General features: G+C 47.8%; 10 protein-coding genes and 2 long non-coding RNA genes across 49 annotated transcripts in view; 7 read left to right on the forward strand and 5 right to left on the reverse strand.

Annotated features, from left to right (window-relative positions):
* The window catches only part of SEMA4G (semaphorin 4G), a 17,822-nt gene extending 6,520 nt beyond the window's left edge, over window positions 1-11,302 (reverse strand). For 3 of the 5 annotated variants that reach the window (XM_090145414.1, XM_090145412.1, XM_090145413.1), the window contains exons 1-2: window positions 10,493-11,302; window positions 9,678-9,847 (exon numbers count right to left, since the gene is read on the reverse strand). In XM_090145414.1, the coding sequence (XP_090001540.1) occupies window positions 9,678-9,723 (46 nt within the window). In that variant the 5' untranslated portion in view covers window positions 9,724-9,847; window positions 10,493-11,302. Of the gene's footprint in view, window positions 1-3,265; window positions 3,467-3,488; window positions 3,596-9,677; window positions 9,848-10,492 lie in introns of those variants that run through there. The other 2 variants (XM_090145415.1, XM_090145416.1) reach the window with 2 other exon arrangements.
* A 2,835-nt stretch (window positions 11,303-14,137) lies between these two features.
* Window positions 14,138-40,149, reverse strand: SLF2 (SMC5/6 complex localization factor 2). Of its 3 annotated transcripts, XM_031597591.2 has the most exons (20): window positions 39,882-40,149; window positions 36,911-36,954; window positions 35,732-36,438; window positions 34,712-34,766; window positions 32,185-33,287; window positions 29,580-29,662; window positions 28,891-29,004; window positions 28,456-28,623; window positions 26,151-26,250; window positions 24,797-24,872; window positions 23,355-23,496; window positions 22,953-23,061; window positions 22,440-22,616; window positions 21,797-21,894; window positions 21,046-21,133; window positions 20,436-20,567; window positions 19,895-19,972; window positions 17,312-17,398; window positions 15,910-15,978; window positions 14,138-15,101 (listed from the first exon to the last, which is right to left on the reverse strand). In XM_031597591.2, exons 1-20 carry the CDS (start codon window positions 39,986-39,988, stop codon window positions 15,066-15,068), a joined length of 3,573 nt encoding a protein of 1,190 aa, XP_031453451.2. In that variant the 5' UTR covers window positions 39,989-40,149; the 3' UTR covers window positions 14,138-15,065. The 3 variants fall into 3 exon arrangements, 2 of the variants coding, with proteins under 2 accessions (XP_031453451.2, XP_090001537.1); XM_090145411.1 differs by lacking the exon at window positions 36,911-36,954 and having other exon boundaries at window positions 39,882-40,148; XR_004167514.2 differs by lacking the exons at window positions 14,138-15,101; window positions 15,910-15,978 and adding an exon at window positions 18,006-18,096.
* Window positions 40,150-45,240: 5,091 nt separating this feature from the next.
* LOC149917075 (uncharacterized) lies at window positions 45,241-48,874 on the forward strand. Its single transcript, XR_016468827.1, has 3 exons — window positions 45,241-45,380; window positions 47,397-47,609; window positions 48,170-48,874. It is a non-coding gene; the product is annotated as an uncharacterized LOC149917075 (long non-coding RNA).
* An 86-nt stretch (window positions 48,875-48,960) lies between these two features.
* Window positions 48,961-58,880, reverse strand: C8H10orf95 (chromosome 8 C10orf95 homolog). 7 transcript variants are annotated; one of them, XM_031597586.2, is made up of 3 exons: window positions 58,335-58,537; window positions 51,354-51,475; window positions 48,961-50,497 (listed from the first exon to the last, which is right to left on the reverse strand). In XM_031597586.2, the coding sequence occupies exon 3, from the start codon at window positions 50,432-50,434 to the stop codon at window positions 49,760-49,762; it is 675 nt and encodes a 224-aa protein (XP_031453446.1). In that variant the 5' UTR covers window positions 50,435-50,497; window positions 51,354-51,475; window positions 58,335-58,537; the 3' UTR covers window positions 48,961-49,759. The 7 variants fall into 7 exon arrangements, with proteins under 7 accessions (XP_031453446.1, XP_031453450.1, XP_031453449.1 ...); XM_031597590.2 differs by lacking the exons at window positions 51,354-51,475; window positions 58,335-58,537 and adding an exon at window positions 58,728-58,880; XM_031597589.2 differs by lacking the exons at window positions 51,354-51,475; window positions 58,335-58,537 and adding an exon at window positions 58,564-58,643.
* On the forward strand, window positions 58,694-72,109 carry SLC68A1 (solute carrier family 68 member 1). Of its 6 annotated transcripts, none has more exons than XM_031597578.2 (10): window positions 59,189-59,341; window positions 64,234-64,502; window positions 64,945-65,024; window positions 65,511-65,960; window positions 66,845-66,962; window positions 67,927-68,023; window positions 68,787-68,958; window positions 69,509-69,702; window positions 69,895-69,932; window positions 70,041-72,109. In XM_031597578.2, exons 2-10 carry the CDS (start codon window positions 64,311-64,313, stop codon window positions 70,134-70,136), a joined length of 1,437 nt encoding a protein of 478 aa, XP_031453438.1. In that variant the 5' UTR covers window positions 59,189-59,341; window positions 64,234-64,310; the 3' UTR covers window positions 70,137-72,109. The 6 variants fall into 6 exon arrangements, with proteins under 6 accessions (XP_031453436.1, XP_031453438.1, XP_031453435.1 ...); XM_090145421.1 differs by adding an exon at window positions 59,708-59,883 and having other exon boundaries at window positions 59,195-59,341; window positions 64,234-64,303; window positions 69,895-72,109; XM_090145420.1 differs by adding an exon at window positions 59,708-59,883 and having other exon boundaries at window positions 59,196-59,341; window positions 69,895-72,109.
* Window positions 71,867-85,994, reverse strand: ACTR1A (actin related protein 1A). Its single transcript, XM_031597583.2, has 11 exons — window positions 85,835-85,994; window positions 81,437-81,501; window positions 80,550-80,625; window positions 79,640-79,765; window positions 78,710-78,834; window positions 78,361-78,577; window positions 76,460-76,552; window positions 75,599-75,773; window positions 75,174-75,235; window positions 74,784-74,824; window positions 71,867-74,147 (listed from the first exon to the last, which is right to left on the reverse strand). The coding sequence occupies exons 1-11, from the start codon at window positions 85,880-85,882 to the stop codon at window positions 74,045-74,047; spliced, it is 1,131 nt and encodes a 376-aa protein (XP_031453443.1). The 5' UTR covers window positions 85,883-85,994; the 3' UTR covers window positions 71,867-74,044.
* Window positions 85,995-86,485: 491 nt separating this feature from the next.
* SUFU (SUFU negative regulator of hedgehog signaling) lies at window positions 86,486-173,935 on the forward strand. 6 transcript variants are annotated; one of them, XM_031597581.2, is made up of 12 exons: window positions 86,494-86,748; window positions 91,130-91,264; window positions 109,661-109,797; window positions 128,902-129,044; window positions 131,482-131,567; window positions 133,430-133,502; window positions 137,766-137,922; window positions 139,356-139,467; window positions 149,919-150,053; window positions 151,499-151,637; window positions 164,005-164,073; window positions 167,467-173,935. In XM_031597581.2, exons 1-12 carry the CDS (start codon window positions 86,573-86,575, stop codon window positions 167,554-167,556), a joined length of 1,452 nt encoding a protein of 483 aa, XP_031453441.1. In that variant the 5' UTR covers window positions 86,494-86,572; the 3' UTR covers window positions 167,557-173,935. The 6 variants fall into 6 exon arrangements, with proteins under 6 accessions (XP_090001548.1, XP_090001550.1, XP_090001549.1 ...); XM_031597582.2 differs by having other exon boundaries at window positions 86,495-86,748; window positions 137,769-137,922; XM_090145422.1 differs by lacking the exons at window positions 149,919-150,053; window positions 151,499-151,637; window positions 164,005-164,073; window positions 167,467-173,935 and adding exons at window positions 140,804-140,881; window positions 143,569-143,607; window positions 145,082-147,639 and having other exon boundaries at window positions 86,486-86,748.
* A 5,737-nt stretch (window positions 173,936-179,672) lies between these two features.
* Window positions 179,673-200,138, forward strand: TRIM8 (tripartite motif containing 8). The gene is made up of 7 exons (XM_031597573.2): window positions 179,673-180,551; window positions 180,970-181,618; window positions 196,869-196,964; window positions 197,102-197,335; window positions 197,829-197,860; window positions 198,173-198,288; window positions 198,559-200,138. The coding sequence occupies exons 2-7, from the start codon at window positions 181,049-181,051 to the stop codon at window positions 199,164-199,166; spliced, it is 1,656 nt and encodes a 551-aa protein (XP_031453433.1). The 5' UTR covers window positions 179,673-180,551; window positions 180,970-181,048; the 3' UTR covers window positions 199,167-200,138.
* Window positions 200,139-205,631: 5,493 nt separating this feature from the next.
* ARL3 (ARF like GTPase 3) lies at window positions 205,632-232,624 on the reverse strand. Of its 2 annotated transcripts, XM_090145435.1 has the most exons (7): window positions 228,660-228,787; window positions 227,064-227,188; window positions 223,777-223,920; window positions 222,851-222,967; window positions 218,391-218,441; window positions 216,212-216,397; window positions 205,632-208,224 (listed from the first exon to the last, which is right to left on the reverse strand). In XM_090145435.1, exons 1-7 carry the CDS (start codon window positions 228,673-228,675, stop codon window positions 208,177-208,179), a joined length of 687 nt encoding a protein of 228 aa, XP_090001561.1. In that variant the 5' UTR covers window positions 228,676-228,787; the 3' UTR covers window positions 205,632-208,176. The 2 variants fall into 2 exon arrangements, with proteins under 2 accessions (XP_090001561.1, XP_031453432.1); XM_031597572.2 differs by lacking the exons at window positions 227,064-227,188; window positions 228,660-228,787 and adding an exon at window positions 232,493-232,624.
* On the forward strand, window positions 209,701-222,844 carry LOC116231665 (uncharacterized). Of its 2 annotated transcripts, XR_016468828.1 has the most exons (4): window positions 209,701-210,061; window positions 210,175-210,330; window positions 221,883-222,000; window positions 222,599-222,844. It is a non-coding gene; the product is annotated as an uncharacterized LOC116231665 (long non-coding RNA). The 2 variants fall into 2 exon arrangements; XR_004167513.2 differs by having other exon boundaries at window positions 221,883-222,844.
* SFXN2 (sideroflexin 2) lies at window positions 232,614-236,826 on the forward strand. 7 transcript variants are annotated; one of them, XM_031597571.2, is made up of 11 exons: window positions 232,763-233,651; window positions 233,911-234,081; window positions 234,485-234,583; window positions 234,722-234,797; window positions 234,872-234,957; window positions 235,278-235,338; window positions 235,422-235,488; window positions 235,609-235,658; window positions 235,736-235,785; window positions 235,977-236,024; window positions 236,144-236,826. In XM_031597571.2, the coding sequence occupies exons 1-11, from the start codon at window positions 233,491-233,493 to the stop codon at window positions 236,241-236,243; spliced, it is 969 nt and encodes a 322-aa protein (XP_031453431.2). In that variant the 5' UTR covers window positions 232,763-233,490; the 3' UTR covers window positions 236,244-236,826. The 7 variants fall into 7 exon arrangements, with proteins under 7 accessions (XP_090001558.1, XP_090001556.1, XP_090001555.1 ...); XM_090145432.1 differs by lacking the exon at window positions 235,736-235,785 and adding an exon at window positions 232,614-232,752 and having other exon boundaries at window positions 233,447-233,651; window positions 235,977-236,826; XM_090145430.1 differs by lacking the exon at window positions 235,736-235,785 and adding an exon at window positions 232,624-232,752 and having other exon boundaries at window positions 233,359-233,651; window positions 235,977-236,826.
* A 2,217-nt stretch (window positions 236,827-239,043) lies between these two features.
* The window catches only part of WBP1L (WW domain binding protein 1 like), a 49,708-nt gene continuing 8,864 nt past the window's right edge, over window positions 239,044-279,887 (forward strand). Inside the window, exons 1-3 of one of the 8 annotated variants that reach the window (XM_090145444.1) lie at window positions 239,044-239,152; window positions 267,104-267,389; window positions 275,003-275,105. In XM_090145444.1, coding sequence (XP_090001570.1) covers window positions 267,363-267,389; window positions 275,003-275,105 — 130 coding nt within the window. In that variant the 5' untranslated portion in view covers window positions 239,044-239,152; window positions 267,104-267,362. Of the gene's footprint in view, window positions 239,153-248,708; window positions 248,795-259,325; window positions 259,442-266,701; window positions 266,953-267,103; window positions 267,390-275,002; window positions 275,106-279,887 lie in introns of those variants that run through there. The other 7 variants (XM_090145443.1, XM_090145445.1, XM_090145446.1 and 4 more) reach the window with 7 other exon arrangements.

A 279,887-nucleotide genomic window follows, 5' to 3' on the forward strand; every position in this document is an offset into this window, starting at 1 on the left:
GCGCACGGCCGGACCGCACCTCCTGCGTGCACACCCTGCCCCCGTCACACCGCACCGCCGGACTTTACCCGGGAGAACCCAGGCAGTGCCGGGGCTGGGCACGTTGTGCTGTTCCAGCCCAGCGGCTGCGCCCGTGGAGCAGAGGCTCCTTCACCCCCACGTCAAATCAACTTTGTCCTGAAGGAAATGAAGCAGCTTGCTCCAAGAGCTTGTTAATGTTTTACCCAAAGGAAAGAGCTGCTCTGAGCTTCTCTTTTCTATTTATTTGCTTTTGCGTGGATTTGTTGTTGTTGTTGTTGTTGTTTGGGTTTTTTTTTAATACCTACAGAGTGGGGGAAGAGCAGGAGAGAAATGAAAGCATCCCTAGTCCAACTCAGATCAGAGTAGTGCTGTGCTCTCCACGCCGCAGTGACCTGGGCACTCTGTGCCCGCTCCCCACACGGGGGCCCTGATCCCAGTCTGAGCCCAGAGCGTGGGATGAGGTGAGGGGGCACCCGCAGCTCCCCCGGCCACCAGCATCCCTAAGCCACGCTCTGCAAAGTGGTGCATGCACCTGAGCCACACAGCTATGGGCTTAGGGAGGCAGGAGACGAGGGAAAGCTGAGCAAAATGACAATCCCCATTTAGGGTCATGCAGCCCCGGCAGCCCTCAGTTTTGGAAAGGAAATGAAATCCTGCGAGATCCCGCGGTACCCAGCGAGCAGAGCTGGGATGAGGGTTGCCAGGCAACTTTCTGCAGCTTTTTCCCCAACTTGCAGCCCTCCCATGCCTCTGCTGCAGCAGATCATAAAACATCCCTGGGTGCAGCACCAGCGAATGGCCCCAAACAGGGTACAGCAGGGACACCCATCCCCATCCCCACACGCCTGCGGCTGCGACCCAGGGCAGGAGGCAATCCACTCCTCAGCCAGACAGGACTTTGCCGACAGCAGCAAGAAAAACGCCAACTTGGCAAAAGTCCTCCGGGAAAAGGGGATCTGTGATGTGCTGGGTGCTGGGCCGGGGAGGGAAGGAGCGCCGTGACCTCCACCAGCACTGCTCTGCGTTTATTTTGGTTCTTTAAACAAAACCCTGCTCGACCCCGAGGCGCTTCCCAGGAGATGCACGAGATAGCACGGCTCACGCGATGCTTCTCCTTTCCCCAAATTTGGGATGTGGGCGCAGCAGAGGGAGAGCGCCATGGAGCCAAACAGGAACTGAGAAGTGTGCTGAGACACCACAGCCAGGAACCGAGCTCTCCCCACCAGGACATGGGGGGACGGGGATGAGAGGTGCAGTGCCTCCACCTTCCAGGGGCATCAGGGATGAACCATCCCACATCCCACCTCCTCCATCCTCAGCATCGCCGCCCCAGCCCCACATTTCCATGGGAGGGAGAGGCAGGCAGTGCTGGGAAAATCTCCACCGGAAAAAAAACCAAACGGTTTCTCTGTGTTGTTTTTTTTTTTTTCCCTGCTGTGGCAAAACAAGACTGCATGGCCAGATGGACAGACAGACAGACATACAGCCCTCTGTGCCCAGCAGAGCTCCCAGCAGAGGTTCCCGTGCCGGTTCTTTTGCACGCCGTGGCTCATCGTGCAGCTCAGCCTTAAAAGGATTTGTGGTCAGAGCACATTGCTTCCACAGCAGAAGCAGGAGAATAATTTTAGAATTAAACCCCCAGGAACAATTAAAAATGAAAAAAAAAAAAACAACCCAACTCAAAGCCTCAACCCTCAATTTAAAGGGACGCTGCAGAGCCAGCAGCTGCCAGTGCAGCTTTGCTCAGATTTGGGGTTTGGGACCAACTCGGGACCATTTGCTCATCCCCATGGATGCACTGCGCTCCATCTCGCTGGGCCATGGGTCACCACGGGATTTGCTTGGGGTTTTGCCACAGGGATTCTCCCTGGTGCTCGGGTTTCAGGCACTGCTCCCATGGCTATGGGATGCAGGAAGGGGGGCCCCGGCCCATGGGGCTGCGGGCGCTCCCTGCATGCCTGTTCCTTTATGCTTTATTTATTCCAAAGATAAACTGTTTCCTTATTTCTTTTTCCCCGAAGTCCAGCAAAACTAGATGATGGCAGCGCTCTTATTGGTTCCAGCTTAACGACCTCGTCTTGTTTGTTCCAGTTTCCCTCCAAAACAACTGCAGCTTTGGGGTCAAACTGCAGCTGATGCTCTTTAACTCTGCATCCCACTCCCATACACCCCACGAGTGTGGGACTCGGCCTTTCCAGTGGTTTGCATGCAGCCACGCTCACATCAGAGCTGGGTGGATTTGCATGGGTTTGGCAGCAGGGAGATAGAATGATCCTCAGCCCCCAGGGGAGCAGCAATGGGGCTGAGCCCAGCCAGAGCACAGCCCGGTACCAAAGGTGCCCCAAAACCTCACCTTCCTCCCGCTGCAGCCACCTGGCTGCCCTCACCCCAAATTCACTGCCGGTATTCCTGATGGGGTAAGCAGGGAAAGGTTCCAACAGATGGACACTGGAGGTGGGGGGAGGAAAAGCCGCGCAACCCTCGCTCGTGGGAGCTGAAAGGGTTGGCACTGGTTTTGTGTTTTTCTTTCCCCTCCGGTTGCAACACAAAAACAAAGCGCTGATAGGGATCGCAGCACGGCGGGGGCAGCTCTGCCCCGTACCCGTCGGGCACATCCCATGGGGGGCGGCGACAGCGTCACCACGGCCGTCGGGTGGGGGCCGCAGCCACACAGGGGGCCGGCAGCGGGCATCACTCACAGCAACAGATCCCTGCCTCTGCGGGAGCCCGTGCTCCTCGTCCATTTTGGGCAGCCTCTTTGTCTTCACAGACGGTGCCCTGGCACCACCGGATCCCTCCCGCGTCCCCCACCCCCGCCTCAGGCTCCGGGATGGAGGAGCCGCGGGCCCACCTGGGCTGCGGGCGGGGCGAGCACAGCCCCAGTAGGAGCGGGAGCAGGGCGCAACACACTGCCCCGGCACAAGCACGGTCCCCGGTACGATGCAACCCCCCTGCTCGGGGCATCCCCAAGCCCCAGCGGCGCAGCCCCAAACCCTGAGCGGAACGGGCCGGGAGGATGGGCTGCACCGCCACCAAACCCGCACGTCCCTTCCTCCCCCGCAGCTGTGGTCACCCAAAAATCCCCACCAGGTTGTCCACCGCCTCCATCCTGCCCCGGGCCCTGCTGCCGCCGGCACCGCTCCCAGCACCCCCCAACACCCGTTCACCTCTGTCCCGAACCCTTTCGAGGTGCCTCTCCGCAGCCCGGCCCGGCACACAGAACCGCACCGGCACCGGACCGTACCTGTGCACGCAGCGCCAGACCCGGCACTCGCAGCCAGCGGACCCAGCGCCCGCACCCAGCACCCCAAATCCTGCCCGGTGATGAGCCAGCACCCCGTGCTCAGCACTCGCACCCTACGCTGGGGCACGTAGCACCTCATCTACGGACCCAAAGCCCCAAATCCAGCACCCGAACCCCGCACCCCACCGGTATCTGGCCCCGATCCCATCTCCCCGGCGCTTGCCTGCGGCTCGGCTCGGTCCGGTTCCGCCCGGCGCGGCGCTGGCTGAGCTGCCCTCCGCAGGTCGCTGTGCGCGGCCCCGCCGTGGGCCGCGCCGCGCCGCCCGCACTATGGCGCCCCCTGCCGGCCGCCCTGCGCGCCGCGCTCCGCCCCGGGTGCGTGAGGGCCGCGGACCTGCGGTGCTGCGGGGGCCGGAGCGTGGAGGGGCGGGAGCGCCCGCCAAGTCCCGCAGCACCCCGGCTCGAGGCCACCCCGATCCCCGAACCCGGTGGGTGGGTGCGTGGAGCACGGCCAGCAGCCAGGTGCGGGAGCCTGCACGCCCAACTGGGCACCGCGCCCGGCCTCGAGCCGTCTGAGGGCAAAGTCCTCGATGGTGGAAACAACCGCACGGCCTCGTCACACCACAGCCGGCTCGCAGCCAAAGATCCCCTGGTGTGCCGCCCTGGGGGTGCCGGCACCCTGTGCGTGGGGTGTGCTGGGAGCGCTGAGTCCCTTGGAGCCTCCTCTGCCCCACGTGGCTGAGCCCTCCTTCCTCATCCGTCAGGAAGACGCAAAGCTCGAGCGCGGCGTGCAATCTGCAGGTCGCATCGAGGGCACCGGGAAGCCGGCGGGAGCGGGAGGTGGCTGCTGTGCCTCCCTGCCGTGTTGGCAGAGCCGTGCAGCACCGCTCCCAGCACGCTGCCCTCTCCCCAGCCTGCCGGCCGCTCTCCCGCCACGCCTGCACGCTCCGGCGGCTGATGGCCATTTCCTCCTGTCCTCACTTCTCCTCCACACCTCGCCTTGCCTCCTGCCCACCCCACTGAAGACAGACACCTGCGCACCGGGTTGACTGCAGCCCTGCACAGCCAACCAGACCCGGAGCACAGCTGCTGCCCACACAGCTTTTTTGGGATGGAGAATTTAGAGCGGTCCCCTGGGTCGCATCCCGACTCCACTTTGGCATGGCGTGGAGGGAGCCACCAGCATGCCAGCTGTCCCTATGGGGAGTTCAAGGAGGCTCTGCTGCCTGCAATTGCCTTCCTGGTGCAGGGATGGGCTGTTTGCAAGCACCAGCCATGGTTCAACCCCTTTCTCGCCAGGTCCCATCCTATCCCGTCCTGTCCTGTCCCACAGCAGCGCTCCTGTCCGCCCACGTGGCCCCAAGCCCAAATTCAGGCTGTGCTAGCTCCTGGCCTTGGAGTGGGGTAATTAGTGCATGAGCAAAGAGCAAGCTGAGCCCGGTGTTCTCCACGCTGCCTATTTACAGGCCTGAGCTTGCGAGGCTTTAATTAATTAACGCGAGTCATCGGCAGCTGGAAACAGATCTATTTTCAGAGCTTCCGCTTGCTCTGCTGCCCCCATGAGATTCTCTGGAGCAATGGAGGGCCCCGCTGGTGCAGAGGCCAGGCCTTGCCTGCCATGTGAAGCCTTCCTGGGGCTGCAGCTGGGGGCCCAACACAGTGCAGTCCTGCTCCAGCCCTGCGGCGCAGTGCAGCCAAGTGGGGGGGAAGAAGAGGAGCCACTGCAGTGCCCAGCCGGCCAGCCCAGCCTGGCTGCTCTGTAATTGCCCTTTGTGTCACTCAGAACACTCGGCTGGTACCCAGTGAGCCTGCCTGCAGCCCACTTTGCCCCTCTGACACCCAGCCAGCACAGTGATGGCTTCTACATCACACCACACCCCCATCCCAAGCGACACTGCTAACGACAACACAGCCACAGTGCTCCATTTACTGTTGGGATCATCTCACAGTGCAGAGTGCAGCTGCCCTTGGCACACAGGGGGCTCCAGGCTGCCCCCAGTTTGCTGCCTTTGGTCAGAAAGCACTTGGTGGGGAGGCCGGGCTGCTCCCGGTGCTGCCCCTCCTTCGCTCCAAGCGAGAGCAACAAGATGCAGCCCCATTGCAGGGATTTGGCTCGGTGCCGCCAGTTACAAAACCTCCTCGTGCTGGGAGCTGGGGATTTATGAAACCCTGTGAAATCCATGCTAATCTAGCATGGTACCCACCAGCTTGCAGCCCCAAGGCTGTATAGAAAGGGGTGCAGAAAAAGCCCCTTGGTTCTGGATGAACCCAGCACAGGAATGGCAGCAGCACTCCTCCCAGCTCTCCTGCATCCCTCCAGGCACAGCACAGAGCTGGACACAAGGAGCCATTGGTGCTCAGGTCATTCTGACCCGGCGCAGTTCTTGTGAGCCCCACCAAGCACATCGGCCCTGGGATGAATGCTCCAGTAGGCACAGAGCATAAAAGGCACGGGATCCTCTTCCATTGAAATGTTGAGCAAACTTTCTGAACCACTGTTCCTTGGGGCTGGGAGCCAGCAAGGAAAATTACAATTGCAGGATTTGTCTGAGAAAGTTGTAATGTGCCAGAAGCCAGGAGCATGGCCAGCCCTTGCTACCGGGGCTCCAGCAGGCACTTAGGGCTCAGTTTCTTTTATGGATGAGCTCCCCTGGCTCCCTACAGCAGCAGGGGTCACTGCCCCCAACCTCTGCACAACTGGATGCCACACTCCCCCCACCCAATGCCAACGTTTATAAGTGGAAATGGGGATGCTTTGCCCAGGTGCAGGTTGGCTGCAGGAAGCAGCAGCTGAGTCACGGCAGCCTCCGCCTGCCCTCCCCTGCCCTGCTGCCCCAGGGAAAGGCAGGGGAAGCCTTCCCAGCCGGTCCGGACGGACAGACAGCACACGGCAAGGGCAGGTCAGCAGCAGGTGGGACAGGAGGGAGCAGAAACACTCCAGGGATGAGCAGTGATGGCAGGGACGCAGCCACACACTGCCAACCGAAGGGCTGCAACCTCTCCCTGCTGCACACCGAGCCCAGGCTGCTGCCATCCACACGATTTAAGCAGCAGCCTCGGCAGCACCGTAAATAACCTGCTGGCGCTGGCAGCCGAAGCTGAGCGCGTACATCACTCTCACAGTTTTTCTTCGCCTCTGACACTTTGATAGGGGCGAGGGGGTGGGGGAAGGAGAGGAGCTTCCAAAATTTATGAGCTGGGATTTAAAAATACATCTGCTAGAGAAGCGCTGCAGAGATGGGGAGGAGGGTGGCTGCAAGGCTGCCTTCAGGAAGGCGCAGCAGGGAGCCGGCAGAGCTGGGAGAGCTGCGTGGCTGTGTGGAAAGCAGAGTGCCCTGGGGGGACTGCACTGCAAGTGGTGCCTGTCCGTGCCATGCATGACAAGGCTCCTGTGAAACGAGAGGTAGGGGCAACAAATCAGGTGCTAAAATCCCTCCAGCCCTATGGTAACGTCAGCTGTCATGCAGAGCCGGTCGGGCTCTCAGCTCCCCTTGCCTGCAGCTTCTCCTCTCCATCCCCAAGAGGACCATCCATCCACCCTACCATGGCTCCCGGCCTGCTCTGGGCACAGAGCCCTTTGTTCAGAGGAGAGGCGTGCAGCTGGGATGTAGCCGAGACATCTCCTCGGTAGGGAATCGTGGGTCAGATAATGAAGCCAAGTGGACGTCAGGAAGAATCACTGTGATATCCGAGTGCTCGGCCTTACAGGCACTGCCCCAGTGGGGTGCTGCACAATGAGAGGCTGAGAAAGGCTGCCCAATCCCGAGCAACATTTAAAAGTAATTTAGCCTGAGCGACAATGATGCTCAAAGCAAGTATTTGTCTGCTGAGACAAAATGAGCTATTTCAGTCTCGCCTCTGGTTTTAGTTTTCTTTCCAAGTCAGAGGACTGGCAAAGGCTGAGCTCAGGCCTTCCCGCACAGCCTGCAGCTCCCTCCCTCCTCTGGAGCGATGCTGTGAGCACACAGGATGGTCCCAAGGGTCACAGCCCCGCTGAGGGTGATGCTTTGCCATGGAAACATCTCCCTCCTAACAACACATCTATCAGCACGCATCCCAAAAGCAGCCCGGCCTCTGTGACGTGGTGAATTTTGCTTCCATCTGAGGAAGATGGCAGCCGTACCCTCTGGGTGCTGTTTGTTACAGTTCTGAGGTAACCCATGGAAAGGATGTCAGAGGACCTTGGGCACGTGCCGTGTGGACACGCAACTTCTCAAACATAGGCTTTGCAACTCAGTGCAGTTTCTCTGCAGCCTTTGGTCTGCACCTCTGCTGCTTAGCCAAGTTAATGCATTCCAAAGCCCGGTGGTTTTCCCCCTACACAGTCAGATTTTGGGAAGTTACACCGAAATGCCTCACTCACAAACAGCCTTTGTCCTAAGGTGTTTATGGACCGGGCAGCATTCATCACATCCTGGTGTTCTAGCACATCTCCTATTACATGACGGTGTAAATGGGGCTTCTTAAGAGTCAGCTGAATTCCTTTGATTCATGTCCATGCATATCCATACAGCTAATTTACCTTTATAAACAACAAGGGAAAAAAAAAAAAAAAAAAAGGAGAGAGAAGAGAAGAGGAGGGAGCTATTAAAGCCAGTGTCAAAGCCAGCAAAGCACACACCGCAGGGCTGGGTTAATGAGCAGCCGGCTGGCCGGAGCCGGGCCGCTGTCCCAGCAGGACTGACTCAGCCCAGCACCCTGTGCAGGCAGCTCCTGGGCGCCCGCAGCTCCTGGGCTGCACCGCGGTGCTGGGGGCTGTGGGGCTGCATGCAGTCTGTGACACCGGGGCTTCTCACAGCCATCGCACGTGGGTGGCCCCGGCCAGCCCACCTGCCGCACTTCAGGGGAAAAAAAGCCAAGCACGGATGCGCTGCTATGCATATAGGAGGCATCGATTTTGTACGGCACGCCAAGGCCGCTCCGTGCGCATCGCGTGACCGGCCGAGCACGCAGCGTCCCCCTGCCTGCCAGGCAATGTCACCAGCAGCTCCCTGCAAGGACACTTCCAAGGCGAGGGAGCGGGGATCTGCCAGACACCCGTCACCATCGTTTATTCTCGTCATTTCTGACCCTCGGGGTAGGAAGAACATCAGAGCACTGCGGGCACGAAACAACAAGCTTTGTAGGTCATATCAGCGTGCTAAGCCCCATTAGGAACCGCAGCACGAAGCATGAATAATACTCCTTTTATTCCACCATATACCTCAACGCCCTTTAAATAAATGTAAATGGTTATTTACGGACAGGGTTTGTGTGGCACGTCTGCTCACGAACATGGGACTCCAGCGGAGCTGGAGCAATAAGTTTGCTATCTCCCCTACATACAAGTCAGGGTAACCACAGCGCTGATAGGATTAGCGATTGCCCAAGGGATCCCTGGCAAAAGAGCAGCGGGAGAGCGCTGTAAATCTTACACGAGCGGATTTATGTGCTGCCCATTAGCCCGGAGCTGCAGAGCAGCAGTCCTCCCATGCCACGCTCTGCGAAGGACAGCGAGGCAGCAAAAACTTTGAAAGATTGCAAGGTTGGGACCTTCAAGAGGCAACTGGGTCATTTCTGAAAAGCAGCGAGCAGGCCAACCTAGACTGCTTCCCTTAAACCCTTTCAGCAAATAACTGCATCGATTGCCAAAAATTATGCGATAAAGCGAAGCCAGGGAGAGACGCAGTGAGTCATCCCCTCCCCAGCGCGTTAACTCCCTTTTGTCTTTGCCACGGCTGGAGCAGGCCGAGGTTGCCCCCAAGAGGCAAACCCGACACAGCAGCTACAGAGGAAAATACCGAATTCTGTCCCGAAGGTATCACATGGGGAAGATTTAAAATCCAGCCTCACATTCTCTTGGTTTTGCTTCTCTGCTAGCCGACAACACCTATTGGATGGGGCGGGAGGGGGAATTGGGTCCCCGCCCCACACCCTGCAGGATACAGCCTGGAAGCTCTCAGCCAGCTTTCACTTCACAGACCCTGATGGATTTTTCTGCCACTAAAACGTTTTTTGAACACCTCTGCTTTCAGCCTCCACAACATCCTGAGGCAAGAAGATCCCCAGCTCCACCATCTCCTTTCTTTCGCTTTGAGCCTTCATGCTAATAAAAGAACTACAGAGTCTGAAGCTAAATTACAGAGCAGCACTGAGTAACTTCACTCTATTCCCCCATTTTCAGGCCATTTGACTGGCACCATCCATCTCACTTTCCAACATTACAAGTATTATCTATTTCCCAGCCGATGAGATGCAGCCTGCAGACGACGGCAGCTTGCTTTGTTCCTCCCCTATACACGCACACAGGCTCCATCCCAGAGGGCTGAACCCAGACAAGGCTGTAACCTTGGCTCTGACACAGCTGGAGCTGCTCGACGAGAGGACATGGGCAGCTGGAGAGTCCCAGCTGTGAGGGATGGGGGTTACTTACTGCTCTGTGCTGGGCTCCTGGCGGGTCCCCCCGCACCACTCCGCATCCCCAGCTTACGGTCAGCTCCCTGCCAGAGGTGACATCTCCGGAACGGCCGCCGCGCTCGCTCCTGCCAGGCTCTTAATTACGAGGAAGGCTGACACAGTTTCTCAGCAAACAGCAGCCGCGTACTGCGGGGAAAAACAGAATGAGGGCAAAGGAAAAAAAAAAAGGGCTAATAGGAAGAGAAAATCAACCGGAATGAAAAACACGTTGTGCTGTGCAAACTTTACCATAACAATGCTGGAGCCCAAATGCTGACAAAATGGGTTAGTACCCAGGGGAGGCAGGCAGTGCTCCACGGCTGCATAAAAGAAGCGATATGCGACACAGCACCTGGGTGAGCATCACCTGCCAGGCCTCCCTCCGGCTGGGTGTAGGGCAAAGCAAGTGGATTCAGTTTCTAGCATGCAGATCAGTTCTGTGAGCCTGAGGAGCTCACAGCTGCCCTGCATGATTTATGCTGCCTTTTTAAAGCCTGCGGCGTGAAGGGAGCACCAAACTTAACGCCTAGCCTTCCTCTGCCCAGCACCGAGCCTGCCAGCCTTAAGCTGTTATTTTTATTCCAGCAGGAGCTCAGCGGTCAGTTTGGAGGAGATGGACCTCCTGCTACCGCCTGAGCTGCAGCAGTCAGACCTCCATCTCAAAGCAGGCTTTGAGAAAAGAGCTGGAATTAAGTGGCAAAGCCCTGGAGCCTTTAAGCCGTCCCCCAGCAGTCGCAACCCTGGTGAAAGACCCTCGCCCAGCAGTCCCAAAGCAGCAGAGATGTTATTTACCCTGCAGGACGGAAGGAGCGCGGCTCACCCGGCTTCTAGCAGCTACGGCAGCGAGCGTCAGCGCAAAGGAAAGCACGGGGAAAAGGGTGTGTGCCAGTGGCCCCATTTCCTACGGCCGGGAGCCCTCCTCCACACATCACATGGGGTAAGCCACCTCGGGCAGCCCCGGACCTCCCCCCAGGGCAGAGCCTGGGCCGCCCCGATGACGGACACAGGAAGGATTCCAGCTGAGCTGCCACCTCCTCCCCTGTTACCTCCCTGCAGGGAGCCGGGAGGGGGCGGGGAGGCTGGAGGAGACGAGGTGCTGCTCACCAGGCTGAGGGAGACATCCGAAGAGCTGCAACGCGCCCGAATGCCGCTTAAAGGCCACCTGAAAACACATCTCGACAGGCAGCACTCACGGCAGGCATGGGGGCTCGCTTTCAGCACCCACAGCAAAGGATCAAGGCAGGAAGACGGGAATGTTTTCCCTCTCTCACCACCCAGCGCCGCTTCCGATAGCAGGGGAAGCGTTCCCTTTCAAATTCCTGACTACAAAGACGAAGAAATGCCGGCTGAAAGCAGTCAGACAAAACTAAAGGCGCCTCGCTAAGGATCAGCCCTTCGAGGAATGTACTTTCCCTAGGAGCCTTCCCAGCAGCAGCCCAGGCCGTTCCCCAGCACGGAAAGTCCTTTTCAACACCAGATAAGGAGGGGCCCCATCAGGTAAGCTGGCAAAACATCCACAGGGCAGAACATCAAGGCGTTTGGCAGCCCAGGGGAAGACGGGAAGAATCGCAATCCGGACGTCACCGAGAGCGTTCAGATAATACAAACCACAAGGCACGAGCTAAAGCCGTCCGCGGCCGCCTGACCTCTGGGCAGCCCCTTAACCACGCCGTGTTCCATCAGCGTGGCCCTGCCCTGCCCCCAGCAGCCCCGGCTCGCACGGTGCGGGCTCCTGCACGCCCTGCACACCGCCGTGCTGTGCTGCGGGCTGGCTGCTGCGCCGAGTCGATCCCAGGAGCCTTTTCCCTCGAGCAGGCCAAGCACGAACCCAGCGGGCTCCTCTGGCACGGCAGGGTGGTTCCCACCAGGGAGCTTTGGGCTGGAAGGGTTTGCAAGCCCATGGAATGAGTTTGCAGAAGGAACGGGAGGGCTGCCTCCAGCAACAGCCTCAGTTGCCCTTTCCGGTAGAAAAAATAAAAAACCACCAAACTTGCACAACTACTGAAAAAAAAAAAAAACCAAACAGCCCAAGAAATACGTAGAACAAGCATACGTGAGCACTGCAGTGTCATGCCCTGAAGCACTGCGTCCTGCAGGAGAATCTCCTCTCAGCCCATCACCTGGAAGCATCAGCACAAACCTCCCTCTGAAGACACAGCTGGGTGAGGGCAGGGCTGCAGGACGAGGCCAGGCACAGCCCCTCGGCTGAAGGCAGAGCTCACTTGTCCGTGCTCAGAAAGCTAACACCGCAGTATCCATCCCTCATTAGGAAAAGGTCTTCTTTCACATTAAAATATCACCTCTCCCATCCTATCGGGCAGCCATCTCCCCAGCTGCTCTGCCATTTAGAGCAGCAGAAGTGTTCATCACCTTTTCCCAGAGGTAGTCTCAGCTCAACTCTGCACTTTGGGGACTTCAGAGAGCTCCTGCAGCCACTGCATCAACGATGCATCCACATCCTGCTGCCCTCCAGCCAGCCCTGCCTGCAAGCCACTCAGCACTTCTGAAATCCCCTTCCATTACCAAGTTTCACAACAGGACTGGGAGGACACGAGATGTGCAGATAACTTTGCAGGCAGGTTTCTTTAACTTAGGAACAAACTTTTTTTTTTTTTTTAAAGCCATAGAGATGCTTGTCAGGAGAAAAAAAATTAAAGCCACAAATGTATATTTTATAGTCCACTTTTAATTTGTTTTGTCTGTGATTTCTGCAATAAAATACACCTAATTGCCCATGAAACAAGATAACATGGTTCTTAATACAACCAACATAATATCAAAAGATAAACCTCAGTGCAAAAACGCTTATCTGAAGACAACCGAAGCAGTCAAGACATGTAGTGTGCAAACAGCCTTTTTCAATGCATGTAACTTCTGGCTGGGGGCCAGCGAGGGGGTGGGTGAAACAAGATGGCAGCAGGTTTGCCAGGCCGCTCCTCGCAGTCCCGGAGCAGCACTCAGCTCAGCAGCCCCATTTAAGACGCTGCAGCAACGCTTTGGTTTCACCTCTGCCGGGGTACTGAGGAGCTCCAATTCAACCGAAGTCCAGAGGGAGCAACTGGGGGATTGGTACTCAGCTACAGACGGATGGAAGGAAGTCCAGACAAAGAAGGAGGGGGGAAAAGCCAGAATGTATACACAGGCATCAAGCATGAAAACACAGAGCTGGCAGAGCTAAGAATTACTCCAAGACTTTCTCCATTTATAGTAAGCTAATCGGCTGTGAACCTAAGCACTGCAGGAAGACCCAAATAGGACCTGCGGCCATATTTGTGTGCAGTGGATGATGTGGTGACTTTGTGCACAGACATCGGATTAGAAAAATCTGGTTTTATTTTCTCATCAGTCTACTGAATAAAAGTAAATATCGAAGTGTTTTTCTGTACAAAATAACCATCCCCAGCACTTTCAAGGTGCTCCAGACTGCAATACAAGGAACAAAGAAAGACGCTGATCTAAATCTCACCCTTTCCTTCTCCAAAATATACAGGACAAATTCAATTTGACATGGTAAGAAAATATATACACATTAAAGTAAGCTTACTTTTAAAAACTGTATACAACATTAGTGAGAAAAAGATAGAAACATTAATAAAATCACATACAATATATTCAACATAAGAAGCAACTGCTACCAGATGGAATGTTGTCACACAGGGAACGATGGGCAGAGCAGAGGATAGCACTGGCATACCTGTATACCAACACATCATTCCTATTTTCAGCCTAAGAGAGTCCTGTTGTCAAACAGATTCCCTTTGAGGTAGATGCAACCAATTCTGAAACCACACGCTGGGATTAAAAAAGGGATTTCTTGCTGCCCTCAGAAATGATGAAGGTAACACTCGTTAGGACAAAGAAGTTAAGAATCCTGTGAAGGGTACAGAGACACTGCAAACTTTGCCTAAGCAACCCACATTTGAAAGGAAAGACAAAACACTGAATGGGATTCCCCAACAAAATACCCTCCCTGGAGGCTGTGTCCCAGCTCCTTTACACACAACATGCAGACTTAAGGTTAAAATTAAAGTTAAATCTTATTTTACATTCCTGTCAAGTTGTAGGAAGTTTACTGTACAAGAGAAGATAGGTCAATCTACAAAAATTAAAAGGAAACAATACTATAAAATACAAATGTAGTAGTATTTAAAAAAATCTGGATTTTCCATTTGGCATTCTATCCAACACTTAACTTTCTGTTCACACATACACACACACCACAGACAGAACACAGCGTACATTTAAATTATGGCATTCACACAAATGCACACACAGAGGGATCACATATTTCTCTGATTACTGCAAACACAGCTCATGGAGCTTTGAGCTCACACTGTGTGTGCAGCAAGACTTTGCACAGAGGAGCTCAGTACTCATACAGCTTTCAGTTACTTTCATGCACCGGCCACCTCTCCTCAAATCTTCACTGACTTGATATTTTAGGAACAGCATTCTCTCCATTTAGAGAAAGTGCTTAAAGGTATTTTTCTTTAAAGGGTAGTACAAGATCACTCGTGTAATGAGAGCTCATTTACAATAGGATCTTATAAAATCACTTCCTGTGCAGTCACATTCACTGCATAAATAACATCTGAAGATGGGGAAGTTAAAATGAATGCACCACAGTAACAGCAAATGCTATTTTGTTATTTGTAATAAGTTCTGCTTTGTTGTTTGTTAGAAGACAACAACAGAGCAAAGCAGCATCCACTTACACTGGATGGGCACAGCCTCTCTTCAGCTGCCTCCACCCTCAAGTGAACAAAGCACCCCATCACTTGTGCACACATCACTGTCATATTTTATTATTTAGAGACACTGGATGGTCATACCAATTAATCTTGCTTTGCAGATCAAGATGTGTAGGCAGCTCTGCTATTCAGATCAGTAGTGAAGCACTTCCTCACCTGCTTACAACAGAGAAGGTCTAATACTGTTTCTAGACTCATATTTCACATCACAGGGCAGTTCTTTCCCAGCTATCCCAAAGCAATACTTATAGGTGTGTGCTGGCAAGAAAACCAACACACAGTTTCCAAAGACATGTCACGATTAACAATGGAAATAAGAAAACTTCCTTCAACTTTCAACATGATAAAATTCAATCCAGACAGAGCTATAGAAATAGCTGCTGCTTCAGTTCACCCACTTTCAGAAGTACCACATTCATAGTAAAAGCAATGGCAATCAAATTGGATTGCTGTGTTTTTCATATTTGCTTGAACCAAGCTCAGGTTCTAATTCAGGTGACCAGTAATTCTTGCATTCTGATCCAGTTGAAGCTCCATTCCTCCATTCCTTCTACACATTCCTTAGTTTCAGGTTGGGTTTTTTTTGTTGTTATTTCCCTGATCTAGGCAAGATCTCATGAATCTGGCTCCCAGAAGTCATGTAGCTTTCCCTGAAGAATAGAAACAAAATAGAAAACTCAAACCAACAAACATTGAAGTGAGGAGGAGAGCAGGCAACTGCTTAGCATAAGATCACCACATCAGCTTGGATGTCCCTACAGTGTTATTTGGAAACACCATCCCCATATGTGAATCAAACCCAAATGTCACATGGAAGCTGATGTCTTTACCAGCTTCCATCATCTGCTAAGTAACTTCTACAACCACAGCTGCCACCTAATTCACTTCCCTTCCTGGAGCAGGAAACCTTAGCTACTACAAGTGATGTCTTTTTCTGAATACTGCTTTGACTGATCAAATATGCTTTAGAGACAAACATTTAATTACAAAGTTTTTAATTGAAATCAGTACTAAGCATACACATGTTTTTTAAACTTCCTGTTAGAAATTCACTAGATTACAAAGTATTAAAGAGTTTTCCTAATCATTGCACAGAATTAGACAGATTGGAGGGGCTGTGTTCATCAAGAGCTGTTGAACAGATGTGCTTAGAGCACTGGACTGGAGTAGCCTCCAAGTCAAACTGCCAGACAACAGCAGGAAGTGCCTCACTGCATTCCTGCCCCACTCAAAAGTCCCTTCTGAAGCATCTGCTAATGACTGTAATCAGAGACAGGCCCTGCAACTTGACTCAGTGTTAGCCCTTCAGGGTGTTACATAAGCCATTTATGAGAACAGCACTTTGGAGGATAAAGGTGGTATCTCTGTTATACCGAAGCGAACACAGACAGAATTTTAACTAAAGAATATGAACGAGTCTGCAATATGAAAATAAACAGGAATGTTTCATTACATTACCTGAGTAAGCCGACTGTTTTGTATCAGATCTTGCCATCTGCCATATATCCTAGCAACTAAGTCTTTTACCTGCAAATTCAGAGTGATTAGTTTAGCCATTTCTGTTAAAAAAAGTCAAAAATTACAATCACCACCACCCAAATAAAAAACCAAACACTCGAGGCTTTCTGGGAGGAAACAGTTTGACAACAGGCAGAGAGAATCAGTACCTCAACTCCAACGAGATCCCAACTCAGGTATCTACACAAACATGTGATTTCCCATGTTAAGTGCCTGGAATTCACCACACAAGCCTCTGGCCTCCAAAAACTCTCACAGCTACTGTTCAGTTCAGTTAGGATTGTGACATGGGTCTTGTTGTTTCTAACTAGAAAAGGTGCCTGACAATGCAATCACAGAAGCCAAGGATGCAGCACCATGATTCCAAAATGAATTCCTTATACAAGAACCTGGTGTGTTGTTGTTTGTTTTTTTTTCCTCCTCAGAGCCAACCACAAGCAGGTGTGAAATACAAGAGCTGAGATTTGCTCTGTGTTCAATGTAAAACCCAGCACAGTTGTGTCCTCTGGTAGCTGCTGCAGTACTACAGTGAAAAAATAGAAGTAACAATAGGGAAAAACAGAGCAAGGTTGTCCTCTCCCAGTGCAAGGAAAACAGAAACAGAATAGACAGGGAACTGAGATTCAAAAATTCAAGGCAAGATTCATTAACTCACTGAAAGGATCCATGCCCTAACCCATTTGGCTAAATTAAAAAACCCACAGCCTTTTTGAGAGTTATGAACACAATTGCAAACATCTGACATAAAGCTGAAGAAGGCAATGCTTTTCAAAGCTGAGATTCAGCTTGCTATGAGAGCATGCAGAGCATGAAAGTCAGAGTTAGGACTACCATTAGCAAGCTACATGCCACAAAGCAAATGAAAGACAATTAACCAAGCTTGATGCTACACCACATACAGATTTGGCATAAATACACAACATTTTAACAACTAGCTTAACTATGTCATTACTTTGAAAATAAAGGACACACAAAACAGTCTGACTAGTTTCTTCTGCCCTCTGCATCCAGCTTTACACATTGCCTCCATTCCTGAAAGTACAAGACTGATTCCTGTCGGTTATCAGAGATTGCCATGGGAGAGAAAAGGAGCAACTCTGTTGGTCTGAAAGTTGAGATGCCTTCCTAAGAGAAAGACAAGCTCACATCTTCGTGTTGTTAGCATCCTGTTGTTAGCAAAGAGTATTTTCAGTGCATTAAAACAGATCTGCATTTATGTGTACAGACAGACAGCAAAACCAGGAAAAATAAATCCATGAGGAAGTCTTAAAACTTCCAGTGTTGAGATGAGGGAACAACACTAGAAAAGACCAAATGAAAGTAACAAGAAAAGGTGTCTTACCTTTGTTCGATAGAACAGCCTTGCATCTTCTCTAATATCACATTTTATGTGCTTATCCAACGTACTACAAAACTTCAGTAAGTGTTGCTAAACAAAGATAAAAAAAAGTATGGCTATTTAAATGACTGTGTTGAAACTAAAATATTTACTTCAAGTATTTATTTCAGTGTAAAAAAATACATACTTTAATCTGAAGTTTTCTCTAAACTAGGAAGTAAGGAAGGGGGAAGAATAAAAAACCAAGACTACAAGATCCTGTATCAGCTGTTGATATGCACCTAACTTAAAAGTTCTATGACCTTAAATAGGCAATTCTAAAGTCTCATTAGAATACAGCTACACATCACAAACGTTGGAGTTCCTACTAGCTAATTTGTAAGTCCCCTCTGTTCCCAAAGTAGCAAGAAAAATACAATTCAGGTCTTCCACTGATGGAAAAAGGTTCTGAAGTTACAAAAGCTAAAAATAACCTCTTCAGTAACCGTGATTCAGGTAATTTCCTTTTGCAGTCCATAGGAATTAGCTGAGTAGGTAAAACATGCACAGGGTTTATGCACTGATCTTGTTACTTCTCTCTTCACTTCTGATGGCTTTAATAACAGCTTTGCAACTCCACAATCCCCTAATAACAGCTCCAAGATCTGACGTTCTGTGAATTTCATGATAAAATTCCTGTTCTCAATCTCTCACTAACCTGCTGTAAAGAGGCTGCACTCTCTAAAAACACAATGAAATTCCACTTATAAACGTTTTCAGGTGCCTCAATGACAGTTCACCCCATCCAACTGAAAGATAAGTAGAACTGAAATAAGAAAACCAATTTCATACAATGTCCAGCCTGCATAATATCCAGCTTCTGTCCAATTCCACCCCACATCTCACATTCAAGAACATACTATTCTTTCATCAAGAAATTCAGAAATACAGGTGGTTTGTTTATATGGCTGCAGGGTTTTTGTTTTTTTTTTGTTGTTTCTTAATTGAATTTAAAATCCCCATCATAAATTTTCAGGAAGGCAGTTATGAAGAACAAATTTCAGAAGGTCATTGCAATATAAGTATTTTCTATAGCAAAGATGGTTTGACTTCATATTACAGCATACAATCATCTTTTCGCAATCAAGTAGGAAACTGAAGCCCTAAGCCCTTCAGGGGGAGACAGGATGGGAAAATGACAAGGGTGTGATGCTTTCTGAGTAAAAGCAGCTGCCTGAGGATGGATAAAGACTCCACTGAGAACTTACGAGTTGGAATTAAAGAGAGGACAGGTAAAGGTGACATTACAGCAGTACCTGCTGCAGGCCACCTGACTGGGAAGAACAAGCAGATGAGGCCCTCTACAGACAGAAGAGCAGCTTCACATTCACAGGCTTTGATCTTAAAAGGGGACTCTAACCAGCTAGCTTGTTATCAGAAAGACAGAGCAGCAAGACATCAGCCAGCAGGATGAGAGAGGTGATCCTTTCCTCCCTGCTTCTGCAGTGTGGTGCCCAGTCAGAGACTGACACTGCAGAGAGTACAACAAAAGGCCACCAAAGCGATTTAAGGGTCTACAACACCTCTCCTTTGAGAAAAGGCTGAAGGAGTTGGGACTGTTCAGCCTAATGAGAAGGTTCAGGGAGATCTTATCAATATCTAAAAATATCTGATGGGAGGCTGCAAAGAGGATTGAGCCAGTGGGGTTGTTTTAAAATAGAGTTCCCATGACAGGAGGCAATGAGGCACAAACTGAAACACAGGAGGTTTCATTTGAATAAGAGAAAACACTTCACTGTGAAGGTGGCTGAGTACTCAAACTGGTTGCAGGAAAGGTTAGGCAGCTTCACCCTTTGGAGATATTCAAAAGTTGTCTGGCCATGGTTTCAGGCAACCTGTTCCAGGCAGCACTGCTTGAACAGAGTGGTTGGATCAGATGACTTCCAGAGGTCACTAAACTATTCTACAACTCTGTAAAATGTAAGCAAGCATAATGCTTTACCAGCATCTTCAAGAGATCATATGACATTTCTCAAGAGCCAGGAGTGGTTCAATGGGACAGAAGACTTACACAAACACCGTGAAGCAAGCAACTCACAGCAAATGCTTGCAGAAATCTGAATTGAGACTACCAGAAGGCCAAACAGAAGGTCTTGGTTAACAGATATTCACACTTTGCAACACAAGAGAAACATTGCTACAGAGAGCAGAAGAGATACAATCCTAGCCTTCACTTGCCACATGACTGCACCCTAACACAGCTGTTATATATTTCAGCATATTTTACTGGGTATTTTCAAAGCGTTTTTCTTCTAGATTGAAAAATTTCAGCTTCACAATAAAGTTTGCACAGGTTCACTGAAGTTCTGAGAATCTGTATTAATCTCCATTTACTCTGTGAAAGATAACACATCTGCTGATCTACAGTCTTATATTTTTACATAATTCCACTTGGACAAATGCAGAAGTTTTTCTTTGCATTTACTGCAGAGAAAAGCCCTTCTGCATTTGCTTTGCCTCTGAGCAAAAGTTTCTCTCACAACAGACCAAAAGTGCACAATAATTAATATTTCAAAATCTAAAGACCTGGTCACTGAAGTTACTTACCCTTTGATCAGAGTTTACAGTGTCAAAGAAACTAGCTTCACTGACTAGATGGAGGAGGATGTAGATTAGGTAATACACCTGTAGAGAAATGAAGAGAGCTGTAGTAGCCAAAACTGTCTTAACATATAGCATACTTGCTGCTTTAATAATTTATGTGTTATGACTTCAGTGGCACCCTCCAACAGACAAATAAGAGGACAGACTTTTTTTTTTCCTAAATAATTGGAAATAATACATTCATATATCATAACATTTAAAAACAGTATTATGCTGTTTTAAGTTACCTAGCTAGCCCACAAAGCGTTCTGGGCTTTCAGTTGCAGAAAATTAAATTCATATTTGGCATTATTTTCCCCACCACCTACATCCAGATCAAAATACTTGCTAATATGTTTCATAGTAGACTCAAATAACCAAACCAATTCTGAATTTTCAGCTGAATAGAAGTTTTTCTAAATTGGTTTACAATAAAAGATTTGTTTTCAAAATTGCAGAAAGTGTAAAAAACACAAATGCAAAAAAAGTCTTGTTGGCTACATACCTCCTGTTCCAGCTCTGTATTGATGTGTTCTTTAACGTGTTCTTCACTGACATTCTGCTGCTCATCTTTTCTCATCTTCTCTAACAGATTAGAAGGCTTCATGTACACCAGATACTGATGCAGAAGAGACATCTATAGATACAAGTGCATTTACAATGTTTTATTGGCAATGGAGAATGTGAAACAGAGCACCACTATCATATTATCTAAGACAAGAAGATCTATAGCAGGGACTTTAATAAACATTTAAGCTTTTAAGCTTTGGCAATACTTGATTATTCATAAACTGAAGTGTTTATACGTTGCCTCACCAGCAGATCAATCCTATGAAAACAAAGCGACTCCACACACATATGTAAGAGGAGAACTGAAGTCTGCTCTTCTTTCAGCGTTCAAAATGAACGTTTAGGCACATAAGTAATATTGCACTTGAAATGCAGAATATACTGGTTATACATGTGCAAACACTTCCATTGGTAAACTAAACAAAAATCAGTGATTGGCCATTCTTAAACAGGAAAATAGGCTTATGGTACTAAAACTACATTCAAGCAAAAACAACAATATAGATGTTTTCTACACTTGGAAATTACACACAGATGTGCAGTACCTGCTTGTCACAGTCACCAGGTATTCTCATGTGCTTTTTGTTAAGAAGCTTTGCAATTATCACAAGGCTAAGGCGGCGTCTTACTTCCCTGAAAAACAAGTACAGGATTTTTAAAAATTCCTTTCCCAGGTAACATCTCACATTCACACTGTTGCTAAAAAGTGTAGCAAAGCTACATTATAGAATGTTACTAACCTAAAAAGGAGGCCATTATGACATAAATACTCTTGCCTTAATGCAGCTTTTCATGTGCATAATACTGCTACATACTTGCCTCCAAGTCTGAAAGCAAGGGGCAAAGTTACTGTCATCTCTCAGATACACTGTAATATTTATTTCAAGCATACAGAACTCATAACAAATTGACACAAAAATCAGATAAATCATCCGAAGAACATTTAACTTTTGGTCATTCAGACAAAAACGGTGATAGATGTTTGAATCTGAAGCTGTCAATTGTTTTTCTACTATAAACCACCAGTCTGCAGTCCATGAAATGGAAAACCACCCTTTTTCACAGAAGAGGAGATGAAGAAACAGTATTCAAACAAAAACTGCACATACAACAACTGAAACATACAAGAAAACCCAAATACTTGGTTCAGTGTTCTTTTTGCTTGTTTGGTGTTTTGGCTTTTTGCTTGTTTTGAAGTATGAAGAAAAACAACCCCAAACCACCACCTCTGTAACAGCTACTGCATTTGTCAGGCTTTGGGTTTACACAATAAATCAGCTGTTGTAGTGCCATTACCGTCCACGTGTTATCCAGCTGGGCACCAGCTGAACCAGCCACAGCAGATTATGGTGCTGACTGGAGAGTTCGCTCACCCCCAGGCAGAGCTCAGGCATCTTTAAAAGAACAAAACAACAAAAAAATCCCCAGATTACTGAGTGCTGGATACAGCAGGTGTTTGTTTTACTTGCAAAGAAATACACATCTGCTCCCAAGCAAAATACACAGCATAGATGTTAACAAGAATTGGGCTAGCAAGAGATGATGCACATGAAGATACTTCCACTCCCTGCTAAATAGCATTTTGCAGTAGGCTAGCTGTGATCAGGTTGCTTTTGTTCCCTGCAATCACTGGCTTCATTCTTTCAAACAGCTACCTTTAATCAGTATTCACCCAAGTCACTGCAAGCTCAGTACAACAGCCCCCGTGCAGAAGAGGACAGGCAGACCATGTTATTGGGCAAACACCCTCCCAATATTATGCCCAATCACCTCCCAAATCCCACAGAGCTAAAAAGCCCTCAATTTGTTCACGTTGCATTTTCAAGCAGTACTTTTCTACTGTGCCAAGGAACAAAAAAAAAAAAAATTGAAACAAGCTTCTTAAAAATTCAATTGCACTCCCATAAACTTAATACTAGAAAATGAATTCCAAAGTTACCTTTGTATCCCAGTCTTTAATACTTATCAGAAGCTTTGTGAGAAGGCACTGGAAATCTATTAAAGAAACTTGCTTTAGCTGTTTCTCCAAGCTTATTTTAAAAAGCAACAGAAGCAGCAGCAATATTTCTTGATCCGTATATCCATCCTGAATTACTGTTGTGCAGAAGTCTAAAAACTTAAAAGACAAAAACAACATTAAAATCTGAAATTAGATTCTATTAAAGTGTAATGAGAACTTAAGTTGTGCACCCTCACCTTACAATTTGCTTCAAGCAACAACTTGTCACTGTAACACTTATGTATCCATATCTTCTTACCTCCTAGTAATTTGTCCGCATTCTATTTTCCCCCCCACAAGCAGCTCCTGAAGGATCATCTGCTGAACATGAAGCTAGATGCTATGCTAGGGAACTACCTACTCAAAGGACCATGCCCAAAGCTAAATTAAGGTATCAGGGTTTTTGCTTGCAAGAATAAAAAACCCTGTGTGTACTAAGCAGGGTTTTCTCACCTTGATCACATTCATTAGATTGCTTTCAGGTAGACTGGAGAAGGCTGGACTGGCAGAGTTGGCAAATCCTCCCGGCTGCTCTTTGCTCACTGTTCCTTGCATCTGACTTCTAATAAGAGAGACAATAATTGAAGCAATCAGCATTTTAAATGATCACAAAGCCTTATCTGCATTAAATTGAAGGAAAAAACCCTCCATGTTTTAAACACCTTGAAATGACAACCATCCTCAGCTACAGTGCACACACACCTTAAACTTGTAACTCATTATTTACAGTTAGGCTACAACTCTTGCAAACCCCCCTTAGGAAATTGTAGGCAACAAATAACACTGATTCTAAGCAGAAGACATCTAAGGGTCATCAGGGACCTAAGCAACAGATATCAAAGTGAAAACACTTACAAAATATCACGCTCATTAAAGTTGGGCTGAAGATGTTGCAATGGAAAGAGAGACGTAAACATAATACCCATATTGACAAAAACAGTTGTCACATCAGCTAGTGAAGGGATCCACAGTTTACACTGTTCATCACTGATGGAGGCTACAAGTAAGAGATATGGGACATATTAGTTTTAATTATTTGCATTAATTCCTTTCCCAAAGTTTAATCTATTCTACTAGCTCTGATCTCAGAGAACTGCTGCTACTTGCAGAACCACAGCAGGGCTACAGTAGTCCAATGCAGTATTTTACACTAAATAAATTCTACACCTTTGTAGAATCATTAAGTCTGAAAAGACCAATAAGATCATGAAGTTCAAGCATCAAACACCTGTGATGGCTCTGACCACGTCACTCAGTGTGACATCCAGCTATTACTTCAAGAAAAATATCCATAAATACAAACAAATAACACTTGAGACATTGTAGTTTTAGATCTTAATGTTCTACTCAGTTAAAAAAAATGCATCTTTAATTAAGCAACAGAACAGAATGTCTCAGAACACTCTGGACACTCTACAGTAGGCAACGTTGTAGTTTAACAAACTTCTCAGGAGCAATTGTTGGTGACTTGATCCTGCTTCAAGGGAGATAGAGAGATCTGCTGAGACCTCTCTGAGTTCTTTGGACATTCACTGATCTGCTTCAGTGACTCCTTCCAAAACAACCTGAGCACCAACAAAGCAACAAACGAAGGAGGCTACAATCCCTCTCATACCAAACAAGTCCTGTTTCCAATGACATTTAGAATACATAGAACAATTTCAATAGATCTGACCAAGTGCTTCAAGAGTGAACTTGATTACTATAATGATGTTAACTGGCAAACCTAACCAAAGCAGTGACTGTGATGGATCTAAATGAAGACATGGGGAGCATACAAAGCATCTGATACTCAAGAAGTTTTTAGAGTACAGATGAAGGAAGGCAGAACACACAAACAAGCAACCCTTCAAGGTGTTTCTCTGCATGTATACAGTTGTACATGTACACAGTTTTTTCTTTCATCATTAATTTGGAAAGTGAACTATGCAATGTTGGGTACTACTAGGCGAGAACCATCTTGTAATCCCCTAAACTACAAAAGCTTTTAATGTAGAAGACAGAAAGGACTTTTGATCAAACTGGGCTCCTCCTCAGGTCAATTCCATTTGTGAAAGAACAGAAGCAAGTGTAAAAGGTTCTGTATCACATGCACAGCTAGGCAAATATACACCAGGATGACATCTTGGGGTAAAGCTTGCACACCCTTACTGAGGACCAATTCAAGACATAAGCAACAGAAGTTTCTGACTCACGTCAGAAACACAGCACAGAACCAGTGCTTTTTCTCCCCTCTATTTAGCAGAAGGGAGATGATTTTGTTCAGTTGGTAAGTTCTCCATCTCTCAAATACTCACCATTGTTTAGTGTTATTTCTATCAACCTGTCTAAAATCTGGGTGGAAACACAATAGCTAGGATGAACAGACATCATCTGTGGAGGAAAGAAAGAGAGCTATGTGTCAAATACTGAGCTGCACGACATCAGTTTTCTTTAGTAAAAGAAAAACAACAGAACAGCAAATAAATAACAAGCCCTCTTCAGCAACACAAACAGAGAATGGAATATTTTGGATTATGGATCATTTCAAGCAGTGCACATGTTCTGTGAATACGTTAAAAGCAGTTATTTGCAGTATCAGAATGCTACAACCCCAAGCTGAAGCCATCTATTCATAAGAAGGTATTGAGGAGTAAGAGAATGGAGGTATCATATCTCCTTTTGGAACTTATTTCTATCAGTGATCAAATTGAACTCTTTAAACAGAAGTGAGGGCAACTGAGAACTGACTACAGCCTTTACCAATCACAGGTAAATTGAGCATCTTTAATACTAAGCCAAAACAATGAATGCCTAACTACAAAAATACAACTGAGAAATACACATCAGGCTTCCTGGTGTGTTTCACCTCGTTTTGCCCTTCATGTGCTAGACAGTTTTGTGCTTGGTGAGCAAACAGAGCTGCCTCACACTCCTGCCTTACTTAAGAATGCCAGAGCTCATGTAAGCAGTGCAAGGCAATGTTCCCCCCACTGGGGAGAACAAGGTAAGAAGACAAAAATGTTCTCCTTTTGCTAGAAGCAGAAAGTTAGTCAACTGACCGGCTGCAATCCTAAGGCAGTCCAGTTTTATTTTTTCATTTTAGGAATAGTTAGTGGTAAGTAGTAATGGAATGAAGATAGGAAGGGGCATTTTTGAGAGTAACAGAATGATGTAAATTCCCAACACAGACATCTAGAAAGAAAACTGCCATGTTTCCTTTGATTTTTCTTTCTAGACTTTTTGAGCCATAATGCATGCCAACATTTTACAAATACAGAATGCAGTACTTAGATTTACAAGGTGATGTATGTACAAATTGCAGAGTGCACTTTTTTTTTTAAGGGCAGAAGGAAACAAATTAATGTTTGCTTCTGATTTGCCCCACACTTAACATCCTGAAATACCTCCTCATCCAGCACGGGTTGTGCCATTTTCAGATGAAATACCATGTACAAAGACAGGCAAGTTTAGGAGGTTTTGCAGTCACTCAGGAAATGAAGAAAAAAAGCTATTCCCATGTTTTCATTTCTAATGACAAAATATTTCAGACCACAGGAAAAAAAAAAAATCAGAACAACAGATTCACTGGTACCAATTATGTGTACTACCACCAGCCTTCGGGAAGAACAGTCTACCCAGACACAGTGTAACTGCAGGAACAGTCCTTACCTGAAAAAGCCACTTTAGGATTGGAATGGGACACACACTACAACTGTAACAACTCAGAAAACCATGAACAGCCAAAAAAAGCTGCTGTGTTACATCAGAACTGTAAGGCAAAGTGGGGAAGAGAACAATCCGTTAGTGACTGAAGCAGCAATCTCACAAAACTACTGAGAACTTCCCCACCCCTCAGATCACCAACAGTAGATGAAGATACAAAGGGTCAAAATGTATTATTCTATGCTTTTACCCACTATGAGATGCTATAGCAATTGAACTTTATTTTTGTCAAAATTTTGAAGCACTAAGTAGAGAACAGCCATCTTTATCTCCAAAATGCCATATCACACAATTCGGAAATTTTTTATTATTAGAGAATAATAGCAAACAAACACTGATTTATACCATTGCACTGTGAATCATGATCTACACAGACAGGCTGCTGGATTCAGTCAGGGCAGCAAGCTTATCCTTTTTTTCCTTCACTGTTCAATGATATTTACAAATTCTTTTACAGGTAAAGAAAAAAAATGTTTGAAGTTGGAATAACCTCAACTTTTTTTTTTTTTTTTTTAAAGAATCTTCATTTTCAATAATCTGGACGTAAAAATTAAGTATTAAAATCAAATGGTATCGTCTTGCCATGTAAGTTTTGCTGAAGTACACAAATAACTGTTGGGAGAACAGAAAATCTGTAAGATTTAGTAGTAAACTATTTTAATCTTCCTTAGAAAGTAATGTATGCCCTAAGCAGCTGAACTAATGGTACACAATTAACAATAGCCAATTTCCCACATACACCTCTTTAGTCTCCCATATTCTCAGTAACTACTGGGACAGGTAGGTCTCCTGAGAAACCCAAGTCCTGACTTCTCCATAAACCATCTACCTGACTGATGAGGTGGCTAGGAAGACATCCTTTTGTCAATTGAAGAGCCAATATGTGCCAGCTGGGTGACTTCAAAATACCTAAGCAATTCAATCATCATTGCAAAGGATGATTCATTTAATTCTCATTCCTCTAGTTACTGATTTACAAGATAGATCTTGAAGCTTGTAACCCTGTGATCTTAAATCATTAACAGATAGGCCTCAATCCAGAAGAAGGTAACACAAACACAACCTCCTCAAGAGGCAAACAGACTCTCCCCTCCTCACACCCACAACAGCACACAGACACACATATATATGTATGCATAGACCAAATCCTCTAGCACATTATCAATGCTCTCAGTTTGACAGAGGTAGTTGGGAGTAAATCACCAACTGAAATCAATTTTTCAGGATTTGCACTTGAGGTATTACAGAAGAATTTGTCCACCTACCTGCAGCCTGACAGCCTCAAGAACACCCCTCTTAGCAGTGTGGTAACTGCTGTACATGTATATTATTTACACTTTGAGCTCAGTGACTGAATTTAACTGATGCCATAAACTGACTTCCTGTGGTCTTAATTACGAGGAATCTTAGGTCCCAGGCCCATTCAGCACATGACATTCTTAAGCAGACATAATGCAACATTGCTTGGTCACAGATCACTTCATCACTGAGGTTCTCTTTCTGCCTTGGGACAGTTAAGCTTTTGTAGCCCAGCACAGTAGAATCACAGAATCACTCAGGTTGGAAAATACCTTAAAGATCATTGAGTCCAACCGTGACCTCTAACCATATTACCCTAACTAACAATCCTCCACTAAATCATGTCCCTGAGCACCACATCCAAACGATTTTTAAACACATCCAAGGATGATGGGTGACTCAACCACCTCCCTGGGCAGCCTATTCCAGTGCTTAACAGCCCTTTCTGCAAAGAAGCATTTCCTGATATCCAAACTTAAACTTACCCTGGTGCAGCTTAAGGCCATTTCCCCTCGCCCTGGCACCAATGAGAAGAGACCAACCCCACTCCCTCTGTAAGCACCTTTCAGATACTGGAAGAAAGCAATAAGGTCTCCCCTCAACCTCCTCTTCCCCAGACTGAACATCCCCAGTTCCTTCAGTCTCTCCTCATAGAGCACATTTTCCAAGCCCTTCACCAGCCTTGATGCCCTTCAGTATAAGTACTGAAGAGGCCATAACGTTCCCTCACACCTCATTTAAGATGTTTTCACAAGAATCACTGAAGAGGAAAGAAGGAAGGGTCAAGCAGCTGTTCACTGTTCTAGATAGTTAAGCTAGAAAGGACAATTTCAGAAAAAGAGTCAGTCTTGCCTACAGTTCATTTGTATGCCAAGATACTATTTTAACTTAAGAACTGCTAACACTTGTGAAAATCCTACAAGTAAACACAACAGAGCAAAGAGGTTCTTACCTAAGAAGTAGTTTTTCTATAGGATTTTGAGGGATGAAATGGAAATTCCTCAAGTCAAGGTCATGTTGATTGAAGATTTTCCCAGAGATTGATAAATCAAATACATCTTCTCCAGGATGGTAGTCAGGTATAGCATGAGCTACTACTGAAAATCTCTTTATAAATGCCCTGTAAAATCCAAAATTGCTTTTATGAATTTGAACAAGAGGCTATTTGCTGTCTGAGATGGTCATTTTCAGATGATGAACACATCAGCCCTATGTGAAAGTTGAGTTAGGTTAATACACAGTGACATCTAAGAAAATCCACCCAGCCTTGAAAGATGATAAAAATGGCTCATGATAGACATTAACAACAGCTGATAGAACGAGAGATTTGAGAAAAAGACTAAGAAAAAAAAGAACTAGATTTAATTGGATTTGGAATAGGAAGAACCTGTGCTCTTCTGAGAGGTCTCCATTCTCCACAGCATTTTCATTTTCTCCATCTGAAGAATCAATTTCCTTTCTTTGCATGTCTTCTCGTAACCGCTTTTCTAGTTCACCCAACCTGAAATAACAGTAACAGCAAAACATATCACCACTTAGCATCACTTACTAGACTCACATTTTTTAAGAAAAAGCATTTATTAGTACATACACCTGCTCACCACCAGTGACTGCCATCAGTACATACACCACATTACACGTTTCCCCTGAAAGAGCACTCATTAGTTCTATCCACTGAACTGTGTACCTGCTTGCAAATTGACAGTCTACACAACTTTGGAAAACAAAACTGAGCTGCAAATGGCTTTCAAGAAACTTGTGTAGTTAGCCCACATAAACAGTTTTTATTTCATGCCCGACCAGCAGCCACTAGTGGCTAGGTCACCTACAGCAAAGGCAGCTCTCGTGAGAGACAGACACATCACATATCACTCATTACTGCTTGCAGAGAGCCTGTCATTTAGCTTCTCAAGTAAAGCCATGCTGGTAGGTCCTATCAGACCTATGGCAGTAGTGTCAGGAGGCAAAGCTTAACTTGCTGTCATTCAAATCCCATCATGTTCGGGTAGACAAGGTAAGTCTAAGCATCTACAACTCCATACTAAACTTTTCAAAGCAGCTTTAAAAACAGCAAACCTTTTAGATTGTTCCTTCTCCTTCAAGAGATGTTCTAAGCTGTTCACATATGACACCTGGGTACCAACAGGAGGCTTAGAAAGCTGCAAAGGAAATAGTAAGACATTTTAAAAATACTGCAAACTACTCACTGTTTCACTATTAGTCGCTGTAATGCTATAATGGGATGATAACAGCAGGGTGGCAAAGTCTTCAGCTGCAGCAAATGAGAACGAGCCCAAATGCAGCAGCCACAGATACAGAAATGAAGGAAAAGAACTGCTTATCCTCAGAAGGCCTCAGGTAGGCAGGGATCTCCAGCAAGAGATGCCCTCAGTTCCACTGCCAACCCTTAAATGAGGGCTGGGAAGGGATGGATCCTGGCTCCACACATTCCAGTCACTCAGCTCCACTGCCTGCACCTGAGCTCCCCTGGGCTGGCCCTGCCTTCCCACCAGGTGCTCAATCACTGCTTCAGGCTGTGATTCAGCATTTCTGCTATAGTTACTATTATCCTCTTCCAGTTTTAAATATACTTGACCTGAAGGTAAAATTTCAAAGGAAACCCTGAAAAGCCAAACAATTACTAGTTGGGCTTTTCAGTTTCTTGACAACTTTCCGTAGTGGTCAAATCTCTCAGTGATTAATTCAGAAATGACTGTGCTTCACAATGAATCTGAAAATCAAAGCAAGCCTCTGTTTCTCTCCCTTAAGCCAACCTGCAGCTAAGTCTTCATGAACAGCATTCACATCAGAAGCCTTTTACTGCACAGCTTCATTGCAATCCATAGAGACTCCAGGAATCCCCCACTCCTGTGCACAACTCCTGAAAATGATTCAGTGCATCTGTGTTACTTTCATCGTTTTCTGAAGTGCAAAACATCACTCTCTGTTAAATCATCTCCTAAGTCATTAGACAAGAGAAAGCTTCAGGTGAGAATCCTAACACAGAAACTAATTAGGAAACTAATGAACAACCCACAAAAAAACCCACAAAACACCACCACCTCTACAAGGAACATCTTGATTGCTAGCAAGATTTGTTTTTCCTGTAGTCAGCATTCTGTTCAGCTAGCTGCAGACAAAACACATCTCAAATCTATTATGGTCACAACTCAGTGCTTTGGATAGGTAGTGCCCTTCCTAAGTAGGAAAGCCCTTACTAGTGATAAAAGCTTCTTCCTCCAAACTCACTCGCTGAAGGGAAATTCTGGGACAGTTCTTAATTGTTTTGTGTGTGCAGGTCATTAATGACACAGAAGGAGGTTACACCAAACGATGCAGTCACACACGTGTTCCACAAACACTTGATCTGGGCTGTATCTGTTTATCATTCCTGACCATTAATTACACAGCCATGTCGATTAAGATTGTGGAATATGTATGTAACCATCAAAGTCCATTCTACAATTTGCTTGCTCCATTAATCGTAAGGACAGATAAAACAATTATGGCTGCCTAACACTTGCTTATGGAAAAACATTTTAAAAGAAACTCAGCAAAATAAACCATTTCAGAGATTTATAGATGGGAGATAAGTAGGACAAGAGTACAAGTTTTTTTCCTGTGGTATAAAACCATGGTGGGTTCCCCCAGTCAGCAGCTAGACAACAGAACCTGCTCACTCCTCCCTCACCATGCAGCAGGGCAGGGTGAGCAAAAGCAAGCACGTTCTTGGAGTTAGATAACAGTTAAATAAGCAAAGGGAAAACAAACCAACAAGTGATGCACCTGGCATTCACTCACCACCAGCTCCCAGAAGCAAACCACCACCTACCTTGTCTCCAAGCAGAGCCTTAAGGGCTGCCTGCCAGAAGCTCTGCAGCACCTTTCATTTCATTGCAGTGCACGACAACATGCCAGGATATCCATGGCCAGCTGCAGCCAGCTGCCCTGCCTGTCCCTCACTATGGCTTCTCTCCCCCTTCTGGCCTACTCACTTCAGGGCCACAGCATGGAGAACAGAAAGAAGCCTTCACACTGTGCCAGTACTGCTCAGCAACAGCTGAAAAACTGATGGCTTACCAACAGTGTTCTAGTCACAAACATGAAGCACATAACACTGAAACACAGGCTGCTGTGCAGAAAGTTAACTCCAGCCTTGCCAGACACACTTGAATACAGCCATTCAAACCTGCATTGGCTGCGTCAGGAATGCTACACCCAGTACTGGTGCAAGACTTTGCTAATTAAACCATTACTTTACAGTAGAGTTGCAAAGCCACAATTTATTTGACACACTGCCATTGAATAGAATAACTTTTAAAAGACAAACCAATTCATTGCCATAATACCCCGTAAATCATCTGTTAGATACTTCTTCATTCATTCCTTGTGAGCAGAATTCATTCCACTTTTTGAAATCCTAACATACTTCAATTCCCATGAAATTCAACCTCAAGGAAAATACCAGGCAGACCAAGTACTGGACACCGATTTTTGAACCATCTTAAGGGTGAGAAGCACCCCTACACTGAGTGCACAGCACAGGACCCTCAAATAAGCCAAGTCACCAGCTTTGCAGGAAAATAACTGAATTTACACACATTAAGAATAAAGGAAGACAGTCACTGAAAAAGACACTGTAAAAAAGCTGACAATGCTTTTTTTTTTTTAATCCACTTACATGATGTGTCAGAGCCGTGGTGCCCTTGAAGAGATCATCAAAACTGTCTCCTTCTAGAGCTTCTGTCTGAGGCCTGCTACTTGAAGACAGGATTTCTTGCAATGGTATGAATGTTTCATCGTCATCATCATCATCATCATCATCTAGAATGCACTTTAAAATCTCATCTTCACTATCAAAACTGCTTTTTGATTTGCCATTCATACTGCACATCTCTGTACGGATGCTTCCAACTTTTAACTCTTCTGAGAGTTCTGAAGATACGTGGCTGTTGTCCTCACACCCTTGTTTAAAAGGCAATGAACACTGAACCCTTTTATCACTCTCTTCCAAGACTGTAAGCTTTTCAGAACCTTCCACTGGACAAAAATCTGAAACATCTTCTAAAGCCTTTTCTTCTGTTCTTGAAAAAGTGTTGCTGGGTGAAATGCTATCAGCTCTATTGAGCATACATCTTTTTGGTATTACCTGAGAGAAGACAGCATTCCGGAGGTTAGATTTCACATCTTTTGTGAGTACAGTATTTGCTTGTTCTACATGGTGTGGAGAAGGCAATTCGGCACTTTCCTCCTGAGAAGGCAGGGACATGTCCAAGTAAAAGTGTGAGTTGGCCACCTGCAATTGATTCTCTTTGGTGTCTACAACAGAAACCTGGCTATTTTCATTCTGATGCTGTGCAGAACATGACGACAAACCCCCAGAAGAACAATTGTTTTTCTCATTTTCATGGCTTGAGTCAAGGTATTCCTCTGAGTGAGGAGAACCATGCCTAGGTAGAGCAGAAGCCTCCATGAGCTGCAGTGCATCCATGCACGGAGACTTCAGCACATTTTTAACCAAAGCAGACTTCCTATTTTTCCCAGTCGCAGAGGACCTTCTCAAAGCAGGGTCATTGGAACTTGCTTCTTCACACTGATTCGAGCTGTCTGCAGACACACTCATTACAGTGCGTTTTCTCTTCCCAGAAGACATCTGAGATCTACAGTCGACTAATGGAACAGACTGGCTTTTCCACACACTGGCAGCTTTCTCAGGGGACATTCTCAATGAATTTGGAGATGATACGTCATGTTTAGAGTCCTGCTTTGGTTGGGATGGATCATCTGTGAAAAACATTTGAAAAGAAGAAATAAACCACTATTGCTGTTTAAGAAGTCAAAACTGTAACAGTCTACTCTTAAAAACAGAACAAAAAAAAACCACAAACCAAACAACGACTTACAACATGCATTTTTACATCAACTACAACTGAAGTTTTTTGACCAGGAACAACAGCACACTAATTCCCCTTGAACACAAAAGACCACACTTCAGATTTACCTGGCCACTCATCTTAACTAACCTGGAAGTGAAATACTTTGATTTTAGAAGCAGCTCAGCACCTACAGCAGAACACCACTTCTACACATCGCCATCAGTTCTCAGCCAGACCAGCTCCTTGCAGTGCTGGCCAGCTCCCAGTGCTAGCATAGGTGGAAGGGATTCATTGCAGCACAGAGTCCAATAGGTTTCCACAGACAAGGAACCATACCATGGCAATCCATGGTATTCATGGATTTTTTAGCTTATTTTAAGAACAATCATCCAGGACTGGGCCAGTAACAATGGCGTGGTTGCTTGGCAATTATTAAATCAAATGAGGTGGGCTATGCAAGTAGAGCAAGATCTGATCCTTTCTAAGAATAATTCTGCCGTTCTCAGTTAGCATTACATAGTATAAAAACATAGAATTTGGCATATCAAACTACAGGACTGTTACTGTATAAAAATAACGCTCTGAAGCAAAGTTACTTCACCAATCTTATACTTATTTTATCAGTCCACTTCAAGCTTGATTCACATGAACTTTACAAACCAACTTCTACCTACTGTAGAACAAAATAAGTTGGTTACAAGCAGCAAAAAGCAGCAAGGATACTGACTAAACCTTACCGTTCTGCTCAGTGGGTTTGTTCTGCTGCTTTTTGTTTTTGTTTGTTTAAGCCCAAAGACAAAATTCGTTAATCACCACAGCAAGCACAGATTTTCCAAATGAACCTCTGAACACTTTTATGGCCTTTAACACAAAAAGGTAAACATATAAACAATCCATTCTTCACTAAAATCCCAAATTACTTTTAAACTTCTTCAAGCTTGCCATATATTAGAAACAGCCTGGACTACAAAGCAGCAGTGATTTTTGGCAGGGACTTGGAGTAGATTTATTCATTACAGGAAACTCCTATCATTTCAAAAAACATACCTTGAATCTGCTTCCCCTGACAAGTTACAAACTATTTTTAATGGCTGTCACTATCATTGACATCCATAGAATTGTATGCAAATTGTCCTAATCACCTGAATCCCACTACCAAAATAACCCTCCTGCTGAGACAACTTTCACATTCATTTATCTTGTAGTCATCTATCATAATATCATAAGCTAGAGAATCTATTTTAACCACATACATACAATAGAAAAACAGAAGGACAGTAAGCGATGAACCTGATAGCTTAATTAATTCCATAAGAGCAGTACTGCATCTACCTGAGGCAGCCTCCCTCGAACCAGAATGTGGTATTTTTCTTGAATATCCATTTTCCTAAAAATAAAGGGGGAGAGGATAAAACATTAATTGCATATGTTTTAAGAACAGAGTGTTGATGTCCTGAGCTGAGCATTGGATCCAGAATATGTTCAGTCTCACACACTCCCAGAAATACAATAATGTACTTCAAGACAAACTTAAAATGCAGCAGCAATGGTCTCATTGAAAGGACTCCTCCTCCACACCCTATTTTCTTTTCTTTCAACTTTTCTTCAGATTGACCTGTTTCTAAATCAATGCACTTGCAGTAATAATTAAGGCCATTAGCCACCTGTCTCTCTGGGCCAGTTGGCCTTCCTCAACCATCCATGAGGAACTGCAGCTACAAAACTACAGTAAGCACAGACAATCAGATGCAGAATGAATGGTGCTAAGGAGAAAAAAGGAAAGACAAGCTTAATCTTCTTTGTGTTCATTCATACCTTGTGGAGGCACAAGGTATGCACTTCCTTGTAAGTAAACACGTACTCTTTAAAGGTATTTCCTGGTTGTTCAAAACAAGAATATAACTCAATTTGTAATGACATACCACATACTTGATATGATTACTCCCAACTCTATCCAACCATTGTGGCTTAAGTTCATAAATCTGAACTGACATTCACCACAGCTTCTAAAGAGCAGAAATCTGCCAGGCTGTTCCCTACATTACATGAGAAAACACAACACCATTTCCAGTAAGACATCTTGTCTACAAAATAACGACCATTTAAATTCCATTGCATTTGCATGCCTGCAGCTATATCAGCCTATTTATTCTCTAGCCAGAATTTCTCATTTACTGAGACACAATTATGAATCAGCTTACCCACTAGCACAACCCAACATTTACAGAGGAAGAAAGAAAAAACTCTGTTGCATGTGCAAAAGGCAGCACCAGAATTTCATCCTACATTAAAACAAGAGTCACATGCACAACGGTCACTGGTTTCAATCCTTAACAACCTTTCTAAACACACCTGATGTGATAAACTTGTTCTTGAAAATGGCTTTAAGTGATGTGCCTTAGGTTGCTTCGTTCTATGCGTCTTCTGCTTTCCTCCTCTGTGCAGAGTTCCCAGTGCTAACCTAAACTTGGAGTCAGGCGGAGTGCATGGCAACTTCAAGAGAAGCCCTGAGTTTTGACACAGAGGTGTGCTGTTTGCATTGCCATTATTCCTAGCGCCAGCCTTCCAAGAGTCAGCTTCTGCTAAAACCCATCTATCCGAGTCTGAACTGGTCTCTTCTATATCCATACAGTCAGTTTTCTGCTCCCAACTGTTTTCACAAGACAGCAACGTTCTTGTTACATCCAGATAATTTTCACTTCTTCCCTGCTCAGGCTTGACACCTTTATCTTTTTCAGCCAACATATTCCTGGGAGATGCAGCAGTAACAAAGAGTTTCCGAATCACAACCCTTGGCCATGCTGAACCCGGTGCCTTGCATACTGCATTGTCCTCTAATATGTTTACAGTGCCTTTTTTCTCAATTCCTCTCCGGAAGGCATCTAATATAGGACTTGTTTTTGGCGTTGTGTCTGGCATCTTTTTCCTTCTAACCTTCTTTGCAGGAGTTGTTTGCTTCTCAAAGCATCCAGCATGTAGAACAGACAGTCCAATTCCTGCATCTTTTACGTTTCCTGTGTCTGAGGAGCACAACACACTTCTGTCTTTATGGCCAAGCTCTGAAAGAGCAAAAGAGAAGATTTATCATTCACAACCACAATACTGGTGGGGGGGGGAGAGATGGGGAGGAAGAGTCTTTTTGGATATCCTTGCTTGGTATTTCACCTCCCACACAGCCCAAAGTGAATTTACTCAATCACTTAGTATTTGTTAGTACTACACAATCTGCTTCCTGTATCAAATCACAGCTGCATGATTTTTGACATGGCTGTCGTTACTATAACCACCTAGCTTAAGTGTGATAAAATGACTTTACTAATTACACTGCTACTTAAAGATGTTCATTTGGGCAGTAAGTTAATTATTCAGTTATGTTTTTAAGAAAACAAAATATATATATGCTCATTTAGACATATTTGGCAAACTGAAGTCATTGTGCCACTGCTCCAGTTTGGAAAGAGCCAGGACTTATGCAGACCTACATAATTATAACTTTTTTTGTTGTTGTTAGTGGAAGACATTTATATTTACCTTGTTTTAAAACTGGTTTGAAGAACTCTGTAATAGACTGGTTTCTGAAGAGAAAAGATAAATATTATCATCTGAAAGAACAATACCTACATGTCCACATAGCGAACAAAGCAAAAAGCTGACATTTATTTTTACAGGGGTTTTGTAGTTTTTTGTTTTGCTGTTAATGCCAGCAGCTCTTATTTCAACCTGGAGTTCAGCTTTCAGACAGATCAGAGAAAGCAAACCTTTACTCTTTGCTAATGAAGCCGACCTGTCAGCTTCCTCTCAAACACCACTTCTGCTATCAACCCTGTGAGTCTTACCCACCTTCCCAGCTTAAAGCCAAAGAGACCTCACCAGTACCCAATGCAATGGTGTTAACAACCTCTCCATTGCTGCTAGCAGCTCTGACCGAAAATGTTGAGGTTTGTTTTAAGGTCAGAATCACACAGACTGCTTGTTCTAAGAACAAATCAGCTGCTAATTCAACTCGCTATCTCCCCAAATGAGTTTTGCTGTTAGATTAATGAAGTGTGTTTGAGGAGAGGCCAGAGCCAGCAAGCAGGAAGGTGTATAGAACAGGGTCCGTCCTGGCTCCAGCCCAGCTGCACTCATTGTGCTGTGACAGCTTCTCAGTGGGAAGCATGGCTTCCAGCAGGAGCTGCAGGCATCTCTTGGCTTCCAACAGGGACAGCCACCCGCAGCCATCCTATTTTTACATACACACAGTAAGGTCAGTGAGCACTAGCACACAGTTCTTGAGTGCAGAGCAGTATTTCAGCATTCAGACCAAACCTCACTCAGACAATCTGGTTGCTGTTAGACATGGACACCCTCTCATGGGCAATTTCAGCTCAACAGAAGAATCAAAAGGCTGAAATTCCCATTTGCCTGTGGCTTTGCCTCCAGGCAGGGAGCACTCAATATTTGCCTGGGGCCACTCCTGCAGCTCAGAGGCCACGCAGTGCTCACAGCTTCAGCACTGCCCAGCTTCCCAGAATGGTCCTGAATCCTAACCAGGCAGCCATACTTGGTATCTGCAATACAAACCACTTGGGCAGCCCAAATCTCATCTCCAGTTACTGCACGGATTCCTTCTCTGCACTTGAAGATAAACCAAAGCCAAAGGCCTTTGCTCTCTTCCTCCTCTCCTCAGCCACATCCCTATCTCAGTGGCATCCTTTTGCTGCCCTTCAGTTGAACGCAAGTTGAATGCAACAACCACCATATTTGTACCATAATCATGCAGAGCCTTGTAAATCCACAGCGGAGAGACCAGAGGTGCTATCAAGAAAAAATGGATTGTTTGCTGGTTGGTTTTTCGTTTGTTTGTTTTGCTTGGGATAGAAGTTGGACCTGACTGCATTGTGATGTGATGTGTCTCAGACACAGAAACGTACCAGAAACTTCAAACAAATAAATGAGTTGTAAGAAGGAAGCAAGGAAGCTTATGGTACCGCAGAAGGAAAAACATGAAGAACATTATGCTTTCCATTCTGATCTTCGTGCATATGAAAATACACAACTTCCCAAGGGCACAGGGCTGTAATAGGCAGCTTTCCATTACTGCTTTAATAGACGGACAAAAACCAGCCCTAAGAGAAGGAACAACTGATGAATCAGCATTAATCACTATCTACCGCTTTTTTACCTAGCAACTTCCTCTTGAAAAACCTTGAAAAGTACCATCTTGACAAGAAAGAACTACACAGTAGTTTTAAAAAAACCTCACAACGTTCTTTTAGAGGATTGTCACGTAGCAGAATGTATTTTTCTTCTTGGATCAAAGTTGTTTTTAAATATTCGTGAGCAGCCAAACCAAACCATATGAGTACTTTCACTTTCACTGGCAGGCAACAACAGAAGAGGAACTGAACTTCTAGCTCCACCCTTTCTCCCAGCCTTCAGGGTTACCAAAACAGAGGATGTGTCAACAAACAAAACAAGGCTCTGCTAACAGTGTGAGACAATTGCCACTTGCCTCATACAGCTAGAAGCAAAACCTCCTTGATCTGGCAGCCTCTGAGAAGCTTTATCTTTAGCAGAATTAGGATTTTCAGTACACGAGCAGATTCATCAGTTCTGGAGACTTACTGTGCTATTAACAGATCTTCTATGAGAGTACAATTCACAACAGGCACAGACTGGGGGCCACTACCAGCAGCAACTGGAGGTTTCTCTCTATAGTCCAACTGCTGAAGCCTGCAGACAGGCTTGACAGCAAGCAGCGAGAGAGACAACGGGAATGCAGGCAGGTACAGGACTCACAGATTTTGAGTGACGATCTGAAAACACCAGCCAGCATCAGCTCCTCTTGTCACTGCCAGGCTGCCTGCCCACCGCGGGGCAGCTGAGGTGGAAGGGAGTGGCTGGGGCTCACCTGGGCCCAGCCCTTCTGTGCAACCGGAGCCAGCAGGCACACACAGCAGAGAAGAACCACAGAACCACACGTAGTCCCAAGTCCCAAGCTGGAAGGGCCACGCAAGGATCACAGGAGGCGATGGAGTGGAAGGGACCTCAGCGGTCACGCAGTTCCACCCAACAGGGGCTGCGCGCTCCCACCAGCCCAGCGCCACCCACCGCAGCGCCTCCAGCAACGGGGCACCCGCGGCTCCGGGCAGCAGTGCAGGTGCCTCTCAGCCCAACGACGACGGATTCGCTGCCGACATCCAGCCCACAGCTCCCTGTCAGCTCAGGGCCGTTGCCCTCCCGCCTGCCAGCTCCCCGAAGGCGCCGCAGTGCCGCCCCGAGGCGTCCCGCAGCCGTTTCCTCCGAGCCCAGCTCCCTCGCCCCGTCTGCACAGAGCTCCAGCCCTCCGCGCATCCCCGCGCCCTCCTCCGGACCCGCCCCAACAGCTCTGCGCCCTTCCCGTGCTGAGCGCCCCGGATGAGGACCGTCGAGGCCAACTGCCGGCTCCGCACAGGACCGACCCCGCCGCCGCCGCCGCCGCCCCCCGCCCCCGTGCGGGACCGCCGCCCCCCGCCCGTACCTGCAGTCCCGGGCCGCCCCCCTGCCCGCTGCCGGCCTAAAATGGCGCCCGGAGCGGGTAGCGGGCGGGCTCGGTGATGACGAGCCCACGCCGAGCGGACGGGTCATGGCGCGCGGCCGCCGGCCGATCCTGCGAGGAGGGGCGGAGATGCGGGACCACCGCCCGACCCCGGCACCATAGCACGGCCGCGCCCGAGACCCTCACCCGGGAGCCGCGGGCGTGAGGCGGCCGCGGTGTTAGGCTCGCTTGCCGATTGGCTGAGCGCCTGAAGGACTCGCGCCTCGCATTGGTTCTTCACCTTCGGGGGAGGGACAGGGACGCAAAGCGTAGCCGCGATTGGCTGCGGCGAGAGCGGGAGGCGGGACCAGCCTTCCGCGCCGAAAGGAGAAGGGGAGAGAGGTCGCGGCTCCTCCCCGCTGTCCGGCGCCCTGATTGGTGCGTGCCCGGAGGGGGCGGGCCCAGCCCTCGGCGGGAGCGCGGGGCGGTGCCCTCGGCTTGGCGCTCTGGGTGCGGAAGGGCTGGTGGGAGCCTTCGGCGGGCACGTGCTGGTGTGCGCGAGTGCAGCTGTCAGAATATGAACGACTGTAAACTTCTCTTAATTAGAATCACTCTTACCGCTACAGCTACTAATTGCACCCAGCAGAGATGGAGCCTTACTTTCCCTTCATGTCACCTGTTTGCACGAAGCAAACCAAACGCGGAGAAGCTGGAAAGCAGAGCCGAAGTCAGAATTGCTCCAATTTAGGTTTTATGCTATCAGTCTTTTTGATTACACGTGAGCTAATCGTGCTTTTAAGCTACGCCTGGCTCTTAGCTCCCAGCACTGCAGGCTGGCTGTGCCACAGCTGTGCTCACACCCACCTGTACCACCCTGCTGCTCAGAGCACTTTGGTGGCTGCACCTGCCTGCTTATCAGCCCTGCTTCTCCATGTCCCACCTGAGCAGCTGCAGCAATGAGGCTTCTTTTCCTTCAAGCCTGCCTAGGGTTATTTTGCTATACCCATACTGCAATAGCAGAGGGACAAGAAGCAAAGACCAGCTCCATCTCCTTGTGTGTGGCACGAGGATGAAATGGGAGGTAAAAGAAAACAGGTGACAGATTTGAATGTGTATATGGCAAGGAATAGATAGGAGCAGGGAATGTTTAGATTTTCCTTTTCTTCTTTTAGTTATTATTATTTCCCTCTTCACCTCTGCTGCTGATATCAGAAATGAACATGAAATCCCAGCTGGCTTTCAGAAAGAACATGATTAGTCCAGTAGGATGATTCATTTAGGGACACTTAGCAGGCTGGGGAAGCCAACAGTTTGCAGGGCACTTACAGCTTGCCTCTGTGTCCATCTGGAGCTGTGTTTTGTGTCCAAAACCAGGGTGGCAGCAACATTTGTGGAACAGCCTGTGGAGGGACTGCCACCACCCACTGGAGCTCAGAGAGTCATCTCACACCCACAAAATGCAGAACATCCACCTGCCTGCTCCAGGCACTCGTAGAGCAACGCAGAGATTCATAGCAGAAAAGCTAAGGTTGCTGTAAGAGCACCAAAACAATTAACCGAGCAAGGGCTAGAAAGAGACCTGCCCCAAAACTGGTTCCAATCTGCTCAGAAGCTGGGCTTGGGCTGCTCGCAGGACCAGCAGCATCTCATCCTCTGCATCATACGAGCAACGCAGGTCAGGCAGCTCTGGCCCTGCCTTGGCATCCACAAGTGTGGGAGGATGAGCGTATGAAGCCTGTGAAAGTAGGAGTGAAATAAGTTTTCTTGAAAGTAAACTTCACCCTTCCTGAGAGTTCAAGTTAAATTGTTGCGTTCATTTCCTGCAGGCACAGGGCAGCAAGTGTAGCTCGCTTCCCGCCTCGCATGCTTTTCTGCACCCTCTCAGTCTAGCACTCAAGCAAGCTTTCCCGTACTGCTGGCCCATACCACAGGGCTGAGATGAGTCATAGGCTTTCCTTGGATCTACAGCCAAATTGCTGCTAGAAATACACAAAATTGGGCAATATGCAGGGTTGGCTGGAACAATTCCCACCTAAGAAAGGTCAGGCATTTCTACAGCAGTCATTGATGTTCTTCATACTAAGGATTCTCAGGCATTATAAAGCGTTGTCACTACACATTAGCTCTTCATGCATTCAAGAAAATTCATCCTTAACACCTTTATCCTAAGTTAGCAGTGGATATGCAACACCATGGTGCTGATGCTGTATGCTCAGCACTGGCAACTATGGCCTGTGTTAACAGCAAGTGTGATGCTCTTTTGCTGGGCAACTGAGTACAGCTATGCTTGTGCAGTTGCACTGTATTAATGTGGCCATGTTCAGGTTCCCAGAAGGGTAGTACTGAAGTTTTAGTGTGTTTCTCAGTTTTGGCTGCAGCACCAGTGGGGGGCTCTTCATGCTCTATTTCATGTTTTCATCTCAGAGCAGCCTCTCTCTGTCACAGCCTCCTGCTTCCAGCCAAACCTGACCTTCTCAATCTCAGAGTGAGACTGGGCAGACACCCTCAGCCTCCCACAGCTGCAGATAAGCTACCAAGGAAAGACTGCTGCCTGTGTACACAAACAGCCTGTTCTGATCCGCATATCAAGTCCTGAGTTAAGGGCAACTGCTGCAGTGCAAATCCCACAGCTGAAGCAGTTTGGTGGCAGTTTGACATCCAAGGAGCACCGCTGCAGCAGCATCCAGCACAGAACACCTCCTGCAGCAACAATGTTTTCCCTAGCAGGGATTGCACCAAACCTTTGCACTGCAAGTGAGAAAAAAACACAGAAACCCAACCCACCAACAGGAGATTTAACTACCATACCCTGCATTTCCAACAGAAAGCAGATGCTGTATCAGAGGGCATTTTAATTCCCTCCTGATATCTGTAAGAGGAACTCATATTTAGGGAAAAAAGAAAAAAAAAAAAGCCACCACCTCAGCCATGCTGATGGTTTTCCGAAGTTCCGCCGCTCTCCGTCGGGTCACCGAGCCCATGGCAGGACGGCCGCTCTCTGAGCTCCTCCGACAGCAACAACAGGAGCGTGCAGCCCCCTAGTGCCCGCTGCCGGCGTGCTCCCGTGCCCCATTGAGCCACCGCTCCGTGCCCGCTGCCTCAGGGGACCCTCCCAGCTCTCTGTCCTGGAGGCTCAGTGAAGCACCATATGGCATCCCCAAGGCTCTGTGCCATGCGTGTGGGCAGCTGCAGCAGAGAACTGTTTGTCACCTCCATCATGCCAGCATGCAGGGCTGTCCTGTAGGGTGGTTGGGACAAGTTTGGCACCTCACAGGATGCTGAGTAGAATTCGGTCCCTCCATGCCCAACTCCTGCTTGTTCAGTTTGCCTGGAAAGGTCTGAAAAACCCCAACGATCGGTGCGTTTTCCTACCATGCACAGATGATTCACTGCACTTTCCTCTGTAACCAGTGGGTGGATTCCCGCTGGATTTCCAGGAGCAGTGTTGACCCAGTTCCCAGTCTTGGGGGCTGCAGCCCAGCACCACAAGCACCTGCATCCCACTACCCCATGCAATGCTTACAGTGCTAAGAGCACACCAGCTCACCCACTGTCCCCCAAGTATAAGAAAAGATTGCCATTTGCAAAGAGCAGTGCTGGTCAAGCCCCAAGCCTTTATATCATGTTGATTGCAGTGCTTGCTATAAGGATTTGCCTAGCAATGCTGACATTTCCCTTGGCATTCCTTGTCGGATGTTTGTGAGCATGGAGTGCTGTGGGAACTGGCACACTGCATGCCCCTAACCCAGCTGTGGGACCAGGGCTCAGTGCCCAAAATCCCAATGTGAAGCTGCTGATGAAGGGTCCTCCTGACTCCAGCCCCAGGCTCAGGGGGTGTTGCCACTAGAGTCAGGTGCAGGAGCTGAGAGCTGGCACGTGGGGCTCTGGCACTGGATGGGTCACAGATCTGAACCCGTTCTAGAACCCATCCTGCTTGGCCACACAGACATCCCGACCCTGTTAAGGCTTCTTTCAAGCAGAAACACGACTTTGTACATCAGGGAAAATACCAGCCTGGGGCCCACAGCCCTTCCCAGCAGGGCTGGAGGGAAAACAGGAACCTGGAGAGGAAAAACAATCCCCAAGAAACTCCCTTCCCACTGATTGTACTTCCAGTGCAGCAAGCGCGAGGAGGCTGCTCATTTCCTCCATCCTGTGTGTCCCCCCCAGTCATTTCCATTTCTTTGCATTCCTGTAGGCTCACAAAATGTCCCCCAGTTTCTATCTGCGTGGCCAAAAGCTCTCTAAGGATGTGAAAATGTGGCATGGGACAGAAGTATCTCCTCAAGTGGAGGGAAGCTTAGCCCAGAGGGCTGCAATATGAGCAGAGCCATTGCTGGGCAGGGTCTTTGAATTGGAGATGCTGGCTGCGTGTGGGATCGGTGTGGTAAATTCCTTGGCTCCATCTCATGCCCTCAGGTGCAAAGCAGCCGCTGGAGCCCAGCCGCCAGCAGCTCGGTAATCTCAGCCCTGCAGCCTTCCGGGTGCTTCCTGCTCTGAAACACACACAGCCCCCAAAAGCACAAACGTTTGGCAATTGTTAGCAGAGCACACGGTCCCTCACAGCCCAGGCAGATAGGAGCACTGGTGCTGCCTTCCACCCGTGTGCCCTTTTCCCATATTGATGTGTTTGCCCGTTGCTGTAGGAGGACAGGGAGTGTTGGCTCAGTGCTGCAGCCCCTGCCAGTGTTGCACTCTTGCTTCCAACCCAGAGGGGAGCCCCGGGAGACCTGATGTCATGTCTGAGCAGAACAATGGCGCCGAGGGGTGCGAGGTGCAGGACAGCAGCAGGACAGCAGCCAATGTCACCTTGTGGAAAAGAAGTCCCTGCAGCCCTCCCTATGTGCTCACCCCGCCAAAGCCAGCAGTGGCTGCAGGGTCCACACACATCTGTGGAGCTGGAGGTGTCCCACGTGGGTTAAAATGCACACGCATGCCCCAGTGCAGCCACCAGTACAGGGCTCTGCAGCCTGAGGCCAGACACCGCTCACCACACATGTGGGTGATTTGGATGTCACCCCCAGGCTGGGAGCAGCGGGAGTGGAGGTGGCTGACCCAAGACTGGGTGATGCTAGGTGCCATCTGAGTCCCAGCAGGAATACCTCATACCCAAAGGCACATCTGAGCATTTCCTGAGAAATGACAGGGGGGCAAAGCTCAGCCAGGGCAGGAGAAGCCCCCAGCCCCATAGCACTGATGGTTCCTGGCCGTGCCCAAGGCAGCAGACCATGTTCCTACATCTGTCCTTTTCCCGGGTGTCAGAGCCTCCTGGAGGCCACATCTCCCCACAACTGTGTCCCTGGAACGGGGATGCCGGTCGCTCCCTCCCACGGCTTCCCCTTTTCTCAGAAAGCCTGGAAACCAAAGGTGAAAGAAGTGGGTGGGAACCCCGCACGCTGCCGTCCAGGAAGAGAAGTGAGTAAGTCGGCTGCAGTATTTAACGGTGCCTCCGCCACACGGCTCACAGTCCTGCTGCCAGAGAGACAGAGCCAGGAGCTGCCGGTGAGTGCCGGGGTCGAGTGCTGGGGGGGGCTATGCAAGAGCCAGGGCGAGGGCTGCTCCCATGCTGCTTCTCTTCCAGGAGCTAAAGCCCAGCTGTGGCTGAGGGTGAGCAGCAAGGATGCATCTTGCTGCTGTCAGGCTGATTGCTCCAACACGAGCTGCGGGGAAGGAGATGGCAGATCCACAAGTTTGAGCTTCTCCAGCCTGGCTTCAGTTCTAGCTGCAGCTTTTGGGGCAATCTGTGGAACTGGAGCCATCCCACTGACATTTAACCATGGAGGGGGGTGTTTGTGCATAACCGTTTCTGCAGACTTCCTGGGAAGACAAAGCAGGGCCATCTGGATGAATGTTCCTGTGCCAAGGGTGTGCAACACCCATGTGACGCTGCTGCCTGGCCCTGAGAACATCCTCTCTAATCAGTAGCTCCCAGACTAGATAGCTGGCACTGCCAGCACCAGGGCACTGCTTCCTTATCAGCCTGGAGATGGGACACCAAGAGGCAGAGCTCAGAGAAGAGCCTGGCACAGGCAGCACATGGGATGCACCAGTGTCTCAGCTCCCCAAAACCCCATGTAGGAACCAGCTTCTGCCAGACAAGTCCCTACTTCCTGCAGGTGCCTGTGGTGCTATGCCCCCAGTGGAGCCTCAGGGATGCTGCATTGTGGGGATGCAGCTTGCAGGGATAGCCACAGGCAAAATGAAGCAGCTGGAGCTGTTCGTGCTTCAGCCCCCACACGCTTCCCGTCATGCCCAGGTCAAACTGCCTTGGTACTTTGGGAGATGCCCAGGTCCCACAGTCAGGATGCCAAAACCAGATTAGCTGGGGCTTGCCCTGCTCCATCCAGGCATGCCGGAGCACAGGATAGGTAAGAGTACACCCCTAGGCATCCTATGTGGGGCCCCACGGCCATCACCTCCACAGGGCTGCACAGAGAGGGATGGGGACATCTCTTGGGACATGACAGGGGGGACATGTCAAGGCTGACCTCCCTCCTGCTTTTCTGCCTGAAACCCTTCCCTTTCCTTTGAAAATCAGCACACAGTGGAAGCCTAGGAAAAGCTTTTCCCTCTCCTTTGCTTTTCAGTCCCACAAAGAAGTGGCTGCTCAAAGCATCTGAGAGCCAGAGGCAGCCTGAAAGACAGCGTTGCCAGGGCTCTGAGCCACCTCTCCCAACAGACACAGTGGCAGCAGAAGGCTCCCAGCCAGGACAGCGGGTTTGCACTGCCCCATTTGAACTGGGGTTCCCTGCAGGCAGACTTAAATAGATCCCCAGGCAGGCTGCTTAGCCACTGCAGAGCTTGTTCCTCATGCCAAAATTTGCTGGGCACTTCCCCACTGAAATCTCTGCCGGTGCTTCAAGGCCACGTGTCATTTCCCATCCCAAAGCCGAGCTGTCAGAGCTGGGGGCTCGACCCCAGCACGCACCCCTCCCAGCTGTGCTCCTTCCCAACCACCGTGAGCTGCTGCCGTCAGCACCGCATTGAGCCCCAGCTGAGCCAAAACATGTCTCCCGTGCATTCAGCTGCCAGCTCCTGGTTGGGCTGAAAATGAACGTCATTTAATGAGGACAGGCTCTGGCCCCTGTCTGCCGGCAGCAGCTTGGTGCTGCTCACGAGGGTCCCCACATCTTCCCCTTCACTGCCCACCTGTGGCACCAGCAGCAGCACAAGCTGCAGGCAGGTACATAGACAAAATTCCTAAGGCGCCTGTTCCTGACATCCACATCTACAAGAAGCAGTAGTTCTCCCAGCATATTGCAGGCCTCAGGGCTGACCTGAAACTCTGCAGCAGCTCCAAATGACAGGGTGACACGTGGAAGCACTGGGAAAAAAAAAAAATAGCCAACTTCAGCAACGTTTCCAAATATAGCTGCAGCTCCCTGCGCTGCATCTGGGGCAGAGCAGTGCCAGAGCCCCCTCCTCACAGCAGCTCCCCATTGCAAAATCTGTGTCAACTCATTGCCTGTGCTGCGTCATCAGCACTGTGAGCTCTTTGCTATTTTTTCCTCCTTGCAGACGGAGACCCGGCCACATGGGGCAGTGGGAAGTCAGCGAGGACTGGCTGCTTGGCTCTGAGAACTGAATTCCATAGGCGTTAAAGCATCCGAAAATGCCCTATGGATTCAGTTCTGCAGCTGGGCAGCAAATAAGCCTCCAGCCTTCAGGAAGAGAGAGGAGCTGAGTGCTGTGTCTGCAGAAACATACCCAGAGATCCCAGCAGGGATGGAGGTGAGTTATGACCATAGTGGAAAGACCCACACTCAGAGCTACTCGAGGCAGTGGTCATTTGTTGCAACCTTCCCCAAAGGGATAAAAAGCCCTGCTACAAAATGGTTCTTCCATCTGGAAGTGGAATGGAACTTAAGGAAATAAATGTTGCTGCCTCCCAATGGTTGTAAGCCTGTGCTAAAAATACTCATTGTCAACACAACGGCCTGGGTGTGCCTAGAAATCAGATTCGAGGCAGCGTAACCCAATAAAACATAGAGAAGACAAACAGACCAGGCTAAAGCCATGGGTCATGCCTGCTCCCTGGGCTGTCCCCTGCAGGAGACAGGGCATAGCAGGCTGTGGGAGCAGAGACAGGCAGTGCTGCTGCCAAGTATTCTCACAGATCAGCAGCATTATTCCATAGAAAGTTTTTCTAGACACAACTGGCTCTTTCCACCCATCCATAGTATAACTCTGGGAGGCTTTGGCCAAGTTTGGGGAACAATTTCAATTACACCATGTTACAAAACTTTCCCAGATGTTTCTGCTGACAGTGACATTTAGGATAACTGATGCAGGTCCTGACAATTCATGCAGCATCTGACCAACATCAGGAGGCAACCACCTGCTCCCCCTTCTGTCCCTTGGATGCGCTGCTCTGCACCTGCTGCAGAAGCTCACCTAACACAGCCCAGCTCCACCTGCACCAGCTCTGTGATGCTGGAGAAAACCCTCAGCACTGTATCTGACTGCTGCATCACCACATAAGGATCTGAAGTGCAAGCTTTGGGATTACTGCTTAAACTGCTGCCCTCCAGATGGTGAAGGGATAACCACCAATCATTGGCAGAGCCAACCTCTGCCCATTCAGCAAGCTCCGCTGCTCACAGTACAGCTAGGGAGCAGCAGCAGCTTGGAGTTTCTGTAGCAGCTTTTCTGGTTCAGAGCTTTCACTGCCTCATCTAGCAGCAGAGATCACCCACTTCAGAGAAACAAATGGAACAGTTGCATTAAATAAAAAGAAAAAATCCACTTGCTTTTTCTCTATAGTAATTCAAAGCCAGCAAGGGTCTCCAGATGCACTCTCAGAGGCAATTTCCACCAACAAGCTGACATGAGGCACTCCTTTCTTTCCTTCCACTGGGATGCTCATCTCCCATACAGCCTGTTGGAAGAAAACAGGGGGAAGAGAGCTACATTTCCGGGGCACCCCACTCTTGGGAGTGGGGCTCAGTTACCAATCAGCAAGGCAAGGAGACTTACACCTGAAGAGAGCAAACCACAGAGGTCAAGATCCTGAGTTCGTAGAAAGGTTCCAGAACAGGTTGAGACATGTTCACAGCTAAAAAGCAGAAAAAACTATTTACACTCTTTTTTGAATTGTTTATTTATAATCATTTAAAAGGCACAAGTTTGCAAGCAAGTCATTCTCAGATCCAGGAGAGCAGCTGTGGAGGTGCCACAGGACACAGAGCTCTGCTATCTGCAGCAAGGCAGCACCCCCAGCCAGAGCTGGGTCAGACCCAGGGGAGAGCCTCAGGCAGCCATTTCAGCCAGGACACATGGCCAGGAGGAACAAGCACCAGGTTACCAAGTGTAAGAGGATCAGGACACAGAGATCTTCTGCCAGAGTGCAGCAAAGTGCTGTGTGCAGGCATCACACCAGAAGTACAATGGTACAGCCATAAAACAGCAGTGACGATATGCAGACAATTACCCTTTACAGTTCCAGAGAACCCCTCTCCCCTCTGGGACTTGCACTGCCTTCAACTTGAAGGAAATCCAGTTTTGATCCCCTCGGGTGAGTGCCAGGAAGGGATCCAGCTCCCAGCACCTTCCCCTGGACAGTGTAGGAAGAGGGCCATCTCACCAAGGGCTGCTCTCTGGGAATCCCGTCCCAGCCTGTGGCCACCCAACCAAATCAGTGGTAAGCAAGCATGTGTTCCAAAACCAGGACTGAAGAGCTGATCTGACAGACAGACAAGTGCTAGGTGGTTTCTTCACAAGACAGGCATTGTGTATCAAACAGGTGAAGCTGCCATAAGCTTGTGGAGGACACAGAGTTAAAAGCCCAGAGGAGCAGTGGCACCCATTGCTTGAGCTGCTTCCCAGCTGCCAGCTGGCTCCCTGGAGCTGTGGAGCATCTGTTTATTGTGTGACCAACTACATCAACGTCTCAGTTTCTTTTTCTTCTTCCTGTTCCGATCCTCACTGCTGTCATCTGCCTCACTGGCACTGGGGGTAAGAGCCCTCTGGATGACATTTTTCTCCACTGTGTACTCCTGCTCTCCTACCTTGGGGTCTGCTTTGACTAAGAACTCCCCTTTCCGGTAGGTGATGGAGACATTGGTCCGTGGGTAGGTGCCATAAACCCTTCGGAGATCATCCTTAACAAATTCTGGGAGGTCTTTCCTTGGTCCAAACACCTTCCCAAGCTTCCCCCACTGAAGCTCCCCTCTCATGGTGAAGCCATCTGGCCACGTGTCTCGATAATGGTCTGACCTCTGGTAGGCAGCATAGGGATTGTAGTTTGCATAGGGATTATACAGTGGGACAGTGACCACAGGGGGTAAATGCCAGGTATAGTACGGATGGAAGTAGGGGTTGGAGGCACTGTACAAGTGGTGGTACTCCACCTGACTCCCCGCATAGTCAGGATAGCTGCTTCTGTCTACCACAAAGGTCATGGGGCGGCTGTAGAAGTTGTGCATGTAGATGGGAGGGAACATCGTGGAGCTGCTTGGGTCTTCCGCTCTCCCAGGGCGCAGCGGTAGGTAGGTGTAGGGAGGAGATGGGATCATGGTTGGACAATAATCCTGTGGTACAAAGCCAGGCTGGTACATGGTAGAGGAGCTGGGGCTTTACTCGAGGAATACTTGGCCAGAGCAGTTGCTGAGTTTCAACAGCTGTGAGGACAGGAGTGGAAGAGAAGAAACATAACATTGTTACATGCTCCCAAATCAAGCTGAATAGGCAGATGCACCTAGCACTGTATGCAAATCAACAGATGAATAAAAGGATCTCCTCAGTCATGCAGGTTATCATACAAACGGGTAGGTCTGTGTCCACATCCACAGCTCCTCTGGCAAGTCCTCACTTAGAGGCTTTTCACTTTGTTCTCACTGGCTACCATTCATGTTCAAGGGTGCATTTATCCTGAGGAACTCCGGCCCACAGCTCAACTTGTCCCCACCCTGCCCTCAGAGGACCAGATCATCCTCCAGGGCATTGAGCAATGTCCTCCCATGACTCATTCTCTCCCCCAAGAGCAGGAAGGGAATGCACACATACAACGCACTTAGGGTTTGTGTTTGTTTTAAACAGCTTGCTGAGACAATGCACATAGCAACAAGCTTTTTTCCCCACTGCTCAGAACCTTCACTCTTAACTACAGAGCTGCCACAGGCCAGCAACTCTCACCTTAGGCAAGAGGGTAAATGAAACTTATTCCTCTGTTCAGTGCTTTCCTCCAGTCCAGCAGGAGGTTTGGCAGCCCCCAGGAAATTGCTACAAGCTGAAGCCTGCTTTTCCCTCAGGGCAGAACCAAAGCCCTACTCCTGCACAGCAAAACAGTCCTGGATCAGGCTCTGCCCTTTCATGCAGCTGCAACCCAGGAGCCAGAGCTCACCACAACCTCCAGCTCCCCAAACAGGAATACAGGAAAAGAAATCTACACTACTTTGTCATAGCCCTTTAAAAATAAAGGCTCAAGCTGCTTCAAGTAATACAGTAATACCAGTATCTGCCTTGACTGAGGTTTACCTAGCACAGTAGGTGTCTGGGAGGAGCAGAGCAGCCACCATGTCCTGGGCCTCTTGCACCAAGGCAGCCTGAGCACTGCGAGATGGTGGTGGGAACACTACCTGCTCAGACAGGCAGGACAGCTGACAAAAAGAAGCAAATTGAAGAGATAACAGGGAGAACAAGATGAGGACTGAGAGCAGCCGGGAGAGCTCCAGGGCAGCAATCACATGCCCAACCACACTTGAGGACACATCCCTGGAAGTAGATCACCCCGAGCAGGGTGCTGACAGCTGACATAACCCAGAGAGTGCTCCAGCCCCAGGGGAATCTGCAAAGCTGCCTGGGCAAGTTGCAGGGGCTGTCAATAGCTCTGTCCCACAGCAGCCTGGTGCTGTCCTGTTCCTGCTCCAACCTGTCTGCAGCTTTGCATCCTCAGGGGCTGAAAGTGTGGCTCATCTCACCATTACACCTGTATTATTGATCACATTGACCCTCATGCTGCTCCAGTTTCCAGAGGCTGGCTTAGGGAAAACACAGCTGGAGAAAAGTCCTGCTGGACCCTATAGAGCTGAGTGAAGGTACAGCAAATCGAGTGCACTCAGAACCAGTGCCAGCCTGCCTGAACTTTTCCCACACTCATAGGGAAGGTGAGCAAGTAAGACTTCAGGGGAGGCTAGACCATCTGTAGCCAGAAGGCACCAAAAGCCAGGTGCTGAAAACTGAAATATGAATTTAAGTAGCACTCCCTGAAAGAGGGGTCCAGCCCCTGTCCATCCCTTCTCTTCCTTTTCGCCTGTTTCTACTTCCATTATTATGAAAGTCTTAAGTGTGGGAAGGAAGCACCCAACATCATGCACCTCTCTCCTCTGCTCTTCAGGAGCTGTGGTAGGAGAAATGCAAAAGGGAACAAGGCTGACCTATCTCTTCAGGCTGCTACCTATTCCCTTCTTCCACTTTTGTGTCAAGCTCTGCAAAACCTCAGTAAAATCCTCAGGCCTGTTGCCTGGGGTTTAGAGGTCCCAAGCATGAAAGGGCAAGCTGGGCTCAGCTCTCCTGAGCCAGGAGCAGCCGTCAACACTCACCAGCTTCCCACTAGCACAGGGGAGGCATGGAGGGGCTGGCACTGCTGTGCCCAGGACTTGCAGTCGCCTGCAGGAAGCAACCAGTAAGAAAGGTACCAGCAAGAAACAAGGTTCTTCCCCCTTCAGGCTCTTCCAGCTCTTCTGACCTTGCTAGAAGAGGCTTCAGCCCCACTTGGCTGGAGCTGAATGAGAAGGTTCTCAAGAAGGTCACAGCCAGATGAACACGACCACTCTCTGGGTTTGGAGAGAACACCCTACTTCAGATTCTTCCCGGCTTTGCCAGAGCTGACTCCAGCAACTCCTGGTGCAGCTCAAAGAGCCCAGCACAACGCCACAGCTTCCAAAATACTTGGTCTGCCAAGCAAAGCTTGCTTCAGAGCCAGCTGACCAAGGCAGAGCCACAAGGAGAAATCGCAAAACATTGGCAATACAGAGTCACAGAATGCTTGGCAGCTCAAGTGCAGAGAAAACTGTTTCACTGCTCCGTTACACAGTTACTTGCTACAGGTGGTGAATCAACCACTAATAACACTGAATAGCCCTACCAGCCTGGGGCATTTCTGTGTTCGTAGCAGCAGCAGTTACCTCCTAGCACTGCAGAAGAGCGTGGCTTTGCTGGACACCTTTTGGTTACCCAAAGCTAGCTTTGAATTCAGGGAGCTGTTCAGTTTCTTGATTCTGGGATACAAGAAAACACAACTGTGCGTGCTGTAGAAACCCGAGGAACACAGTCAAACCCAAGCCAGACTGCACAGCCTCTAAGAGAGAAGTGAGCCTGACAGCAGCACTGACCAACATAGAGGTTGTGTCGCTGTACCACCACAGAAGCATCTATAGCATGTCTGCAGATTGCTTTTACCAAGGCAGATCAGGAGATTCCCTTTAGCTGCTTTTCGTCCTCTGCTGTTTCAGTACCCCAACTTTCAAACCTTTTTGGCTTTCTTCCTGCCTTGATCTCCTCTCCACCTCACACACACACAAAAAAAATTCACAGATCTGTCACCACTTCTCTGAGACATCCCTCAAAGGTACAGGGATGAGCACAGTAAGAGCAATATTTTCCCCTAACCAAGAGGATGAAGAAGTCATGAGTTATTTCCAGTTAATCTCTATATTTTTGAGCAGACTCTGCAAAATCTTTGCCATCTGGCAAAGTCACAAAAGCATTGCTTGGAAAAAAAAAAACAGTGAAAAAACTTAAAGGAAGCTTCACTGTCTCTGGAAAAGAGACACTACCACCAAACCTACTCATTCATTTCAAATAGACAAGTGAAGTCTGCCTACATGCTCCCAGCCAACAAAGCCATGCATGTTAGCATGCACCAGGACCTGAGCAAGGTGCACATCAGTGCATACAGGTGCAGCAGGCATTTGCTTTCAGACTGAACACAGCTCCGGGCAGCAGGGGCAGAGCAATCCTATCTCCCCAGCACCCCTGGGATGGGCAGCTCTGCCCTGTCCCTACAAAAGACCCATTTTGCCCAAGTGTCAGGATTACTTTAGCATCCCAGCATGCGTGGTGTTTTCCACTCTATGGTGATCACAACAGCTTGTCCCGCCCAGAGGAGCAGTGCACCCAGCACGCAGGCTCAGATTTGCACTTCAAAGCTCTGGTGACAGTCTCACATGCTTATCCTGATAGCTAGAAATAGCTTGTGAGAAAGGATTAAAGCAATGAGTCTTTTTTTTTCCCTTGTCATTTCCTTCTCCTGCCCACCAGAAAAGATCACTCTTTTTGGTCAAGGTCTCAGAAGAAAATCTCACTCCAGGATAGGCCTCTTGGGTGCTTCTTAGGCAGGGAGCAGAGGGAGAGGAAGCAGCACAGAAACCATGCAGCACAATACAACACTTGGTTCCTCCATGAGCAGGACCAGTTGGCAGGGCAGGACACTTGGATATCTTCCCAGAGGGAATGCTCTCACTCAGCCAGACGTGCCTGGCAGCAACACAGGAATTCCAGTAAAGCACAACAGCTTGGTACAGAGCAGGCAAGCAGGCCCTTCTGGGTCTTAATTTTTAACTAGGAGCACAAATTCCCACGCTTTCTTCATCCTGCAAGCACTTTCGTGTTTCGCCCCTTTTCCCAAGAGGAAAAAAAAACAGCATCACAGGTTTTTGCTACACTCTCCAAGACAACACTAAACCCACATGGTTCCAGCAAAGCCCTCCAAGGGGCAGTAAATACTTTCCCAAGAGGTTCCCACATCATCCCTGAGGCGTCACAAAGATGTACTTTCTGGAAGAGATGAACTCTTGTAGCATCTTGAGAGGGATTTGGTGCAGCAGGAGAGGCGGGCACCCCAGCTGATGCAGCACAGCAGCTGAAACGATGCAGGCAACTCAAAAGAAACTTGCTGCTTCAAACTTGTGCCCTGGATATCACCGTGGGTGTGCAGAAATATGCACCACACATTTCCTGGGAAGCCACAGTGCATGTAGCAGCAATCAGCCTCCAGGCAGCTGTTACACAGTGCCCCTCCACACCAATTATTGTAAGATATTTCTGGATGGAAACTTGGTGGGGCAAGAGAATACAGCCTTCACTTCTCAGAAGAGGGGTGAGGCTGTTTGACACACTCCCTTGTAGTATCTGGCAATGATGCGGGAAGGAAGAGAATTGATACTGAAAGTGGTCTGAGAACAGCCACCAGGCACAAAAGGGCTTTGCAGAGACACACAGGTACTTGGAATGAAAGCCTAACATTTACCCCAGAGAGCAGTAGATCTACAGAGTGGACAAGGTTTGAAAGATTAGATGTGACATTATTACTAGAATCAGGAGAAACCCACCAATTCTGGCAGTTTTGCACATTTGTTCTGAGGACCTATTCAGGATATTTTAGTGGGATCTGGGTTCAAGGAGTGCTGCAGCCTCTGCTTATCTCATTTTCCAAGCTGGAAGGCAGCAGACACCTTCACCTTCTCTGCAGGACAGGCAGCAAGGCAGAAGATTCCTCTGAGCTCTGACAGCGCCAGTGTACCACAAAGAGGGCTCCAGCTGGCGCTGGCAGCCATGGCAATAGCAGTGAAGATGTTTGTCATCCCTTGCAAAGAGCTTCTGAAGAGGAAGCAGATCTGTTTCAGCTATTCAAAGCAGCATTCCCAGAAATGTCTGTGCAAAGCCCAGGCTCCAGATGAGGTCAAAGCATCAGGAAGAGTCCTCATCATTGCACAGCAAGCCTTTACTTGACTTTGATGATAAGAGCCACTCCCTCGCATACCTCTGCCCAAATAGCAGTCAGAAGGCAGCTGGCTAAGGGAGGTTTGGAACAGCCACCCCTCTTCCTCCTCCTCTTGCTGCAGCTGCTGGGTAACACAGTGTCAGAACAGCTGTACTGCCAGCAATTGAAGCAGCAAGCACATTTCAGGGTTGCATCAGCAGGGCTCCCAGAGCCAGCCCCACTCACAACCAGGGCAAGTCCTAAACACTACTGCCATTCATCCCTCCACATAGATTCTGGGGAGCTTTCCCAATGCTGGTCACACACACACACCCCAATCCGCTTCTCTTCCTGCTGCTGCACAGCTCCTTTCCCCATGGCTTGGTTTCTGGGTGACTGAAAGTCCCACCAGCAGCTTCACTTTCCCTGTAGGCACCTTTGGCATCAGAGCCATCTTCCTCAGCTGAGTTCAGGTCTCTGTTCCATATCTCAGGAACCCAGTCTGCCTTCCTGGAAGCCACCAACTTCTTACCCAAACCCTCTCTCAGAGACATCCCTGTTTTTAAAAGCTGCTTTCAAGCACTTTTTCTTTAATCTGCACTTCATTGCATTCATGGTCCTAAGGGTCCCTTCCATGTTGAAGAGCAGCTGGCACACAATAAAGTTCATTTGCTGCCCATCTCCTTCATCCACACACCTCTTCAGATAGAAGGTCTCAACATCAGTTAGTTCAAGCTTCCAAGCTGAGAGATCCTGGATGAGCCCCTTGCTGTCCCTGCTAGAGCTAGATCTCCTCATTTAGATTACAGTTCCAATAAACTGATCCAAGAGACTTTAATTTTTACGGATTGCTCACTCCAGTAAGTCAGTTGAAGAATCAGTAACATCATCAACATACTACTAGTAACTCTTTGTTATTTGTATCATTCTGTGCACAACTAAAGACTTCATCAGAAGCTTTAACAAACCACGCACTACAGACACTGAATTACAGGTGCATCTTCCTTCCCTCCCACCATCACTCCTTCGCTTTGCCCTCCCACACCAAATCATGCTGACTGGGGCCTGAGTCCAGTAGGCTGTCCAAGGAGCTGGGCTATTCCAGCATCCCAGCAAGTTTGGGTCCTCAGGCTCTTCCACCATTCATAGGTGTCTGCACTCCTACATTTAGCCAATCCTACATTCCTTAGTTCTTTCATCTAATTTAAGATCTAATTTCTCTTCTCTCAGTACTCACATTTTTGCCCTGCTCATGCCTCCGCTCCTCCAGCAGATCTCCTCCCAAACAATAAATCCACCCCTAATCACTCCTTCCCCATTGGTCTCAGTTTTGCTACATCCATAACCAAACCTACTCTTCCTGATACCGTTACCTAGGCAATCTCAGCCTTATATGGCATTACTGATATGGTCTGGTAGGCCTTTCAAGGTTCTGCCCTCCAAGCATTTCTTCAGACTCCCCTGTAATCCTGTAATTATCCAACCACAGCTGTTGACTTTACACACACCAAAACAAATTCTCCAGCTTCATCCTTGGCCCCCTTTCCTAGCTCCAGTTACTTACAGGAACCTCTTTATTGTACATAGACAGTTTGCATAGCAAAGTAATGTGCTTTAAACACTTTTTTTTTTTTTTTTTTTTTAAACTTTTGCACCATCCTGCTCTCTCAGCTGCTTGATTACAAGACTTTACCCTACAAGTCTTCTTGGGAGAGCCTGCTGGCTTGCTGCAAAGGCCTGAGTCTGTTTCTCCAGAGTGACTTCATGCTTGCAGTAGGTCTCCTCTGCTGCTGCACACTAGCAACCAACACGACAGCAAGCCACTTGCACTTCAGCTTTGTGTGTATTGACTACACTTGGCATTGCATTCCCTGCAGCCTACATAGGAGTTGCATTGTTGAGACAGAAGGAAAGAAGAACTCACTGTAGTGGACTCTCCATAGTATCAGTGCCCAGACAGGGAAAGAAACAGATCATTTCCAGAATTTGGAGTTGTACTACATATCATTCTTTTAGCTCATAAAACAAGCTTCTCTTACAGAAACATGTTTTCAGACACCCATGATATGTTTCCAGCTTAACTTCAAGCTTCTGAGATAAAGTTAGCTGTGGAAATACCGCTGTTATTGCACCCTTAGGGCAAGCAGCTACAGCTTCTGTAGATCTAGGATTCTACAGAATATATAAAACTTTCCTAACTTCCTGCTGTAAGCCTCTGGACAACCAGAACATAGTTGACAAGTAGCATTATTGATTTTTTCTTTTAATGGAAGAGAAAATGCAGCCCTGTTTCCAAGAATACAAACATTCAGAGAGATCTATGTCATTTTCCTTAACTGAAGGGCTTGTATCCTATCACCACAATAACTTGAATTGGCATCCTTCACAACCAGGAGGTACTCAGAATGTTACAGGCTAGAGCAGTACCATAAATCAACACCCTAAGCCAGTTGTACCACTGCATGTGGACTTGCCTCTGTTAGAGAACAGAGAATCTGCAGAGGTGAAAGGGAAACATAGCCCAAACAAAGCTCAGAACTGCTCACTTGCATACTCATAGCAGCAGTATTGCTTTGCCACTACAACATAGTTAAGTCTTCAGTATACAGGTAAGTGCAGAAATAAGATTCTGAGTGTACTCACTCCCTGAGGAAAAAAAAACAGCCAAGATGATGCCTTCACTTGAATCAAGAGCCAGGAAGAGCAGGATAACCTGACCTAGGGAAGCCAGCTTCCCCTCTACAGCCTTCTCTTACCAGCACATCTGTGACACACCGGGTACGGGACTCAGGCACAGCACCACACCTCGCTGAAGCATGCAGCCGTAGCCAGGGCTGCAGCACCTGCCCTCCTCCCACGCTGAGTGCCCAGGTGGGGAGCAAAAGGAAATCAGCAGGCTGCTAAAGCTAACAGGAGGCACACAGCTTCAAGGAAAGAACCTCATAGGTAGAAAACAGGGAGCCAGGGCTCAGCTCACATTTGTACCTCTGCCGTCCTGCGGGCCAATCTCGAGCACCTGTGCTGCCTCCATGGGCTGCAGCTGGGCTGAACGCCTCCACGCCCCTCCTTAATTACAAAAACTGCAATTAACTGCCCAGCTTCCACGAGTTCCTAAAAGCAACGTGGTTGGGAAGCTGTGGTAACCGTACCATACAAGGACAGCAGGAGGTACCAGGGTGCAATGGCGCCTCTGAACGCAGCGGCTGGGGTCTCGTCGCTGTTTTGCAGCGAACGGTGCTGGATCAGAGCAAGGGCTGCAGGGAGAGGCCGAGGCAATGTGTGCACCTCAGGCTCCAGAGAGAGCCCTCAGATCTGATCTGGAAGCGCAGAAGACAACTGCGGACTCTTTTTTTCTTATATTCTGGACAACGCAGTGTAAAACGAGCGTTGGAAGGTGTTTCCATGCAGCTGATGACGGAAGGATGGGGAGGGCGCACACAGAGCTCGCCGTTTCCATGGCGACTGGAGGCCAGGCACGCCGCGTTCCGAGCAGACCATAGAGCAGCCAGCGTGCCCTGGCTAGAAGGGCCCTAGGGAGCCCGTCCCACTGTGGAAGCCACTTCCGGGGCGAGGCTAATGCAAATAAGGCGGCGAGGCAGTCAGTTCCTCCCCTATACCGCGAGTTGCCCTCGAACAAGATGGCGGTGGGAGGGGTGGCTTCGTTCGCCAGGGCGCAAGATGGCGTCAGGGTGGAGTCGGGAAGCTGATGGGTGCGCGTGCGCGGGTGTGCGGTTCGGTGGGGCGACGCCGGTACCGAGCGCAGGTAGGAGGCTGTGGGGTGGGGAGCGGTGCCACGGAGCCCTGGCTTGGCTTTGCCCGGCCCGGTGCGTGCCCGTGTTCCCAGCGGAGCTGGGGCTTCTCGCATCTCGTTTCTTGGCTCATGCTTTGCAGCGCGGCTGGGCCTCGCTCGGCCCCTCTGGGGGCTGCGGGGGAGATGAGCTCCTGGCCGGGGTCACCGTCCGGAAAAGGGCTCGTGTGGCACTGAGGGATGTGGTCAGCGCCCACGGTTGGTCTGGATGTTCTTAGTGGTCTTTCCAACCTTAATGATTCTGCCGTTTCCTGCTTGAACGCAGTATCGCTGAAACTACCAGCTGGTTTGAGACGTTAATTATTTAACTATTGTCTGCAGGGTCGTTCTGTTTACGTGCATGAACTCAGAAGGAGGGATGGAAGCATCTGATGGAGGCACACGATTGCCTGTAACAAGAAGGGTGTTGTCCAAACTTTGTGTGATGTTATCTGTCATTGTTGAATTGGTGAATAGTGCTGGGGAACACCTCCATCACCAGGGTGCTCATCAGAGTGGTGAGTTTCCTTGTCAGGCCCAGGAGGTGGTGAATTTGTGGGGGCTTCATTGCTTTACCCTTTGGTACCAGGCTGTTAAGAGTCTGTTGTTGATTGGTTCTACATGTCACAGTATTTTGTGTCCCATTGAGACCCTCTTGTAGCAAGTGGATTAGCTGAGGAAACGAATTATTAAAATTCCAGAACTGCAGCTGACAAACTGAGTCTTGCAGATAGATTCACCTGTAACAGGGGACCTGGGGTCAGTGCTCACCAAAAGGACTCGTCACTGACTGGCCATCCTGGCCAGGTGAAGAAGTCTATAACTGCGCTTCTTCTGGCTGAAGGTGTCACCCATGGGGCCTGGAAGGCGTTCGTGTACCTGACACTATGCTGTACCAGGGCAGGGAGCAGCAACTCCTTCATCATTGTGGTTCCAGCCTGGCTTCTTTGGGAAAGAGGTTGGACCACCACCAGCAGCCCTGGCATGTCTGAATATGAGGAGTATCTAGAAATAGCCCCCCTGGAGTTGCTTATCCCATCCGAGGGTCTATTGTGTTGTGGGTGTGGAAAGACAGAGCTGGTCTTAGCTAGTAAGCTTCCCAAACTCCAGAATATGCAGTAGAGGCACTGTAGTGACTGCTGGAGCAAGGACAGGCTTATTGAGATATTTAGCGTATTCCTGTATTACTCACATAGTGGAGAATGCACTGGAAAGTCTTGCTGTGGCCAGGTCTGTAAGTGGCTACTTTGGTGTACAGGAATTGCCTGGCCCTGCTTCAAGGACTGGACTGAGCCAAGATGCCCATGCCTGGCTCTGCTGCCAACTCAGTACAAGTGGCTTCAGCTGTGGCATGTGTGGCTCCAGTGCTAGAGCTGGTCTGTTCTAAAGCCCAAGAGTTGCTGTGGGGCACAATAGCTTGTGAACCCAGCTGTGAACTGACTAGGAAGCTAGAACAGATGTAACAGCCCCAACTGCAATGTGTTTCCAGCTGCCCTTTGTCAGCACGCTCAAACAAATGCTTTCCTGGTAGATGATGTTCAAACATCCTCCTCAAAAAAGATAAGATCTGCAGACGTCAATGGCAGGAGCAATGCCAGATGTCAGATGCGGAGGTGGAAGTGTTCTGAAGTAAAGGCTGGTTGCTTTCTAATTTACGAGCTTGTTCCTTTATGGCTGTGCATTATTACTCCCTTTTGCAATTCCTTTCCCCCTTACTTCTTAAAGCCTAATTCTGAAAAGTTCTGACATACTCCATGACTAATGCTCTGTCCCAAGGAAAAAGGTTATGAAAATACCACTGTGGCAAGCTTAAATAACACAGTGCTTGGGATGTAGGAACAAAATGTGCTTTTTTTATGGCTACTATAATTTGTTTCTTTTCATCTGCATGTTTTCAGATGAGGGAGTTTAAAAAAAAAAAAAAACTTTAACAACTGTCTCAACAAAGTGAAATGACTTATGCATGTCAGCTGGCTGCAGGGGTTGCACATCTGTGTGGGAGTGACCAGGGAAAAAGAAGAAAGGAAGTGGAATATAACCTTTTTTAAACAGCACTGTATGGTACAGATGAGAAAACAAGGTGTCTCTGGAAACTTGAGCAGCTGTGGTGCGTGCAGCTTGTGCTTAGTGGAGTGCCGTTCAGATGGGCTGTGTGTGAAGTGCACTGCAAGTACTGAGCCTGGCTTTGCTTTCAGACAGGATTTGAGTAGCAAAGTCAAGTCCATGTTAGTGTGCAGGTAATGGCTGTGCCATCAGAGCTGGCTGTGCTGGATCTGACATACAGCTCACTGTTAGTAACACTTGAGCACTTTTGGCAGGTTTGTCGCATATCCTTTAGCCCTGTCTCTTTCCCAGCAACAAAGTAGCTAATTACTTCTGTAAGTGTCAAAGTGGAAGAGAAAGATAACTTTTCAGGGTTGAGCAGTGGGGAGCTCAGGCTCAGCTCGGGGCATGCATTTCCCTGTAGTTCTGGTATGACTGCAGTGCAGATCTCTGCTGTTACTTGGTGAGTCTCCTTTTGGTTGTGCATGGGTTGTGTTGGGGCACCTCCAGCATGCACAGTTCTCAGATGAAGGTTGCTGGAGGGGATTTCCCTGACTGTTTCCTTCCATGGGTTGTGTACAGCTGTTTTCCACGAATTCGTCTAATCTTTTCAACTTGCCACCCACCCCTGCAACCTCACTTGACAGCACATCTCAGACACTTAGTACCTGCCAGTATTTCCAGGTACTCAAAACTGATTTCCTGCTTATTACTTTATCCTGGCACAGATCTGTTCCACTTTCCCTCTACCCACTCTGCTTGGGACTCTGTCCTCCTGAGCTTTTTCTCCCTGCTTGATGGATCCCAGCTGCTTAGTCTTTCCTCAGTTCACTTCAGTTGCCCTCTTTTGCTCTCCTCTCTGCAGTAGCCTTATAGCTGGGTTAGATATGCATACAGTGCTAGAGATCTGGACGCACTGAGGTTTCACACAGTCCAAAATGATGTTATCTGCCTTGTGCTCAACCCTGTTCTTGCAGGTACCCAGTACTTGCTGGCGTGATGTGCCCTTGAGCCAGTCCTCTGCAGAAAGTTTGTGGTGAGAAGCACAGGGCTTATGGGTGGGTCAGCTGCCCTAGCTCTGTTCTTTTTAACCTTTATCTTTATTCATCACAAATTCTTGATTCCTTTTCAATTCATGACCATATGGAATGCAACTTCCTTTTGAGGCTTGTCAGCATGTCTGCCTTTAATTACACCTATAACTGTTCACTGTCTGGCTGAAGTCCCTTTGGAGCAGCGTCATCCTTTTATCTGGCTGTGGGTTTTGGTGTGGAGGGATGTGGTGTGGTGCCTTAGTCCCATGAGAGCTCTGCAGTTGGATCTAATTGAGGTCTATCACTCTGGCGGGGTCGATGCGCCGTTTCAATCTAGTGATGTCATTGATTGGAACAAATGCTGTGCCTGTTCCTGCTGGGCTAATTATGAGGAATTCCTTGGGCTGAGCAGAGCAGACAGACATCTTTTGTTTTTCTAATCTTGCCTAGAAGTGGTCAGACTCATAGCTTCTGGGAAATACTGAATGGAACTGGAGTTTCATCAGTTTTTGTACCCAGCTGTTCTTCCCTTGATCTGCTGTTTCTGCATGGGCTTGCTGTGGCTGATGTTGCAAGCCCAGGGGGGTGACTTGGTGCGTCATTTCCTGTTCCAGACACACTGTGTTGTGAAGTGGTTCTCTGACGTGTCTGAACAGGGTGCATGGCTCTGCAGGGCTGCATTGGCAGTTGCAAGGGTCATCAGCTCCTTTATCTTGCTTCTGGCAGCATTGAGGTAGCGACCCTGTTGTCACCTGTCATGTGAACGGAGCTTTTTGGGATGGCCCAGGCTGGGAAGCTAACTGACACTGATTTAAGAGCCCTAAACTTCTCACCAGATACTAAATGCATCCATCCAAAGAGGTGTCCTGTGTTCTGCCTTAGGTCTGTCGCAGCTGGAATGTGAGGGGGGGCTCAGTCTGAAGAGCATGGACCTCTGTCATGGGAATATGTCCTGCTGTGGGGATGGGCTTCCTGGCCATGAGCTGTGGCTGGTGCTGGCTGAGCAGTCCTTCCCTCCCTTCCCCTCGTGCCTCAGCCCTTTGTGAACATACAGTGGCTTCTTCCAGGATATGGCTACTTGCTTTGTTTCTATATATATTGCTGTCTAGCTGAAGTATCTCTATTTCAGCTTCAACATTCAGGGTGTCCCAAGATTTGCTGGACAGCTGCTCCTTGACTTTGGGTAGCCCTTGTTGTATGATGGCACCATTTCTGCTGTGTGCCATCAAATTCTGATCGTGTCTCTTCGTACCACAAAGCAGCAATACTACTTGCCATAAATACCTCCTGTCTGAGTGAGTCCAGGTGCAGTCAGCTGTGACTGCCTGGGGATAGCAGCATGCATGTGTGCGATTACATCAGAGCTGTTGTCACTTTTATTTGGCTGAAAATTTACAAGGTACCTAAAAATGTCAGTCACTAGGTCTGTTTTCTGAAGGCTGCTTTGTTTGCGGCCACGTAGCTTGATTGCTCCTGTGACCTTGCCTATAAAGAGATGGAAGGAACTAATCAGCTGACAAAGGACATTAAAGTATAAAGGACAGGGCAGGGACAGCGTGCTCACAAAGAGACAGCTGCACCCCTAAGCCTGGCCTCAGCTTAATGGGACAGCTTTAGTGCAGCAGATAGCTTCCAGCCTCATAAATCCCATCCAATCCACTTTTGAACAACTCCTCAAAGCAATACTAATTCTGATCTCTGCTGGCAAAAATTTATCAATTAATTTCATTCAACTAAGTTCATTTAATAAATTGAATCTGTATTGCTTATTTCTTTTTTTCTCTTTTACAGGAGCAAAAATGGATTGGCCCCCAAAAAGATGTAACAGGTGTTGTGAGAAGACATCCCATCTGAAATGGAGGTGATCCATGGAGCTTGATGCTGACCCCATCAACATGGGGTTGCGGCTGTTGGCTTGTCTCTTCCATCTGCCCACTGCAGTGATCTATGGGTCCTGTTCGCTGTTTGTTTCCATTTTGCACAATGTATTTCTCCTTTACTACGTGGACACCTTTGTCTCTGTTTACAAGATTGATAAACTGTCCTTTTGGATAGGAGAGGTTAGTCTTTTGCATGGATTCCTACTCTTGTAAATAAGAAAGTCTGAAGCTGAGACTGGTTCTTGCTGTGTGCAGGGTGTTTGCTGTAATAGTTGCGTTCTTCTTTGGAAAGGAAACAAGGGAGTCCTCTGAGTGCTAATTTGGGCTTTGCAGTTTTTCCCGCTTATGTAAACAGAAAACAAGCTGGGATAGAAAACCTGGGGACTTCCTTCTGATGGGAACATTGGAGTGTTTTACTGGTGTGGAAGACCAGTGGGTTTGGTGCGTTAGTGGCTGTTGCCACAGATGGGTATTAAACAGCGGTGTTGGTGCAGAGAAGATGCATGAGAGGTTCCTGTGATCTATTCACTGTGCAAACTCAGCACTGCTTAATTCAGTAACAGAAGTGCATCTCTCCAGGAGCTGTCCTGTGGTTTGTTTCACTGTTCTTTTCCTTTCCTAGACGGTGTTTCTGATCTGGAACAGCCTCAATGACCCTCTGTTTGGCTGGCTGAGTGACAGGGTGTTCCTTAGTACACAGCAGTAAGTTATGTTCTAAATAATAAAAAAAAAAAACGTGGTGGGAAAGGATAATTATTTCCACCTGGGATGCCTCAAAGTTGTTCTCAAGTTCTTTGGATTATTTACCACTGTTGGCCATTAGCATTTCTCATGTGCTTGCTTCAAGTTTTTAATGAAAATCATGGTGTGGCTTCCTGCATCTAGTGACAGTGGTTTAAGTGTTGGCTGAAATAATGCAGCACTACCTGAATTATCAGGGAGCTCCATACTCTAGAGGAGGGGGGGAAAAAAAAAAAAGATATTTCCTTCATGCTTCTGGCCTTCTTACACCCATATTTTTTGTGTACTAACATATTAGCTGAGAAGTTATCTGATGTGGGTACTTGTTACATGAGCAAAAGCTGTATTGATGTCTGAGCTTCATAAACAACTTTCTTAGAGAGAAAGGATGCATGATTGTGCTTGGTTTTGTTCAAGAGTCTAAAGCTTTTTTGTCTTCTGTTACAGGCCAGGAGCAGAGATTTCCTCCCCAGAAGTAGTTCTGAAGAGACTCAGGGCACTAAGCCACAATGGCCCTCTCTTTGCCATCTCTTTTCTGGCTTTCTGGGTTGCCTGGGCTCATCCTGGTTTGCAGTTCCTTCTCTGCCTTTGCACGTATGACAGCTTTCTCACCATGGTTGACCTCCATCACAACGCCTTGCTTGCAGACTTGGCTGTTTCAGCAAAAGACAGGACTAGCCTCAACTTCTACTGCTCCTTCTTCAGTGCCATAGGCTCACTCTCTGTCTTCATGTCATATGCAGTATGGAACAAGGAAGACTTTTTTTCCTTTCGCATATTCTGCATTGTGCTGGCTGCCTTCTCCATCGTTGGTTTTACCTTGTCCACACAGCTGCTCCGCCTGCGATTTGAGACTGATGGGAAGGCAAAATGGGACCAGGAATCAACCTTAAAAGAGTACGTGTCATCAATTCTCCAGCAGGTGATGAAGGCTTAACTTACGTCTTTAGAGTTATGTACTGCAGCAAACTGTGGGAAGATCCAGGGCAAGGCAGACCATTGCTAATTATCTGTGGTTCTTGTCTGTTCTACAGTTTTCAGAATCACCTCTGGCTGAGGTCATTATATGGCTTCTAAGGCCCTCTGAAAACAGGACAAAACTATCTTGTGACACCACTGGCACAAACTGGAGGCAGAGCCCTACCTGCTGTGTGGTCTATGCAGTGTTTGGAACATGAAATGAGTTGATATCTAGAGCATCCATTGAGGCCTGTGAGTGGCAGTATGTCAGAAGCAGCTTACCATTAAAGTATTCCTGCTTGAGCATGAGACCACTTTCATGCCCATTTCCTGTGGAGTTGGACAAGCAGATATCTCTTACCTTCTTGCTCACTTTGCCTGCCTGGCAGTGGGTGGGTTATACTGTTGAAACCAGCTGCATCATGACGCAGTTCAGTGCCTTTGCTTTTCTTTGGGCTGCCTCACTTGTCTCTTGTTACAAACTACTAGCACTGTGTTCTACTAACACAGCAGATCCTGATGAGATCTGCCAGGTGAGCTAACTGCAGGGATCTGGAGTAGGAGTGTAGTGGCTGATGCACAAATGCTTTTATCAACAGAAATTGTAGGATCTAATGTTATTTGGGAGATCTCTAGTATGTTGTCCTCGCATTGTTGTGGACTCTGCTGTTTTGGTCCAAGGAGAGGGAAGGTTTGAATGGGAGCTGAGAAGGGACAGCTCTGCATCTCCACAGAGACTTTTCTATGCTTGTTGTAAAGGATTCACTGCTGTGGGCTGTTCTGTTTTTTAACTTCCTTTCATGTTTCTCTTCTCCCTGTAGGCTATACATTGAGAAACCCTCTGTTCCCCAGGAGAAGAGGATCACCCTGGCAGAGTATCTCCAGCAGCTCTCTCGGCATCGCAACTTCCTCTGGTTTGTCTGCATGAACCTAATCCAGGTAGGTGCAGCAGTGATGTGCTGGGATTCAGAGGATGAAGACTGGTTATGGTCCAGTTGGGTGATTCAAATGCATGCTAGCTTCCTGGGAAGGATGGGGAGTTTCTGATGTCTGCTTGCTTTCAGAGCCTCCTGCTCTTGCATGCTGTAATCCATCAGCTACCTCGTAGCCACTATCTCTACTTGTGACCTGAGGACAGTTCCTGAACAGAATGTCGGTGTGGTGCTCCCTCCTCTGCAGTGCAGGCTTAGTTATCAGGGGACTGGTTGAGCTCAGCACAGCTCATCTGGATGCAGAAACACCAGGCCTGGCTTGTGTTGGGAAGAGTTCAGGACTACAGTTGGCTGGCTTGGCTTTCCTGAGGCCTCATGTCAATGTTCTCGCTATATCCAGCTGGATCTACCTCCCCTCTGGCTTTTGCAACTTCTGTTTTTCATTCTCTTCATCGATTACTACCAAATGCAGTCAGCCTGCCCAGCTTTCCTGAACTTAATGTGCTGAAATCAGAGCTCCATCTCCCCAGGGGTAATCAGTTCCCCTGAGGCAAGCTCTTAATGCTGTTTTGCATCTTTGCGTTTGAGTCTTGTTGCCCTCCTGGCTGCTGCTCCCACCTGCCATGCCACTGCCTCATCCTGCAGATCCCGGTGGCCACTGTTGTTGCCTCCTTGCTGTTCCCTGTCCCAGCAGTGCTGTGTACTGCATGTGTGCTCTCTGAGCTTGCTAGTGAGGAATGCTTCAGCAGCTGGGATGTGGTATTGACCCCAGGCAGCCCTGTGGTCTCGAAGCCTACCATGCTGTAACCTCCATAGCAAAGCTCTTGCTTTGCTGAAGTACTTGGGGCCCAACCTGCATAATACTTGGGCATAAGGCTCGTCTCTTAAGATGAGAGTCTAGGGGGCTGTTAGATTTTTTTGTTCAGTCTTACTACTGTTGCGGCTTATCAGTTTGTGCACTGCTTTCACAGGTTTTTCACTGCCACTTTAACAGCAACTTCTTCCCCCTGTTCCTGGAGCACCTGCTGTCAGACCAGATTTCTGTATCAACTGGATCCTTCCTCCTTGGTGAGTCTCAGAAGGGACTGGAGGGAACAGCTGAGTGAGGGCCTGGCCTGAGTCTGGATTCTCTCTTTGTAAAATTTAGCTGAGGAGAGGTGTGCTCACAAACAGGTCTTTTGGACTGTAAGATTCACACGTGTAAACCTCATAAGCTTCCTTAGGACTTTTGAGTCTTTCCTGGGCACAATAAAACTAACGTGGAGCCTTTTTCTAGTGATGGAGAGCATGATGTGCTGGATCCTAGACTCTGTGACTCCACATAGATATTGTTTATAGTACAACATGTCTGCAGATACAGCTCAAAGATGCAGCAGGGAACACAGCTCCTAATTTAGTGCCTCTCTGTGGCATATGGAATGTGTCCAGGCTGCCTCAGGTCTGTGGCAGACATCCTATAGGGCTATTGTCACCCTGGAAGGTTTCTGTGTGAGCCAGTTCTGGTCACACTGTCCAGTCTCATTGCTGTTCCATGACAGAATTCCAGCCCTTGTATGACACTGGGCAAGTCTTCCCTCTTGCTTGAGTTCAGTGAAAAAGGCCTCCCTCTGTAGGAAGTGTATGTGCTGTGCCACAAAACCACTGAATATATCTACTACCAGCACCCCTGCTTTCTGTGTGTGTGTGTGCGTGCATGTGTGGGATGGGGGGGAGTAAGCTGCATCACCTGTCCTCCCATGTTGGCAAGCTTTGTCCTCTCTTGGTATTGGTCCTGGGGGGATAGCGGATACTAAAACTCTCTCAAGCTATTTGTGCTGCTGTCTCTATTCAGGTGTTTCCTACATTGCTCCCCATCTCAACAACCTCTACTTCCTGTCCCTCTGCCGCCGCTGGGGGGTTTATGCTGTAGTCCGAGGACTTTTCTTCCTGAAGCTGGCTCTCAGTGTTGTCATGCTCCTGGCAGGACCTGATCAGGTGTATCTGCTCTGCATCTTCATAGCAAGGTATGCACACAGCGCTTGCTTCCCCTGCTTTCTGGCAGAGGGAAGAGTAGCCAGGGTCACTGTGGCTTCCAGCTCTGGTGTCTCCCTCTAACAGCTCCCAGCTTAGGAGTAGTCAATGCTGAATCTGCTGGCTGTGCAGGCAGCAGTGAGGGAGGCAGTGGTGTTCGGACTCTGCTGTGTGAGAGGACGAAGACTTAGCAGGCTGGTGGCTGCCTGGTAGCAGCCCATGCTAGCTGCTGAGCTGAGTTCCTGTTTTCTTCTGCAGCCTGTGTTGAGTGATTGCCCTTAGGATGAGCTGCAGCTGCCTCTTAACCCCAGCCCAGTATCTAGTCCCCAGGCTTCTCTGTGGGGCAGGTCCAAGGCATCGCTGGAAGGCACACAAGGCTGTTACTGCTAGAAGCATTCCTCTCCAGTAACCAGGATTTCTGAAAGTGTTATTTTAAGAGTTAGGGAACCTTTCTAATCTCTCTTTCTCCACTTTCTCTGATCTCCCACTTACTCCTGTAACTTCTTGGTGCCTCTATTCAGTACTTTGCCTGTTGTTCTGCAGCAACCGGGTGTTCACAGAAGGGACCTGTAAGTTGCTCAACCTGGTGGTGACTGACTTGGTGGATGAGGATCTTGTACTGAACAGCAGAAAGCAGGCAGCTTCAGCGCTGCTTTTTGGGATGGTTGCTCTGGTCACCAAGCCAGGACAGACCTTCGCCCCCCTGATAGGCACCTGGCTGCTCTCCGTGTACACAGGTAAGTGCCCTTCAGAAAGCATTATAGTAGGAGAGGGCAGACCTGTGAGCTCAATGCCCTCCAGTGTTTTGGGTGGGTGCAGAGCTCTCTCACTTATGAAGCTGTGACTGGTCTCTGTATCTCCAAGCCCAGTCACTGGGAGAGAGGAGTGTTTCCAGTGTTCCATCTCAACAGACTCTTCTTCTACCCTAGGCTATGACATCTTCCAGCGTAACCCCTTGAGCAACATGGTGAGTGCCCAGCCAAAGCTGGAATCTGATAGAGTCTTGGAGCCAACTCTCCGCCAGGGCTGCTTTTACCTCCTTGTCTTTGTTCCCATCACATGTGCATTGCTGCAGCTCTTCAGTTGGTCTCAGTTCAGCTTGCATGGGAAGCGTCTGCAGATGGTGAAGGCTCAGCGCCAAGGCCGAGCACCAGAAATCAAAATGATCTAGGGGTCTTTGTGCCCCTGGGGGTGCTTCTGGTTCCAGGCTGGTGTGGGACTGCTGGCAAAATGAAGGGATTGCTGGCTGGGAAAGCCCCCATGTTTACAATTTAACTGTGATGTGCTGTGATGCTGATGTTTACTCATCCCAGGAGGTGGCCACAGGGAAAGCAGAGGAGTATTGAGCGTGTACTGGGCTGCGGATAGGTCACTTGGCTACAGCAGCGAGAGCGTTCCGGACTTGCTGGTCCTAGAAAGCAGAATTCTAGGGCAGGGTTGCAGCATGTGCTAGAGAGGTTTGCATCCCTGGTGTGATATTCTACCCTGGGCATACCTCTGACCCATAGCCCCTCAGGCAGAGCAGAAAGGGGGGAGCAACTGGAAACCTTTCCTCTAGAGCCCTGTAGTTTTTGGGAATGGAGGGAAAGGTTCTTCAGGGACCAGGTGACAAAGGAGGATTAACTTCAGGAGAAGAGGTGAGATGGGAAGACCCTGAAGGCTTTTCTCAGTAGCTGGTAAGACCTCTCTCACATTCAATGCCATGGTTCTTGGACCAAATCTGCTCTTAGGCTTGTTTCTGGGACAATACCTTGCAAGGAATATACAGGCTCCCTCCTATGTGGCCTTGCACTGGGTGGTGCTGGGCTCAGAACCTGGATGTCTTATGGCATCTTGTTGCTTCCCTAGCCCCTTGCAGTCAGCACTGTTACAGCAGTGCTTCCCATGTTAGCTGGTGGGTTCAGATCAGGGAAAGGAGCCTGTAACACAGCAGACAAAATGCTTCCCTCCCAAGGCTGACATTGCTGCTTGTGTGAAGCAGCCCAGTGCCTTCCCTTTTTGCAGGTGGAGAGCACAGCCTGGAGACAGCAGGTCATGCTTTTGTGCCTTCTATTCCATTGAGAAGCCTGTTTGACATAACATGGGGCAGTCACAGGGTTGAGATTTTACTTCTGGGGGGGAGAGACATTTTCAGTGCTTCAAAAAGCCATGGCGATGAATTTTCCTGATTGCTGAGTGATGGAGCCAAGGAGAGTGGGATGTTTGGACTCTTGCTCTGTCTGGGAGCAGATAGGGGAGATGGTTACCCAAAGATCTCAAAATGAGGGAGTGTCTCTTCAGTCTTGGGGTTGCTGTGGGCAGGCAGAAGTGATGTGCTGAAGAAGGATGGGTAAGCGCTCTGCCCTGTGCTTCCTGCAGGAGGTGGAGATTCACTCACATTTCTGCTGTTATCCATTCTGTCACCTCCCAGGCCTTTTGCGCCAGGTTCCCTCTGCAGATGCAGCCCACAGATCTGCTATCTTGCCTCAGGACATGGCTGCCTCCTGTCTTGGACCAAGACATTTCTCTTGTGAGGCTCCTGTTGGTCTTACTGGTTCAATCATAAGTTATTTGTGTAGATTTTAACAAACTTTGTGAATGATTCATTTCATAAATTAAACATGATTTTTTTTCTGTATTGCTGTGGTCTCATTTGAATTGGCAGCCACCCCCTCTGGCCTGGTGTGGGCTCACCTAACCACACAAGGCCCCAGGTGCAGTGTCCCTTGCTGGGGTGGAAAGGGAGCAGGAGCCATGGAGTTGTTTTGGGGTACTGCTTGACCCATTTGCAGCTGGTAGACACTCAAGAATGTGCATTTTCATGTGGAAATTAGCCAGCAAGTTCTGTACAGGCAAGAGAAGTACACACTGTTACCTCCTTAAAAATGCAAAGGGGGGAAGATGAGGCCAGAAGGCTTGAGGTTTGTATATGAATGACTTTATTTAAGTATGCTGGGCACCACCAGGCAACATGGTTTGGACAGTGTGCGAGGGAACAGTCAGGCAGATCAAATGAATGCTAGATTGGAGACGGCACCTTTCTGTCCGGTCACTGCAGTTTACAGAATGGAGCACTGCTGCTTCTGCAAGGCCAGCAGAGGAGCTGGGGAAGGGGAAGAAGAGATCACTGGCACTGCCTGAGGCATGTGATAGGTGAATAGAGAGGATTTTTTTTCTCTCTGCATGCTGCAGCTAATCAGCAAGACTGCCACGATCTTCTGTTGGAACAAGGCTGAGCAGTGACAGCTCTTCTCTACCTGACTTGTTCTTACTTAAATACAATCTGTTCTGACAGGAGTAGGAGAGCGAGCAGTGTGTCCTCAGCTGGGAACAGACCACCAAATCTGCCTACCTCCCTCCAACTTCTCTGAGCCCAGCAGTGAGCCCTGAGAACGTGCTTCCAGCTGGAGCAGCACACTACCTGCTTACATTCATGTCTGCTGGGGCAGTGCACCAGCTTCTACCAGGCTTCTGTAGCAGGGCTGCTGCAGCCTTCCAGCTCTTTCCCTGTCTTGGCTCTGGAGAGTGACTGCAGGGTGATGTGTGGAAATGAAGAGAAAGGAGGGGAACACAGAGGAACTGCCACCAAACAACTCCAGGCCCACTGCTAATGCCAGGTACTGCAGAAAATCAGTGGTGAAGCAAGTGAGCACCAAGTAATGCATAAAAACACTCATGACTAACAGTGCCGCAACCCAACACAAGCTGCTCTGGAGGCCTTCCAATCTCTGTAGAAGCAGCAGCTACAGAAGAGCAGCCAGTAGATGAGCAGAAGGGTATAAGCAGCTCAATGGGACAGCAGAACACAGCCACTGCAACAGCTTGCTGCTCACAACCCTGCTGCTCACATCAGTGCACACATACTAATACAATTTATTGTCCTCTCATGTAGTGTATTCACAGAGAACAGCATAACTTCCTAAAAAACAGTTATTGAGTGCTATAGCAGGGCTGACTGGTTATTATGCTAAGCATGTGCGCTGTAAACAGTGTTAACATAAAACAATGGACAGCTGGATAACAGGTGTTTAAAGAAGACCCAAAGAACAAGTCCCAGGTGCTATGGTCAGTATTTGAGATATCCTCAGAGATTTCAATAAATAAAACAATTCTTACATTACAATGCACCTTTCCAACTATTATTTTGCCCCCCAAATGGATGAAGTACACAAGAGTTATGCCTGGTTGAAAATACATGATTCCGTTGCCCTGACATGGCAGAGGAGGAGGGAAGCAGTCCCAGCTCCTGCAGAGAAATAACATGAAAGCTGTAAATCTTGGCAGGTTGAGGGAGGACACTCAAGTGCCTTCACTCCCACTCTGGGGTGCTTGCTTCCAGAGGAGAAAAGGTATTTAAAAGAAGGAACAGGAGAATAACCGTCTAGCATAATGAAAGCTGATTAGAGATTGCTTTGTTCTACTCCATGCAATACAAACTAAGTCCTATCACCATCTTCTCCAGCTGTGGCACAGACCCACACATCAGTCTGAGAAGTTACACACTCACACACACACACCAAAAATAGTGGGGGCAAATGGGCTTAACTGTTAAGAATGTGCTTTCTCTTAATTTAAGAAAAAAAAAAAAAAGACATTAAAAACAACTTCAAAAGTCTACTGATGTTGGAGACACTGCTGAGGAAGAAAGTAGTTATGGGGCTTCAGCTATGTATTCCAGACAATCCAGGCATTGCAGTCAGGCTGACTAAAGCCTATGTGAGCAGTTTGCAGTGGTTAGCTCCTTTCTGACTTGCTAGGCAGATTCTAAGCTGTTCCCTTTGTTTTTCCTTGCTTGTTTTACAGTGGCAAATGTGATCGTAACACAGAAACTAAGGAACTGAAATGAAAAAGGAAGGGGCCATTCTGAAGAAAGCAGACTGATATTTTATCCTTTCCATTAAAAAAAAAAACAACAAAAATAAAAAAAAATAAGTCATTAGTACTAATACAACCCTCCTGCTGCTGTTGTCTTTGCTCAGTGACATCGGGGCATGCTGGCGCACACACACACATACAGGCAGCTCTCAGACACTCGGACTCAGAAAAGCGAGTTTAGAACTGAAGTGAATCTTCAGAGGAGACTGAGGATAGGTCCCAGGGCTAAAAGGTTTTTCGGTGGATGGCACGAGCTCCATCTTCTTCATATTCCTTTTTTGAAACCCACATTTTCTTAAAAGTATCCAGCGAGGCCAGAATAGAGCCACTGGGGAGAGACAGACATTATAGATTAAAGGAGAACATTGGGGACACCGTCACTACATCTCTGCTGTTTCTGCTCTTCCACACTTAAGAAAGGTGCCAAGGCTCCTGGTTGCCTACAAAAGAAATGCTTCCTGGACAGTCACCTTCCCTCCTGTTAGCCTCAAATGTGCTGAGGTTTACAGAGCTTATCACGAGCCACGCTCTCACAAACAACATGCTAACACTGCTGTAAACCAGCAAGCTTTTTTCACATGAGATCTCACTGGTCTCACTTCCTAGGGTTCTGGAGCTGAGTTTAGTTCTCCTGATGAGCAACAAAGATGTACACAAGAGGGGAAATGTACCTACTGCCTCTGCCCTATGAAATGTGTTGCCAATGAGCTTGTTCTACGTTAACGTGGATGTTAGGACTCGTTAAAACGAAGAAAATAAACAGTCTCGCAGGAGTGTTAAGGATGCAAAGAGCTAAGGGTCTGACAGCATGAATGGAGGCTCAGTAACCAGACTGGGTAGCACATGATTGAGGAGTAATGCCCTCCTGACACCCATAGTAGCAGGAACAACAGTGCAAGTGTCAACAGGCTGCAATTCTCCAGCCCTCATCCCACAGGAATATCTACCACCATGCAGTACTTACCCAATCCACGTAGAATACAATCTCTCCTGAGGAGCTGATATCTAGGAGAAGAAGAGAGTCAGTCAGGACCACTTCAAACTACAGTCTGCTCCTCCTGGCATGCTGCCCTAAATTCCCAACAGCTAACACAGGTATTATCTCTCCCACTAAAAAGACATCCAGCAGGTCCCCCACAAAATTACCACTGTGGACCAGACCCTGGACAGAAATCATGCTGTCCGAGGAGCTACATTCTCCACATGAAACCAAACAACTGTTCATCACAATAAGGCTGTTACTGGTTTGAACCACGTGGCAGCTACACTCTTAGCATGGCTTTTTTTTTTTTTTAAGAGGGCAAAGGTCACATAACACACAGTATGTGATAAACACCCAAGAGAATGCTCCTACCCTTATTTTGACGTCCTTTGGAGCTAGTTTCTTCACTTCACTCAAGAGCCTATCACCAAAACCTGCACAAGACAAAAAAAAAAACCAGTTCGAACCCTTCAGCAAAATCCCGAGTTCCATCTACTAACACTGTGGACCTGTACAGTGAAGCAGGGTTTGAATAGGAAAACTAGGACCTATCTGGAGATGTCAGCCTGTGGTTAAGGGCTGATGGGCTCTGGCAGAGGATATCTATGTCCATAGGGACCAGATGTATGCTGTTATGACTAGGGCTCAGAAAATTAGGGAGTGGGGATCAGTCTCCTGCTTCTCACAGTAAGTACCCTGAGAACAGAGTTGGACAAGTTGGGTGTTATCTCCCCTGTTTCACATGAGATGAGAAAAAGATGCAAGTTACAGCCCACTAAAAAACAAGAGATAGGAACCTTTGAAAAGCGTGGAGCCTCCAGACAGCACAATGTTGGAGAAAAGTGTTCGCCTCAGATCCATGTCTGATTTTTGAATGGCAAAAACGAGCACCTCATGGAGTCCTTCACATTCTTCCCCTATCAGGTCTGGCCGGAACAAGAGCTCTGGGGCACGAAAGCGGGCAGAGCCGATCTGCAAGTAGAGAAGTCAGCATAAAGGGGAGAAGACATCAGTGTGGTACAGTTCACTGTCTACAGCCTCCAGATTGTGTCTTTTTCTCTGAGATAAAACTTCAGAGAAACAAAGTTTTTTGGACATTCATGCTACATCGTTAGCTCCCAAATGACCACCATATTAACCTACAGCTTCTGGCAAAGGTGCCATTTCTATTCTGCAGGTGAAAGAGATGAAGAAATTTGCTCAGCTCCATACAGCAGGTCAATGGCTGAGAAGTAAATGGATCCATCTCTGGTAGTGGAGATAAGACTTGTATTTCCTCTCCTTCAACCATTCTACAGAAGGCTCAATCTTTTAAAGAATATTCCCAAGTCACTCTTCAAACCAGTAGTTTCTATTCACCTGGGCAGGAAAAAAGCCACATACAAAACTACAGCATAATTTACAGATACCAACCCACACTCCATACCTGATCCACATGAAGATTTACTAGATCAGAATCTGCACTCAAACAGTTCTCAGACTCCATGGCCATGCTTTACTCTTACCCAAGAATTCTAGCAGAATTAGTAAGATTTCTAATAACATTCTCTTTCCCTAAAAATTCTAGTGCCCTAGCTCAGCAACCTGGGATGCGCTTCGGTCTTTAAAATTATCCTCTCTCTCTCTCCACATTGCTAAATCTCCCATCTTTTACAAACCTCAATAGTGCTTCCATCTGGCAAGTAGTACTGAGCCTTCTCAGTCTCCAGAGTCTCATCCTTCTGGGGGTTTATGGACAGATAGCAGGCACGCTGAAGAAGAAGCAGAGCCAGAAAGAGTGAGATGAGGAGGGTAAAGACAAAGACCTCTTATAAATACTTTTCTCACTACAGAGACACCAATTTCAGTACTATTTTGTGTTGAGGAAAAGACCTTTTGGGTTCACATCAGGAAAAATACTTTATCTGCTCTTTACACTACAGTTGATCACTACTTTTCTAGCTTTTGTGTTTGTCTCTCACTGTTTAAGAAGTAATCTTCCTCTGCACTGGTAGGATAACTATCTTGTGAGCACTTTCAACCTTTCATAGTGCAAAGCAAAGCAGGCATCTGAAACACCTTTAATGGCCTTAACTACATACAAAGGTGGGTTTAGGCAACTTAGCACGAGATTAGGAGCATGAACAAAGTCCATTGTTATCTTTCAGAAGAAACAATAACTAATAGCTATCAGCAAAAATTTCCTAGCATAGCCTAAACAGCTCAATTCCTATTGTTCACCACATTCTAAGTTACAGGAAAAAAAAAACAAACCTTTACTTTTCACTACTTTTACTACTCCAGCAGCCCATAATTTTTCTTACATAGGTAAGTTTTCTATTCCAAATTGTTATCATTTGGGGATTTAAAATGCATCTAACAATCATAGAACAGTTGAGGTTGGAAGAGATCTCCCTACTGAAGCAGGATCAGCTAGAACAGGTTATCCAAAACCACATCCAATCACATTAGGAGCAATTCCACAGGGAGACAATCTACATCCTCTATTCTGGGCAACCTGTTCCACTGTTTGGTCACCTTCAAAGAATCTGGGCAACAGGCAAGAGAGCTCTGATCCTTCTGCACAGCCACAACAAGCTACAGCCATGCAGAACAAGCAAGCTATTCCCATTACATTTTTTTTTTTTTTTTCCATTAGGTCACAGGCTCAAGAACAGCTCATTGATGTTCTCAAGCCTTGGCTGCTGGCACAACCAGAGTTATCTGCAGCAGTTAAAGCTTGTGATAGAGGCCAACAGCATGGCAATAACTGACAGGCATCAGCAGTACTGATTTGAGTGTTGAAGGCACAAATGCATAGGTAGCCCTAAGCTACACAAAGCCTTGCTGAAATCAGAGCGCAACCTGTCTGCATGAGAATTGTGATGCCATGGTGGGCAGTCACCAGCTGAGCTACTGTTCACAGTCCCACCTCTGCCCTCTTCTCCTGGAACACAAGAGAAGCCAAGGTAATTGTTGCATAACTACAAGGCCACTAAACGCTGTGGATGCCATTAAAAAAGAAAGCCTTTATAAATATGAATGCCGTGAGTGAATTATTTCCATGGAGAAAGAAGAACAGCAGCAATCCACTTGTGATCCCAAACTACCATGGATTTTCTAAAGTCTTCGCTTGAAGAGTAGGCAAATAATAGTGAAGGATATCAGAACTGATAAAATTGCTGCTCAGTCACACCTACATTAAAAAAAAGCTTTCCTTTACATTCAGATGGAGCCTCCTGTGCATCAGTTTGTGCCACCTGTCCTGTCACCAGACGTCACTGTAATGAGTCTGGCTTTGTTTTCTTTGCTCTCTCCCTTCAGATATTAATATACAATAATGAAATCCTCCCTGAACTTCTATTCTGCAGGCTAAAAAGTCCCAGCCCCCTCAATCCCTCCTCATATGAGGGATGTTCCAGTCCCCTAATCATCTTACAGGCCCTAGTCTCCCTTCGGTAGATAAAGGAACGAGTTTCAGAGCTAGGTAGGCTGGAACTTCACACTACACTTTAGGGAGTGATGACTTCCAACAGGTAGAAATCTTTGTGGATAAGCACAGAAACAGACAGTATGTCACCTCCTTGATGGTCTTGACAATCTCAAACTCTGAGGTCGTGTGGAAGTCGTAGCCTTCCTTCCGGAGATAGAGACGCAGGAAGCGTGAGACATCGCGGCCTGCAATGTCAATCCGCATGATGGAGTGAGGCATGGCAAAGCCTTCATAGATGGGGACCGCGTGGGTAACACCATCCCCAGAGTCCAGCACCACGCCTGTGGTCCTCCCAGTAGCATACCTAGCAAAGGGACACGAGGCAGATGTTAACATGGTCTTTCTCAGTTCATTTTTTCTGTTTATTTGTGGGGGAAAAAAGAAAAGATTTCAAGAAACATTTTGCAAGTGCACATCAAAGATGAGAGGTACTTACAGACTGAGCACAGCTTGCATGGAGATGAATAGTGCTGGAACATTGAAGGTCTCAAAAAACACTTCAGCAGCACGTTCTCTGTTCTTGCGTGGGTTTAGGGGTGCTTCTGTCAACAGCACAGGATGCTGGTGAAGAAAAAGAACCATGCTGTAATAACCAGGATGCAGCTAGATGTATGCTCTCAAAAATGGCTGCTTATTTTTCCTCTTTAGGAACCATTAGTACAATAGGACACATATAAGGGACTAATTTCAGCTGGTGAGCTGTATTACACCACACATAATCTCTCTACTAGGTTGGAGAAGCAATAGGACTGTGGTCTAGCCATAAAGAAATCTTAGGGAGTCCACCCTGTGAGTGACCCTTTGCCGGGAAGAATGATCAAGATCACTTTTTGTACCAAAAGGAAGACAATTTGCCCCAGATACAGACAGCCTAAGAAAGGGTGAAAGCATACAGTCCATATTATACACAGGCAGAAATATTCCTACACCAATGACAGAACCTATTGCTTTCAGACTTTTACTGACTTTTTGGTCAGCTCCTTCCAAATCATGACTGTTTTTCTTCCTCTTTACTTCAGATTATGTCACTGCTGAGTGGATATGCCTGATGTACAGACATAACAAGAAGAGTCAGCGGCACTTGGTGTAGAGCACAATCATTAGGGAGAGGGAGTGAATAACAATCTGATTTTCAGCAAGTCAGATTTTGAGTCAGGCCAAATACATGAGATGTGAGGAGAAATTCTGCTTGGACATTTCTTGTGTAGTATCTCATAAGAGGTGAAAAGAACATAATTGAACAACAGGTGAGTTTAGAAAGAAAAACAAAGGAAAACTCCCAAATTGCCTCTTGAAGTTCAAAGGCTACTGGTGTTATGCACAGAAAGGAAACACACCAGTGCCTCTACACAGTGAGGTATCTCACCTCCTCTGAGAATGTCTGAAGCTGATCTTTTGAATACACGTACTGCCAAATCCGCTCCATATCGTTCCAGTCCTTCACTATCCCATGTTCCATAGGGTATCGGATCGAGAGGAGACCTCTGTGCTCCTGAGCAAACAGAAACAATACAGCATACCTGTCACAAACTAACAATTTCATTTCTAAGCATTTTGACTACAAATTAATCTGACAGACTCAATTACTTTCAGTCCCACTAAAAAGTAACACGTCTCTAACACATACTACAAAGACCGAACAATAACCACAAGCATTTTTCCAGAGAAGTATTCATGAGATTTAACTAGGCCTTTTTATATAAAGGAGGAACAGGTTTGCAGAGCACTTTTCCTTCCTAACATGTTTTGAGCCACACAGACACCTATCAAATGTTATCTTTGTTCTACCAGCTCTGCCATGATGTAAAACATAGCAGGGTGATAGCAGGGAATGTAGTTCTGTGGGCTCACTGGAATTATGAGACCATGCTGACAGAAAGAAGCACTGTGGATAGCAACCTTCTTGTCCACACCAGGGAGATAAAAGGCAACCAACTAGGGTCCATTTCTAAAGTTCCCAGTCAAGAAAGTGGAGATGTAACCATACAGACTTCACAGTAGCCTAGAAAAAAAGGATAAGTACAAAAAGACCTGGGTAAATGGATTGAGACTAAGAGAAGAGGTCTGTGATCAGCAGGCTGACAAAGGAATTTTGTGAAGTTTCCCACTTCAACTTGGACACACTTAAAAGAAGTGACAGTCTATTCTGCTCTTCTGACCAACCCTGATACCAAGGAACCACAGCTGTTAACATGCTTAAAGTGCAACTGCTACAGCCCCTCTAACAGCAGCACAGCAAGATGCAAGGATAGGTGAAGTAATACAGGTTTTCTTACCTCTGCCTTTGGACCAATGAAAATATCCCCTTCTAAAGCACCAGCCATAACACGAACGTGCTTTGGTCTGCCCACACTGGAACAGAGACAAGAGTATAAATGCTTCTAGAGAGACAACTCCGATATACCCAACATTTTACTACCTTTTCCTCCTCTCAGCCCTAATCAGCACTTTCTAACAGCAGGAACAGAGTCTGAGGGCACTACCAAGTGCGGACAGACTCAGGTTTGCTCTGTAAACTAATCCCAGAATCAGAAGCGAAGGGAGCAGATTGCAGACATTTCTGAAATAATAGGACATAAGCCAGTTGAGTCTGGCCACACTTTCCCTGATGATTCAGGATTCCAACACTGCCTAGAGTAAACCAGGCCAGATTGAGCAGTGGTCTGAGCTGACAGACACACACAGGTTTGCTTGACCTTATGTAGGTCAACTGAGACATCTAGAGTCCCACACCCCACCTCACTATACAGACAAGTCTGCATTGCTCTGAATAGCTCCTGATCCAGCAGTCCTTCCAATAAACCTGTCAGAAAACTTTCAAGGAAGAATGGCAAGAATCAAGACTTCAGCCTACAGCCAAAAGGAGGGATTCATACCTCAAGACCCAACTTGGTCTTTTTTGACCCCATGTCTCAAGACTAAAGGATCCTACAGCCTTGGTTGGGGGATGACATAAAACATATTTTATGTTTCAATTTTTTTTTCCCCAGAAAAATCTCTATGTGTTTAACAGTGGAGACCTTTTCTCCCTAACGCTTCTGTACAGCAGGCAGAAAAAGCATAACTTGTTTCTCCTGCTATAAAATTGGACCACTCTTTCCCTCTACATATCTAAGAATGAGTACATGGATTAAGAACTGATCAAGACCAGCAGAGTACTTACTAGTTTGGAAAGCAGTATTTCGGTATTTGATCACCAGCAAAACCTGCTTTAATCACGCCCGAACCCTGTAGGAGAAACAAATACATGAGTTTATCATTCATTCAGAAATCTTCATAAATTTTAACAGAATAGCATTGCCAGATCCTCTCCTTTTTACTAGGAATAAAGCTTTACTAGGAATAAATTCTCCAAGCAGGGCTAGGGGTGGGAAGGTGTCAGCAGACCAGCTTAGCCACTAGAGGGGAGTAACCAGCACCTTCCAGGCAGTAAGGCATCACATAGGGCACCAAGTCCCAGGATGTCCTGGGAGTAGGCTGCATGAAACAAGCTGCAGTGGAAAACAGGGAAGAGAAATTCAAGCAGGGAATAAGCTAGCTGGCACTAAGGTGACAGGTCACAGAAACCTGACCAGTAAAGACACTAAACGGGGAGGGAAACTAAATGGGTCTCAAGTCTGAAAGAGACAAAGATGCCAGTCAGACTGCAAGAGGAAAGGCTGGGAAAGCGGCTGACAGGACAAGGTTTGTTTAAAAGGGACAAAGAAGAACTTGAGATCAGGCATAGCAGTCAGAAAGGAGCAAACCCAGAAGCCTTCTGCACCACACAAAGCAGGGCAGGCTGTAGGCACAGAGCATTAAAGCAGCTGCAGGGCCTCCCTTTAACTGCTTTAACGCTCAGCACCAAGAATTCAGCACCACTGCTCCTGTCCCTGCCAGCAGCATCCATGCATATCCCAGAGACCAACTGCCAGCCTAGGGCCAGCCTGAGCCTCACCCACTCCATTTCCCATTCATGCACAACAATCCAGAAGCAAGAAGGAGCTTGCAAGAAACACACAAGTTTTGGTAAGGAGCAGATTTCCATGGATATGGCATTTCACTGCTAATCCCAGAGTACCACAGGAGCAAACTCTTCTATTCAATTTTTCTTGAAAGAAGAGTGTACTGGGAGCAATACAGGTGTACTTGCACTGAAACCAGTGACAGAAAAAGTGCCCATTCACTCTCAAGGGTTCTGCAGCAGAACTGCTCTGTTTCTGAGGACATTCTCAATGTGTTTTAAAATGAACAGCAATGCATCTCCTCAACTGCTTCCCCCTTCCCACCTCTTCTGTGTGGGTCAGTATCACTCACATGCGTGGAGCTGTGCAGCTAAGCTCTGGCTGTGGGGGTGCTGAAAGCCCCAGCCATCTGCTTCATGGTGAGAGGAGTCAGCAGTCAGCACAGGCTCAGCAGAAAGGAACGTGGGGCAGCCAGCCACTCCAATACACAGTCCGGGGCCTTATTCTCAAGCTCTTTTTGTCAGCTGGTTCAGGTGAGGTGCCTGGCTTTGCAGAGAGCAGGTATAACCTGCCACCAGAGCACGCGTGCTTCTGCCTTAAGACAGCCAGAATCAGGTTTGCAGAGATGTATCTGCAAAAAGGAGTACCAGGAACACTGGAAACTGGACATGGCTGGTTATGAAAGATGTAAGAGGGATGCAGTGCGGGAACCCCAAGCTGGCACTAGTCATAGCTCCCAGCGTCTGCACTAACAGGTGCAGGTGGAACAAAGAGCACTGTGCCATGGTAAGAAGCCAGCCACCCAGGCAGACACTCCCTTCCAACCAGTCACCTAAAAGCAAAGCCAGGAACAAGACAAACAATACTGTGATTTTCCATGTCACAGCTTATAAACAACATCATGCCTGGGAAATAATATCATCCTTTGTCAAGTCTCAGAGTTAAAAAAAAATAAAAATAATGATAATGAATCAAATGCAGTAAGATAGGCACTATCAGAATACCATGCTCATTGAATATTTTATTCTAGCTAATGCTTGATCTTACAGCCAGCACAGTCTGCTGCTGGGAAATGGTTTCAGGAGAACAATGATGCTCCTGTTTTAATGCAGAGAGCAAAACTTCCTTATAACAGGCCAAAAATTACCCTGCACATCCTGGTAAGCTTCCCAGTAAGTTATGCATTTTAAGATTTAAGTACTGAAGTTCAAAGAAACTGAGTATGTCAGGTGCTCCAAACTCTTTCCTGGATTTGGAGATGAAGGCTGCTCTGAGAAGTGATGGGAGGGGATCTGAGCACTGTTGTGCTTCCCAGTGCCTGCAGGCAAACCAAGCACAGACGTTTGCTATCTGCACTACAAAGACCCAACAGCATTTTCTGTTATGGCAGGCTGGGACTCGAGGGCCCTGGCTTGTTCACCCCAGCCCATCCTCCCTTACCCACACATACACGAGACAGGAGGGCGCTCAGCCTCAAGAAGCCGCCTGCAGCTCCCCAGTATGCAGCCCTGCTGAGGCAGCAGAAGCAGCAGCACCTTTCTGAGCAGCTCCAATTCCTATCCTGCCTGAACTCCCAAGTACAAAAATGCAACGTCACCCCAAGGCTCAGCCTGCAAGCGTTAAGAGCAGATCTCATAACTGTTTCATTCTGCAGCTCATACAGGGAGAGGAAGGTTCATTTATCAGGGAGGCAAGCAGAATTAGCTTTTGTAAGACCAGCTGTTAAATTAAAAATGAAGCAGTCAGTCTCCAGCAGCACGAGCCCTTCTTCAGGCCTGAAGCAGGTAGGGGGAGCAATCGTTGCGGTAAGTAACGAAGTCAGGATGAAATGAGATGGACTGCTATTATGTGACCCTACCACAACAAACTCATCCTCACAGTGCCTGGAAGTAACTTCAGTGGCTAGCTGGTAACAGCACCACAGCAGGTCAGCATTACTCCCCTCATTTCTATCAACAATCAGCCCAAGCTTTTCCTTTAAGTTTCCAACCATCTCTCTGCTGTGATTTCAGAGGAAGAAACAAAACTAAAGCTGCCTCAGAGAGCTCAAGTTGTAGAGAAGAATCGGATCAATGATAAAGAGGTTGGAAGAATAACTCACTTGACCTGAAAAGATCTGCAAATCATACAGCTCACAACAAATGTAAGAGAATCATACAATGTTTTAGGTTGAAAGGGACATTATCAGCTCATTCCAAACTCTCTGACAGACAGAGTTGCCACCCACCAGATCAGGGTCCCCAGTCCCCATCCAACCTGTCCCTAAACAACTCCAGGGATAGGACAGCCACAGTTTCTTCGGGCAGCCTGCACCAGTGCCTCAGTATCCTTTGAGTAAAGAATTTCCTCCTGGCATCTAACCCAAATCTCCTCTCTTTTAGTTTAGTCATTCCCCCTTGTCCTGTCACTATCAGACCACATAAAAAGTTGGTCTCCCTCCTGTTTATAAGCTCCTCTTAAGTACTAAAAGGCCACAACGAGGTCACCCTGGAGCCTTTCTTTATAATAGAGGTGCTCCATCCCTCTGAGCATCTCCTCTGGACCCGCTCCAACAGCTCCACATCCTGTACTGGAGGCCCCAGACCTGGTTGCAGATGGGGCCTCACGAGGGCAGAGCAAAGAACAATCACCACAGAATTCCATAGAAAGGAAGGCGATGAAGGAAGCACAAGCACCAGCCCTTTTACACAGCAAAATGTGAATCAGCAGCAATGGAGCCAGAAGGGAGGAGCGGCAGCTTGTGGCTCACTGTTGTGGAGGAGGCTCCTGGGGATGTTCCACCCTTCCCTCCTCCCACTTCTTCTGCCACCCCTCCTCCCAGAGGCTGCCACAGGGCTGCTCACGAAGGGCCCCAGGACCCCATTTAATCGCTCTCATCCACCTCAACCCTGCAGGCCTGCCCCGCGCTGAGGCAGCACGCTGTTAGCAGTGGCGGCCATCTGCACCGCCACACCCTGCTGTCAGACCAGCTGACGCAACACGCCCTGGGAGCGGCTCCTCCGGGCGCGCTGCCGGCTCGGGCCGCGGCCTGTGAGGCCGCGAGGCACGGCGCGGTCATTGCGAGGAGAGCCGAACACACCCGGAGCATGCCGGGAGTCAGGCCAAGCGGGGCCCGCTGCACGCCGGGAAGCAGCCCCATTGTCCCCCGGGCACAAAGCGGGGCCGCAGAGCCGGGATGCAGCCGCTGCTGACGGACGGCTCTTCCAGCCAATGGGCGCAGGTGTTCCTCGCAAGGGCGTGCCGGGAGGGGCCCCGCTCCGGCAGGTAGCGGCCGGGCATCCCGTTGACTGACAGCCGCCCCAGCCAATGGGGGCGCGCCGCCCCTCACAGCCCGCACACGCCCCGGCGGCGGCGGGGGCCGCTCCCCATCAGTGAGGGGCAGCGACCCTCTGGGGGTGACAGGCGACCGTCAGCACCAATCGCAGGCTGCTTAGCTGTGCTGGCCCCGCCCCGCCCGAGGAAGCAGCGCACGGTGCTGGGCGAGGGCCTGAGGCGGCGGCCAAGTCGGGTGGGGGGGGCGGCGGGCGGGGCGCGGCCGCCCCCGATGACAAAGGGATCGCGACCGGCGGGGCCCCCCGCCCTTCCCGGCACCGGGACGCGCGACCGCCCACACTCACGTTGTCTATCACGACGGGCTGGTTCGCTATCACGTCGTAGGACTCCATGGCGAGGACCCGCCGCAGTCACCCGTCAGGGAGCAACAGCCCAGCCGGCGGCGGCGCATGCGCGAAAGGGCGGCGCGAAGCCAGCTGGGTGATGTATTCCTGCGGCCGCGGTGCGCGCTGGGAAGTGCAGTCAAGTGCAGTCCTGGGCCAGGGGCGGGGAGCGGGGCATGCCGGGAAGTGTAGTGCGGCGCAAACGTAAACACGGCGCGGGCGGAAGCGGCGTGACGTCGGCGTGTGTCCTCCCGCCAGGAAGCGCGGCGTGCCGGGGGCGGGGCTTCAGCTTGGCTCCACTCTTCCTCATTTTACCAACGGGGACGGGTTCGAGGGCAGTCCTTGCCCGCTTGTCGGCTTCGCGTTTGTACGCGACTACAGGGCGCCCCGTACGGCCCTGCGGCTCTGTCGGGCTCCCTCACAGCCCAGCACCCCTTCACATCCCTCGCAGTTCCCCCGCGGCCCCTCTTCCCTTGAAGCGCTGCCACTCCTCCACCGCGAGGCGGCGCGCTCACAGCACGGCGGGGAGGCGGGGGCAGAGAGGCGCGGCCGCCTTCCGCGCCGCGCCGCGCTATTGGCGGAGCTGCGCTGCCCCTCACCGTCGCCCGGGCAGCGGGGCCCGCCCCCTTCCTCCCGCAGCGCCGCTTGGGCCGGGCCGGACCGGGAGAGGAGCGGGCCGGGAGCTGCCGCCGCCGGGCCATGGAAGGCACGCGGCCTGGCGGGGCTGCCCCCGCGGGCGGGGCGGGCTCCGGTTCGGCCTCCGGCTCCTTCCCGTCCCTCTTCCCGCCGGGCCTGCACGGAATCTACGGCGAGTGCCGCCGCCTGTACCCCGAGCAGCCCAACCCGCTGCAGGTCACCGCCATCCTCAAGTACTGGTGAGGCGGCCTGGGGCCGGCGGAGCGGCGGGGCCCGGGGCGTTGTGTGGGGCTGGGAGGTCGTCGCGTGGAGCTTGCGAGTCTTGCGCGGGGCTCGGGGGGCCTTCGGAGGAGCTGGGGGCCCTGCGTGGGGCTGCGGGGAGCGGTGGGGTTTGAGGAGCGCTGGGGAAAGCGGTGGAGCTGTGGGGAAGCGGTGGGGCTGAGGACCGTCTGTGGAGTTGTGGGGAAGCGTTGGGCTCGTGGGCAAAGAGCATCGGAGCTGAGCGCTCCGTGTGGGGGTTCAGAGGGAGTGTGGGGTCAGAGGGAGGCGCTGGGGCAGCAGAGGGGAGGAAGGTGAGGAGGCTGGGGGCTGGGTGCTGAATTTGGGAGGAGAAGCGATAGGAAGGTTTGGTGCAGGCCTGGGGGTGTGATGGAATTGAGGGCGCAAGGGGCAACGTGGAGGGAGGGCTGTGCTGGAGAGCTGAGATTTGGGGGAGGAACTGGAGGTGGAGGAGGTGTTTCTTTCTGAGGTGGTACGGCGCTGCTCTGAGCGGGGATGGGACTAGGCAGCGGGAGAAGGGAGCGTGTTTCCTCGTCTCGGCGGTTCATGGGGGGGATGGGATTTCTTCTCCTGGGCAGGAGGCTCAAACTCCGTCTGCTGACCAGGAGCTCCGGGTGCAAGTATGGCCCAGCGTGTGCTGTGTGTGCGCCTGCGAATCTGAGAAACAGACGCAGCTTCTCTTGCCTGTGCGTTGCCACGTGTTACCACAGACTGAGAATCTGTTGTTTCTTCCCGTCCCCACTGACACAGTGTCTGACACAGTAACAGCAGTTGTTTATGTGAGAGAGTGGCATGAAGGAAGTACTTAGATGTTTAGCTAGATAAGTGTCTAGTATGTAGCCCTGTGGGAAGTTGTTCCTTTTGATTTTGTCCTCATTCTACTGCTTAGCCCTCTCTTCTGGTTCAGAGGAGCATGATCAGGTGATCTTTGAGTGTCTGTGTCTGGTGAACCATTGACTGGTTTCCAGTCCAGCACTTTGAAAAAATTTAGTAAAAGCTCAACTTGTACACTTACAGTTCATTTTAACCTGTGCGTCTATTTGGCTGAATCCTGAGCAGCAGAATAATATCCTCTCTGTGCTCTGCTCCGACAGCCTCATTGTTGCTGTTGTTTTTTGAATAAGTGCTTTTAATGAGTTTCAAGCAAGAAATATATCTTGGTCCATGTTGCTTATTTATTTTTAGCATTTGTAGCTTATCACTTAAACTGGCAGAGTGGGCTGAGGTGATTTGTTAGTCATCTGCGTTGGTCAATGCTGCAGCACTGCAGCGAGGGTTTGATCAGTTTTTTTTTACACCTGTTTCTACTCTGAGATGGGCGAGCTCAGTGAGTTTCCAACCACTGCGATTTGAGAGTCAGTGCTTACTTTTCTGTCACTGTCTTGGAGCAGTACTGGCCAGTGCCATGTCAGGTTGGTGTGAGACAGAGAGAGATGGAGGTTTGTGATAGTGACCCAGCCTGTTTGTTTCTCTCCCTTGGCCAGTCCAGGGGGCAAAACCTGGAGTTTGATGCTCATGGAGCTTGGGAAAAGGGCTTCTGCTGCAGCTTGATCTCCTCTGCCAGAGCTGCAAAGATAAGGGCTGGTCTAGATGAAAAGAAACTGCTGAGCAAAGTTCTGTGCCTTGAGATAAATATTGTAACGCTAATCAGCTTTATAATTATAGCTATTGGTTTCTCTATTGTTAGCAGCAATTATTTTTGTTCAGGTAGCTGAAGCTTGTTGTTGGCATGCACAGTAGATCCTTCCTTTGCACAGCTGGAGAATCTTCAGATCGCATACCCATTGGATGAGGGGGCTTAGCTGTGTGGGATTTTTCATAGAACTAGCCTTTTTTTTAACATGATTTCCAGATCTTTGGAGATAATTTCTGATTGCCATTGAAACTTCTTGGATGAGCTCCTGGCTATATTTATTTACCATAAACGACCCCCCGTAAAGTGTTCAGGGGAAATGGACTGGAAATTTTTCATTATTTTTTTTTCTCTCTTGGAGCTGTTTCCTCTGCCTGCTTTGGGTTTCTCCTGGACAAACACTTCAGCAACTCCTAACAGCATCCAGAGAAAGCTCTGTATGCAGATGCAAATACCACTTTTCCCCTGAGGCTGCCCTTCTTTCTCTTGAATGAGCACAATGAATAGAGAATGCAACAAATTTGTACCATACCTGCAGCTTTGAAGTTAGGCTCTCTTTAATAAACTCCTCCAACGCTTCCAGCTCTTTGTGTGAACCCGCATACTGATATGTAGTTGTGATATGAGGTGAGCCCTGCAGGAGCACTGTGGGCGGCAAGACATACCTGGGCAGGAGTTGTTGGTGCAGCAGCAAAACCTGCCCCCAAATGGGGTAAGTTTGTGCCACAGCCCTTGTGAGGCTCTTCTGCCAGGGGTGAGATCCTGGCTGTGCTGTGGGGAAGGGGCTGCCTGAAGCCAGTGCAAGGTGCTCCTGTGCTTGTACCTGTGCTGTGCCATGAAAGGACAGTTGAAGGGTTTGCCCAGTGTGTTGTCAGTGTCAGAACAGTGTGTCAGCTCCCATCTGACTCATTTGACATCTGAGGTGTTATTAAGCCCAATTTAGGAGCAGCTTTCGTGGGAGGGGGGAATGCTTGTTGCTTAGCAGGTGGGGATGTTTTCCCTTTGCTTGGGAATCCTGTATGTCAGCTCTGAGGACTTGCTCATGTTCTGCACTCTGTTGACTGATGTATTGAGCACTCTTGCTCTGAAGCCTTCCACTCAGGTAGCTTTGTTTGAGCACCTGTGTGGGGCTCTCCTCAAGGGATCTGCATGCTTGTGTTGCTTGTTTCCCTCAGAAGAATGGGGCCATGCACTTCTGCCCAGAGAACAAGATTTTAGAACCAGGCACGGGGGAAAGTCAACACTTGCAGTTTCCTGGGTAGGTTTTCTTGCAAACATTGGGCTAGGAAGATGGTCTGGACCCTGTTAGCACTTCATGGGGTGCAGGGGTTCTGAGATGTATATGTTGAAGATGGTTCCCATATGCATGTTTCATGGGTACTGTGGCTGTGTCCAGGCTGGGATCCTTTGGTCCTAGTCCCATTGCTCTGGGCAGGATGCTCACTACTCCAACCCATGCATCTCATGGCTGCATCGCTGACTAGCCTGGTGTGACTTGCAAGGAAGGAAATTGTGAGGGGCTGTCATGTTCTATGCCCCTTCTGGCCAAAACCAGGAGAATTGCAATTAGTGCTTTGCTGTTTGATCACTCTAGAATTCCCACGCAAGACAGGGTGCCTGCATCCAGATGTGGGTGTAAACACTTCCAGGGTTCTGGAGCATGCTGCAAGCAGGCTGGATGCTGTGACTATTTCTTCCCAAGTCTGCTGCTATTTGATGTAAGGCAGTACTACTATAATCACAGCAGAAAATTGAGGTGTTTGTATACTTTTCATGCAGTGGTTCTGGTGTGCAGAATTGAAATGCAAACCTCCAGGACAAGAGAGGGAAGTTTAGGTATGCCTTGAAACCTACAAATGGCAGTGCTGGGATCTGTGCAGGTACTGCAGTTGATGGTAATTAAGCTAATTAGGTACAGGTAGTTTGAATGAAGGTGGTGTTCTTAGTTTAGATTTTCTCATTTTGAGCAGTTGGGAACGTTTTACTTGAGGAGAAGAAGAATTGGATACAGAAGGCAGTTTCACTTCTCTTCTGTTCCATGGCTGCAGGGCACTTAGCAAGTCGAGCACTGGGCTTTGCCAGCGTGGCCACCACATCCCCATGTCCCTGGGTAGCAAGTGGCTGCCAGGCTCTGCTGGTGGCCGAGTCACCAGCCTTGTGCTGCAGCAGAGTCTGCACTCACCTTTTGCTCCTTGATTAACACAGCTCATGCATTATACAGGTGCTAGTACTCTAAATCAGTGTTTTTTTCTGCTGTTTTAACTGTCAGGTCTGCATTTGGAACTATGGATTACTTTCTTCAGAACTTAGATGTTTCAAATTGTGCTTTGAGGAATAGTGTTTTGTTTTTCAGTGAGGTATGTGCCTCTGGCCTGAATTAAGAGCTTTTAGTGTACATACAGCTATTGCTCTTTTACTGCTATAATTCTGTGATTGTTTTGAGGAGGTTTTGATATGATTTTCCAGAGGCTTTCATGCTTTAATGTTAAAAACATTGTAGTATGTTGCACACATGCACTTTGCCTTCCTGTGCTTGGAGCTTTTTGGACTTAACCCAACCTTTTTTTTTTTTTTAAGAGTAATTTGACCATGCAAATCTTATTTTTGTCACTAGCTGTGATTTAAAGCAGGTCCCTTAGAGCATCTATGCAGACTTCTTTGTCTTGAATAAACCTATTTACCTAAGAATCTTTCTGATTTTAATGCAGGCTGGGAGGACCCGATCCTCTGGACTACGTTAGCATGTACAGAAACATAGGAAACCCAGCGCTGAATGTTCCTGAGCACTGGCACTATGTCAGTTTTGGGTTAAGTGACTTGTATGGAGACAACAGAGTACATGAGTAAGTATTATCCGAGTTCTATTGCTATGCTGAGTTCTGTGTCACATTTGGGGAATGTAGGTAAAACCCTGTCCTGCTGCTTATATTATTTGAACAGCTGTTTTTCAGCTGAGAATACTGTAGGCCATGGTAAGGGCTGACGTATGCATGTTCTTGGATGTAGAAGAGTTACTGTGTTCCCCTCCCTGGAGTTTGCATGCAATATATTTCCTTGTTAGTGTTAAAAAGTTGAGTGATGTCTGCATGTTTGTGTTGTTTCAGTTTTTTTTTTTTTAACTCATAGGTAAGCTTTTTTTTTCCCCTTAAACTGAATGTCTTGTGTTTTTCCACTCTTGGTAATTTGCTATGTTTATATGCTTAAATTCTGATCATGTTCCCTGTTCATGCTTAATGACTTACTCTGCAAAACTGCTGTCAGGGCATTTTTCCTATTGCTGGCACAGCAGTGTTACTGTCAGCAAGTGAACTGCCACCCCAGTGGCTACTGTATGAAGTGTGAATCTTTCATAACAGAAGTATAATCAAGTCATTATCTTAACCTGTTGATATGAGCAGTTTTTATCAGGTGTTTTGTGTTAGATCAGGCAGTCAACATGATCTAACCTTACCCCTGTCTTTCTTTTGCTGACTTTGCTCCTTAACTCCAGTAAAGTGAGTGGTATTCACCACACTTTCACAGTCTTGGAACATAACTCTTTTAACCAGGCAGAAATGGCAAAAGGTTTATTCTGTTAATGTTTAATTAAACTGTCTTAGTTAAACTGTGCTGTTTTGCAGTTGCAGGCCTAGTATCCACCAGGAATGGTGCAACAAAAGTCCAGATTTGTTCAAACTTTTCCTCTTCTTTTCGTTTTAGTTAAGTTTCAGCCAGCAGGTTGTGTTCTGTTTTACCTGGGTGCTTCTATTGCGACATAAACAGTCGAGCAGTTCTTTAACCGTACCTATGTCCTCAAGGCAGTTTCTCCTGTTTGTGGATACAGGTCTGCTTTTCAGAAATCAAGTCTTTTAAGACTGGAGTTTACATAGAAACCTCGTGTCACTGAGACCTTCCTGGGGCATTTTAACCAAAACATCTGGCAACAAACTCCATTTGTTATTTTCTGGGGTGGAGAAAGGGTATGGCAATTGAAAGAAATGAAGTTAAAGGTTTCCTTCCCTTGCTTTCACAAGAGATGTAGCCATGAACATGCAGGCTTTCATGTGATGCCTTTGTTCTCAAGTCATGAGATTTCATCTTTACCACTGAAAATGTGTGGTTGCCAAGATTAGGCAAGCTGTATTTTTCAGCCTCATTCTACTGGAAGTTAATTTTGGAGGGTGTAAGTGCTGTGCTGACCTCCTCTTTTTGGTGGCTTGTCAACCTGAAGATTTCTCATGATGAGACTCTTCTCTTTGATTGGGCCTGGTTTGCAGAGAGAGCAGCAACAGGCTGTGGGAGTCTCTGCTGAAGGCATGAAAAGTGAGGAATGGCTTAATGTGTTTTTAGGAATGAGGAAGCAAGTTAGATAAGGACATAACCTCTTGTGGCACATGCTTTGGTTTCTCAGTCCCAGGCTGCCCTCTGCTAGACTATAGCCTGTTGTTCTGACGTGGAGAACTTGGGAGTGAAAGTGTTACACAGGAATGTCACAACCTTGAAAAACTTATAGGAATGGGACCAGCAAACTCTTCATGCTGTCATACAACTTGATCTGGAAATCCAGACTGAAATAATGGAGAATGCCTTGTGCTGGTTGCAGTGTCTGGGAATTTAAAAAAAAATAAAATTCTAGATATGAGTACTATGCTCTGTGCCAGTGGTAAGCTGGAGCTGCACTGCTTTTCCCCCTGCGTTGGCAGGAACCTGTCAAGCACAGAGCCTCTAGTCACTGTCAGTGATTTCTGTGCCCTGTGTACACATGTGCATTTCTGTTTTCTCTGTGGGCTGGATCAAGGCATCTCTGTGTCAATTGTCCTGTGAGGTTCAGCTAGCTGCAGTTTGTCACCTTTAGTTTAGTCTCAGTCTTGGAGCTAGAAAATTTAATGTTGCATGTGCTGTCAAGAAAATTGCCTCTGCCTTTGTTACAAATAATCTTACTACACAATTATGGATATGGTAAAGCTGTCAAAACCTACACATCTCTTGTACGCTGAGCCTGAAATTACCAGCAGGTGGGTGAGCATTGAGGGTGGATAAACAGAGCTCAGCACCCACCAGTAATTCTTGTTCCCAGCAGCAGTCTCTGCCACCTGTTCACAAAACCCAACTGCTGGATGGACTGCATGCCACCAGGCTGGCACTGCATGCATGCTTACAGGATCGTGGTGGGTTTTGTGTATGCTCAAGAAGCTCCCCTTTTTCAGGAGGAAATGTACTGAAGCCCATGTTTAATACTGTGGGTAATGGTCTCTGTTGCTCAAAGGACTTTGGGGTTCTGCTGTCTCAGGTAAAAGCATCCAGCAGAATGGTTGGCAACAGGGCAGGGTGACAGGCACATCATTTTAGTCTTCACAGGATTTCTTTAAAAGCTAGTGGGACACTGAGCTCTGTTCAGCTGTGCTGGCCACTGGCGATAGCTGATGGTTTGTGGCTCTTTATTTGTTTTTCAACTCTCTGAAAGAGTGCGGAGCTGGACCTGCTTATGACAGACAGAAAGACTGTGGCAACAGAGGCACATTTCCATAACCTCACTGCCTTTCATCGTTCAGAAGGGGACGGATAGTACACTGCCAAGTGCCTTGTTCATCTCCTGCTTGACTTTGGATAACACATGGCTTATTTCTTGTGGACCTCTTCTGGCAATACAGGACAATCTAAACCAATTACAATGAGTGCTAAATGAGAACGACTTTCTGATGATTATTTTGAGTGAACTGGGGCTGAGTTGGAGGCCCCTATATTTTTATTTATAATGAAATAGCAAACAGATGTAGTGTGTAACATGAAAATGTTGACTTTAATTTATATTTTTAATAAGAACCTGAAAAGTCTGAAGTGGAGCTCTCCTTGTGCCTCCTTGTTGACAGATTTATTTTCAGTTAAAACAGCACTATTTCCTGCTCTGCTTAAATGTCAGCTATGCTCTGCTTATAGAACTCTGTCCTGTTCTTAAGAGTCCACAGAATAGCATGGAAGAAATCTACAAATTTCAAGTGGGGAAACCTTTTTCATTTAAAAACACTCAGTGTTTCATGGTATAATGGCAACCATGACACCAGCTGTGCTGAGCTGATTGCTCTAAAAATCCTAAATCATGACATCATGACAGCACTGGGGAACTGCAGGCCTTTCCGTGGGATTTCTTGCCAAGCTGTCTGCATGGCAATAAGTCTCTCCATTCAAGCATGCTACACAAGTTGAGTGGCAGCAGAAATCCTTCTGGGATATTTTTGCAAGTTGTTTCTCTCTCTCTCTCTCTTTTTTCTTTTTTTTTTTTAAAGTTCTTCTATCTACTTTAAAATCAAAACTGGTATGTAAGTTCTTGAATCCATTCAGCAGGGTTAGAGTAGAGCTTTTGCTTTTTCCTGACTGTTTTTGCTTTCTGAATGAGATTCTTCACTGCAGTGACCAGTGAGTGGGTAAGGTGTGAAGTCACAGATGGGCTCCCTTTGCATCCTGTCTGGCAGCAACTGCCTTGCAGCAGAGCTAGCAGCAGGGGACCTGTCTCTGTGCATTGGGGACCTGGTGCTTCCTGCAGCTTCCAGTCCTGACAGTGACTTCTGGCTATGAGGAGAACAGGCATCAGAGGAAACTGGCTTCAGTAATTGGAAGTGGATCAGGCTCTATCAGTGGCATTGCCAGCTTTGGCTGCTGTGGTGCCATGACATGCTCTGGCCCCTGGCTGTGCTGGCAGAGGTTATCAGGGCATCCCAGGGAGCACAAAAGCTGTCTGTTTTTTCACCAGGCTGCCTTCTGTCTCTATTTTACAGGTTAAGGTTGAATCTCCAGTTAACTATTCCTATAGTTCCACAAGTATTCATTCTTTTTGTTAACAATTTTTTAAAGTGCACAGAATGTTAGAATCAGGATGTGATATGATTACTGAAAACCTTAAATAGCCTTATTTGTATTAAAATTGCAAGGTTGTAACTCAGAGCCACAACAGAAAGCAAAACTGAAATTGTGGCTAGGTTATGAGATAAGGTTTGTACTTGCAGCCTTCCCACATCCTGGGAAGAAACATGCCAGCTGTGTTTTGATGTTTAGCCTTTTGTGTAAATCCCAATAATTGAGTTTCCTGATCTACACAAACTTCATATTGACAGCGTGTTTTTTCTTTTTTTTTTCTTTCTGGCAGCTTGTTAGGAGGCTAAGTGCAGTATTTCATTTGCATAAAGCCAGAAAGATTACAGCTGCCTTCATCTCTGATACAGATGCATGGTACCACCCGCCGAGACAACAGGTTCCAGCTTGCTGTGGCCCTTTTGATTTACGCTGCTTCCCATTGGGATCGGGAAGGAGCGGTGCATGCCGGGGAGAGCGTGTTGTCTCTGTGGGTGGTGCCTCCCTATTAAAGGTAAGGGTAAGCATGAGCCTTTCATGATCTCCCATCCAGCTTGTGTTCTGTTGGCGTGTATAGATCCTCTGAATGACCTTAACTTGTAAAGGGGCAAGGATGCTTGTTAGAGCTGGGAGGAAGAAAAAGGAGTGCAAAACTGGATCAGGTAACAAGTGCGAGGCTTGCAGAGGGGTGGATGTTTTCTGGAGAGCTTTTTTCAAGTATGAAAAGAGTTTGAAAAGAGTATTTAGAAAATAGCCTGAAAGTTGGAACGAGTGCTCTCTTTCTTTGAGTGTGTGCTGGCTTCTCTTTTGAGCCTGCATGAATATAGGATGGAGTGGTGCTGACAGCTGTCACTTTAGTGGCCTCTTAGTTCTGTAGCCTTTCATAAATTCAAAAGCTTGCTGTGCCCCCAGCCTGCCAGCCTTTAGCCTTAAATTTTGGTATTTTATGGGTCCGTAAGTGCTTTATAAACCACGTGCTCAAAGCACCTCTGAAATATTACACCAAAGTCTGAGGTGACTGTGAACTTTTTTTAAATGGTGGAGATGACTCTGCCCTTCTTTGTTTTCATGAAAATGCAGTAAAATAATGGACTTTTCAGAATTAGAGGTGGGTGGTGGTGGTTGTTATGGATTGGTATTGCAGAGAATGTTTTGAAGCAACTCTTGTAGAATACAGCATATCTAAGAGGAAAAATAAAAGATCAAATCACACTGGGAGCTGAGCCTGAAATTCCAGGAAAATTAATAAAAACCCAAGGTTTTCTTCCATCTTTCATGACATCCAGTTTCTTTTAAATGTACATACTTCACATAGAGGAACCTGAGGATTTGTTCTGAAGTAACAGCAGAGTGGTGCAAGCCCTCTCTCCTCATCCTCACCTTGCTTCCCTAGGCTGTTAGCTCTGAAGGAAAATGTCACCTGCTCAGTAAGGGTTGACTGCTTGGTACCACTTCAGCACATGGAAGAGGGAAGCAAGATTGAGTTCTGGGGACAGATCTTCAAATTGAGGACCTTCTGGGTACTGTTCCTGGAGATAGAGCATCTGCCCCAACTAAAGGGTGTGACGTGGGAAATGACACTGGTAGGCTTCAGTGGAAGGAGCTACAAGAGTTAAGTCAGGAGGAGGGAGAGCTCAAGGTGGGCACTGAGCTCTCAGTGTTCTTTTTCTTCCTGATTCTGTTTGTCTGGCAGAGACTGACCCCAGATGTAATGCTTGCTTTTCTGTTTAGTCTTCTTTCTGAGACAGCGGAGAGAGGAAGTTTCATGGCAGAGTAGGGAGAGGGCACAGAATTGCAGAGTTCTACTACCAGAAAAAAAAATATTTCCTTTTAGTAATAGCTTATATAAAATACCATCAGAGTTGAAATGAGTAAGTTGAGCTGCAGGGCGTCAATAAAGTCCATATTTTGATGAATTTGTCTTGTGCTTGGATTTTTTACATGCTTACAAACATATGAACTAATCTGAGCTTTTTCCAGAATTCCAAAATACTTGTAACAGCTCTCACCTTTGTGCATCTCTGGTGTCTGGAAGTATAGCTGTGCTTCCACCTGTAGATCCATTTTTCTATCTGGCTGTTGTTTCTGCCTACACATGGTGGTATTGGGATACCTCTTATTTCGAAGAGCCTCGAGTGCGACTAATGAGTTGAACAACTTTGGAAACGTTTTAAAAATGTGCAAGTACAACCATGAAGGATTCAAATCCAAATCTCCCAGGCCAAAGCCAGTGAAACCAAGCGTCGTGCCTGTTCGCACATCCATTGGTCACGTCCCTCTGATGATGGAGGCAGTGCAGAAGGACAAGGAGTTGTTTTTCAGCTGGAGGCAGACCTCCCTTGAAGCAGTGGTCACCATGGGGAAACCTATTTTTCTCTCCTCCCAGGCGGAGTGCACTTGGCTTCCAAATGCCGTTTGCTGGAGGTGGTTAGCACCGTTAATAATGTGGATGATGCAGGCCACCTACGGAGAGAGGTCTGCTTTGTGCTGCTGCATATCTGCGTGTGGAGCTCGTGGGACCAGAGCACACTTGAACAGTGCTAGATTTGGAAATAGTTTTTTGAAGCACCGAAGGAAATTCGTTTAACGTTTACAGCAAAGTAGTTGAATTTACAAGAACGACTGTTTTCAATAAAAAAAGAAAAGGTTGGATATAAGTTTACAGCTGAGCATTGCTGAAGCCCAGTTTTTTGTGCAGTAGCACATCTGTGTGTGCATCCCGTTAAGCTGAGCCCCCGCTGCCATGTGGGGATGGGGCACAGTGCTCAAACAGGACGGCTCCTTTCTGTCAGCAGAACTGCATTTACGGTCGGGTCTATGGGAGGAGAGCTGGCCCCTCTCATCTCACAGCTGGGTTAGTGCAGAGCGCGGCAGGAGGGCTCTCACGCTTGGCCTGCTGGGAAAGGGAGTGACTGGGGATCAAGCCTGGGTCTTCCTGTGTGAGATTGTTTAATTTGATAAGGATTGTTTTAGGATGTTCTAAAAAGCAATAATTAAAAGATAGGGTTGTTTTTTCTCTGTGGGATGTGAAGGTAAAAGCGTTTCATAAGCCATGTGGCCAGTCCAGCTGTGAGATCAAAGGGAGTTTGACTTATTTATCCTCTTGCTTGCTGGAATAATGATACCAACAAAATGAATGTTTGAAGAGATGCATCTAAATGTTGTTATTCAGACCCAATCCCCCTTTTTCCTCTGTGCAGACTCCACTTTGGGAACATGCCTTGCTAATTACCACAATGCTAGGATATTCTGTCTGCATCTTGATGGGACAGTTTGATTACCAGATTTATTTTAGAAGTTGATCAGCATTTCTCTCCCCTAAGCTGCACAGTGGTTACTAAACTTGACTGCTTTTCTACTGTCATCTCAATTTTGAATCGAGCCCCAATAGGCGGTGACACCAGGCTAACAAAAGCAGGCTGTAAATCTTTGGTGGTCTCCATTCACATGGCGTTCCCTTCCCTGGACAAAGGGGTGGATGGGGCTCCCAAGTGCCACGCTGCCTCCAGGGATGGTGAACAAGGGCTGGATGTCTTGGGGGAGGCATCTGAGACAAAGCTATTTGGGTAGATGGGTTGCCACCTGACAAAGGGGCTGAGGTTTAAAGAGGGATTCTGCTAGTGCTCTTAAGAACAAAAAGCACACCAAAAGAAACCACAACTGAAAACTATTTTTGCAGGATGTGACCAGGGTGGGAGGAGGTGAAGGGGGACTCAGCCATTCTTGGGGAGCTCTGATTTAAACCCAGAGGGCAGAAACAAGGGAAGGAGGGAAGGATGCACAGATGGCTCATTGTTTTGTCTCTCTTGGCATTCTTGCACTGCCAAAGCAAAGGGCAATTGTTTTAAAATCCCTGTTGCAAAGGAAGCTGTTTACTTTTCAGCTTTTGCTCATCCCTGAAGATACAGACTGTAAACCAGTGGGGCTAGACATCGTCACTCTCTTGTTCTGGAGGGCAGTGCTCTGACCAAGGGCGTGGAGCAGCTGTCAGGCAGCATCACTCTGTAGGGGACCAGTAAGGAGCTGCAGCAGCCGGGGAGTGCAGGGGGCAAGGGGACGTACAACAGGGACAGGTGCAGAGCAGCATGCCCAACTGATGAAACGTGGCATAAACCTGCAGCCATGCCCAGCGTACAGTATAGTCCTCTTACAGCTTCTTGTTTTTTGTAGCAGATGATTTGTTAGTACAGAGCAATATTCTGCCATTCCTATACTGTTATTCTCTCTACTGGTGCTGCTCCTTCCCCCGCCTCCCCTGTGGTTTGTTGTGGCCTTTCTGGAGCAGGGGCCTTTTTTGGCATAGTCGACAAAAATAAACCATAAAGGCTGCTGTTGTTATGAATAAGGCTCAACGGAGGAATTTTAGCAATAGAACTACAGCAATATAATTATACTGGTAGACTGGTTACAGTAAATTTCCTCATGAAGACAAGCCTTAAGTTGACATTTCCTAGCTAAGTTGAATCCATATGTATAATATTATTACACAAAAAATAATGTGTCTCTGGGCCTTGAATTCTTTTTTACCCAGAAGAGTAACGTTAAGCAGAAAAGCAAAGAAGTTTGTGTTCAGGCATGGATGGAGATTTTCTGTAACAGAACTGCCATGATGAGTTGGATGCTGAACTTTGTTTTATTGAGCAGGTTATTCCTTGGAAATCAAGCAGGAGCATAAGGAGTGCTTGTGCTTCTTGTACCAAAACCTAAGCGGTACTGAAGCGTGCAGTAAGTTAACATCTCTCTCCTAGCTTCACTCCTGTTAGTAAGAGAAACTGATTCAGTGTGCAGTTTCTATAACTGGTTTGGCTGAGAGGCACACTAGTTTACCTTTAGGTGTTATTCTGTGGACTCAGTATGAAATGAAGAGGGGAAAAAAAGTTTTTTCCTCCCTTGCTTGTTTTAAAGAGGCCAAGATTTATTTTATCCTCTTATGTTTGTTTTGTTTCTAATCTTGCAGCAGGTAGAGTATGTGTGGTATTTTTGTAAGTCAGGTATTTATTTCTAAAAATCAAAAATATCAGCCTTGAATGTCTGCCTCTGGAAGGTTCTAAGTTTCCAAACTTCCAAAGGAATGATAGTCTTTCAGGAGAAGCTTAACGCTTAATGGCAGATTAATTAAAAGAAAAATAATAATACTTTTCCTTGCAGCTGCCCCTCTTTTTTTTTTTCCTTCCCCTTTTGGGAACCTTTCATCAGTGATGTGGGATGTTCTTTTCCCTGGAATTATGGCTCGTCCCCCAAGGGTGTTTCCATACTGTTGAGTTGGTTAAAACTTCTGATACTGCTCATTAGTATGATTTTTAATGCACTCTTTGCAATAAAGTAAGACCAGATACCACCTCAGCAAGTAAGGAGGTGTCTTAATTTCTGCAGCTAATGAAGTAAAGCATAAAGGCTTGGGTCCCAGATCCAGTAGGTAACACAGCTATTTAATCTCTGGCTGAAATTTGGCCTTCAGTTTCCTCAGAGCTCCTAAATACGTTTTGTGCCTTAAGCTCATTGGTTGCACTGCTGAGAACTTAATCGTACAGGAATCGTAAAATGTGCTGAAGGCTCTGATGAAGTTGTTTCCTATGTTTTTCTTTTTACCTCTGCTCTTAAACCAGTGGCAAAGTAACGGGAGTAATGCTGTGGTATGTTTATACTCCGTGTAACCTGTTGGAGCCTGAGATATCCAGGCTGTGCAACAAGCAGCTAACTAGCTGTAGCTGTCAGTGTAGTTTCTAGCTTTGGGTTTTTCTCTTATTCTTTCCACCCTCCCGTACTGCTTTTGAAAGCCTCCTTTGTTATGCGAATGGATTCCTCCCAGCAGCTGCAGAACTTTCCACAGTAGGAGCTAGGAAGGAGCCAGCAGACACTGCGAGGAAAGTCGGTGCCCTCTTCGCAGCTGCTCCCAGCAGTACTGTCCTCCCCAGCCACACTGACCGCCGCTGGCCTTTCACTTCCTCAGAGCCGAGCCACTAGGTGAAGTTTTTGAGGTGTTTGAAGTTTATTTTTTTTTTAACTAGGTATTCTATCCAGCCCTCTAATCACTTGATTTCATATGGGTATTTTTTTTGAATGCATGTTTTGGAAAACAGAAGGGTGAAATGATTCGGACTTGTTAGTTTGGTGGTGGCTGGAGTAGGAGATCAAACCATCGCCAACTGGTGTGGCAGCATCTTTGTGCCACAATACAGAAAATAAGAAGAGTACTGCCCTCACGTAGACATCTTTTTGCTGGGGTAAAGGGTGACGTATTCCACACAGCCTCCTGTTTCATATTTTGGTGTTTTAGTCATTTCCCACTTTCAGTATTTGTTCATGCTGTGTAGAATATGGAGTTAATTTCCCAGCTTTTCTGTGACCTTTACAGCCAGAATATACAAGCAGTTACTATATCATCAGTGTGTCACGTTACCATCTGAAGTGGGGAAACAGTGTTACTTTACATCTGAGAATGAATTTCTGAAGGAACTCGAAGTAACTAGTGGAGGATGACAGGGTGGTTGCTCTGCACAAAGGATTCATACTTCAATCGCCCAGATGCTGTTTCAGGACTGCAGAAGTATTCTGCATTTCCTTGCTTAGTGCTAATAACTAAGCAGATCTCTTTGGCACTCACAGAGCCATTACAGCCTTCTGCCCTTAATCTGCACACATACTGTTCGTGCAGGTATGGCTGTGTGCTGGCACTCTCTAGAATGAGGGGATAATGCTTCTAAGCCCTATAGCTCAAAGGGTTTAACTCCAGCAGTGAAGCAGAATCCTGTCCTTCCTTCAGATTTTCATGGCAGGGATAGCCAAACCTCAAGAAGCAACCCCTAAGTTGCCTTCATTTGCAGCTGGGCACATTAAAGTGACCTGAAAACACAGTGGTTTACTTCAAAGTGCTGGGCTGGAGACAGCCTAATTCTGGGGCTGGTTCACGCATGGGTGGGTAGGAGCTGATAGCAGCAATGCTTCTGTCACAACAAGGTTAGCATGTGTGAATTATCAACTGTGGGTCCTGTTGGTTTGGGTTTGGATGTGGTGCCAGTAGTGAAAGTTCTTACCTGTGTTCTTGGCTGCAACGTTTTGCTTTATTGCTTGAGCTGGAAGAGCCCTCTGACAATCTCTGGTTAACGCCTGCTTGGAGGGGTGGCTTCAACAGCCTCGCAGCATTCAGCTCCTGGGTTTGATGGCTGTCATTATTTTCCATCATATCACTGCTGAATGGTAGATCAGTGAAGCAGAGCTCTGTTTTCATCCTCACCAGCAACAAAACAGTTCACAAACTTCCCTCAGAAAACACATACGTAGGTAGGTCTAAGTGGGTCCTACATGAGTATTTCAGAAAGCTGAGAAACCTGCTTGCGATGGGCTACATCTGTTTGGATTTAGACATCAGAATAATTCTCTAAGAACAACTGCAATTGTTGTTTCTAGAAAGGTTTTCCATTTAACTGATGGCAAACACATTTGATGCGGCTTACTGCGAAAGCCATCTCCAAGCAACAGCTCTGGGATAGCTGTTGCCGGACATCTTGGGCCACGTGTTGCTTACTGCCTGACCTTGATTTTTACATTAATAGAAGTCTTTGAACATGTGTTCTTTTCACATTCGTATTTTCCCTTTTTCTGTGGGAAGCATTTTCTTTAAGCAGGGTAGAAAAGAGTCCAGTAAAGCTCTGTGTGCAGGTTCAGGGCAGTGAGAACTTGTGGAATTTCCTGCTGAGCACTCTGAAGAGATAACCATCTGATGGCCAGATAAAAGCATCTGACAAATGCAGGGACAATTGTTTTTCTTCAAAATTGATGCTTTTTTTTGATGCTAGGAGACAATCCAGGAGAATATGGGAATAAGCAGGTGTGTTCGGGCTGGAACTTTTCTGGGTGCTTTTTAAGCCTTTTGTGTTGGGGGGATGCTGTGCTCTCAAATGAAACTTTTATATGGTTTGACAGCTGAACTAAAAACAACCATTTCCTGTTAGGCAAGATGGTGGAAGTACTGGGAGGGTCATTTCTTTTTCCCTTAACTTCTGGAATCTGTGAATGATTTGCTTGTGATGGGACATGGTGCAAGTGCCTGGGGTCTGAATTCAGGAGACTAAATCTGATCAGTCTTACCTGGGGCACAGCAACCACTGCCCAGTGCCCTAGCCTGGAGATGAGATGTTGTTCCAGGCTTCCACTTGGGTTTCAGGCAGAAGGCCACTCTTTGTGATGCTGTTCACAGCCAGATGTGAGCAGCGGAAGGGAAGTGGCCTCTTTTTCTCAGGGAAAACCTGTGAAGTCTGACACGTCAGCTCACTTGTTAAATGCCCCGGTGCTTTTTTGTTGCTCTGTGTTGCTAACAGTCATATCCTCACTAGCTGATAGGACATCCCCTGGGATGGTTGCTCTGCTTTCATAGAGCCATGGGCCTGTCTGCTTGGGTTTATCCAGCTTCTCCAATGACCCAGTGCCCTGGCAGGGCTCATCCTTATTGCTGAGAGCCATGGATGCACAATTGATGGAACTTCTTTTTTGAAGTAGAATTAGGACTACGATGAAAATAACAGCAGCTCTTACTGATGCCAGAGTTAGAAATGTTAGTGGTATTGTATTTCTGCAGCCTTCAAAACAACAGCAGAGTAGCTCACAAACAGACAAGTGGGAGGTTTTGCCTTGGTAGAAGACGTTAAGAAATGCAGTGGAGGAGTCAAAGCTTGAGGCAGCGTGAGAGTTTCCCCAAAAGTAGCGGTGATGGAGCTGAAAACTGAAGCTGGGCTCACTGAGTGGTGCACCATGAGCCTGCCCTCACTTCCCTTCCCAGAGAAACACCTTTTATCTCACTGCAGTTGCTCGGAGCAGGGTTGTAACTTCTGAAAGCTCATTCCTAACTATTCTCACAAACTCTGAAAGAGCTTTCTTGTTGTTCCATGGCTGAGATAAATTTAGAGAAGGGCCAGTGTTTCCCTATGTAAACTCTCATTCTGGGGGCTTGTACATCTAATATATTTATATATGCTTACTCTTACACTCTCGAAAAATAAACACTCAGTACACTCTGCTCCTTGTCCAGTGCTGTGTTGCTTTTCGAAGCAGCATTTCAGAAATACTGCCATTTCACACTGCAACAAAGCAAATCTTTTCTAGTTCCTTGCAAAGGAGAGAATGAAAATGCTTTGGCAAATAGCTTCGATTTAAACTGAAAAGCCTCTGGCTTTCAGAGCTGCCTTTAAAGCAAAGGGCTAGTTTGGCTTTTGATCCTCTTAAGCTGGCTTATTTGATGTGAAAAACGCCCTGGGTACTGCTGCAGAGGGAAGTAGCCTTTCAGTTCTCTGTGTGTGGCTTCGGGAGGGGGCTGGCAGTGTGGTGGGGGGGGCTCGAGAGGCTGCTGGCGCAGCTCTGTAAATAAAGGGGCCTCTATTTCTTTGGATTCTTTTGCTGGAACTAAATATCATGGTCAGTGAAACTCTTACCTCATTAAAGGAACAAGCCAAACGTCTTCAGCCTGTGTGCAGCGCTGCACTGGGGTCTGTTCTGTTAAGCAGATTTGCTGAGTAGATAAAGAATTTTAAACCAAAGAACGGCATACAATATACGACCTTGACTTTCGAACGGTTTGTTTTTGTTCAAGTGACAAAAAAAGGTTTTGATATTAAGTGTAGGGTTGGATTTGACTTGGCAGATACCGGAGCCTTCCATTACCACTGTAGCCATAATATAAAACTATCTGATGGGTGCCAGTGGGCAGCAGCAAGCCAAGAATTTCTCCATCACTGTTTGTTTTTGTGAAAACTCACATGGCTGCTGCAGAGCTGGGCTGCTGGTAGAGGTGATGCCTTCTCCTGTCGGAGGGCCAAAGCAGTGGCTGGCAGAACACAACCCAGGCTGTCTCCTTGTGCTTAGTATCTTTGGGGAAAAACAAGGATTTTTTTTCTCTTAGTGTTGGGGGATGGCTTAAAATAAAAAACAACAAAGCGCTTTCACTGAGAAGTGCAGGGTTCAGCAGAAGCAAGGCACAGAGCAAACTATGTGAAATATTCAGATGTGTTAGTACAGAAACTCAATGCTGTGTTGCAATTTTCAGTTTATGTACCTGGGGCTATGTGTGGATACAAAACATGCTTTTTGAGTTTTCCTTCTGGCACATGTGCTGTCAGTGCATTGGTTGGTTTGGCACCGTGGTATTCCTGTAGAGCTGAGACACTTTGGGACTATTGTACTGAATCTGTATTGTTGAAAAAATGGTGCATGATGCCCTTCAGGGTTGGGGTGGAGAACTGAGCTCTAGCCAAAGCTTAAATTGACTGTTGTATGAACTGGACACCTTCAGATTTCGAAGGAGAAAAGCAACAATAATAAAAATACAGAACCCAACCAAAATAAAGGAAAAGAAACCACTTCAAAATGCACCCCCCAGTTTCTATGTCCCTTGTTCACAGAGAAACCATCACCAAGAGAGCTGAAGGCTTGCCAACGTAGAACCAAAGCCTGTAATAAAGAGGTGTTACCTGCAGGGTTTACACAGGAGCTGGGGTCAGGCTAACCTGGGAACAGCATGAGTGCTTTCCTGTCTGCTTGGAAAGAAGAAACAAGGAGGGAGCGCTGTGCCTTTGGATGAATGGGAAGGGCATGAGCACAGCTCACTTCTGTGTGCCCTAGCAGGATGCCTGGAGAATGTTTTGCAGGGCTGTGCATTCAAAATCACTGTGTGCAACAGCTAGGAGGAGTGTTCGTTACTTTTTGGGTTGTCCTCTCCTCCTTCACCCCAATTTTCTGTGGGCTTGAGGCTTATTCAGTCTCTGTCTTTTGGAGGAACGATTTATTTTTAACATGCTGGTTGATGGTGGCCAGCCTGAAGAAGCTCAGTGATGGAGTTTCTTGGAAGTTTTGTGAAAATTGGAAGCTGGGGTAAGGAGCTTGTGTTTGATCATCTGCAAGATGCAATGCCTTTTAGTGTGGTTGGTCAGCATCCCGTGTGTCCCTGGGATACCCTGCGAGCAGGGGCAGTCCTGGGAATCCTGTATTTCCATGTGGAAGTGATGCAGTGTGCTTTAACTTGTTTGTGGGGTCTCAGTTGATGAGCTCCCCTGTTGCAGATAGGGATGGGTGCACCATTTGTCTTGTTGTTAAGGTCTGAACCAAAAGGAAAACAGGTGATGTGGGGAAAGAGCAGCTGCCCACTGCTCAGATAGGAAGGAAGAGTCTTCCTACCTTTGTGTGGGATCAAATGCCGTTTCCTCGGCCTTCCACTCTTCAGGTCCATATGTCTAATGGCCTTTAGCTTATAACAGGGCATTCTGGAACCTGAGGCTGCTAGAATATCCATTGTGTTGGATTCCTGCCATAGTCTTGTCTTAGCTTCTGGCGAATTCAGGATTTATTCCAGGCTACTTTGTAATTGAACCGAGCGTCTGTAGGAAAGGCGACCCCAGAGTCAGCAGCTGGGCATAAAATTGACTTCATATATGGTGTGGCTGGATCCTGGGATTGAAGGATTTATGGACAGTTGTTCACTGAAAGATTTTATGATAGCTGTTAGAACTATTCTTGACTAATTTTCAAATAATATACTTTTTTGGAAGAATAAAAGCAAAAGCTTTGGCAAAAAGTGCTAACTGAAATTGACTACCCTCATTGCATTCTGAATGTTAATTCTGTGGAAGACTTGTCTGAATTAAACAGAAATGATTTTTTTTTAATTATTACAGGTTTTTAAAGTCACCTGCCACAAATTTTCAAAACCAAATAACTAAAATGAAGTGGGCTCGTATCAAAGACTTTTTTGATGAATTGCTTTGAACAACTGTACAGTGCAGGGGAATTGCATGTATTTAAAATTTCATCCTAACAAAGCAGTGTCGTGTCAACAGCCTGTGACCATTAACTATTCTAAAACATTTTAAATCCAACTCTTCAGGGATTCTTAACATCTTAGAAGAAAACTGACTTACTATTCATTTACTTATCTTTTACTCTATGTATCTTCTTGCAGTTCTTCTCTTTTAAAGCTCCTGTGTTGTTTATGAAACAAAAATCTGTGAGTAACATTGCCTGTCAATTTTGCCATTTTGCAGCTATTGGTGTGTTGCTGGCCAGCCTTGTTCCTGTAGCTCATTTCACTTTAAATTTGCTGGAAACCCACCTGAACACTTCTATTACTCAGTAACTTGCTTATGGATCAATATAAAACACGTGTGGTCTTCTGTTAAGTGGTTATTTCTGCCTACCCCTGAAGCAGGGAGATCTGTGGAGTTAAAAAAAAAAAAAAAAAGGCAAAACTTATTCAAAATGAGACTTGTTTCAGAGCTTGCCTTGAAAGGAGGAAATTCAATAGGGAGCCATCTTACTTTCCAAAATATTAACTGCGTAAGTTCAGCTTGAAGGCTTTTTGTTTACTTTGATCCTTTCAAAAACTGACCCATTCATAATGCATTGCACTTTATGGTGAATGCTTTTTCCTGGAATCAGTCCCTGAGTATTACCCACTTTGAAGCATTTTTGTTTCTCCCTCTATGAAATACTTCTGTTTTTCTTTTGCTAACTGATACGTGAAACTAATAAAACACAACAGGGGTGCTTAATGTACAAAGTACAGCTTTGAATTTACAAGGCCATCAGCACCCTGTACCAATCTTCTTGGCAGAGCTGCATGCAGGATCTCAGCATGCAGGTTTTGCTGCCCATCCAAATTCCACTCTGAGATCTCTGGCTGTCCAGTTATTCAGTAAGCTCTTGTTTTATTGTAGAACCAAATGTAATTATTTGGCTTATTGCTTAAAAGTACATTTGTTTCCTAAAAGAGGTTTTATGTGCACCAAATGACCACTATAAAATGTGTTACCTGCTGTGTTTTTGGAGCATTTGCTTCTGTAGTACATAAAGTTCAAATTATTTTTTGAGGATTATATATAGAGAAACAAAAACAGACACACTTGCATATTTTTACACTAATAAGTAATTATTCGCTATATTTTCTTTCCTTTCTATTGTAAGTGTCTGACTTTCCCTACCAGCCCTCTTGCTTTCAGGCAGAGCTGTTCCTTATCTCTGTAGGCTATTCATGGTTGGGCTCTGTCTTGGGTGTATTACTTAACTGTTTTTCTTACCTTATCTTCAAGTCTACCACAAAATTTTCCTTGAAGAGTCTTCATACTAAAGCAGCATTGAATCATGAAGGAGGTGCATTGATGCTTAAATTTGATCAATTTTAGCACTTGCCATTAGTCAGGGTTGCTATAAAGCATGTCTGCTCCAAACAACCTTGTTACTGTTGGAACGCTCCTCCCAGCACTTGGAAGCAACCATGGCACTGCTAGTGGTCTGTGTTTTTCAAATGGAAAATGCTCTCATCGCTTTTCTAACTGCTCCATTTGGCTGGTTTTACTGGAGGCACAATGTTAACACGTTTGTGCATTATATCTACCATGTGTGTCAGCAAGGTACCAACATCCAAGACATTCACAAAGTTTCTCCAGAGAATTTGCCAATGCTGGACAAGTAGATTTGTGTTTGTAGAACAGTATGAAAGTTTCTGTGAGGTGTCTTTATGCCCAGAATAAATCGTTTTTTTTCCCACATCTGCCTTCTTGGAATACTACAACAAGTGAGATGGGGGTGTGATGACAGTGCTAGGAAGAAAACTAGTTTCCTCACCTTGCTTTTGAGTTTGTGAGCCTACATATTTGTCCATGAGGTTTCTCATTTTCACAGGCTAAATGTAGTAGTTTTAGCTGCTGGGGACTTGGATCTTTCCTGTATGTAGGAATGTAAAATACAGGATTGCAAAGGACTAGATTTGTTGAAGCACAGTGATATGCAGCATCCTTTATTTGCTCCTTTTTTGTTGTTTTCCTGATGCTCCTAACATGAATTTATTGTCCCGGTGAGACCTTGTCAGACCAAACCAAATAAACTGATGTCTGTCTCCGTCAGCTTGGGGAAGTGGCCAAATGTCCTCATCTATGAGCTGTAGTTGTCATTTCAATGCTTTTCCTCTGTTGTCCTCCTAGATACAGAAAGAGAAGGTGTACTAGCATATTAGTTTAAAATAAGGTTGCAGCCCACTTTTGAATATGCAGAAATTTGAGTTCAGAAGAACAGAATAACATTTTCTGTTGTGTACTTTCTTTGGTGCTCCCATTTAAGCAAGTGTAATTAGGGCAGCTATCTGTGCAAATTTTGCAACTTTCTTTTGAAAACAAAATCAGGCTGCTAAAAATCATACTTGTCACCCTGAAGAAGTTGAGATATCACAACATGATTCCGGCTGAAAACATTACTATGGTTGTTACCTTTGAAATTATTACGTCTGTTAAACTATCCATGTTATGCCATTTGAGCTAGCATAGACTGAAATAAGAGAACATGAAAAGGACATTCAGCCTTTTTCCATTGTGCTAATATTGAAAGCTGTTCTCATTAACAAAAATATGTTCTGACTTTTCATTTTTTGTTCCTTACAGGTTTACGGGAACAGATGGACCAAGCGGTTTTGGATTTGAGTTGACATTTCGACTGAAGAGAGAAACGGGGGAGTCAGCTCCACCTACCTGGCCAGCAGAGTTAATGCAAGGCTTAGCAAGATACGTCTTCCAGTCAGGTACTGCAGGGTTCAATCTGTTACTTCACATCTTGTTCCTTTCATTCAGAAGGGCTGTATCTGTCTCATGGTGCTACGGTCAGGTCTCCCGGTTGCTCTGTCAAATCTTGAGAGTTTTTTTTGTGTGTGAACATTTGGTCAAAAACACTGGGTGTCTTCCATCAAGCCCTCTTGTTGGGGACAAAATCCAGCTGCTGTTTGGATAATTTGAGATCATTGATATTGAGCAACTGAAGGTACAGAACAGTTAGTAATTATGGGAAAGGAACAGTATAGGCACTGGCACTCTTCTTATGGCGTTCATTTCAGCTCTCCCATGATGAGAGAAAATAATGTAAGTATCTTGCTTGCTTATCTTAAAATGGCTGAGGAGCGCACATCTGATAAGGTCTCATTTCTCAGTAGAAAGGCTATAACTTCTGAAACAGTTGGTGTTTTCACTGATCTGTGCAGCTGAGTAGTGCTGGTGTGTAAATAAGAAGATGGGAAAGGCGTAAAAGCTGTAATAGATGCCAGGGCTGGGAAAGCTAAAGAATTGGTACTGAAGAATCAGCTGTGCTGATTGTGGAGACTTACCAGAAAGTTAAGAACCATCCAACTACTTTGTTGTGCCAGTTGATTGGATATTAGTTTGTATGGTGAGAAGGTGAAGATCTGTGGAGTGACTGAGTGCATAATGTACTTGAAAGGTGCCCTTAACTGTCACAAGATCTGAATAAAAATATAAGAATTTTCTTTTAACCTAGCTTGAAGCCATTTACAAATAAAGTACCTTCCAAATAAATGATTATTGAATTTGCAGCATTTGGTTGGTTAATAAATTGCTGAGTAACTCCTGATTCCACTGCTGGTTTTCAGCCAGCTGGCTGACTCTCAAAAGGGAGAGGTTCAGGTGCAAATAGGATTGCTCTGGTAACTTGTCATGTACTGGTAAGGCAGTGGTAACTTTTGTGAGGTGTGTTTTTCTAAATATTGACTGACAGAGACCAATGTCAGCATAGGTTATTCCTTGTCTTCGTACTGGGAATGTCTTTTGTTGAAGTTTAAAATGATATAGTAGTTTTTGTAACCTTTGTGGTGCAGCTATCTTCTCCAATTGCCATTTATGTTTGGGCTCACCTGTTGTAGTGGTAATGCTGAATCATGGCCTGAAGCAGTGATTGAGCACTTGGTGGGAAGGTGGGGCCAACCCAGAGGAGCTCAGGTGCATGCAGTGCACCGAGTGACTGGAAGGGGTGGACCCAGGATCAACCCCTTCCCAGCCCCCATTTAAGGGTTGGCAGTGGAGGTGAGGCCATCTCTTGCTGGAGATCCTTGCCTACCTGAGGCTTTCCAAAGGTAAGCAGCTTTTTTCCTTCGTTTCTGCATCCATGGCTGCTCTGCTTTGGCGTGTTCTCCTTTGCTGCAGCCAAAGACTTTGCTGCCCTGCTATTATTGTGATTCTTTCAATCCCATTGTAGCATTACAGCTATAATCTTTTCTGTCTTGATTTTTTTTTTTGCTGCTTTTCAGCATCTGAGTTCACATTACTTTAATGGTTTTTATCATTAAATTGTTTGAGGTTCTTATCCTGCCTAAATTGTACAGGAAGTTAACTTTTTAGTACTTGACATGCATACTCTTATTTTCTGTGTCTGGACTGCAGGATCTGGAAGAAAGCATCTGACTCTAACATTTTCCCTTCAGGTATAGCATACAATAAGTTATGTATTAAACTATATCATGTATAGGACTCTTTATGTAGTCTTTAGATTATCTAGTTTAGTATAGTCACTGCTGTGGTAATGTCAGCGCCTTATATTTGCATGTTAAACAATCTCTAGTAGTGCAGTTGCTTGTCTCAACCTTTCTATGAGAAGATGTGTGTGGTGCGAAATGAGATTTAGCAGGATAAAATGTAGGATGAAAGTCTCAGAGTCTGAGCTGGTGCTGAGGGCAGAAACTTCCCTGGTTTGTGCAGCAGCCCAGGAACAGCTCTTCCTGGTAGATGAGGTACCACTTTCTGCTTCTTGGTATTATTGAGCCAGGGGAAGTTTTAAAAATGCTGCTTAAAAGAGTTTTACCAAGCAAAGGATTGTTGTACTGGAAGATTTCTCAAGTTTCCTGCACTGATGCTGTCTCAGCTTTCTGACCTCGAAGCAAACTGTTTTTAGACTGGAAAGAGCGATTGTACCCATGTGTGTTAGGCTCTGTCACGAACTTTTAAGTGCCTTCAATATTATCCTCTGCTTATCCATGCTGATTTTGACTATCTACTATGACTTTTTAAAGGCACTGCTCAAATATACTTAATAGTTTCTAGCCTCCAGGTATTTTGCTCTCAACTTACATTATTAAAAGAAACCCAGAGTATGTATGAATCATAAATTGACTCCTTTGAATATGAAATTGAGTATAAGCCAACAGTATGCTCACCATGCAGCAGGCAAACCACATACTGGGTTACATTGAGAAGAGCATGACCAGCAGATTGAGGGAAGTTATTACCTCTTTACTTGGCACTTGGAAGGCCTGACTTAAAATACTGGGTCTGGTTTGGGGCCTCACAGTGTGAGGGGCTGAGAAACCAGAGTCCTGTAGAGCTGGGAGGCAAGAGTCTGTAAGCTGGGAGGAGTGCTGGTTTGGTCTGTGGGAAGGTGAGGGTTGGCCTAGCAGGAGTAAACAGCTGGTGGAAAAGTAGCTACAAGCTGGAGGGCTCATTTTTGGCTTTAAGTTGGTCTTTTACAAGACTTCATTGCTCAGATGTTAAAACTTAAAAGCTGCCAGGTGCTTGGAGGGTGGTGTTTCCAAAACCCCATCAGCATTAAGCAGGATGTAGTGCTATTGCACTGTTTAATTTGATGGAAGGTTCCTTTTTGCTCAACTGTGCCATTTGGAGCAATTGTCAAATGCAATGACAGCAAGCACTGTTTGACTCCAGTGCACCTACCTCATTGTTGTCTTGTTCACTTGTTTAAAAATCTGTGGTGACTTTTTAGTACTTCAGATAGCCTTAAAAATACTTGATGAATCAAGACAACTTGAGTAATACTTGTTAATCCACTCGTAACAAGCAAGAAAAAAAAAACCAAAAACTAGCAGGAACTTTTTGGGTAGGCTCCAGGCACTTCAGCTTCTCAAAGGATTGTTTACTTTGAATGCTGAGAGCTTAACTCTTATCTCTTGTGTAACAAGCCAACGTTTTGGTTATCATGGATGTGCTTTGCTGGGTCCAGTTGTAGTTATGGGAGCTTAAGAGGTAGTTACATTCTTGCTGAGCCTGAGCATTTTCAGCTGGCCGTGATTGAGCTGAAGATTAATCTAGCAGCTACTGATGTCTTAAATCTTGTTATTGTGTACTGGAATCTTAAAATGTATCTCATTGCAGGTGATGTATTTTTGTTACAAAGGCTGTTAAGCAAATGAATGTTGTTTAATTGTTTCCATCTCTCCCTCTCTGTGGCTGCACTTCAGTGTCTTCAGCATTGGATTTCAGTTCTCCTTGAGCCTTGGCTGCCCTGTTCACTGTAAGGAACACTTGATGCTTTGTGCTTTTGATTAAATGGCACTATTTCTCCTCCTTCAAGAAAACCAAACTTGCAACTCTCAAAGTTTTTGTGGCTTTATCTGTTCTTAATTTTATCACTGTTTGACCATGACCACAAATTCCAACTCTGTTATTTTTAGTTTGCGAAAAGAAACAACCCTACAAACCTTGAAAATGAAACTTTGCACAATTCAGTGACCTTAACTTGTCATGGTTCGTGAGTATACTAGGAATGTCTGTTAGTAGAACCAATTTATGCTTACAGTTGTTAACTCCTTAGGTACTGCAGAATTAGAGTTGCTTGATTGGTATAGAGTGGCCATGGGCTTTATTTTCCTGAAATTGAAATCTGAATTTTTTCTCTCTGTGAAGTTTGTTTTCAAATGTATGCATTGTGAGGGCAATATATTGATGCAGCGTGAAATAAATGTGTTGTTTGTGTGAGATCTTGCTGCTGTTGTGTTTCCTGGCCTGAGGCTGAAAGAGAAATCTACAGCTGTAAGGTACAGATTTTTGTCTTGTCCAAAAAATAAAGACATGAGATTTATTATTGGTCAGTTAGACTTTGGCACCTAAGCAACCAGTAGGAAGGCAGTTAAGGAATAATGGAAGTTCCTGCCTGGATTTATCAAGAGTAAGTGGAAATAAACTAATATGTGTCATAGCAATAGGCACTATAGAAAACAAAGAATGTTAGTTACCTTGGTACAGTGAGACTTCGGACGTAGTCTCATGGAACAGGTATGTGAGCAAGCCTAGAAAACGTGATCTTGATTAAAAAGAAGGGGATGCAATACTGGTTAGATATCTTGACTTAAGTAGTTGTTTATGCGTTGTCATCAACCACGGAAGATGGATAGATTTGGGATTCCTCTGAAGTCTGTACTAGGGCTGATGCAATTTGGGATTGACCAGGTTGATAAAATCATAGAAGTGCAAAGTATCCTGACAAAACTTGCAGCAAAGCACTGTATTGCTTGGGGTGGAGTTCAGAGTGAACTTAAAGTGAGGAGATGATCTGGAATGCATGTGTGCAGGAAGGCTCAGTAGGGTGCAACAAGTGCAAGTTCCCATGCTTCTTCAGGAATAACCCAATGTGCAATTACTGGCTGGGGACAGACAGGGCAGGGCAGCAGTTTTGCAAGAAGAAAACAATTCGGGGTTGGTTTCACCAATGAGCTATACCTAAACCAACACTCTTTGGTCTGAGAGGGAAGCAGAATTGTTCTAATGCATAAATAGAACTGTTCTGTATTTTGCATGGGGTACAATATTGGTGTCAGTGCCTCAAGAGGGAACGTAGAACATTGGCTCCAGTTTGGGGCAAAAGGCTTCAAGTCAGATACATCCCAGTAAAGTCTGCAAGAGGGCAGTAAGAATGATCTGGAGGTCTGGAAAATATGACCTAAGGAGGAATGATCAAAAGAATTGCATTTGTTTAGTCTAGGAAAGAGAAAATGGAGAGAAGATGGGAGAACAGTCTTCAAATATGCAAAAGGCTGCTGTAGGGAATGAAGTAATATTTTTCTCTGTGTGCCAGCAGGATAGGAGCGACCTGTCACTGCTGATGTTTCTGTAAGGTAGGCTTGCAGCTTGTCATGAGGAAAATCTTCACTAGGTCAGCAGTAGGGAGTTGCTTGTGTCTGGGGAACTGCAGAATAGTAGTAACAAAATATACAGGCAAAGGAATTGTGTCAGATACAGTTTCCAGATGATGATTTAATGGCGATTTCAGCCAATTACTTCCGGAGAAAGTCGCTTACATGCAGGAGAGGCAATTGTCAGATCTTAGATAACCTTGACTAAATTATTCCCTAGCAAAGCGTATTACACCTTTTGAAAAGTGTGTTGGACAGATCTGATTCCAGCAGATGCATGACAGGTTACACATGTTGATAGCAGTGTGTCAGCACAGCGACCAAGCCAGCAATAGATTATGGGTTATTTTCTTTACAAGCACCTCTCTTGGCATGTCTGACCCTCTGCACTTCACTATGAGGGATTATCTTTCCAAAGGATTGGGTATGAAATGTCTTGTCCTCAATTTATTTCCATGAAACTTGTAGGAATTCGGTATCTCTGAACTCCCATTCTGTTGTGGTTCAAGTCCGTGGGCCAACTTTCCAAAGTTACTAGAGGGAAAGGATGCACAAAAGCATCCAATGCACCGCAGGCTGGTAAGCCTTCAGAAGCCAGGCTGCAAAGCAAGCCCACGCTGAGGTGTATCTAGCTTTCTGTAGTTACCTCTGATAGACAGTGATTTCCTCAGGTAGAAATTCCTGTCTGATGGATAGTTTGTAGTTTGAGGAAACCCATATGCTGTTCCTGCCTGTGTCATTATTGCACTGAATCAGTGTGAGTGTATTATACCAGCTTTGCTGCCTCAGTTTCCCTTCTAGCAAATGAGCATGATTATGAGAGTGGTAAGAACTGCAGCTGAAGATGCTCTCTTATTCAGCAGTTTTCCTCTGATTCAAGTTAGTTTAATCCCAGCCACAGAGGCACTTTACACTTGACAGGGAGTATAACTTTTACACTGAAAATGAGACTCAGTAGGATTAAGTGATTTGGCTGAGGTCACAGACCTGAAGCCATTACACTAGCAAATGCTTTGACACCTGTTGCCCTTGCTTAACCACTAGACCTCATCTTCAGCTCTTCAGGGGTTTAGCAGGCTTCAATGTGTAGCCTCAATGACTCTTTCCTTGCTGACATGTTTTCAAACACATTCAACACTGGCCAATTTCTGTGTGTAAAAACAAAACAAACTCATTGCTTCCTTGAATACAAATGAGGCTTGTCTAGCTTGTTTGTCCAAGTTTATTTCTTCCCAATAGGATAACTAAAGCCAAATAAAATCTTCCAGTAATTCATAGATTTTTTTTTTTTTTTCCCCTGACTGTGCCTTTACATGTTTTTAATCCTAGGCTGATTTATTGTTCTCTTCTGGTTGCTATGGCTCTGTAAAATATATATATTTTTTTATCATCTGTTTGTAATATTGACCATTTTCCAGTGTGGAGCTGGCCCTGGCTTCTCTCTTGTATTCCAGGATTTTAGATTGAAAATGGGTGGATTAACTGTGTGTTTTACTCCACAAAGCAGTATAAATCAACATGAATTTCATTTCAGCAGAACCCATTACACAGTGAACTCTGTGCAGACACAGCAGTGCAGTGCCATTGTAGAGCAGCACCCAGCCTGCTGCTGCCCATTGGTGAGTAGGATACAGCTGGGCATGCAGGCTGTGTGCCTTGGTTCTGCAAAGGGACATGGAAACATTCTGTCCCTGGTTCCAATTTAACCTAAGTTTGCTGTGGCCAAAAGCTCTCATCATCTGATAGTTATTCAGTGGTCCATGAGAAATCGGTTGGGTTTTAGCCTAATTCCTCTTAGACATTTCCCATAAAACAAGCTGTTCTGTGAGCAAAGCGCACATCCTTTACGTATTTGCATCCTCGCTCCTCCCTGTCCCGCAGCGCTGCAGTAAATCCAGTTCTCCGTGTGCTGCTGCCCATGAGCTCACCTCCCCAATATTTCCCACTCCCTATCTCCAAAACTAACCCCAGCATGTCCCCCATCCTCCAGCTGAGAGCTGCGTGCTGTGGCTGGCACCGTGCGCTGTGCTGACTGCTGGAACCAGGCAGCTCTGCATGAGTCCTCAGCAAGGTGCCTGGTGGGATGGGCAGAGCTCTGTCCTGCTAAGTGTTGCAGCAAAGCACTGGCTGTAGAGCGACCCAGCTCCTTTTCTTCCCCTGTAGACCACAGAGCTTATACAGCACTGCTGTTAAGCCAGAGAAACAGCTGATCAATCACTTCACACTGAATAGACCTCATGGAAAATAGTTTAATCTGTAGAAAAGATGTCTCTAAGAGGAGACTGTGTGTAGGAGTATATGTTCTTTTGAAATACCGTCCCAGGATTGCACAGAGAAAACATTAAAGCTGAGACCACATTTATTCTTACCTTCTTATTTCTCTTCCTGCTCAGGTTGTTCAAGGTCTGAAACATGTGGGCTGGCACTAACTGCTCACTGTGCCCAGCAGCCAAACAGTGCAGTACAGGTGCTGCCAGGCACAGCTGGTAGAACTTGCTTGCTTTGCCTGTGTGCTCCCATTAACTGGCCCAGAGCAGTGCCAGCTGCAGCAAACCCTCCTTCTGCAGCCTGTGAGACATCAGCTTGCCCTGGCTGCCCTCAGCCTGTGCACGCAGTTGTAAGCCACCAGAACTTGTACCTGAGCTCTTGGAGCTGGGTACGTGCCCGGTTTTCTGATGCAGCACCTCTCCAACAAGAAGCCTTCTCACTGGTCGGTCTTTGGCATCAAACTTTTTTCTCTGATCTGTTTTGGCTGGGTTTTTTTATGTGACTATTCTGGGTTTGATCCAGCAGGACCTATTGAAACTGTAGTATAGCTGCTCTTTTCCATTCTCAAAGAAATGTCCGGTACCCTTGGTTGCTTTTTCTTAATGTCATGACAAGTCTTACCATCCAGCAGGACTCTAGAGAAAGCTGGCACAGGGTCAGCATGCAGAGGTGCATCTACCTTTTCTAACAAATTTAGGTGTGATTTCCTCTTTCCAGACTTCCAGAACTTAATGTTGTTTGTCATTTTGTGTGGCTGTGATTTTGGGCACCTTTTGAGCGCAGCGCCTTTCCCCATGCTTGTGAGGCGGGGATGTGTACTCATGGTGCTGCTGGGTGCTGAGGGGAGGAAGGAGGCTGCAGTTGTTACAGAGGAACTGTGGTGCCTACCTGGCAGTGAGCTGACACACACCTGGTTGCCAGTCATTCCTGCAAGTCTTGTCTGGGCCGGAGAAGTGGTTTCAGATCTTGGTGTTAAATTTCAGATCTTGGAGAGCAGGAAGTGATGAAGCAGAGCTGCAGGTGTGACAGCTGTGCAGCACTGCTGTCACCACATGGCTGGTATGCTCACTTGCACACTGCCCTGCTCTCATTCTTCTGACAGCATAAACGGAATGTCCTGACCTCAGGTTTTGGATGGCTGACTGTATTTGTCTTCTCTTTCTGCTCAGAACAGGCAGGGTGCTGCCTCTGTGCAGTACTGCAGATGTCCCAGCACAGGGCTCCATCCTGCTTATTGCCACTCCTCCCACTGCTGCTGGGACCAAGCAACACTTCCATTTAGTGCTTGCTGCTTTCGTTGAGTAACGTCTCCCTGTGCTTTGCTTGGAATTTGCACCAAATTGCTTTTTCTGCACTGATGTGAAAGCCCCAGTAGCCCTCTAGCCAATTTGGAAAGTGCTGTGTGCTTTCTCGTGGACTGGAGGGGAGGGGATCTGCAGCATTGCTGTGATACTGCCTTTTGCTTTGTCAGCACAGGGGGAATCAGCCTGGGCTAGGCAGGAGGATCAACAACTTCCTCACAAGATCAGGAAGGGTCGCTCTGTGCCTCGCCAGGGAGCTGCTGTTGTCTCAGTGTGTAACTCCCAGCTGAACACAGGTCTCTGACCTTCCTGTGCCCTGAAGGCTGGACTGACACTAAAGCATGGGGAGACTTTGTGCCAGGAGCAGAGGCACAGAAACTCTTTGTTCCTTATAAAAGACTGTTGAAATAGAGGAAAAGCTATCTTCCTTCTGCCTGTATAGCATTTCTAGGCAGTAAGCAAGGGATCTCAACACTGGCTGAAAGAAGAGGCTTGTTTTTAGCTACTGCTGCAATTTAGATAAAGCAGGTTTAGGCCCTGTTTGTGTTGGCTGGATTTCAACTGGTGCTGTCCCTTTTAATTCTGTCAACCTCTGTCCTGTTGCAGCCTGGGAATTGAACTTGGCTCATTGCTTTTCAGCTGTTCAATACAGTTCATTCAGTTGGTTTATTTAAAAAAAAAAAAAGTTAAAAGGATCTGTCTTCTCTATGCTCTGCATCAATCCATGTGTCACAGACTGCTCTCAGATGTCATGGATAGACAGAGCAGTGGCACTTATAAATGCAACCATACATCAGATTTGCAAATGCACAAGTTACTACAGCCTATGTACTGCAAGTGGGCTCCCCCTGGAAGGGGGGGGGGGGGGGAGAAACAGGAGTGGATACCCAGAGAAGCCTTGATGCATCTTGGTGCAAGGGTGCTGTGACAGCTGAAGGAGGAAGGGCAGCCAGCAGGCTTTATGACCTGGGGACCCCAGGATGCTGCCTTCTGGCAGATGTTTATCAAGAGATGTCATAGTTCAGGATCAGAACCAATCTCGCTTGTTTTCTGCCCAAGGTAGAGGGAAGCCTTTTCTCTATTCTACCCAGAGCATCCCTGCTACAAAAGGCTGAAGAGCACATGTGCTGGGGACCAGAAGAGTAGTTCTGACTCCTGGGGTAAGGAAGCAAGGCAGAAGCTGCACGTGTTCCATCCAGCCTTGGACAAAGGCTCCAACCCTGTGCTGTGGGAGGAATGCAAGACAAAGGGCATGGCTCAGGGAATGCAGAAAACCCCCCTCCTGCTGATGTGAGGTCCTCTGGCCTCTTACATATGAGGTCTTTGTCCTACTCAGCCTTTTCTGGGAAACGGAAGCAGCCACTCTAATAGTTAAGGGTTTCTGCATAGAATAGTGCTGCCTCCCCCTGTCAAGGAGCTGAAAGCCACAAAACAGGGATTGTTTTGCAGTCATAGGAGCATCCTCTTTTTCTGCCTTTGCAGTCATTTGGGATGCACAGAGAGAGAAGGTTGCACAAACTGAGTAGTCTTCTAAAAAGGACTCATTTTTTTCCTTGACAGCTACCAGCCTATGTTAGATGAAACTGCAGAGGAGAGCAGGCAGAGCTGGAAGTTGGCTTTGCTGTTACATATATCCTTCTAACGCTTTCTATTGAAGATCTGTGAAGCAAGTGGTACTGAAATGGTGTGCTCTGCCTAACCTGCTCTGCACTCTGCCTGTGGTGGTATGCTGAGCTCATTACAGACCATCTTCTGACGGCTTTACATGCAAAGAACCTTTACAGCAGCCTGCTCAGCCAGGAGGCAGCAAATGGGCACAGCAGGGAAAACGTTTTGTTCTTGGTGGGGAAGGGAACTGGGAGAGTGCATTCAGAGGCTGCAGGCAGCCCAGAGCCTGTGGGAAGTGGACTCTCTTCCTTTTTCTTTGAAAACCTGAGACTTAAAGGAATTGCATTGGAACACATGGAATGGAGTTTCAAAAGGTGATTCAGAAACAGGCTAATCATTTTGCGTTTGAAACATAATTATAGCTCTTGGACAGAGTTTGTGTTTCTCTTGCATTACTGTAATGAGCTTGTGGAGCTCATCTAATATTTCTAATACTTCGCATAAACGTGTGTGAATGCAAGGTTCCTTTGCTTCCCACCTTTCAGCCTCCTGCTTTGCCAAAATTAAAACAAAGGTTTGGCCCATGCACGCTTTAAATGTCTGAAAACTTAAGTTAAAAGCAACCACTGAGAAACAGCACTATGATGCTAAGTTGTCTCATCCCTTTCCACTAGGAGACTCAGAACCAGTGTCAGGATAACTGAGTAACTTTTCCTGGGAGATTATGACGTGATTACTGTACAGCTGCTTGTGCACAGACTATCCTCCCTTTCCTGCCTTTTCTGTTGAGTAACTTTAAGTAAAAGTTACCTTAAAGAGAAATCTTGGAGCCGTCTTGCAGTCTGTATGTGAGATCTCTGTCAGGCTGGGCATTAGAGCTGTGTGTGTCATTTTTGGCTTCTTCAGAGCAGAATAGTGCCTTAGTATTTCAAATCCTTAAAAAGTCCTTTAACAGAAATCTCCTAAGTGCCTAGGGATGATCACAAGTAGCAACAGTCTTGTAGTGCTCCTGTGTCCATCTACACGTATGCTCATCTTGAGAGCTTCCATATGCATGAGTGTGTAAAAGGTTCCACAACACAAAGAGTTTTTCTCATGCTGCATTTCTCCTCCCTCGCAGAGGACACCTGAGAGGTTATTAGGTGCTGTTCATGTATTTGTTCTAGCTGCACCTAGCTGAAGCGTTCTTGTGGTCAAAAAACATTCTGACTTTTGTCTGTCCCACCACAGGATAGTGTCCTTAAATAACAGGCAGGCTAATCTTTCAATTGGCTCCATTTGGAACCATGCAATCTGTAAATAAATTGTCATTAAATACCTATTTTGAGCCAGCCCTTAATCTGACAGGAAATCCTGCTGTATAGCATCCTCTCTCTCCTGGGTCTCTACCCCATCCGGAGGCTATTCTATTACAGAACCGTAATTATGATCCTTTGAAGAAGTGCTGTAAAACACATTTTGCTCAGGTGAGAGATGCAGAAATCTAATGACAGCTCTGCTGGGCAGAGGTAGTAGGGTCCATCTGGTAAAAATGTGTGCAAGGGGTGGGCTCTGGGAGGTTGCTGCCACAGGGCTTCTGGGCTTCTCCTCACAGGCAGGAATTGCTGTGATACCAAGGGGGGGGAGGCTTTATCCACAGGGTTGAGACTGTCCCACCCACGTTCAGTGCTTGGCAGGTGCATCTGTTCTGCTTCTCTGGGGATGCTTGGCTGGGAGATGCAGGAGGCAGGATGCGGGTGTCCCACTAGCATTGGAGGAAAGGAGAGCACACAAGCCATGCAGAACCTGGGGCAGATGGTCATGGGTGATGAGGTGTAGAGAAATAAGAGCTTGAAGCAGGAGAGTTCTGTGGGGCTGTGAAAGAGCAATTCACATGCATGTTTGTTTTCTTTCTTGTTATGATGCCACACTGCTGTATGTTCCCTCCCTGTGGTGAATGCCATGCAGATAAATCAGCAGACAGGTAAGAGCTGTGCTGTTCCAAAAGCATCACTAGGGAATGCCTCCTGCTACAGTGTTTCTGCAGCGAGGCGCCCGTGTGTTGCAGGAGGCTGCAAGGAGCAATGGGCAGCTTGGAGCTGGGGGAGGCTGCAGGAAGGCGTAGGAGAAGGGGGCTGGAAGGAGTCAGAGAAAGGACAGGGGGCCCCCAGCTCCCAGAGGGTGGGAGTGTGCCCTGGGCATGGGAGTCACTAGCTGGGAGCCTGTGTGAGAAATTCTCGGAGGCTGCAGTAATGGAAACTGTGCGTGTAGAGTTGGGCAGGGAGAGGGAGCCAGGCACACACATGCAGAAGGGATGGGAATGAATTGTCCTGGGAAAACAGAAGGGGTAGAGGAGGCCCAGAGCCATGCTGATTGTTGCATGATAGTACTTTAGCAGCTAAATTATTATGCTCTCCACTGTCACATAAAGCATCTGGGATCTGCATTGTGATATGAAAACTGGTGTTTGTAACTCCATCAGGGGAAGCTGTGGCACATTTGCCACCACCTCAGTGTGAACGGATGGGTGGCAGTTCTGAGCAGTGAGGAGTCCTCTTGAGTCCTCTTTGTTCTGCTGGGATTACAGTGGGTTCTGCCTCTGGCCCCTCCACCTGACTTTCAGTCCAGGACTCTAAAGGGATCCGATAAGTTATATCCAAGTGTATAAGTTGATGAGCTCTTTTCAGAGGATCATTCCTTTTCCATATTTAACCAGGATTTAAATAATAATGAAATATTTTCCACCTGCTGATCAACTTAAAAAATATATCTGCTTTGTTCTTCTGTTTTCCGAACTCAGTCTTCAAACTTCAGAGGTCAAGGAGTCCTTACAGTGCTGATAATCTGTTTTTTCTCCTCACTCTTTTTTTAAAGAACCGTTTGCCTAGGCCCCTTGTTTATAAAAGCCCAATTTGAATCCCTGCAGTGGAGCCATTGTTTAATTGTGCTCCGGGGATTGAATTCTTCCCAAGGCATCTTGTCTGTGCTGTATGTCTGCAGCAGGCAACAGCCCCGTGTGAATCTGTGCTGGGGCTGTTCTTGTTTCCCAGACAGAGATAAGGGACAGCAAAACTGAGCTGTGCAGCACAAACATGGGAAAAGGGCTTTTTTTTTTTTTAATGTAGTACAAATATGTCATGACTTGGAGTCTACTAATTTCTTCTGTTCTTGAAACGTTGTGCCTGAGCTAAAAATGAAATTACAAACTAATACTGCCAGCTGGTCTCCCAGATTATATCACAGTTGTTTTTCTCCTTTACCAATCTATTTGTGCAATCCTCTGTAGGTTAGGAAAGGAAGCAGACACTGAACTTAGCATTAACTTGGTTTTCATTGGATTATCTTAATTTAACATGACTGGTAAATGAGTCTTCCTTCATATACTGTTTTTTGTGCTATTCTTTTGAATTTGTGTCTGTATGATGAGTTGCAATAGCAATATTGTTTTGAGATTTTTAGATGGTTTTCGTGTTTAGTCTCTTATAGCTACATATTTGCATGCATGGTCTTATGTGTTAGTGAGCTAATTAGAAATATATTAAGTAGCTCTGGTAAAAAGCATAGCTAATGCATTTTGACATTGGACTCTGTGTTTGCCCCTTGTTTCTCGTAATTAATTCTAGCTGTTCCATCTGCAAAGTGGTACTGAAACACAGCATCAAATCTTACTTGTGACAGATTGCCAGACTTCCTTTTTTTTTTTAGGGAAAAAAAACAAAACAGACTGAATATTAAAAATGTGTTGGGGAAAATGCACTTATATAATAAATTACAGAGCTGTGCATGGGGTAATGGCAATGCAATGAATTACATGATTTCTGCAAATATTGGATAAGCTGTGTTCAATTTAAATGTCCAGCTGCATCACTGTCATGCTGGTCAGGAGCTCACCAGGAGCCTTTGTAGCATTCCTGTTTCTGAAAGCTTTGGGTTCAAAATCTTTCTCTGCTTTTCTTTGCCCTCAGCTGCAGAATTTCTGAGTACTGCTGTCTGTTGCTGCTGACAGCTCAGCTGAGTAGTTGCTTTTGGACGCAACCTGAAAGCTTGTGTAAGTGTTCAAGCTGCTGAGCAGTGCAGATAGCGTAGGTCTGGCTTGCATGAGGAATGTGGTCACCGTGCTTGCATCCAGTGTACCCACTGCCATGCTCTGCTGTGAATGTATTAGATGTGTTTTTTAGACCAAGCTAGCACAGAAGTGACAGCAGTTGTGCCAAACACCATGAAAGCTTGGAGGGCAGCAACCCAGGTAACTGCTGCTGTCACAGGGGGACAAGCAGGATTGTTCCTTTTAGCAGCATCTCACAGAGCTCAGAAAAAAAAGGGACCTTGTAACCACAGCCTGGCTTTCTGTAGATACAAGAGGAATGCAGAGACTTGCTTTAGAAGAATATGAGTGCAGCAGAACAGCTGTTTGCCCCAAATCAAGCCAGCTTAATGTCAAAGGCTCAGGCTGTGTGCCAGGCTGGGCACGGGCAGAAGAGGTGCTCTGAGGTCCCTTTGTGTCTCCTCACTGGTGGAACAGCCTTAGCTCTATGTTTTCCTCCATGCTGTTCCCTGTGCACGTACGGAAGGAGATATTTGCCTCCCAGGTGCCCAAGCCTGCTCTGCGTACAGGAAGCTGATGGGGAGCATCTCTTGGCCTAGATTCAGTCTGGAGTAGCTTTGAGATGGAGCTCCCAGTGCTTGTCTCGGTGTACTGTCCTTTTCTACTTGCTCCCTGCAGTTATTCAGGGGAGCTAGGGCTCCTAAATAGATCTAAAAATGGCAGATTTAAAAAAGAAATGGAAAATACAGTGGGCAATAAGCTGTTTCTCTGCAGAGCTAGCCAATGCCTCCTGAGCATGGATTGCATGCTCTATGCTGTTTATAAAGCATCTTGAGTCCAGGAATATGACTTGTATTTATTTCTTTAGGCATTAACTGTATTTAGTTGCATGGAATACAGGGGAAATGCACTTCAAGAAAATACACGAGCACTGCTGCACAAAGAATTTACTAGTCCACAGTGGGGTGGTTCTCTGAGTTATTTCCCCAGTGCTCATTATTGAGCAATTGGGGAGTAAAGCTGGGAGAGATCACACAGCTGAGTTATGGCCATTGTTGCAGGAAGGAGCTTCACCTGTTTCGTGCAGCCTGTTAAAGAGAATGGATAATGACATTTTAAAGATTTCAAAATGTGGGAGGCTTTACAGAGTAGTGTGGTGTAGCTGTCTTACGGATGCTGCTTTTGCATATTAGAACAACACAAGAGCTGGTCTGTGGGAAATTTAGAGTCTCCTCATTTCTGTAGAGCTAGAGAGATGCTTCTGATTTGCTGTTATAAAATATGAAGTAAAGCAATAAATTTGAAATGAAATGTTTTAATGATTTCCTTGTTGAGCCCTTAAGAAATCAATACCTGCCTGTGATGCGTTTCTGTGGCATCAGTGTTCCCTGACAGAATAGAATAATTCAGGAGTTTTTGTTAAAACACCATTCTACAGATTCATGCAAGTGGGTGACGTTGCCACGTTAGGTTTAAATCCCATTTGCACCCAGACTGATTGCTGCCTTATTTAATGATAGGGAAGTGCTGGGTCAGTAACAGCCCCACATCTGCAACAAAAAGCCATCTTACCTTCTCCTGGATTCCGGGCTGAAGTGCTGCTGAGGCTATGAAGTTTCAAGTTTACTAAACCACGATGAATTGTAAAGGAATGTTCTTATCTGAGAGTTGTGGTTTGTCCTAATCCTAGCAATTGCTTTGCGATGCTGATGGCATTGTGGACATTAGTAATCTCAGGCTGAATCATTGTCCTGTGGGCTTGAGTTTCTTCCTGTAATCTTTCGATTTTACATCAAACTTTTATTTCATGTGTATTAAAAAAACGATTTTCATGTCTACATTTTCAAGTTTTTTCATATATGAGTAGCTTCCAGCTATGAGTACAGGTGTCTCATTTGATCTCTGCAGTAAGAGAGGCTGTAGATCCATATTGGTGTTGTGATCACTGAAGGTTCTGCTTCCATCCTGGGTTATCAGCAGTGCAGAACAGCTCTAGATATTAGTCCGGAGATGGAAGACTGCTTCTACAGACAGTCTGCATAGTTCGGGAGAAGTGGGAATAGTGTGGGCACATCTCAGAGAAGTATGTTGCTCCTCAAAAGTTGTTTGTGCCTTTGCTGTACCTGGGATAAGCACATGCATTCTGCACTAACTCTTCTTGTTTTTATGGAAATAAATAGAATCATAGAATGGCTTAGGTTGGAGGGGACCTTAAAGATCATCTAGTTCCTGCCCCCTGTAGTGGGCGAGGGGCCCCACTCCAGATCAGGGCTCGGGGCTCCATCCAACCTGGTGTTGGTACATCTAAGAATGGGGTACCCACCACTTCGGGCAGCAGTGCCAGAGCCTCAGGTCCCTGTGAGTGATGAATTTCTTCCTGACATCTAACATACATCTCCCCTCTTTTAGTTTAAAGCCATTCCCCCTTGTCCTATCTCTGTTAGACCATGTAATAAATCAGTCAGTCCCCCTCCTGCTTAGAAACTTCGTTTAAGTACTGGAGGGCCACACTGAAGTCATCCTAGAGCCTTCTCTTCTCCGGGGCAAACAAGCCCAATGTCCTCAACCTGTCTTCATAGGAGAGGTGCCCCAGTCCACTGAGCGTTTTTGTGGCTCTCCTCTAGATGCACTCCAACTGCTCCACAAATATGTACACATAGGAGATATGAGTACATCATACATGTCTTTGAGAGTTTATCCAATGTTGTGCATTCTAACTCGGCGTTCATCAAAACCAGAGACATAGCTGTAAATTTACATTTATGGAAACCTCGGCACTTTTGGTTAAAACAAAGATTTTGGTGGTTTGGTTTGCAAGCCAGGTGTGAGAGTTGGGAATGGAGGATCTGCATCCCAGTTTCCAGCATGGGTGCAAGTGGCTATCCAGTGCTTTGTTCCTGCAATTCCTCAGCTCAAACCCTGCAGTTCGAGCTCTCCTCAACCATGTTGCAATGGTCTTTATGCAGGGGCTGATCTTACATTCTAGGTGGGTTACAATAAGTGAGTGTAGAGCTGAGTTTCAGGCTGTAATTCTGATTTTTCTGCATTCTTACAGATTTTAATTGGACTCTGTCTTATTTGCAGAATGTTTTTTTGTGTGTGTGTGATTTAATTGAGTAGGCAGTGTGAATTTTGTGGCATTCGTGTGCATGCAAGAGAGAGGGAGATTTTCTAAGTGTTCAGTGTTCACATAGACATAAACAGGTGGATTTCCAGCAGAGACATTTGCATTTGAAAACCTGCTCTAAACGAGTTGGGATTTCCCAGGAGAAGCAGCAGCAGCAGTGAAATGCAGCGATCGATCAGCATAGAATTGTGTGAGCATTTGATGGGCAAAATGTTGTGGTATAGAGACAGGAGCCAAGAATAAGTTCTTTGTGGTTTTGTTTCATTCCTAAAAACTGTGACTGAGGGGCTTTTATCATTTAAAAATAAAATGAATCAGCCACGTTTTGGCTAACCTGGAGAATATCAGCAAGATCCTTTGCAGCTCTGCTGGTTTTGTCTATTTGTTTAATCCAATTTTGATATAAGAAAACTTTTAAAACATTTTTCATTTCTGTCTTCTTCATTGTATGTCCCAACTCTGAAAGCAAAGTAATAGTACGAGCTGTTCCTTTCAGTCACAGCGCTGGAAGTGTGTAATTCATTGTACATACAGACAAACTGCTTTTCTTTAAGCAGCTCCATTTGATGTGTTTCTGTTCTATCTTAGTTTTAACGAAGGAGAACATTCCCTTACTTACTGCAACACTTCTGTCCCATTCCTCATTTTTGGAGCCAAGCTTTTTATGGAATTTGGAGTTATTTTAATTCTTTCTTAATCTACTGAGCCGTCCGAGAAATTTGTCTGAAAACCCATGTATAATAAGTGTTCAAACCAACGCCAATGGGGACACCTGGTGGAGGAATCATGAGTTGCCCAAGATGCTGTGGTTTAAACCCACAGACATGTAGGTGTGGATTAGCTCATCAGTGGGGTGACTTTTCAGATGCGCTGTGCTGTAACCAGAGTGAAAATGCTCGTGGCTGGTTGCTTTACTTCCAGTTCATCCATAGAGCAAGTATTGGGTTGGGGGCAGTGCTATATGCAGGGCTTCTGCTGTACACTCTGGTTTGCAGTTGGGATGCAGGGTTGTCTGGAGAGGGTTTGTCTTTCTGAGGAGAAGAGGAGGAAAATAAAGGAATTCTTACAGTTGTGAAGAAGGAAGAATAATTTCTGTCTCTTTGTTTAGATGGAGGCCATTCTGACTTAGAATGAAATTTCTAGCCAACTGGTTTTCTCATTGTCTGGGGAAGAAGGAACGTATTATAATTCTTCACCAGAGCCAGCAGACAATTGGGAAAGTGACTGACATAGAATGTCACAAGTTGGGTAGCAGACTGGAGAATTTTATTAGGTAGAGCAAAGTATTATTTAAGTCTAATTTACATTTCAGAATCTGTTTTCTGTGGCAAATCAAGTATAAATTGTTGTCGTATAGGCATCGCATGTGGCCCACAGGCTAACTGTGCCCTCTCACAAAATGAGACTAACAGTAAATTAGAGAGGGACTAATTTAACTTGATGGTACTACTAGCTAACCTTGTTTGTTTGTTTGTTTATTTATTTTGCCACAGGACTAACTCGGGATTGTGCACTATGAGCAGCAACCAGGGGCTGTGCTGGTCCTGACCAGAGGTTCCATCTGACAGTGGTTAGGAGCAGATAGATGCTAACAGAAGCATTATTCTGGCATATTTTCTGGACTAAATATTTCTTGTTTGTCTTTCTTGTAGAAAACACCTTCTGCAGTGGTGACCATGTATCGTGGCACAGCCCTTTGGACAACAGTGAGTCCAGAATTCAACATATGTTGCTGACAGAAGACCCTCAGATGCAGCCCGTGCAGACTCCTTTTGGGGTTGTTACTTTCCTACAGGTATGGCACAGCAGAGGTGGTGGCTCTTGCACCTCTCAGGCATGGGATGCACTTTGCACTACATTTTATTCAGCTCTGATAAGTAAGGTGCTTATTCCCCTGTCTTCATTCTTTCTGTCTTGATTACTGTGGATCTCATCTTTGAGTTATTATTCTGGGGACATTTGGTAAGGATTTTACTGGGGTTGAGTAATGACACGTTCAGTTCTCAATGTAGTAGCCTACCTCACTCAGAAAAGGTTTACACACCAAAGCAGACCTGGGGCTGAGTATTACCTTATTGCTCTGAAATTTCAAACACAAACAAAGGGTAAAAAAGGAGAGAGAAATGCCTGATACTGCTATTTTTATGTAGAACTAAATTCAAATTAATGCTATGGCAATGTTAGTGGGTGATCGTCCATTGATTTCATTTCTAGGAGAAGAGATGTTTGCAGTAGGACTCAGAGTTGCATTAGCATTATATAGCAAATGAAACATAGCTTGCCACATAAAGATTCTTTAGAGGCTCTTTGACTTTACCTGCAGTGATCCACCATCTAAGGTAGGTTGTTTTGTGAAAGAAACATTCCTTATATGTTAACCTTACTCATCAATGAGCAGAGCTTCCTTAGCTGAACAGATTTGCTTGCTATCAGATACTCCATTTTCTCAAGTGGTGTCCCTTGGATAAGGCCTACTTGAAATACTTTTAAATTACATATGCAGTTACTAACCATATTGACAGAACTAACATAGCTCCCTGTGCTCTTTAGAAAAGCTCCTGCCATGTGGGAGAACACGTTTTATTTTAGAGTTTTAAGCTTCGGGTTGCTTTTATTAGTCCTTAGCTGTAGTTGCAACACATAAGGGGAAGCTCCAACATCATAGACCTGCACGAGGCAACTGCTGTGCAAGGGCAAAGGCTTTCCTGAACCTTCTCTTTGCCCCAGAAGTTTTACCAACAGGAAAGAGATGTGTGAGGTTAATAAGTAAAAGGCGAACTGTGGGATGTGGAAGCAAAAATAGAGAGTTGAGCTAAGCAGGGTGATTCCTGGCTGACTCCCCAGTTAGTGCTGCATTAGTCCTCATCCTTTCTTTAGTACCCAGCTGCTTGGGATCAAAGAGCAGCCAGCTTGTTGCATCCTGAGGCTTTTGGACTAATCTCTCACAGTACATACGGTTGTCTTAATTTCCCCTTTGTTTGTTTGATGCTCATTGTTAAGGATTTATTTTGACCAATGAGGATGAATGGTTGCAAAAAGTAAAGAATAAATGTGAAATAATTTCCTGTTTAGACTCCCACAGTTTGTATGCAGTTAGTGAGTAAAGGCCCAGGGGGAGGAGTGCTGAATTGAGGGTGATTCAGGCTGTGCATGGAGGAAGCCTGGAACATGGGTGGGGATGGAATGCATTCTCAAGTCTAGGTCCTGAAAGATTGAGAGGGGCAGAGGAGTTAAGGTGTGCGGAAGTGGGTGCATGCTGACGTGAATGGTTTTCCACCCAGATTTCTATCAGTGCACATGTTTGTGGTAAAGGCATGCTGTGTACTTTTGGTTACCTCTCTAGAGAACTTAGTTTTCCTCTTCTCTGACAGTACACCAGCTGAACAGATTCTGACCAAAAATTTGATGTCATTGGAAAAAATTTAGTGTCTAGAGAGAGAAAATAGAAGTCCGTGTCTAAAGTCTTTTTTTGTCTCAGGGGATGAATCAATCATTGGGTTGCAAGGCACAAGCTGATGGATCAGGGGAAAAAAAACACTGGTTGCCTTCATTTGAAGTATCTGATCTCAGCTGCTGTGAGAAGGATGTCTGGTATTGCTTGGTGAGGCAGATCCCAATCTGAAAAGCAAACACATCTTGCCTTGCACAGGAAGGCAGAAGTCTGCAGTTGTATGCACTGAAGAGTGGATTATGCGATGTGTTAGGAACTTTACTTCATGGTGGTGGGTAAGATTAAACCAGTCAGCAAACAGAGTTGGTCAAGAACTTATGAGCACCAAAGCGTTCCTTTGTGGCAGTGTATCTTTTACCTGATTGAAGCTGCTGGTTTGTTATCACATTTGCTCCTAGCAGTTGGCCAGCAACACTGTGTTTGCCATGTGCTTAGACCCTGACCTGTCCCAGCTTGGTCTGTCTTACATGGACTGGTTTGGGGTGTGAGAACAGACCAGTGGATCTTCAGTAAATTGATTCTTCACCAGCACCTCCTCTTATTTAAGTTCACACACTTCGTGCAAGATTAAATGTTACATGCCAGGGCACTTACATGGCTTGTTGAGAGCTTGCGGAATCTCCTTGTTCTTTTAAGCTCTGTTTGTCCTCACTTATCTACTTAGTTGAAAGGGATGATGCTTCTCTGTATCTACAGTTTGATCCAGCACCATGTGGCCCACGTTCCCTACAGTTCTCACAGTTTCCATCCGGTTTAATATTTCTGTTTTTATTTATTTCAGATTGTTGGGGTTTGCACTGAGGAACTGCATGCAGCTCAGCAATGGAATGGGCAAGGGATCTTGGAGCTGCTTCGGACTGTCCCAGTGTAAGTGCTCGTATAGCTCCAGACAGAGGAGTATTTTGACAGAGAACAATTCAGTTGTTTGTTTTTATTAACAATCTTTAACTTGTTGATGGAGCCTTTGCTGTAGCCAGAGATGGGAATTCACTGCAAATCTGTTCTCACGCACAGACATTTAGATGGCAAATTAATGCATGTGGAAGTCCACGTGTTCAGGGTGGAAATGAATGAGCTCTTGAAAGCTTAATTTCCTTCCTCTTACGCCTGCAGCATATTCTCATTGGTTCTCCCTGAAAGAACCAGGGCAGCTCTGACTGGTGACCTCTCCGTAGCTCTAAAGAGAGGAAAGTAAGGGTCTGCCTTACCATGCCTAGGAAAGCTTGGGTGCTGTCTGAAAGTGAGGAAATCAATCTCCAAGAGGCCCCACTTGTCAGACCAATTTGCAGAAGGAGGAGTATTTGATGTAACAGAATGAACTTCACTATCTCCCCTGGCAAAACAAAGATAGTGTTGTGTTAAGGAGGAGATAGATTTTTAAATTTTAAATGATATGTTGATACTTTATTTGCTGTAAGGTTGCAGATAAACTTTTTTGACTTGCAAATGTGTGGCTTAAATGTTTTTCTGTGTATTTTGAGAGATTATTGCAGAGTGATAGTAGCTCAAAAGATTTTAGAGAAAATGAATTTTGAATATCTGTAGTCTCAATGGGCTGCCACAATGGGTTGTAATTGATTTGGAGGAGTCTGGCCTTTGCTGCTGGATTTCTTAAACCTGAACTCTCCCATTTAGGTACAAATGCAGGTTATTTGTGTAAACATTCGAGTGAATTTGTCCAGCTGCAAACTTTGTTTCTGGGACCCCGAAGCAATGAACAGTCTGTAACTCCCTTAACTCCTATGTCAATATAGACATAGCACCCTTCTCCCCAGTCCATTCTCATATTGTTTTTTTGGCTTTTGTGCTGTGCTGTAAATACCTTTCCAAGGATAAAATGAAATCCAGAGATATGCCAGGTTCAAAGGCAAAGCTGAAAGCTGCTCATATGGAGTCAGGGTGAAAGACTCTTGCATCCCAGGGAGGAACTGAAACAGATGGTACTTCTGCAGTTAACAGCTTCGAAAGTGATGTGAAAAAGAGTAGATATAGGTTTTTCAGATGCATCAATAAAACATTAACTTTTATTGGTCTGACTGCAAGTGCTTTTGGAGACTGTAACACAGACAGGGCCTGAGGAGGGGTCTTTTAACTGCAGTAGCAGAGTGTCTCATGGAAAAAAAAGGAAAAAAAAAGAAAATTTCTATGGTGATTTCAAAAGACTTCAAGCGAGAAGTGCAATCTGAGGCTGATTTCTACAGCCTGTGTGTGCTGTGACCCAAAGTAAAGTCACTGAGTAGTTCATCTTCACAGTAATCTGTCTTCTATCACCTTTGTTGGGAAACATCTTGCTCTTCCAACTTTCATTGCTAGCAAAAAACAAAGATTTCCCTGAAACATCCGAGTATTCAGACAAAATGTCTATTGTAAGATATTCATCAGAGCAAGCAAGAAGCTCTTTATGGTACAGAACATGATTGCTGATCTCATCAAAAAATGAAGTTCCATTGGGATCCTGTTGCATCTTTAAATAATAGGTATAAATCTTGACCCTATGCCATGCTCATCTATTATATACTTAGGCTGCACCAGACTTCTCAGTCCCATTTCAGTTATATATAAAACATAGTTCAGCCTTGTGTGAGTAAGTGCATCTACACACAGGGCAGTCTATGTCAGACTCAACTGCATTGCAAGATTTGCCAAGTGTGAGGCAGGTAACGGGTCACCAAGGGTTTTCATCAGCAGCACAAATCCTTGTTTGGTTCATTACCTTTCTTTCTTTGTAGAGCTGGAGGCCCCTGGCTGATAACAGACATGCGAAGAGGAGAAACAATATTTGAAATTGACCCGCATCTGCAAGTATGTCTTTAGTTAATAAAATATCGCTTCTTTTGTAGTAGCCAGAAAGGATTGGCTTAGTAATACAAAATGGTTCTGCTTTTTTTTTTTCTGAAAGGGTTCTGAATTTTTGTAGTAATTTTTGTAGTAATCTTAGAACAGTCCTAGAGACTCCCTTTGCCCTCTCAGAAGTACTTTGAGAGTGCGCATGTCCTACCCCAGATGGATGGCAGCTCTAGGAAGACATTTAGAGAAGGTAGAACTAGAAAACAATGTCATATATGAGACAAATTGATAAGATTTGGACTGTGTGTTTTGAACTATAAGGAATATCTAACAGCACCTGATTTAGAGATGACAGATCTGGATCTTCTTCCTTTGCTTTATATGTAAGGACAAGGAGAAATAACATGCAGAAAATTTTAAATCAGTTAAGTATTTTTTTTTCCCATAGCCAATGTGACAGTGTAGGGTGTCACGTGAGGCCAAATAATATGATCTGAGAAATAATGGCAAACTGTAAGTATTTCTTGCTGCTGTTAGTAATACATGCAGGCAGATATATTAAACCCTCTCCATCAGAGCTCAGTTTAATTTCTGAAGTTAAAAGATTGGAATAAGACCTTTCTAAAGGGGTTACTGTCCCATGGCCTACCTCCAGTTTGTACGTCTGGGAGGCAGTTCTGCATCCCTTCAGCAGAGATGTGATTCTGCAGTACAGGATTCCTGGGCGAATCCAGTGTGGTTCTGATCTTGTTTCAGTGAATTGCTGAGTGTTCCTTTAACTGAGAACTTATGGCTTAGCCTGGTAGGGCATGTGCATATGTGCGCGTTTTGTACTGTTGTGTTTGCTTCTGGTCTGCATGTCTGTATCTGATTACCTTCCATTGCCTCACAGCATCTTTTATTTTGAAAGCTTAGGAAGGAAACCAAATTCTGCTTTTACTGTTCTTAAGGATTTGTTCGTCTAAAATAACAACCCCAATCCGAGAGAAAAAGTGTTCCATAAACATCCCACAGTGTGGGAGTGAACGTAACTGCAAGTCCTATAAAGTTTTTGGGCTTTTCACAATTTTGCCTGTGTCTCCTCTCCCCTCCTGGAGGGTGTTGTCTGTTCTCCATAACACTGGTGATTCCTGACGATAACAGGGGTTTCTTCAATTTACTGTAAATGAGAAGTAGCTCAGATTACTGGAATGTGAGTCAGCCAAGACAAGTTAAGGCACATGAAGAGTGCTTCTGCCTCACAGTGTGTCCTGCCACCAACGGCTGCTGTCTGTGGTCTTTCCGGACTTCCTCATGTTAAAACATTCCTGTTTTCTGTTCTCTCTTGCCCGTCCAACAATCAATATGTGCAGGTGTGTGCGCTGCTCCTTTCTGCTAGGCTCCTCAAGAAGCCTAAAACCTGTGTAGGACTGCAGTCAGCCCTCACCATGCATCTCCTGCTCTGCATTAGTGGGCAAAGAATAACATGTCATTCATTCACCTGGCATTTTTAGTGGTGGTGGGGGAGATAGGGGATGTGAAAGGGAAGAGAAAATGGTTGGATTGCTTGGAGCAGGCGAGCACATTGGCAGCCCAGGCAGTGGGTAGAGATTGTTTTGAGGCTGCATTGTCTCTTGTGGGAACTGCTGAGGCCTAACCCCAGCCCTGGCAGCAGCAGCTGTACTTTCTGTTCGAAGTTGCTGAGAATGGATCCCAAGTAAGATGTCATCCCAGGATGTCAGCAATTAACACTGTGGCAGCACTGGCTGTTCTCTGTGCAGTCAGGCTTTCCTGTAGGCCACTTGCATTTCCCTGGCAGCACTGTCACACCATCCCTGTTGGTCCCCAGCTCCGTGCTGATGTGCTGTCTTAGCAGATATCTCAGAAGAGAATAAAGCTGATTTGAATTTCCTGAGTTGCGGTTGCTGCTCTGTGGGTCACACTGCAGTGCTCTGGCTCATTTAGAAAAGGATCAATGACTTAGAAGAGCCTCAGAGCATCCCTCCCACATGCTGAGAGGAAAATGGGACAGAAACATCCTTTCTTTGAGGAAGGAAAAAGCTGAACCTCCTTTGCCCTAGGCTCCTCCTGCTCTGCTTTGCTGCCCTTTCGTGGGAGGAGGAGCAGCCCCTCACCCATGCACAGCTTTACTAGCTAAGGATGGGGTAAAGTTACTAAAGCCAACTGAATATTGGTTAGGTTTTTCTTGTTGCTTTTTCTTTTTTCTCCCTTGGACATCCATGTTTGCAAACACAAGCATGCAAATCAGGCTACCGTAGGCCAGCTTGTTTCCATCAGATCCCCTTGATCTCCCAGGGATGCCAATAGAGCAGCTCTTCTTTCCCTGAGGAAGTGCTCTGGGAGCCAGCTGAGATGCAGACAAAGGGCTGCACCCCTCTCCCCTCCCTAAGGCTGTGTGCCTGGAGTGGGGCCTACAGCTGTGGGGATGAAGCAGCATGTCCCATAGATTCTCCATCCGGCTGTAGTCCCCAGGGCCCTTTCTCTCCCTGCTCGGGGCTAGTTGGTGGCTCTCCCATGCTTTCTCAATGAGTGGAATGAAAAACAACCATGCTGACAAGCTGAACCTCCTCATGCCAACTGCTTTGGGTCGTGACAGAGCTCCCTAAAGAGCCACATGGTAAATCTCACTTAGAGCATCGTTAGCATATGTAGCATCAGATGTATTTCTTTTCCACAACTTCTATTTCTGGACAAAACAACAAATTTTGTGTTTAGGATATAACAAAAGAAAATCCCAGCAGATGAATTATTTGTCAGATTTTCCTATTACTTTTTCGAGGAAGCCACTTTCCTGTGATGCCAGAGGAAGGTCCCAGGCAGTACCATTCTCTGGGGAAGAGAAGCAGAAGGAGGCGGTCTCTTGAATGCTTAAATCTAAGCAAGGACAGCTGTGGTCTTACCCCAAGCTGCAGTTTCTGCCTCCCTTGTGGGGCCAGGGAACAAGTGTAAGAAGGTGACCGAGTTTTAAAGAGTCACTTGTCAGACAGGAAGGGGCAAGGGCACATGGAGGAGAGTGGGACAGCAGCCAGGTGAATTCCATCATTTTAAACTGCAACACAACCACACCCCAAGTGCTATGCTTATCTTTGAGCTGTTCAAATCCTCTCTTGAATGGTCACAAGAACAAGTAAAGCTCTTTATAGAGTGCAGCAGATAGAGCTGGGCAAGGGAAGGAGTGTATGTGGGTTTTAGTATGGAAACTGCTTCTTGGGGAACGGATTTTGCAAAGCACTGAATGCTCCCACGGTCTCTTGACTCCAGTGGCAAGGTCAAAGCAGAGGCCAGGAATAATGATCTGTTCCTGTTGTGTGACACAGCTCTAAAGAGTTTCTGTCCTGCAAGCAGTGGGACTTATCGCATGTTTGGGGCTGACCCAAATGTATATAGTGAGATGGAGATCACTGAATGGAGCTGGAAGTGACATCCCTGCAAACTTCGAAGAGGAGCCTGATTTATTCAGTGCCAGTGGAGAGGTACCAGCATTCTGAGTAGCCTTAAGTTTGTTCAGCTCAACATTACCCCCTTGTGGGAAATAAGTGGAAAATCAAAGTAACAGCAGTTCCCATTAGCAGGTAGGTGTCCTCTGCCTGAAACTTGGAGTGCAGTTTTGCTGGCAACAGATGTGGGTGTCCTTGGGAAAAAAAAAAAAAAGCGCGTGTCTAAGAGCATCCAGCTGCTTGCTGTTGATGTGCGACACCAAACAGTGGTTGCATGCTTGGAAAGAATTTTGCCAAGACTTCTGACACTTGCATACAGACCAATGTCTCCTTACACGTTTGTCCTCAGCTGAATGTCCCAGCACATTAAAAAGCAGTGGTTGTATGAGCAGTCTGCAAATTATGATCTTCTGTGAATGAGAAATCACTCTGTGCGCTTTTCACTGGGGACTTGGAAAGGGATCTTTGTTGTAGTTATTCAGGAGTTTGTTATTGATGGCGTATAATAGATAGACTGCTAAGTTGTGCTGCATGTAGGAGTATATAAGAGCTTTGAGTTGTTGTAAACTGGTGCTAACATTGAAGGAAACAACCCTGTATACTTCAGGTTTCTCATTTCCACCTCTGTTTTGTGCCTGTGAGCACAAGCAGTGAAGCAGTGAGGAAAGAACAGAAGCTCATTCCAGCCTGTCCTGGTTTGTTCCTGTTCAGATCAGCTCCTGATTTGACTCCTTGTGCAGTCACACTTAGCTGGTACATCAAAACATGGATGGAGCCAGGCTGCCTTTCAGCTGGGTCAAGCCACATCCAAAAAAGTTGTGGGGTTTTGGATCTTTTCAAGCAGGAGAGAGTCGACAAAGGGATTGAGACAGATGGCTCAAACCTAAGTGGAGTGAGTGCCAAATGTGCCTGGGATGATCTCAGCCGGCCCCCTGAGGATGATGAAGACAGCAGGAGCATTTGCATCGGAACCCAGCCGCGGCGGCTCTCCGGGAAAGGTAAGAGGTCCTGGGCTGTGGCCTTTTGGGCACTGATGAGTCTGAGCAGTGCCGTGGGGTTCCTTGAAAACAGCACGCATGCTAGAAGAAGTGATATGCCTCAGAGGAACAAAATGAAATTTTGGTGTGGCTTCTTTAAGAAGGGCAGGAGATGGAGGAGATCTTTGTTTTTTTCTAAATATATCTTTCAGGTTTTAGGCTATTTCTCATCTAAATCTGCAAAGTTAAACTGAGCACTGGGTGAAACCAGGACTGTAAACACCTGCAAGGTGATGTAATTGCATTTTCCTAGGTTGTGTTTCCTTTTTAACACTGCCACTTCTTGGCTGGTGCATTGAACTGACATGATGTAGCTGAACTCAAGTGATTCTTGCAAATATGGAACTGTGGGAGGAAGAAATTGAATATGGTGGAGTTCCCCTTTGCAGTGAGATGCCATGTGAGAGTACAGATGTCGTGGACATTAAGCATGCTTGAAAGTATTCACGCTAACTTTCAAATGAGCGAAGTAATAGAATGCAAGGGTCTGAGATTTCTTGTAAGGAATAATGTTTTCCATGGGTATTTATATCATATTTGTTTTAAGTCTGTGATTAAAAAAAAAAAAAGCAAATGTGTATGTATATAGGGTTCTGCCTGGCCTCTGTGGAAATATTTTGAACCACACTGGATCTAAAAAGACTAGACGCTATTACCCCTCAGCCCTGCAAATGAAAAGCCCAAGGCAGATATAAATGATGATATTTGTATGCCGTGTCCTTCAAGAGATTTTAAAATCATTTTAATATCTTTTTCTCTACTCATAAAAAAAAAAAAGGGGGGGGGGGGAACTTCTAGGCAAATTAAGAAGCATCCCTTTAAAATACTTGGCCATTTGATGTCATAGGAAAATGAAAAAGTAAGAACGCTGCATCTGAACTGTGTAATTTGCAGTTTATTTTCAGATGTGAGCTTGAGGATGAAGTTTATTTGCTAAAAGGTTTTTCTGTTTATGAATTTGGTAGTTAATTAATAACAGATTTTCAAAACGAATTGCAGAAACTCCAGGACCTCCTTGCACTTGTTTGGTAAAGGAATAAGCTTCCATTATGCCTAATGGGAAAAGTGACTTCCAGCACAAAGGCTGGATGTGTCAGGAGGTTTTGCAAGAGCCGCAGGAAGAGCAAACACGGGGGCATAGTACCAACGGTTCCCATTCTTGCCTGACATAACATTATAGCCCAGGGAATTCAAGCTGACTTTGTTAAGTGGATTAACTCTTAAGGTGCAAGAAGTGCTGTTATGAATTCACCCTTAGTATCTCTTTATTTCTTCCTGAAGGATTTAGATGAAATGTGCCGTAGAAACAGGCTTTTTAAGAAAAGCTGTTGTCTCCTTGTGTTTGTGATGTTTTTGGGGACTCTGAGTCATGTTAAAAAAAATTGTCTTTGCAGATACGGAGCAAATCAGGGAGACTTTGCGAAGAGGGCTGGAGATTAACAGCAAACCTGTTCTACCTCCAATAAATGCACAAAGACAGAATGGGTTGAACCATGACCGAGCACCGTAAGTGCATTCTTCAATGATAGGAGGGTATAAGAGCACAGAGTGGAAAACTAAGTTAAAGCTGGCTGAGAAAAAGGCTTGGCAAGAAGGGAAAGCTAATAGCAAATGCTTACAAAGCCCAAAGACAGAGGAAGAAGAGTTGTTCACGTTGGGTTAATAGGCAGATTTTGAGAGGAGGTGGGCAGATTTTGAGAGGAATTTTGCACAAACTTGCTAATACAGAGTGGCTCTGATAATGTCCTTTAGAATTTGTTGCTCATGGTGTACAGTGTTTGAAATTAGGCTGGACTGAGCCCTATAAAATTTGTTATAGAGTGTTTGGTATCCAAAGAGCTAGGTGGCACAGGTAAGCATTTGCTGATGTTTCTGCATGCACATTTTCTGTCAAAATTCATAATTAGAAACCTTTTGGTTAAAATGATTTTTTTCTAAAATCATCTTTGATCTTGCTTGAGAAAGCAGGTACTGGCATTAATCAATGCCAGTATCACCCTGGTGTCTTACAGTCTGTAGACTAACAGGTGAGTAAAGTAGGACAAGGTGGGCCTGTAGATCTGTCCTCATTTGTGAATTTTGGCTTCAGCGAGCCTATAGGAAATTACCTGTGGTTTCAAGCCATCTGCAGTATCTGCACTTCAGTCTTATGGGTTTCTTTCCTTTCAATCTTAGGCTTATTTCAGTTACTAATTAAATCTTTTCCATCAATTGTAACTTTTTTTTATCTAAGTGGTAAAGAAAGGCACGCGTCTGTGCACTCTCTCATTTTGGTATTTCCTTTGGTTTCCTAGTCTCCTATGAACACTGTGTTCCAAGAGTAAAGATAGTAATGATATCAGTTCTTGACTATAGTGCTAGGCAGCATCCTGCTCTATTTCAATTCTGTTTTCATTCCTAATTCAAAATATTCCTTGAATAGAACCCTGATGTCCTTTCTTGTTTCATTTTCTGGGTGACCTCTGATTTAGTTTGTGTCCTAGTATTTCTGATTTGCCTGGTACTCTGGGGGAAGTATTAAGTTAACTGCTGATGCTGTGTACTAATAAGTAAGATGATATATTGGTGCTTATAAAAGAAAGAAATAAACAAAATCTCAGGTGGCTTTATTACAGCTTTAGGAATAACCTTATTTTTTATATATACTAGATCCTGACCTGACTCAGATTCTGAGTATATTGCCTTGTGTGAGGGTTGGTCCCGTTAGACCATTGGTTGGTCCCACTGGCCCTACTGAAGAAATACAATGACACTATCTGACTTGCAAGCATCACACCTAGCCTTAGAAGGCTGAAAAGTACTGAGCAGGTTTTCTCACAGATGCTGGGCTTTGCATTCCCAGGTACAGCTCTCTGTTTGCAATGGTTGGGGGAGACCAAAAACACTTGGGTGCTCACCAGGTCAGAGTGGCAGCTGATGAGTAAGTTGCAATGCTGGCTGGCAGTCATTGCTTAGATAAGAAGGCTGTACATTATCCAAGATATGATAAGCACAGATACAGTCAAGACAGAGTGCTGAAATGTTAAGGTGGAGCACACTGAGTTTTCAACTGTGCTGAGACAGAGAGGAAGGCAGGTCAAATTCACAGCTTCATATCCTTGGTAGTAATCTTTGTAGCAAAGTTGTCTTACGTAGCAGCTGCAGACCCACCCTCCCTGAAGCCCAAACAGTAGGAGAGGCTGGTTCCCTGTGTTTGTTTCCTAAAAGATCAATACATTACTTTGAGGTCTGTGGTTACTGCTGAAGAAGCTGATAGCTAGCCTGTTTCCCCATAATAGCAATGCAGTTAACGAAAAAGACTACTGTGTGTTCTGCCAATGTCACTGGTGATAGTTATCATCTGAGTGATGGAGGAAATCTCCTCAATTCAAAGAGCTGTGTGTCTTCATATTTCCTTCCTCCATTCTTACCCACTGCTTTGAGAGGACTTTGGAAAGGAGCCTTTTCAACTTGTGCAGTGTTTCTTCCTTTCCAGTTCATGTAATTGTTTGATGCATTGACAGTATGGTACAGCTGCAGTAGTACAGGAAGCTCTTATAAGCGTGAGCCTTTCTTAATTCTTCTTTTCTCTCTCAGCATGTCTTAAGCATTTGAGCAAGGTTGGACAACCTGCTCCTTAGCACCTGGGTGTGGTCCAAAGTCTTGCAGTTCCTACTGCTGCAGAGAGATGTAGCATAGGAATTCAGTTTTTGCATGTAATAGTATATCTGCATCCACATTGCCTGTAGGTAGCTGCAGTAGCAAAGGCTGAGACATGAAACACACACAACTCAGTGTAGATAATTTCATAAGACCTACAGGCACCTGAGGTGGACAACTGCCCACAGATCTAGTCCTTCTTGTACAAGAGTCTGTACAAGGTACCTTGCTTTGGGCCTGTTTGGGATGGCTCTCAGTTCTGCCCTTCACAAGTCATCTAGCTATTGAGCTTCAATTCTAAATCTATAAAATGAGACTAATAACAATGTCATCTTCTTGAGGCACCACCAGGATAAATATGTTAACAATTACGAGGTGCTGGCTGATGGGAACCAGGCTTGTGTGTAATCATATCCTGCACTGTACACACCAGACCATAAAATATCAAAGCCATGGTTCGTTGCAAGGGTCCTGTGAATAACTGGTGCGTTAGGGGCTCCTCAGGAACTTGACAGAAACACTCCATTGGGGCATGGCAAAGTGTTCCAATCTACTTTCCATAGGGACCACTGCAGAGCCCTGGCCATCAAATTTGCACTCAGCTGACATTAGGATGTTAAAGGCTGACATAGACTTTAATGGCTTTGTGCAGAAGAGGAATTTGCTGTTTATTTATCATAGATTTGCAGCCACAGACTGCTTTCCTAGTAGCAATCTCCTCTTTCTTTTCTCTGGCCCCTACCACCCACACACAATAATCTGTCAGGGTTTAGAGTAGACAACGTATTCCACATTCAGTGTCATTAAGTGCATCAGATCACTCAAACTTTTGAACATTTGTTTGTATGAAATGTTGGGATCCAGATGCCACATGCCACATACATTTCCCCAGCTTTGTGTTGTTACAGTTTTCAGTGCTTATGCAAAATCCTCACATTGTTTGGATGCAGATAGGACTCGATTCAGTGTTCTGGCTCCTGCAAAGCACGTACTTACATGTTAAGCATGCATATTACCAGTTGTTCACTGTCCCAGAGTCCTAAAAAAAGTTCCTTTGAGAAAAAAGCTGGTTTCTGTCAAAACCCTTTTGGGCAGCTGTAGTACTTTGATTCATTAGTGTTATTACTGTAGACTGTGTAGCCATTTTTCTGCTATGGATATGAATAAAGGCACTCTTAATGCTTAAAACTGCATCAGACATCTGTTTCTCAAAATGACTGTTAGCTCAGTTCATAAGCAGCCATTAAATCAGTTTGTATGCATTTAAGGAAAAAAAAAACTAACAAAAACTAAATTAATCTTTGGAAACATGTCTAATCATTTTGACCATAGGTAACATAATACTCTTGACTACACCTTGGAAAAATGAGGCTTGTATGAATACAAATGTACCCTACAGTAGAACATAATTTATTTTTTAGGACCCATTGGCTTGGTAGGTGCTGCTCAGGCACATGGAAGGGTGAGGCTCCCCATCTCCTTAACTGCAGATTCACTGTGATTGGATGCTGAGCTGTTCCATTCAGATGTCAGACTAAACACTGCTGCTGCTATGGCCTCTATGGGCTGGAGGCTCCAGATGTCAAAGATCAGTGACACTTGTTGAGTCTCGCTTATTTTGCTGTTTAATTTCTTGATGTTGTAAACTCTGGAGCTGTCTGTCTTTGTGCTGTCCTGTGAGGTGGGTGAGTAGTAGCCCCACTTCATAGATGAGGACAGAGGAGTTAATTTGCCACAGTTGCAGTGAGAGCCAGGGTAGGGATGGGGGTATTCTTGACCTTTTTCACCACTTAAGGGTCCCCTTGATCATGCAGCACTGCTGAAAATGATGTTTTTCTGCCCCTTGGCTGATTCAGTCATACTGCTCCTGTCAGCTGAGGCTGGAATAGAAACCCAGAGCTAGCAAGCTGCATTACTATATGAGCTGGAGCTAAAATTATCAGTAATTGCTACACTTCATTGTTCTAGGTTTCAAGTGATGCCCACGCACATCCCTCGTGTCTCAAGGTGAGGTTTGATAGCGGAAAAAGGTCCCCAGGGCTGTGTTACTTGGACAAAATGCAAGGGTGAACCAAAATCTGTCTGTTGTTTATCACTCTCCCTTTTCTCAAGAAGAATAAAGCAGCATGGTTTAACTTGTGCATGGTTCCCATATTTCTGGCTGGGATTTATTTCCCAGGGAGTGGCATGCTGGTTCCTTGCCCACTCATGCACAGTGGTCATTTGTCCAGGAGCCCACAGCAGATGCCCCAAAGACCTTAAATCCCACTAGCATTCGATTTCCAAGCAGAAGAACAGGCAGAGTCTAGGGATCCCTGCACATATGGTTGCTCTGTGTTCGTATGCTAATTCCATCCAGCCCGGAACAATTTCCAGCTGTGTAGGGAAATGAAGACAGGCTCCTGGCAAATAGAACGGGGAACAAGCCTCTGGCAGGTGGGGCTGGCAGGGCTGTCCTGGCTGTGACCTTCTGATGCAGGGCATCCCAAGCATCCCAGGTTGTTGCCCCTCCTTTATGGGAAGTTGTGTCACTCCAGAAATCCTTCTGAAATCACTCCTGGTGATTTCAGTTGCTTGCTGTGATGTAGGATCAGGTTTGGAGCATATGAATGATAGTGCAAGCTTGTGGGACTGGAGTCTTCTCTCTGTGTAGTCTACTTGATTGGTAAATAGGGCATCCTGATTGCTGCTTTCGTTAAGTGCTGTGTGCAGCATTGGGTTAATGCAAATCAACAAGCTCCATTTGAGTAATATTTCTGAGGAAGTTCTTAGGGTTGTATCAAGATGTAGGATTTGCTTTGAGGAGAGTGTGCACTTTGCTTCTCCCAGTTGCGCTAGGTTTTGCTTGCTGCTTTCCTTGGGCGGAGGGGAGCTGTTGTCTGTATAGCTGGTTTCCTGTCTTCAGTTCTTGGAGGCAAAGTTTTACATAAAGGAGAACATTTCAGCATTCTCTGAAAATGTCTCGTTTTGGCTAGACTTTCTGATTCTGCAACCACTAAGCAGTAAGTTTCCAACCCAGGCCTGCTTATTTAGGCATGCTCCCTCATCGAGTCACATTCAGTGGTGTCTTGCTTGAATAAGGAATGCTGAATGGGGGAGGCAGTGTGCTTTAGGGAGTGACTCTCAGTGTGAGCCTGAGTGCTGGGTGACAAGCCTGCGAACTAGAAAAGCAAAAGTCTGGAAAACCAGTGTCAGTAGAAGTGCAGAGTGCTCACTATGCTAATAATTTGCATTTCTGCATAGTTTTCCTCAGATGAGAATCAAAAAGTGCTCTGCAAACATTGACTTAATCTTTGCAACACTCCTATCTGGAAAAACGTCTCAGTTTTACAGATGGGGAATGTGCTGCATAAAAGGGTGGTTTGGGTCTTCAGAGTGCCAGTGGCACAGCCTAAATCTCTCAATCCTAGTTCAGCTGTAGGTCTGCAACAGTCTGGGCCCTGCAAGCACCAACAGTAATAACTATGCAGCTTTCCAAAAGGGCAAGAAGATTGTTGCTGCTGGCATTGTTCTTGGAGCCTTTCTGCATCAGGAAACGCACAGAGAACCTCTTTACCATCTGGCTGAACCAGGATGATGAGCCTCCAGGTTGGAACGCTTGAGTGAGCCTCGTCTCAGCATGACCACAGCAGGATCCATGCAGCAGCCTCCTCACTGGTTCTGCGCTTGCCTCTGTGCCTCCATGACGTGTCCTGTAACACCGTGTGCCAAGATGCTCTGGGCTCTTTCCCACAACTGCTGGTTTGTCCTTCAAGGGAAACTGTGGGAAAGACACTGGAAGACTGCTGGCACTTAAGTGATCTTTGACCGTATCTTCATTAGAGAGTGAGGAATTTTGAAATAGCCCCAGCTGGGAAGAAAAAGGGAAAAGAAAAAGTGGGGCAGCCTTTTTCTCCCAGCTGTGTAAGCCTGCTCTAATTGTCTGCATCTGCTAAGTCATGGCACTGACGCTTGTACCAGGAAGCAGGGATCAGTGATGTAAGTCAGGTTAGCAATGTGATGGGCACCCACCCTCACAGAGGCACTGCCATGGGCAGTTTCTAAGAATCTGTCCTTCGTGATGTCAGTACCTGGATAATGGCTTGGAAATGCAGAGAAATTGTGTTCCATGTTGGTGATGGAGCTTGGAAGAGAATTGTGACCTCCTCCAGTAACAAATCTGTGAGATCAAACACCCCGATCATAAAGCAGGATGTGAATGCAAGAATAAATAAACCTTTCTTAATCCGATCAATCTGGTTATTCTGGAATCCCATAAAATAACTGCCATTGGGACTGCTTGAGAGGAGGTTGCCATAAACATGACTTACAAGGAGGGGACATCCAAACTTTGCGCAACCTGGTGATTGCATTGGCGGTTTTCCAGGATCCCCCAAGGGCTGCTGCTAATTGGCATAAAATTAAGCAGATTGCAGCTACTCTCATCTTTAATACAAAGAGAGGGCCCCCGGGAGGCTACAGGTTGCAGCGTGTGGCTGCTTCCATCATGGAGCACAGTGCGTGGGGATGTTTGGCTCCTCGGGCTCTTTCTCCCTATTGAGGGAGGTCTGGGGAGGCTGAAGTCCACAGCAGAGCCCTTTGCAACAGCTTGACCACCCCTCTTTCAAAAACAGTGCTTTGCACGTCAAATATGGCTTTGATTAAAATCATGGACTGTTAATCAGCATTCACAAGATTAAAAAAATAATAATAATTTCCTCCTCTCCTCCGCCCAGAAGCAGACTATTGGTAGAAACTGAAGCTGGAAAAAATACTTGAAAGTCAGCTAAAGTCACCTTGGTAACTGCAGCAATACACTTGCCCAGAATAGGAGACATCAAACCCAACTACAAACAGCTTTAAAGAAACAAAAAGAATGTAATCATCTAAAGAATTAATCTGACAACTGCCCACATTTACACCTCCCACAAGCTCCCAATCAGAGGGAAATGCGCTTTAATCTCCTCCAACCCCCCTCCAGTTTCACAAAACACTAGATGCTCAGTCCTCAAACTGGGACATTTCCGGTGTGCTGCTTCCATTTAAATCTACTGCCTTTCCAAATGCAGCAGTCCTAGCTGTTGCAGACTTGTTTTTTCTGGGAACTGAGAAACATGACTTTTTTGTGTGGGTTGGATGAAGTATTAAATCTGGAATAGACAAAGTTTGTGGCGTTTTACGTGATAGTCAGCTAGAGCTTAGTCATAACAAATAAAACTCTACTGGTTTCTGCTGCTGGTTTATTTGGTGATGGGGTGGAGGAAGGCAAGGGCTTATGGGTAGCTGACAGTCATAAAACCAGATATGTTAGTGTTAGAAAGCAAACTTTTTCTAAATTTTCTTCTGCGGATGAAAAGTACAAGCTGTGGACGGCAGTGTGTGTTATGATGTGAACTTCTCATTGACAACACCGTAGATGTCCTGGTGATCCTCCATCTGGGCTGTCACCCTTTGGAAGAATAAGTACGAGCATTTCTGTTCCCAGTGGGGGAATACTAATGGGTCTTTAAGAGCTGCTGCACATCTTCCAGAGATGAAAGTCACATCCGCTTTGTGGCTTTCCTCAAGCACCATGCACTTCGACATCTCCAAGCATATTGCAAAGCTGTAGGATGTACCATGTCCTCTTGATGTGCTTAGTCCACCACGTGGCCACAAGTTCCCAAACACAGAGCTCTTGCTTAGAAACATATAGCGTAGATAGAAGGTGGCAGGGTTCTGCTGTTGGAGTTTCACCCTCAACCTCAAATAGCTGAAATTGTGTGAGCCCCACTAAGGTGAAACAAGAAACACTGAAACCGTGACTATCTTGGAAAAGTTTCGTGGAAAGGATTAATTATTTCATGTCATTCAAAGTATAAACTACCATTTTGCTTCACTCCTTCACCTTTTTGACAGAAGGACTGGTTACTTATTAATGTGAAGTCATAATTATTGACAGCCTTAAAGTCGCAACAGTTCCGTTTGATAGTTATACATTAGTCAACATCTTCTCTCGAGTGTATAATGACAAACAGCATTTGCTGTTTCTAATAAGATTTAGAAAGCTTTGCCCCTTTTCTCCAGAATATTGTCGTCATTGCTATTATTGCATTAACAACCGGAGGCTGTTTCCCCTCAGGACTGCAGCCCCATTGTGCTAGCAGCTGTACTGGCTCATGTGGTGGAAACTGAAAAACCCACCTTCATTACAGAGGGTTTGGAGTCTGGGGTTGCTGGGATCCGCCCTCTGGCAGTCTGTCCTTCCAAAACATGGACCTACAGCACTGGCTGTGGGACGCTGGGGTGGGAGACATGCCTGGCACACTTGAGCGATCCAGGTGAGAAGGGGACAATCTCCTGTCTGCCGCAGTAACATTGCTGTGTAACTCCCCATCCGCTCCAGGGTGCATAAACTCTGGAGCTGCATTTAACAAGTGCAAGCTTATGGCCTGCTTGAAAACCATGTGTTGCTAATGGCTGACCCTTTTGGTAGGGATTGATAAATTAATGATTGGAAGCAGTAGACCACAGGCTGACTTTCCCACAGTTCACTGTGTATATACAATCTGATAAGGAAGTTCAGGCAAAGCTTAGCTTAAGGTCAACTGATCATTAATCAACTGTGCACTTCTCAGGTAATCAGCCTGCAAAATGCTGTCCCACTCCACTCTTTGAAGACCCCACCTACAAAGAACTGTAAAATGTTTGCCCAAGTAGATTAAACACAGCTTTAAGTGCCACCTATAGACTACAAAGCACATTGTGTCTTTGCTTCAGGGTTAACCCTCCGGACCGACACTTGGCTGACTGACAGACAATCAGCCCACCCCGTGCATAAACTTTATCCTGACCTACTGTGTCCTTGCTGCGTCCATTACTCTTTGTGTGTGGCTAATGCACAACATGAAACACATTTCATCTTGCAAGGAGATGAACTGGGCTACTTCTTTGTTTTCTCTGCACGTTTCTGCCCTGGACATGCAGGATATTTGCAGGCCCTCCTGAGATTGAGGCTGAGCTTGTACCTTTGTATTGTAGTGAGCAGCTCAGCAGTCCAACTGCAAAGCTCTCCTAGGCCTGGATGCCAGGGCAGAGGCAACAGACTGAGCTGCTTTGGAAGCTGTTCTGAACTGTATTGCTACGTGTGTGGTTGATGGAAGTAATTTGGGGACAGCACCCAAATGTAAAGTCAAGTAGAGATGGGATGGGTCGTGAGGGTTTGTGAGGGTCAAGCTGTTTCTTTACATTCCTTTCCAGATGTATGTTCAAGATGGCTCAGCTTGCATGGAGGATGGATCTGAACATGTTTTGACAGTGTTCCCAAATGCAAACTACTCAGCCTGGTAGTGCTGTTTGGTTTTTAATGTGGCAAAACAGAACCACATTAGAATATGGCATCTTTCTGTCAGCTCCCTGCTTTACCTGTCTTCCTCTTCTGGTGATTCTGCAGTATAGGAATTATCTAAACTTAATATAAGTCTTACTTCTATTAATTACACCAGGTGACAAAAATATAAATCACTCGTCAGACTCATCGCACCAATTCATGGCATTCTCAAAAACTGTAAACTCCATGTCCTTCCTTCTTTGTTCTGGACTATCATGTAACTGCTCTTTGAACACATAAAGTGTTTATGGTCAAGTATTTTGAGATACACCTGCTTGATTATCTGGAGGATTCTATCTGGCAAAGTTCCTAATCGTGTAACAACATAACCTTTAGTCATGGCTTCACGACATGCTGGCCTTGCAGAAATGAAAAAAATAGGAAAGCAAAGGTGCACTGCCTTAAAGCAGCCCCACTTCAAAGAGAAGTCTGTCCTGCTCATTATGAGCAGTGTCCATCTTTGGCTGTTGCACTTGATGCTGGTGGAAAAGAGTTCTCAAAACCTTTCAGTTGAGCTGTGGAAAGAAGTGATTTGGATATAGTTGTAGGAATGCCTCAGACCTGAAAGACAGGCCATTGTTTCCTGCAGGTCACTGCCTAAAATATCCTGAAGACACAGCAAAACGGAGAGGGAAGGCATACCTGCTAATGTTCCTAAGCTATTTTTTAGTGGTTTTGGCAGAGAATGCAGGTTTTCTCCAATTCTTCCCAGAAATTCTATTTCTTGTGTGCTGTAAAGGGGAAGAATGCAGCAGGTGTCTTCACCAGTTCTGATCCTAGGTCATCAAACAAAGGCAGCAGCATACTGGGACTGATAGTCTGCGGGAGGCTGAGTCTGTGAAGGGGTGAGAACTCAGATGTGTCTTCATAATACTTTGGTCTTGTGTTCCTCAGTATTGACACAGTTGATCTGAATCAGAAACAGCACACAGTGCTAGGATCCTAAGTGTGCATGTTCTGTCTCTCTTAGAAGCCGGAAGGACAGTTTAGAAAGCGAGAGCTCAGCAGCTATCATTCCTCATGAGCTAATCCGCACGAGACAGCTGGAAAGCGTGCACCTGAAGTTTAACCAGGAGTCTGGAGCGCTGATTCCCCTCTGTCTAAGGTGAGTAGGGCCATCCTTCCTCCTCAGCTTCTGCAGCTTTCGCCTTGTGGCATTGTTTCACCATACAGACATGCATGCAATGGTTCTTTAAAGGCCAGAGCTGAGATTATTTTGCTAAAACACACTGGAAACAGATGATTCTTTGCATGTATGTTCATCATGGTAAGACTGTTTCTCATTCTTTTTTTCTGTCCTCCAGTATATTTTAGTGCACTGAAACAGGACAGGATTAGTATGTCTTTATTATTAATAGTCTAATGCTGGCGACTCTGATAAAGAAGGGATGTCTTATCATATTCTGTCAAAGAAATCCCTTGAGTTGTTAACCATGGCTTACGGACTCAGACACAAATATTTGTGCAAAGCCTGTTTGCAGTCAGTTTATGCATGCAAGTGTATTTTCTAGTCAAATTCTCTCACTTACATGAGTGAACGAACAGAACATTGTGTGTACCCTATGCATTATCTTTTCAAGGTTAGGCTATGCATACCACTATATGTGACTTTCTAGATACTCACAGTTTCAATCAGCACTCTTTTAAAAAATACATGTGGCAAATGTAGTCGTTAGCATAAGACAAACGATTGCAGGTGATTGAATTACTTTGGCTTAATGAGTTACCTGCCTGTGGTATCAGAGTTATCAGCAGCAGGTGCACACTCGCCTGTGCCTGTTGAGAAACCAATGGGATAGCTGACATGAACATATTTTATTTTACATTATAAATGTGTAAACACTCTCTGTCCTGATCAGTTAACACAGCTTAACTTGACCAGCAGTAACTCATCAATCAGCTGTGACCCTGTCATTGGGTGCCATATATCTTACCTTAAGTTTTCCCAACTGCATATTGGAAGCCATGCTTGCATGCAGAGGCACTCAGCCTAAGTACCACAGGCAAAACTTTCCCCATGGAAAGCACTGAATGAATAAATGGTTATACATATGTATCTTCTAGGTATTTTATTGAAATGCGTAAGTAGTGCAGGTTACATCTGTCAAGCATCAGGGCATTGAATTACTAGGTATTGTCATTGTAGGTAAGTTTGATCCTACTGATGATCCTGCTTAGAAAAGCATCATCTCACTGCCACATGATGCGGAGTCTGGATCCTCTCCTGCAGTTTTCTTGTTTCTGAAAGACTGACAGTCCCCTGTCTATACATGCATCAGGGCTTAATCATGGGGGCACCCTTGCAATGGGATCCAGTTAGGCTATTCTAGTTCTGAAACAAGGCCCCACATTATATAGGGGAGAATAAAAGAGAACTTGCCTCAAAAGACTTGTGATGGGCTAATCAGTCATACATTCCTAAAAAATTAATAGTTGCTACCTTCGGATGGCTTCACATGCTGATGGCAGAATCTATAGTGATACATCTTCATTGATCTGTTGAATGCTGCTCACAGCCTTTCAATTCACACACATATGTCTTATTTCCAGGGGAAGGCTCTTACATGGACGGCACTTTACATATAAAAGTATTACAGGGGACACAGCAATCACGTTTGTATCAACGGGAGTAGAAGGAGCATTTGCTACAGAGGAGCACCCCTATGCAGCACATGGACCTTGGTTACAAGTGAGAGAGCCTTTTTCCTTCCCTTTTACATTGTCTTAAGTATGATCATATGTTAAAGGCTCAAAAGTGTAACAAACCTGTTTAGTATCTCTTACAGTTCATGCAGAGTATTTTCAGTGATTGTGAACTCAAAAATAATGGTGAACTGTTAATGTTTATGTCATTGGAGCTCAAATTGATGAGCAGTGGCTGGAAAGTTATAAAATTATCTGTGAATACAGTAGTATCCATTTCCTGGAGTCAGCAACACTTTGAAGACTGTATTTGCTCTTGATTTCTTCCAGAAAGGAATTTGGGGAGGCAGAGTGGAATGACCTAAACAAGAACAGAGCCAGGGTAGAAGAGCTAGCAAGCTGATCTCTAAAGAAGGCTGTGGGACTTCGATCCTACAGAGCCAGGATCTCAGTTTTACGTCATCCTTTACAGGAGGGCAGCACAGAGGGTACAGCCTCTCAGTTTTACCTCTTTCTTAATGATTCTGTGACAAAAATGTGCGGTTCCTTGAAGCACCCACATATTTTCTGCACCAGATTGTTTCTGTATCACAGATTTCTCTTGGAACCTCCCCATCTGCTTGGTGTTGAGGGTCAGCCCTTTAGAGCCAGGGATGCACAAATTATATGATGGCATAGCACTATTCTAACCTTGAATTTCTTCTTGGTTATAAACACATTGCAAACATAAAAAAAGCTTTGAGAAATATGTTTATACAGAAAAAAACATCTCTGAGAGACAATATACATGCAGTACATCTCTGCCTTCACTGTTGCTGTAGCATTCCTGCCTCCCCTTCTGTTTTTAAGGCAGAGGTTTGTTTTTGCATTGCAGTATTGTAGTTAACCTTCCAGTGACTTGTTTTCAAGGCATTCCAGTGCGTGTGTTCATACGTCTGGAGGACATCATACCTTGAAATCTGTATGACTTGTAAAGGAGCTGATCTTGGCTGGAATCATCTCGTGTAGGGATTTCAAAGAACTTACATGCTTTGATTGTACTGACTGGAAAGTGCAACACTCCTGTAATGATTAACAGCAAACGGTCAGGCTTAAGGGTGGGTCATTTGCTGTTGGTTCCTGTGCTTGCCAGCATATGATACATGGGATCTTGTGACTGTGTTAACTCCAAACATAAGAGTATTTGTCTGCATTTACATCACATCTTGAAATGTATTGATGTGTGGAGTAGTCATGTAACCTCTAAGAGTGAGGAATGGCAGTAGTTAGGTCACCATTCAGGCAAGTAACCAATATTAACCCTTATGAGCCCAGTTGCTTCTGTGCCTATTACTGCAGTGCTGAAGATTAAGCAAGTTTTTTGGAGTATGTGGAAGGGAAAGGTGAAGAGCTTCTGGCTCCTGAGGGATTGGGAGAAGCAAGTTCCCTTGCTTATCCTGCACAAGATCACTGTATTGGATCTTCTCTTCTGACATGACTGACTTTGTGCTGGCTCCTGCCCCATCCTGTGATAGGAATGAGGGAGGACAGCCTGGTTGGGAGGGGAAAGGAAGCTAGAAGCAGCCTGGGACAAGAGGAGGAGGACCTGGTTGTGTGAGATAGATGTGGGAGTGTCTGAGGCTCTTGGCTTAATATGCAGTGCAAGGCTTCTTCTGTGCTCAGCAGTCCCTTGTGGTGTCGGGAGTGGAGGAGGGAGGTTCGCATGGCTTTGCTTCAGAAGTAAAAGGCATTGTGGTGCATCGAATTATCAAGGAGGCGAGTCGTGTTAGTTTAGACCTTTGCAGCCTGAGCAGGCAGAGTTGGCAGCCCCGCAGAGCTTTCACAATGAGGCCCAGGGGCCTTTCCTCCTCCTTCGCCTGGGACCCTGGGCTCTGCAATGCAGAGGCTTGTTGCAAAGGTATGCAAACGGAGGGATTATGGAGTGGAAGAGAGATGGCAGGTCTCTTCTCCTGCAGGTTTTTCTCCTATCTTAGAAAATGGAGCCTGAAAAATCAGGGCCTCCGCTCTGTGCAGCAGCCAGGGACTGACTCCTTTTGGGCCTGAGTGCTGGTGCAGTGAAAGCCCAAACTTGCAGACTAAACACAGCACCTCCTGTTTACATCTAGTGGGCTGGAGTGGAGCATGTCCAAGGTGGGTCAGGCCGAGCTGAGCAATGAACTGAGAGTTGCTGGCTGTGGCAGGTGCTTAACGGGTGACAGGAGTTTGGCAGGTCCTGCGCTGTTCCTAGCAGACAGGTGTCCACATCGCTGCCACAGCTCATGGCAGGAGCCCTTTTAGCAGTCTCAGCAGAAAAGGCAAGGAATCATTAGCCTACTACGATTGTGTGCCCCATTTCTGTCAACAGTCTTTCCAGGTCACATTTAAGGTATGTTACTGGGGGAAGCCTGTCCTGCTGCTGCCCATGCTCAAGGGATGATTAGATTATTTCATTCTCCAGAGCTGTCAAATTGGCACCTTTCCCAAGTATTTGGATTTTTTTTTTCATTTAAGTAACATTTAATTAGTTCTAAGAAGCTAAATTCTATTAAAGGTCTAAGCATGTCAGGCTGGTTTATTTCTGAACTTCTTCCACTGTGTCATGTATTGTTGAATAGGGAAATTGCTTTGACTCAGAAATGTACAAACATATTCAAGAAGTCCTCCTTGTTAACACTAGACTCCTGTTTATATGCTAGTTACCGTGGCAAAGTCTCTGATGTGTAACACTTGCATTAACATTATACATGATCAAAGGCTTCCGTCCTTCTTTCTTCCGTTCCCCCTTCCCCCAGCGCCGTGACAGCAGTATCCCCATGCCTCCTAAGCACCCCTCATCGCCTCTCCTTCCCGAAGGGCAGATGTTCCAGATGCACAGAGAAAGGCTGGGCAGGAGCTGTCTGGCCTGGTGTCAGAGAGTTAAGGATGCTGATCATATAAACAGACTCTGACATTAACTGCCCCACAGAGACATTCATATTCGTGGTGGAGTGCCCGAGCTTCTTGGTCTGAGCATGCCAAGCATGCAATTCATCACAGATCAACCTTGTTTGTCTGTATGCCTACCCAAAGCAAGGTGAAGTTGTGCGTGTGTTCTCCTTCCCTCCCTTACTTGTGTTCAGGCAGATGATAGAGACGCTCTGTTGAAATGTCTTACTGATCAAACCCGACCCAATAAAGTTGCCTGAGCCTTTAATACATATTAATATTATCCTGGGGTAGTTTGTGTCAAAGCCTGTCAGCATGCATCATCCTTTGGGAATTACCATCATTAAGTCTTCGGTGATGGGAGTCAGGACATGCTTCTGCAAAGCTCCTCTGCTTTTATGTGTATGTCTAGCACAAAGCAGACTGTTCTCCCCTCCTACCTTGCTCACCTGGACTGCTTACTCTCCCCAGAGGGGAGAAGGAGGTTTGTTTAACACTACCTTCAGATAATTTCTACTCCTGCTGCTTTAGGCAGTCATTGTTCTAGGGAAGAAGATGACATTCAAGTCTTTGATCATGTGCAACGTACATGTTACGCATCAGATATTGCTGCAAACTCTGACATACGAGCCCATACAGTGCAGTGAAAACAAACTTAGAGAGTCCTCGTTAACTGCAAAATCAAGCATACAGAATTTAAGAACTATCTGAACAACAGTCTCTGCAGCTTAACCTTGCCCTTGTTATGTATGTGTATTTCAATATCATATCTAATTGAATGTTCAGATGTATTTTTTACAAAGTACGCCACCTCATTCAGCGCAGAAGGATGCAACATGTTTTGGGGAGTAAGGTAGACTCTCACCTATAGGACATCCACTTTGTTTGTTTGTCAAAATTAGAACGTGTATAGTGAATGAGGCAAGTAATTGCAGAAAAATCAGAATAGTCCCATGGTGAAGCCTGTTAAGTGTTACCCTGGAGAACTGAATCCTGTCCCTACCTCTATTATTCTGTTCTTTCTCAATATTATTTCCAGATTCTCAAGCTAAAATATTCACAAGTGGCAACTGAGTTTGTGTTCCCCATTTTCTGGATGGCCAGCTTGAGAGCTGAGGTCTGATCCATGTTCCCAGTGGCACCAGAGGCCAGGAGGAATTCTGCTGCAGATCCCCTGTGCTCCACAGTGCAGAGTAGGCTGGAAAAGAGGGACCTGTGAGTCTTGGGGCAGGCACCTGCAAGAAGTAGCCATTCAGACTCAATTTCCTCTTCACTTGTTTTCCTCTGTCTGTTAAGGAAAACCTTCTTCCAGTCATCCTGTGAAGATTAACTTAGTGCTTGCAAAGCATTCCAGCACCACAGATGAACACTAGAAGCAATTTCAGGAAGATATTAAAATTCATTCTTGCAAGTCAGGAGAGAGAAAAGAATTCCGTGGGGTAGGGGGCCAACCTGAGAGTCAAGACACACTGAAACCCCTCTGCTTTTATAGGTTTTCTCTGAGATTTTGTTATGTCTCAGCTTCTTTAGCTCCCTCCCCCATCTGCTGCATGAAAAGGAGTGCTCCCTGCCTTGCAGAAATGCGAGGCGGAGCATGTCAGAGGCTGTGAGAGCAGTAGGGACAGTAAGATTAGGTACTTCCAATGTAATCCGTGCTGGCAGTAGTCGGATGGAGAGTACTAAATAAAGGGGAAGAGAGTAGGAGGAAACGGGCAAACAACTTGAATGATAATGAAAAGAAATGATGACTAATGCTGCATTCAGTGAGAAGAACCATCCTGAGGACCAAGCAGGGCAGAGGTCTTGTGGGAGAAAAACTGCAGGCAATCTTGTGATTACAGATTTGTTTCACGATGCAGACATTCACTGGGGCTGAATTAATATTGCACAGGCAGTTTCTATTCAGCCATTTCCAAAGTTTCACGTGCCCAGTATTGCTGGTCTCTGTAGAGGTTTTTTTTTTCCAGGTAGTTTACTCAGTTTCAAAACAAATGCTGTTAGGCTGATGGAAACCATGGATCATTTGCAGTTAGCATCCTCTGATCCTCAGCACAAGGTCTCTGTCTCCACGTGAGCTCTGCTTGCCTCCCATGCCAGCAGGGTTGCAGCGTCCAACAGACATGGTGTGGATGCTGAGGCTGTGGAAAAGGGGCTCCCCTCCCGTCTCCCTACCCTTTGTGTCACCTCCGGCTTTGGCCTCTGGTCTGCCCTCCATCCTGTTTTTCTATGTCTTTGTCTTCCCCTCATCCTGGCCCGTCTCTGCTTTTCTCTCCTCCCCTTCATTCAAGCTGGCAAATTCCTTCACCTCCTCCTCCACATCGCCTGACTTCCAGCAGAAATGCTGAGAGCACTGGAGAGTTTCCTGCTTTGCGTCCTGATGTGCCTGGTGCCATAGCAATCCCTCGTCACTCAGAGGAATGATCAAAGGGGAAAGTCCTACTTAGCAGCCTCTGCCCTGTGTCTGGGAGTGAGCTGCCTTGGGCTGGAGCACGTTCAATGAATAAGGGACCTTCAGTGCATTTTTCTGCCCTTCTCTGAAAGGCTGCGGGCAGATCGTCACTTTCAGAGGCTTCTGACTTGGCAAAGCATTCTCTTGATAGGGAGAAAGACTTTCCCTTGACCTTCGGAGCTCCTCCTGAGGGCTAGTTCCAGTGCTCTGCAATAAAATGATTATCCACATTTGTTACCACTGCCGGAAACTACTTTTTCCAAAATACCTCTCTGAGATAACTTGATTCCTTTTCCCCTAAAAACCCTTAAAAACCTAAAACAAGACATCCAGCATGGAAAAATAAGTAGAGGCTTAGGACAGCAAGGTCAAACTTCTGGTAGAAAACGTTAGACAAGCATGTCTGTAGGCAGGATAGGTACATGGAGCCCGTGGGAAGCATCCAGCTTTCAGGAGCTATCAACACACGCTATCTATGTTGGCAATTGCAGGGTGGGGGGAGATTACTGTGAGCAGGGTCATAGGGGACAATCCATTCTTTTGGTTTGGCAACCTAAGTGAAAAATCTGGGAAAGAAGAGCAGACCAAGCTCAATCTTTAAATATTCTCAGTTTTTCTAGCTGAAACAAAAGCCTTAAAGAAACCAAAAGCAGAAGAAAATCCTTTTGTGTTGAATGAAACCAGAAATAGAAGGTTTTCTTCAATAAAAACAGACCAAAGGAAAAAAAAAAAAAGCAAGTTTTGCAGAATGGAGCTGGGGTTGTTAGAAGTTTTGCCTTCTCTAATCAACATTTGAAGGATAAAGCACTCACCCAGGATATGAAAAACTCATGTTTTATTCCTTTGCTTTTATTTCAACCACTATTTCTACTTCTTAGCTTTATGGCCACCACAGCTATAGGGTATTTTTGTTGTTCCTCAGCTCATCCAATTGGAGTTGTTCCACATCATATAAAACACTGAATTAGTCACAGAGACAGAGAGCACAAGAGAATGACTCTGTTCCGGTAGAGTTAGGACATTCCCCTGGAAATGAGCACATCTGGTTCTTCTCTCTGCTATACCACATGTTAAATCATTTATGCACATTGGCATAATGGCAGCAGTAGAGGTTCAAAGCAACCTTTGTAACAGCTATTCTGGTGCTTGAGTTGCTCACCCATTAAGTGGCAGCTATGGGTTGCATCCAAGGGATTGGTTTTTGGTCTCCCCAGACTAGAGTAGCTGTGTCATGCCCAGCCTGGTGAATTTAAGGACAGTGTCCACAAACTGCCCGAAATCACATACAACTACAGCCTACTCTTCCCCAGATGCATCTGTCCCAAGACAAACATTTTCTAAATCTTTTAGGTGGCTTCCCCCAAATTCTTGGGTCAGGCCTAGGGCAATCTAAATTATCACTTTCCAGTAAGTTTATCATCTTCCCACAACACTCCCCCAAATCTCTTTCTGTTCTTTTTTCTCACAGCCTCATTTCATGAGACACCAGGAGAAACAACATTAGAAGTTAAAGCATCCCATTAGGTCATCATGATCCACTCTTCAATAGCATGTTCTCTAGTCCTTTGTCTAGGCTAACTTTGCGCAAGTCAAGTTCTCCCATCCTTCCTCAACTGCCAACCGACTATCCTCCAGCCTAATGCTCCTCCCTTGCTTCTTGAGCTACATTTTGACTACTCTTTGTAACTCTCCTCTCACCTGGTTGGAGCATTTGCTGAAATGTCTGTTCTGCCTTAGCATTTTCACACTGAAAGAATTGGTGTTGCTTGGCTCCCTTGCCAGCTCTCTTCAGCTCAGCCAAACTTTGTGTTTACTGGAAGCAGCCCTGTCTACAAGATGGATCTCATCGGGCTGGACCTAGGACTAGCCTTGTAGCTGGGAATATCATAGGAGATCCCACAAGGTCAAAATCTTTCAGCATCATCATATACTTCCTCTTCTGGAATTGTAACATCACAGTGTGAAGCAATAGGGTCCCTCAGGCATCTGTGAGTGGATGTTTTTCCTGTACAAGGAGAGTTATGAATCTCCTGGAAGAGCAACAATGGAATTTCCCATCAAAGGTGTTTGTTGCAATGCTGGTACCTTGGAGGCAGTACTGAGATGGTACGGGCCTCTTCAGGCAGAGTCAGGGCTGGGCATGACGTAGAAAGATAATGACAAGGCCAGAACCATCAAAGCAAGGCAATGTGAAGAAGGCCAAGCCAAGGGGAAAGCCAGGAGAGGGGCTGGGGATGCTCATGGCACAAAGCACAAGTCAAGGGGTGTATTGGTAATGTCTAATTTCAATGGGAAATGCTGACACACCTTAGCTGCATTTTCTCTGTGCTGTCAACAGGAATTAATCTGAAACATTTTTAGGGCAAAGGGCTCCTAAATGCTGCTGGGTATTTGCAGAAGTAACAGATGACATGCGGCTTAGGGTACAGCTGCTCCACCCAGCCTAGGCATAGCACTTGTATGGATGAGCAGTGTCTGAGGAGTGCTGGTGTGATTTACATAGTGGTTTATTGCAATACTTCTCCACCTTCTCTGCCTGAGCTGTACAAGCCAGCTCTGTACTAAGTCCAGATCTAATAAAACCTTTATTTTCTTTGACAAACCTGTTAGAAAAGCAAGTGGCAATGTTTAATGCAAACAAAGCACTAGGACAAAGTGTGGGATCATCTGGTTTTGTTTCTAGGTAGGCAAGAAAGTGGGTTTTATCAGTAAAAGCATCCATGCTGATTTGTCCCTGGGCCAATTGCTTGTATTTTGCCCTGAACAAAGCACATTCCCTGAAGCTAGACAAAGCTGCAGCTTAATTCCTAGCTCAGCTTCTGAGGGTCTTCCAAATCAAAGGTGTGCCAGCTGTCCTAGGCTGTCAGAATCAGCATGTACTGTGGTCCACAGCAACCTCTCCTGTGCTGAGAATTTCCAGTCCTCATGGTAGCGTTGAACTCTAATGTGCGAGAGAGATGGGGTGTTAGGTGTGGAATGGTACCCATAAGCTGACTGTGAAGTCTTTAATGTTTTACTAAGCACAAGTTGATTTCAAAGTCAGCTGAACTAGCCTAGAGCCCCATGACCTTGTGAACGTCTTTAGATCTCACCTGTTTTCCTGCATTTGCAGCTGCGTACCTGTAACAAGTCACAATACAGGTTTCTCAACTGTCTGCGGGTATGAAGGCTTCGACACAAGCTCCTTCACCTGACCTGTAGCTAAGTCCTGTAGGTAAGAAGTAGGTTTCAGACAAGCTCAGGTGGGATTTACCACGAGAGGGAGACATCATGCTTACAGCATTCCCTGAATACATCCACCTGAGTGGGGCTGCCTAGCACGGTGTTTTGTAATGTGTCAGCATATGCAGCTATCGGTGAGGCAGAGGGAAATGTGGACCTTGATTGTTGCAGTAGGTGCCTCTGATAGAGAACAGATACTTCTCTTGTGGGTAGTCATCGTCTTCCGAGCTTCTGCAGCATTACTGACATTCACAGAGCCACAGAGCGCATGGGAAATGAAGAGTGAATCTGCTAGCAACGGGATGGCATCTGTCTGGGCCTCTCTGGGTCAGGTCACAGAGATCCCAGTGTAAGCAGAACTGTATAGCACCAAAGGGAACGTCCCAGATAGCCCCAGCTGCTTGGCGAGGCCGTTCCCTGTACATACTGCAAACAGCCATGACAAAGGCTGAGTTACACCCTGCAACCAGCTTCAGCAGGCCAGGAAGGCGGGAATGTTTGCACAGAGCTGTGAAAACACAGAGCTGTGAGCAGCCGACCGCTATGGCTCCAGGAGAGCTCGGACGCCTCCTCAGCACTGCTCAAGAGATGTCATGGGAGGAAAGGCTGACTCTGTGTTTTGGATGGCTTCATTTGTCCTCCAGATTGCAAAGACTCTTCCCCTAGCTGGAGCTCTGTTTTCGTTGGGGAGTGAAAAAGCTGCTTCATCATTATGATCTCTGTGCAGCGTCCTGTTGATAAGATCAGCTAACAGCATTGAAGGAAAACTCTAGATTCAGGCCTGAAATATAAAGTGAACAGAGCCTATTTGTTTAATTTGGGCTTCTAAGGTTTAAATCCCAAAGGAAATTAAATTAGGTGCCTAGAGCAATGGCAGTCTGTCATGTTTATTTGCTGGGAATGTCACCTTTAATATCATGCACATATAACGTGTGTGTGTTAATGTAATGGGGTATCATACTGTGCAGGAGCAGGCATGCTACAAGAGCTGGAAATGTGAAATACTGTGAGCGAGGGAAGCTGAGATGGGATCAGATTTATTCTCATCCTTCTCCATAGGAGCAAACACCAGCATGAAGCTGTTCTGCTGACTGCAGGTGTGGATGTCGTCCTGATCTATGAGCAGACCTTAGTGCTCTTGGGTCATTTAAATTGGGCTACTTCTAAAAGGAGAAATGTTGTCTGGATGCAAATCCAGGACTGCCGTGCTTCTTGCTTCAAAGCCCTCTTAGCAGCTGGTGTGCTGGGAACGTGTGCCTTCTGCATCCTCAAGTGAGTTCTGGAGTGCTGCAGGTTCCCTGAGCTGAGGGATCCCTTAGCTTACCAATTTGGTTGCACCCGTGCTTTAGAGATTCCCTTCTACTCTAGGAAGGAGGACAAGTTTCCCCAGCTGCATGGGGCTACGTAGGAAGCTTTGGGGTGGTTTGTTTCTGACTCAGACTGCTGCAGGTTGCTGAGGATGGGCTGTGTGTCACACACTGTGTGAATGTCACTGCAGCAGTTTGTCACTGCAGCCAGAGACACTTGCCCTCCACCAAAGTTAACTATCTATGCAGGGCTTGCAGAACAGCACTGCAATCTTTTCTCGGCCTGCTCCAAAGCACAAGCTGCCGCCACTTCGATCTCACAGCCACAGTCCATGAGACAGCTGAGCTGCAGACTGCTGCCCCACTCTGTCTGTCAGACCCTTCAGGGAGCCAGTTCAGCTCACTAAATCAGTGGAAGCTGTTGTTTGGTTGCTGGGTTTTTTTTCAGCTGGATTAACAAAATCCACTGAGAGGGGATGGTGAGCTGCAGATGGGCTTGGCTCAGGGGATCACACCCCACATTAGTGCTTGTCGCACTGCTCCACATAGGCTTGTCTCCACTCTGCAAGTCTGTGGCTTAGCCAAGACCTGACTGGTTCCCCATTTGCTACCTCAAGCCCTTGCTGATCACCCCTGCTCACCCTGTGTTGTTTTCCAGCAGCAGAAGAGCAGCTGGCTGCCTCCACATGTGGTTCCCATTTCTTCTCTGCCTCTGGCACCTTGGGAGCGCCCAGGGGTCTTCCTGCTGCGCTTCTCTTCCAGTCCCCCTGCCAAAGATGTGACTCCTCATTCCTGCTCTCTCACCCATCCCAACCTCTGGCATTTTTGCTCATCCGTGGAGGGCTGAATATTCATTTCCTCTTTGCCTGATTGCTGTGAATACCAATTCCTCCTCCTTTTTCCGGCTGCTCTGTACATTTTGATGTCTGCCAAATTGTTTTCATTCCCTCGCCCCATTGCAGGCTGCACCTCCGCAGAAACTGATCTGCTCTACTCAGAGCCCCAGCTCCCCACCCAGCTATCCCTCCTGGGCTGAGCGATCAGGTTGCCCTCCTGCCTCTGACATGGACAGTCAGCTTCCTCATTCTGTGAGCAGCCAACAAACGAGTGTCTCCAGTTCAACAGGCAGGATAGTTACAGCCTCCTGCAAGGAGACTGCAGCAGTTTGCAGTGGCACTGCGTGTTTCAGTGCAATGTTTCTCAGCTTGCCAGTCTGCAGATTGGTGCCAGGTTGCAGAGTTCTGTCCAAAGCAGCAAGCTCCTGGCTGCTAGCTGAAGCAGAGCAATTTCCAGGCTCAAAGTATGAACAGAAAGGCCTGATGGGCTACCTGCATCCAGGCTGAGCAGCTCAGTCATAAACCCTGGCCTGAAGCCTGCTGCAGGTTGGATCTAAGTGAGAAGGGGAATTAGTGCAGAGTGAAGGCTACAGTTCCCTCATCCCCCAGGAAAACAGTGTACAGTGTTGGCAGGGCAGCAGGGGTGAAAGGAAGAGAATTCAGACACATCATAGCTCTTGAATCTGGATTTGGTGTTTTCAGATCAAGTTTCTTACTAACCAAAGGAAGAAAGGGAGTACTCCCTTTCTTCTAGCCAACAGCCCTGCTGGTATTACCAAAACAGAGGCCAGCACATTCAGCTAAGTAGCCCATGTTGCCCAGGCAGTCATGCGCTCCCTGCTCCCATTCCTGGCTCCAGGAGCTAAAAGTGGCTTCCTGCAGGGCCATGAGACAGCCAGGCCAACCCTCTTCCAGCCCAGGGCAGGAGGAGACAGGATAAGAAAGGGGTCTGGGAATGGTGACTGCTTCGGGGATGGAGAGCAGTGCCAGAAATAGAGGAAAGAGTGGAGTGAAGGAAGGAAGGGAGATGCAGAGGGAAAGAAGTAAACCTGTAGGTTGAAATAGGAATAACATGCTGGATTCTGCCGTAACTCAACTCCCAGGAATGCCACTCCAACACACTTGCGTTGCATGGGGATGTTGTCCCCATCCCACACTGCATTTCCATTCCCATTCCAAATCTGCTGACTGCTGGGGACTTCGCATCTGCTGCAAAAAGAGGCAGAACATGTCTGGTTTTGGCTATTATGTGCCTTTCTAAAGAGAGTGCAGGTTTTTCTCTCCATGAGTGCAGGGTTTGCTCCCCAGTGTTCCTCAGCGTTATGTGAATTGTGGTCTTCATGGAGGTCCACTTCAAGAAATCAGATGAAAGCAGCACCATCTCCTACTGCCTCTCTAGCAGTTGTTATCTTGACCCCTTTTCCTTCTTCCCTACTCTGTCTTTCTAAAGCTGGACCTCTAATTTTAGTCTTAGGAAGATAATTGAGGGTCAAAAAAGATTGCCATATAATTTTAAAGTTTTTACTGTGGTTGAGGCAGGAGGCAAAGTTAGGAGCTCCTTGCCCTTAAGCTGATGTGTTGCAGGAATGAAGAACATTCCTGGTACAGTTTGCTCAGTGGAAAAGTCATTCTGTTGCTTGGCAGTTAGCTAAAACTAGGAGTGAGAAGACATAAACCACTGTATTTCCTTTGCAGATCCTATTGACCGAAGAGTTCGTAGAGAGAATGCTGGAAGATTTAGAAGATCTGAACTCTCCAGAGGAAGTAAGGCTGCTTCGTTCCTGCATCCCCAGTGTATGCCCCAGAAAGCCTCACAGTCTGAAGGCTTTGGGAGACCTTTACATCTTCTATGGGATAGGGCACTGAGAAAAGGGATTGCAAGAAAAGCAGAACAGTTCTGGGTATGAAGGGAGATGCTGCATATCCTCTCCTTCAGCGTCATTCATCTCTCGCTGTCTGGGCACTCTGACCCAAAGCAGTGCAGCCCCTGGGCCAGGTGTCAGGGTTTGCCTTCATGCTGTGGGTAACCTCCTCAAGAGCGCACGTCCTCCCCACTTCCAGAGCAACTGAATGCAGTGGCAGCACATTTACTACTGAACAGTCTGTCCTTGGGGGCCTCCTTTTTTGGTTTGGGAACATTTTCATGTCTGCTCTTGGCCCTCATCTGCTGCCTCTGCAAGTCAGTGCACAGCGTGCAAAAGACCATCCCCAGCCTGAAAACGTTACAGCAGTGGCTGAAGGAGCTTTATAAAGCTTTGCTGTGTGGTGCTAAACTTCCCCTTGCCATGTGATCTCTTCCTGGGGAACATTTAACACCCTGTCTCCCATGCATGCCATATAAATATTCTGACTGACTTCAAAGAGCAGTGGCAAAAATGACATGTAATATTTTTAATCCCATTTTTTACAGCTCCCTGCAGACTCTAAAGAAACTTTCCTTGGCTTGTTGAACAGCACTCCTATCCCTCGCCCCGATCCCCTCCCCCCAGGAAAATCTCAGGGCTCTAATTGTTTAATCCAGAGTTGATTTAATGCCAGGGTGTTCTTCGCTGTGAGAGTGAGGAGAGCATACTGCTGGCTGTGCAGGGACTTTCAGGCCAGCTTTTATCCAGTTAAACCTAATCCAAAGCTCATTTTGGCCGGTGACATGGAAGCCCAGGAGCGCTTGGTCGGAAGGCCCTTTAGTAGGGCTTTGGATTGCTCGTGTTCCTCTGTGCCCTGCAGTGAGGTAAAGGCAGTGGGCATGGCAGCTGCTGGCACAGCAGCTGGTCTCTGAGTTACTGTGACTTTGCTAAATTAAAAAGTGAAAAGCAAACAAATGCAAAGGATGACTTCTCCGAGAGGATTGCTTTGGAACCACTCCTGTTTATGAAAAGGAAAATACTTGAGATGAAATGTGATCTTTCGGCGTTCAGATCCCTCCGAGGATTTGTATGTTACAGGATCCCAGTTTGGGCCAACTTAACACATTCCTCACAGCTCTAGCTGATGATATTCATGAGATTGAACGAAGCTCTGTCAGTGCTGCAAGGAGAGTCTTTCCTTCGCTGCACAACAAGGCTCCCAGATTAAGTAAAATATCTTTGTCTGAGTTTCTTTAGGATGTTTTTTACATACTCTTGACCTCGAACTCAGAAGGATCCCCCCTAGGCTATATGGGACCACTGGATTACATGGTCCAAGCTATACGCAGGGACTGAATTAAAGAAAAAAAAAACAACAGAACAATCCTAAGTGGAACTTGGACCTGTTTATGTTTACTAGAGAAGGAAAAAGTAAAAGTTCTGGGGAGCCATTACCCTGAACGATCCTTCTGCCTTCCCTCAGATCATGGGTCACACCCAGAACCACCAGCCTAGCACATTAAGGTCAGTGGGTCCCAACTGCAAGTTACCCTTGTACACAAGCTGTGCATGGAGCAAGGTTAGGAGCAAGTTCATAGCCCACTGCAGCCATCCTTCCTGTGGAGCAGATGTCTGCAGGGGTACTTCTCTAACAAGAACCTTCCACTGAGCAGGTGTTGATTTCCTTCAGAATGGGGCTCTTATGGGAAGAAAGACAACTCACTGGATAAAGATGGATAATTGCAGGTCGTTTTCCCTTGCACAAGCTCTCTATGAACATAATAGCCCCTGTGTAGCTTCCAGCACTGCTGGCCTTGTACAGAGGGCTCACATGGGAAAGGATGGCTGTGTTTGTGGCAGTTCTGAAACAGCTGCCTCCATATCCCGTGACTGCAGGTAGGGTAGGATCCTGGTAAGATTCCTCCCTGAGGATGCTGTAGAGGCATAAGGGATGATCACTGAGTGCAGCAGAGATTTCAAAACAAAATCACCCTGCACACTGGTTTCCAGCCTTGTGTTCTGGACCCTCAGAGCAGACAGTGGGATTGCTTGGAATGCTGGTCTAGAAGTAGCTGTTCTGCTGCCATGTTGCCACATACAGGCTTGAAGCCTTTATTAATGCTGCATCTAGGATGTTTGCCTTTTTTTTTTTTTTTACTTCTTGCACTCTTAGACGTGGCTTTGGCAGCTCAGCAGTGAGAGCAAAATTCTAGTGACACAGAGGGGGAGCTTTTCTTGCTCCAGGATTGCACTTGTCAACTCACAGATGCCCTACAAGCTTCCTCTGCTAAGCAGCACATCTTTAAGTGACTGCCCTTTGAACAAGAAGGCGATGGGAGGGCCTGGTCCATGTTAACCCCTGCATGGCTGTCAGTGCCAGGAAACAGCTCGTATTGTTCCACTCCGTGATGGTTCAGTGCTGCCCTGAGCTTCCTGCACCTTCTGTGTGAATGCATGGGCCCTGGTCAAATGTGGTTCTCATGGGAACTCCTTGGACTTCTGTCCCTAAACAGTCATGTTTGGGATCCGGGTTGTTCAGGTGCCTTCCCAGCCTCAGGCTGGGTGTCCTGCAGCATTAGGACAAGTGGGACAGGAGCCTTGCATTGTTTGGGAAACATCTGCCAGAAACACTGATGTGTAAACGAGGCTGGGGCAAAAATCTCCATTCCCTGCGCTTCAGTCAGTGTTTGCAAAACAGCCCAAGCAGCTGAGTGCGAATATGAGGCATTGTGCGGGCGCTGCGCTAAGCCTTTGTGCAGGGGGTCAGGCTGGAGCAGAACTGCTGCTCAGGCACGCTGACCTCCCAGCCAGGGCTCCCTCCATGGATGGCCATTTGCAAGCCCTCTCAGTTCTGCCCTCAGCAGGGCTCACGCACACCCCACCCTGTGCGGGCAGGGCCTCACAAGCTGCTCCTTCTGAAGAAAACTGGGGCTCTGGAGAGGAGGGAAAGGGACATAGCCAAGTGGAAGGGGAGAAAAAATGCACTTGTGCTGTGAATTTTCAGCGAGAAAGGGGAGGGGAGATGGTGATGGGAGCAGAAACCCTCCGGAATCCATCTGATGAAATAAACAATGCTTGGGCTGAAATCTCATAACTTTACTTTGGCAGCTGAGGCATAGGCCACATTATCTAATGTCCACTGCTGTCCAAAACATACTGATGGGGAAATGTTTTCTTAGTGGCCTCTTGTTTTAAGTAATAATAATAACACAGGGCCGCCTGCCTTTGTACCCATTTTGTGGTTTTTTTTTTTTTTGTCTGTGGATTAGATTGCAGTGATATACATTAACTGGTTCTCTGTATTGTCTTACAGTTTAAACTTCCAAAGGAGTACAGCTGGCCTGAAAAGAAACTGAAAGTCTCCATCTTGCCAGATGCCGTGTTCGACAACCCACTGCATTAGAGCTGAATTACACCCTTCTAACAACTGAGAGAGCCAAGTTACTGTCCATTACCCAGTGACTCACAGGATAATTAATGCAGTAAAAACTCTGCCTGCAAATAAAAGAGTTTGCTGCACAACCACTGCAAACAGAAGAGGAGCAACTCAGCACCAGCCCAGACCGAACTGAGCCTTTTCCTTTATCCTTCCCAAGGCTGAGCTCTCTGGGAACAGCCTGCGTATGTGTGAGTGCGAGTGAGAAATATTTAACTATGAAAATTAGTAGTAAGAATCCTTTCTCTCTCCTAGCTACAGAACTTCCCTCTGCCTTAGCCCAGGGTGTAGGCGCTCTGCACGCCTGTATTTACACATGCATTCTGCCAGGTGCAAGCCTATAATCCATGGATTAAATGTTCTTTACGTGACTCTGGAGTCCTTTTGTTAGCCAAACTTTTACTGACTGCAGAACTGTTCTTCCATGTGCTATTTTTTTTTCTTTTCAGAAACAGAATGGTATTTCCCCTGTTTAAAGGAGGCCAAAAGCTCACATGCTTGAAGCTGAACAGATTTAAAGATGAACTTTCTAGTTCAGTCAAGAAAAACAAACCCAGATACTCCCTGCCCTCAAATTAGGCATGTTTTAAGTGTTGGTGTTGGTGCTATTAGCTATGGTATCGCTGCAAACAGAGGCAACTTTATTCTCACGCATCCTGTCCTTGTGCCTGAACCCCAGGGAAGGTCGCAACCTCTGGTTTTGCACAAGCAGGAGGAAGAAAGCTACCGGGGCGGGGGAGATCTCCTGTTTACAGTGTGTTTATCTTTAAAGAGATACTGTCAAGTATTTTTTCTTTGCTATTGTACAGAATTTGAGAAGCTAGAAAGAACCGTTTGTTCGGAGGGCAACTTCAGCAGCTCTGCAGGATCCAGAGGGGAGGCTCAGCCTCAGTAAATCCAACTATTCTTGTCACTATGGGGGTTGTGCCCTATCACAGCTCTGTTTTCCCCTCCAGCCTTGCAGTGATGGCTCTTGTTGCAGCTGCTGTCCCTCCTTTTGGGTGGATTTGGACTGAAAAGCATCAAAAGCAGTTTGAAAAGGCCCTCTCCTCTAGACCTCTATTGCCTCTCGCCCAGAGCCAAATGTGGTGTGCAGAGGACGTAGTCTGTTCAGTCATGTTGTGTCTCTGCATCATGATGCTGGCCCCTGTGTTTATGCTGAAACAGTCAACCACAGGCTTTACCCCCTGCTGCTGCTGCAGGTTGTTCCTGATGCATATTCCCCCAACCCTTCTTTGCCCATTGTCTTTCAGTGGCAACTTTTCTCTCCTTGTCAGAGGAGATGCAGCTTTCTCTTCCATCCTTTTCTGCCAATTTAGCTTGGCTGTTTCTTCTTCCCGAGTTGTGTGCAATTGCCAGTTGCTGTGTGATCTTAATACAAGTATAACAATAGCTTTTAACACTTAACTCACCTGATCAAACAGCAAAGTCCAGGAGGCCTCTTGGTACCCCAGGCTTGGATTTCTGTTTGTTTTTTCTTCCTGGCACAGACGGCTTTGATGTTTTTTGCATATATTTGAGGCTGGTTAATGCTGGTCAAGAAGCAGAGCTAGGAGCCACAAAGCTTTCCTTGGACTTGCTACAGAAATCCTCTGTGGCCTCAGGCAAGTCACTCAATGTGTCTCTGTGCAAAGAGGGTGATTATTGACTAGAGGGCTGTAGGACCTACCGAAGCATGCCAGGGTTTGCAGGGGAGGGCGTGCTTTGTGTACAAAGTAGTATTTGTATTATTATAATTGTTGTTATATTATAATTTAAGGCAGGCCAAATGCAGGGTCCAACACTGCTCAGCAGAACCTTCCTTTCTGCAAAGCTACGAAAGCAATTTACATGTAAATGAGTTTGTCATTTTGTCTGAACTCAGCGGATCATCTTAAAATCCTGCTGTGAAAGAACAAACTTTCAGATATCTGCATGTGCCAGCCAGAGTGATTTCTGTGCTGTGGCAGACTGCATTCATCCATGGGATCTATTGGCCAGTTTTCATTGTCCTGGTTCACACTAAGCCTGCACAAGCCTTCTGCTCTCAAGATGCATATCCTGGGGACACTGTGGGCTGCAGAACAACATGAAAATCTACCAGTTCAGCTTCAGAATCAGTATCCCCAAGCGTCCTGTCAAAAGATAATGAACAGACAATTGTGATGGTCAGAAAAAGGGCAGGGTGACTACTATAATACTGTCCCAAAGCCATCTACTAGCAGTAAGCCATGGACTGCTCTGGTATGGGCTTGCTGAGGGTGGCTGCAGCAGCACTGGCCCGTCACCATGAGGCTGACTGCTCTTCCTTCTCTCCAGATGCTAGCTCTCATTAAAAGGAGCTTAAAGTCCACGTCTTAGTGGAGAAGGGGTGTTTGGAAGGTCAGCTGTTGCTCTTCCTGCAGAGATCAGCACAGGGCAGAGAGAAGTCCATTAGACCCTCTGTGGATCTTGCACAGAAGGCTGAGGACCTCCTGCCCTTTGACCTCTGGGAGCCTTTGCAGCAGGGCAGGTGGCTCCTCCAAGCTGCCTTGTGCTCCATTTCTGCCTATGCATATGTTTTCCTCACCATATTTACTCTCATCAGACGCTCTGGGTTGGGTTTTCATTGACTTCAGAGGGAGCACACTGAATGCATTTGAAAATCCACCCAGTATACTTGTGTGTGCGCTTTTTTTTGTTCCATGTCATGTATTTATATATAGTTCTGTGTATTGAGTTATGAACAGGTGGCATGCCAGAAATCTCTATTTCTGCAACATTTTCTCAACAGATCTTTGCCAGTATCCGGATAACAATTATGGGGAAGATTTCAGGGGAAGGAAGTGAAATCTTCCCTTTTAGCTAAGGGGGAAAATACTAGACAAATGTTAACTGCTAAAATAGAAGACGCTCTTATTGTTAGAACAACTATAAGAGAGAAACTGGGGAAAGTCAACCCGTAAGCTCCAAGGTTGTGCTGCTGCCTCTCAACAGTTCTCAAGAAAAAGAAAGTTGCATGTTATTTGGCGTTGTGAGGAGCTGTGCACCCACAGGACCTCCCCTCCCCCGATCCGCTTCAAGTTTGCAACTATGCCAAAGGCTTACTCATTGGCAAGTAAATGAGATCTCGAGTTTGGATATTTTCATCTTGGGGCAAGAGGACATGCCTGTGTGTGAAGGAACTGGAAAAGAAACCTTTGTATTTTAGTGAGCGAATAGTTTTAAAAAGGAAAATGCATCAGTGTTAATAAATGCCATGCTATTTTCTAGCCCAAACCTGCTGAGGTAGTAGGTCTACTGGTGCTGATTTTTCTTCTAGATTGTGTAAAAGGTCTGAAGCAGGATTATATGAAGCCAAAACCCATGAGGCGTCTGTTGTCTAGAGATAGTGATCTGGGTATAAATGTCAGTTTAAAATAAGTGGGTACAAGTTTTCTCTCTCCTGGAGAAATCTCATGATGCAGTGAGGTAGGGGTATTTCCAAAGATGAAGAGCCTCGTGGCAGATCTGCAATGCCTTGAAAATGCAACATGTGACAGCAGTTCTGGAACAAGGGAAGTCCCAAAAGCCAGGACTACTTTCCTCTCAACTTGTGATTAAAAACAGAAAAAAGATTGTATAGTTTGAGCATGTGGGATATGACCTGGGCAGAGCAGTCAGTCTTGTAGCTGGAGTGACCTACAGTGATATTTTCAGTGGCTTCATTAGGTGTTGCCTGCTGTGTATAATATCTTTGAGGATGGTGATATATTGGTTTTACTGTACGTAGATATGCCAGCAGTGATTTGAAGTGATATTCTGAAGCTACTCGCTTCAAATATTCAGTTGCTCTTGGATGACTTTTGAAATGACACCATCAGGTCATCAAATGGTCTTTGAAGAAGTGGGGATTTTGTTTTTCATCTGTGACCAGTAGAAATATTTAGGAGGTGTAGCTTTAAAAAAAAATAGTTGAAAGCAGAGCTTGGCTAGGAGAGAATGAATTGCTGGGGAGAATCTGTGTGCTGGAGGCAGGTTAGCAGCCTCCCTTGCACCCATAGCTGGGGCTTCTTTTAGGCAGCACAATCCTTTGCGCCATCTCAGCAGGATGCAGGGAAGCCAGAAACCAAAGGGAGCGTCACTGAGCTGCAGCGGTCCCTGCAGACTAGTCCTTGTGTCCACACCACAACCTACCGAGGTCCTGTGTGGGGTAAGGACCTGGCTGTGCACGTCCCACTGCATGTTCACACCTTAGCCAGTGCCCATTGCAGAGGGTGTGGGCTGCGAATGACTGTGTTAGCTCAGAGATGGGGAATGGTGATGCAGCTGCTTCTGAATCATTTGGTTTTTTAATGAGCGTGGGGCAGGGAGTGGAGCTCTCGCTCCGCTGCCCCCCACAGGAGCCCCCAGGCTGGTCACTGGGCGAGCATTATTGCTCACCCGGCATCCATTCGCTTCATCAAATGTTCCCTAGCTCCTCACAAAAACCTATCTGAGATGCTTCAGTGAGGATGTTGGGCTGGCTGCGTGCTTCTCATGCTGGTTGGAGGATGCGTCTGCTTGGAGACGCAGCTGCTTACGTATGTGTCTGCCCTGTGGTCATCACCTCCTAGGCAGGCATCCAGAGCTTGTGGACCACTTTGCAGGCTTGTATCTGGCTGAGGCAAGGCAGCACCACACCAGTGCGGAGACATTCAAGGTCAAGCTGGACAGGGCTCTGAGCACCTGATGGAGCTGTAGGTGTTGCTGGTCATTGCAGGGAAGTTTAAAGGTCCTTCAAGGGTCCTTTCCAACTCGAACCATTCTATGAGAACCTTCAGGCCTGATGAGCCCTCAGACCCACGCGCCTCATTTTGTCCTAGCCTGGACACAGTCCCACAGTGCTGCTGGGTGGAATCCTGGGCTTCAGCTCATGTGTTGCTCCTGGGTGAGCTGGGGTCACTGCCGGCACCAGGACAGCCCCCACGCTCAGGAGGCGATCCTGTGCGAGTGTCCTCCTTCACATCCCATATTGTGCCTTAATTCTCCCTTCAAGTGACGCTGTGAGGGCAGATGAGCTGTTGAGCAACTGGGAATCCCTCTCAGTGCATCTGTCCCCATCGATAAAAGCAGGCTTGCCCAGAAGCCAGACTGCATCCAAAACAAGCTCTACATGCGCGTTTGCCAGTGGGGTTCACATCCCGAGATGTTAAAGCTGAATTTAGGTCTCTGGGACCAGTTTTTAACAAGCTCTGTAGCAACCTACTATTTTTGTAACATTTTTTTTTCTGTTGTGCAGTGCCTGCTTGTCCTCTTTAAAAAAAAAAAAACAAAAAAAAAAAAACAAAGCAAAACAAACCAGCTTGTGTTCGACACCAGTCCAACATTTCAAGCAGAGAAGAAGCCTGAGATTGCGCGGGCTGCGGGCCTGCCCATGGGGCTCCCCTAAAGCTGTGGGCAAGCCCCAGCATTGCTGACAGGCCCCATGGCCTCCGCTTGCCATGAAGGGAGCCTGGCCCCTCGTGGGCTCAGCGGCCCTGGGCTAAGCTGCACACGTGAGGCCTACTGCAGCCTACAAGCACCCGCTGCTGCTGTTTATACTCCAGCCATAATGCCGCGTCTCCTCTCTGTTAATAAAAAAGAGGAAGAGAGAGGAAAAGAAACAGCCTCTCAAAGCTGGAGGAAAATTCCCTGCCGATTGTTGTGTTTTGCAAACACTGCTCTTTTCTCTCGGCCTGTCCCTCCTCTCCCCGGCGAAGCTGGAGATCAAAATGGCTCCTTTGTTCCTGTCCCTGGGGCCCAACCGCAACGAAAGAGCAGCTCCGGAAACACTGCGCTGCACGCATAGCGGCGGTGAGGGTGGGAGGGACCGCACCGTGGCTGTAGGTCCTGCATCAACACGGTGTGCTTGGGTGGGTGCAGAGCCCCGTGCCCACTCTGCTGCTGTGCTGCCCCTGTTTCCACAGCCCCGAGGCTGTGGGGTGCTTCCCGGCCTCGCTGTGACCCCGCAGGGGATTTCAGCCCTTCACACCCCTCTCCTTCCCACCCGTGCTGGGCACAGCGGTGTTTCCCTACAGCGGTGTGGGGTGCAGGCTTTGCTGGTTGGCGTGGTGCTTTGCATTTCAGAGGGTTTCTGCACAACTTCCCAGGGGGACCTGGGGACACATGTTGTGACCTTGGAGATGGCCTTTCTCCCCCACCCCACCCCCTTTTTTCTTTTTTTTTTTTTTTTTAATAATAAAAGACAAAACAGAAAGCTAAACTAGCAGAGGTTTTTAAATATATTAGTTTCTAATGTAAATTCTTACATTGTTATTTCAGTGCTGGGTATGTTTCACCTGCACGTGACTTTTGTAATATTTTTGTGAATCACTAAACGTTTTCTCCTCCCGTGTATCCTAAGTGCATTAAAGGTATTTGCATACTTCTCGGTGTCCTTCTCTGTGGGTGCTGTGATGAAACAGTCCTGCACTAACGTTGTGATGATCTCCCAGTAACACTGAACGGTTTTGCTGTAATCTTTTTTACGCTCCTCTGTAATAAATTCCTTTAAGGCCAGAGAGGGGAAGGGTGGAAGTTTGAGGTGGGAGAGGGAAGGGATGTGCAAGGAGCTGGGTGGGTTTTGCTCTTGTTCATCCAGGGACATTGTCCTGGCCGACCCTGTGTCAAATAGAAGCAATGAGCGGATGGCTGCAGTCGGTTTCCTTGCCCCAAACCCCACGTGCCATCTGCCTCCCAGGCCTCGAAGTGCTGCTCATTCAGACAACCCGGCAAGGACAGCACTGGGAACCTCCCCTCTGGCACCCAGTTAATCATTGCAATGCATCAAGGCTGTGCAGGAGATAAGCAGAGCGGGAGGGGAGCTCTGGACCCCACAGCACCGGGATCAGAGAGAACCTACGTTGTCCTTTGCATGGCACATCCTGGCCGATGCCATGTCCGGCCCTGAATCCCATGGGGCCAGCCCTGGGGTGCCCCTCCTGCCCACAGCCCTCGCCCAGCCCCGTGCCCCGCCGTGCTGTGCCGCCCAGCCAAAAGCACCTTCAGGCAGTGAATTTAATTAAGGTTTGTGAAAAGCGGTGTCTGGGAGCCCCTCCTGGATCTGCGGCTCTGAACTTCATTAGGAGTGGTTTGTTGCTAATAACGCCGGCAGCTCCTCTAATTAATAATGGAAGGGCTGTGAGCAGATGCCAAGCCAGGAGAGGGAAGGGATTTGTTTGTTTATTTCTCTCTCTTTTTTTTTTTTTCTTCTTCCACAGTGTGCAGGGAGGGCTGGGGCATGTTTTCCATCTAAAAAGTGAACGGCAGCACCGGGGACCTTGACATGCGGGAGGATGCAGAATAGGGAATGGGGTCCCCGTGGCAAGGGGCTCATGGCCACAGTGCTGCTCCCTGCCCACCCCATTTCCCTACAGAGCTGATGTCACCACGGGGAAAATGAAAAAGAGGGGTTCAGGCTCAGGAGCTGTGATGGGGCTGCCTGCAGGCTGTAGCCCAACAGCATTGTGAGGTGTCGGGAGCACCACCAGTGGTGGGAATCCCAGTCATTGCCTTAAAAGGAGATTTCGGAGACTTATTTGAAATTGTTTCCTTGTTATTCAGCTTATTGAGAGTTTAATTTCGTTATTTGCAATATGACGTGAAGGGCTGTAGATGTGCTACCCGCAGAATTAACAGCTATGGCCAAGGATGTTTCTGTGGATTTGGGGGCCAGAGGGACCACTAAATCATCCCATCTCCTGTATTCGGAATTTCACCCAATTACTTGCATTGGGCCCAACAACTTGTGTTTTTGATTCAGGCATGCGTTCCAGCAAGACATCCTGTCTTCATTTGGTGACTTCAAGCGATGAAGAATCCACCACTCACTTCCCCTCATTGTTTGTCCTACTGGTAAAAACACACGAGGAAAAAAACCCACTGCCGACTTATTCTGGACTTGGATGTTTCTGGCTCACACCAAACCAGGGTCATTCCATTCCCTTTCATCATCACAAAGCAACAAGGACAAGGGGACACCACGGCACCCACATTGCCCTCAGCTGCCCACATGTAGGTGTGCAGCTGAGCAGCAATGAACCCTGGCACCCCTATTGGTCTGCCGTTGGCGAGCAGCTCAAGAGTTAACCAACTTCCACCAGATGTGACCAACATGTCAAGACATGAGAAGTACGTGGTATGGATGTTTATAAGTACATCGACAGAAGGCATTCATAAAAGGTTATAAACCGTGGTAATAAGCAACCCATCAACTTGTTTGGACTCTAACACTTGATTAACCATTTATTAAAACACGCAGTAATCATTTATAAGCCGTAAGTGGGACCAAATGCAATGTACGACTCTCTTTGTGTTCATAGATGCCTCCACAATTCCCTTTACCTTGTGCTGTGTGTCCATGGCTAAAGGCTCACCGCTGCCACCAGGCACTCCGTCCCCACTGCCCCCTCTGTGCAAGAGCCCCCAGGCATCCCTGTCCCATCAGGCACAGGATGGGACCCCAGGAATGGTGGCAGTAGGGGACCCAGTTTGGGGACCCGAGCTCTAGGTGAGGGCAGAGCCCCGCTCCCTGCAGTCCCGACCCAGTGATGTGGTGAGGGAACTCAGATACCACAACGGCTTCATCCTTCTCTCAACAGGACCCTCCTCCTTGTTTGCCATTGCACTCCTGCTGCCCTCAGAGCAGCCATGTTTTCCTTCTCGGTGTCCTAATGAGACCTAAACCCATAATTGCTCCCATTACACAACCAGGATTGACATTTTATTAGCAATGCTTCCTGACCTAATTTACGCTGATACTGTCGTGCTCTTCCCATGGCTGTGGGCAAACAAAAACAGTGCTTTCGAGCACTGCAGAGGCACGGGCTGCAGGCAAGCACCTGTCCCTTCCCTGCCTCAGTTTCCCTGCACCAAGCAGGGCCATGGGTTTGCACGACAGCAGATGCTGCCTGCAGCCCTAAGAACAACACATGGCTGTTCAAAGGAAGCTCGGTAGCGGCCCGGCGGGGGGCTTTTTATCATGTGTGTGGTGCCGGGTCATTTGGCTGTAGCCTGCTTTAATTGCATGGAGCACGCAGAAAAGGAAGAGAGAGGATGAGAATTGCTCGGGAGCAAAGATTGCAGAGGGTTTGCCTTGGCTTGGATGGGATCCTGCCCTGCTCCTGCTCTCACCATCCCATGGGGGCAAGGCAGCCTTGTGCTGCAGAGATCGAGGTGTGCAGAAAGGGCTGGAGGGAGCGATGCTGGGGCCACGGTCCTGACCAACCTATATCAGTCCCTTGGCTTCTGGGGACGTGGCGCAGCTCAGCCCTGGGCAGCCACCAAGGACCACAGAACTCCACGTGAGCAGAGCTGCTGTCCAGAGAGCTCTGTTTGGGGGGAAGCAAGGAGGAGCCTGCCTGGCCACACGCCTCACTAACTCTCAGAAAAGAGGGAAAGAAAATCTGTCTTTTTTTATTGTTGTTTGTTTGGATTTTTTTTTTTTTTTTTTTTTTTTTTGGAGGGGAGGCGGGGGGGAGGTTTGTGGTTTTGACGCAGTTTCCTGAAAATCCTGCCTCATCCTGCCAGGGGCTGAGCGAATGCACATCCCAGGCCTCTGCGGTGGGGGAGAGAAGGAGAGAAAAGCAGCGAGGGAGAGAAAAAAGCCTTTGCCAAACTGGCCTGACCAGAATGTGACACAAGAGCAGGAAATGAGTCACTCGGCAGGGCAGCTGCTCGCAGGCATTTCCATAGAAAGAAACCCCACCAGGCAGGGGAGCCGTGCTGCCCCATTCCTAGCAACCCCAAGCTTGGATAGAGCAGTGAGCATCACCCCGACACCATAGCCATCGGACCACAGCCAGAGTGTGATGGCAGCCCCACATGTGGATGGGCTGCCCCACATCTGGTTGGGCAACCTGAGCTCCAACCCCAGGCTTGGTTTTTCCACCTGGTGTTGGACATTCCACCCTGGATCTACCTCAGGATGAAGGAGATGTCCAGTGTTTTCTTTCCACCATTCTTCAGCAGAGCAGAGGGGTCCACAGCCCAACATAATTTCTGTACATCCCATGCCTCTGACACTCCGTGGGGTGATCTCAGCCACCTCCAACCCTGCAGGCTTTAGGCACTGGGTTCCCCTTCCAGAACATTTTTGTTCCTCCCACCTTCCCCTCACCTTGCTGCCTGCTGCTTGGGGCAGGGGCAGTCCATAGGATGAGCAGCACAGCAATCAGGTCCAGCTCAGCCCCAGGAGCTGGGCTAGGTTTTGTCATTCACAACGTTGGTTTTTATCGTGGTACAGAGGGAATCTCACCCAGGTAGGGATGTTCCCCATCCCAAAAAGTTTCCCATCGATGCGAGAGGAGAAAGAGATAGGCAGAGAAATAGGACAGGAGACCCCAGATCTAAATAAAGCTGAGTGGAGCTGATACCCATCACTCTGCCTATTGGCAGAGGTGTCCTGAAAGGGAATGCATGGAAAAACTCCGACCATCTCAGCCGGGGTGTACTGCAGGATGCTCACTATGCAGCGGAGAGGGGGGTGGTTCAACACTGGGCCATTGAGATCTGAGGGCTCCAGACAGGTCCATGGGTTCATGGCTGCAGTTAGGAAGTCCTGCTCTATCCCTGCCAACCAGTTTGAAGTCTTTTGTGACCTCCTCACCGGTGGGAAATGGGTTAACACCAGCCACATGCTTTATTCCCTGCGCATTTGGGGCCGGATACACCACATCCCGCACAACAGCTGCAGAGCCATTTGGTGAGAGAGCTGTCAGGGGGACAGCCGGCTGCAGAGAGACCTCATGGACAAATGGCCGCTGCTGGCATCAGGAGCACCCGGCCCCAACCTGGCACAGCGGTGGGACCCCTCTCCAGAGCCCTACTACCCACGCACCAGGCAGTAGGGCACATGTGCCAGCCGGGCCCTGGTCTGCACTGCTGATTGCTGGTGGGGATGTCCTGCACGTCACCAGGGGTGGGACTGGGAGTCTCTGGGGTGGTGCTGACGGTGTGCAGCTCGGTGCAGCAGTGGCAGGGGCAGCCTTCACTTTGGAAGAGCAAAAGGACAGGCCCCAGTGAGCTGTCCTCCCTTGAGGCAGCTGTTACCCACATCTGCGTCTGAGTGTATCTTTAACTGCACCTGCATCCCCATCTCCATTCGCATTTCCATCTCCATATTATCCCCGGCCCTGTGTCATTCCCATTCCATTTCCATCCCCATCCAAATCCCATTCCCATCTCCACCCCATTGCATCTGCATCTCAATCCAAACACCATTCCCATCCCCACCTCCACTCCATCCCAACCCATCCGCATCCCCATTCCAACACCATCCCCTCTTGCCTCCCGTTTTTCCATCCCCATTCCCTCTCCTATCTCCATTCCTGTCTGAACCCCATTCCCAACTCCAATTCCCATCTCGATCCTAACCGAATACCCATTCCCGCGTCCGCCTCCACCCCGACCCACCTGTACCTCCACGCCGACCCAATTATCACCTCTATTTCCACCCCCACCCACCGCCTCGGTCCCCGCACACCGCGGTGGGCCCCGCACGGCCACGGCCGCTTTAAGGCAGCGCCGGCCCGCGTCGGGGCGGAGCGCGGTGACGCGTGGCTGGGCGGGCCGGGCCGGGCCGGCTCCCACCGCAGCGCGGCGCGGGGCGGCTCCGAGGCGGTGGCGGCAGCGCCCGGCGGCCCCACCGGCGCTCAGCGGCTGCGGCTCCGGGGCGGGACGCGCCCGCCTCCCCCCGCCCCCGGTCGCTCTCTCCCCGCGGCCGCCGCCCCCATGGCCGCCCCTCCGGGCCCCCAGCGCCGGGGCTGAGCCGCGCAGCTCCGAGGCGCCGCCCCGCTCTCCCCCCCCACCCCTCAACCCCCCCACCCGCCCCAACCCCGCGGCTCCCGGGGATCCGCGCCCCCCCCGGCCGCGGCCGCCTCCCGGGGGCGGCGGGAGGAAGGCCGGGCGTGGGGCCGCCGGGCAGCGCAAGATGGCAGGAGGCGGCGGGGGCGGCCGCGGGGGGCTCTGCTGAGCGGCCCCGACGGGACGCGGGGACACGGGGACGGAGCCCGCAGCCCCCAGCGGGGCGGGGGCAGAGAGCGGCGGAGAGAGGCGACATTCTTCCGACAGGAGGGGGGGTGGGGTGGGGGGGGTCGGGCTTTTTTTTTTTTTTCTTTTTTTTTTTTTTTTTCTTTTTGCGTTTCCCTGCGCCTCCGCTCCGCTCTCCAATAGGGCAGCGCAAAATGGCTGAGGGCTGACTCGCCCGGAACCGCACGCTCCGGCCCCGCTCCGCTCCGCGCAGCCCCCGGCCCCGCCGCGACCCCCGCCCGCTCGGCGCATTGTTCCGGGGCGGGGGAGCAGGGCAGCCCCGCTCGGAGCCCCTCCGGTCTTTTTTTGCCCCTCTCCGAAGAGGACGCGGCCCCCCGTGAGAACCCCGGCAGGTTGATTTGGGGCTCTCCCCTCCCTCCCTTTGCGAAACCCATTTTCTTTTTCATTCCTATTTATGAACGGAGGCAGCGCCTGAATGGTTGGCCTGTCCTCCGCTGAGCTCTCCCATTCACCACCTCACAATTCTGAAGCAGCCGAGAGGGTTTTTTCCCCTCGTTTTTTTCCTCTCTTGTCTTTTTCCCCCCTCTTATTTTATTTTATTTTTTTATTTTTGCTGCAAACCTTTGGGGCTGCGGAGAGAATTCGTGTTTTTTTTTTTTTTTTTAATTGTTATTATTTCACGTCGTCATCGTCGCTGTTATTTTTTTTTTTTTCAATTTCCCCAGTCTTCCTCCTTTTCCCGTTTTGGATCTTAACCCTTTGATCTGTTTCCTTTAAAAGACTCCGATTCCGAGCTCCCATCGCGGAGAAAGCCGGGATAAAGCCCGGAGGCAGCCCAGCCGCTCTGCTGTAGTCAGCTGGGGGGGGAGGGTGGGGGACAGAAGTCCCTTTAAAATATTGAATGTCGGCAGCGAACCCAAGGAACGAAAAATCAAACCTGGAGCGCTGAATTTCGGAGCTTTATATGGAACGCGGAGCCCGGCGCTGGATTTTGTATGGATTTCTTTCAACCTTCGGTAAGTTTTGATTCACCCTGCGTACAGCTGAGAGGAGACCCAGTGCTGCTGGGGGCTGTTAAGACTTTGGGCTGTAAATCCTCCAATATCACATTGCTGGGTTGCTGGCTTTTTTTTTTTTTTTTTTTAAACTGTTTGCGTTGTGTTTTTAACCGAACGCCACAGATATGGCCCCGTCCCCGGAGGCGTTCAAGGCCGGGTTGGATCAGGTCCTGGTCCCTGATCTGCTGGTCGGCACCCAGCCGCAGCAGGGGCTCGGAGCTGGATGAGTCGGGTCCCCCCCGACCGAAGCCATTCCGTGGCGTTTTCTCGCTCGAGATTCCTCGAGTGCTGCCCCGTGGCTCCTCGTGCCCTCGGTTTTGAGCTCCGTGGGGCGGAGGGGCGGCCCGGCCGTTCACCCCAGCGCTTCCCATTGCAGGGCGACGCGACCCTGGTGCCCGTCTGTAGACCCAACTGAGACGTTTGGTGGGGAGAGCCGCCAGCGAGCGCCGGCAGCGATGGCCGAGAACTGGAAGAACTGTTTCGAGGAGGAGCTCATCTGCCCCATCTGCCTGCACGTCTTCGTGGAGCCCGTCCAGCTCCCCTGCAAGCACAACTTCTGCCGGGGCTGCATCGGTGAGGCGTGGGCCAAGGAGACGGGCTTGGTGCGCTGTCCGGAGTGCAACCAGGCGTACAACCAGAAACCCAACCTGGAGAAGAACCTGAAGCTCACCAACATCGTGGAGAAGTTCAACTCTCTCAACCTGGAGAAGCCTCCCTCTGTCTTGCACTGCGTCTTCTGCCGCCGGGGCCCGCCGCTGCCCGCCCAGAAGATCTGCTTAAGGTGCGAGGCCCCGTGCTGCCAGTCCCACGTCCAGACCCACCTGCAGCAGCCCTCCACGGCCCGTGGGCACCTCCTGGTGGAGGCGGACGACGTGCGGGCCTGGAGCTGCCCCCAGCACAACGCCTACCGCCTGTACCACTGCGAGGCCGAGCAGGTGGCCGTCTGCCAGTTCTGCTGCTACTACAGCGGGGCCCACCAGGGACACTCAGTCTGTGATGTGGAGATCCGGCGCAATGAGATCAGGGTGAGTCCGACGTCCGCTGATGCCCGTGAGATGTCGCGATGATCTCCACCCGCTGGAGCGTCCGCGGGTGGGATGCACGTCTTGGCGGTTGGTTGGCCACCGTGCTTGAGATCGTGGTCCCTGTGCGAGACGTTGTGGTGATCTCCACCCCATGGAGCAGCCATGGCTGGGCGCATTTGGTGGTCAGTTGACCACTGTGCTCGAGGTCTGGCCGCTGTGCTCCATAGGAGGTGCTGGGGTAGTGGTCCTGAGTGCTGTGTGGCCACCCTGGGAGGGTTGAGGAGGTGCTGGGGTGTTCTGAGCCCACTGTGCTGCGAGACCGCTTGATGAGGTTCCCCACCATCGTAGAGGCTGTGTTGGGTAGGAGCCTCTTCGTGGTGGTTCTCAGCTGGGGATTCTTCCTCTGCCTCCTGGATCTGTGGCGTGCCATATTTGTTTCCCAACAGGCTCATGTTTGCGTAGCATCTACCCAAAAGCCATCCTCCTGGCCAGCACCGCGGCCTGTTGTTGTAGAGCTTTGCCAGTGCCCTCTGCAGCACTGGGGCAGCCAGGAGGAAGTCGGCAGGAGCAGACATGTTAGATCGTGGCTCGGCTGGGCGCGGCGGGGAGGGCCAGATTGCAAGGACGGCGCCTCCCACAGGGGTCTGCTGGGCCCTTGGTGTCCCCTTGGTGCTGGGTGGGGGTCTCAGTGCTGAGGAGGGGGTGATTGGAGATTTCAGCCCTGCCATGGTTCAGGGTCAGCTGGCAGCTGTTTGGTGATATGCATTAAAATTTGACGGTGGGTGGTGGTGTGTGTGTGTGTGGGGAGTGGGGGGGGGGGTGAGAGGAGCCCCAAAATGCAGATCCAGGCGCCCGACCCCGGGATGACAAAGCCACTGTGCGACAGGGACGTGGCCCTGGCCATTGTAAGGCTGGTGAATGTCAGAGCCCGGCTCTTCCCACCGTCCTCCCCTTCCTCCTGTATGGCCGGCACCGGATGAGCTTCGTGTTAGGCATTCAGCAGAGATGTGGCTTCTTGCTCCGGGGGGCCCAGGGTTGGGTTTTGGCCAAATAGTGCTTTTTCTAATCAGGATAAAGGGGCGGCAGGGGCCTGCCCCCAGTCCCTGTGGCAGCAGGAGGCGTTGGGTTTGGGGAAAGTGAGTCGGCCGTGCCTGTGGCTGGGCCATCTGGCAGCGGCTTTCACCACGGCTCCACACCCTGAGGGGTATCACACAGCTTCGCTGTCGCCCTGGTGCCCCCCGCCCACCTCGACCCTTCTGGAGGGCCCCGGCGCTCGTCCGACAAATAAATATTTAACAATGAATTGAATGGTGATTACTGTAAAATGGGGATGATTTCCTGTGTATTTTAATGTTGCCAAAATGAGTCACCATTTAGCAATAAAAAAAAAAAAAAAAAAAAAAAAGGAGTCATAAATAAAAATTGCAGTATAATTACTTTCCAATTGGATGGCCAGGCCTGCGGGGGGGTGGGGGAGCAGCTCCCAGCCTGAGCTCACAGGAAGGTTATTTTCCTCTCAAGGTTTTTTGGGGGAAAACCAGAGACCTCCGTGGAGGTGCCACACGCACTGGGAGGGGAAGGACCCAGGCAGGCTGACGGAGAAGGGCTGTTCTGTTTCTATTTATAGGGAATGGTTTTGGTCTCTCTCTGGCAGGGTGGGGGATCCACCCCGGCGGGCAGGGATGGGGACCTGGAGTGTTTTTCCAGGTCCCTTTCCAGGACGCTTTGATCTCATCGATCCTCGCTCTCTGCATTTTTCTGTTGCTGTGCCGTCGTTAGGGCTGGATGTTGGTGTTCCAAACAACCTGGCACAAAGCAAGGCCAAATTTTGGCCCTGCTGTGAAATCTGAGGATGTGCGGCTGGGTAGTGAAGGGTCTGTATAGTAGAGCCGTGGACTTACGGTGTGACCTTGGCCAAATCCCTTAGAACCTCCATCACTGCGTTATCTTAATTTCCCATCCCTGCAGCGATCAGCTTGTCTCTTCTCACCGTTGGGTGCTGAGCCCCGAGCTGGGGAATGGGGCAGTAGGGTCCCTGCTATGGCTCCCTATTCTCATGGACCGAGAGTGTAGCTACCTCAGCCCCAAACTGGGCCACGTGCGTGTCCCCATCCTGTGTGCGCTCAGCGGCGATGGCTGCGTGTGCGCCGATGTTGGCATGGGATTCCCGGCTGCCGGCTGGCTCCACACTGGGGGATGCGCTCCTGGAGCATCGCGTGTCCCTGCCAGCAAATGGCCCTGAGAGATTTGTTCCGTGTGCGCCTTTGGGAAGCTCGTAACTGAGAAGTGAGTCAAAGTTTGGAGGCTCAGAGCCTCATCCTCCACCCGGTGTCTGGCATGCGGGTTACGGGCGTGGGATTGACCCAGTGGCAGAGGCGGCCTCGGGGGCCGGGAGCCTGCAGTGCCCTGTGCCGTCATTGTTCCCTGCAGCCCACCTCAGGGGGCTTTGTGCTGGGCAGGCAGGGGCTTCGAGCTCTTTGGGGAGCAGACCCAGTGCTTCCTCAGCTCGCATGGCGCCCAGCATCGTGGACTCGCCAAGCCCTGGCTCACAGTTGGGTGAACCCAAAGGTGCAAGCGTAACGCAAGCAGTAAATAAAATATGTGGTTAATCTTGCTTTTGTGGGCGTATCAGCGCCTACCTCCCCTTCCCCCCCCGTGAGATGTTTTCTCCTTTGTTTCCTGTTTTTGTAGTGCTTAAAGAGGAAAAAAAAAAACACGCTGACAACCCACCCTCTTTTTGTGCTTCTTGACGTGGTGTTTGTGTCGAGGTCTTGAAACGAACCATTTTTTCCTTCCATCTTTTCTGCGGAGCCATTTACCTCCCAAACCAGGGCATGGGGGGGACCTTCTCCTGGATTGAAATCAGGAAGTTCCCCCAGTCGGAGGAGGGGGCCCCCTAAGTATTTTTGTTTGCCCAGGACGAGGACAGGAGCATAAGTGGGAAGGCAGCAGCCAAAGGAGGACGTGTGAAAGGGGCTCACCTGAACGTTTGCTGGGTACCGTTGCAATTGTCCCACCGTTGTGCGGGATATGCTTGGTTGTACTGCTGCTGGAGGTGCTGCCAGTGGAAGGGATTGGCTGGGGGCTCTGCTCCTGCTTTGGTAACATTTCAAGGCTCAGAGGCAGCTTCCCTCTGACCTTGCTTCCTGCACCGTGTGGGAAGTCAAGAGAAAATCCCGCTGCCTTCTGAAAACTCCAGCACGTCTGAACGAAGAGGAGGCGGACGCGCCGTGAACTGCGGGAGGTTTTGGAGCCAGCTCTTCAGGGTGTCTGGCTCTGACACCTGGCAGTGTGTGTGTCCGTTGTCCCATCCCCATGCTCCCCTCTGTGCCATGGGTGCAGTGATGGCACCCAGCAAGCCCTGGTGCTGGGGCCGTGTGGTCGGCCCCGCCGCAGGCTTGAGCTGCTGTAGGTCGATTTACTCCGGAACAGGTTTGGTGACTTGCTATGGGGTGGTTTTTTATGGGCTCACTTATTTTCCAGATGAGTTGTTTATGAGGAGCGTGGCATGCAGCCCACGGAGGCACTGTGAGTGCAAGGACCCAAGTTCTCAGGTGTGAATTGAGTGCTGTGGTGCCTGGCAGGCGCTCCCCAGAGCTCTCTGCACATAGCCGGTCCCCGTGGTAGGCCCTGCAGAACGGGGGCTGTGCAGGTCTTTGAGCTGGAACCAGCGTTTGCCTCTCCTGGGGTCTGGATGCAGGGCCTTTTCTTGCTGAGCTGGAGCACTTCCCTTGTCTGTAGCCTGTCAAGTCCCCAGCAGTTGCTTGCTTCAGACCCGCAGCCACAAGTTGTCTGCACAGTCACCCGAGAAGTGACAGCGGAGGTGGGGGACACAAGCATCCAGTGCCTATGGTGGGAGGAAGGAGGTGAAGAGGAGGAGGAGGGGCCGTGCTGAAGGATGCTGATTTTCCACAGTGGAAAGTGCTGTGTGTATGGGTGCTGGTGAAGAGCAGGGTGGGAGGGGAAAAGAGGCAGTCATCTGAAGGGCTCGAGCCAAGGGTGCAGGGGTAGAGATGTGGCAATGGGGGACGTGGCTTGGTGGCCATGGGGTAGGTTGATGGTTGATCTTAGAGGTCTTTTCCATCCTGAATGATTCTATGGTTCTTCCCATTCCTCAGCCTCCTGGGAGCCAGGGAGCACGGGGAACCTTTTCTTCCCCTCCCATGGCTCTGGCAAAGCACTGACAGCAAGCCGTCCCCAGATCCGCAGTGGTACCCAGGAGCCCGTGCTGATGGGCCCCTGCCCCTTCCCGAGCGGGGCAGAGCTCCGGGGGGCCGGAGGAGGAGGAGGCAGATTTCTATGGCTCACAAAGGGCACAAGCGATCTGATCCATGCAACTGCCCAAGAATAAAGAGGCTCTTACACTGCTGGCTGCCCTGACCTCTCTGCGCTCTGTTTGAGGGGACAGCGTGTGACCACACAGGGATTTCTCCGCTGCACTTTGCAGGAAGGCAGCGGGCTTCAGTCCCCAGCTCTGCCTGCACACTGCCGTATTTTTGCTGTTTTAGTGGTTATCTGTTATCTGGAAATCTTGATATGCGGTGGTAATTTTTCTTTCCTTCTCTTTAATTTCTTGTAATATATATATATTTTTTAAATCTGACCCTGAAATGGGGCTGAGAGCAGCAGTGCTTCCAGAGCAGGGACAAAAGTAACCAGGAAACACAGGGCAAGAGAGGAGGGATCGACACCGAAACAATGAAATAGCCAAGCAAGGGAAGGCTGAATGCTCAATAGCACAGGGCTTTGCAGAAATGCCTGGCTAGTGCAGTATTTTATAATCAGCTTCTGTGCTGGGCTGGCCTGCAACAGTAGTGTGATGGGGGAGGAATGCTTTGAATTAGCTGGATGCCAGAATTAATTCTGTCAGAATTCAAATGTACATGTATGTACAGATTTATAAATAAGCACTTGGAGCTAGATGCTGCTTTGCCACGCAGGCTCTGGGGCAGAGTCTGGTCTGGCCTTGCTTTTTTCTTGGGGGGAAAAACTGAAATGCTGCAGATCTGTAGCAGTGGCTGGTGACTTTGTCAAGTTGCTGCGTTCATCGGCAGCCTGCAGGCTTGGGAGGTGCTGGCTTCTTGCAGGAAGGAGGTGGCTTGATGGAGCCAGAGCTTGGGTTTGCGTGGTGCGGTACACAAGTGAAGCTCCATTTGCTGGATGGGGCAGATGCTACAGGGAGCTGTGGGGTTTGTGGGACATGGGCAAGGAATGTTCTCCCCTTCCTGTCATCCATAGGAGGAGGTCTGGTAGGGGCGCCCAGCTCTTCCCTGCCCAGGAGGGCTGAAGGCACCGTGGTTGGGAACGGGAGGAGATGCCTGCTCCCAAACATGGAGGGATGGGCGGTTGTTTGCAAGCACGAGATGCTGGATGCACGCAAGAGATGTTACATCTGTCCTCCAGATGAACTCCGGGAAGAGGTTCCCAGTGCTGGATCCTTCCTGATAAGGGCAGCTCTGGCCCCCTCTCACCAGGGGACCGTGCCTGCCTGCTCTCTGCCTTGTGATGTGCCTGTGGTGGTGACAGGAGCAAAGTCTCTGTCTCAGAGCAGCGCCCTGCTGTTCTGGAGCCGTGGCTCCTGCGTACCGTGCTCTCAAAACGCTCCGTTTGCTGGTCCGGTGCACCACAACTGCCAGAAAATACATAAATTAGCACCAAGTGATTTAATTCCTCTGCTTTTTCTCCCCCACTCCGCGCTCTCTCTCTCCCCGTATCTCTCCTGTCTCAGCTCCCTGCTCTGTGCCTGCTCGGGGGGGGTGGCTCCGGCGCGGGTTGCAAACAAGAGAGCTGCGGATGGCTCCAGATGAGGCAGTTGGCAGGGAGTGACGTTCCGGATGGCTGTGTCTCTCTGAAATATGAGTACACGCTGTCAGGCCAGCCGGCTGCAGGACGCGGTGCTGGGCTGCCCCTTTCCCCCCTCCCCATTGCACTGCATCCCCCCAGTCCTGGTCTCCTGGTGGGTGACCTGGGAGCTCCATCCCAGTGCTGGAGCCCCGTATCCCAGTGGAGGGGCAGCTTCCCTGCCGTACAGCAGCTTCAGCTGGTTATTGTGTGGCTCCAACCCCCCCAGCGCCGCAGCCCCTCTGTTGCTCTGTGCTGGAGCTGAGCTCTGGGCTTGGGTGCTGGGCCACACGCAGACCAGTATCGATCATGCTGGGGGTGGGCAGCTATTTTTGTGGCAGCGCTGCGGGCCTTTGGGTTTTTGCTCCTGGATGTGCTGAGGGAGGTGGGGGGGCTGGAAGGGGCTTTCCCGTGTACGCTGCCATGTCCTTAGGCTCCATACCCTCCTGCTGGAGGGGGCTGCATCCCTTTCCCCACCCGTATCCGCCGGTTGTTGGGTGGGAGCAGGCATTCCCTGCAGGTGAAACTCCTCTGCGCTCAGACAAAGGGATGGGGGTGTGGGTGCCTCCCTTTGTTCTCTGTCCTGGTACACCCAGCTCCGCCAGCAGAAGCCCCTCCATGCATGGCTCTTGGGTGGATGGAGTGGAAGAAATATGCCACGCAGTCCCCAGCTCTGTGCTGTCCCTTTGGGGAAGGGGCTGCTCCCCCCATCCCTCCTTCCCTTGATGCTCTCGGGCCCCGTAATGGTGGGGGTGGCTGGATTTGGGGGGGATTACTGCAGCTCTCCTTCTGTGAGTTGTGTGTCTGTCAGACAGGGGCTCGATGCGGTGTAGGGGCAGGATCTGCCCTGGGATGGAATGGGGACACCTTTTGGGGTTGTGTTCTGTTCCTGTCTCGGCTTGCTGGGGCATCCAGGCAGGGGACTGGAGGTGAACTCCTGTGCATCTTGCAAAGGCCACCCCTCTCCAAACCCATCATCCATCAAGGCTGTGAGTCCAACAGGCAAAACTGTGGACAGTCCTTGAGCCCAGGCTTCTGTAGCTTTTTGGTGGGATGGAAATTGCTCCCACTCACAGCCCTAAGCCTAGCACAGCCCCCAGGACCTTGCTGGGCAGGGGGGCTGCCCTTACCCCAGTGCTTCTGCCCTTGGTCCTCCCTGAGATCTGCTTGTGGCTCCTGGTATCTGTCAGCACATGCAGCGTTGATCAGTGTTTATTGAGGTGCTTTTGCAGTCATCTACTAAATAACACCGAGGCAACAAGCAGAAGCAAAACTGTCATCTACGTGTTCAAGCTGGAGCTTCCTTGGAAAACATTCCTCCTTCCCAAAATGCAAAGCTGAGCTTTGCTGGAGAGAACGATGAGAAGCATCCGAGCAGACAACCTTCACGCTGCCCGCAGTCATGTGTCATCACAGCACAGGAATTTGAGGGAAGCGTTGTGCTTCCCCTGAAGCTGGGACTGGGAGCTGGAGGACGTGGGGTGGTGGGAGCCCATGGGGTGTGGACCCTGAGTTGTGGTGTGCAGGTAAGGAGAAGCTATCGCATGCCCCAAGCAGTACATGGGTTTTCTCGTGGGCACGAGGTTTTGGGGCTGGACCTGCCCCTCTAGAAAATGGCAGCACGGCCCCAGCTGGAAATGGCTCCTCTGGCTGCACGCTTTGCACTGCCCATCCTGCATGGCTCCGGCACATCCCTTAACCTTTGTGCTCCACTGCATCCCCTTTAAAAGAGGATAATGAAAGTGAAAGAGGGAAGTGGCGGGTGCTAGAGGCACCTTGGGCTGCCAGGCTTGATAAAGCGCTGCTGATGTGCTGGGGACACGAGGAGCAAGGTTTTGAGCCTGCAGATCAAATGCCAGGTCCATCTGCCCTCAGATTTCCTCAGGGCTGCTCTGCTTTGCCCAGCTCTGCAGCGCTTGCATGGAGAGAGGGCAGCTAGCAAAATCCCTCTTGTTTGGGGTTGGAGGCTGAGCTGCTCACACGGCTCATGCAGGCTGGTGACACCGGCAGGGAGCAGAGCAGGTCCTTGCTCCTGGGAAGAATGGAGCTGGCCGAGTCCGAGCTTCCAGGCTCTCATCTCCCATCAGATCTGGAAGATAGATGACACCTTGGGGGCCAGAGATCGATAATGTCAGAGGCTGGCCTGTAATCAGGCGAGATTAAAAACCAATGACAGGCGTCCTCCCAGGAGCAGCAGTCAGCATGTTGAAGGAGCATAGTGGGGGCTGCATCCAAGCCCCCTCCCCAGCAACGCATCTGACATCGAGCAGGTCCCCTACGGCACCCTGTCCCCTATCCCTGTGAGCTGGGCATGTGGGGAAGACAAAAGCAAGCCGGCATGGGGCTGGTGTGTGAGGCTGTTAGGTGCTGGGGTGGATTGGGGCTGCAGAGAAAGGGGTGGCAAGGCTGCGTGGTGAGGCTGTGGGTACCGCCTTATAAACATGCTTGGTTTTGAGCATGGGATCAGAGAGAGGAATTTGGAAGTGCTGGTGGCTAGTGACTTTGCTTGGATCCGTTGGTTTTACCTGCTTTTGTGTATTAACTAGGGCCAGATGCACATGGGCAGTGATGGGCAGTCAGAGCACATGGTCACATTTTGAGGTGCTGCTTTTGGGGTCACCTTCCCATGTGGGCAGCGGCTCACCACAGTGGAGGAGGTTGAATTCATTTATTTGCAAGAGCATATTGCTATAAACTCCTGGTCCTTTTTCCTGTGCGTCCTTCAATGGGTGTGCAATCGTTTGCCATGCTCAGGCTTGGAAATAGAATGTTTCTATTCCTTCCCAAAGTCAAGGGCAATGAAGGGAGAAGGGGCCGTGGTGCCCTGCACGCTGGGAGCTGGAGGTGCCGGCTGCCTTTGCCCTGGGCTCCTCTTCCCCTTCCTCCCACTCCCCGCCAGGAAGCCTGGTGCTGTGAAGTAATGCCTGCTGACACCGTGCTGTGCCAGCGGCGAAACAGGGAGCGCAGGGAGCTGGGGAGTGGGCTGTGTACTGAGGGCGCCAGGGGCTTGCCTCTCCTTGGGCTGCCCCAGGGCTGTGTGCATCTCTTTGGTTACAGTCGTGTCATGTGCACGCAGGGCTCAGCAGCTGGCTGGGTGCTTCCCAAGGGGAGTGTGAGGCTTTGGGATGTGTGGTCCCCTCTGGTCTGGCATCGCTGCGCTGTGGAGCCCAGGTCCCTGCCTCCTGCTCCAGACTGGATACAAGGATCAGTCTTTTACAGTAAGAGTGGTGAGGCGCTGGCACAGGGTGCCCAGAGAGGTGGTGACTGCCCCAACCCAGGAGACACCCAGGATCAGGCTGGAGGAGCTCTGAGCACCTGATGGAGCTGTAGGTGTCCCTGTTCACTGCAGAGGAATGGGACTGGATACAGGTCCCTTCCAACTCAAATGATTCTATGCTTTTCTGCTCCGCCAGCCCGCAGCTCGGCCCTTCTGTGTCACCGAGCCGGGGAGGGGATTCGGTCCTATTCTTACTCATTTGCAATGTAAATATTTTGATCCCGAGGACGTTGCTGGGAGCTGGGTGTCACGTCGAGGAGCGTGATTCATTCATGCTGCCGCAGCTCAGAGCACAATGAGGCGGCGCTGGGACTGATCCCATGGATTTCCTGCGAGCGCGGCTGGCGGGAGATGGGACGTCACGTTTGGCTGAGCCCTCTTTGCTCCATCCTGTGAGCCACGAGGGCTGTGCCCTGCCCAGGCCTTGCCACCTCCCAGCTCCCGTGGCCGCAGACTTTGTGCTCGGTCCATCCATCCCTCGCTTTCCTCGCGGGGCTCTGCTCCCCGTGCTGGGATGACGGCAGGGTGCGAGGGCAGGCGGTGCCGGGGCCGATCCCTGCATCCCTTGCACGTCTCCATCGCGTGCGCTGAGTGCTGCCCCGTCCCCGCCGCGCTCGCAGCCAGGTGCGGCTCTGGATTCATTCTGGCACCCTTCGTTAGTCCGTGTTTGTTCACGCCGCATTTTTCTTTCTGCTGGCTTGTTTGGACACGCACTGGTACATTCACGGCACTCAGGCAGTAACGTGAGGCTCTTTCCCATTAGGAAAGGGGCCAGGATTCGGGGGGCTGGGAGGGCGGCTTAAGCAGTAGTTTCTGAGATATTTCCTCCCGCTGCCACACCCTGCGTGAAAGAGCAATATCCGCGGCTTCAGCTGCTATCGCCCGGCTCCCAATGTCTCTCTTTTAATATAGATTGGTATCATTTTGCATTTTAAAGTAAAAACACGCTGCAAGCTGCAGACAGCTGTCGGTTGGCAGCTTTGTTTGAACATCTGGTGTTGCTGGGCTGCTGTTCAGCACGCTCTGACTACGGGATTCATAAAGATTAGAATCCGGGCGCTCGGATTCTCAACAGCCACCGCCTTGCAAATATGGGGTGGGGGAGAAAACCCAGCATCTTCCTTGTGAGGAGGCAGTGTGGGGGTATCTGGTGTGTCACACCGCAGTGCTCAGCACACAGCCCAGCAGTGGGGTGCTGCAGAGATGCCTGTTCGGACGCATCGTTTCCAGGAGAAATGGGGTCCTCCTCTTTGACTCAGCTGCTGAGATTGCCACGGCCGTACGCCCGGCCCATCCCCGTGCTCTCCCATGGGCACCTCGCAGCACTAAGCTGCCTCTAAGCCCCTAACAGGTTTTGTAGATCTTGTTAGTTGATCTGCATTTTTGCAGAGCTCTCCGGACGCAGCCCATCGGCGCGTAAGTCACCTTGACTTGCCGCAAGGCGTTGACTCCCAAGTCACTTTCAGTCTCCATTTCTCAGTCGGAGGTGCACAAAAGAAATAAGTGCCCTCTTATCTTTATTAGAAAAAAAAAAAAAGCTGCCTGGAGAAACGTAGCTGTGCTCTGGTTGGTGCAAGCCAGTAACTGAGGTGCGTGTAAACCTGTTCTGCCCTCGTTGGTGTTGATTTAACTTACCAGTACAAATTAGAATAGCCTTGAGCAGTTGGAAGTTTAACTGCATCGGTTAGGAGGAAAAAAGTCACTGCCTTGGAATGAAAGCGGAGATCTCTCCCTCATGCTGCCCTGAGCCCAGAGAGGAGCTCTGTGCCATGGGCACAGCCAGGCCCCTCGGTTCCAGGACCCCAGACTGGGCAGTGATGGAGCACGTGGCCGTGGATTGTCACCTCCACGCTAATGGACAATGGCAGTGCGCATGGCTGTGGGTTGTTGCCTCTGTGCCAGTGGACAATGATGGGCATGTGTCCATGGGTTGTCTTCTTCACACTGATGGACATCCCTGCAGCTGGGACATGGGAGCCACCTGCCACATGGGTAGCTTCGCAGGTGGTACCTGAGTGCCTTCCACCTGGGTCCAAGTCCTGGGCTGGTCCCAGGGAGTGGGGTCAGCCCCTGCCCGCCTCACTGAGCCGTGGGGCAAGAGGAGGAGCAGGGGCTGTGGCTGAGGGCTCAGACTTTGCAGGCTTACGTCGAGCAGAGGTCTTTGGGCAGGGGAGAGGCAGCTCAGCCTTCAGCAGGAGGGAGGGAGAGGCTGGCTGCATTTCAGTCCTGCGGGGAGAATGCTCTGAGATCACACAGGCCAGCTGGATCTTGAATCTGAGATGTTTATTTGGAAGAGGGAGTGCGGGTTTCTCAATTGTACAGGGGCTGCAGATGGGGGAAGGCTGGCTGCCGGGCGATGGCAGTGGGTCCACATGGGGTGGTTGCATTGGAAGGCAAAGGCATCACGCCAGGACAGCCTGGGACAGCGCTGGGCTGCAGCACACAGCAGCCTGGAGGGTGTTGGGATCCACTGGGGGCGAGTGGGATGGCAGCAGATGGAGGCAGGACTGGGGGTGCTGCCAAACCCCACTAGTTTCTTCATGGCGATTATGGAAGGAACAACTCATGGATGATACAGCACAGCAGCGTGATAGAGGACTGGTGTGAAGGGCAGGGCTTTGTGATATGACCAAGTTACAACCTCCTGTTGGGGCTGCCTCTATGAAACGAGAGACTGAAGAAGGAAAAAAGGTTAGGGCCCCCACAGCTTCCATCTGAACTGATAGAAACTTTAATCCCGGAGGATGCTGCTGCAGGAAAACGGCAACAGCCTTCCTGGGCATCATGCTTGGAGGAAGCTGGAGTCTAAAGGAGTGGAAGCAGGAGCTGGGAGCTGTACTGCATGGCCAGGAGCTGGGCTGTCCCCACCCCCTGACACCAGGGAGGTGTAACCTGGCTCCCTGCTGGTGTGGCTGGACAGAAGGCAGAGCCCCAAATAATCCCTGCAGCAGGAGGAAGCAGGGGCTGGGGAGGCGAATGGATGGCCTCAAGGTCCTTCTGAAGGTCGCTACTGGACTGAGAATAGGTCCCCATTTCCCAGCGTCCAGTATCCTGCTGCCAGCCTCTGCCATGCAAGGCCTCCTGGTTTCCCCCTGCTCACAAGCTTTCCCTTGCTGCAGCTATAAACGGGGGGGAGGAGCATTCTGCAGGACAGGCTCAGCCCCAGGGCTGGGGGCACCAGCATGTCCCCACACCAGCGGGTTGTGGCTGGCTGCAGCACTTGGCTGCAGCTGGAGTGGGCAGTGGGGATGGGGCATGGGGTGCTGGGGTGATTACAGGAGATGGGAATTGGGACTCTGTCCTTTGTTTTCTCCTCCCGAAGTGCTCAGGGCCTTGCAAGGAGGTGGCATGGGATTGCTTGGTGTGAGCAAAGGGCTCTCTGGTGCTCCCAGCTCTGGATATCCCAGACAGCTCCTCTGCCCTACCAGAGATCAAGCAGCCCCAGTTCTGCACGGGGAGCGGCACAAGAAAAGCAAAACCCCACACTCAGGACAGTGGGGGAGACCTGGTGCTCCATCCTGAGCCCCCTCACCCCACTTACTGTAAGTGTGTGTGGGATGAAACCCCAGCAGCAAACATTTCCTTCCTGTCTCTGTAAGGCAATCAGCTTCTGACAGTGCTGTGGGGCTTTGCAAGAGCTGTGTGTGCCCAGCAGTCAGCATGAAACCCCCGGGGTCTGTGAGGTTCCCAGATCTGGGGGGGGACTCCCTCTGTCCTTGGCTGGGTTTGAGGTATCTCCTTTTTTTGGGAGATGTGTGGGCTCTGCCCATGATGCTGCAGCACCAGAGGACATCCTCAGGATGGACCAGAATAGCTCTGCATGTGGGTTTTTCTTAGAAAATCAGTCAGTGGGTGTGAGGCCGGGTGACTGTGTCTGTGCGTCCCTCCCTGCCGCCGGCTTTGTGCACATTAGCATTCAGCAGAGCGACCTCAGGCCCAGCTCCAGCCCCGCGGAGCTCCGTGCTGGGATGCTTCTCAATGGGTGCCCTTGATGCAGGTCCTGCGCTCTGCTGCAGGTGGCTGGAGCCATTCCTGAGGAAAGCGTCTGTCCTCCTCCGCTCCCGTCCCACCTTCCTCCTCCTCCTCCTCCTCACCCCTCCTGCCCCACTCCCACCGTCCCGTCCTTCCGGTGGCAGCGCACAATGTCCCCATTCAGGCGGTGGCTGTGCTTTGGTGGTGGGGGGACAGCCCAGGGCCGTGGGAGGAGGATGCTGGGAGCGATGTGCCTGGCCCCAGCCAGCTGCAGGGCTTTTGCTGCCTCCCACACCCCAACCTCCGCAGGTTTGGGGCTTTAGAAGTATTCCCTACCGCCCTGGTTGGGGCCTGGAGCCATGCGGTGACCCTGCATCATTGGAGCTGCACCATGGCACAAGCTCTGCCCCGGCCTTAATTTCTTGCTGCACCTTTGTTGTTCTGCTCTTGGATCTCAGCTGTTTTTGCTGTTGTTTTTTTTTTTTTTTTTTTTTTTTTTCATGAGAAAGGGGTGAGATCCCATATAATTCTGTCAGAACAAACTGGCATCCAGCGGCCAGCACTGCCTCACTTGGAACCCATTGGATTGGGGTAGAACAGCCTGACCACAGATTAATACATTAATTAATTTGTCACATTAGTTCACATCTGTTGTCACTGAAATACAATATTCCTCCATGCTGGGGAACTCCATTTATAACTGTGGTTGGAGATAACAGATTTGTGATTGAGGAAGCCCAATCCTCGTGGGGTCTGAGGGGCTCCTCCAGATCCCGCAGCCGGAGGGCCCCTGACACCTTCCACGCCTCAGAACGTGAATTGGAGCTGCTTGGAGCCTGGGAAGGGCTCGCGTGGGGAGAATGTGCACAGAGAGAGCTGCAGCCATCCCAGCACCAAGGTCATGCATGAAATATGAGAAATTACCCTGAGAAATTCTGATCCTGGAGGAGGAGTTCATGACTTCAGAAATACCAGATTTGGGAGGGGATGGAAGGGAAAGGGATATATTTTCCTTTTCAAAATATTGAAGGAATTCGGCCTGTGCTGCAGAGACAATGAGATTTCACCCCTCAGTGCCAAAAGGGCAGTTTGTACCCACATGTCCTGGTTGGGTTTCAGTGGCTGTGGGTGAGAAGCTCCCAATCTCAGGCACAGATGGGATGGAGCTGGCAGTGCGCGCCCAGTGCTGCTCGGTCCATCAATCCCTGCAGCATTGTCACATCCTGGGGCTGGTGGTGTCCCCATAGCCGTCTGTCTGCGCAGTGTGGGATGCACACACGGGCACTGTGGCACACAGCTGTGAGCAGGAGGATGGGGTTTTTTTAGCTCCTCATTATTATTAGCAGTAAGAGCTGCTTGTGGGGTGATGGCTGTGCCATGTGGCCAGGGTGGAGGTGCCCCAGCCCTTAAGGAAAACAACAGGATGGAGAAGGCTTCCAGTTCCTGCTCCGAGCGGAGTTGGAGGTGACAGCCTTTCCCCACAACGCAATTAATCCCGGCAGCGCTTCTGCCGCCCTCCCCCTCCCACCTCGTCCAGGAATTAATTACTTGATTATAAATCCCCGAGTGGCGGTTTATAATAGCAATAATCCCCTCGAAACTCATCCTTGCTGCCGCTTTCTGCCCATCTCACCCCCACTGCCAGAGCCCCTCTGTGCTGGGGGTCAGGATCCTTCATGAAGCCGGGGCTCACCCCGATGGCGTTCTGTCCCAGTTCTTTGGTGCTTGCTGGGGCCCAGCCCTGGGGTAACACAGCTCGGTGCCTCCTCTTTCTGTCCCTCCTGATTACACTGACACTGGCTCTAAGGCTTGTCACAGCGGTGGGGATGGGAGAAAGGATGTGGCGTGGCGTGGGGTGTGCAGGAGGGATGAGGATGGCTCACGGCAGACACTGGGGGTGGGTGATGGGCATCCAAATGGTAACTCCCATAACGGAGATGAATCCTTCCATGTGTGCCCCCAGGGCTTGGCTGGGACTGAAATGAGTGGTGAAATGGTACTCATGGGGCTGCCTTTATCCAGGGGACACAAATCAAGGTTCCCAGCCCTTAGAGCTTCATGTGGGCATCCTGGGGTGAGAGCCCAGGATGAGTTCAGCTTTGCTCGGGTATGATCCCAGAGCTCAGCTCTGATGGCTGCTCCTCTTTTCTTCCCCTGCAGAAGATGCTGATGAAGCAGCAGGACCGCCTGGAGGAGCGGGAGCAGGACATTGAGGAGCAGCTCTACAAACTGGAGTCTGACAAGCGGCTGGTGGAGGTAACGGGGCCAGCACCAAGGCCGACACCCCGGGGGTTTGGGATGGGCAATAGGGTGGGGATGGGGAAGGATCTGGGTGTCCGGCAGTGTCACAGAGGTTTGGGGCTGCCAAGGGGCTGACTGCTGCCATCCCCCAGGAGAAGGTGAGCCAGCTGAAGGATGAGGTGCGCCTGCAGTATGAGAAGATGCACCAGATCTTGGATGAAGACTTGCGGAAGACCATGGAGATCCTGGACAAGGCCCAGGCCAAGTTCTGCAATGAGAATGCAGCCCAGGTCCTGCATCTCAATGAGCGCATGCAGGAGGCCAAGAAGCTCCTCAGCTCTGTCCAGGTCATGTTTGACAAAACTGAGGATATCAATTTCATGAAGGTGAGAACCCTGTGCTGGGGTGGGAGGTGGCCATGGGCCAGATTTGGTGGTGGGGAGGCCTGGCTCACAGTGAGAGGGTGGGGACGCTGGTCTGGTGGAGCAGCCAACGTCTCTAATGGGCTCAGTGGTGCCCAGTGGGATTGGTGCAGAGGGGACAAAGGGGTTTGGGACTCAGTGCCCCTCCTTTGCCCTGCCAAATTTGTGGCTCATCCAGATGGGGAGGGTGGTGGGATGTCCAAGGACCAGGTGGCTTTACCACCTGCTGGTTCCCTGCTGGCTCTGGTGTATCTACCAGGAGTGTAGGGCAATCCAGGAGCACTGTGGGCCAGCACATCTTGCATCCATGGGATGTGGAAGCTTCCTCTTGCCCTGGCCACAGACACCCGGGTCCTGTGTCCCCTCCTGGGGGGACACAGAAGGTGACACCAGCAGGGAGGTGGATGCTGGGATGAGGACTGTCCTCACTGACCAGGGCTTCTCCTTCCCTTCCTAGAACACCAAGTCCGTGAAAATCCTAATGGACAGGTGAGTGCAGCGAGCGCGTTTGGAGAAGGGGTCTGTTGTGAGATGCAACAGCGTGACCTATGGAGAAAGAGCAGGGCTGGGGATGCTGCAGGGCCTCTTTTTCCCTCTCAATCTCCAGAGTGAGCTGGGCTGGCAGTGCTGGAGTTGCCCTGAGCCACTGGGGAGGGGCCTAGGGATAATGGATGGGAGCAGCTCTTGGGGAAGAAAGTCAGCCCCAGAGAGGGTAGGGAAAGGAGCCTGGTGGGAGGAAGGTGGACCCACCGCTGTGTGTGTTTTGTCCCTCACCTCTCCCCTCTGCCTCTGTCTCAACAGGACCCAGAACTGTACTGGTGGCAGCCTGCCTCCGCCCAAAATTGGCCACCTCAACTCTAAGCTCTTCTTGAATGAGATCGCCAAGAAGGAGAAGCAGTTTAGGAAGCTGCTGGAAGGTGGGTGAGGTGGGAGCATTGGGGGAAAAGAGCTTGGCTGCCTCCCGCATCCGGCACTGGGCATCCTGCAGGTCCCAGCATGAGACGATGGGGAGGACTGTTGGGCCACAGGGACCTTCTGTGGTCTGAATTAGGACACGGAGATGCTGCAAATGCAATCCGTGGCTTGTGGGATGGATGCATGCTGGGGTGATGCCTTGCGTTGCCTGTGGGTCTGTGGCCATCGGGATGGCATCCTGACACGGTCCCACTCTCCTGTTCCCCCCGCAGGTCCCCTGAGTACCCCCGTCCCCTTCCTGCAGAGCATCCCCATGTACCCGTGCACCGTCAGCAACTCCGGCGCGGAGAAGCGCAAGCACTCCACTGCCTTCCCCGAGGGCAGCTTCCTCGAGCCATCGTCCGGGACTGTGGCCAGCCAGTACATGAGCCAGGGCGCGTCGGCCGGCGAGGGGCAGTCCGCACAAGCCATGGTGCCTTGTAGCTCCACGCAGCACATTGTAGGACTTCCCAGCGGCCCGCAGCCGGTGCACTCGGGCTCCGTCTTCAACCCATCTCACTACCCCAACACCACGTCATCTCAGCAGTCCGTGCTCTCGCAGTACGGTGGGCGCAAAATCCTCGTCTGCTCGGTGGACAACTGTTACTGTTCCTCGGTGTCCAACCACAGCGGGCATCAGCCCTACCCACGCTCGGGGCACTTCCCCTGGACAGTCTCCTCGCAGGAGTACTCCCACCCGCTGCCGCCCGCGCCCGCCGTGCCCCAGTCGCTGCCGGGACTTGCCGTGCGGGATTGGATTGATGCGTCCCAGCAGCACGGCCGGCAGGATTTCTATAGGGTGTACGGCCAGCCCTCGGCCAAACACTACGTCACCAGTTAACCCGGCGGACGATGCGTCGGAGAGAGGAGTTGTGCTTCGTTTGGGCTTTTTGTTGGTTTTCTTTTCTTTCCAATCAAACCCAGCGTCCTTCCGCCTCGCGCCCCTCCAGGATTTTGGGGAGGGTTTGTGTCTCATCTCCTTTATATTTTCATTTTTAAAAGAAATAATAATGCTTATTTCCTTTCAATTCTTTTTAATTTAATTTCGGAACGTCCCTCCTGCCCCTTGCCAAAAAAAGATGAGGGGGGAATTACGGAGAAGCAGTGGATGGGGATCTCCATTGGGCGCGTTGCCCTTGCTCGCTGCCGACACCTCCGAAGGGACAATGGCACCTTCTCTGCTCCCACTCCTTTCAGTTATCCTTTTGGTTTGGTTCAGTTTCCCCCTTTCCCAACCTTTCTTTTTCCCTTTTTAAAATGAAAGAAAAAAAAAAATCTATCATTGATTCAGTATGAAATGATACGTGTAGATTTTGGGTTTGTTACTTTTATTTTTTTTTCTTTAAAGGCTGATTTTTTTTGTGTTAAAGGCCACCACCTCTCACACGTCTTGGCGTTGGTTGGTTTTGGTTTGGTTTGTTTTTTTTTTCCCCTCTCCTTCTTTCAGAGATTTGTAAATACACAATGGCAGGAAATTTAATGCACAAAATACAAAACAAAACAAAAAAACAAAAAAAAAAGGGAAAAGAAAAAAAAACACGAATAAATAATAATAATTAAAAAACAAAACAAAACAAAAAAAAAACTGTTCTAGTTTTCAGGAGGGGAAGTGTTGCCAAATGCACCCCCCCATCTCCCCCCCCCCCTGCGTATCGCTGATGCAACTTCCTGTAACAAGCACTTTGTATAAAAAAAAAGTGGACTTCCTGCTATAAGGCACAGGTATTTATTCTGTAACCAATTTTAGAACACACACACGCACACACACACACACACACACAAATATTCAAATAAATGTGATCACTTAGTGCAACCGCCTCGCTCTGCTGCGCTCTGCACGGTGCGGCTCCGCGGGGCTCCGGGTTCTGGGGAGGAGCAGCACTGGGGTTGGGATGAGAGCCCCCGAGCCAGCCCAGAACCCAACATGCCCTGTAGGGCCACAGGTCCCCTCCCTGGGTTCATCTCCCAGGGGGATGCTGGAGGGGTGACCCTCCCAGCCCGTGAGGATGTGAGTCAGGCGCAGGGCCGCGTCCTGCCTGCGGCCTCTGGAACAATCCCCATTGTGGCGGCACAGGGATGAGGATGGGGACGGCAGCTTTGCTGCCTGCAGCAGGATTGGGCATGGCACGGCCCCAGCCCTGTGGGAAGGATGAGGAAATGATGTCGTGCGGGGCTGAGCTGCTCTTTCAAGGGAATGGAGGCTGGTGGAGGGGAATGGAAGCCAGTGGGGCCAATCCAGGGGAAAACTGGGGCAGTGTAGAGGAATGGAAGCCAACAGAGGGGAATGGAAGCCATTGGGGCTAATCCAGGGGAAAAAGAGTAGCAGCCTCTATTGGGGCAATAGAAGGGAATGGAGGCCACTGAGGCCAATACAGGGGAAAATTAGGGCAAGAGAGGGAAATGGAGGCCAACCGAAGGGAATAGAGTCCAATGAAGGGAGATGGAGGCCAATGGGGCTAATCCAGGGGAAAACTGGGGTAATAGAAGGGAATGGAGGCCAATGCGGCCATTAGAGGGAAATGGAGGCCAGCAGAGGGGAATGGAGGTCAGCGGGGCCAACGGAGAGGAATGGAGAGGCCACTGCAGCCAATGGAGTGGAATGGAGGCCAAAGGGGCCTATCCAGGGAAAAATGGGACTTTCTGGATGCATTCAGGGATTTCTGTCATTCTTTTCAGGATTGGGTTTCACTGCATTTTTTTCTTTACTCTCCCAGCTGTCCTCGTCCTCCTCCTCTGTGCAGCTGTGGGCATTAAGGCACCTGTTGCCTATAGACGGGGCTCTGGGACATGTCCCCACCTGTCCCCATGCCTCATTGGAGCCCCAAAGGCAGCGCTGAGCCTCGGTACAAACCCCCTGCCTGTGACAAGACCCCAGCACTGGAACTGCTTGATGGCATGTGGGGACGTGGTGGCCTCGTGGTGGCAGTGGGACCAAGGGGGTAAGCCCAGTGCTGTGAGGTTCTGCTGATGAATGGCTCCATCTGAGGGGGAGAGGAGGAGGGGGTGAGTGGGGACCATCCATAAACAGCTCAAGTTGTGAATGGAAGGAGATGGATTGGGAGCTGGGTGAAAACATGTCATGCGGCAGAAAGAAAAATGAGCAGCTGGGTCGGACCAAATTGGTGTCTGATGAAGGACATGGGGCTGGGTGGAAAAAGGATCATGGGGCCGAGGGAGGCTGATGGGAAACAGCTGGGGCCAGGCACACACATCTGGTGGAGTGGTGAGGGGAGAGGTGGCACCAATGCTTGGGTTGTCCCGTCAGGTGGCACATCATGGGGTCAATGCTTCGCTCCCAGCTCAGCCCCAGGAAGAGTGCAGCTCTGGGGCTGTGGTAGCAATGGGGTCAGGTCCCCACCCATGCTTCCTCCAGCTTTAGGGACATACCCCATTGGGGCTCCACAGTGTCAATGGGTGCCCAGGTGGAGGAGCTTCCTCCACCATTTGCATGCAACTAAATGACAATCAGCATAATGAGAGTGAATGCAAACCGAGCTCCCAGTTTGCCACTAACTCCTTTTTTTAACCTTGAAAAGGATTTCAGCACAATCGTGCTCTGGCATCCATACTCCAGTGGGTTGGGGACCCCACACCCAGCCCAGGTCAATGCCATCAGATGGAAACCCCTTGTCCCCATGGAAGGACAGGTGCCACTATGTCACAGTGTGGCTTCCAGAAGCCTTTTTGAGCTGAGGACCCCCGAGACCCCCCATCGCCCCAGGACTCCCCTGGGAATGTGGCCCCATGCTTAAACATGAGGAGTATATTTAGACGCTGTCAATTTAAGTTTGCGCATCAACCTTATAAATATGAAAGCCCATCTCAGAGAGATGTTTTAAGATACCTCATCAGCCCTTGGAAAATATGCAGGAATATTAATTAGCCAGATTTGGGTATTATCTCATAATGAATAAATGAAGAGACGCTGTGGAAGATAAAGCACTGTCGACTCACGGGGTTTTCTAAGAGCAGTGCAGCTTCGGGGTCGTTCCCCCTTCACCATGCCCACACCGGGGCCACGCAGTGCTCCTTCTGCCCTCAGGACCTTTTTTCTGTCTCCCCCCCACCCTGACCCCCCCTCAGCCACCTCATGCCCTCCATCCAGGCCAGGACAGGAACTTCCCAGTTGCTGTAGAAACAGGGATGAAAGATGTGCTTCCAATGGAAAAGCCAAACAAATAATGGCTTTGTGCACTCCTGGTCAGGCGATCCTCCACACCGGGATGTGGCCACTGCAGGGCCCTTCTCTGGGGGGTGGCCAAGGGGGTCCACGGGGCTGTGGGTGGCTCCTGCTGGACTCCAAAGCCCACACTGAGATGGGAGTGGTGGCCAGGTCCTGGGGAATGGGCTTTGAGGGACCCCATTGCCTGACGGGTGCTCAGAGCATCGCTGCAATGAGATATGTGCGGTCCTCAGTGCCATGAGTCCCCATCTCCACATCAAGGAAGGTCAAAATAGGGCCTCATCTCCACGCCAATGGAGCTCACCATGGGTACTCACCTCCACGCCAATGGAGGTCACCACGGGTACCTATCTCCACACCAAGGGATGTCATCATGGGGCCCCATCTCCATACCAAGGGATGTCACCATGGGGTCCCATCTCCACACCAAGGAAAGCCATCTTCATTTGCAGATTTTGAGGCTGGCAGGTGGGAAGGGGCTGGGGGCCAAGCAAGTGACATCTGGGAGGTGGCAGGGGATGGGGACACAGGTGTGGGGGCCTGCTGGGCACGAGGAGGGGGCAGCACAGGAGTTGTGATAGGAGGGAACGGCTGCTGGGGAGCGTTCTCTTGTCCCATCCCATGTCCCTGATGTCTCCATGTCCCCGATGTCCCCTTGTCCCACCTCTCATCCCCTGCATCCCCATGTCCCTAACATCCCCTTGTCCTATCCCACATCCTCCCTCCCATCCCACGTCCCCACATCCCCAGTGTCCCCAGTGTGCCCTTGTCCCATTCCCCATCCCTGCATCCCGGATGTCCCCTCGTCCTGTCCCAGTCCCCATGTCCCCATGATGTCCCCACGGTCCCCAGCGTGGCGGCTGCCGGGGCGGCGCGTGGGTGCGGGGCGCTGCCGGCTGCCGGAGCTGCCATTGTTTGCCTTCAATCAAGATGTTTCAGGCGGAATCAAAAGCACCAACTGGGGAAATCATCATCACAAAAAATCTTGCGCCTGCAAAATAGGTCAAGTAAGACTCCAAAGAGAGAGAGCGTCTGATCTGCATTGCAAGGAAGAATAGCAACAGCTGTGATCTCCAGTATATATGGATGGGCTTGGGGGGGGATAAATATATATATCCATGCATATGTATAACCGCTTACAGCTGTTGGGCCGTATGTTCATTAGGGCCAACTGTTTTGGAGGCAGAGGGATCAACGCTAATCGGGAAAGGGAGTTTATCACCACATTCAGAGGCAAAAGTGTCAGGAGCAACTGCGGCCCCCTCGCCCCCCCGCACCAGCTGTGCTGCTCAATGCCCCATTCAGCAGCACGGGGCACAGCGGGGCAGCTCCCCCACATGCAGCACCCCATGGGCTGCCGTCCCCATTGCAGCCTGGGTGCGGGGACCCCCTGCCCCAAGGCACACCCCAGAGCTGAGCTGTCCTGTAGCCCATCCTTGGGTCGGGCCCCAGCAGCTCCCCGCTATGGGGCCGTTCTGGCACAGTGAGTCACATCGGTTGGAAAGAAGTGGAGCCGGAACTCGCTTCCCTCTCAAAACTCCCTCTGAACTCGGTCACACTGAACCAAAACCAAACTGTTCTCTGCTTTGCTTTTTTCCCTGCTAATTTTCCTGCCAGATCAGCAGGGAGCGGGTTCCATGACACACACACTTTTTTTAACCTACAAAATGACTTTGGAGACAATATGCTGCTCTCGAAGCGCACCATCCTCGCTTTCTCGCTGCTATGATAGTTTTGGATGAACAAAAATCCGATGGAAAAAGCGTTCCTCCAAAATCTGAGTGGTTCCAGCACCGGCAATCGCCTCGTTCCTCTGGTGAGATGGAGGGAAAGCAGAGGAGGCAGTACATGGACAGACAGATGGACAGAGGGGTGGACAGATAGGCAGACTGATGAGTGGACAGACAGATAAAGGGACAGATAGCTGGAACGGACAGACAGTCAAACGGATAGATGGATGGATGGCCTGACAGATGGACAGGCACACAGACGGATGGATGGACAAACAGATGGACAGACAGACAGGCGGACAGGCAGACATACAGACAGCTGCCGGAAAAATGAAGTCCGCGGAAGGGAAAGGATCACCCCGAGACACCATGTGTCTTTCTACTAAATTTTAATGATTTATTTTTTTTGACAAAGACATCTAAACCATACACCGAGTACCAACATGAGCAGATATTGCAAATACCCCTTTTTGGTGGAATTCAGAAAGGGAACATAAAAGAAAGAGCTTGCGTGGGCCTGGCCACAGCAGGACCAGGATGGAAGAGGCAGTGCAGGAGAGGCCTCACCCCACTGCAGTCAGCCAACGCTGTCTGCTGATCAGGTTCAGTTCCGATGGAGAAAAACGCCTTTAGCACACAAGGGGTGGTACTGGGGTGCGGGGAACAACGCGAGGGCAAGGACAGAAATTCTCCATCGGAGCCAAGTGGGGAGATGGGGTTTGAGCACGAGTCCCCGCTGCAAACATCAGAGCCCCATTTCCTGCCGTGCCCTTGGAGAATTTCACTTCTCCATCATCTTTCCCCTCCAGAGAACACCAATGGGCAGGAGAGGCGTTTTTAATCTATCACAAAGGTAAAACCAGATTTAATGATGTGAAAGTGAAGCACGACAGCCTCCCCCCGGGAAGGGAATTAACCCCTGCGACAGACTCCTCGTGCCTAGGCGGGGGTCGGCCGTGGCTCGGAGCCTTAAATCAGGCTGCTGCCTGCCTGGCAGAGGGGCTCTCATTCAAGCGAAGGCATCGAGCTTGCAGCGAGCCTCGCTGGGTGGAATTTAATGGGCTGTGTTATGCGGGAGGTCAGGAGAGAGGAACATAATGGTCCCTTCTGGCTTTAAAAATCTATGAATCGATGCAATGTGTGGCAGAGCTCCACCCATACCAATGAGATGGTTTGCTTTGCTCGGATCTTACTTCAAAGAGGGCAAAGCAGAGTTGGAAGGACAAAGCCTCCTCGGGACATTAGCATGAAGCAAATGGGTCAGGAGGCAGAGGGGCAGCGTTTGTGTTCCCAGCTTCACAAGTTGTACTGAGCCGGGTGCTGCTGGGGGCAGGGTGGCAGGTGAGCAGAACCCCACATCCCTTTACATTTCTATCAGGTCAATACACAGAGCTTACAGTACAGAGAGCATTTATGGCCATAGCTGCAAGATGATTTACTTCAGTCGTCGTAACCCTCCACCTCCATCCTCCCAGGTAGACCACATTCATCTACCAGATGACGGGTGAAGCTCTGGCTGGAGCAGGACCAAGCAACCAGGATGTGTGCAAACATAAGGAATGAGCCAGCAAACGCTTCTGGATCCTGAGTTCAGTAAGGCAATTTTTCCTTCCAAACTGGAGCAAGAGTAAATTTACAGCATTTTACACATGCTTCCAAGTATAACTGATGGGAGCCTAAAGAAATAGCAGAGCGGGGCAGCACTTAGCTCTGCAGTCCTGCAGGTGAGGAGGGCTCTCTTCTGCTCCCAGGGGGGGTTTTGCTTTGTTCTGACGGGGCAGAGGAGAGGAGCCAAAGCACTTCACTCAGCACCCAGTGCACGGTGACTGCCAACTTAAAGCCTGGGACTGTTTCCACAACCCAAAGCGTGCCTTCCAGAAGGGGCTGCAATGCTTTACAGCACTTTCGTCAGGCAGATGTGTGGGTAGGGAGGAAAAGGGGACCTCTCACACACGTGCTGGGATACATTTCTCCTCCTTTGGCTCCAGAGACACGAGGGCTCAGCTTCCTGAGGCTCCCCTTAAGCTAACACAGTTGCTCTGTTTAAATGAACATCTCTCCTCACGACTCCTTGCTCAATGCACGCCAACTGGAAGCGTGTCACTTCTTTGTGTCATTAGCTATTGCCTAACAGCTCGCCGGAGCCTCCCCTCCCAGCCCTGCTTTTTGCAGCAGGCTGCATCACTCTGTCTGCACGTCCCGCCTGGGCTGCAGACAGATGCACTCAGGGTGCTGACTCACAGACGCAGGCAGATTACACTTGGATTGCTGCAGCAGTTGCTGTCCCAGCTGTCCCTCTGCCCCCAGCCACAGCAATGACAGCTGAACTATGCGCAGCCCAACCCCTGAACCGTCCCCATGTACGGGGGGACCTGGAAGCGGCCCCAGACAATTTCAATCAGCCGGGCTCTAACACGGAGGCGGCTTCACGCACAGTGCAGATGTTTCTGCCGTGAGCTGGAGATGTCCAGGGGAAGGGACGAGCGAGGCGTGGAGCTCCAGGGGTGTCAGCTGGCCGCCTGGCTCCATGAGTCAGCTCGCTGGTGCGTGGTGAAGCCACATGCCGCAGGACACACAGCTCGCCCCGTGCCGCCCGCCTGCAAGAGGTGGAAGGGGTAAGGCGGTCCCCAGCCAGCCCTGGCCTTTCGCAGGCAGGCGGCAAACAAAGCTGGCAAGCAGGGCAGTGGGATTATTTTACCATCTGTGCATTAGAAACTGGCCCAGGAGTCACCAAGCTCGCTTCAACAGGACGTGGCTGCTTTGGCGCGCTAAGTGACTCCTGCCCGCTGTCAGCTGGGGATAGATTTGAATCACGGACAAGGAGGTGGAAAAAGCAGTCGCTTTTCTATCTCAGCAACCGCATCCTTCTGCAGGAAAGGCATTTCGGGGGACAACAAACCCTAGCTATAAGGAGTGTTTCCCATCTGCCGTTGCGGGCTCCTCACCTCCACCCGGATGAGCTGCAGCTGGCAGTGGGCTGGGGGCACCTCCATGCAGGGCTGCTGAGGAGGGTGGGAGAATGGGTTTTGCACGCTGCAGAAAGGAAGCCTGGGACCTGGTATCTCATTCTAGAAAGTAATCACGGACTTAATTGCATTTTGCTGCGGAGTTGCCTTAACATCAAGGGAAAATCAACAGGGATTGTTCAACATCAAGACTAATCTCACATATGGAGCTTACTGAACACAGGAACCACGTTTTTGCTGGCTCAAGGTGAAACGCCGGGCTAAATTCTCCTTCAGCTGCGAGAAAAGCCCCAGGCACGCTCATCCTGCATTATTCCAATTGTAAAGAGCTTCAATTATACACACATAACCCCCTTCCTTCTACGGCGTCGTCGCAATGTAACAGTGTCTCGTTATGATCAAACTCCTCTTTTATGGCTATAGGAATATGCTGAAGCCTCTACCCTCATTACACAAATGACTTCTTATCAGTTATCAGTTTTTTTTTTTAAGAAACTACCCACAATTGGTAACAAAACCGCGTTTTATCTGTCACTGAGGAAAAGCTGTGACTGACACCTGAGCGTGTCCTCAGCAACTGCAAGCCTGCAAGGATAGGGCAGCTCCTATGCATTTAAGCAACTACAGTAACTCACACTCCCTCTGCTTCACACTGAATCAGTCTTGCTTCTGCTTACAAACTTGCTGGCTAATCAGACATTTAATACTATTTATGCATAGGGAGGAAATATATAATTCCTTTATTGGGATAAAAAACGATACTAAAGAGCAGGTCAAGTTCCAAATCCAGCAGTAGGTTTTAACCGATGTTGTTCCCCTTTTTTTTTTCTCTCTCTTTTTTTTTTTTTTTCCTTTTAACAGCTGTAGCTGTGCACAGATGGAAAAACATTTGGTCAGAAAGCAGCAAATTAGTGTTTTCAGGCTAGAATTCTGCTCCCTCCGCTCCTCCATTTCCATGCAGCTCAGAGTGCTTTATTTCTTCTTTGCATTGACATTTTTGCACACCCAATTCATGCCGTCCTTTAGACAGAGAAAGGCAGTGTTAGTCAAGGGAAGGGAAAGAGAATCTCCAGTCCTCCTCTGCCCCATGCCTGCAGTCTGTGCCCAAAACCACTGTGCATAAAAGCAAGCGCTTCATTGCTCAGTTATTAAATCCTTCTTCTGACCATAAAAAGTATCATCATCTCATCATGTCAGTATGCCTTGGTCCTTCAAGGAAGGATCACTTTGCAGTTAAGGTATGCCAGCAGCAGATCGAGGCTCAATTCTAGGTTCAGATCATTTGTGTAACCTTGGCCATGCCACCTTGTCTTTGAGACTATGCATTTTAAGCTGTTTGTTACACAGCCAGCTCCACATTCAGAGCGTGCCTCTAATTCTCTGCACAGCTGCGTGCCTCCTGTGTGTCCCCAGGCAAATCACATCAGCTCAGATGGACGAAAGTCCCTTTAATCATGGCATGTAGACTCTGTGCTCTCAGAAACAGGCACTGTGGGGTAACACAGTGAGAATAGAGGTGGTCATGTTTTACAATGCCGATACACTCAATTAGGGTACTTGTGTAAAAACGTGTGCAGCACTTCTTGCTATTGCCAAGTAATAGGGCAGCCCTTCAGTTGTGAATAACTGAGCATGAGTTTCTTGCTGAGGTCCCAGAACAGGATATGCCACTGAAGGACAAAGTGACACTTTATCCCACTCCTGATGTTTCCCTGATGTGAGGTGCAGAGAACGGCGTGCAGGATGCACAGTTCTCATATTTGTGTCCCACCAAACCCACTCCTACCCTACCTACAAGGCATTGCTGGTGCCACAGGCAGAGAGAAGGCAGGTAGGGTGGGACATGGTTGTGCTTGTAAATTGGGTGAAAGCCACTCTGGAGCTCTGGGAGGATTTCAGTGCATCATGTTCAATGGTCAGCATGCTGAGTTAAAGAATAAGCATGCCCAGTTTGTGCTGGCTGCACGTGGGGCCAGGTACTAATAACACTGCTACCTCGAACCTGAGGGAGGGCTGCTGCCTCCAGTTTCATTTATTTATCTCCACAGCAGAGATCGGCGTAAAACAAATTGTCTGAAATCCTCAGAGCAAATGGGAAAAGACGAGAGGTAGATTCATTTTAAGGCCCAGTAGCTTTGTGTCTTCCCCTTTCAATAACACCGATAACCTAGGTGTAAAACATGTAATGCCTTAAGCAATCAATAGCATGGTTTAAAGCTTATCACTTTAGAGAGAGAGGGAGCCAGCCTTCCCAGCCAGAGGAATGCCAGGGCTTAACAATGGGGCAGGGAAGAGAGGTGTCAAGCCTTTGGCTCCATTGTGTGCTTTAGAAATGCGCATGATTGCCTGCAAAGAGTGAAAATAAATAAATAACTAAAAATGCTCCCACAATGATTTCAGCTTCCCCTGCCTCGGAAGCAATAATCACATTTGCACACATCATGGCATACAAGGCAAGCAGAGCTCCTCATTCATTTTGAATGTAGGTTTATTTGCTGAACCAGAACAGCTGAGACAGCTTAAAGTAATAAATATCAGCTGACACTCTCTGCTATTCAGCACAGTAATCCCAGAAACAATACATCACTGCAAAACAACAAACACGCATCCTATCTTCTGCCTAATCTGACCACAACCTGAATTCACAGTGATTAAAACTCTGCCTGCTGTCATCAGGGAGCTCGGGAAGGGGAAAGACAGACCATTTTAGCACTGGTATGGTGAGGGTCATAAAGCAGAGTTTATGATGGGATTTACCATGGCTGGGAGCCTGGCTGCATCAAGCATATAATGAGGGCAAAAGAATGACATAGCAAAATGCAAGAGGAAAGGTGAACTCCAAACAGGCTTGAAATACGTAAGTAGGTCGCTGAACTTTTAAAGCAGGAATTGATTTTAAAACTCTCTTCTGGCATTAGATAATTGACAGGAAGAATCACATTTAATTGTAAATATCTCCCTGCCTGGCAGTGATAAAGAGAAAACGAATGCAGCCAGCTCTACATGTGATGTATCTTCCTCATCTTCAGCCATGCTGCAGCTTCTGGTGCAACTTCATTGGGGCATGTTTTCTGCAGTGTCCTGAGTGCAACAGCAAATGCAATGGAAGGCAAAGGAAACAAAAAGGTACGTTTGCAGTTTTTCTACCTAAGGTCTGAAGCGGGACAGGGGGGTTGTTAAGACAGAGAAATGGAGAGAAGCTGTTATAAACACAAAGAGCTCTGTGGGGAAAGCACAAGGGAAGGAGGAAAAGATGCTTGAAAGAGTCAAGTCCACAAGGAGTCGGCTGCAGTCATCCTTTGTCCCTGCATTTTCTGTCCCTATATCTGCATGCTTAAAAGATGGCTCTGTGCAGAAAGTACAGTCCCTACAGTAACATTTAGATCTTGATAGATGTCCTTGGGCTGCTTTGTTGAGACAGAGACGTTGGCAGATATGCTGAGGATGGAGACGGATACAATATTAGTATTCCAGCCTCAAGTCAACCATGGGAAAACTTAGCCAGGAAAAGATTTCAGATCTTTCAGCTTCAGCTCTCTTAGCTCCTTAACAAGCAGCTAGTAAACTTTACCAAAGCAAAGAGAGAGAACTCCAGGGAAGAGGATAATGCTCCTTGCAGAGAAATGCTGCTTAGCGCAGCCCCGCCTCGCTGCAGTCACGTCTGCTGTTGTGCCAGGGGAGTTGTGCTGTGACACCCTTTGGGAAGGAACTGGTAGAGCCTCCCCCAGGAGGAATGCAAAGTCCTGTTTGAGATTAGCCCACTGCTTGCTTATTCTCTGCATTATCAGCTTTGTGGCTGTGGGAGTGAAGTAATCTGACTTCAAACACAGCGAACGAGTCCCTTCCACCCCATAAAAAAGCATCCTAATTTCTGCTCCCCTGCAAGCCAGGGATCAGGCAAGGCCACAAACTTGTGACCCCTAATGTGACCTTAAGGACAGCAAAGCTTAATCCTTTCATGTAATCTTCTGTCTGCCATAACAAATTGGGTCATGCAAGTACAAAATTCTCTATCTCTAGCATTTTTGGTGTATGTTATTTTAACTGTCGCTTTCTTCTCCCTCTGCACAGCTATAACTGTGGCTTCATTATCTGTCATTTCTTTGCACCTCTGCTCAGCATACAGGCAGGCTTTATAGGCTCCCACAAGTATACCATCCTTGTCTTTGCCTGGGTGCAAGCTTTTTTGTCCTCTGAGACCTTGTATCCCCAGTGCAACTTTGTAGAGTCTCTTTTTACCCTGCTTAAAAATCACAAGACTTAGCCCTGTAGTCTGGAAATACTGCTGCTTTTCCTCATCATAACTGGCTCTGCCTGCCCCAGGAGAGCTGCAGTAGTCAAAATTGGTTTAAAATCACATTCACAAGTAGCCTCAGAACCTTCTTAAGATGTAGGAGATATCTGGCCAGCCTGCTGTGGCTTAGACATCTTTTAGACAAAACCTAGCTCAAAGGATGTAACGCAGAAGATTGCTGGGAGTCCTGTTCTGAATCTTGCCCCTGTTAGAGTGGTGAATTGCAGTACCAGCATCATGTAGGTCTTGGGCTCTGTTATCCCAGTGGAGAATACAGCCCAACAGGGAGAAGTAAGCAGTTCAGCCCATCCTACAGTCCTTTGGGCCAGACTGGTTCTGGCATAAATTAGAGTTTAGTGGCTACTCTCATTTCCACTGGCTTTTAATAGTCTCCTGGGTGCTATTATGCTTGGGAGACTCTGGACACAATATGCTGCAGCATCACTCTGGAGGAGATTCCTCAGGGCAGGCTGAGCTCCTGCTGCCTTGATCCAAGATTCTTGCTTCAAACAAGAAATGAGCTGCAGAGCACAGACCGGTCCAAAGTCTTCAGTCACGTTTAATACGTACTGCCCCCACAGAAGCATCTCCAGCAAAAGCAGGGGAGTCCTGTTTGCTTTCACCTCATACCAGCTGGCCAGGATGGAACATGCATAGCTTCTGCACGCTAATTAGAGACGTGGTCACAACCCCAGGAGAGTCCACATGGCAATGGAGAGCTGCTGTGAGGCAAGGTCTCCCTTGTGTTTCTCTGCTGGAATTGGCGATCACCTCCCTCATTTGTTGTACCACACACAAGGGTCTCAGTGTAAGCTGGAAACGGGATGCTGCTGCTCCAGAGGCAGAGTCCAAACAGCTGTGTCAGGGAGACAAGGCTTTCCTGACTGATAACTAGTCAGAAGGTTAAAATCATATGCAAGCAGAAAGCTTGTTTGAAATAGCTTCTAAGGTGAGGGATGTCATTCCTCTTGCAGTGATATTACGAAGGGTGATTGAGCAGACAAGTGTTGCCCATGATTTCACTCTGGAGGTAACGAAGTCTTCAGCTGGCACAATGCAGGATGCCAGCTGCCTTCCAGAGGGCTTCCTGTATGGGGCTTCCAGTTAACCCAGCCACCTCTCTCCTGAGCCTGCCCAGAACATTGCCGGGCCCCTCTTCCTGAGTCCCCGACGGTTAATTTTAAAAGAGAAGATGACAATATGGATTCCCTCCTTAATTAACAGTTTTATTAAATAACCCAATTCAAATAATAGTTAAATTCTCTAAATTTATATCATTCTATTAACCATAATCTAATCTCATTAACCTTGAAATCCCCAGTCTTAACTACCCAATTCTATACACCATGGTGCTAGCAGCTAAACTAATTAAATGACCTTCAAACTATTTCTCCTTCATGTATCGGCATTATTTATCTTTGCTCATTGCTCTTCCTTCAAGCTATCACAAAAATCTTCTCCTATGAACTCTGTTCCTCTGTGTGCTGAGTACTAGATATGCCACCACTCTTCCTTGCAAAATCCATCGGTGATGTCTCTGATTTTACTCCAGCTAATATATTCCATCAGCAGTGATGGTTAGCGTGATTGCTCTTTGCCTTTCATTCTGAATACCTGATGCTTCCACATCTTCATTTATTTTTCTGTCACTCATTGTCATCTCTCAAAGAAGTCCTTAAAGCAGTGACCTGATCACTTACTACACATAGACGGCCTCCTTCTGAGCCACTGGTAGAGATAGTGTACCATAATTCTCAAAATCTTCTCTCTTCATCTCATGCTCTCAACAAGGTTTTCTTTGATTCCCCTACATTTTGAGCATGTTGACTTCTGAGAGTCCCAGGGACGAAGACATTCTTTATTCCTGCGCTGATCCAGTTGCATCTAAGATCCTTTAGTTTAAAAGCCATCTTGGAAAACATTCTGTTCAATGAACTGCCAAGAGAAGAAGAGCTTGGCATCCTTGCTGCCTGATTTGACAGGGCTAGAATTATGGCACAAGAGAAATACAAGGGCTCTTACTATAAGCTGCAGAGAGTTTGTGATTTGCCTTTTTGCAACAATCACTTATGGAATAAGCTGCAGTATTTAGGGCAATGAGACTGGGGACAACAGTATGTTATCTGCCCTCCATCTAAATTAATTTGTCTAGATAAGCACAAAGAACAAAATCTATAGGGCTGTGAATACTTTAATTTAGCTCTCATCTTCTGTTTTCTGGAAGAAAGTACAGAACTGGATTTAATTTCTCTGGGTGAGAACATTGGGCTTATATTCTGGTCAACTGAACGCATATGAAGATGCACTACACTTCAAGGAGAGAGCACAGAAAGGAAGACTGAGCAACAAATAAGTGGGCAGAGCACTTCAGAGAGCCTGCAGATCAGTTTGGAAAAGAGGCATTTTTCATAGCTCATCAACAGAAAGTGCCATCTCCTGTCATGTAGCTCTTCCACATCCAGCACTCCTCCCAGAATCTCATCTGCCACTCTACTGCCCTGAAGAGCTGGACTTAGATAAAATAGAGGAGGGCCTGAAGGAAGGAAGCAGATAGCCTGCATTTGTCTGCAACCTTTTGAAACTGCAACCTCACTTTCTCTATCTTAATCACGATCACATTTCTTTGGACTTCAACATACACTGCCACTGCAGAATGTATTTCCCTCTTAAGACCACCGCTTCAAAATAAAGATTGCAGAGTTGAAGCTTTTCACGAGGTTGGTTACAACATAGCTCAGTTTGTATTTTAGCTACCTAAGAGCCTTTGAAGGACACCATCTGAAACATTTAGGTCTAAATGTTAGGTTAAGAATTTCAAAGCTAAATAACTACTGTAAGGGGTCAGGTCAATGGATGCCAAGGGAAAGAACAAGTAGGAACTGGATTCTTTCTCCCAGTCTATGGCCCAGGCTGTTCCTCACCCAAAAGTTATCCCCAGATCTTGTCTGAGGAGCTCTTTAGAAATCTGCTTAATATTTTTCCGAGCCAACCAACACCTTTGGTCTCCCCAGCATCTTCAGCCAAAGAGATCCACAACTCAATTATGCAACTAGCGAAGAAGCAGCTTTTATTTGTTTTAAATCGTTGCTTCACTAGGAACCTCCTTTCTCTAGCAATGTAGAAAAAATAGCGTATAGTCTATCTGTCACTTTTGTATCTCATAAATCCCAAAAACATTCTCACTTTTTGTCCTCTCTCTCTCTCTCTTCGAAGCTGCAAGTCCCGATCTATTTATTCTCCTTGTTTACAGATGTCACTCTGTACTGCTGATCATTCTCAAAATAATCTCAAAAAAAAAAGATCCTCAAATCTCTCATACTTCTGAGCAGATATTTGGACAATACTTTTCTTGATGGGAGCAGTTAAGTGCTGGAAGATATTATGTAGAGGGATGGGGGAATTTCCATGCTTGGAGATGCTTACAGTTTGAATGGACAAGGCCCTCAGCAACCTCCTTTGTACTTTTAGTCAGTCGTGTTTTAAGCATAAGACCCTTCAACCTAATTTCTTCTTGGACTCTATGATTTTACTGCTGCTGAAGTCTTTTTAGATGGGAATAGAGGCAGAAATTAATGTCGTGTTCAAGGCTGGTGCCTACCATGCCTTTATTCTGTTACAGAAGAGAGTTTTCTGGAAAGTTCCTTTTCTAGTTTCTGGCAACTCCCTAGCATTTGGTTTTCCCTTTTTGGCCTTTGCTGAGCACTAAGCTGCTGTTCCCAGTGATCTGCTCTCTGAGTAATGGCAGCTAATTTAGAGTCCATCATCATATATGTCTAGTTAGAGTTGTTGTTCCTCATGTGCATTATTTTGCGCTTGTCAGCACTGAATTTCATCTGCCATTTTACTGCCCACTCAGTATTGTGGGCTTCTGCTCTGACTCTTCGTGCTCAGCTTGAGTTCTGGCTATCTTGAGCAGCCCTGTAGCATCTGCAAATAAGGAATTCACTGAATTTGCAGTGGAGATAAATGGTTTCATGATTTTGTTTCTTTAAGTATCAGCGAAGGGAATAATCCTGACTGCTTGGATTGGGAGCGCTGCAAATATTTCATTAATTCAGGAAAGCCTAAGAGTGAAACAAACAAACCTAGGTGCCATTTACATTACAAAGAGCTACTATGCTGCAGGAACTGGCTACAGGAGCAGCTATTACAGTTCAGCTCAGGAAGACAGCTCAGCCCCCCGTGGGGGTTTGTGCTGCCCCACATGCTGCCGTTAGAAGTGGTCTTTGCCCCATGTGCTGGTCTCGTGTTTCTCAGATCAGAAAAATTGATCGGCTTTTCTCTGGCGCCTGAGTTGAGCAAAACGCCAAATGACATTAGTAGTGAAGGTAAATCAGATTTCTAAAGTGCACATTGTAACAGTCAAAGGGGTTAATAGTAGAAGGCGATTTGTTTTGTGAAAATGATTAACCTGACAGCAGTCTCTTTAAAATAAATCAATGTCTTCATCTGGCCCGGTCAAGGGGTCCCGGGTGGGGAGGCGAAGGCTCCCGTTTTCCAGGGACAGAGAGATCCCCAGGGCCCACAGCTGCCCCTCCCCTCCACGCAGGAGGTGAGTGAGATACATGACCCCGTGCAGTGAGCAGTGAGGGTTTGGCCGTGCTGACCCTCCTTGGAGATGCAGCCAGTGCAGCCCCACCCTGCAGATCACAGACAAGGATCTCCCTCTCGCAGATGGCCTGCTGGCACAGCAAGCCCTCTCCAGTGCCTCACCTGTACTCCCTCTCCTGAAAGAGCCGAACAAGACTGGATCTGCCAGACTCTGTCACGGATTGTGTGTAGGTTCAGTCCCTCGGCAATCTCTGAAGCAGGGGCAGCCGTCAGCAAATCCTGCTTGTTAGCGAATATGAGCACGGGGACTCCACCAAGCTTTTCTTCATCCAAAAGCTCAGCCAGCTCCTATATCATTTACAAGAGAGTAGGGTGAGGGGAAGGCGGAGGGAGGCAAGGGAAGAAAACCTTCAACCACCAGTGGTTGTCTCTAATTAGAAATATATTTAGGGCAAATGCTGGAAGAGCGTGTTCCAGTGTTCTTATTATAAGAGAAGAAAAATGTATACAATCATCCGAGCCCAAGGTTCAAAAGCTATTTCTTCCAATTACAGGTTACAAAAATCTTCATCTTAGTCTGAAATTAGCAGTTGCCTTAAAGGCTACAGCTCTGTGTTTTACCAGTCGCTGCTCCCCAGAGACCAAAATTGATGAAACAGCAAAAAACATGTAAATTGGCAGGATGAGGAATCTGTTTTAAGTTACTGCCTGACTGGCATTTGTACCTGAGCAGCCGCTGACACCAGCCCTGATATCTTCACTAATAATGACTTTCAGGGGTTTGTTCCAAGTTCTATAAACTGCAACTTGAGCAGCAGAGGACTTTTTCTTTCTTTTTTTTTCTTTTCCACCAGAAATGGAAATCCCACAAGAAAGTGGCAATGCTTTTGAAGGCATTGGCTAGCTGAAGACAAGCTAGGTCAGCCTTGCTAGCTGGATTTTGGCTCCATATGCAGAGTACACATTGGGTGGCATCCTGAGAAATGGGTTTGTTCATTCTAAACTGAATGACTCAAAGAGAGTCTTTTAATAGCCCAAATCTGAATCTGCAGTAGATCAAGGATGTCTGAAATACTTCATGTCTAGGATTGTGCAATGGCCTCACATGAAACAAGCAGTCTCAAGTCACTTCCCTATGTGAGCATATGGCAAACCCAGCAGAACTTCAACCTATAGGGACTGCTGGTATTGCAGAGAGATGAGTAGATGAGATTTTTTGTGGGCTCCTTATTTAGCTGGAAAGGTTTTTCTCTCAGATGCTGTCCTGATATCTTTCATTCACTGGCCAGACACTTTTGGATTAAAGGAGCACAGTCAGAGAGATGCTAAACTGCGGTGGAAATCTGATTCCATCCCCTCAAAAGCAATGTTTGGTTTGGAAACCAGGGCGAGAGAACAGAGTTATAAACAGAGTTGGCCAGGAATTTTTTGACAAAATAGGTCTTTCATCTGACACAGCTGATTTACTGAAATCAAATTATTTGTGGAAATGTGAGGGGTCCAATCTGAGTCCACCTGACTCAGGCAAGTGCTCTACACTTCTGCTTCTTCCTCCTCTCTTTTGCTTAATGAATATTTAACTACTGATTATAAAACAAAACAGCATCAACAGGAGAGAAATTTCCCCTGCTCCTAGAATAGCCAACAGTCCTTCTGTTAGGGTGTGCCCTTGAGATTAGAGAGACAAAAAATCAAGTTCCTCCTTCTAAACAGGCAGAACAGAGGGCTTTAGGTTAAATCCCTCATTTCTGACTCCCATTTCAAGGGGCAAATCTGCTGTTAGGTATTTTGAGACACTGTCACTTTCCAATTTTTGTAACAGAAAGTTCAAGAGTCCTATTTTTGTTCCATCCTAAAACACAAAACATTACAAAACATCAAAACTTTGCAGAACGGAAATCTTATTTTCTAGCCAGTCCTAGTTACAACGTTCCTGGGTTGTTTTTTTTGTTTTTTTTTTTTCAATTACATCCAAAAGACAATCAAGTCAATATGATTTCCATTTCAACTTCGTAAATAAGAAAATAAGATTCCTCGGGGTCTTGGTTTGGCAAGGTTTAAAGGACTTAGAAAAAAATTTTTTTTTCTTCTTCTAGTATTGGGCTCTGTTTGCTATTCTTGTATAGTTTTAATGAAAACCGTTCTATTTAAACGGAATTAGGCTACCTATTTTCCTTGTTTCACATCTACCAAAATAATCTGCATTGATGTTGAAAGGCAAGTCTCTCTTGAAATGCAAATTTTCCTCATAAACAACAAAATCATCTCCCTAAGTTTTGTGAGCAAGGGGCACTCAGAAGCACTCTGTTACTTCAAAGGAAGCTGGGCATAAGTAACTCACCTGACCCGTTTCTTCAAACCTCTTCCTATCTGCACTGTCAATGACATAGATCTGAAAAAGAAATGAGGGGAAAAAGTTACTTTTCCCAGAAGACACTCTTCCTTAGTATTGCATAAATGAGCTAAGCCTAATAATTATGGTTTTGGGCACAAAGATACTTAGTATTATTTATACACCAAGTGTTGGCAAAACATCATGACGTTTAGAGAGGAACCTCCTTTTTTAAAACCCAAGGGAGTGAACAGCCATGTGGTTAGGATCAGAAAGTTGCTTGTGGCAGTACTGGGGATGCTCTTACTAGTTCCATGTTATCTGAAGAGAACGAGAGACTGCCTGGCATCGTCACAAATGGCCAGCTTACAGGCTGAAGCTGAGTGTAGGATGGCAAAACGTGGGGATCCAGACATGGTTGTTCACCACAGCAAATAGTGCCCAAGCTCTGCAGTGCTGTGAATAGACCAAGCTGCTCTCTAGCAGAACGTGTCACCTTTTCGTAAGCCAACAAGGCACATAATAGCGCTCAGGGGACAGATGAATATATTGGTCACATTGAGTTTCTGTCCTACCATGACCTGCTGGGACAGGTGGCTGGGGACTATGGCTGGATCCAGCTTGCAAGACTCTGTCTTCATCTGTCAGCTTGTCTTTAAGGGTGGCAGAAGAGACAGGCAGAAGCTGGGTCCCAAAGTCTGACCACAGAGCTCTTCCATCTCCTCTGAGCTGGGTACCACATCTTACAATCTATGAGGAGGTTCCAGGCAGACATCTGTCCCTGGGTGAGAGTGGTTCTCCAGCCTGCAGGCTCCCTGTCTTTGGAATGGGTCCCCGCTCTCTCCAGCAGCATGCCGTGTCCTGCTTTCCTTTTGTAAATGCCTCCTGCGCAGGCTAAAAGGTTCCTCAAAGACCCCACTAGGTAAGGGATTACTAAGTCCAGCCACCCTTCCACCTTCCCTCCAGTAGTGCTACTGTAATTCAGAAAGCACGTATAGCAAACTACACCTAAAGAAATTGGGGAACTTCTGTTCCCCAGGCAATCACATCCAGGCAAGAATCACCTCATCTTACAGGAAGGGGAAGGTTGCTGGGGCAGCAGAAAGGGACAGGACTGGTGATAAACACTGAGTCTTTCGCTTCCAGCCCCTGCCATTCTTCATCAGTGCTGACTGAAGCTGCTAGGACGTCATATGCATGCTCTTTGGTGGCTTACAGGGAGCAAGTGTCAGCCTGGTTTTGAAGGAATAGATGAGCACAGCACCCTGCCATCAAGATAAATGGCATCCTTGCAGGCAGTCTCAGCACAAGACTCCATGCTTCCAGGATAATTCTGACCAAACAGCAGGGGGAGGGAAGATCTCCAGCAGCACTGTCTACTAAACTGTAGGTACACCCTTAGTGAGCAGTGCTAGGGCTGTTTAGAACAGGATCAGACGAATGGTAGGAGAATCTGTGTGCCAACCTTGAGAAGGAGGAATCTCTGCAAGCTCACTGGTCTCTTAGCTGATCAGCTGGGATCTGTGGTCCTCACGCACACTGAGAGAGCCTATGGATACATTGCAGGGTTGGACGCAGCTGTGCAGGGACGTGGTAGTAACGCACGTGCCTGGTGCCACGTGATGGGGAAAGGCCCACAGGCATGCGTGACACAGCCTTTCCCTGCAATGTGATCCCAAGCACGTGCAAAAGTACTGCATCAGCTACACCTGTCCTCTCTGTCCCTCCCAAGCAGCCACCCCTGTGTATCCCATTTGAGGTAGAAAGCGTGGACTAGAAAGAAAGAAGGAAGATGTAGAGTGGTGATTGTGAAACTTGATTATCATCTTTCCCCCTTCAGGAAATCTCAGGGGAAGCTTAGCAACACACGAATGCAATAGTAGAGTGCTATTTCTTAGATAAAAGGTTACACCTCGCATATTACGGTGCTTCTCTAACTGGCAAGGAAGAACCCCATGTCACAGCCAGGCAGCTTTCTCCTGCACCCCTCTGTTTCTTGCTAGGGAGCTATTTTGCAAGATGAGAACTGGAGACACAGCGCTAAGGGCAAAAGCCACAAAAGCACAGCAGAGAAGATAAAGTATGTGCAGAGTGCCTACTTCCAAACCAGAAACCACTGTGCCAAATAGCTGCAGGTGCCTGTCTGAATATGCAATCAGTCAGATATCCACACCTTATTTGCCTGGGTTAAGCTTCCAAATATCACAGGTGTGTGATGCAAGACCTAGCTCTCATTCAAAGGCACCTGCATGGATTTGAATTTGCAATCACTTCCTGCTTTTTAATACTTCTTAAAGGGTTCTTTCTACTTTGTGCAATATATTTTAGGAGAAGATGGAAGCAGGGGGTCCTGGGAACTGTGGCATATCTTCTTTCCATCTTTCTCCTGCAGTGAGGCCCACACAAGGCTAGTTTCTGGCTCTAGTGTTTTGTAACATGGTTCGCTGGTTTGAGCAGCCCTCAAAGTAGTGTTTTGGAGCTTGAGAAAGAAACTCATGTGAGGATGGGTGTCTCCTTTGAGTAGCAGGCCTAAACAAAACCTGCAGTAAGTGAGCTGGGCAGAAATTGAAAGCGGTGGGGCTGCATGAGGAAATAATACAAGGGATAAGTTAGCTCAATTTACAGAGGCATGACCTGCACCAGGTTTGCAAGAAGAGATGAATTACTGGCTGTAAGGGATGCAAGAGCTGACAAAAGAACTTGATCTCATCTTTTTTGCTGATATCCCAGTTTTGGTGCATATGGACGTGGCAAAGCACTGCACTAACATGTAGACAGCTCCAGGACTGGCTGCTGGCTGGCCAGTGGGGAGTGCAGGCTCATGTCCACATACACATCAGTTATTCTCTCTCTGAATTCACACTGCTGCTTCCCTCCAAACTGACTCTGGTTCTACCAACTATCTTACTTGTATAAAAAGAAAGGTTTTCTCTGCATGTTGCTTTAGCTAGGGTGGGAGGAGGGCTGGGAACACAGCTGTATTCATCCCCTGTCTTTGAATTCACCTTTATTTCTACACCTTTCATGCAGCACACCCTGGGAAGGGGGGAAGACTACAGTCCAGCATAGCTCATTGCTTTGCCAGCAGAGCCTCACAGGCACTGTTCTGCAGTTGTGCAGCCTCTGCAGTCTGAACAACTGCTGTAGCAAAGATTCCCTGTCTGCTGCTTTGCAGTGTTGATTTTGATTTGCAAATCTACATTCACCCCACCAGCAGCTGCAGAGCTCAGATCCAGTGGGCATGATAGTCCTGCAGCCATGTCATGTTTTCTTGATGGCCACAGAAGAGTATGTGTAGTTTGTCCTGCTAGTTTTTCAAACACAGATTTTCTCTTTATAAAGATTACACCATTACTCCCTGAAAAAGCAAACCATTCAGGTTTATGCCCCTTCAAACATCAGATTGCAAATTAACACTGGAAGAAGAGAATCTGGAGAAGAGACAAGGGGACTTTTTAGACCTATTTAAATAACATATTCATATGGACAATGTTTTCTAAGCCTGCAGGTACAGTCAGACCCTTCAGGACCCTTACGTGAGCCTCGGAGCAAAAAGCCCAACTCCTGGTTGCACTGATCCTACTGTAGAAGTGAACTGAAGCTCCCAGCAAGTCAGTGGGTATGTATGCGTGTGATACAGAAGGGAGGAAGGGCGTCTTTCAGAGAGAGCTTCCTGCTTTCCCATGGGAGCCTGTAGACCTTGCTTAGAATGGCTTTTTCTCTGCTCCCACTGGCAATGCTGCTTGGCAGGGGAGTGGGCCTGGAGCCCCCAGACTGTCTCCATCCTGCCACGTGTGGCTGCATGTTAGAGGTGCTCTTTGAAACTAGTCAGGACAGCATTTAGAAGGTCCCGGGGTAACGTGCTCTGGCATGGTCCCACAGTGTAATTATAATGGTAGTCAACTGTAGCTAATTGTAAGGTAACTGCAGCTAAGATGTCAAAAACATTAAAGGACGGTGTAATGATGAAAGGACCAAAGGAAAAGACAAGGGGTCTCTCTGTGCCCCTCAGCCAGAAGCCTTCCTATCTGATGCCAGACACAACATTTAACTCTTCTGTGCTTCAGTTTCCCCAACTATAAGAAAGGCACCATTCTGACCCACCTCCATACATGAGGCTTAAGTCACTCATACCCATGACGGGCTTTTGGGAGTTTCCAGTGAAAGGAGCCATAGATGGGCAAACTACAAGTAATTGATGTTCACTTTTTTGAAAGAGCCTGAGATGAGAGGAAAGGAACTGGCCACAGTCAGCACCATCCCACGGAAGTAAAAACACAACTGAACGATTTCTCCAGACATCACTGTATTTTTCTTAGTGCACCCAACCAATCTTGCCATTTCACTCAGAATAACTCCTGTTACAATGGCAATGGTGTTGCTGAGAACTGGGACTTACACTGCTTGTTCCTTTCTGGCCAAGACCATGGATTACATGAACACAGCATTCAACTGCAGCCAATACTTACAAGGATATCAGTGTTTTCAAAATAGTTCCTCCAGTACGGCCTGATCTTCCTCTGTCCGCCTATGTCCCATACGTTCAGCTTGAAGCCTTGAGACTGAACGCTTTTGATGTTAAAGCCCTGGAAAGAGCAGAAACAAAGGCACATAGAGCATAAAGCTGAACGGCTGGATCAGATTCACAGGCAGACATTAGCACCTTATATATCCTATGCCTGCACCATGCTGTGAGATGGGCCAGGCAGCCATAAAGATGGATCGGCTGCGGGAGAGGCACCGGTGAAAATGAACACAGCCACTAAACCATCAGCTTGCCTGTGTTCCTGGGTCAAGGGTTGATGCTGTCATGGCTACGGAAACATATGATGCAGTTAGTACCCTGGAAAGGCTCAGCAGGGTGGGTGCAGGAAGAGGTGGGAGAGCTGCAGATAAGGAGAAAACAAGGGCACTGTGAGAAGCAGGATTGAGCTTGTGAAAGCTGAGTAGAGAGTCCCAGCTAACGCGAAGCCAGAGGTCTCAGCTCAATTCGACACAACGCAACTAATGCCGGGCTTAAAAGAGCAACAGCTGCATGTCTGAAGGGTCCATTTCATCAATTAAAGCACCAACTGAAAAGGCATTCAAGTAGAAAAACAGGATGTGGCGTGGGCTGGCAACGTGCTGCTGCAACACCCAGGGGACTGGGACTTCGAATTAGGGTGTTGGAGCTGGGAGCTTTGCAAGGCAGCTACAGGGTGGGGGGAAGCATCTCCCATAGCTCTCTAGCAACCTCCTCTGGTCAACACAGGAGCAATGCTGCAGCATTTCTGATGGGTGACTTCTCTCTCCCCAGCCTTCATGCAGAAAGGGGGCTGGAGGTACCAGAGGGGGAACGATGGAATATACAGGATGTTTGGAGTTGGCTGGTTATAAGACAAAAGGCCTTCCTCACCTGTGTTGGTGTGATGTGGCTTATGTCCTCAGATGCCAGCTGTTTCAGGAGCGTAGTCTTGCCTGCATTATCCAGTCCCAAGAGGAGGATCCTCACCTCCTGGTCTGGGGTGCTTTTCAGTTTACGCAGGATTGACAGTAAACCCTAAATTAGCAAGAGAGACTGTAGTTGTTATTTCCCCTCTGACTTTCCCTGCCAGGCCGTGCTCCCCAGGTTCTGTTCAGTGCTGGATCTCAGGACAGGCTGAACCCCTTCCCTCTTCCAGTTTCCTCTCCTACTCTTCCCCCTCCCCACAATTCTCCTTCATCTCCAAGAGCATCAGTGAGGTCTCAGACAGCACAAATGCCACTCAGTGGGATGCACCACTGGCTGCATTGCTCATGTCACACAGCTGTTTGGCACTGCCTGTGCCAGGAAGACAGTGCCTAAGGATATTACACGTAGGAGCTGCAAACCAAGTCCTTGCGAGCTCTTCATTATCTTTATCAGAGGGAAAACCCCATTAATTTAATCTCCCTCCTGGTTAACTGTAGGTTACGGCATACCTGACATCAGTTCTTTTCATAGTAACTCCCTGATCATCTCAAACCCCGTTTATCTGTCTAAAACATGCCGGACCCATGGGGCACGTGCAGTTCTGATTCTCAGGATGTAGCACTTAACAGCTATCTCAGATCACCACACGTCCTCGCTAAGAAAAGCACAGTGGATTTCAGTCATTAGCCAGGCTCAGCTCTCTGAGCTGACAGTATCACTCAGGATTAGGAAACAGAATATGCAGGTCAGCTCATTTACAACTGTGCACGTTACAGCAGCGCACCCAAGCTTTTGTCAGAGAGGTGCACCTCTCTGAAATGGATGAAAAATGGCCCAGATCCTGATGTGCAACCACGAGGAGCAAATCACCCTGCTTCCATCCGGACCTCAGCCCTGCAGGAGAGGGGCTGAGATACATGGATGCTCCTGCAACTTGTTTGCCTGGGCAAACCCCAAGGAAAAATGGACCCACAGCTCCTTCTGGAGCCTTCGGGATCCTGCTCAGCCTCCCACAGACAATTTCCATGTCTCGAAGGGCAATCATGAGAATGAAGTTCAGATATCAGCACAGACCCAGGCCATGGGGGCCCACCCCTCAAGCAGTTTTGTTCACCCATTTGCAAAACAGAGACGGCAGTTCTTGTCAACCTGCAAGGGCAAATTAGCTAAATGTCAGAAAGTGCTTTGTTGCTAAGAGGAACTACGCCATCTAAATATTCCTGCTGGGAGCCGAGGACTATCTGAGCCATAAGGGTTGCTCCTTATCCCCTCCAGATCAAGCAATCAGAAGCCTGTCCTTAGGATGAAGGGCTGCAGGACTGCTGTCACAGCACTGCTGCACAAAGGGCAGTTTGGAAAGGACGTGGCACTACCCATCATGATGTCAAAGCTTGAGTTGCACAGTGTGAAAATACTCCCAGATCCAGACATAGGTTAGATTTGATCCATCCCCTCCAAGCATTTCGGATTTGGAAGTAATTTGTTGGCTACCCATTTAATTAGCAGATGCAGCTCACAAATACATGATTTGAAAGAAGAGGAGGAATTCACTGAAATTGTGTTTGATAGATATTTGTAGAATGCTGCATGGCTGCCATTGTGACTGCGCTTTTGTGGAAAGCTGAGGGTAAGAACTTCAGAGCTCGTGCACAGAATTTCAGCAGCAGAAGTGAAATCTCACCCTTGGGCTGCATCACCTGCACCATAAACAGGCTGCTAAACACCTGGGAAGCCAGGCCCAGCTCAAGGTGCTAATCAGGAGCAGGCTCTGCTTGCTGGTGGTCAGTGCCCGCACGCACTGCCTGCAGCCTGGGCTGTGACACCCTGTGTCTAGGCTGGGTGCCCACAGCTGGCTCTGTGCAGCCACAGCGAGTGGATGGGCCGTGCTATGTGGGTGCAGGCAGCTCCCCCAGCCCGCCAATGCCAGGGGCAGAGAAAATGCCCAGCAATGGGATGGCCTCCAGTGCTTGTATGCACTTGACATCACTAAAACATGCAAGTTGTAATTGCCCGACTCGCACTGCAGATTTTTTCACCTGCAGTCAGATTTATGGCTGTATTTGTTGGCTTTTAAATACACAGAGCTCGGCTCCCCACGAGAGCAGGAACTCTAAAATTCACACATTCTACCCCCTTCCCAGGAAAGGCTGTGAATTTCCCATTCCTACAGGCTGATCCAAGCCAACGCAGACCCATCAAAGAGCTGCTGCCGACTTCAGAGGGCTCTGAACCAGGCCCCATTATTTCAGTTTATTGCTCGTGGTTAAAAAAAGAAGTTGTTGCAATGCTAATCCTATTCTCAGCACTGCTAAGAGTGGAGCGGTGCAGCCCAGAGCAGATCAGGATTAGGAGATGCTACGTTTCAGAATTCAACTCCGAAACAGCGAGCGCAAAGCAATGTATTACCAAGTGTTGCTTATCTACCAGGGAGCAATTCCCAGGGGTCGGGAAGAGGAACTGTTATAAATGTTAATAGAGCTGCTCCCATTGTAGACAGATGCTATTTCTGGGCCAGTATGACAGCCTACGAGAGAACGATCAGCATCGCTCCATATTCTGCTCGAGTGACGCCGCGGCGCGGCTGATCGCAGGATTATCTGGGGTAGCCAATGGACGGGAGGATATTTATAGAAATAAAAGTATTCTCTAAGGTATAAAGTAAGCTGATTTAAAAGGCTGGAAGACAAGCAGGCCAACACTGAGAAGTGGACTCTATCTCAGTAGCCACCAGCATAGATTACATGGTTTGTGTACACAACTTGAATCAAGAGCCAAGTAATAGCCCAGGCTACTGTGCTTGGTAGTATTTTGTAAACATTATTAAGAACTGGCACCCAGCATTTTCTCCTTAGTTAGTGAATGCTTAAGGTTAAGTAAAGCTAGGCACAGACTGGTTTCTAACATACTTACTATTTTTTTTTTTTTTAATTGGTGTTATGAGCATACTAGTTAGGAAGACAGAAAGCATTTCCTGATAGGTAGACTGGAAAAAATAACAGCTGAGTTCCTTGCAGCATGCAGGCACTACAAGGGACAAGCAACCCTCGCTGCACACATGCTGCTGGATTAGCACTTCTGTGCTTGCAGACACAGTGCTGAAACTGACTTGGTCCAACGAGAGACAGGAAACAATTACTTGGTATCCATGGTGGACATCAGGTAGAAAAGCCAGCAAATGGTGGTGACAAGGGGAGACTCATATGCCAAAGGAGAGGAGCAGGGTCTTGAGGCAGTGCAGCAAGCAGACGTACCCTGAACGAGGAGGGAGCACACATGGGGTGAGGAGCAGGATGGGTCCTGGCAGAGGAGCTGTGGGGATGGCTGCAGGAGTGCAAGGGCAGCACGGCATTTGCACAAACTAAGCAGACTGCGGCATCTGTAACAGAGAAGGGAACTGCAGGTGCTGTTTGGGTAATGAGCAGCACAGCATGGCGGCGCGTGCAGCCTTTGGAGAAGGGCAGCCACAGGGAGCAACTCAAGGCTGGGCACGGCCAGCCAGCGACTGCCGCTTGGTCACCTCAGAGTTAAGCAACCTATGTGTTCTATGTCAGTTTGGCTTGTTTAAAAAACATCATTATCCTTGGTGGAGAGGGCTTTCTTTACAAGCACCGTGAGGAGACAGACTGATGGGGTCAGCAACAAGAAGACGGCATTTTCCAGACAGTGAGTGGGGACATACGAAAAGAAAAAATGACTCCTGACAATTACTGTGAAATCAGAGCGGGGCATTAAATTCAGAGATGCAACTAAATGGGTAAGTGCACTCATAAACACGTTGAGCATGAAAGGGAAGCTAACCATCTTATTAGCATCCTTCTGAAAACAGGGATGTGCGGTTTTATGAAAGCCTATCATTGCTAGGTTTAAAATACCCACTGAATTATCGAAGGACGTTCAGTTATAGCTGCATGCAGTAATCCTGTTCTCCTTAAAAAAAGAAAATACAGACATATATAAAAATACGGTGACATTTATAGTCCTAGCTAAGGGTTTTGTGGGTTTATTCAGCTTTAAATCCAGGCTGTAGATGGGCCTTTTGAACTAGTTGATGCATGTAACTACATCCTGTACCACAGAAGCCGCCGAAAGGAAGATTCACTTTATAGGCCAAAACAAAAATTGGTTTGGGACAAACAGAGCATTGAGATAATCTGTTTAAATATTGTATCAGATTGGCAATATAAGACCATAATGGAAAGAGCAATTTCCCCTCGTACTGAGGGCAGGATACACAGGGCATGGATAAAGCTCGGCCCGCAAGCCACGGCACAGCACAGTTGATTCCTATTAGGCAAGAGAAGTAAATGTATTCTGTTTAACTTTATTAACCACAAAGCTCAGATAATGAATTTTAAACAAAACCACCCTCCGTCACCAGCAATCTCTTATCTCGTGGATGTGGACATTCAGCTGAAATGGAATCCATTCACCGACACACAGCACGGCCACAAGCCCTGTGCCTCTCAGCCGCCGTGACCGCATCGCCCACCCCCCCCTGCCCCGGCTCCCCATGGGTTGGACCTTCACCCCCTGGCCCTGTCCAGCCAGCTCGTGAGCCGCAGAGGTGCCGGTTCCGTTTCCCAGCAGTGCACAGTGCCTCGCTCTGTCCTCCAGCCGCTCCTTTGTGCCTTCCCTACAACCGTGGGAGAAACTTCACACAGCACCCACAAACCGGCCCGCGATTCTCTCGCTAATTCTGCCTCTGCCACACCTACAGTCCTCCAGGAGGTTTCGGCGGTGAAAGGGCCAAGTTTGAACCTGCCTCGAATTCTCTCCTATCGCTCTGTTATCTCTCACCGCGGAGGGGGAACATCTCCTTGTTCTGTGCCCGGCCCAGCCCTGCTCACCGCCGACTTTCAGCATGCAATGCAGCAGCAATTCACCATTTCTAACTAGTCAGATGAAGGCAGTGGGGACAAGTGATGCTTGCAGGCGGTCACACGGGAGTCACGCACCTGGGGAAGCACAAGAGGTTTTGCTGAGCCCAATCTCCTGCTTTCAGCAGAGGATGTTTGAGGCTCCATTTGCCGTCCAGCATGCGGTTCTGCACACACACAGCTGGAGGAGGGGAGCCGGCCTGACAACTGCACTGATTAGCTGGTGCCCTGAAGAATGACGTTTGATTACCTTTATCTTCGGCTGCAGAACTGCAAATGTCACTAATGGTCATAAAATCACCCAGTCTTTTTCAAAACACAACCGAAGTAAATTAATCTATTGAGCACGGTTTATTCAATACTTCTTACTCTGGCAGAACTCCCAACAAAATCATTTGCTTGCTGCATGTCTCCACCATATGGTGTCATTCAATGCAGACTTTCTTTTCTCTGCTGAAATCCCACATTTAATGGAGCCGAGTCACCTCTTCCAGCTCAAACCTACTAACACAGTTTTCTGTCAAAGAGGTCACACGGCACTCTGTGTTTTGGTGCATTAACCAACAGCATGAATTCTCCTTTCATAATTAATATCAAACTCCTCTGCTCTTTGCAGACTTCAAGGAAGCACTCTGCCCTATGCAGGGGATTGCTGATGCCTGCTGCTTTGTCTCCCCTCCAGCGGTGCAGTACTTGGAAACCTCCTCCAGCTGTTGGTATACTGCACTCCCTGCACATCGTTTCCCATAAAACCATCACACAACCAGTAAATAAATTAAAAATGTGTGATGTGCAACTCTGCTAGGAAACTAGAGCAGCGGAGCACTGCTAAAGCTTTGGAAAATGTTTTGTTTTAATGGAGCCAGTTTGGTACAGCCTCCATGTCAGACAAGAGGCAAAGGGAAAATTCTGAGGACTAGGTACCCCTAGAGCAGGCAACAATACTTGCTGTTTTTATTAAAAATGGGAGCTTAAGGCCAGGAGGAAAATGTTTGACTACACGTTTTGCTATGTCGGTACTGCATTCTCTGCACAACATCTGCCTGGTGTCATCCAACCACTCCACGACTCAGTTTCCTCAGCTGTACAATGGGGCCACACTTTGACAGACCTGGTTTTGATGCAGTGATGTCATCTTCAGCCAGCAGCTTTAGAAAAACTTAGGTCGTCCCCCAGCCCTGTTACCCATCAGCAACATACCATCTCACTTAGTGAAGACAAGCAAGTCACAAGCTCTGCTTCACACAGCACTTCCAGAACTTTTGAAGGCTGCTTACCCTTTCATGTAACATCTCCCTTCACCCTTGCTGTGAGCCCAGCACATGTGCTGCTCAACCGAGCCAAAGCCTTCAGCACCATGCATCTCTCGTGCTACGCATTTTTATGGCTCATCTTTCCCTCAGTGCTCCACCTATGACCTTCCAGCACCCCTGCCTCACAGCTGTGAGAAATGCTGGTATGCTCTGCAGAACAAGACACTTCCCCTCTGCACTTAGTCAGTTGGATGAGCACTGAAATAATTTAAACATCAGCTTTAACCCTCTTTTCACTGGAGCAGGAGCAAGCAGAACTGAAGAGGGTTTCAGTGCTTACCAGCGCAATTGTGATGGGTCAGAAACATGCTCATGGGCAGCTCAGATGGCAAGCAGTGCATTGTTATGTCAGGCTGTCTGGATCAGTTCTGACTGCTGCTCCATACCCCCCCGGCAGCAGAGCTGCCCTGGATGTATGTGCTAATGTTCCAGAGTTTCTGCCACTGAGAGTTATTCAGTTTTAAGGAAAGTTGAGACTCCAGAGAGCCAGTAACAGAGCTCCCCAACCTGCTGCCCAGCCCAGCCAGTCCATTACCCACATGGTCTGAGAGGCTGCAGCTCCAGAAACAACTCCCAGAAATGGAAAATAGACTAGGAAGCATTAAAGTGCTGCACCAAATAACACAAGCACTGGAAATACCCAGTCCACCCTCCCCATGCACAAAGCACTCACTCACTCAACAACAGCCAGATCCCAGACTACACCAGTTTATCAGGACATCACAAAGCGAAAGAGCAGATTTGGCTGATAGCAGCTGCAGGCCAAATGCGTCCCACAAAGCACAGCACTGCTGGAGGCAGCTGCCTTCATCTCCACAGCAGATGTCCATCCTGTGATGGCTTTGGTGCCTGGTGTGACAAGCTCCATCATCGCCTGATCTAAAATAGAGCAGGTCTCACAGACTTTATCTCAATCTCTTTCTCTGTGGTACAGCAGGTGGGAATGCAGCCAGAATTAACTCAGCAAAGATGAGGAGCTGCCTTTACTGTTCTCACTTATGCCTCCTCCTGTGCATTAATCCAGCTGGAATCCAGAGGGCTTCTGGACAAAACACAGCTTTGCCCTACAGAAGCTCTTTCCCCCATGACCATTTCCCTCAGTGTGGGCTCTCTGCACCCCGGCAGCAGCTCCCCAACCACCACAGCTGTTTCCCACCCCTCTGCTGATCCATACTCATTCTTTCCTGACAGTCCTTGATGGACTCTACCAGCATCCCCTGTCCCACCCCAAATACTGAAGCATATAGCTCTCAAGTCTATCTTTCAGCCTCACCCTAACCCGATACAGGCAACATTTCACCATCACCACACGTTTGTCTCTCAGTGATGCCCTCTGTCCTTACCGGACCCTTTGCAGTGAGGCTCCAATTCTTCTCCTCAGTGAACCCTGCTCCTCGTCAAATAATTTGTTTCTACGCTTGAGCATTCCTTTCCTCCCTGGATCATCTCTTTCTCACTAGCACAAAAACTCCTCTATTGCTTCCACAGTGAGTCTTCTCTCTTCAGCCCGTGCTGTCCCCATTTCCCTAGCCCATGGCAGAAAACCCAAGAGCACCCAAATCCCAGCAGCCTATCCTAGCCAGCCAACAGTGACTGGCATGGTACAGTGATTCCCCAAACTGTTCATCCCATCCAGGTCTCTCCCAGTCACTGGGCAGTGTCTCAGCCCTAGCCATGCCCAAATACCCAGCTCCTTCTCCCAGGCTTCTCTGCCAAGACTGAGCTCCCCTTTTAAGGCCATTTATCAACAGCCCTTCCAACTCTGTAAGCCCTCCTGGAGCTCCCCTGACTTTTGCAGCCCCCAGGAACCAACACAGAATGGATGGGTTGGAATGGATCTCAGAGCCCACCCAGGACCCCATCCAAGCTGGCCTTGAATTCCTCCAGGGATGGGTAACCCACATCTTCTCTAGGAAGGCCATACTGAGGTCTCCCCACAGCCTTCTCTTCTCCAGGATGAACACGCCCAGCCCCTCAGCCCATCTCCATAGGATAAGTGCTCCAGCCCTCTGAGCATCCTTGTGGTCTGCTCTGGACCCGCTCCAACAGCTCGGTGTCTCGTGCTGGGGTCACCACCACCACCACCACCTCCTCTTCCCCCTGGCCGCCCCGTCCATGGTCTTTCCACGCCCACAGATGCCCCCAGGCCCTCCCCAGCACTCGGTGTTCGAACGCTGCCCCCATCACTGCCAGGTCCTTCTGTCAATCCTCCCTTCTGCCTCTCCTCGGGCCAAGCGGGCTCTGCGGCTCTGCTTCCCACCCGCATCGAGGACCCACCAATCCCCCCGCAAACACAGGACCCGATCGTCGGGCCGGACGCCCCAAATTAACACCACCCCAAGACCAAGCGATCTCCTCCGACGCGGCCCGCGCGGCCCCCCCCGCCTACTGTTAGGCACCCCGGCACCCCCAACGCCCCGATCTCCGGCCGGACCCCCCCAGGGCCCCGATCTCCCGCCGGGCCCGTCCCGCCGCCCCCGCCCCGCTCACCATCCTCTGCGCGGCAGCGGGGTTACCATGGGCAACTGCGTCACACACACGCCGCCGCTACGTCCCGCGTCACCGCTTCCCGCCGGACGTACGGAACGCGCTCACGGCCCGCGGGAGGGGGCGGAGCCGATTCTGGCTCCGCTCCCATCCAGAGCGCGCTCGCTCTCCTCCCGCCGCCGGGAGGTGGGCGCGGCCTTTCGGCTCGCTCTGATTGGCTGAGGGCGGCCACGCGGCGCGCCGAGGGTCTGGGGGCCGCGCAGGTAGGGCCACGTGGGCTTGGGGCGCGCGGGTTGAGTGGGGCTGCGCGGGCGGCGTAATGGGTTGCTGCGCGATGCGATGCGATGCGTAGCAATGCTAGGCACAGCAGTGCAGTGCACGTCACCGGGTCTCTGTGCGGCTCTACGGATGTGCAGTCAGCAGTGCGCTGCGAGGCACTGTCAAGGGGGGAGGGAGTGCGACGTAGCACCGTTGGAAGCATGCAGTGCTGATGGGGTGCAGGGTAGCGTAACATGAAGCATGCCGTGGGGGTGTGTGCAGCGGTCAGGGTGCAGTGCTGTGCAGTGCCGTCGGGGGGTGCACTACGCTGTTGAGCTGTCTGTAGGGCTGTGCAGTACGGGCACCGGAGGGTGCAATGCCACGAGAGGTGCGGGCGGTGCTCTGGGGCTTGCAGTGTGGGCATGGGAGGGTGCAGTGTAGTGCCAGCGACCTGCAGTGCTGCAGGGACACGGAGCATAGTGCAGTACCGCGGGGATGAGTGTGCGTGTGGAGGGTATGCCGTGCAGTGACCCGGAGGGAAACACTTGCAGGGCAGTGCGACGCAGTCCACTGAGGGCTGCCCCATGCAGGGAAAATGCGGTGCATTGCAGCAGCGCTGTTGGAGGCCGGCGGCAGCAATGCCTTGGGTACGGGGCCGCTGAAAGTCCAACCCAGACGTTAAATATAAACCTGCAGCAGTTCACCCGGTGCAACGCTCCACGGCAACGCAGCACTATCCCGAAATGGCTGCTGTGCCCCTCGGCTTCGACATCGACGCCCCGCGCTGGGACCAGAGCACCTTCGTGGGGCGGCTGTGGCACTTCTTCAACATCACTGACCCACGCACCGTGCTGGTGCCGGAGAGGGAGCTGGACCGGGCACAGGCCGTGGTGGCAGGCTGCAGGTAAGCGTGTGCTGGTGGCACCGGCGCGGTGCTGAAGGTGTGCCTGGCACCTGCCCGAGTGCTGGTGCAGCATCTGAGCACCCTGATCGAGCTGTAGATGTCTCTGTTCATTGCAGGGGAGTTGGACTAGATGACATTTAAGGGGCCCTTCTAACTCAAACGATTCTATGATCCGTCAGAGGTGGTTTTGTGGATGTTTATTGGGTTTCTGGGAGCCCTGAGCTATCGTGGCTGAGCTCCCGCGGTTCCGGGCTTGCAGGGCTGGGATGGTGCCGCTGGGAAGCAGCCGGGAGCAGCTGCTGTATGCCAAGAAGCTGTACGACTCGGCCTTCCACCCCGACAGCGGTGAGAAGATGAACCTCATTGGCAGGATGTCCTTCCAGGTGCCAGGTGGCATGGCCCTCACTGGCTGCATGCTGCAGTTCTACCGGTGAGAGCTGGGGACACAAATTGGGACACAGCCCGGACAGCCCTCAACTCCTCCAGGGGCACTAATGGCTCTCCTTGGTATCCCTGAGACAATGCTGGGAGCCCAGGTGTGGGTCATCCTCAGACACCTCTGTCCTCATGTGCTTGCTGCTCCCATCACTGAGGGCCTACCTCAGCCTGCATCTCGTCCCCATCCCAAATCCCTCAGGGTTGTGCCGCCTCCTGTGCTGTCTGCAGGACCCTCTCAAACACATTCATTTCCCAGCCCTGCCCCTGCCACACTCCCTCACCTCAGGCTGCAGTGCCTCAGTTTCCCCCAGCAGACACCAGGACAAGGGTATGGAGGGCATCCTGTCTGTCCCCTGATGGCCCCTGGGCACTCTCTGTGCCCTTTCCCTCTGCAGGACAGTGCCGGCTGTGGTGTTCTGGCAGTGGGTGAACCAATCCTTCAATGCCATCGTCAACTACACCAACCGCAACGCCGCATCCCCCATCTCTCTGGCGTGAGTGTGCCCCTGGGATGGGACCCCTGTTGCCTGTGGGTTGTGCCAAAAAGATGTTCAGGCACCAAAGGAGCAGGATCTCTGTGTCAAAGGCAGCATTTTGTTTTATATTTCCATGCATCTGTTGCAAATCACCAGGCAAATAGGAGTGGCTTACATCACGGCCACCACAACAGCCCTGGCCACTGCTGTGGGACTCAACCTCTACACCAAGGTATGTAGGGACGGGGCTGCAGCAGCATCTGGCTGCATCCCATCCCCATGCTGATCCCATCCTCCATCCTGCAGCGTGCTCCTCCCTTGCTCGCCCGCTGGGTCCCTTTTGCAGCTGTAGCCGCTGCCAACTGCGTGAACATCCCAATGATGAGGCAACAGTGAGTGCACCTGCCTCCACTCCCCGGCCATGATGAAGGACGGGGGAGGTGGGATGGGATCTGTGTGATCACCACCCTGCATCTGGGAGAGCGTCCCTGGTGGTGTGGCCCAGCATCGAACAAAGCAGGAGGGTGGTTTTGGGGTGAAGATGTCCATTTTGAAGTCTGTGCTGTCCTGGTGCTGCAGGGAGGTTGTTAGAGCTGAAGGAGTTTTGAGGTGTTCCACGGGGTGGGGGTCCCTGTGTCAGCCATACCCTGAAGGTGGCAGCATCAGCCCAGGGGTGGCACAGCCCAGGGCCACTGTGTTGCTGTTCCCACAGGGAGATCATCCATGGGATTTCAGTGACCGATGAGGACAACAATGAGCTTGGGCACTCCAGGGTGAGTGTTCTGGGAGGGAGAGCAGACATGGGAATGGGGACACCTGGACAGCAGCAAGGCTGAGCAGCCACTTTTGCTCGCAGAGAGCAGCGGTGAAGGGCATTGCACAGGTTGTGGTCTCCAGGATCACTATGGCAGCTCCAGGCATGAGTGAGTGCGGCATGAGGATGGGGACCAGATCCACACTGTAACCTTGCAGCCCTCAGCTTGGCCAGAGCTGATGGAGCTGCATGGGCTGGTGCGGTCCCTCATTCTTCTCCCCGCATGCAGTCATTCTGCCCATCATCATGGAGCGGATGGAGAAGTTCCCCTTCATGCAGGTGAGTTCTGGGTGTGGAATTGCTCTGGGTGTAATTGTGGCAGCCAGCTGGGGACTGACCCTGCTCTTCCCCTGCAGCGGATCCGGGTTCTCCATGCACCGCTGCAGGTGCTGCTGTGTGGTGGGTTGTGAGTATCTCAAAAGAACAGCATGGCTCCAGAGGATGCCTGAAGTCACCCTGGAAAAAAAACCCACTTAGCGGAGATGGCAAAACTGCTTTCCATCCAACCTGAGCTCTGTTAAATTGGGTCCTGGACTGGGACCTTGCAGCTGGGGATAAGCAGCCCCAGCACTAATACCCACTCTCCTTTGCCCACAGCTTGCTGTTCATGGTGCCGGTGGCCTGTGCCCTGTTCCCTCAGAGATGGTACATGTCCATGGCTTTCCATGGGAGCCTTTCTCCTTCCCTCACTCCCCACAGCCCATCCTGATGAGCACCCAGGAGGAACAGGATGGTGGTCTCAGTGTCTGTCCCTCTCCCCACAGCTCTCTTGCGCTGGCTGACCTTGAGCCGGAGCTGCGGGACAGCATCGTGACCAAGCACGGAGACAAAGTGCCATTTGTCTACTTTAACAAAGGGCTGTGAATAGAGGCTATTTCGGGAGCCATTGAACCCTTCCAGCCCCCCACCACTGCCAGCCCTGTGTCAGAGCGGGGCTTGGATGCATGGTGCGGCCCCCATTAACCCAGTCGGAGTGGAGCTGGAATCATCTCCCATTTCCCCCACCCCAAACCACATTGCTGCCTTAAACTGCTGCAGGGGCCTCTTTGCAAGAGCTGGAGACCCCACAATGAGTGGGAAAGGACCTGTCCCCTGTGTAGGGGAACACACCAAAGTCCTGGGACCAGTGCTAGGACTGTGCCTTCCTTGCTCTCAGATTCAGGTTTTATTCACTTTGCGATTGGCACAATCCCAAAGATAAATAGCTAATTGTTTTTAAGCTCTGAATTTTGCAATCAGCACATTGCACTAAGCCAGGCATCACCTTGCCATTTTGTGCCTCACTGTTCCTGTGGTGGGACCAAGGACTTGGGGGACACTTGATTCTGGATCCCTCACACAGGGAGGGTCACGAAGCCATTGGGTTTTGAACTCAGGCTGTAAACAGACCACACTGCAAATGACAGAGATGGGGGTTGGCAAATAAAACATGGTGATTTTTAAAACAGCTGTGGGCTTTGCTTTTGGCTGGTCTTTGGGTGCCTGCTTCCCTGGATGGTGCTGGTGCATGGGTTATACTTGCCTTGGAAAAAGGGAAGGTGTGGGCTCTCTGCTTGCACCTGAAACAAACCATGTCTCTCCAGTTGAGTCCACAGGAAGACATCACTGCTCTCTGAACTCCTACATTGAGATTGCTCCTGTCCTACACCCCAAATTTCTGTGAGCACATTCAGAAAGGTATATTCAGCAGCCTGGAATGGAGCTGGGTCCAAGGAGTGCCCAGCATGCTTGCAAATGCGGTGATGTTTGTAATGCAAAGTCCCACAGAAAGCATGCTTTGGAGAGCTGTTGCTATCTCCTGCCCTCTCCCCCTAGTCCTGGGCAGCAGGATGGGGTGCACACAATGCACTGGGCAAGAAGAAGAGGGTTGATCTGTGCTGGGACGGGTATGAGGCTGACCAGCACTGTTCTCAAGCCAGAAACCACCAAGCTCATAGCAATGGATTCCCTCTTCAGACCTGCACAGGTTGATGCTGGCCAAGAGCAGCACAGCAGGGTGTCTGGGTTTTTAAGCTGCAGCAGGAGCCTCCACAGGAGGATTCGTGCCATCTCTGCCACTTACAGCTCCAGAACAATGTGGAGGGCTGGCAGGTGGTTGCAGACAGTGCAGCCCCGTGCTGCCAGGTTCTATCCAGATCAGCTCTGCATCACACTACTGCAACAGGAAGGAAACTTCACTGCCAGAAGTCAGTGCCGGACTCAGCCCTATTTGTGAAGAGCTGCGGGTGTTAATTACACTCCAGTGATGAGTCACTCCCAATCTGGGCATGTCCCATGCTCTGGCTTTTGCCTCCTTCCTACTTCTAATTTCAGGGTAGGATGGGAAAAGGAGCGAAGCTCTGCATGGCTGAAATGTTGGTGCTGCAGCATGTTTACAACCTTCTTTCAATAACAACCAGACCAAAGACGTTCTGTTGGGCTGCAGCAGGGCTGGTGAGTCACAGAAGACCAAAATTTCTTTCAGTGAATGATCAGCAGCCCCAGATCCTTGCCCAAGTGCCGCTGGAGGTGCAGGTTAAGCATGCAGGGTGTGTGCCCAATGGGTTAACTGCTGCCGGCCCACACTCGCAGGGGTGCAGGGTTAGGTGTGCCCCAAGTATCGCCCTGATTGAAAAATCCCAGGGGCAGGAGATAAGCTGCTAAGTTGATTATTTTTCTTTTTGGAGCATGTTATCAGAGCATCTCACAAAGCATCACCGTGCCAATGCCCCGTGGGGGCTGCCTGGCACTCAGGGATTGGCATGGCACAAAGCCCGCACGCTGCCCACGAGCTGTGAGTGATCCCCAAGTGCTGCCACCTGCACCTGGGACAAGCCCAGGCAGGGGATGGCTGTGCTGGGACACGTTGGTGGTGGGACATCCCTTCCACGTGCCACTCCTCTCCAACTGTGGCTCCCTACAGCAGCCGTCACCAACTGCTGGATTTTGGAGGATGAGGGCCATCCCCCAGCCCTGTCTGGGTGAGACCCAAGCATGGCAGTTGGGTACGGCTGAATGGGAGCACGTAGGGCTGGGAGCACGGCACTGCAGCAGCCTGGCACCATGGTGGGGAAGAAGTGGCTTTGCAGTCCGCTGCCCCATCCTCAGGGCCGGGTGTGGGGCTAGCAGTGTTGTTGACATCAGCAGCAGCTGACAGCACGCACTGCTTCTGCCTGCTGCTGCTGCTGTGGCCATTGTAGCCGCCTTCCTGCACATGTTTCCTGGTGAACCCCCAGGCCTGGGTGGGCTGCTTGGCTTTAGGGCTCTCTGTGTGCACTGCAGAGAGGCTGAGCAAGGTTTAAAGCCACAAGACATGGCCAGCAGATGGGGACGGGCGCTCCAGGGCCACCAGAGAGACCCTGACAGGCGTGAGACAGCCGCTGCACGCCTTGTCGGGGCACAGGCACAAGGGGCAGCGCCTACACCCCTCTTCCAGCCAGTTCCGCCACTCACAGCATGGCGGCCATCACACTACCCCGGGACCCCTCTCCGCCGCGCCACACTCAAGATGGCAGCTCCCTGCAAGCAGACCCCGCCCCTCTCCGTTCTGCCCTGAACGATGGCGCGTCGAGCCAATAGCCGTCCAAATCGCGCGCCGTCTGCCCAATCAGCGATCGGGTGGGGCGGGACGAGGCGCGGGGCGCCCCCTCGGCTCCCGTCCCGGGCCGCAGTCGGGCTGGGGAGGCGGGGAGCGGGGGGTGGGGGGGATGGCGAGGAGGTTTCGCGCCGCCATGGCCCTGATGTTGTTTCAGGCGCTGCCCGAGGGGCTGCCCGCCAGCGTGGAGCCCGCCCAGGTAGGAGGCAGCCCGGGGGGCGCTGGTCGGAGGGTTCGGTGTGTGCTGGGGGGTCCTGAGCGACAGCTGGCTGCGAGGGGCGAGGGTTGTCAGCTGGCGAATTGTGGGCTGGGGGCAGCGTCTGGGGGTGTGCCGAGGTTTGGGACTGAAATAGAGCTGGGGGCGCAGGGAGCGGCGTTTGGGACCGTGCTGGGGCTGGAGGAGCAGCATGGGGACGGGGCTGCTGTGGGCTGCAGGAGGGGCTGCGGAGGGAACGGCACTCGCGGGGAAGGGCAGCCCTGGTGAGGGCAGCGGCTTGGGGCGCTGGCAGGTGCGGGTGTCACCTGGGGAGGTGACAGGGCAGGGGCGGCTGGCCCAGGGAGCGGGGCTTGCCCGGGCAAAGGAGGTTGCTGTTGCGTAGGAGGTGTGGGGTGAGCCTCAGTTGGGGAATCAAAGAGTCATTAAGGTTGGAAAAGGCCTCTAAGACCATCTAGTCCAACACGTCAGCCCGTCACCACCATGCCCACAAAACCGTGTTCCTCACGGGAAGGAAGGAGGGAGAGTGTTTCAGGCAGGATGGTGGGAACCAGCCCTTGTCTCTGTAGGCTCTGATTGCCTTCTTCGTGCCTAAAGGGTTCTGAAGAAGTTCATTTGCTCTCCTTCATTGCTTTACTCAATATTGTGCCTGTGCTATGATGTTCTCCAGCAGTGTTCTTAGACGGCCCTTTGCAGAATCCACAGACCTTCACTTTGCTCAGTGCTGCTCATAGACAGCTGTGCTGGGCCGGGCGTCCCGTGCAAGACCTGGAACCTGCTGTTCGTGGAGTCATTATGTCTTTTTCATTCTCTGCACAACATAAATTGAGCAGGATGCCTTCAGATTTGATGGTCTGCTTAGGAGGCAGGAACTGCATTTTGCATTTGTTGAAGATCTAAACCTTTACAGATTATGTGAAGGAATTTACTGAAGGTCTAAATCTTCATGGATACTGATCCGTGCCTGCAGACCACAGGTGCTGTGGTTACACGGTGTGTAGTTTCTCTGGGACACTGGTGTGGAGTGTCCTTTCTGGGAAAGGCGTCCATTGGAAATCTTTCTGACTTCTGTTGCAAGTAGAGAGGTGAGGAGTTGAGTTTGACTACAGGTGTTTTAAATCTTGTTCTTTCAGGGCACTGAGAGTACCAGACAGACTTTAAAGGCTTTGTAATTAGAATCATAGAAGCATTAAGGTTGGAAATGATCTCTAAGATCATCCAGTCCAACCATCAAATTGGTAGTGCTGTCCGAAATTTTCTTGCTGTGATTTGGCCTTTGCTGCAGTAGACAACTGCAAGGTTGTGCTGAACCATGTGTTTTCCATGTTGCTCAACTGCCTTGAACTGGTGGAAGCCCCAGTGCTTGCTCTGCTCCACCACCAAACCAACATATACAAACTAAGTGTATATAGGCACAAGGTGTTGTGGTGTTCCAGCTCTGAGCAGCAGCCAGGTGCTAGGATTGTCCAGACGAAAGCTGTGAAAGTCTTCAATCCTGTAAATGCTAATAAAAACACCATACCTGCCTTGAAGGTTGTGAAAGACACTCCCTGTACAGCTTGTGCACTAGTCAAGGAACAGGTAGAGGAAAGGAAATGGAAGTAGAAAAGGAAGAAGGGAAAAAGAAGGGTGTAGAAGTATTCATACATGTATCTGACTTGTAGATATCTTCTCCAATCAGTGCACCAGAAATAGTCCTAAAATAGTAAGTCTTGGGTAGTACAGTACGTGATGGTGAGAGAGAAGAGCTTTGGCTGCCTGTGTTTTCTTTAGAGCATTTAGATATGGATGTGTCTTTTACTCGTTTTCTTTTCATAGTTTGTCTATATAAAACTCATGTGGTTTATTTTAGATCTTAGACTGTCTGTCAAAGAACTGGTATTATCTCACAGCATACTACAGATTGACAGCAACCCACTCAAAAACTGTCGTTTTTTGAGTAATGTGGGATATGTATATATATATTTGAATAATGTGTGATCTGGGAAATGAGAATGTAACTAAACTTTGTCTGCTTTCATGTTGCTTTGAGTGTTATTTCCTTGGAGGTGATGGGCTTGTAGTGGTGAGCAGTGCTGGCCTGGGAAGATCTCTGCACCAAGGCTTCCTATGGTTTTAGCTAGACCTCTGACAGCATTCGGCTCTTGGTCTCTGCAGACCATGGCTGCCCTCACTGCCCGTGGTGACTGCTGCCTGCTGCCACCTCCATCTCAGACAGCTGCAATGCCCTGCTTGCTTCTGCTGCTGGGAAGGGCTTGTTCAGGGTTTGTGCTTCTCTGAATACTCTCCTACAGAGCTGGAGGTCTGAGGCTGGGAGGTGCTGCAGGAAATGTGTCCTCTAAATAATTCAGGAGGTGGAGCTGTGCTGCCTAGCCACACTGAGCAAACATTGCTGAGAACACGCTGTACTGTGCAGGAGGGTCTGATTTTTTCAGGTTAAAATAAGTCCAGGCTGCTGAGGATCTTAGAAAACCTTTCTTTTAATGAAGTCTTGTTTTGGGTGGCAGGTGGAGGAGAATGAAGATAATTAGCACAGACCAATCCCGAATCCAAGTTCTTTACCTGCCCCTGTGACTGTTCATTGCATGTGTGCTCACCATGGAGCACAAAGCTCTGTTAACAAGAATTGGAGCATTTATCCGCAGATTAAGGGAAGATATGTTGCAGCTGTGTAACAAAAATAAGATCAGAGTAAACACAGGAAAAAGAAACCTGGCCATGCCCCGTTATGGCTGCACTTGTATAGCATTAGCTGTGCGCTGTCCTCGCGGCGTGGGGGACAGGGAGGTGGGGAAGTAAGAAATGAACTAGAATGTCTTTTCAAATAAATGTCTTTAAAAAACAAGCTTGATCAAATTTGTAGTGTTAAACTTTGAGCATTAATCATTATTCTATTGCGGATTCTATTGCAGTACATCCCTACAGGGCAGACTAAAGGTTATTTGACCGGCCATCTGCTTCCCACTGCAAGCAGCTTAATTATCACATCGTTTTCTCAACTGTTGTTTTCTTTAAAAACAAGAGATTTAAGTGAATGTTAACTATGTGGCAAGCCTGAGGAATCTGTCTTTCTCTAATAAGATGGTTTTGAGCCAAAATCTGACAGAAGCACGGATCTCCTTAAAGGCCCATTTCATTCCAAACTGAAGAGTTCTTGAAATGCTGTGACTTGAGAGATGATTCATCTGGGTGGCAGAGAGGAGCCTTGTGTCCAGGACAGGCCTGACGTGACTTGGTGCATCTGACACCCCTTTAGCACAGTGTTTGCACTCAGGGCTGTGCTGGCTGTGACCACACATGAAGTTACCAGGCTTGGTCCAGACCTGTCGGCGCTTGGGACCCTTTAGGAGCGTCACTTCAGGCAGTGTGTGAGCAGCAAAGCTTCAGTTATCCACATCTAAGAGAGACCCATCTCAAAATATGCACCAGCTTTTTCAGTTAATGTATGGGTAATTAGTTGCAATAGCACTTTGGTGCCTCCTGAAATGCTGTGGGTCCTTCAAAAGAGCTGCTTATACAACCCCAGAGCTGCGTTTTGCCTGCTGAAGTATCTTTGTGACTCTTGCTTTTTGGCTTGCTGATTTCCCCAGTTTTGGCAGGAGGCAGCAGAGATCAAAGTACGGCCTGTACTTACTCAGAGCAGAGCCACTAAATAACTGTGCAGATTGAATTAAGGACTGCTCATACCACCGTGGTTATACCTCCGTGTGCTCCAGTGTCTCATCTGGATAGCATGCTTCCACACTGATTAACATTCTTCCATTTGTGAGCTGCCCTCACGATCGCACACAATGCTGTAAGAATTTCTCTTTGCATCTCTACAGCTGTGCAGCAGATGGAAGGCCTGGTTTGAAAGTGTCCTGTGTGCCCGAGGCGAGAGCAGGGTGTTTTGTTTAGGCCAAAAGTGATGGGCTGATCTTCTGGCCTCATCCTCTGTCCCACAGTGTCTGTGCTGTGCCCTTTGGTCCTGGCTGTGCCTGTGCAGGTCTGTCCTTGTCAGGCGTCCTGGGGTGTTGGTAACGCATTGCTGCAGGTGGCCCTTTGTTCTGTCTCCTGACAGCATGCAGGTTTGTTTGGAGGTGCTCCTGTGACTCGCACTGCCCTATTCTACAGGGGACAAGGTAAGAGGTAACCAGGTAACCCTTCCTGGTTAGCTGCATAAGAATCTCCCTGTTAATGTGTTTAACTAGTGACTTTATGGCTGTACACGCTACTGTCTGGCATTTGTTTTAGTGGATTCATGAATCCCAGAAGACCGGGCAGACTACTGATGGGCTGTGAGGACCCAGTATATCAGGGACATCTCAGAAGCAGTTCCTTGAGTCCAGGCCAGTGACAGACAATCAAGGAAGGGTAATTGTTCATAAATGGGCAGTGTGCTAGTTGTGTGATACAGCCAACCTGATGGCCAGGTTTTGGTCTGTGCTTCCAAGCTGGAAGAAAGCAAGCATGCAGCATGGAACCTTAGGATGATTTCAGGAAACTTCTGCCATTTAATGTGCTGCTAACCTCCTGATGTTAATGGGCTGCAAAGAGGTGGGCAGGTATGGTGAGCTACAACCAATATGTACAAGGCGTGGGGTGTTGGGTTTGGGGAAGTTCTGGAAAGCCCCTTGTGAGGATCATGGATACAATCCTTAGGATAAGCAGAGGAAAGCTTTTACCTCAAGAAATTCTCCCTTCATTCCTCTTTATTCTTTTGCATTGCTATAAGATGGAAGTTCATCACTAGTGGTGATGTGGTTTTTATCATAGAATGTTTAGAGTTGGGACCCTTAAAGGCCATCTGGTCCCACTCCCCTGCAATGAACAGGGACACGTACAGCTCCATCATGTGCTTGACCTTGCTAGCTGTGAGTTGGTGCTCAGTGGACTGGATGCACACGCTAGCTTTGGGAAAAGCTTCACTTTGGAGTTGATTTTCTGATTTGCTGGCTTGCAATGTCAATCAGCCTCGTGGAGCAAACTGATGAGAGGTCACCTATCAGAGTTCTAGTGGTTACAGAATTACTTTTCTTTTTTTTTTTTTGGTCTCCTGCTGGCGGAATTGCAGACAGAACTGCAGACTGATGAGCTGTAGAGATGGTGACAAAGAGAGGGTTTCAGCAGGAATCTCACCACCATCTTGAGCTTTCCCTGTGCAAAAGGTGTTGAGCATCGCCTGTTGGAAGTGGGGAAACTCAAACGTGAATGGCATGCCCACAGGCATTGCAGAGGGTTTTTAATGAGTAGAACTGATAGCCTCTCTTCTCTTGTGTCCTGACTCTTCGTACTAAGTTTTCATTTGTTAATGCTGCATCAGTAGTTGGGTACTTGGAAACTTTTCCCTTCTGTGGGATCTGCTTTAAGTCCCAGGTGGTGGGTGATGGCCAACATGGGAGCTGTCTGTTGGATCCTTCAGATCAGGCTGTTACGGGGCATCCATCAGCGCCGCTGAAGCTCTGGCTGTGGGCACATGGATCCCAGCTGGTTGAGCTAACCAGGGATTGTGAATGACCGGTGGAGAATAAGAGGATTAAACGCTACCTGGATGCCTGGAGGAGGTGGTGGGCATTGTACAGGGACATTACAAAGGCTGGGAAAAACCTTTTAAGAATGCAGCCTGTCTTCAAGGCCGTGCTGTTGGGCTGACTTCATTGTGTCCTGCGCATCAATTGTTGTAGACCCACGGGGAAAGTTACTCTTAAGTGTTCCCCTCACCCCTTCTCGCAGGGAGAAAAGTCTCTTCTTCAGATAGGATCGGAAGGACCTTTGCTCTGTGCTTGGAAAGCATTTAGTGCAGCTACCTGAATGTATGTGAAGGTCATGAGTCATGTTTGGGTGCCCTGCGTGATGAATTCCTTCCTTTGTTGCTGGTTGTCTTGTTGGTTAGGTTGCAGAACGCTTTTTAAGCAGCAAACGCTGAAGAGGAGGAGGAGGGTTAGGGGTGCATTGTGTTGTCTTCAGATTACCTTGTCATTTTGACTTCTGCCTATTTAGGAGAAACAAACTTCACCAACGGCTTTCATTCGTCTCTCCAGCCTCCTGCGATCTGAGGCTGAGATAAAGCAGGCTTGCAGACATCTGTCACTGCTGATTGTCCCTGTTTACTGACACTTAGCGCCTGGACTCAGACAAAGCCTGCCTGAAATTGCAGTGGCAAGAATAAGTTTTCCCTTAATTTATTTCTCTCTCCTTTTTCTGTCTGTATTGATTGTTTTGTCCCTTTGTTCACCCCCTGTTTTTGTAGGGAAAAAGAGCCTCCATTAGGAATCTTTTCCATCTCCTGTACTTGATTATTAAATTTCCCTCCTGAGTTTGTGGTTTATTTTACAGCATTTCTTGCTATTTTGCTTTGTCCTTCCCAGGCCTTACCAGTGTAATCACAGACCAGTTAGGCTCTGCAAACCAGTTTTGTGCCCCCAGGTCTGTCCCTTGCCTGCAAAGCCCAAGGATCATCCTTTCATTAGAAGATGAAAGATTTCGTCTAGGAAAGCCTGGAATGTTTCTCCTTGTCATTCCATTGCTTTTCATAGGAAACTTTAAGTTCTTGTGGCATTTTATGGTCAGACTCCAAAATGAATTTTGCTTATTTGTGTCCTTGCTGTGAGAGCTTTCCTTATCACCAGCTCTTCCCTTGCACAGGCACTGTCTGCCAACAGTTCTTCTGAAGGCACTTTCCTTCCCTGCAGGACAGGGTGCAAGGTAAAACTTGTTTATGCTTTGAACTAATGTCTAATGTCTTTCATTAAAGGAATAGGTTTTAAAAATACTGCTTTTACCCAGTTCATCCCATTAACTTGTTAATTGCAGGTCTGACTCTGCTTTTGTGTCAGCTTTTTTCCCTGCCCCAAGAGCAAGCATTTTGCATTTGAGAGCTTTTCCTGAGAGGGAGGGATATGGAGGAAAAAAAAAACAACAACAAACTTTTTTTTTTTTTAGTTTTGCAGAGGGTTTTTTTTCCTTCTGTAGTAAATTTAAAAATATTGTCAAAAATAACGATTTTTTAGAAGTCACTTTGTGCTTCTGGGTCTTTCCTTTGGGACAGTGCTGCTTTTTGCAAGAGCTCCTCAGCTCTGATCCAGGCTTACTGTGTGATATTAAGCAAACGATTTCACATTTCTCATCCCAGTGTCCCCATGTCAGGTGGTGGATGCACTGTGAGCTGTGGGGTTTTTGGTGTGGGTCAGAATACGAGAAGGTTGTGTGGCACCTGATGTGTAAATGCTGTGTAATTTCCCTCTTCAGCTGGGGGCCTAAATGAGAGCCTTCAGGTCTCGGTTATTTGTTAACCAAGAAACTGCTGGTTTTCTTCTGCAAGGTTTCGGTCTAGAGGTTTTCAATGGCCTCCAGTGCTATGGTCAATTTTTACCTAATCATTGAGACATGGTTTTATGGTTCTTGGCTTCGACTGTGCTCAGGTGAGAGCTGTTCTTCTGTTTGTCTGGAAGGCATTGCTGTAAATCATCAACATGCAACAATACAAGAGGCGCCAGCTTTTGTTCCCCTTGCATGGCATGTGCTGTGTTTGCTGCACGGAGGACAAATAACTCCAAGTGAGAGCTTTTCCTCCTTCGCAGCTCCTGGTTAATTGGCTCTGCAGTCAGGAAGTTGAGTTTCATGTACTGCCTTCCCCTTGGAGACAGTGGCAGGCAGAGCTGCCTGGGACTCAACCAGCAGGTTGAGTGAGCGAGGCTGTGAAACCAGAGCTCTGCAGTGCTAACACAGGTTCTGCAAAGTGAGCGCAGAACCCAAACTGGCAGCACAGACTGTTTTGATAGCTGCATTTTGGCTTTAAAAATCTTCAGATGCTTAGAACAGGGGCGTCTGTTTTCTAGAGCTGTGAACCACTAAGCAAAAACCTTTGGATGGCTGTGAACCACAGGAGCCTGCTGTCCATGCCTTGGAGAGTGGAGGGGAGAGGAGCTGGGAGCATGCTGCCAGCAGGTCCTATTGCATGGGGGTGGTGTTGGCAGGCAGGCAGCACGGCTTCCAAGTGCCCCCTAGATGTGGACGTCAGCACGCAAGCTTGCCTTGCTTTCTTTGGCAGAGATGAGTTCAACTGCCCAGCTGCTGGGAAGGCTCAGACATCTGTTTTAAGTTCTTAGGGGATGGGATACCTTTATGATAGCCAAACTTTCTTTGAAGAGTAAGGTGATCTGATGTGTTTGAGGAGGGTGAGGAGGACGTTTTATATTTGCACACCAAAGAGACACCCTCCGTTTCCAAACAAGCACCTCCTGCCTTTTCACATTGTACCTTTCATTCAGGTGATGAAATGGACCTGCTGGTTTGACTGCCTGGTTCTTTAGGGCTAGCACACCTCCATCCTGATGTGCTTGGACTTTCCATCCAGCAGCCTTTCAGATAACCCTCAAGTCCTTCTGAAAATAGTGAGTGCTTCTGCCTGGCGGTGGATGTTCCTCTGTGCATTCGTTGCTCTCATTAAAGTGAGTGACCAATAACACCTTTGAGCCTCTTATTCAAATTACGTAGTGTGTGTCCTACAGAAGAGCCCTCTTCAGAGTGCCTCCCAAGGTTATGCTGCCACATGATGGTTAATAAATGTTCATCAGAACAAATTGGACTGGAGACTTTGAATAGTTTCCCAAGTCCAGTTCTCCATATTGCTGTTTGCAGCAAGCGTGACTTACTCTCAGTAGATTGACCTCATGTGGACTTGTGCCTGTGTAAGTAGCAGCTGAAATCAGTGGTCAGAGTGCTAATCACAAGCTGCAAACAGTGGGGCATTATTTAGGGAGAATGCTCCATGAGTCTCTCGTTGCAGCATTCTCATTCAAAAGGTCATTTCCGTGAGTTCATGTGCAGCTGAATTTAATGTTCTTTCTCAGTGAGGCAGGCCACAGCGGAGAGTGCATAATTATAATAAATACAACTTTGTTCTCAGTTGAAAAATCCATCTGAAATAAATTTTTTCCAGCCCTTCCAAGAAACGCTTCTAGTAAGATAAATAAAAGCAATTCTTACAGATTTCACATTCATTCAGCAGGAATGTTGGTGGGTGTAGGGTGCCTCCACTTAAGTCACTCATTGCAGTGCCTTCTGGGCTCTGTCAGCCCGTGTTTTCAATAGCTGGCCATGGGTAGCATTTGCAAACTGGGCTTCTTACAAGCCAAGTAAAGCCAAGTTCTTTTATTACTTTTACTTAGTGTGAACTCTGCCTATTACTTTTGAGTAAAATTGTTCTTAACAGCAAGTACAGGGAGTTGCTAGGCTCTCAACTTGAAAAAACTTGCAATGATGCTTTGATAGGTGCATCTGTTTTTAGGGACATGCACGTATTTATATGAGCTTTTGTGGCTTTTTTTCCCCACTGTGTAGGCAAAGTAGATTTGTTTTCTTCTGCATTCTATTTCGCAACACTGGAAATATAGAAAAAGTCTCTGCCTAAACACAGAAGGGAAGCTAAGGGGACTTTTTTTTACTGAACTTCTAAGCAAATACTTAAACAAAAAAATCCCCTCTTTGCTTTCATCTTCTGAGAGACTGAGCCGAGTGTGAAATGTTCTGACTTCCCTTGCTTTTAATTTTTTAACCAAGTATAGCAAAGAGTCTGTGCTCTTTGATCAGGATCCTGCTGCTGCTGGAAGCTGAACCTTCATGCCGTGTCTCTGGGTCCCTGAGCAGGTCTGGTTACCTTTTAGATTCAGAGGGACTGTATGGGGTGGCCCTTGAATTTCTTTATCCTTTTGCTGCAGGGACTCTGGATAAGCAGTTCCCAGTCCTCTGGACTCATGTGCCTTGCTCCAAGTTGCTGCAGCCTTGGGTTTGGGAACTACCCGGTCTTATCACATGGTTTCTCATTGCTGTGAGGTCTCTCCTTCTCAGGATTCAGCTGAAGCCTGTAAGGCTGTAAAGGAGAGAAGACTTGCATGGTGATGTCAACTCTAAATGAAAGATAACGCAGCTGCTTGGCTGTTGCAGTGAGTTTGGACATCCCTGTGGTGCTCTGCTCAGCGTGAAGAATTGCTCCTAAGCTGTGGTGCCCAATACATCTTCACATTTCCTTTTAATTTCGGATCTCACTGAAGCCAGGTTTTCTAAAGAGGAAAAATCCTAAACATGATATCTGGGCAGAATGTGGAGGAAGCTCACTGAAATCTGACCACTCTGACTTGATTAAATGCAAGTGATAGTCCTGGCGGGGTGGAAACTCTCATCTCCTTCCATTCATGGTCTGTGTGCTAGACTAGATACTCATCTCTTGAAGACTTGATACTTCTACAAGCCCCTGTGGGTCTCCAGTGAAACCAGAGGGTGATCAAAGGGAGAATATACTCTCTGTTATCAGAGTGTTGGTTAGTACCTTGTGGCTATCTTCCGTATCAACCAGGAGCAGATTTCATCAACACCAAGATCACAACAGTCTGCCTTTTTTTCTTTTTTTCCTTTATTTTCTTATGGTATTCTTTTATTCTTTTCTCTCTTTGCTTGTCTTTGTTCCTCCCACTGCTTTCCTATTCTTGATGCAAGTCTTTGTGATCTCTTAATTTTATCCATTGAAATGATTAGGATTGAGTGCTTGGTACTTGCTAATGAAGTTCTCTGGCAATTAGAGGACCAGGGAAACTCCTCCAAACAAATCGTTGTTTCAGGATCTCTCTAGGCATCCTTGCAGACTTTTTTTTTTTTCCCCAAAGATTGTCTTGAGTTAGAAAATCAGCTTGTCCTAAAATGAAAACGTTCTTCAAAACCTGAATTTCACGTGGGCTGTGTAAACTTGTGATTTGGTTTGGGCTTTGGAAAGTAGACAGTGCTGTTGTCTGGGAAGTTACAGTGTGAGAAACATGAGGAACTGCTGGAAGTCACGTTAACTGTGTCTGCTTGGAGAACTGCCTCAGTTCTCTCCAAGGCTTCACTTCTGCATTACTGCCATGTGCTGTGGGTGACGCTCACAAAGGTGGTCATTTGAGCAGTTGCAACATTCTCGGATGCACAACATTATGAAGAAGAATGCCAGGCTTCCTGGATAGTTTCCTAGAACTCTACCTCAGTCCCTGCACTGATCTCCAAAAGCACATTCTGCTTTGATCCTTGCTATGTTTTATGTGGGCAAATCAGAAAGCCCTTTTGCTAGAGGTTCATGCCCTTGGACTTCTGGAGGTGACAGCTGGGGGCATTTGCTGGCACCTTCACTCCTTTCTAAGCCTCTATCAGGGCCAGTGTTGAAGGTTTTGAGCTGACCTGGATGGTCCTTATCCCTGTCAACTACAGGTTTCCTGTGGGAGGTGTTAGACTTACTCCCCTCTTTGTCAACTCTGAGAACAGTTGTTATTTAAAAGTTGCTCAAGTTTTTCAACATGATTTTGGGATGCCTGCTGATTCCTCCAGCCCCTTGTTTTCTTTTAGAATTTCTAATCCCATTTTCTATGACTAACTTCAGTTGCGTGGTTTCCACAGTGAGGATTAGGGTTTACTGCCATAGGTACGTCATTCTGCCTTTGAAGCTGCTTGCTCATGCTTTCCTTGGCAAGCTCTTGCAGATGTGCTCAGCAGCAACAGAGATCTTATCTTTTCTAAAGCTGCAAAAGGGTTAATCAGAAGTGTGTTTATGAAACCAGGTTCTTTACTCTTCAAAGCTTTTACTGTGATTGTTTTTGATGATTTTGGAAGATTTATTGCATCTGTCTTTGTAATTTTTATTACGTTTTTCTTTATTTTCTTGAAGCTTTTTTAATTATATAGGATATAGTTAAAGTTAACAATGATAAGCAGCTTTTCTTGGCAAGCCCTAAATTGCATGCCCCTTGGGTACAAACTGGAGAACGTGACTGTCTACACATGGATGGCAAGAGGTTTTTGGCTAGTATGTCTGGGGTGGTTGAATGAGCAAGCGTAGGGCATCTGAAGTATGTCTGCAGCTTATAAACAAATGCAGGGAAGGGGCTTGCAGTTCCCAGGCAGGCAGAGAGCTGCATGAGTACTTCTTGTCGAGAGCCTTTTTGTGGTGATGGTCACCATTGTGATTGAGTTTGTTGTGTGCGCAGGGAGGAGGGCTGGTGGCTATTTGAGGCAGTGTTACTTTTCATCAGGGAGATGAAAGACATTGCTATTGATCAGGGAATTTCTTTATGTGGAGACTCTCCAATGAAACAGAGCACCTGTGCATATGCAGCGCTTCGTTAAAAATGTGAGACAGGATGTGCCCTCTGATGGGAGTTGTTAATTGTGCTTTTGGCTCTGTCTGCCTCTCCAGCAGATGTATACCACTGTGGCATTTTTGCAACCTAATAAAACATTACAGGATGCTTCACCTCAAGTGGAGACTTGATTGCTGCTTTCAACCAACGCGTCTTTAAAATCAGGTGAGGTGCGTGCACACCTTACCGGCACTTGCACCTCTCTGCTGGCAGAGCTCCAGGGTATTGATGCAAGGTTCGTGGATTGCAAGAGCCTGAATGGCTCTGGTTGGATAGATGTTAGGTGCCTGGCTCTGCTTATTTGGTATGATGTAGTTGATGGGCAGATGGTCCTGATATTAATTTTTAATCACTGACTCAGTGTGGAGTTGTTCGTGTATTTCAATCCAAAATGTCTTGAATTTTTTTGAGAGATTCTAAACACACAAGGGAGACTTCTTTGGGCTTGCTGTGTTTATCCCTCGTCTTGTAATGAAGTCTGAACTTTGTTAATTGTGACTTCTGGCATGAAGTTGTGTGCTTGAATACATGTAATACATGGTCTTTCAGAAACCCATGGGAATCTGGTGACTGGTCTTTCAATTTTATTGCTTTTTGGAGTTGCACACATCTAGAAGCTTTTATTTCTGAAGATTTCATTTATCTAACATTTTCCTATGCAGGAAGTAGCGTCTCCTGGGATTTAAGTATTTGCTGATGCAAACCTCTGCGATCATAGGACTGTTAAAGAACTATCAAGTGTCACATCATTCGGTCACCAGTTCAAATCTAGTCCAAAGTGGTAATGGATATTTTTGTACTCTTGACATCTTTCATCCAGATTTATGCGTAGTTGCTTCAACTAAAGACAGTGCTTGCTACTCAGAATTATGGATTCAAGAGGAAAGTAAAGACTAGAAGCAGATTTTTCTATAGCGAAAACTTCTATTTGGCTTCTGTATATGGTTGTAAATCTATATGGCTGTCAGAGCTTTAGAAATAATAGTAGTGGTTCGTTGTGTAGGATGCAATGCAGAGAAGTGACCTCACTGGCCAGAAAAGCAAATGCATTAGTTAAATGTGGTATTATTAATGAGCTTCCCTATGGCTTTTGAATTGCAAGAGTCTTTGAAAGCAGTACAGGAAGAATTAGACTTTGAAGAGTGTGAGTGATATTAGAATTTGACCGAGAGGGTTTTGTATACTATCAGAAGCATTTTTGGACAAAGTGCTTCCCCAGTGCTTCCAGGCAGCTGCTCTTCAGAAGAGTGATGGATGGTTGAATGGGTGTGTGGTTGGGTAGGTTCTTTCCTTGTTTCTTCCAGCATTTGTTTGAGAATCTTTGTCTGAAGCTTCACTTCTAAACCTTGTCTTTTATTTAACATTTCTGGTCAGGAATTGTAGACTTTAGGGTAACATGTAGTACTTACACCAACTCAACAGGACTATACATTCTCCAAACTGTAGAGAGCCTGAAATAGTTCAGTCCTGTGTCTTCCCACAATGTTGTAGTTCACCTTTTTGGTTCCTTTTTCTGAAGTTGGCAAATCCTTTTCTAGATATGTGGGACATAGAAAGCCTTGTGAATCCCTGCAGCCAGGAGCCTGAACTGCTTGCCACCACCTCCCGCTTCCCAACCTTTTCCTGACCATTTCCTGAACGCTCTCTGGCTTGTTTCAGGGACCAGATTGGCATCCTATCAGGAATCAGTATCTGGAGTCCTTCAGGAATGAAGCTGAAGATGCTGAATTCTGGTGTCCTGATTGTTAGAATCTGTTAGCAGAGACCTCCAGATGTGAAGAAAAGAGATGTTGAAGCCGGTACAAGTATTCTCTTTCTTTGTGCTCCTGAGTTGAGAAATCTGAGTTGGCTTCCCCTCCCCAGAGTGCTGGGCAGCAGCCTGTGGGAAATCACTGCTGGCTCCCCTCAGTGTTTTGAGGTACAAAAAGTATTTTATAAGGTATGAATATGAGGGGGGGGGGAATAAGAAGATATGTAGTGACATTAAAAAAAAAAACAAACAAATCACTCACAGGGCTTGAGCTGTCGCTGTGGCATTTCTTGACTGAGTTTTCAGTGCTGCGTGTCTTATAAATATGTCTTTATATGTTTGTGTTCTGCAAGAATTGGGGAGGGAACTGTCAGTCTTAGGTCGATATGGAGCCCTGGCAATTGGGGAGAAGTTGTGAGGTGGTTCACTTTCATTCCTGATGCCCCTTATTCCTGCTGTTTCCCTGACTGTCTCACAGAGAACCGGTCAGTTATTTATTACTTTCCTCTTAGAATATTCTGTTACAATGAAGTGTCTCAGAAGCATGGAGGGTTTTTTTTAATGCTGATTTGCTTTATAAAAGCACTATTAAGCTTTGGTCTTAGCTGCAGTGGGATACCACTGAACAACTTTGGTCTGTCTTTTACGTTTCTCACTATTTATTGCTGTGATTTCAACCAGAAATGGTGCGTGACTAGAAATCATAAATTATCATCCATCTTTTTGCTGGAGACTAAAAACGGAGAGCTACTGAAGTGCAAAGGAAACCTCTTTTCTTTTTTTTTTAAACTGAGTCATGGCAAGATTGGCAAGTTGCAAGGGAAAATATAAATCTGGTGTTTACTATAGTTAACAATGAAATCCTCCTTTTACAAAAAAGTATCAGGGTGAATTACGCTTTCGGTCTCCTTGCTGCTGTGGAGGAGTTAAAAGGAACATTATGGTCTTTTTCCATCCTTGCTCTGGAAAGGGGATAAATTAAAGGAAGTTACCCATTTGCTCTGCTCATTTTCTGAAGTTTGCTCGTAAAAACATGGTAGTCATCTATAATTTCTAACTTTCACAAATGGTATTACAGCTTTGTATCTGTTTTCCTTCATTATTGACCAATCACTGAGTCACGCAATATCCAGTTTTGAAACCTGTGATCTTTCACTTAGGTATGAATTCTGATACGTATGTAGACAAACACCGAACTAGCGTGAAAAAACATGTTGAATCTTTTGCGTTGTGTGAAATAATAGACGTTATCTACGAATATTAATCACTGCCTCCGCTTCTGATATTATAAATGTTATTGAGGGAAAATAATAGAAAATAGCGAGGCTTTGCCAGACATGAAGTTCAGCGTCATGTGAAGATGGACTAAGAGTCATTTGGAGTCCTGATTCTGTGTTATTTAAAAGCTACAATCGGTGTTATAGGAAAAAAAAACAACAAAAAACCTAATGTTAAAAAAATGTGATCTGTCTTTTTTGAAAACAGATGAAGTAAATTGCAGAACGTATTTGTCAACAGGAAATAACCATAACTTTAGAGTCATGTAGGCATCCAGCATGACTGAACAAGACTATAGAGAATAAATGCAGAACATCTATCCTCTTGCTTTTCATGATGTGCAGAGAACACCTTCTCTCATTGTTTTAAACAGCTTTGATGTGTGTGCAGTGTCTTGATCCAAGTCTTCATGCTAGGCTTCCGTGACACAGAATGTGGACCACAACTAGTGAAGCTCAATGAAGTGGAAAGCCATGGCTTTTCCACTCTTGGTGTCAAAGGGGTATTTAGAAATTAGTAGGACTTGATGTAGATCACATCAAACATAAGAATTTCAAGCTGTTTCAGAGTAGGCTTCTGCTGTGCTCCACTTTATTGAGCTGTTCCATGCCATGAAGGACGTTTTGAGATTGCGTTGATCAAGATAGTACCGTGGGTGTGTTTGTCTTCCAAGGAGAAAAGTGAGGTCGGTAGAAACAAATGCTGTGCTGCAACTCAAACGGGAGAAGAGGTACTTTGGTGTCCTGAGAAGAACGTATGTCAGACTTCTGGTTTGAGGCATGGTTTAATATGGCAGTCTTAATGTCATGTGACAGGAGACTTTCCTGTCTTCCTTGTTGGGCTGCTCTGTTCAGATGAAGTTCTGTGCTTTGTCCTCTACCTACAACTCCAGGAGAGGATCCTTTCTGTTGCTCCAGCATGTGCTCTTCAGCCTTCCCTGCTGCATCCTCTGGCTCAGAATTCCCTACCACGTTGCTTCTTGTAGATGTAGCCTGATATCTCACCCTTCAGAACGCTGAAGATCACCTCCACATGTTTTCTGTATGCGACACATAGCATGGAAGTCGTATGGATATTGGGTATTTGAATGTTCATACATTGTGTTGGGAATGAAGGCAACCAGAAAGGCAACAGACTGGAAAATCCCTTCTGTACACTGTCTGCCAGTTGTCTGAAGGGATAAAACTGAGATGCTCTCTTAACCCAACTCTCCCACTTTTTGGGTTAGGTCCACTTGTTTGTTCAATGAGTGAAGAATGTGTTGTGTATCAGAACAGGTGGAGAAGTGAGATGGCTAAATATACTGCTCTTAAAATCCCAGAGAAGGTAAAATCAGCATTCCCACCATTTCCCACATCTGCTGTATTGCCACAGAGACATCCCTTGTAGATGGATGATAAAACTTCTCTTTTTTTGGTCCTACTTCCTTTCCGAGTTTAACCTTTCCTTTCCTGAGTTTAACCTTTCCTATGAATTGTCTCTCTCATTACAGTATATTGACAAAATCTTTATTTTCTTGGTTTTCCAAATTTGGCTTACAAATTCTTGAGTGAAGCTTGGCAATGCCTTAGTATGCAAACAGTGGGGATGGAAGAGGGGAAATCATTTGGCTGTTGAAAAACTACATATGGGAAAGTCGCATGGAGCTTACAGTGTTTTATTTATAATTCTGGAAGGGCCTCCACTAATTTGCAAAAGTAGAAAAGACCAAATAGTGGCTTCTGGAAAGCAAACAGCTCTTTTTTTTTTTTTTTTTTTTTTCCATGAGTATTTTTAACACAAGTATTGACTTCACAGATTGTAACACTCTTTCCTTCTTACATTTTTTTTTAAGCTTAAGGATGTATAATTGACTAAACTAACACTGCAATGAAAACCTTAACTCTTGCATCTTCTTACTCTTTGAATTCTGATTGTGAAGCCATGAGAGGTGTTTTGCTTTCATTTAGCACATACATATTGAGCTTCCAGAAAGGTAACTTGATTTACAGTAAGTGCACCCAATGGGGACCAGATGATTTTCACATTTGTCTTTTAATGAAGCATTTCTTTCAAAATCTCTTTTACAGGAAAAAAAAAAAACCAAACAAACAACCCCAAACAACCATGCAGGACCTTGTAAGTAAGCACTGAAGCTTTGGCTGTACCTGTGAACAGACATTTCTAAACACTGGTCCTTGGAATGATTCTACCAGTTAATGATGCCATCTTGAGTTTTATACTAGCCTGATTCTGAGCAATGTTTCACTAATACCACCATAAAACAACTATATTATGTGAAAACGCTTGAACAAAACAAATGGAGGAGTGGTGGTGGTGGGCTGCTCGGGGGGCTGTAGTGCTCTCCTGCTCGAATTGCTAACCGTGGGTAACTCTTCACAGAATGGTATTTAAGGTTACATTTGGAGCCATTAGGTTATAAACAGTCCACAAGATGTTTTGCATGCTTCATGTTAATATTCCTCCGAAAGCCAAGATTCCCCAGGGAGAAATGAGAAAGTGCACCAAAAGACATTTTCAGTTCTTGAGGTTTATCCACAGCTTCCTAGATCACTAAAGCTCGACCATCTCACGAAGAAGTTATTACAAAACAAACTTTGATACAGTTCTCAGAGTGTTTATATGTAGAGAGGGATACACTGGTGACGCCCTTCCCTTTGGCTGTTGGATTTTTATATTTTTGCTGGCTGGCTGCAGATGTTGATGACAATTCAGAAAATCTTTAGGACATGAATTGGGTAAATTTACTTGAACTTTCATTTTCAGTCATGCATTTTGATCCTTTACTGTGTTGGTAAAGGACTTGGCAGAGGTGTTCAGATCTTGATAGGATGTCTCAATCTGTGCTGTTGACTACAGAGAAGAGTCAGTCTGCTTCTGTTTCTCAATAAGACTTATTGAGGAGGATCTTGGGCCCTTCTGAATGACACCAGGGCATTTCTAATATTGCTGTTCCACCACGTGATCTGTTGCCTACAATGAACCTGTGTCTTCTGTGCATGAGTGGCTGTTTTATGCTGGGCAGAATCTATGTAAAAGTGGAGCCGTGGGGACTGTCCTGTGTTTGTGAAGAGAGTCTTCTGAGCATTTCCTACCTTTACCAAATGCTTGGTCTCTGTAGTGGCTGTTCCTTGCAGGTTGGTCAATCTTGGGTAACAGCCTGAAATAAAAGAAAACTTGCAGAGCACCAGCTTGTCCTTCAGAAACTGATCTTATTTCAGATTGCCGTGTTACTTTGTAAAATACTGGGATTTGTAGACTTGGCAGGAGGCTCTGGGTGGGTTATCACACTTCAGCAAGATCTGGGCTCTCTGTCAAACCCTTGACCTCAGTTGACATGTCCCATACCTGAGGATGGAGCTCACAAGGGACATTCTTGGCATGTGTGTGCATTCAAATTTCCTCCAGCTCATCCAGTTAAGACAGACCAGAAGGACTTGGTGAGAGCTTCTAGAAGTGGCAGCAAGACTTGCATGTTCCATTTCACTGATGAGCTTCTACATGTATGAAAGACTGCTTTGTAATTTTATTTATTTAATTATTTTTGGAGTGAAACATTGCTCGAATTTCCCAGGAATTTGGGGATGTTTTTGACAGTCACTTATTTTTCCTCATGTTGACCTCAACTCAGCATGAGGTCAGACTTGACAAATAGTCTGCTGGGTGCTGACACTTTAAAAGATAGTTGTGTTGTTAGTTTATGCTGAATTCACTGCACAAATGGGGCATATGTTTTAAGCAGTCTGCATCTTTTTCTTGCACCACATCTCATTTTTAAAAGGATCTTAATTTTTATTGTCTTTTTTTTTTTTTCCTGATGTTAGAACCAACTACTAAGTTCAGTCTCCCAGAACTGGACGGATAATAAAGACTTTACTGTTCTTCTTTACTTTTGGTCTTACAATTATGTTGCAGCTGATGAGGAATATTCAAGGCTTAAGAAAATGTTCTGAAAATATGAAGTCTAAAGATTGTTGAAAAAAAGGGAATGAAAGTATTAATCTAATTTTAAATGAAAAAGGTTGAAAATGGTGGGGCTGCTGAATTTTGCCACTGAGCACTAAAGGATGACTGAGGGAATGTGTTGCTTGTGGTATGCTGAGTAGAGAACTGTGTTTGGGATTAAATTATGGTACAGTGGGTTCATTAACTGACTGGAATTGATACGAGGGAGTCATCTGTGGAAGTGATGGGATCTTGGAGAGGTCTGTTCTGCTCTGTGCTAACAGTCTGGGAGATAAAGCACTTGAGATAAAGGCTTGTTTTATTTTTGAAGATGGGAGATGAAATCATGTGAAGCCCAGCACCAAAGTCAGTAAAAAATGCAGGAAGAGGCAAACAGAGGGAATCTGAGACTTCAGGGTGCATCAGGAGTGCAGCTGTTATTGCAAAACACACGATTTTTTTATGATGCTGTAGTAGAGGTGTCCTATGCAGGTCTGTTATTGTACTCTACTAGTTAAGTGATGTGCACGGTTTTGGATGCTGTATTGTAAGAGATGTTTAAGTTGGATATTGAAAAGAAAGTAAAACTAACATTTGGTCCCTATGGTCTTTGAAAAAAGTCTGCTTATGTCTTCTGAAAGCAGTTCTGAAGAGTAGGACAGCAAACATTGGTACTTTAGGTATTTTGAGTCCTTCCTGGAGTAATGTGATGGACGGGGGGACTCCTGAGAAGCCTTCCCAGCCTGGTGCCTCTAGGATTGCATCTCGTCTCTGAGCAGCCCTGACATGAGAGGCCCAGATGGCCGTGTGGAGGAGGCTTGGCACTGTGGGTCACCCTGTCCTCCTCCAGCCCCGCTTCAGCCAAGGGAGTGCTCACCTTATCTGCTAGTGGAATAACAACCACTAATGGAAATTAGTTGGGATAAGATAATGCCTATTAAGGCAGGTTGTGCTGGTCAGTGTTTTGTTCTGAGCATAAGCTGAAATGAGTTTGTAATTACTGAGCATTGAACTTTGTTTAATAAAGCATATTTATGCACGCTAGGGGAATGTTCGCTGATGCCGAAGGAGTGACCCTACGGATAGGAGGACGGTATGAAGCAGGACAGCAGGGTGTCCGAGGTGTCTGCCCTTGGAATGACAGCGCTGCCTGGCTTGCAGGTATGCGGCGGAGATTGAGAACCTGGCTGCGACTGCAGGTGCCACCAGTGCTTCCAATGCTTGAGCGAAGTGCAAACTGCGTAATGTCAGCGCTGAAACTCGATCCACGGGCATGGCTTCCTGCAGGCTGCCTGCTCCTTACGCAACGCGCCTGTCCTGGGGGCAGCAGTGCTGCTGGGCACCCCCCGAGTACAGCCAATGGCTGTTCTTAGAGCTCTGCTGCCGAGATCCCGAGCAGCTTCCTGGCACTCTCCATGTTTTACGCTCAGGGAAGTTGCTGCAGAAGGGTGCTTATCGTGGGAGGCATTGAATTTGCTTTGTGTGCTTGAATCAAAGCAAGTTGGTACCTGGAAACCCACATTCACATGCTCTATGCTTTATGAAGGTGATGCTATCTGAGGGCTTTCCTGGTTGATGCGATCCCAAAAGCTCTCCACTGTGGTTGGCAGAGCAACAAAGTGTGTAGGGTTTTGGGGGGCCGTTGTTGTCGTTTGACAACACAAGCCAAATAGAACCTATGCTACTGCAGGGGAAAGATTAGGCTTGCAGGTCCTGACATAACCCCTGTCTGTGAAATGGCAGGAAGACTGGAATCTGTACTTAAATATATACCGTGTTGGTTTATTTATTCCTCGTTTTCTGTTTATTCCTCAATTCAAAAGAAAGAGAGGAGTTTGTGTTTCTTCTCCAGGCACTCAGAGAGCTCCTTAAGACAGTAATTTGGGATAGAGAAGATGAGCATGTATTTAAGATGAGGCTTTCTGAAGTGGTTTTTTCCCAAAGTTTCATGTTCTGAAAAATTTCTAACATCAGAAGTTAAGATCTGATAGCTCTCCTAGTGTTTTGTCTGGTGATTTAAAAGCGATGGCTTTAATACTGTTGTGCTGTGATCTCTTAAATGCTTGTGGTATTGAGCTTTCTTAATAGCTAAACTTGTGGTTTCCTTTTATTCTTTGCTTTGGTTGTATGAAGATACATGTACACAACCCTTAGTGCTCTCTATTTTGGAGAGCCAGCAGTGCTGCCTCGTTACTGGTCAGTGGGAAGCCTTCCCTGCCTCCTTGTGCCTCAATTAAACCCATTGTTTGTGGCTGTGTACCGTGATGTGTGATCCATCATCCACTGATAGATGGGTGGAGGTGCTACTGCAGAGCCTGGGTGCCAAGTCTGGGGATAACAGCCGAAAAGCACACTAGTGCACACGTATAGGGCAGTGTGAGGACATTCCTTTGCCTCGGCACAACCTGTGTGGTATTGCTTGTGTCACATTATTGAGCCATAATAGCAGGGTGCTGGGAAACAGGCCTGCTGATGTCTCTGTTTTCCCTGAAGGACTTCCCAGAAAATCCCTTCTTTTCACAGAAAGATATGAGCCATGGAGAAATGGTGCTCTGCTGGAAACAGAAACTTGATTCTTTGAGCTCAATTAAAAAAAAACTTCTTTATTGTATAAAAAAGAAAAAAAACAGCTGAGGAAAACAGGACTGCGGGGACTTTGAGGGGAACTTTTGTGAATTTGTTCAAGTTTTGGCAAACTTAGGCTCTGAAAACACCAGTGAACTTTAGAAAGATCTGACCGGGCTGTGTAAGTGACATATATCCCAGCAAAGCCTTATGCAATGAGAGAAGCTGACAAGGCACAGAGTTGGTTAAATGGCCAATTAACTGCACCACATCTGAAGAAAGACCTGAGCACGTCTGTGCCATCAGGTGCCCGTTTGACAATCATCGCTGAACAATTTTCTTTGGCTAATAAGAAAAGTAGCAGAGGTCAACAGGCAAATGCTTCGTAGTGTGCAGGGATGCCGTCCCTTCAAATTGCATGCCTCTGTAGACATGCAATTACAGATTGCACATAGTATGTACTTGCATCCGTGTGGGTGTTTCCCATGTCACTGCACCTACACCTGGTGTGTGGGACCGGGTTGTGTCTGCGCAGCAGCATTTTGCAGAGTGGCACTTGAAAGGGGGGTAACAAGGTAGGGACCCGTGACCTCTCCTGGGTTTTGTCTTTCTGCTCATGCTGATGTGATGCAATTCAGCTGATCTCTGACCCTCTTCTCCTGCTCCAGACTTCTGTCTTCAGGCATATCTTGGTGATGAAATGTCACATAACCTTCTTTGTCTTCAGTTCTCTGTTTTTGTGAGAGATTCTTTTAAAACACATTTGCAGGTAGAGAAAGATGAAGCCCTGCGTGATCTGCAGGGGCTTGTTCCTGTCGTGGTGAGGCCCAGCAGCAGCAGTGCTGCATCCCAGATAATTGCTCCATGTCTGTACCTATCCTACTTATTGAAGACTCATACGTTCAGACTGTCTGCTGGCATAATTGCCTTAGACCCTGATGAAAAATTCATCTCCTAAGACCCCAGAGGGTCATTTGGAGCAGCATTATTCCATGAAATCTAAAGGCAATAGAAGAGCAAAGAAGGAAAGTAATCTTGGAATCAAGGCTAGTCTCCCCAGCACTAGTGCCGTTAGCTTTGGCAAATCCTTTCTCAGCAATAAAGCCAGCTGCCATTTTGGCATCAGGACAAGCAGACTTGGCATCAGCCCCTCTGGCACCAAATACACGCTTCGTGGGAGCTGGCATCAGCAGTGTGAAACAAGGGTAAGACCCAAGGGAAATGCCAAGCAGACATAGATGAGCACTAAAAATAGCGAGTTGCTGTCATTTGGAGAGAAAACAAATAGCACCCCTGAGAGGAGGGTGTCTTGAGATTTCCATCAAGGTTATGCTGGTAAGCAACTAGCATTAGCAGCTTTGGAACAATGCTGTCTGCTGTGATGATGTGACCAGAGGCCGGGCACCTGCTGTATTTCTGGTACCCACATGGTATAACAAGAACAGACTCTTACCGTCTTGATCCCACGTTTGCGGGATCCGTTTACTGTCTGCACTCTGCCTTCAGCCTGGTCTGGAGCATGGTGTCTCCTCTTGAGCCCTTACCAAAGGTCCTGTTTGCACACACGAGCTGAAGGAAAACAAGAGTAGTGCTGCCAACAGCAAGAAGCCTGGCGGGTGTCCCTGCAGCACCCTGACAGGCCAGCCCTGCTGGAGACATCTCGTCAAATGTGTAACAGCTGATCCCCTGCCCTGCCCTGTGCTCTGAGGGAGGAGTTGGCTTTCCTATGATTTCGTGGCCCACTCCAAACTAGAACTGAAGGGTGCCCAAAAGCTGGAAGCTCTAGAGGGACGGAACTGACCCTGACTCTACTGAAGCAGGTAACGTCATCTTTAATAGGGCAGTTCTATCTCTTTACTCCCCTCCATCTCAGTGGCTCATGACTTTAAAGCTTTTTTTGAGGCCTCTGGGCTTGCATAGCAGGCCTGGGTATGAAACAGTAGTCATACAAAATAACCATGCAAATAGCCTTTGTTACCACACGTTGGCTTGGCCACAGCTCTGCTGCTGGGAAGAAGTGCCTGCTGGACTGGTGGCTATGATTTTCCCCTCCTCAAGAAAAAAGCAGTGGGAAACAACGTCACTGAGGGCTGACAATTTCAAGCTGTGCTTCACAAGAACTATCTTGGTCCCAGATGGGTCTTTCATTGCCACTGCTCTACCGTCAGCTGAACAGTGGTGGGGCTGGATGAGGCCAACTTCTGCCTCCTCTGCTGGCTGGTGCTGGGGAGGGCTCCTCTTGGGCATCCCCTGCCCCGTCTCAGCTTCCTGCCCTTTCTTGTGGCAGCTTAATGCAGAAAGCAGCGTCAGAAAAGGGATTGCTGGCTGTGTTACAGTCACTGAGGCTCTCCACCACACTGAGCATGTTTTGAAGTGCACAGCCTCTTCCTCCTTGGTTAACCAGTTACTTGGAGACAAAGCGCAGGTGACAGCGGTGAGGTTGAAAAGCAGCGTCCCTATTTGCTTATCTAGACTGAGTAAAGCAGCAGAACTGTCTTGTGCTTTGAAACCACCGAGCAACAGGCTTCAGGGAGAGGGACCTACCCAAGAAGATTCTGACCTCTGTAGCCCTTGTGCTTCCTTGCACATCAAAATGTATTGATCCAACAGGCCTTTGTGCTTCCTTGTGTGTTTAAATGTATTGAACAGTCTGGTTGTGGCACTGGCTCACAAGTCAGTTTCCACATGTGCAATGTGTTTTGCTGGTGTTGCTCTTTGTTCTTTCTAGCAATGAGGAAGTCGGTTTGGCCTGGGAAACATTAAACGCAAGTGACTTTGGTGTCCTCGTTTTGTCTTTGAACTGCATAGAAGCCGGGGGGAACCCTGTTTAGCCAGCTCCAAAATAGTCCTGTGGCAGTAGGCACAAAGGATCTGCAAGGTTTATCCGGACCATGTATCCCCTGTGCAATAGAGAAGATACTCTAGGTGCTGGGAAATGCTTGGACTGGCCTGTTCCTATTGTCTGGAATTTTCTGAGGCCATTCTTTGAAGGCAGCACCAGTGCTAGACATTACAAGAACCCAGTGCACCCACTCTTTGTGTTGGAAAGCTGTGATCCTGTGCTGCTGTGTTGGAGTGGGTGAGTGGCCCTTTGCTCTTCAGGAATCAGTGACCAGTGGGCAGACTTTGCAGGCAGAAATGGTCTAGAGGCGGCAGCTTTACACTGCTCTTCTATTCCAATACTGCTCATCTCCAGATAGCTCATCCTGTTTTTGCTAGCAAACAAGTACCTTTAGAACTTACTCTGTCAAAGCAGATGGAGCTTGGTTATTCCTGGATGTTGTCTTACTGAAAAGAGATAGGGATCTGCTTTTATGCCTTCCTATACAGTGTTTTTTTCCCCCCTTTTTCTTTAATCCCAAAGCCATCTCCAGGATGGGGAAAGATAAATCACGCTCCTTCAGGTTGCTTCTTTCACACGTTGTTTGAAGTGCCTGGCAGGTCTGTGCAGTCTCAGTTCTAGCACCCCAGGCTGTGGGATGACTAATGAAAGCAGATAGCTGATGCTCAAGGGATGGTGCTGTTAACAACACAAAAACAACAGTGTCCTAGGGTAAATGAAGGAGCTCTTAGATACAGTTGTTCCACCTTCATGGTCATCCTGTGTATGTATAGCTGCACTATCTGATTTTTGTTTTTTTCCTAGAACTGTGATATTGAAGTTTGAGGGCATACTAAAGACCACCCAGATTTACTGTTCCTCCAACAGGACTCCAGCAGTGGAGCCACTGAGACTAGCATTGTGCTTCAGGCTTGACAAATCAGAGCTGCACACGTTCATTTTTGTTCCAATCATGTTGTCATATTTGGATCATCTAAAGGTCAAGCTATCTTTTTGAGGGTATCAAAATGGATAATGCATCTTGCTGGGTTACTAACCCGCTCACAAGCCTGTCCCATTGAACACTGCAGTTCTACGATGGGTCAAACAACTTCCATTGCCTACCTTAGTAACATGCTAAAGCCTAAGGCTGTGTTGGGTTGTGAAACCATCATGGAGCATCCTTTGTGCATCACGTTTAGGGTGGGTGGCATGTTCAGGAGAGCAGTCGTACAGATGGGTAGAGCTCGGGCTCTTTGTTCCCTCCTTCCCTCTAACCTGCAGTGCGATTCACTCTGGTGTGCTGAAAAAGGGTGGCTGGTGGCTGCCTAAGCAAGCAGATTTTCAAAATGTTGATCCCTTCACATGTTCTTACTTCAGCCTTGACTTTTCAGAACCCTCACGTGATTTATTTACAGAGAAACTGTAAAAACTTGTGTTTGCTTTGTTCATTTTATCTTTGATAAACATGTGAGATATGTGGCCTTGCAGATGTTAAGCTCCAGGTTCACATAAAGGAAGTGAAACCCATACTGAGCTGCTGCTTTCATTAAAATAATAATTACTTCAGCTCTGCTGAAGTGCTCACAAGCAAAGGGCAGTAGAAAATTGGAAGGGTTTTGGAACAGATGATGAGCAGATGAAGGCTTTGGGAGAAGATTTTGCATTAAGAGGAGTAGGAAGATTGATATCTTTCACAAGAAGTTAGCTAACAAGTACAGACTAATGAATGGGTGAGAAGATGGATGGGGACTTCTGTTCCCACCTGGTAATATTATGAAAGTCAAATTAGAAGGTGGTGAATTCACTACAGACAAAAGGAACTATTTGTTCATAACTGCTGCCTGTGAAGCTCATGGCTACTAGACTGATCACTGGGGTTAGGGCTTTGGGTTTAAGAACAATTAACTAAAAGAGGGTAAAATGATACTACTTGGAATACACAAAGCAATTGCAATGATAAGGAGAACCTATGTTTTTTGAAAGACAGTGTGTCAATCAGGGATCAAAAGGGTATGAGCTAACTTGCCCAACTGCAGGGGCTGGGAAGGATGTTACTGCTTTTCCAGTACAGCCTTCATGACTTGTCTTAGTTCTGGAATGAAACTTTGCCTTGTGGATAATGCTGGAGAAGAGCAGGTTGTTAAAGCTGGATTACCTCTGACCGAGGGATTCGGAAGTGGCTGCATTGGCTCGGCCCTGAGATCTGCCCGGGGCCCTATAGCAGCAGCCAAATTGGGTATTTCAAAGGACAACATGAGGCTGCAGAAGGGATTACTAAAACAGAAAGCTGCCCTTTAATATCATTGGTGTTTGTCCTCAGAATTGGAAAAGCAAAGGTTGAAAGTTTAATCCAGAAAGCACAAGAGCTGGAAAATCCCATTGCCTAACTGATGGTGGTTCATGCTGATGTTTTGTATCCTTCAGGAAATTGCTGATATGCCTATTAGGAAAAACGGAGATGTGCTTACTGTAGACAGCAAGTCTCTACGGTGGCTTAAAGCTAGTGAAAAATAGATAATATTTATGACATCCTCACAGCCGTATTGTATGGTACACCCAGTGCGGGGTTCTCGCTTGGGGCTGGGAGGTGGTGGCAGTGCTCAGGGAGGACTTCTGGCTTGAAGACAGCGGGTATTGCTTCTGGCACTGCTGCAAACTGCCTGGTTCCAGAAGTTGGAGAGGCCAAAACCAAAGGGAGTTTCCTCTCTGCTGAACATTCCCTGTGGTGCTTGGAGGGTGCTGGCCCCCTCGGGATGGACGAGGACAGCTGCTCATTGAAGAGGCGCCCAAAAAATAGAGGCTGCTGAGTGTAGGTAGGAAAAGGAAGTTAAATTTAGATTACCTTCTGCAGTGTCATCTCCTACCTCAGTGTGGAACTTGCTGTACTCCTTGCTGGGGAAAGAGGATAAACAAGAAATGCCATCCTGTGCACCAGATGATGAATTTGTTTATAAGGCTTAATTGCCCCTTGGCACAGCAGCGAGAAATGAGCTCTCTTAGAATTAGAAACCGTTGGTGGGTCGTGGCTGGTCGTGCTCTCCCTGGGGAGAGGGATTAAAATGCCTGCTGTCACCTGTCCCAGGGCACCCGATCCCAGTGGCAGTGGGGGATCACTGCCCACGGCTCTATGGGGCCAGGGCTGGGTGGGGATCTGAGAGGTGCTCAGAAGCAGTGAGGACACGGTATGGGACCATCTGGAGATGCTCAGATGGAACCTGCTGCTCGCCGAACCGAGCAAATTTAGGCGTTTAGCCTACTGTGGAGGAAGAAGCTCTTTTGCTTAGTGAGCTTTAGTTCCCAGCGGGGACCTGTCGACTTCCAGCTCGCAGAGCCCGGCCTGCTGCCAGCGTCCTGCACCGGCAGTGCAGCTCCTCTGCGTCTTCACCGGCACTGCCTCAAGGTTCAGCCTTTTTTCTCTTTGCTGTTTTTTTCAGAAGTGCCCGACCTGATGTCATTTCCACCCCGGCTGGGCTGCGTCTGAGATATGTCACGGGGAGTGGGAGGAGGAGGAGGGGGAGCCAGCGAGTGCGCGCCGTGCCCCAGGACCCTGTTTACTTTGCATTCCCGGCCGAGGAAGCCCTGGTTTAAATAGGATCGGAGGCGCGGGCTGCCCACAGCTGAGGAGGAAATGCTTGCTGCGGGGCTTTAAATTCCTGCGTTCCCATGCGCGGGTGCAGAGGATGAGCCTGCAGAATGCCTTTCCTCTTGGGTCTCAGACAGGTAACCGGGCTCGGTGCGGTGGGCGCTGCTTGCTCGAGGCTGTAACTTGCTTTTATTTTATTTTATTTCCCCTTCCTGCATTAGGAAATGATTTTCAGTTCCCAGAGCCCTACAGGAGGCACTTCCCCACCCGTAGCACTTAGCCGGGGAGCACAGCTGCTTTTTGCTTAGTGAGGAAGGACCAAAGCAGTTGTTTGGGGGAAGAAACCCCTGTTCTGGTGGTGGTGTGTAGGGCCACAGCTCTTTGTGCCTGGTTGGTTTTTACGGATACTTTCCACAGTCCTTAATATGAGATTGTGTATACAGTGCCTGAAAACTTGTGCCAAACTTTCTTGCACGAGCAGTATTTTGAGTGTTAAACTGCGTTTAAAAGAAAAGCAAGTTAGGCACATGTATATTCTCTCTCTCTCTTCTCTGACAAAGGTCACCAAACAGAAAATGGCAACTTTTTGCTACCCGGTTTGGTGACTTTTTAATTTTTCGACATGAACAAGGAGCTTGGGTAATGTCGTAGCTGGGCATGGAGGGGAGTGAGAAACGGTAGCAACTGGCCAGCTGCTCCCTGCCGGAGGAGAGTGCCAACTATTTGTTCTTGAGCTGAGGGAGAGCAAACCCTTTTTTTGGTCTGGGAGGCACGTCTGGAGGGGAATCTTAACTGTAAACTCTCTCCAGTGCTGCTGGGTTCTGTAATCCACAGTAAACAGATATGCATGATACCAGCGTGCTGCCTGTAGTTCCTAAGGGGGCTTTAAAACTTCAGGATCTGACTGCGGCATGGTTGAGATCCCAACTTGCTGTTGTTCGGAAAGCAGTATGACTTAACACACTGCTGAGCAAACAGTGCTGTCTCATTTTCCTTATCAGTTCAGTTTTTGGTGAAATGCAGCTCCCCCTTCCCTCCCTCCCAGCCTGCTGATCTGAAAACAGTTTTACATAAGAAACTACCTCTAGCACAATGACCTTCTGTCGCTGGATGCAATAGCTCTAACAACATTTCACTTGTCAGCACTTGGGGCAAAGGGGCTTTCCCTAAAAACCTAGGAACTGAACTGAGGAGGAAGATGGGGACACAAAACCTAAACAACTTTGGGTAACTCAAGTTGCAGCCAGCACAGCTGGCTTAAACAGTGAGATTGCTGCAGTTCCACAGGCATGTTTTTCTCTCAAGTTCCTTTTTCTAAACGAACCTTTTCATTTTGGGAGGATATTTGGCACGACTGAGGTGCTGCTGAAAGTGCAAAGCCAGCAGTGAGGTGCTCTGCTGCCTGGTTTGTTTGCACTGCTCACAGCTGTTTATCTCAGCATGCTGGATGGTGCTTTTCTGTCTGCTTGCAGCTTTTCTGCATAGATACAGAGGCATTTACAGGAAGCAGAAGAAGGTGTTGCCTCAAGAGCAGTTGAGCAAATCTCTCGACTATTTTTATCCACCGATGAGAGATCCAGTGGAAATGAACTGCTTGAACTTCAGTTTTAGACGAGGGAAAAAAAGTATTTGGGGCCGTGTCCTTCATGCAGATAGCAGTAAGAAATTTCCCACTTCTAAATTGGGGAACAAAAGAGTTGGTAGCGAACAGTGCTGTTTAATTAGAAGCGTGGGAGGAATTCAGGAACATCTCGTCACGCATCCGCCTCTATTGTCTCTGCTGTTTGCACTCGGACTGTAAACCCTGGGGTGTCAAGGAGGGCTCTGCCCTGCTCCTGCTCCAGGGCACCCCTCTTCCCTCGGACCCATGGCGTTGCAGCAGGTGGGCTGCCTGATGCGTGGTGGAAGCAATGTTTTGGTTTGAGTTTGTTTTTTTTCAGTGGGGGTGATGTTTAAATGCCTTTGACGTCAGCACAAAGTGGGTGTCTGTTTAAAGCTCCCGCCCCAGGAAGCGTGGTGGTGCAGGAGCTCAGTGATCATTTTTAAGCACATTTCCTCTTAGGGTTGCAAGTGGAAGCTTGACTGCATCCTTCTGCTCCATTGCAGAAATAACAAAGGAACGGAAGGTTTAAGTATTGGATGCCAAACTTTTCCAATTTTTTAATTTTAACCGCTTGAAGGTTTTGGTGTTGTCAGCTGTTTGGTGGCATGAAAAACCCAAATAAAACAATCTCAGAGCTGTCACTTCCTGGAACTGGTGCTACTGCGTGATGCCGGCTGCAGCTGGGAAACTTCTGCTGGGACACAAACACTTTCACGTGAGGTGTGGATATGGCTGCTCCCGCAGCTTGAAAGTGAAACTTGCCATAAACAAAAATGAAAGTATAGCCCTTCTCAAAGTATACCGGAGTGTTGTCGTGTGTGGGAAGGCAGCACTCCTTTAGGTGGTTGGAGTGTTTCTCTGCGATGAATGAGTGATACAGACCGAATTGTTCTGGAGGTAAAGGTTGATGAAACCTCAGAGGTGCTGCGTGCTGTGTGGGTGAGCATGGGTGTGTGTGTAGGGTGCCTTGTGAAGCAATGTCTGGGCTTCATTTATTTTCAGCCCAAGCTGTCCATTACAAAGGAGGGCTTACAGGGATCTGCCTGCTGGTGGTTCTGCCAGGGACCGATAGCCAAGGTTCCTGCACATCACAGCAGTCAACACTGCTTTCATCTTCACCAAACTTTGGTGCTGTGTTCAGTTGGTTGCAGCTAGTGTTGGCCCAGCCCGATATTTTCAGCAGCTCATTTTGTGTTTGCCAAACAAACACTGGTGACAGCGTGCTAAGATACCAGTGGTCACTTTTGTCACTCTGGGTGCTTAGGAGTATATATGGTTCTAATACTGCTTTCAAGTCACTCTAAATACCTGGCATTTGTGCACTTTCCTGCAGGTAGCACCACCTGTTTGAATTCCATCTTTCGTGGCCATCTTGGCAGTGGCTGAGTACTGGAAGGCAAGGGTCTGTGAGCAGCAAGATTAGGGGAATATCTGGGTCAAGATTTTTTTAGTAGACACTTATTGAGCCCATGAGAGCCATGCGACCAGGAGGCCTGGCATGGTCAGAGCTTGTGTCTGAGGCCCACTGATGCCAGCAGCACCGTGCCCTGGGGCGGGTGCCATCTTGGCAGGTCCCCTTCAGCAGCTCTTTTCCCTGAGGCACTCGGTTCTTTACCCCTGGCATGCTATTATTAATCCTCATCTCTTACAGTCCAGCCACTAATTGCTCTATGCCCTGACAAATCCTGAGGCTTGGAGAGGAGAAAGTATTAGCGTAGGCCTAAAACCTGGCTACCCTATCAAAGAGAGGAATGGCACAGAGCCTGATGCCAGGAGACTTAAGTCCAAGTGTTCTCCTGGCTCTCTGGATGTCACTGGGGCCGGGGTGGATTGATGTACCCTGGCAGATGACACAGAGGCCATGCGCATGCAAGGTGCTCATATTTAAGGTAATGGAGGCTGGGTTTCTGTGGAAAGGAGAGACAGAGCAAAAAGTTACAGTGGTTATTAGATCTCAGCAGTATCAGGCACTCCTGGTTTGAGTTACCTGGTCAGTGCCAGCTGAGGAGTCATCTCTTGTGGGCGGTTCATGCCAACTATGCACTTCTGAGCGTGGGCTGTGGTGTTTATTGCTGCTCTTGCACGTATTAATTTTCAGCTTGGAAAATAGCCACACCGGTCTGGAATTTGTTCATCTTCATCTTTCTCCTTTTTGACTTAGCAACAGTGTTACCAGGCTAGGTGCTGTTTTTTCAAAGCAGAAATGTGTGTTTGGAAGTTCCTTGATCCTTTGAGTGCAGTAATGCTGCGCTGCCGGTCATTTCTCCTTTCCCTCCATTCCCTATATTGGCTTCAGATGCAATAAATCGTAACAATTACAGACATTAAATCCAACCATTTAGTTCGGAAAACCGCTACAGAGAACAAAGTCTGGTTACCTCCTTGGTTACAGTGAGGGGCAATGTGGGCAAACTGCAGACTTCCATGAATGCCTCCTGTCTTGATTGTGCCCCATGTTTTGACCTTTAATTCGTCACGTAGACCTCCAGCAAAGGTCCGATACGGAGCTGGAAGGTGAAGAAGGTTGCTGGCACTTTTCCCTGACACTGATGTTAGTGTTTTCTGTGGCTTCAAGCCTGTCGTGTGCTGCTGCCTTGAGTCCTCTTATACCTGCTGCTTCTGGATGTTCTAAGGATTATTTGTAAAAGCACTTGACAGCAGAAGTGTGCTCCCGGCAGAGTTGGCAGTGTTGCTGAGAGTTTATCACAAGTGCCAATGTATCGACAATAACAAAAAAATAAGTAAAAAAATCATCATCTTGTGCTTCTATGGAAACACAGTTGCTTTACAAAGTTTATGTGTGATAAAGGAAAACTAATCCAAAACACCAGACCTAGAATATGAACACACTCCAAGCGCACCAAAATGAGATCTTCCCAACTCAATGAGTTCCTTAAGAATTAGGATTTAACAAGTGGCTGCTGTTAGCTTGGGTGGGGGAATGAAACAGGCTTCAGGGCTGCAGTGTCATCTGGAAAACTCTTGCCTTTGTGTGTGCATCAGGGATTCTGTGACTGCAGTTTCCCAGATATTGGTGTCAGCTCTTAAGATAATGCCAGGGAGGCAGCAGTGCACAGGCAGCTCCCAGTACGTGCTGCTTTACAGGACAAAGCCAGCTCCTTGAAATTAGCTGGAATTCTCCAAGGCTTTGCAGGAAGGAGATAAAGGATGGCATGTTCAGGCCTCTTAGTTGTGAAACAGGAATACTCTGCTCTGTTAGGGCTGAGCACACTGAAAACAACCTCATGTAGACACTGCTTAGTAATCCTGTCCGGAGGCGTCTGCAGCTAGCTCAGCAAGGGCTGGCAGGAGGGGTGTGCCTGCACGGGCAACAAGCAGACAGACAGTCCTTCTGCAGGGAAGCCTGCATTGGAATGTGATAGCCACTGGCTGCTGGCTGAGAAAGTGCTTTAGGGAAGAAACCTTCCCCCTCAGTTGTTTTTGTAAGGCTATCTTTAAAAAAATCAAAACAACAAAACATCTTTGCAGCACTTCAGTGTAAACTCCATGCTGCTAAGAATGATTTAAAATGATCATTAAAAGTGGTGCTAGATGGCGGCTGGAAATGATAGCAAGCCAATAAAGTGTGAGTGTTCCAATTTTGCTTGTATAAGATTTTTTCCCCTTCCCGTATGTGTGTTATCTGTAATATTACAGTTTCAGTCCTGTGCCTTGTCTGTGGCTGTTGCTGTGAAAGAGGAAACGCAAGCCCTTGTCTCGTTTCCAGGTGACACTTAGACTGTAGATAACTTTGTTACTGATGTGTCTTAAGTAGTAACCCTTTGGCTGCTTATGACAAAAAGAATGAATGGGAAAAGGAAGTAAAAAGTAATGCAGCAGTGATAATAAGAAACGTGCAGGATGGGATTTAATTAGAAAATGAAGCCTAATCAGTGTACTTGGCAGTAGGTAGAGGATTCCTGACAAGACATGGTGCTGCCTCCTTGGCTTGTGAGACAGTGGATGAAAATGTACAGGGGCTTTTCTTTTTGCAGAAGTTATTCTTGACCTGAGAAGGGAGAGGAAAAGAGGCTGAAACGCTTGGTGCATATGAGGTATCTGTAACTCTAACCCAGTGCTCTCCCAACACTGGAGTTTCTATCTAGTATCTTTTTCCAAAGATTTGGTGCCTTTCCCCTTTATCTCTTTCCTGTGCCAAGGTGTGTAGCCCAGCATTGGAGGTAGCTGTGCTCTGAGCAGGGGCTTGGACCACATGACCTGCTGGGATTCTTTCCAAACTAAATTATTCCTGGATTCCGTGAAACAATTTGGAAACAAGTTCTGCGTTTGACACGTGGAACTGAATCTGGCTCCAAGAAGAGCTCCCAGCCACCTGCTGGTCTCCACACAGGGCAGCCAGCACTGCGTCCTGCTTGGGCTTTGGCAGCATGGCTGGTGGCCAGCACCACGTGGTCTCTGAAACCTGGGGCTGTCTGAACTGGGGGTGTTGAGAGCAAACTCTGAGCTCGTTGACAGCTATGGGTGCTTCCACATTAGCAAGGAAGAGTATTTCTCTTGGTCGGAGTGTAGAGAAACTCTGAACAGTAAGCCTGAGTTCTGCTTCAGGTGGAAAGCAGGATGTTGGTTGACTCTGGATCTCCAAAAGCAGACAGGAGAGCCTCTGGAAACACTGATGTTGATATAGGTTGCTGCTGCCGAAAGACACCATTATGTTCCTTCTTGTTAGTCTTTTGAAGTAGGCAGTGCAGAGTGGAACAAATTCTGGGGAGGAGAATAAACACAGGTGGTCAAGGACAGATCGGTTGTGATGCAAAGGGGATCCTGAAATGGCACCGTGGGACTCTGTTCTTCCGCCAGGCTCGCATGACTCATTTGCTAGTTCAGCATCGATCCTTGTGTGTCACAACTGTAAACCTCAGGTGGTGACTTTCTGGCTCGTGCACTATCAGTAGGATTGCAATTTTGCAATAGGAACTTAATTTCTCAATTTGGCTGATGTGAGAGCCAAAATCTATCATTCATCAGTTCATCAGTTGCGCTAACTCTGCAAAGCCAGCAGAAGGGAAGAAAAATGTAAATAAACTAATAAAAAGATAAGAGATTAGATGTTCTATTTTTTTTTCCTGACTAAAATTACAATTTTTGGAATGAATAATGTGCCTGTAATGGAAAATGCTATGTTAGCTCAGCAGTGCCTACTAAGAGTTGCTGTAGGCCACTGTGATTAGAGATGGAAAGCTACTCCTTACTCTATATGAGAAAGTTTCTACTTTTGATGTACGACATTTTAAGACAGAGTATGAAAAGTTTGCTTTAGTTACCTGCAAAGCAGACGTGCTTGCAACATCAATGTGTTTTAATAAGGTTTGTTTTCAAAGAGAGATGTTTTGTTTCCTAACTTCCAGGTTGCCCTACACCTGTTAGAGATGTAAATACCACAACTGTAAAACACTTCTGTTTTCTTGTGTTTTGTACTTTTTCCCACCCATGTTTTTAGACCAGTAGGAAAATAGGGACTCCCAGGGGGGGCCGAGACTTCACAGCAAACTCCTTTTCCATCTTAAGTGTCCTGAGGACCTGCTGGGTGACACAGCGCAGCTGATTTGGCTCTGCTCCTGGACTACTTCACTATTCCAGGAAGAAGTTTTACAGGAATGCTGATCTTACATAAAGCATATGGCTAATTATGAGGGATTCATTTTAGATTGGAATCTTGCAGGAACATAACGTAATTATCATTTAGACCTAAATGAATCCAAGCAGTCTTTTCTCAGATTATAACGTTCTGTTTATGATGTGTTTCCTCCACTCAGCTTTCAGCCCCAGTAACGCAGTGATACTGTTTAAAACAGGGAATAAATGATGTTTCATCTACAAAAGAATGCCTTGTGCCCAAAGCATGTAACTGTTAAAAGGAAAAGATTGATAAGAAAACAGCATTGTCTAGATGCTAAAGCAATGTAACTCAGGAGTTATTTAAGAGAGATCGTGGGTTTTCTTCAAAACTGTCATTTGTGGGACGTATTCTTTGATGGTCCCTTGAAATGTTTTAATCTTTGTGTATTTTAAAATTTCCCAAGACCGTAACTTGTGACTCTTAAAATGCTTGCTGGTTGCTGGGTAAAATAAATTACATTTCAGAAGATACTGACAAAACATCTTAAAAGTGTGTCTGTTTAATTTTAGGACAAGGAAACCTGCATGGGTGTCAACAATCAAAGTTACATATGTGAAACGGGCCACTGTTGTGGACAGTCCCAGTGTTGCAACTACTACTATGAACTCTGGTGTAAGTCCTTCTGTTTTGTATGGCTTCCCTTCCTAATCTGCATGGCTGTCATACTGCAGGTCTGGCTTGTGTCTTGGGAATATTGTATTCAGCTCCTGTTTTGCATTGCCATTGCATTTAGCTGCAATGCAAACTAGAGTTGACTCAGTAAAACAAGAGAAACAGGGCTATTGCAATGAGCATTGCCTTCTTTTTGGGAGCAATGAGGCTGTCTTCGCATGCTCATGACTGGAAATTTGTTGTTTGGTGGTCTTACTGGTTTGGGCAATACTGGTCTGGACAATAGCATTGTATGTGACTGGGGAAACTACTCTTAAGGGAAGATGTTCATACGCACAACTCTTAAGTTTGACACGCTCAGAATTAATTCAGTATCTTTCTTCTTACTGTTTCAGTATTTTTTCAAGAATGACAGTTTATATCTGATTTATCTCGTTAAAGTTGTCCTCTCAAGGAGAGGGGCCAGGACCTCTATTCTCCAAGGAAACACAGTGTTGGGAGCACAGCTCTGTGGGCAGGATGGGCCTGGGGCAAATTTTGTGATCTGGCAGTAGCTGAATGTGGTCTGCTGTGAGGAGCACGCATTGCCCATTGCAGGGTCTCTTATTTCGTGGGCATTTCTGCAAACCCTGGGCTTTAAACATACCCATTTCTTACTAATGGTTATGTGAACTTCATGCTAAGTGTGTAAAGAGCAGCAGGCAGGTCAAAGCAGGCCAGCAAGGCTGATAAAGAAGCTGAAGGGATAGGAAAGTAAAAAAATGCTGAAGTTTTGAGGCAGCCTTTGAGTTGTGCCTGGGCTGACAGTGTCTACCTTTCCCAAGGAGGAACCATGGAGAGTTGAATGCTGACCTTGACTTGCTGCAGTACTGTTAGGAACTGGGGCTGTCAGAAGGCATTTGTCCTCCAGAAATTTGGAAATAAGGAACTCTGAATATTGTACCCCCATGTTAGAGATTGGTGTTATCTTCTTACTATATCCCGTGATATCTTGTGGTTTTTATGTAACTGTACTACGTACATAACTCCTCTGCAGTGCCAACAGTTTCACTTTCAAAGTAGTTTGTGTTTGTGGAAATGTATTATACGTACAAAGAGTGTCACTTAGCCTGACTTTAAGGACGGGAATAGCTGATGCTTCATCCTTTAGTCTAGAGACATGCTTTTACTGAAGTGGCTGTAAATTAAGCAGGACTGTAATGGACTTGTTGAAGACATGTTGGGTATCAGGGTGTTGTGCCTGGCTGTGTAAATACAAATGGCAGCAGCTGAATGCTCTCTGGACTTTTGACAGCAGCTTTATGTTCAGAAGTCTCCAAGCAGTTGCGGGAATGTTTTGGGATGGGGTGGGTAACCCTGGGGACAGCCGGCTGGGATTTGTCTGGACCAAATGGGGATGCATGGACACAGCAGAGTTGGGAAGGTCAGACCCTGCTTTGGACTTGTGTGGGTGGGAATGTAGAGGAAGAGGCACGTATCCAAGGGCTTAGATGCTCTGTGGCAAACAGGATCTAAATTGAGCAACAGCATGGAGTACAGCTGCACGCTGATGCTTGTCGCAGAGTTGCCATGTTTCTCCCCTGTACGCCTTGAAAGAAAGGCTTAATGGAACTGCATGCAAACAGTAGAGTCAAAACAACAGCTCCCTGCCATTTTAATGAAGGGATGTTACTTTAACTGTCTTTGTTTTCTCAACATGGCACAGGCTTTTAGATTTGACAGTGTCTGACGGCGTCATAAATGGTTTTGGAAGATAAAAACAGCTTTTGCTAGGAAGAAGCAGAATATTTCAGGCCTCTTTCTAGGGCAAGCACACAAGCTGCTTTGAGATCATGGAATGAGCACGTTAATGGCACACACTGATGAATGGTTCCTTGGGGGAAATGGGTTTCTGTGTCGAGTTTCACGTTCCTTCTGCATTGTGGAGAGCATCGTGCATGGCTCTGAGACAAGGGCAGTAATGCAAACAGGAGACCTATTCTCTCAGGCTTTCTGCAAATCCAGGCAAGTGCCCAGCATCGATTTGCAGCTGGTTAATGTTTTCAGGGCTTGCTTTGCCCGTATGTTTGTCAGGAAAAGGTCTCTGGGATGGGGGTGGACGTGCACGGAGGAGCACGTCCTTTTAAACGAAAACTCGTGTTATAGAGGGTGCCACCACAGCTTCAGAAACATTCTCTTGCTCCAGAAATTGTGGAACATCTTCAGTTTATACGTGTAGTGGGGCATCCTTAAGACCTTTGTGATGAAACAGCAATGAGAATATATGCAAATAACAGCTGTGAAGTGATGGTGTAGCGAGCAACAGCGAGAAAATAGATTGGCTTTGTTAAAGTTAATAGTACATTTTGGTTAATGAACAGTTAAGTGAGCAGCACCTTTTAGGTACAGTTTCACACTTGTGTTGTAATTTGATTTTAGCCAGTGTGTGCATGTACTGAAGTAACTATTTTCAGAAGTTTCTCCTTTCTCAGAAACTCCCCTGACCACCAGTGCCTGGAAAAGGCCTTCTTGCTCGTCCTGTGAAGTCCTGGATATTTTACTGTTTAGTGGGGAGAAACAGAGGAGGGTGGCATTTGAAATGGAAAAGAAAACTCGTCTGGCTTTGTTGGCTCTGCCTTTTGAAATGTGATCCCGTCTTGCGGCCGCTTGGAGGATTTCCTATAAAAAGGATCATTTTTTCCCTGTTTAAGAATTTGAGGGAAGTTTGTCTTTGAAAATGGCTGATCTCAACATTTCTAGACAGCAAGTAAGGTTATGGTAATTATAAACCAGTCCTTGAGGGCTGTGGAATAGGATGCAAAATCAAGGTATTATTTTGTTAAGGGGTGGAGCGGTGGAATGGAGAACATGATATGCCAAGCAGGTGGACAGCCTGTGTTTAAAATTAGATAACAGCTCAGTTCAGATTCCCCACCCATCTCTTATTAAAAAAAAAAAAAATATGGCTCTGTGTTGCCAAATAATAAGATTATATCCAGGTTTATGTATGAAGGACTAATGCATATAGGTCCAATTAGTTCCTAGCTGAAGTTTGGCAGAGAGTAACATGGTGTGGGGAGGGTGCTGCAGGGTTTTAAAAAGCAAAACAAAGAGAAGAGGCTTTACAGTTGCAAATCCCCACCTAGGGGAAACTGTCCTTGTGGCTGGTGGTTGCACATTTTAGCCTAACAATTTCTTCAGGCTCCCCAGAGAGGTCACAGTACCCAAGGAGGAGGTTGTGGCCACTGGATTTTGCTTACAAATAGTTTTTGTTCATGTCCCTTATGATGTGCTTGTGATTTACCAGAGTTTTCTGTTGCTGGCCTTTGTCCAGGCCTAATGGGTGTTTTGATGCGAAATGTTCCAAAATGGCACTTTTCATGCTAGAAGAAAGGAGGTAATTGAGGACTGCAGTTACTGTGTTTTGCAGGTTAAGAATTAAGGCTCAAATGTTCCAGATTTTTGAAGTTTACGCCTATAATGTGGTTTGAGAACCTAATCCAGATCTGACACCCATCCTCGTGTCTCCCTTACCCTGTTGAGGAGCAGCGCAAAATCAGACGGCTCCTGAGGCATCAAACACAGCAAACAAAACTGTGGAAAAGTATTTTACGTGGTGCAGTTGGAAGAGCAGTCTGTTGTGCTTGGGGAATCATGGAGTCTGTGGAGACAGGCAGCTGCAGCCCCTTCGTCATTGAGGTACCTCACAGCAAGCTGCAGTGCTGAGTGAGGATTCACGTGTGCCTTATTCTGCTTTGTTTTGGCTGTGTTAGCAGTGACACTAAGCCCTTCTGTTTCCAGTGAAGGGAAAAAAAAATCATCTTTACTGTTTAGGCCTTAATGGAAGGGTTGTATGGGGAAAAAAATGTTCTGTTTGCAGGCAGCACAGTTGATGTTTTTGCTGATTTTGAGTGTTTTGCTCATCTCTGCACGCTTCCCCTTGGAATCTCTAGACGGCTCTTTTCCCCAAAAAGTGTGCTGCCAGAAAATGTTGGCAGGGATCTGCTTAGTTGCTGAAACTACAGCAACTGCTGTAACACGTACATGTTCCAGGTCAGCTTCATAACAGGAATTTGTTCCCAAAGACTTTGCTGCAGTCTCCAAAGCACTCATTCAAATAACATCAATCCCATGATTTCTTTCTAACCCCGTGTTATCCTTCAGTCCAACCACATCCTTTTCTGGAGGGGTTTGCCCTGTTCCCCACCTTTCTCCCAGCCTCCTGCATGGCTCTCCTTGCCCTCCCTTTATCAGGTGCTTCACTTTTTTTCCATCTTTTTTCGTGGCAGTGGAAGTACTGTGTATACTGGCTGCTACCCTGAAAGCTAGAAACCAGCTGTCGTTAATATCCATCGTCTTTGGTTGGAGTCATCAATCTGGGGGCGAGTGAGCAGGAGCTGGAGATGTAACTTCAGTAACTTTTTTCTGCAGTGCTATCAGGCTGGGGCTGCCGTTCCACTAACACAGAACTGTCACTGAAAATGACAGTCTTTCCCTTGCGGCTCGTTGATTGAGCAGATGGGCTTCAGCCTGCTCTGGTTCCCCAGAGCCAGGTAAAAGCACAGTTGCACAGAGCATTGTGCTGGCACAAGAAGAGTTGGAGGAGGCAGCGTGGTGTGCGAAAGAGACAGGCAGGAAAGGACTGCATTGCTCGGCAGCCCTCTTTCTCCTAAAGTGTCCATAGGCCCATGGCCTGGATCCCCATCTCACATTCTGGAGCAACAGCACCAACTCATAGGGGCTCATGGCTGAAGAAGCAGGAGGTAATGTGGTCTCTGTGCCAAGGACTCTGTAAAACCCATG

This window comes from Phasianus colchicus, chromosome 8 (genome assembly GCF_987193195.1).
Source record: "Phasianus colchicus chromosome 8, bPhaCol1.hap1.1, whole genome shotgun sequence".
Taxonomy (NCBI): Eukaryota; Metazoa; Chordata; class Aves; order Galliformes; family Phasianidae; genus Phasianus; species Phasianus colchicus.

What these genes read in the sequence shown, in the direction of transcription:
- SLC68A1 (XM_031597576.2), top strand. Translation starts at nt 64,311, where the DNA reads ATGGAGCTTGATGCTGACCCCATCAACATGGGGTTGCGGCTGTTGGCT. An exon ending in CAGGAATCAACCTTAAAAGA is followed by an intron (nt 65,961 to 66,844) that starts GTACGTGTCATC and finishes TTCTCCCTGTAG; the next exon opens with GCTATACATTGAGAAACCCT. An exon ending in CTCTGCATCTTCATAGCAAG is followed by an intron (nt 68,959 to 69,508) that starts GTATGCACACAG and finishes GTTGTTCTGCAG; the next exon opens with CAACCGGGTGTTCACAGAAG.
- C8H10orf95 (XM_031597590.2), bottom strand. Translation starts at nt 50,434, where the DNA reads ATGTACCAGCCTGGCTTTGTACCACAGGATTATTGTCCAACCATGATC.
- SLF2 (XM_031597591.2), bottom strand. Translation starts at nt 39,988, where the DNA reads ATGACCCGTCCGCTCGGCGTGGGCTCGTCATCACCGAGCCCGCCCGCT. An exon ending in TTTAATGAGCGTGATATTTT is followed by an intron (nt 23,062 to 23,354) that starts GTAAGTGTTTTC and finishes CTCTCTTATTAG; the next exon opens with AAGTCAGATGCAAGGAACAG. An exon ending in GGCTGTTCTATCGAACAAAG is followed by an intron (nt 15,979 to 17,311) that starts GTAAGACACCTT and finishes CTGAATTTGCAG; the next exon opens with GTAAAAGACTTAGTTGCTAG.
- ARL3 (XM_090145435.1), bottom strand. An exon ending in GTGCTCCCTCCTCGTTCAGG is followed by an intron (nt 223,921 to 227,063) that starts GTACGTCTGCTT and finishes TTGCTAATTTAG; the next exon opens with GGTTTACTGTCAATCCTGCG. An exon ending in TTGAAAACACTGATATCCTT is followed by an intron (nt 218,442 to 222,850) that starts GTAAGTATTGGC and finishes TTTCTTTTTCAG; the next exon opens with ATCTATGTCATTGACAGTGC.
- ACTR1A (XM_031597583.2), bottom strand. Translation starts at nt 85,882, where the DNA reads ATGGAGTCCTACGACGTGATAGCGAACCAGCCCGTCGTGATAGACAAC. An exon ending in CAGATGGAAGCACTATTGAG is followed by an intron (nt 75,774 to 76,459) that starts GTTTGTAAAAGA and finishes CTCTACTTGCAG; the next exon opens with ATCGGCTCTGCCCGCTTTCG. An exon ending in CAAAGGACGTCAAAATAAGG is followed by an intron (nt 74,825 to 75,173) that starts GTAGGAGCATTC and finishes TTCTTCTCCTAG; the next exon opens with ATATCAGCTCCTCAGGAGAG.
- TRIM8 (XM_031597573.2), top strand. Translation starts at nt 181,049, where the DNA reads ATGGCCGAGAACTGGAAGAACTGTTTCGAGGAGGAGCTCATCTGCCCC. An exon ending in TCCGGCGCAATGAGATCAGG is followed by an intron (nt 181,619 to 196,868) that starts GTGAGTCCGACG and finishes CTTCCCCTGCAG; the next exon opens with AAGATGCTGATGAAGCAGCA. An exon ending in GTGAAAATCCTAATGGACAG is followed by an intron (nt 197,861 to 198,172) that starts GTGAGTGCAGCG and finishes CTGTCTCAACAG; the next exon opens with GACCCAGAACTGTACTGGTG.
- SUFU (XM_031597581.2), top strand. Translation starts at nt 86,573, where the DNA reads ATGGAAGGCACGCGGCCTGGCGGGGCTGCCCCCGCGGGCGGGGCGGGC. An exon ending in CTGATTCCCCTCTGTCTAAG is followed by an intron (nt 150,054 to 151,498) that starts GTGAGTAGGGCC and finishes TCTTATTTCCAG; the next exon opens with GGGAAGGCTCTTACATGGAC. An exon ending in ATCTGAACTCTCCAGAGGAA is followed by an intron (nt 164,074 to 167,466) that starts GTAAGGCTGCTT and finishes ATTGTCTTACAG; the next exon opens with TTTAAACTTCCAAAGGAGTA.
- SFXN2 (XM_090145432.1), top strand. Translation starts at nt 233,491, where the DNA reads ATGGCTGCTGTGCCCCTCGGCTTCGACATCGACGCCCCGCGCTGGGAC. An exon ending in TGCATGCTGCAGTTCTACCG is followed by an intron (nt 234,082 to 234,484) that starts GTGAGAGCTGGG and finishes TTCCCTCTGCAG; the next exon opens with GACAGTGCCGGCTGTGGTGT. An exon ending in ATGAGCTTGGGCACTCCAGG is followed by an intron (nt 235,339 to 235,421) that starts GTGAGTGTTCTG and finishes TTTTGCTCGCAG; the next exon opens with AGAGCAGCGGTGAAGGGCAT.